We start from the raw sequence: 280,658 nt of genomic DNA, 5'->3' as shown, positions 1-280,658 counted from the left end.
CATCACAGGAATTATTACTAAAATTCCTAAAAGTCTGTGATCCATGAACTGTATTGTGATACAAGTATGATTGGTCAGTAATTCACCTTAACTGTATGCCTGTGCAGCTTATAATCAAGTTATAACTGGGAAAGGCCTGGGAAATCATCTGGCCCAACCCTCTGTGTTTACAAATAAGGACCTAGGGACACCCTTCCCAAGGTCATGTGGTGAGTTGCTGCTTTCACAAGCTGGTTGTCCTCCCTCCCAAGAGAATGTATTCAGTTTTGATTTTGATATGCACTATGCGATAATTATTTTTCTGGGGAAAGGTAAAATTTGCCATAACAATGCTATATTTAATCAGTAGCAATAATAGACAGATGTGATATGTAGTAGTGGATTAATTTGTGAACAATGGGCTTGTAATCTATTTTATAACTGGAATACTTATTTTAAAAACAAAATAGCCATAAACAGGATGTAATAGCAACGACACGAACAACAGGTATTTATTAAATGTGCATTTGTAGGCTGCGGTACTGTGCCCTAGAGTTTGAAACTCTTTCCCAGTTTAATTTCCACCAGGAAATTAAATCATTCCCCCAGACTTGACCTTGAACCTCTCACACTCCAGCTCACTGACTTTGCTAGATGACTTTATCTTTCTTCCCTTCTTGCCCTCTCTTCCTCTTTTCTCTCTGGTGGCCACCTATAGATGAACACATATTTATTAAGAGCTATTTATTGTGCCAAATGGCTGATCTATAACAATTAACCATAATATCCTTTATCATTACTATTTTTGACTTCTCTAGCCATCCCCAACTGATTCAATCCCATGCATCTTTAAAGGTTGTTTTCCAATGCACCTGGCTGCCTAGACTGGCTTTGATCCCCTTAATCAGAAACAATGAAGTGATCCCCTTCCTCCTGGCTGTGCCCACACTGCACTGGGTGTGTCACAGAACTTATCTGGTAATTACACTTATACACGTGTGTATAACTACCCAGGTCTGCAGGACAGGGAGGATAGTCTGTCCATTTTAAACTTTATCCATTCATCAGTTGTGTTTCTTATCTCTTGGCCTTACCCTTTTTCAAATTTTGTTTTTTGTTTTTTGCGGGTTGTTTTTTTTTTTTTTTTTTAGCTTTTATCCATTTTTTGTCTTAGTTATTACAGTGCCTCATTCATGGTAGATCATCTATAAGTGTTGGGGCAACAGTGCCCTTTTTTTACAGCTGAAAAGGAGGTCGGAGAAGATACGGTCAGACGTTCTTATTTTCCAGGTTACAAAGATGAGGTGCTGAGAAACTGGCTGGTGCCGCTTCAGGGGTTTAAAGGGTGTGGGCTTATTCTCTAGTGTAATCCGTGGGCACCATTGCCTGACAAAGGATATACGGCCTTCCCTGGACTTACGTTTTGTGAATGGCATTTAACTGCCAGTGGTCACTGCTGCAGTGGTAGAAATGCCAGTCAAAAGAGCCCACTCGTTTCTCTTCTTCTGAATCTGAAATATAAGCCTGCTTCTAAGTTGTCTCAATGTTTTAAATTATCTACTACCAGGGGCGCCTGGGTGGCGCAGTCAGTTAAGCGTCCGACTTCAGCCAGGTCACGATCTCGTGGTCCGTGAGTTCGAGCCCCGCGTTGGGCTCTGGGCTGATGGTTCAGAGCCTGGAGCCTGTTTCCGATTCTGTGTCTCCCTCTCTCTCTGCCCCTCCCCCGTTCATGCTCTGTCTCTCTCTGTCCCAAAAATAAATAATAAACGTTAAAAAAAAAATTTAAAAAAAAATAAATAAATAAAATAAATAAATAAATTATCTACTACCAGATAGTAGTAATCCGCCCAAAGGGACAGAAGTATTTATAAAACTCAGGGATCTCTGGGTTTGGTTTTTTGTTTCTTGTTTTTGTTTTTCGTTTTTGTTTTCCCATTATTGCTTAAACAAACAAGCAGGCAAAGCAACGGAAAAACCTTATGACCCATGAGAGGGAGTCATGGAGTCATTATCCTCACACTATAGATGAAGATACAGCGACAGAACGGGGGCGTCAGAAATCACCTTTACAAAGCCATATGCAAAGCCAATTCCTGCGAGGTAGAGAACACTGTATTCCTTGCTGGATTCTCCATGTAACAAAAGAAATCCAAACTGTGAAGGCCCCTTCGCAGAGCAGACAGCAAAGTCTAAGGATTAGTGGAATTTATCTGATTCTTCTGTTTTTCTCTGAGATGCTGGTGCCCTGTGGGAGAGGGATGGTGGGACTTCGTGAATAGAAGGGAACTTGCCCTTTTAATTGGTAGAAGCCAAAATGAGTCATTTGCCCCGAGGCCGTCTGTTCATCTAGACAGTGTCTGGCCCTCACTGCCTGAGTCTAGAAATTGGCCCTGGAACGCCTTCCTGAAACGTATGGTAGGTTGAGGGCCCTTGTGGTCCTGGTGGCTCTGGTAGCTTGGAGAGCTCATGGTGGACATGGCCTCTTTGCTTAGTCACCCAGGATCATTTCAAAATGCAGTGTGAGCTGATCTTCATTTCCTGGCGACAGCCCACGCTGGGGTTTGGTTGAGCGTGTGATAGGTGCCCCAAGAATGCTCTTGGGTATCAGTTTCACATCATGAGTTTTTCCAACAGGCACCAAGCCGTGCAGCAGAGAAAGTTCCCTCTGGAGTGCTGAGGGAGCTCTGCTGCTTACTCCCGACTCAGCTCAGGGAGAGGTTGGAGTCCCTCAGAGGGGCTCTCCTGGGCCTGGCCGCTGGTCCACTGAGCCTCGCAGTTTGCCCTCTTATCTTCAACCTCGGAGAAGCCAACACACAGCCCACAGAATCCTATCTTCCCTCCATAAGTTTTTTTTCTTTTTTTCTTGTTCTTTTTTTTCTTACTTTCTCAAACCTGCTCCTATTGTGTGCCTCAGTGGTCTTTAGGTTTCAGTAACTTCCGAAATAGGGTAAAGTCGCATTTCCTTTCATGTATCCTATATGGCAGCTTTCTACCTGAAAGGTTTTCCACATGTTTGCTGGTGTTTGGGATGTGGCAGATATGTTTATTCACCCTGCCCAAACCTGACATGATGCCATGGGACCTCCCCGGTCTTTATCAGCCTCCTACCAGAGAAACAAACGTTGGCTGTAGATGGGAATGCGCCATGGTTGAGTAGTGATGACATTCCAGACACTTTGTCGTGCTTCCCCGCATGCTTTTGCCTCTCTTTCGTGAAGGCCATATACTTTTGTGCTACTCTTCTTAGAAAAAGTTAAAGGGTCATGGGAAGTAGGTCTGGAAATGCCACCGGAATTCAGTGATAGAATTATCATTCCTATATGTAAGAAGTGACTACTACTGCTCGGCTCTTTAGCCTACCATTTTGGTTTCAGCCTGCAGGGAAGCTTCTAGAACATTTCCTTGCCTATCTGGATGCCTGCCACTGAGATCATTTTGATTTTTAAATCAGTGTAGTTCAGAGCTCAGGCTCTGAAGTCAGACCACTTTTAGCTGTGGGGCTGTGGGCAGCCTGGTTATCTTCCCTAAGCTGAAATGTACTGATTGATAAATAAGGTGATAATCTTATCTACCTCAGAGAATGATCATGAGGGTCAAATGAGATAGTATTTGTAAAATTCTTAGCTTAGTGCTTGTTTTGTAGGAAGAGCTCGATCACTAACAGCTATACTAATTTAGGCCAAAATGTATGTACTCATGACAGGGGACATACATTCAATTAATTACATAAAGAGGTATAAATAATGGACACCTGAGACTTTTCTGAGAAGTAGTTTGAATGACATTATAGAGGATATTTGGGGCTATCCATCAATCAAGAGCAAAACCAGAGATCAGATCTGGATATGGATTCATGCTTTTCCGGCAAAGCTTATTGAATTTTTTTGTCATTACCTCAAAATTATTGTGTTTTCTTGTTTGGAGGATGGTTACCATGGTGTCCAATCCAAATCGTGGTTTATCCTCAAAGAGACAGTGAATTTAGAAGACCTACCTCTGTTTATCATGACAGGCACCCTGTGAAAAAAGGGAAAATTGCTGTTTGTCGGGGAAACATTCAATGCGGTTTAATTCCTCAGCTTGGAGTCTTTTCCATAAGAGACCTCCTCTCCAAAAGAGTGATTATTTAAACTTATAAATATTAACTAGTTAAATAAGTGTTTAAGGATTTTCAGCATGGAAAAAAGTAGTTTCTATTACGTTTGATAACTTTCTGAAATTAGGGAGAGTAGTTGTTTTGTTTTTCTCTTTATAAATAAAGTCAGTGAGTGTGTTGGTGTTATCTAGAATTTTTGCAAATATATTTCGTGTATGAGTAATACAGGTGGTTTCTTGTAGTTTTAATTTTTTTTTTTTTTTTCATGACTAAACTCTGTCAAGTATCCTATTTGTAACTCCTCCTGAGAAAAGCCAGTAGTGCAGACAGAAAGCTTCCTTTTAGGACATCAGTCACTGCTAATTGTTAATTGGGCCATAAGCCGAGGGGAATAAAAGAGATGCCTGGATCAGCGCTAGTCACTTCTGTAATTAACAAGTGATATGTTGTTTCTCTGCGCACAATATTTGATTGAATAAATTCTTTTTCTTTCTGAGAGTCTAACCAGCTTCTGAGCCCAGGGTGCTCAAACTGAGTATGATGGGTTTGAAATCGAAATTTCCATTGCCCAGCCTTCTTCCGGTTAGGGCTTATTCAACAAAGTAATCGGAGCCACGTTGTAAACTGAACCAAGACAGTCACTACTCTGTTTCCAGACATAGTGATATAGATCTTGAATTAAAATGGGTGGTCCTAAAATCAAGGTATATACCCTGTGTTCCAAGAGATCAGTCTTGAATAGAACAGTAATAATAGCCAATATTCATAGAGTGCTTACTGTACTTCAGGCAGTATTCAAAGTACTTTACCTACATAGATGCAGTGTCATCCCATCTTAAAACAAGGTTCAGAGAGATTGAGTAACAGGTCCAAGGTCTCCCTGCTTCCAACAAAGACCTTGGGAACCAGGTCTATTTGGTTTGTAACCATTGACCTAAACTTTCTCCCTGAGGAGAATTAAGAATTTAACTTTTTCTCACTGGGGAAAGATGCAATGGAAAGAAACAGAGGACCTTCATCCTGCCAAAAAAGAACTTGGCTTTAAAATGAACAAATAAATACAGTGGAAGGTGATGTGTTTGAAAATCTGTTTTTACAAACTTAAAGGATGATTATATCATGAGAAGAATTGATCATTTTTGGCATTAAGATTGTTTTCTGATAACAATTAAAATGTTTTGTGTCTGATTTTACATTGAGCTTTTTTGAATATCAATTATAAGTTGTTTCCAAAGAATTTTGTTCTTGATTCCCAAATGAGGCCCCAACCAAGCAGTCTCCACATGCTGCTTACCCACGATGGAAATACAAACCAGCAACCCACTAAGAGGGTGGGAAGGGGTTGGGAGAATGACCAACTACTGTTAAACTGCTAAACAACTTTAGTAGTTAAAGAGGTACGCATATGCTTGGTAAGCATACCATTGATTGGAAACGAATTATGTGTCTGGCTTTTACTAGGAACTTTTCATATACATTTTAAAAAATTTAATTCTCATAACAGTCTTATGAAATAAGTATTATGATTATTATCCCCATTTTACAGGTGAAGAAACAGAGTCTCAGAAAAGCTTTCTTTCATCAAGGGCACACAGCTGATCCAAGTGTTCATCAAAGACACAAATGGCATTTAGAGCTGTCTGACTCCAAAGCCACTAATTTTTTTTTTTTTAATGTTTATTTTTGAGAGAGAGAGGGAGACACAGAATCTGAAGCAGGCTCCAGGCTCTGAGCTGTCAGCACAAAGCCCGACACGGGGCTCGAACTCACGAACCATGACCTGAGTCGGAGGCTTAACCGACTGAGCCGCCCAGGAGCCCCCCAAAGGCACTAATTTTATCCACTAAACTATAGTAGCACCTTCATAGCTTGCAACAGCATTGGGTAACCTAAAACACTGAGTAACCTAAAAAATGAATTCTCTGTTGGCCACCATCATTTGAATTCTTAAGGTCACTTCACTATATCGGGTAATCGTTCTGGTCTTGTTTATGCACTGCTTCCACAACCACAAGTTTCCTTGCTGTTTGGCTTGCTGTTCAAGTGCTAATTGAAGCTAACAGTGCCTGTGGCCAAATCGTTGCTTCCGGGAGTCTGTATCTTAGATTAAGTCTAATGACAGGAGAACGCGAATTATCCTTTAGCTGATTTTTATAATTCCAATATTTTTATTCCTATTGGACTTTATCTTTGAACGAAAGAAAATAGTAGAAATCGAGCCACATAGAAACTTTCAAAATAAGGGGTCATCTAGCACCGTGGCCCTGGACCTGTGGAAAAGGAAGGAAGGGCCCCACAGTGGTTCATTTATTTTGTTTCCTCACAGGAATTTCTCTGGGTAACTAAGAGCGAGTGAAACTCGGACTCTGGGTTTCACTGGTGTACTGTTTCACCTGTGAAGGCTGCCCTTGTTTGGAGTTTGTGCTTGTCCTAGACCTGGCTCAGGAGGCAGCCTTATTATCTACCTGTGCTATCTTCCAAAGGGGTTGTGTGTATGGGCAGGGGGGATGTCCCAGCGTTACAATGCAGAAGTAAAAACACCAATCTGAAAAAGGAAAGGGAGGATAAATGTTCTGTCCTCCAAAATAGAGATAGTCTTAAAACAGGAGGACAAAGGACAGGTCCTCACCAGGGCTACGCCCACGCCCACGGGAAAGGCACACACAGCAGGGCGGTCCAAACCAGCAGTCGTGAGAGCACAAGGCTTAGCAAACAATGGTTGCCGTACTCCACCCACGCTCCTGGAGCTGAATTTCAAGTTCTGAATTTAGACAATACAGCTGGAATTTCTGCAGTGTCACTCCGTGACATGCGGGGCTCCGGGCAGCTCTTGTTAAAAATATCTGGACACCCATTGCAAGAACGAAAATGAATATTTGAAAAGGAAAAGACATCTACGGTGAGTTGGCAGGAATTCTTCCAGGCAGGATGAAAGGAAATAGTTATTTGGAGAGTACCTTCAAGCAGGCTAGAAGTTTCATAACAGCTTGAAGAGGTAGGATGAATTTGTCGGGGGAAAAAAAGAAAGGATTATGGTTATATCACATTAGACCCTTCCTCGCATTTAGGGTAGACTCAGGAAACTTTCATTCACAGAAAGGTAACTTTAAATTTGATAAATTATTTGCAAGGCTTGGTGTACCGCCCACTGTTCTCTTCTAGACCATAAACTCTTTGGATGTCAGATATAAAGAAAGCCTTGGGAAATGCTGCATCGATGTGTCCCTAATAAATGGTAAGATATAAAAATCTTAGAGCAGTGGTCAGATGTTGGCTTAACACCACAGGATCAGTCCTTCCAGGGCTGCTGAACACTCCAGGATTATTACGTTGAGACGGGTCACCCGGAAGTTGGCTCTCCTGCTGGGCTTTACCACCTGCCTGGGGGGTGACCTGACAGCCTCTTCCTCCAACAGAGCAACATAGAATTCAGAATCTCAGAATTGGAAGGTTTGGACTGCTTCCCTCAGTACTTACGTGATGCTGATCAAGCCCTTTAACTTCCCCAGTTAGTTCCACATCACTAAATAAAGAGCAAAGACATCTACTCTACCTACCCCGTGAAGGCAGTGTGACTCTGGAATGAGGCCAACTCTGAAATATGGATCCCTGCATCAGTCTTGATCAAGCAGAAAATCTGGGGGGTTACGAAAGAGCTGGAGGAGGAAATCTAAGATCATGTTTAAGAGCTGGAGTACAGGAAGGGCGTCTAGGTGGCTCAGTCGGTTAAGTGTCCGACTTCGGCTCAGGTCTTGATCTCACGGTTTGTGAGTTTGAGCCCCTAGTCTGGCTCTGTGCTGACAGCTCAGAGCCTGGAGCCTGCTTTGGATTTTGTGCCTCCCCTCTCTCTGCTCCTCCCATGCACATGCTCTGTCTCTCAATAATAAATAAACCTTTAAAAATTTTTTTTTAAAAAAGAAAAAAGAGCTGGAGTGCAGGAGTAAAACGAATCTGAATCCTTTCCTGTGGTTTTGTAAAACTTTACTTAGGAAACATGCTTATGTTCTCCCAGCTGTTAGCAGAGTGTCTGATGTAGTTACTGCACTAAAAACTTTACCTGTTACCATAACGAAGGAGTTAGCACCGTTTTATGGTGAAACATGTAGGCGTTGGAGTCAGATGACCTAGACCCTGGAAAAGGGCAAATGTTTTTTTTAAGAAGTAACATCACAACTCTCAGAAATAAAATGCACACTTGTTAAAGATATATTTAACTCCTTAATTCATGAGGGAACCAATACAATGTCTCTAAAGGAGAATTCCAAACACCACACATTTAAGAGGCAGTCAGGAATACAAAAATGAACGGCTAGATGCAAAATAAGTTTTTGACATGGTGGGAAGAAAAATCAGTTATCTTTTCACCTGACAGAATGCACTTGCATATCTACAGACAGGAATTATTTTCAATGCTATCAGTTTTCTACAGTTTACAGAATTGAGATGAGCTGACAGACAACAAAATAATTCAAAGACAATGAAAGCCTAAAACGGTAGTGCTTGGAGCAGGTTAAAGTTAATCTAGAAACAAAATGACATATTTTTTTGCACCTTAATATTGTGAACTTAAATTCCCATTTGCTAAAAACTCACGGGAAACGCTATAACCGAGAAAATTCCAGTTTCTTGATAAGCCTCATCTACATTACTGCCTACTGTTCAGATTTGCAACTAATTCAAATCTGACTCCTTTGTCTTAGGCTTTTTTAAAAAAAATTTTAATGTTTATTTATTTTTGAAGGAGAGAGAGACAGAGCACCAGCAGGGGAGAGACAGAAAGAGAAGGAGACACAGAATCCGAAGCAGGCTGCAGGCTCTGAGCTGTCAGCACAGAGCCCAGTGTGGAGCTCGAACCCACGGACCGCGAGATCACGACCTGAGCAGAAGTTGGACGCTTAACCGACTGAGCCACCCAGGTGCCCCCATCTTATGCTTTCAATAGATTTGACACTTAACGAACCCATGTGGTATACTGATCCAGTTCAGTGGCCTTCATGTGATTTTTCCTGATTGTGACAGCCAATGTCTTAGGCTGTAGTTTGTCTTATTGCCTGTTTAAAACTTTCTTACGCCATGAGTTATCTCTATGTTTGTTTTTAAGCTACTCCCAGCTTTTGCAAAACTGTCCTAAGATTACAAAGTTTTCTCCCATTTCATTATTGACTGTTCGTTTCATTTGGTATGTTGGAAAAAGCATCGGTGTAGGGTGTGTTAATGTTGTATCCAGTTACAGCTCTGTAACATTCCAACTGTGGGAACTTAGACAAACTACCATAACTCTTTGAACCTTGTTTATTGATATACAAAATGGAAATGAAAATATTTGCACTGAGGTGAGAAATAAATAAAATAATGCATGTAAAGCCCCAGGCAAAGAATATATAGCAGGCCCCAATGAAAAAAAAGAAGAAAAGAAAAAAAAAATAGCTCCCCTACCCCCATTTATCCAGGAAGAATGTGTGTGTTGTTATTCCATACTTACACCATGATTTGGCATCATTGGATTTTTTTTTTTTTTTTTCCTTTAAAAAGTAGCATTCCAGACCATTTGGGAGAAAATTACTAAGTTTGGGGGAAGATATTAATGAAGACAACAATTAAGGTGAGAGGATAGATAGGAAGACCCAACATAATACAGTAATTCTCCCTGAATGTATCTATATTTAATAAAATTTAAATTAAAATATGAACATGTCCTAATGTGGAATTTCTCAAGACTTAAAAATTGTAAATTTAAAAGAGTATTTATAAATTTATATAAAAGTGCAGTCTCAAGATAGACCAGACAAAGACGAAGACAAAGAAGAAGTTGAAGGAAGGGTGCCTGAGTGGCTCAGTCAGGGAAGCATCCAACTCTTGGCTTCAGATCAGGTCATGATCTCGTGGCTCATGAGTTCAAGCCCCGCATGGGGCTCGACACTGACACTGTGGAGCCTGCTTGGGATTCTTTCTCTCCCCTTTCTCTCTGCCCCTATCCCACTTGCTCACTCTCTCAAAATAAAGAAACTTAATTTTTACTTATTTATTTTTATTTTTTATTTTTTTTGTAAAGGAGGAGGATGGAGAAGATTTGAAGGACTAGTCAAATCATGTCTCAAATCTTTTTATAAATCTGTAGCAATTAAGGGAGTATTAGTGAAGGGATAGATACATTGACCACTAGGACAACACCAAAAGACTCCAGAAATGAACTCACACATACTTGGAAACATACTATCAATAAATGATCCTGAGACAACTGCCATCTTTCATCATATGTAAAAATGACTTTTCAAATACATCTGCTGTGCTCACTCATTGAGAGCAGCCCAGGGTAAATATGGCCTGGTTTGAGACTCTCATGGTTCATGGGTTCAAGTCTTACATCAGGTTCTGTGCTGACAGCTCAGAGCCTGGAGCCTGCTTCAGATTCTGTGTCTCCCTCCCTCCTCTCCCCTCCCCTACTCGTGCGTGCTCTCTCTCTCTCTCTCTCTCAAAAATGAATAAACATTAAAAAAAGAGAGAGAGACAAGGAACCACTCCCACTTCTATCTCTGATTCCTGGATCCATGTATTCAAGTAAGAATTATCACAAAGTCACATATTGATGATTAGTTCAGCCTATGTATCACACAGTCTTAAGACTATAACCCAAATTCGCAAAGTGGTTTCTCCCAGCTGGCTCCATAACTGAGTCTTCAACTGACTATTCCACTATTCTGCCTCTGGGTAGTGGGATATATGATAAAATTGGTGAATTCTGTTGGTTTCAGCATACTGTATCATTTATTTTACTATAAAATATGAGTTTTGTCAGGACCGTGTTTTGTGAAATATTGTGATTATAAATAAGTAAATGCCATGACTATAAATAAATAGCATGGCTCCTAGAAGGATGCAAATCAAGGTAAATAAATTCATTCCAGGATAAATGACTAGGGAATGGCTGAGGGAGAAGCTGCATAAATCTTTCCCTTCATAAAAAACAATGAAAATACTGGCAAAATTATCAAAATTACCTTCAGAGCTCTGACAATGGGCTGAAAGCTTACAACAATCTGAAGATCATTTGTTTATCCAAGAAAAACTACTAGTTCTTGGCAAGAATGGCAGATTTTGTGGGGTTTCATAGGGCTTACTCCCATTCTCAAAAAGCTCCATGACCAGAGAATTGTCTGACAGCTCCTTGGAAAAGTCCAATTCATAGGGCTTGTGTTATTTGGCCTGATTCAGTCCTTGTTCAGTGGGAAAAACTCTATCTTCAGTGTGTTTGTCAAATACAATCAGCAGGAATTGTTCAATATCACAGCTGCCTAAGGCTCTGAGATACCAGCCACAGTAAATAATTACTAGCCAACAATTTGAAAGGAAAATCTGGGAAATGAGATATCCATAGAAACTTGAAAAAGCTATGACCTATTCCTGGGGATTTACAAGTCCTCACACATGTGCAGGATAGACACGAGACAGTCCTGGTTACCACCAGCTATCTTTAAATACCTACACAAGCAGGAAATAAAGCGTAAGGCAGACTTATAAACTGCCTGAGCATTGAAGCTTGAGTCATCGAACACATGTATTACAACTACAAGGATTTTGGTTATTTTGCCATTTGACTGGATACGTTGGCGATTACATTGATGGCATGCTGTTAAGGCTAGGTGACCAGAAAATATCAAGGAACATTGATGTCTTGTTAAGACATACATGTGTAAGAGAACAGGTGACTCAAGCAATGAAAATATAAGGGTCCTACAGGTCAGTGCGGTTTCTCACGTCAGTAGTCTCAGGCAGGTTATTCATTCTTGCATTCATCAGGGTCCTATCAAGGAACCACGAAATCCTCAAATATTGGTAAGTAAGGATTTCTTAACGAGGAATCTATTTAGAAAGATGAAGACAAAGTTAGGAATATCAACAAGGGATGGTGAAGTACCCTTGGGCTAGCAAAGGACGGAAGTCTTCTCTATCCCTAGACTAAAGGCTTCTAGAAATAAAGGGTCCATGCCACCTGCTTGTGCAGTTTACTTATGCTCTTTGGCCCTGTCCTGCCTGATCCCAGATGTACCAATCTGATATTTTGCTCGTTGCTTGGCCTACCTAAACTTCTGGTTCAATGGGATCAGAAAGAACTCAGCTCATGATAGACAATTTGGCAACATAGTCACTTGATGTCTTGTGGTGAGAAGCTATGAGGTCCCAGCAGCATGCCAAAATTTTTAAAAGCTGTTTTTAAAACGATGTGTCATTTTGTGCGGCACATGGTGTGATTCTTCTACACCATCCTGCCGTAAAACCTATAGAGCATCTTTTATCACTAGGTATCTCTAATGCCACAGGATCTGCTGACATAGCAAGGCTGCTTATCCCACTGCCTGGAGCTGTTGAAGAGCTCTTCTGACCTGAGTCCCACTCAAAGCTGGCAGCCTTCTGTGTTACTTGATAACTGGATCAGAGACACATTCCCAAGTGTGGAATACACTGCCTCGGAAACCCAGAGAAGCCTACCAGACCTTGGGGTGGCTTCTTGGTGATGAGAGGTACAAAACAAAACATTCTGTCCTTTCAGTTGGAAGGGATTGTCTCGGTATGCCCCAGATCTTCGGGGCATAAATACTTCACTGATGTGGCAGATCCCTGAACCTTCGTATTGTTTCATCTCCCAAATTCTGCTGTCCATGCATCTTATCGAGGCTTCCAAAAATGTGCCACTTCTTGCTCATCCAACCAATTAGAACGATGTCATTATGATGTTTTATACATAGGACCCATAATCATAAGATTATAAGACCCAGCTATCTTCAGATTATGACAGAGGAATAGAGAGTTAACATAGCCTTGGGGCAAGACCATATAGATATACTGATGTCCACCCCATGAGAATACAAACTGGTTTTTGGCTCTCCTTCCGAGTAGGGTTGAAAATATACACATCCAACAGTGGATGGCTGCCTGTATTGTACCTGAGTCCATGTTACCAGCTCTAACAGATAGTACCACATACAAGTAGCAGTTGCAATTGGGGCAACTCTTTGTGTGAATTTGCAATAATCCACTATTAACCTCCAGTATTTATATGCTTTTTATAGGAACCAGATTGGTGAATTAAGTGGAATATTATTGGGACCACACTCACCGTATCCCTTAGGTCTTTAAGGGTGGAATTAATCTCTGCCATGTACCATGGGTTTTTAATTTAATATCTTGGCCACAGAGGGGGTGTGTTAGAGGCTTCAGCTTGGATTTCCAAGCTATGCTAGCATGGGTCCAGGAGAAAGTGTGGGGTGCTGCCAACCTCCAACACATATGCTTTAATTATAGATTAGGAGATTATGGAAATGGCCATTGGGTTGGTCTTTGGAGACAATGGACCCATAGGAAGATGAACATAGGTTAGGAATCAATTTATTACTTTCCTCCTGTATATCCCCACTTTAACAGGTAAGTCATGATGATCCTTCAGATCTCTGGGTATTAAGGTCAAATCAGACCCTGCCTGTGTCCAACAGTCCTTGAAATATCTGGGTACCCTTCTGTTCCCAGTGGATGGTTCCCTGAGTAAACGACTATAGGTCCCTTTACAGAAGGACTAGGAAATCATCCCATATATACTTGCTCCAGGGTTACAAAGTAATTGATTTGGGGGATCTGACCTCTACTTTAGTCCTTGGGTTCTTGTTCTGAAATCTGGCTCAGTTCTGAAAACTGGCAAGTAATGGTCATGTTTATTTGGGTAGTGTGATAAACTGAGTAATGACTCCCAAAGGTATCCACATCCTGATCCCCAAAACCTGTGAATGTGTTACCCTTTTTGCCAATATGATCAAGTTAAGGATATTGATACTGGGAGATTATCCTGGATTGTCCAGGTGGACCTAATATAATCACAAGGGTCTTTATAGAGGGAGGCAGGAGGGTCAGACTCAGAGGAACAGATGAGAGGCTGGAGGATCAAAATCAGAGAGAGATTTGAGGATGCTATGGTGCTGGCTTTGAACATAGAAGGGACCATGAGCCAAGGGATGCATGTGGCCTCTAGAAATTGGAAAAGGCAAGGAAATAATTCTCCCTTAGGGCCTCCAGAGAGAACTAACACTGCCAACACCTTGATTTTGACTCAGTGAGACCCATTTCAGACTTCTGACTTTTAAAATTATAGGAGAATGAATTAACATTTGTTCAATCCATTAAATTGGAGGTAATCTGTTACAGCAGCAGTAAGAATCTAATATGAGCAGCTTCCATCAGACTCCTGAATCATTCGTCCTTAATATTTGGTTGGAGATACTGAACAGTACCTTTGTTCATTGCCCCCGTCCCCCCATCAGACCCCAAAGCAAGATAGATTCCCTTCTAAATGCCTTCTCTGTAGCTCTCTGCAGGTCAGACACACAGCCTGCCACTCCAGTGTTCATGCTCATCACATTTCTTCCACTTGTCTCTCCTGGTTTGGGATCATTTCCTCCTCATTGTCATTCATGAGTCTTCTCTCATCAGGCTTCCCTGTAAAGGATAATGACCACTGAGCTTCTCAGTGGTGCTGCTGCCCTCTCAACAGGACATTCTTTATTGTTCAGTAGATGGAGTGTCTTGCAGAAGCTCCAACAGAGAACCAAGTTGGCTGGTGGTTGGTTTCTGGCTTTTCATGATCGATTCATTCAAACATTGCCAATTCTTTGAGCCTTTTGATCCCCGCCCCCCCCCCCCCGGGCTTTTATCACTTGCCATAGAAGTTTGGGCATTTTTACTTGACTTAATATGGAACATCACTTTCTCTAGGATTTCAGGAGCTAACCTGCTAGCTTCTTAGCACCATCTCCCAAACTCTTGCTAGGATGTTAAATCCTGAATGACAGGAGAGTGCTCCTATATTTATAAACCTCTTTGATCAAACTTTATGCACCCCTCACCTCCCTGATGCAGCACCCTCAGGGACCTGGTCCCATGCATACTCCACTAGCTCCTACCAGTGCATGAGGTCTAGGTCCTGCTGCTCACTTGGGGCGTGCTCGCTTTCTGCTTTCTCAGGCCTAGCACTTCCCCAGCTGGGCAGTGTTGAGAACTAATACTACCTACTGGTCCGGTGGCCAGGAGGAGAGATGAAGGTAGCTCATGACGGAGCACACGTAGTCTTACAAAGCAGAGGCCTCAATACCATCTACAACTGAAGGTGGGGCGGGGTGGCACTGGCATTTGGGAGAGAATAGTGGGCCATTCCAATAGGCTCAGAATTCAGAGAATCTGCCACTCAAGGCGTTCAGGTTCACAAACCCTGATGTCTCAGAGCCAACGTTTCTTTATCGGGACCCCGATCTTGGGGATTCCTGGGATTGAGGATTCAAACTCTGTGGAGTTCTGCTATTTCTATTATTAAGTTCTGAGTCTGAGCCTCAGCTTTTTCTGCTCTCTAGCTGCAGGAGGTAAGAATGTCTTTAGAGCCTTCCAAGGAGGCTTCTGGTTTCATATTTTGTATTAAATTGGTAATTACCCTCGGAATTTCACTACTTCTTCCTAATTCACGAATGGCATTCAGAAATTGCCATCTAATCTCATTTTCCTTATAATTACTACTTCCCTATGCCCCTGAAATACCTAAACTATTGCCCCTGCCTGTGTGTCTCCTTCCACTGGTATACAGTCCCAGTACATGACCATTGAAAGTTTTACTAGCTACACAATAACAGCATGCCAAGGGCTATGCCACCATCATGTATGAGGACTTTATTGCCAACTGATGGGTGATACAGCTCCAAAGACTCATTTTGAGTCTAATTCCTAGGACCAATCCTGGCACCAACTGTCATATGCCTGGTTCCCTAAGAAATGGACTCTGAAAAGCAGATTTGCATATAGGAATCTTAATAGAGTGTTCCGAGGAACACCTGTGAAGGAGTAAGAAAAGATAGGGATTGGGCGGAAGGAGAGATTTAACTGTGATAGAATTGCAACCAAGGCTTTTGCCAAAGTCACGAGGGAGTCTTAAGCTGAGATAGCTCTTGAGAGATGACCTGAACTAAAGCAAGAGGGCCAGGCTGTTATACCTCCACTAAGACCCATCACTAGAGGTGGGCTGCCCTGAAAAGAGGTCATAACCTTGGAGGAGGCAACTTTCTTAACTAAGAGTGTTTCTCTGGAAGGAATAACTGCAAACCTTCAGCAGGTGATAGCCATGCCTCTGTCCTGAAGGAGGTTCTGAAGGGTGCACACAGTGCCTACCATGTCCACAAAGCTCTCAGTCTAAGAAGATGAGCGAAATGGGGAAATGAAAGAAATCACCATCCTTGCACGTTTTAAGCTTTGAAAATGGCACTAATATTTGTGATTTCCCCTAGGAATATAGTGTTAATATCAGTTGGCAATTTTGCACAGGAGGAGAGGCACCTATCATGCTCTTTCATGATGTAGTGGCCCCCACTTGATGAATCAGGGAGCCAATTGTATTTCAATTGTTCATTCAGGATCTGGAAAACTAACCACAGATAGATACATAGATCTAGTGGGTCATCAATCATTGGAGTCTGACAAAAATTCCACATCTTGCTTTACCTCATAAGCCCCTATTTTGACTAGTTTTCCACTGTGGAATTTGAAATTTGCAGGGATGAAAGTTGTCTCAAGGACCCATGTCCAACAATTCCCTACATTTTTCTTTCTCTCCAACACAATCATAAGAAGAATATCTACAACTTTCTTTGGGAAATATTAGGTGGAAGTTTAATGTGTGTGTGGCTTCGATTTCTCACAGGACACTCAAGTGTACCTGATCTCCCCTTTATTCAAGGGCCTCTGGGTTTGTGAACTGAGTTAACTCTGAAAATTAGTAAGTGGCCATGAATCTACTGTGGTGATCTAATAGACTCAGAGTTTGAAGGGATCACAAAGGAAATTAGCAGGTTTCCCTACTAATTCAACCTAGGAACCCAATCATCAATCAATGACTGCCAAAGACCTCTGAAGATCAGACTGTTCTCATAACGACACCAACCAATCTGATGGTCATGGTAACAGCAGCTACCCTGTGTGTGGTTAGTAAGCACTGCTCTTTGGTCTCTGTCATTTCAAGAGTTCATCACCCACTTTGATATCTGGAAGCCCATCTGAAAGCCAATATCTCCCAAACATATCTATGGCCTATGGAAATGGCCATTGCACTGCTTTTTAAGGATGCTGGTGTTCCCTTCATCATGGTGAAGAGAAAGAACTTCAGAGTTTTCTTTCAGGGACAGAGCTATGGATGGGTAAAAAGTAACACAGGTACGTCCACAACACTGACTGTCTTTGGAATCCTTTCGTAGGTACCAGTGAATTTCTGTCCTCCGAACTTCATTCAGTGTAGACCATGAATGAATTCAGATGTCAGCCAATGCAATGAGCAAATAGCGCTCAAGCAAGTACATTGAATCTAGAATCTCTGGAAAAGTACATCTGTATCAAAGTCATCTTGATCTAAAATTGTATTTCTTCCTCCCTAATCTGGAACCCCGTGAATTTATGGCCATGGAAATACTTTTCACATTTAATCACTGTAAACTAGAATATATCTTGTGATTACTTAGGGAGGAAATCTCTTAAGATTGGCCCCCTGTGCGATGCTAGGACATGATAAAATCCTGTGGTGATAAAGGTGGCTCTCCTTTGCAAAACAGCTACCCCAGTTAGATCATTGTATGGTCTTCAAACCTAGTAGGCCTTTATCATGCAGAATGGAAGGAATTGCCTCTTCTGTCTAGGAGATTCAATGGAGTTTTGTAGTTTGGGGCATTTCGAATGACTCAAATATTCCTTACTATGCCCATTCAAATTTTCTGCATCTCACTCTTTCCCAAGCAAAGTCTACGGTCTCACATAATATGGAAGTGTTCCTTTGTACAATTCCTTGGAAACACCTCTCTATCAGCTCGACTGGATGCCACCTGATTCATGAATCATTGAATAAAGCCAATAAGATTTTAAAAATTTACTCACTTGAATTTTGCATCTTAACATGGTCAAGGAGTTTGTACAGTTTTCAGCTGTGTTTACTGTTGTAGGTCTTTATGTCCAAAACATTTTCTTAGGACAGAATATGTTGTAATCAGAAAATTTTAAATGTAAAACCTAACCTTGTTTTCCTTTACATTCTCCAGCACAGTCGGAAGTAGCAGCCCACCTATTATGGCCTTCCTCAGGCCTTCCTCTCTGCCCTAAGGCAGTGCCCACTTAGTCCTCCAAGGCCTGTCTGTAATGGGCATGTTATTCAGGGTGAGCACTGATGGCCTTAAAAGAAATTCTTCCAGGAACACCTGGGTGGCTCGGTCAGTGAAGCATCTGACTTCAGTTCAGGTCATGATCTCATGGTTTGTGTGTTTGAACCTCACGTCGGGCTCTGTGCTGAAAGCTTGGAGCCTGGAGCCTGCTTCGGATTCTATGTCTCTCTCTCTCTCTCTCTCTCTCTGCCCCTCACCTGCTCATTCTCTGTCTGTCTCTCTCTCTCTCAAAAATAAATAAACATTAAAAATTTTTTTCTTAAAAAAATGTTTCCAGCATTGCATGAAATGGACTACCAGAACCCCATTTTATTATTCCTGTCAATTCTTTCTGTTTCAGACCAGGCCAGACAAGTTTCTTATTTAAGCAAAGGCTTGTCCCTGCACTCACTGCTGGTAACAATTACTGAATAGGTTTAGGATCTCAGTCATAAGCAACAGAATCCGCTATCTAGTTTCCAGGAAATATATTAACTGACATTCAGCAGCTCATAGTATCATTGGGAGAGAAGGAGAAATGGGTCTGGTGTTAAATGTCCACATAGAATGCCTAAAGTCACCACAGAGCTGGCCTGTTTTTTTGTTTTTGTTTTTAAAATTTTTTTTTAATGTTTATTTATTTTTGACAGAGAGAGAGAGAGAGAGAGACAGAGCATAAGTGGGGGAAGGGCAGAGAGAGAGAGGGAGACACAGAATCCAAAGCAGGCTCCAGGCTCCGAGCCATCAGCACAGTCCCCCACCTGGGGCTCAAACTCACGGGCCGCGAGATCATGACCTGAGCGGAAGTTGGACGCTTAAGGGACAGAGCCACCCAGGAGCCCCAAGAGCTGGCCTGTTTAAAAGTTGCTGTTCCTGCTTGCTGCCTTCATGGACAGCAGCACCGGATGCCAGAAACTTCATTGTAATCCCCTGCTATTGGCCCCGCTGTTGCTTCTGTATCAGGGGCTGGACTTGACAATCCCCAAGACAGGTGCCTTACCTCCACCCTGACTAGCAAACAGGAGGGTGTGCAGAACCAACTTCCTTTGCCCCTTCCAACTCCAATCCAATGGCAGTACACCTGTTTGGAAGAGCCCACATCCACGTGGGTTACAGCAAGAAGTGCAGATTGAATTGTATCTATGACACAGGAGGGAAGATATCATAATAAGGGAATGTACTCCAGTATACAAAGGATTTTCAAAGGATGATGTATATCCTCAAGTATTAAAAAAATAAAATAAAAAGATCCATTACATCTTTACAGCATGAAAAAAAAATTACCACATGGTGATAGTTGTAGAAAAGCAGAGTATACTATAAGAAGTTGGCTTCATTCGTGTGCTTATTTATGTATTTATTGTTTGTTTCTTCCGTCTGTAGTGTAAACCTCTTGAGGCCTAAAAGTTTCCTGTACATGGATGTATGTGCCGGCTTGAGCTAGGACAAGAGTCTAAACCAGAATAAATAGACAGTAAACAAGTATTGAATGGATTAAGAAATAAATAGATATATTTCTATCTAGCTAGGCTTCTCAACATATGGCCTGAATGTTGCACACCAATGAATATAAGGCTTACTATTGTTTTGTTTTGTTTTTAATTTTTATTTATTTTTGAGACAGAGAGAAACAGAGCATGAACGGGGGAGGGTCAGAGAGAGGGAGACACAGAATCTGAAACAGGCTCCAGGCTCTGAGCTGTCAGCACACAGAGCCTGACACGGCGCCCGAACTCACGGACCGTGAGATCATGACCTGAGCCGAAGTCGGCGGCTTAACCGACTGAGCCACGCAGGCACCCCGGCTTACTATTGTTTTTTAGAGTCTAAAATGGTGTTTAAAATATAATAGCCACTCAGTTAATTGCACTTAATATTTTGAAGTTGAACAAATACTATTGTTTGACGTTTAAGGAAATAACTTGCCTGAGACTAACCAGTTAGTAGAGACGTGGTTTTCATGTTAAAAATGCAAATTCCGCTCCTGACACCTGGGTGACCTTCAGCAAGTTACTCTATTTCTCTGTGCCTCAATTTCCTTATCTATGAAATGAGAGTAATAATAGAAATCAACTTCATAAGATTGTGGGGATTTTTTTAATGTTTTTCAATTTATGTATTTAGAAAAGGAGAGGGGGACAGAGTATGAGTGGGGGAGAGGGGGCAGAAAGAGAGGGAGACGGGATCCTAAGCAGGGTCTGCACTGTCAGCTCAAAGCCCGACATGGGCTTGAACTCATGTACTGTGAGGTCGTGACCTGAGCCGAAATCAAGAGTCAGACGCTTAACCAACCGAGCCTCCCAGGCAGCTCAAGACTGTGGCATATTTAAAAAAATATACTAAAACAATGTCTGTCATATAGTGGGTATTCAAAGGCTATTTATTATTTTTACAAATAGCCAATTCATTCAATCATCATGTATAGAGATGTTATTTCTGCAGCTGTAGGATCTCTGGATGTCAGGGATCTTGCTTCTCTGTCTGGGTTTTCTTTTCTTTCTTTCTTTCTTTTTTTTTTTTTTTTTTGTTTTTAATATTTTTTTAGGTCTTTATTTTATTTTGAGAGAGACAGAGTGCAAGCAGGGGGAGAGGCAGAGAGAGAGGGAGACACAGAATCTGAAGCAGCTCCAGGCTCTGAGCTGTCAGCACAGCGCCTGACATGCGGCTCGAACTCATGGAGTGTGAGATCATGACCTGAGCTGAAGTCAGACGCTTAACCGACTGAGCCACCCAGGTGTCCCTCTGGCTGGGTTTTCTTCTCTAGGATTTCTCTAAATCCACCGAATAAACAAAGGTCCATTAACAGGTCTGCCACTGAGTCATCAGCTTCTTGAGGGCAGTTACCAAGTCTTAATTCATCTTTATTTCTCTAAAGCCTGGTACGTATCTAACACACTTAGCAAAATGATTTTCATCTTTACCTTAAACATACTCAAATAATGGAGTCACACATATCAAGTTCTTGCTTCAACAGTGTTGGTTAACTATAAGAGTTTTGTGGGTTTTCTGAGAGTGTTTGGTTTGGTGTAAGATAAGGAAACGAGCATGAGTTTCTCTGAAACTTAGATATCTCATACAAAGGGGAATAAGGAAACCAAAAAATAGTAATGATAAACATGACTCAGAAAGAGAGGCAACAACCCATATTCAGAGAATGCAGCAAGCCATCCCTGCACAGACCTGTAACAAGGAAAGCATATACGTTGGGTTACAGGGTGGGGAAGTGTTTGTTAAAGGAGATTGGAAAAAATGAGAACACTGTTTCTAATATTAGTGTGATGTCAAGAGAACTTGTGCCTCAGTATCCTGCAAATAGTCCAGTTACACACACCCTTTGTAGAGTATGAATGTAGAATACATTTGGACAGAATCTGATGAAAGCTGCCTCAGATACATAAACACATAAACATTATGGCTGCTGGGGCTTATCTGAAAGTGGTATGCCAGGTAGGAAATGTAACAGGAATTGTAATGACCAGATGTAGGTAAATAGGTCCCAAGAAAAGAAGGTGCCAAAGTGTTTGTTTGGCGGGGAGGCAGATACAGACTAGTGGTTAAGAGTGTGGGCTTTGGACCCCGACTACCTGGGTTTTTATATCAGCTTTTACATTGATTAGATTTATGATGTTGGGCAAGTGATCTTCATTTTCTCATCTCAAATACGATGATAGTGGCCATGTGAGCAATTAGGACATGGAAATAGAATTCTTGGAAAGTATTTAAAATACTGCTTGTCAATGGTGGCAGCTCAACACACGTTAATTGCTATGTTTATTTCCAAGCAAAATATGAACCTCATTCAAACATCCATCGGCCTTTCAATAATACTGATAACTAGTACACTGTCATTTTTAAAAGTATTCTCCAATCTAAAGTGAAATGCAATGGACTCCTTTTGTCCAAGAGAATGATAGAACCACTTTCAGTAAAAGATGCAGTACAGTTCGGTCAGAAAGTAGTTTTCTGTTGGGCAAACTCTAAAAACCCAACTTTTCTTGGCTCCTTACCTTCTACCCATCCCATGTAATGACATTGTTGCCTGTCACTTAAACATATTTTCACACTTCCAAATGTCAAGCGCTCACGGTTTGGGTGGGGCTTCCATAACTCTGTAACTTTGAATTTGTAAGTTCGGACTTTCAGATTCCACTTTGACCTACTTGATCTTGAATAGGGAAATCACAAATCACTGACTAGATTTGTGAGTCTATCCCTGGAACTTCCCTTCTGCTGCACTGAATTATTATCTACCCTATTGCCAATATCACTGTCTTAATTTCCTGTCCTCTTGATTCCTTTATAAGGACCCAAGATTCCATCTGACATCAGTTCCTCTCAACTTAAAGAACTTTTAATATTTTTCAATATACTCAGGGTCTCTGAAGTCAAATTCTCTAATTTTTGTTTAACTGGGAAAAAAAAAGTCATCATTTGCCTCCATTGTGTAAGGACATTTTCATTGAACAAAGAATTCTAGGTTGACATTTTTTTTTTTCTTTTCAGCACTTTAAAGACACAATTCAATTGTTTTCTGGAGGTTTCTAATAAAAAGTCAGCCATGCTTTTATTGTTGTATCTTTGTATTTAATATGTCTTTTTTTCTATATTCTCTTTTAAGAATTTCCCTTTACTACTGATTTGCAGCAATTTTACTATGGTTTATCTATTGTGTATGTTTCTCTTTATTTTTATGCTGCTTAGTTTCACTGAGATTTTTGGACTTGTATGTTCATTTTTTACCCAAATTCAAGAAAGTTTTAGCCATATTCATTCAGATATTTTCTCTGCACTTCCCTCACCCCCTTCTTCTTCAGAGTCTTCAATTACACAAATATTAGACTGCCTCATATTTTCCCATTGACCACCCAGGGTCTGTTTGTGTGTGTGTGTGTGTGTGTGTGTGTGTGTGTGTGTGTCATTCTTTTTTCTCTTGAAGTTCAGTTTGGATGATTGTTGACTTGTTTTAGAGCTTAGTGATCCTTTCTTATACAGTGTCCTATCTCCCCTTCAGTCAATTTTATAATTTTTTTCCCTGTGAATGTATTTTTCACTTCTGTAATTTCCACTTCTTTTTTTATAAAAAAATTTTAATATTTATTTATCTTTGAAGGAGAGATGTGATGAATTATATTGAATTATATATATTGATCAATTATATTGATTTCCTAATATTAAACCAACCTTGCATGTTGCTCATAAACCAAACTTGTTGTTACATATTATCTTTTAACTGTTGATGAATTTTTATTTTTGTTTATTTTGTTAGAATTTTTACATCTGTGTTCACCACAGACGTATGATATATGATACATACAATTAAAACTCGTATGTAGCAGAACATTATCACAAGTATATTATTATATCACAAGTATATTTGTGTATATATCACAAGTATATATCACAAGTATATTATAGTATATTATATCACAAGTATATTATATCACAAGCATATTATCACAAGTATGAACACATCTATGTTCACCACAGACGTATGATAGAAATTCTACGTACGTAGAAATTTTACTTCTGTGTTCACCACAGACGTATGATATATGATACATATAATTATAACTCACTCATATGTAGCAGAACATTATCACAAGTATATTATGCTTCAAAATGAAGTTGTGTCCTTTCCCCTTCTCTCCAGCAACACCAGCCTAAATCCAAAGTCTACCTCAAGGTTCAGTCGAATCTGTCTATCTCTTTCATGAATTTGATCTCAATTCTTCTATCCACAATGAATCATTCCATCCTTTATATAACAGTTTAACTTTGTTATGCTTTTTCTGTGTTGTGGCACTTCTAGAATGCCCAGGATGTTTAAATATTTCGTCCACAAGACTGTGATCCTCTTAAAGGAGCGACCTTTGTTCATAAACTTGGCAAGCTCTATCACCATGCCTGGAACAAAGCAGGCGCTCAATACACGTGTGATGAACTGGTTTGTGCCTTGTTTTGCGTGCTTTTCATTCAAATGCTCTGTTCTTCACTGGCTGAACTCACTTTCTTTGTCGGATGGACTCCTTGATACCCTCTTGCTTTTCTCTGTGTAGCTGGAATTCAATAATGAGAGTAACGATGGTGATGATGATGACAATAATATAATCAGCACGAAAGCAAAATGACTTCTTCTGACCTCAAAACTCAACACTTCACAGACATGGAGTGAAAAACCATCGGTAAAACAAAGAACTAAAAAAAAAAAAAAAAAAATTAGTTCTTTACTTTTCTCTTGTGAAAAGGCCAGATATGAAGAATATTCAGAGACAAATGTCCTAAACTCCTTAAAAATAAATTTCACATCTCTCTTGCTCCGAGGGCCCACCACAGTGTGCTGGTGTCTGAAGTCATCTTTTTATTCAAGGCTCCCGGAAAGTTTCAAAACCAGTCACCGTGCAAGGTCTAGATTCTTTTTTCACGCTTTCTCTCTTTCTTTTCACATGCAATCTTCTTTCTCCGCAAGAAGGGATCTGTTTCCCTTTTTAAGGTTTTCTTCCCAGCAATCAATTGGATAAGGCTGGTATAGCTGAGCGAGGCTTGAATGCCACTAGCCAAAGAAAATTTTCCATAGCAGGTAGGGACTGCCTATGAAACTTGTTTTATTTTAAATTTTTGTCCCTCTCACACTAAAAATCATCAGCCACTTATTATATTTACCAAACTTTTCATTTTCACATATATGTAATTCTCATAATAACTCTGGAAACTGAGCCAGGTAATGGCGTTTAATGGCCTTATGGGCTAAAAAAAATTCTGGTGAACACAAGACGAAAATTAAAATAATACTCATTGCAAAATATATGTAAGGAAATGCAGCAGAATTATGATTTCTTAATAAAAGACTGATCATTTTTCTTCTGAAGTAGCAACTGTCACATTAATGAAGCTTTTTTTTTTTTTTTAAATACCTGTGCTCTAAGCATGGAACAAGTCTTCCTATTGGAATACACATCTCTGTCTGGGAGGTAGGTTTTGTTTCCATTTAACAAATAAATTAACTAAGGATAAGAGCAGTTATCACCTGTGTAACATCACACAGTTGGTAAGTGGCAGAGTAAGAATTGGAGCCCAGGTAATTCAGTCATTTGAGACGAAGCTCATTAGTGTTTTACTTTATTTTTCATTTTGTGCTAGAATTTTGGTTGGTTGGTTGGTTGGTTGCTTAGTGTTGTTTCCTTCCATTTTATACAGCAAGTACATCCTACCATGGAGTTCTACCCCATCTTTGGACATCTCCCAAACTCTACTCTTCTCTGATTATATGAGCAGTACATTTTGGCTCCCAATGGACACATCCCATTACCTACCTGGCTTTTCAATATATCGCAAATCCTCCCCGTGAAACCAAACAATGGACTCTTCTGTTTTGAGCTTCATTATTATATGGTCTGCATTATCACTGGCCTTATTACGGTTATTTCTGGCAATAGCAAGGATTGTAGGGAGGAAGAATGAGGGTGAAAATCCCCAGTTAAGGTACATGGAAAACTTGTTCAGCTCATAGCAAAGGAACTGCCTAGTTTATGGTCCACATATGTTCCCAAGAATCAGACTCAAATAGCCCTCCAGACAGCCTCTCAATACCATTCTGAAGCTGATCTCAGTCAACAGAATGACTGAAAATTGTGATCAGGTACTCAAAATCACCAGAGGAGAGTCACTATTCAAGCAGGTATCATTTAATATCAGTAAGAGAGAAGTATTTGAAAAAAAGAATAGAAGATTTCATCAGGTCCATAGATCTTCAGAGTAAAATGGAAAGATATTATATATATTAAGACCTAAAGAAGCACACTAATGAGCCCTCTGCATTGTGTTGCAATTTCCCGGTGGGGGGGGGGGGGTCATTCCCAAATAATTGGTCCCTGTGTAACTAATTCTATCTCTGGGACTACCTGACTGCTTCTTTCTGAGTAATGGAGTCATCCACCAGCCACCACAAATACAGTCAAGTATAATAACCCTCAGGGTCAGAGACAAGGATCAGTCATGTCCTGCTTGAAATCTCTGGACCTTAAGAAGCTTACCAGGTTGAGAAGACACTCCCTAAAATTGTATAGGAAAATAATTCCCAATTGTGTGCAATGCCATAATTCCTTTCTTTAAAAATAATTTTGTTTAATCTTTATCTATTTTTGAGAGAAAGAGAGACAGAGTGCAAGCAGGGGAGGAACAGAGACAGAGGGAGACACAGAATCCAAAGCAGGCTCCAGGCTCTAAGCTGTCAGCACAGAGCCCGACATGGGGCTCAAACTCACAAACCGCAAGATCATGACCTGAGCCAAAGTCAGACACTTAACCGACAGAGCCACCCAAGCGCTGCTACCATAATTCTTTCCTTAATGGATACCTGTCTTTCAATGATGAGAAGACTTAAAACTTAATGTAGGAAATATTGGGTGAGATCTAATCGTTGGTACTGATATCTTTGAGTTAAGAAATCTGTATACGATTGATACTTTATGTATTTGTATTGTTCCAGACTTTCAACTGATAGAGACAAGATTAGCCTTACAAATGCAGTATAAGATGAATATTTAAGCATTTGAAATAGTCCCATAATTTTTAACTAGCCATCTTAGTAAGATTACAAATAGCAATGGAATTATAAGTCTGATTCATCAAATGTGAACTGACTTTAAAAGGTTAGAGAAATAGCTGAGGGTTTGAATTTTAAATTTATAACTTCAGTAAATTTATTATAGGTTTCTTCTGCCACCCAAGAGTGTTCCCGTGAAATCTTTCCTGAGCCGGCATAAAGTGGCATAAAGTAAAGAGCAATTACTATTCATTTACATGGAAAAAGTTTTGAGCTTTCGTAGACCCCCAAAATAACCTCTCTTATACTTTTTCTGATACATGAGGACACATCTTGCCAACAGATGCACAGAACAAATCAAGATGAAGCCCAGGTCACAGACACAGGTCAGAGCTCCGGCAGGAGTGTAGCTCCGGGGAGGGGACTCACGGGCACCCCAACCTCTCCAGTGGCTCACTGCAAAACCAACAATGAATGCCATTTTTGCTTCTCAACTTTTTTCATAAAAGTGAAAATCCTTTTTGGGTTTCTTTTGGTTAGGGGAAGCAGGTACTAGTGAAGGTCTTTTTGTCATGGCAAAGTGACGCAATGGCACCTTTTGAAAATCAGGGGATACCTGTATTAACTTTTTTTAAAACCAAAGTAAACCTCTGAATAGCTTTTCCATGCACAATACTGCCCTACAGGGCACCAAAACACACATACCTATTGTGAGTTAATCTCTCGGTAAGGTTTCTGCCTGTTTGACTTTCCATTTGGCTCTTCTTCAAATCTTCCTGGAAAATGCCTTCAGGCTGAGGAATGGCAGCGTGGGAGCTGGGGACAGAGTCACTAGGTGACCACCAGGATCACGAAGAGTTGCCGGATGGGGAAGCATTGCCAGGCCGTAAACTAAGAGAACCAGAGGAGATGTGGGGAGTCATCAGAAAGTTTTGAAGAGACTTCAGCTGACCCCTGACCACAATTTGGAGAACACTAAGTTTTAGACCGGAAGTACGTGCTGTACCCTTCCACCATAGGGATCCAGGTCCCAATGTTTGGCCTTGTTATCTTCAACGATAAAGGAATTAAGACCCACAGTGTGTTTTCTCTCTGAAAGCCAGGGTGAAGGGTTGTGTCTGAGATTATCTTTTGTTAGTCCTTGCTTGTTGGGGTTTTGTCTTTCCCTGAGGGTGAATTCCCTGGCACAATGGCCCCCTCCCTTCTCTATGTGGATGCTTTAGCTGGCAAAAGAACTGAGGTTGAAATTTGAGATTGGCTTTATGGGTGAGGTTCCTGTTTGTTCAAAGCCACCTCCTATCTTTCTCTTCTGAAGCCACCAAAGAAAACTCTGAAAATCCTGGAGTGACCCTTAATTAAGGCAGCTCAGGGAGGAGGCACAGAGTAGCTAAAATAGAACGCCTTTCTTTTTTCTGTATAGCAAATATAGTCTGGCTGAAAGGCTTTTATGGACTAATCAGTTTTCCCTGGTGTGATCTATTATCTGGGTAAAGTGAAACAATCTTTCCTCTGTTCCTTGTAGACAAGGGGCCAGATTTTGACCTAGTGGGTCCTTTAGCTCCAAATAGCTATGCTTCTGGGAGCACCAGCCATTGTCTTCAAATGGCTGTTCCCTACTCTAAGGAAGATAAGTGTAACAGGGCAGGGATGGTCCTGGAAAGTGATGATGAGGTCAAGGTCTTCCAATCCAGCCCCTTGTTGCTGTGCTCGTCCCTCCCCTCCAGGCCTCATGCTGCCCACCAACCACCCCTCCCCCCCCCCCCCCCCCCCCCCCCCCCGCCCTGCCAACCCCTACTTTATCAAAATGCCTTCTTAGGCAAAGTTCAGGATAAGCACCTTACATTTTAGTGTGTTAGATCTCTCAGAGACCTAGCTTTGGAGCCTCATTTAAGGAAAATGAATTTCAGGCATCAAAGTGGTTGCAAAGGGTTTTTAGGGAAAAAGGGGACTTCCCTCTCACTTTATAAGAAAGGAGGTCTTCTGAAACAGAAATGTGATGTGCTAAGATCTGTGTAGGACTCCAGACCAAAAAAAAAAAAAAAAAAAAAAAAAAGATTGGTCTCCACTGGTGCGTTAGCTGAACTTAAACTGACTTGAAGCAACCACGTTGAGCGCAATCTTCTGAAATGAAAACTAGAAAGCACTTACAAGTGTATCTTTAAGCTTAGTTGAAAAGAATGTGATAATATGCCATCTCGTTTTGGCCATGCCATTTTAAATTGCCTTTTTTCTCAGGAAGTTCTTTCAAATAGAGCGATTGGACACATAGAAAAGTTTAAAGGTCATTTTCTGGACATTTGCACATTCTAAATGTTTTCTTAAGAGCAAGGGTGATCACCTGTAAAATGTACCACCATTTTGTCTTAATAATTCTCAGTCTTGACTGTGCATGAAAATTACCTGGGGAATTTGTCTAAAGCACAGATTTCTGCACATTCTCTCTCACTTCTCCCCAGATGATCCAACAGGTCTGTGCTGGGGCCCAGTAATCTACGTTTTGAGAAATATACGATAAATCTAATCTTGGGTAAACCGGAGGGTTCCATGTAACCTGCAGGACTACATAGCTAATTCTGATTTGGATGCTCACCCTCTTTCCTGGCCTTGCCTGTGCTCAGCCCCCTTTTTCTTTCTTTCTTTCTCCCCTTTGCCTCTGCTGCCTCCTCCCCCACCTCCCGAGGGAAGCTAAGCTCTGGGGCACCATGCACTGAATCCCTGGTGGTGACTTACGTCCTTTGGGGGAGTGTTGGTCACACGGCAAACAAACTCTCACTTGTTCTGCCTTTGTTTCTCAAAAATAGGCTTTGTACCCTTGGGGAAATGGCCCTCTAGAAGTATGTCATGTGGAGCTGGTTACCACACTTTAAGGAAAACATAGCAGATCTGGAAAAGAAACTGCAGAGATTAAAACAGTTCAGAAGGTTTCACAGAAGGCACAATAAATAATTAGATTCTATATATCTGGAAAGTCAAAAATTCCCCAGTAGGGCCATAGTCTGAGAACCAGTTGGCACCATAGGGATCACTGAGTGCTAGCTTCTCGATTCAGAGTCACTGAAAAACATGTGCATAAAAGCAAAACAACATGGCCTTATCTCCTAAAGAAAAAAGACCTATCATAGCTTGGAGGAGATCATTTTGCAAGATAAAGTAAATATATTACCTAACAAGTTATAGATTAAATATAGATGATTTATTATTAGCAAGTAATTCATGTAAAAGTTTTAAACAACATTCTTGAGACATTGATGCATGTTGGCTATATGAAGAAATGATTAAAGAAAATTAAATGTTCAGACACTAACATCACTAGCCTCTCTCTAACATTTGAAAGAGACCAGTATAATCTCATCCAAAGGCATTTCTTTTTCTTTTAATTTTTAAATTTTTTAAAAAGTTTATTTATTTATTTATTTTGAGAGAGAGAGAGAGAGAGAGAAAGAAAGAGAGAAAGAGAGAGAGAGAGCTCGTGCATGAGCAGGGGATGGGCAGAGAGATAAGGAGGGAGAGAAAATCCCAAGCAGACTCCATGCTGTCAGCACAGAGCCTGACACCAGACTTGAACCCACTTACTGTAACATTATGACCTGAGCCAAAACCAAGAGCCACATGCTCAACCCACTGAGCCACCCAGGGGCCCCACTTTGCTTTTTTAAAAAAAATCACTCAGGGAGCCTGGGTGGCTCCGTTAAGGGTCTGACTCTTGATTTCAGCTAAGGTCATGATCTCATCATTCCTGGGTTCAAGCCCTGCTTCAGGCTCTGTGATGTTTTCTACCACGCCACACTTTGTTTTAATCTGGCTCTTACTCACCCCTCAAAACCCTATTCAAATCATACCTCCTCAGGAAGCTGGCTCTGGTTCCCTGATTTGGTTTTGGAGAGCACTGTTATCAGCACTGACCACTCAGTCTTGGGTCTTCTCCACTAGACTCCATGCTCTTTGAAGACAGAGCAGGATTTATTTTACTGGTGTCTCCGGGGCTTAACAACATGCTCAACCTATTGTAGGTACCAAAAAATAGTTCTTCATTAAATGAAATGGTTTTTCTTAAATAGGGAAGGCAGGACTTGATACTAACTCTCAAAGTCCAGGTAAATTCCTAAAGGTCAGACACAGGAGGGGCCCAAAGTCTCACGACTGAAAAACCATTTGTTTATATGCATCTGCAAAGAGGTTATAATCCCCTCATCCTGCGGGTCCTTATTCTTCTGTTGGAAATTTACTTACAGGATGCAGTTTTAGTTTGGGTGTTGATATCTAGATTGTAACTCCTTCATCAAGCTAATTTAAAGGAGCCGGACATAGAATTTCCACTTCGTAAGGTTATTATTGCCATTAAATGTAATAATAAATGTTTGGAAGCAGAGTTACCCAATATTAGTGTACCCAATATACATTCATAGCACTTTATTTAATCCAACACTTCTTTGCTGTCTCAGGCTCTGGAATATAACCCCATGAAATGCAAGGACTGTGTCTCTTTCACCATTGTAACCAGAACACCTGAAAGTGTGATTTCCAAGTAACTGCTCAATAAATATTGGTAGATTGATTGAATGAATGAATAAGATGGAATGAACTTTCTTCCTCAATAAAATAGTTTACTCTTCTCCCATGTGCCTTCTGCACACAGATATTTCTCCCTTCGACTGACCTATGTTCTACAGCTTGTTAACCAACTTTACATACGCAAATATCCACCTGCTTGATAGCATCCTCTCAGAATTCATTTGAGATGCTTCCTCCTTCATTCTAGAACCTTATCGATCCCCCAATATAAATTATTGCCTCTGCAACTCAAGTCCGGTAATAATTGTCACCTCTTTTATAGCAAAGCTTGCATGCCGCTTGACTTTTTCTCACCCTTATCCAGATCTCAAGTAACTCATTTCTGTTCCTCGAGCTTTGTGTCAACTCATTCCCGATCACACATACGGCATGAGCTTTTTGCTCTGTTGCTTCACAGAGAATTTTTACGTTATAAAAGTAATGGCTTTCACATATCAACATATCTCAATAATATGTAGATATGATTTACATATCTAGATGTAGATGTAGATGTTAATACATAACATCTACATATCTAGATGTAGATGTTCATATGTAGATATGACTTATATGTAGATATGACTTACATAATATATTGGTAGGCATTTAGATTCAATTATTTTCCAAATATTTTCATTGGTGGATACTTAAATGAAAATACACCCTTTCTCTATTTCCTAATTTTAATTTTTTCCCTTTAGGTTCACAACACAGTGATGCAACAATTACGTACATTACACAGTGTTCACACAGGGAGTGTAGTTACCATCTGTCACCAGGAAATGTATTACTTTGTGTGAATTTTAAAATGACTTTTTATTTTTTTATATTTATATTATAATGTATATATTACATATTACCTTATGTATTTTTGTATTTATTATGTTTTAAAGTGGTTCTATAATTTGAACTGGTTCTGATGTTTCACTTAGTTTACTTCCCTTATTCTCCGTTTTCCAGTTAAAAAAAATTTTTTCTTTAATGTTTATTTATGTTTGAGACAGAGAGAGACAGAGCATGAACGGGGGGGAGGGGCAGGGAGAGAGGGAGACACAGAACCCGAAGCAGGCTCCAGGCTCTGAGCTGTCAGCACAGAGCCCGAGGTGGAGCTCAAACTCACAAACTGTGAGATCATGACCTGAGCTGAAGTCTGATGCTCAACTGACTGGGCCACCCAGGCACCCCCCCTTTTTTTTTTTTTTTAATTTTTTTTTAACTTACCGTTTTCCAGTTTATAAGGTAGAGTTTCCCGTCAGTGAACATCACATATGTCATAAAATTTACTATTCTTCCATAGTATTTAACCACAATATTAAAAACAGTGTGGGGAGGGGCACCCGGATGGCTCAGTTGGTTAAGTATCCATACTCATGGTTTGTGAGATCAAGCCCGTGCTGGGCTCTGTTACTGACAGCACGGAGCCTGCTTGGGATTCTCTGCCTCCCTCTCTATCTCTCCCTCTCCGTGCTGCTCCCCAACTCACGCTTTCTCTCTCTCTCTCTAAAAATAAATTTAAAAAATTTGTTTGTAATCTTTAAAAAAATTGTATATTATATTAATATTATTTGATTCCTATTACTTAGGTATAGATATTTTATACCTAAACTGTTATAAATAATGTCAAATTATTTTAAAGCTGTTATAATATTGTCAAATTATTTTTCAAACATTTTCTGCCACACTATATGGTCTTCAGGATTGGACAGATATACCAGTTCCATTTATATTTTCACCTGTACTACATACTGTAACTTTAAAAACAACTTAATAGAGGAAATGAACTTCATTACTGCTTTCACTTGAGATCTTTCACTATGAATGGAATTGAACAATTTTCAATTTACTCAGACATCTTTACTTCCTCTTACTCTTTTTTTTTTTTACGTTTATTTATTTTTGAGACAGAGAGAGAGAGACAGAGCATGAACGGGGGAGGAGCAGAGAGAGAGGGAGACACAGAATCGGAAGCAGGCTCCAGGCTCTGAGCCATCAGCCCAGAGCCCGACGCAGGGCTCGAACTCACGGACCGCGAGATCGCGAGATCGTGACCTGAGCTGAAGTCGGACGCTTAACCGACTGAGCCACCCAGGCGCCCCTACTTCCTCTTACTCTTTACATACTGTGTCCATAATGTAGTGGAAAAATATTTTAGCAACTTTTATGCATTAAAAATAATCACTACAGGGGCGTCTGGGTGACTCAGTCGGTTAAGCATCCGACTTCCGCTCAGGTCATGATATCACAGCTTGTGAGTTTGAGGCCTGTGTTGGGCTCTGTGCTGACAGCTGGGAACCTGAAGCCTGCTTCAGAGTCTGTGTCTCCCCCTCTTTCTGCCCCTCCCCCACTCATGCTCTGTCTCTCTGTCTCAAAAATAAATAAACATGAAAAAATTTGAAAAAATAAATCACTACAGATTTCAATAAACAAATGTTTAAAACAATCTTTTTTAATGATACCAATTCTAATCAGGCAGTGTTTGCAGAGCTCCAAGCTCACTTCAATGAGAAGGATAGCCACTGCTCAAGAGAGAAGTCATAAAAATCAAGCCATGGACCCGTACTTGTGACACAAACTGATACGCTAGATCTTAAGTTCTGTCTAACAATCAGCATCTGTTCATTACAGACCAGGGGTGGAGGCAGGAGAGACAGTTTCTATTCTAGACCAAACCCAGAGAAAGGGAGGCCACTTATCTGGGTAGCACAAAGCAAATCAGACTCTGCTCCTTTCCCGATTCCACCTTTGTTTGCTTATTTAACCAGGCAAAAGTACTTAACCACACAAAACAGCTTCTACTGTATTGACATAAAACTCATTTCACATGACCCACAGATAATCATTGGCAACCTTCAGAAGGGTTACCCGCTCACGACTCCATCGTTTCCTTGAAACTAACTGTGGCCACAGCCCTACTTTTAGTTTGTGCAATTTTATAACATTTTAGAACCAAACGACCCTTCATTTGTCAAGCAGTTTCCATGAAATAGACTTTAAAAAATCATTCCTAAAATCTCCTTCTCATTGTTGGACAAGAACCTAGTTTGATGACCAGAGCTGAGGACCTCCTAGGGCCCTGGCTCTCAGTGGTGGCTGTGCACTGGAGTCTCCTGGAGCTTTCAAAGACCCCAGTGTTGCCCCCTGTGCCAAAGGTTCTGATGTAATTGGCCTGGGATGAAGCCTAGGGATGGGGATTTTTAAAAGAGCCTCCACCTCACTGCTCAGGGGAAAGCAATGGATAGAGAGTTTCGCTGTCACCTGCTTACAAACCACCGATGGTGAAAGGTAATACTAACCCAGCCTAGTGTATTTCTCAAAAAAAAGAGATCTGTGGGATTTTTGTTGCTGTGGCTGACTTGCTTCTTTGAAGACACGACTCCAAGGTATTTTGCGATACAGAATTAACATGACGCAAGTTATCGAACCTCTTAAAAGCAGTTCTTCGCGCTTAAGACTTTGCCGGAATGCAGTTCAAGGCAAAACCTACCAAATGTAAACAGGACATGGATGTTTTTGCCACTGAGGCCGGGCACATATCCGTTGTTGGAGCGTATTTCCACGCGTCCTCTTTTCCGACTCCCCTCCCTTCCGGTGCCACGCGGATCGCCTCCTTTCTGCGCCTCTTCGTTCCTGCCGCCTGGCAGTGGTGCCTGATAACATCCAATACGTGGTTGTTGACTGACTTCATTTTCCCCTTGTTCTGCCAGCTGGATAGGCTGCTCTATCAGTAACAGTGCCACAGTGACCTCTCTCGATGAAACCAGAAAGTGCAGTGGGGAATTCCAGAAGGAGCTCTTGGAACAACAGTCACGTTGGGGTTGGAATGTGAGCCGGTCCCAGTCTCGGTCGAAACCGAGGAGGAAATCATGTCAGAGGAGCTTGGGGCAAATGGGAAGCAGAACAGCACTATGGGTCTGTCTCTGTGAGGAACCCGACCCGGCACTTTCGTTAACTCCTCTGATTCTTTTGGTTCTTCGTGTCCAGAGGCCAGAGACATGAGCTGAAATTCACTCTCTTGAATGATTTTACTAGTTTTTCAACATGCAAAGATTGCAATGTTTTATGCTACAGATTGATTTTTCAGGAGCCACCAAGGCGTTCCAATCAAGGCAATTAAAAAGAACCCCACACTGCATTTTAGAAGACAAAGTCACAGGGCTTTAGGGTAGGTTTCAAAAACTCTTCTTGGGGCGCCCGAGTGGCTCAGTCGGTTAAGTGTCTGACTTTGGCTCAGGTCATGATCTCAGGGCACATTAGTTTGAGCCCAGCATCGGGCTCTGTGCTGACAACTCAGAGCCTGGAGCCTGCTTCGGATTCTGTGTCTCCCTCTCTCTCTGCCCTCCCCCCCTTCTCTCTCTCAAAAAAACAAACTTAAAAAAAATAATAAAAAAAAAAACCTCTTCTCACTTTTAGTTTGTATTTGTTCTTATTGTTTATGTCCTGATGCATGCTTGGTGTAAACTCAGAGGGAAGAAGAAATGAAAGACACTGCCTTTAATGCCACAGTCAAGGTGACAACTACTTAAGAAATTAGAGGTGAGAAAACTTGATCCCATGAAGCAAGTACAAATGGGATTACTGTCACCAAATCATAAACACTTATGCTACCGGGGAGCAGCAGGCTAAGAGTTAACTTGGAGACTAGCGCTAAACTAAGTGTTCACTTTCAACCTTTGCACCGACCGAATCAATTAACATTCTGCCTAATTAACTCGGCTCTCAGATGGGGCTGCATGTAAAGCATCCCATATGGACAGTGGCCCCATTTCCCCCTCTAACAACAAGGTATAAAATTGTTTATCTGCATACTGATAACTTAGAGGTTAAAGAAGAAACAGGAGGTAGAGTGTTTATTTGAATAGAAATATGATATTAACACAAATGTTCTTTAAACAAAAAGATAATTTTAGTTGTGGCAATAGAGGAAAGGGTATACAGCAACCAGGTGAAGAAAGAGAACATTTTCTTCCCCGAATGAAGAATGAAAACGTGCTGGATTCTCACTCCATTGAGGGTCTGGGGGATTCGACCATGGGACCACCTTCAAAATGGGGCTATGTTGTAGATCTCCTAATAACGGTAAATAAACCTTTAGCCACAAAACCATTGTAGATGGAATCCAACACAAAGAATTCCCTATCAAATTACCAAACTATTTTTGTAAGACTTCAGGGTTAGCATATTTATTTTTCTTCACACACCCTGTCTCCAAGACTTTTAAAAAGTGCTAAAAATGATACAAAACCCAAGAGGATAACAATCATAAAGCAGAAGCAACAGAATAAAGGAAACTAAAGAGAGGGCCAGAAAATGGAGCCAGAAAAAAGCCTAAACGTTTGCATAAACCAAGTATTGATGTGCTCTCTTCCACGTGTCTGGGCGACAAATGTGGCTCGAACCTGCCAGCAGCCACAGTGAAGACAGTAACCTGGTCAAGTGCTCCCGCTCAGACTCTAAGATAGAAATAAACGCATTTCACAGAAGATTCTTCCTGGCATTTAGACCCAAACAACAACCAAAAAAACCAAAATGCTTATGTTTGGTCTCTTTTTGAAAAAGAAACTACATGATAGAATAAACAATGTCCTCAACAATATCTTTTTTTTTTTTTTAAGTTTATTTATTTTGAGAGAAAGAGAGAGAAACAGACAGAGACAGAGAGAGAGAGAACACTGGCAGGGGAGGGGCAGAGAGGAGAGAGAAGATCCCAAGCTAACTGCACAGAGCCCGATGCGGGGCTCAAACTCAAGAACTGTGAGATCGCGACCTGAGCTGAAACCAAGAGTCAGACGCTTAACAGACTGAGCCACACAGGCATCCCTGTCCTCAGCAATACCTTGACACAAAGTTTCATGGGACTTTTCCTTAAAATACTCCTCTGGATAGGGTGCCCAGTTTAATTTGAATTTCAGATAAACAAGCTAGACATACTCTCACTAAACAATTACTCATTGTCCATGATTCAAATTTAACTCACCCAACTCAGGTTCTTGTGAATCCTGTAAGAAAATTCTACTCATGTATACAAGCATAGATGTTACACATGCCTCCCTTTTATTAAACCTTTTGTTTTTAACATTTTTAATTTTTTTTAACGTTTATTTATTTTTTTTTTAATTTTTTTTTCAACGTTTATTTATTTTTGAGACAGAGAGAGACAGAGCATGAACGGGGGAGGGTCAGAGAGAGAGGGAGACACAGAAGCTGAAACAGGCTCCAGGCTCTGAGCTGTCAGCACAGAGCCCGACGCGGGGCTCAAACTCACGGACCGCGAGATCATGACCTGAGCCGAAGCCGGCCGCTTAACCGACTGAGCCACCCAGGCACCCCTTATTTTTAACATTTTTACTTTAATGAATGCAATCTTTTCACATCTACAAAGTTTTTAAAAGCTATGCATTGTTTAACTGTTTGGAGGTACCATAATTTATTTGACAATGTTTCTATTTAAAAAAAATTTTTTTTGATGTTTATTTATTTTTGAGAGAGAGACAGAGTGTGAGAGGGGGAGGGACAGAGAGAGGGAGACACAGAATCCCAAGCAGGCTCCAGGCTCTGAGCTGTCAGCACAGTGTCCCACACAGGGCTTGAACCCAGGAACCGTGAGGTCATGACCTGAGCCGAAGTCAGACGCTCAAGCCACTGAGCCACCCGGGCTCCCCGACAATGTTTCTATTGATGAACACTTGATTTAAATTGTTTCTTCTCTATCTTCTTTATAAACAACTTTGCCAACACCATAAATCCCTTTTGCAGGTATGCATTAAGACTGCTTTTCAGTCTTGGAAGGTCAATTGTGGTTTCAAAGAGATTACTTAGTCTTAAATTTGATAGAAATTGTAGGAGCACCTGGGTGGCTCAGCTGGTTGAGTGTCCAACCTCAGCCCAGGTCATGATCTCATGGTTCACAAATTTGAGCCCTGTGTTAGGCTCCATGCTGACAGCTCAGAACCTGGAGCCTGCTTCAGATTCTATGTCTCCCTCTCTCTCTGCCCCTCCCCGGCTCGTGCTCTGTCTATCTCAAAATAAAAAACATTACATTTTTTTTTAATTTTGATAGAAATTGCCAAATTGTCCCCTAAATACATTATATCAGTTTACATGCTAACCCACAGAATAGGAGAATGCTTTCCACACCCTTAGTAACAATACTCACTATGGATGCTGTAACTTTTTTTTTCCAGTCCTATACCTAAAAGAAACTACATCTCCATGCCGAATCAATTTGATATTCCTCAATTAAGAACGAAGTTCTGGTTGACATTTGTCAATTTTGGGCTGCCAGCTCCCACTGTCAGTCCTTTTCATCCTTCCCAGGCACCCAAGGATTACCCTTTGGAGAACTGCATCTCCCTGCATCTTTGGGTTAGGATGTAGAGTGTAAGTCTTCCTATGGAAACTGTGGGGTCCAAATCACCCAACTCCCCACTCAGAAAACCTGGGGGGTCCCATGCAGGGGACAGTCCTTGGGACATTTGGACCCTCTGGGGGATGCTGATACTTGGGAGAATGACCCACGAGCAAGAGCGCTGGTTGAAGCCATAGCCATCATGGGGGCAGCTGCTGTGTCAGTGTCCCTTACCTATGCTGTGACTCTGACTGTGGTTCTTACCACACAGCACCTCAGAGCTTGGTGGCCGTGGTCCGGTTTGGAACATAAGCTGTTAACCACTCTGAGCGCCAGCTGTCTCTCCAATGCATCCATTTCCTCTTTGAGAAAATCAATGTATTCCTTCTGCTTGAAACCAGGAACGCTGGCACAATTGTAGAGACAGGTTCCATCTAATTTTCCTCTAAATAGTGAATCTGTTAAATAGTGAGTCTTTCCAGTGCATGAAAACGATTTGATCATGGCTTATGTACAATTTCCTCAGGAATTCACCTATGGTATTACGCAAAGTACTCAATCTAAATTACAAAAGGAGAATGATCAAAGTGGACCCATCTAGAAGGCAGTAGTATCGGCTCTCGTTAAGGGGGCTCCTGGGTGGCTCTGTCAGTTAAGCATCTGACTTCGGCTCAGGTCATAATCCACGGTTTGTGGGGTCCAGCCCTGCATCATGCTTTGTGCTGACAGCAAGGAGCCTGCTTGGGATTTCCTCTTTCCACTCTGGAACATAGGAAGGAGAACTGAAGCTTGTCGATCTCCGGGTTCCAAGGTCAGTGGCATAGGAATACTTTTCATTTCAGTTGATTAGCTAGTGCGGAGGATCAGAATGTGCCATCCCCAAATGTGCAGCTTTGGTACGACGGAGAATCAAGAGATGCAGAAAGAAGCCTTTTCAGAACTTCTCTTATCTAACTCAAAGCAGAAACTTCTGAAAATGAAAACTGCCCCAAATCCCCTCTCCCGGAGAAGCTCTATGGTCACGCAGAAGAAGGAAAATCAGCACCAAAGTGGACCTGTGCAACCAAACCTTGCTAAAGTGGCCCTTCCTTTCCACTGGTTTCTCCCACGTTGCCTTCCCACAGTTGGAAGTCCCTAGAAGCCAGAAACCCTTTCCCTGTGTCTTGTCACTTCCCTACAAATTTGTCCTTCTTTGTTAAGATGCCATTTAGGGGCAAGTTCAAACCACCTCTTTGAATTACCCAGCACTGAGTTTCTCCCACATGCATGCATGCTGCCCACGTTAACAAGCTCTGTTCTTCTCTTGTTCATCGGTCCTTTGTCAGTCTCTTTTCAGGCTCCAGCTGGAGACCCTCGGAGGGGATGGGGAAGAGGCTTTTTTTCCCTTCCTTACACTAGCACCAAAGACAGTACCAAACAAAAATATCTGCGCCTCGTGAGTAGATGCAGCTGCCCATGGTCCGATGTTCTGAGCCCAGGTGCAGAGCCCAGGTGAAAGCCATTCGATTCAAGGAAACCTGAAGTCTCGAGGGTTCTAAGTGTGTACCCCATTGTGCAGGAAAGCGTCGAGTGAGTCTCAAGAGTCTACCTATGGCACGCCAGCTTGTACAGCAATGTCTTGCCACCAAAACTGTAGTCTCCTGTATCCTCTGTGGGCTTCAGCGTTCTTCTTACTCCAGGAGATCTCACTGTGGCTGCCTCAGGACCATCTGTAGCAGCCATTCATTTCACAAATACTACGTGCCCTCCACAAAAAGCACTGTTTCCTTTTGTTATTAAATGGTGTGTATGGAGAGCACCTTCCCTTATCAAATGGTTACAAAACACTGCAACTGCCCTCTTGAAGTGTAGTTTGAGTTTTCGTTATTTCTCTTTGTTTCTCTGTATGTGTGTCTCTTTCTTTCTCATCTATGTATATATTTTCGCCATCCCCTTTGGCCAGAACAATCTTTTATGGATGTAGCTGTATAATTTACGTACAATACATAGATCTTAAGGCCTCATTCTGAAGAGTTTTGTCAATGGCCTACACCCATTTAACCACAACCTATGGAAATAGAAAACGTTTCCAAAACCCCAGAAAATCCTCTCAAACTTCTTTCTGGTCAGTTCTGCACTATTTCCTGTCAGGGAAAACAACAACAACAATAACAACAACAACAATAACAATTCTAGTTTCTAGCACATAGATTTGTTTCGCTTATACTGAAAGTCATATGAATTGAATCACACAATTTGTGCTTTTTTGGTGGAGGGGGCTTGATATAATGTTTCTGAAGTTGATCCAAATTGTTGTGTGTGTCAGTAGTTCATTTCTTTTTACTAAGAAGCATTCTACTCTATGAGTTTACCACAATGTGTTTGTCCATTCACCTGTTGATGGTTATTTGGGCCATTTCGAGTTTGAGGCAATTATGAGTAAGGCTACTATGAACATTCTTCTCTACGTCTTTTTGTGTACACATCGTCCTTACTTCTTTACTGTTTACGTAAAGTAACTGTTTAACTTTACGAGAAATTGCAAAGGAGTTCTTCCGTGTGGTTGGACATTCCTTACATCTACCCACAATAGATGAGACTTCTAGTCACTTCAGATACTCACAAATGTCTGTTTTGTTAGGTGTTTTGAGAATAGTCCAATAACACCTGTGAAAGGTATCACACCATGGTTTTAATTTGCATCCTCTTATGGTTAATGACGTTGAGCACGTTTTCATTTGCTTACTGGCTATTTGCATACCGTGTTTTGTGAAATATTTGTTCAAGTGTGGGGGGGTGTCATTTTAAATTGGGTTGTTTGTACTTTTTATTATGAGGGTTTTTTTTTAATGTGTTTTGCAAATTTGCATGTCATCCGTGTACAGGGGTCATGCTAATCTACTCTGCGTCATTCCAATTTAGTAGATGTGCTGCCAAAGTGAGCACAGTTCTTTATGTATTTTGGATTCAACTCTTTCGTTAGATGTATGTACCATAAATATTTTTTCCAAAATGATTATTTTTTAATGGACAATGGCAAGTACGTTTCATAACCATCTCTGGAATACCCAAACATTCCAGTAGCAGATAGACCAGGCAGTTACTGCCACCACAAAAGTTTGGTATAAAAAACTATTCTAAAACATAGTGACTTCAAACAATAAGCATTTATATAGAAACCAAGGCTACAAGTCAGTTGGGGTCAGCTGACCTAGGCTGGGGTCAGATGAAGCACCTTGGCTGCATCATTTTGCTCCCTGGGTCTCATACTCTCCTCCTGGAACCAGTGCATTGGCACAGCCATTTTCTTTTCATGGCGGTGGCTGAGGCACAAAGAGACCAGCAGAAACATGCAAGACCTCTTGGGTCTTAGACTCAGACCAACACTGTGTTACTTTCACATCTACCTGTGGACCAAAGCATCTGTCATGGTTGAAATCAGAGCTGAGGTGGGAAACGTGCCCTGCCCATGGTTAGTAAGCTTTGCAAAATTACTTGACAAGTGGCATAGATACAGGGAAAAGCGAAGAATAAGACTCAGTGAAATCTGTTGCAAACATGTGAAAGTCGTAAGTGTGTAAACACATTTTTAAAGAATTTATGATGGAAAAGAGACTTTAGAAATAATCCATTGACCATTTTGCCCTCATAACTGCCTTGCTGAGTGTTTGATTTCCCTCCCTCAGCCCAACTTATTCCATTTAGTATTCAACTAGTCCTAAAACCATTTATTTACGAATTCAGGAATTTATTCAATAATTATTTAGAATATTTCCTCTATGCCAGGTACTGGGTGCCAGGTTCTAGAACCACAAGAGTGATCAAGACAGGCAGAACTTATGAAATTCAGCATTGGATACAGACAACTGAGTAGGAAATTTCAGTTCGATAGGATGCTTTAGGGGGCCATCGGAAGGACAGCCTTACCCAGAGTCATGGTGTGAAGGTTTTACAAAGAAAATGAGATCTAAGCTAAAGCCTAACCAACAAATGGAGGGCAAGTTGACTTAGAACTAACAGTAGGTAGATGCAGTTTGAGTGGAGTTTCGGTGGAGAGGTGACCGTGGCCCAGAATGAAGAGTAGATGGAAGATGTAGGGAAACAGGAGGCAGGGAGGCTACTGCAATGTCTAAGCCGGAGGAAGCAGGGCATCAACCAGCGTAGACGCAGCAGAGGTAGAGATATGTGGATAGATTCCAGTGACATTTTGGAGCCCCGGGGGAAGGGCTTGGAGTTTTACTCTGTCTAGGATGAGGGAGAGTGAGAAATCAAGAATAGTGCCCAAGTTTCATGACTAATCCAACAGATGGTTTTACACTTAATGAAATCAGAATTAGAGGAAAGGGTCATGTTGGATTGATAGGGGGAATAGATAACAAATTTTATTCTAAAATATTGAGTTACCTGTGTTAAAAGATAAGCTGAGGTATGTTAAATATTTCCAGAGCTTATTTAAGCAAAAGTCAATTCAAATCAGGTGGCATCCAATCTAAAAGACAGAGAGAAGCTCTGAGGAACCTTACAAAATGGAAGACTTACATGGGCAGAAAGGAGTTGGAACAAGGAAGGCGGGAAAGAGGCACATTAGCATGTGCAAAGTTATGGCAGGGTTACTTTCCTTTGGGGGATGACAGGGCTTTCTCTGGCAGATTACCTAATTAGTGCCGGTTAGGTGATTCCTGATGGACTGGTTTAAGATTCCATTTCTGGGAGAGCTGAGACTGTAATTAAATTAAGTCTTGCTTCCGTGACATGGGACTTAGCAGAAGTGCCTCTGTTTGGGGCCTATTGTCTCATTTTTCACACTTGTGAGATATCCAGGAGGCACTGTTTTGCAGTCAGAGGTAAAGATGAGCCTGAAGTTTAGTAGAGAATTTAGGGCTGGTGGTAGATTTATGTGTCATGGGTATATCGGACTTGGACACCAGCAGAGAAGGTGAAAATGCTCGTGGAGCATACACGAAGAGGGCGGCATGAGGAGGGACATCAGCCAACAGCTCAACAAGGAAAGGGTGGGCAGGCGAAGGGATCTTGCCAGGGAAGCTAAGAATGTGCAGCCAAAGCCATAGGAAGGAAGATCATGGAGGAAGAGTGTATGCCTGCTTTCAGGGAGGGAGAGACTAAATGGCAAAGAACAAGAGAAAAATCAATATGGTGATGGTCCTGATAAGACCCAAGGGAAGGAAATGTGAAGCTCAGATACAAGAATAAAATTTGGGTAGGAATTGCCCCCCACCCCCACCCCCCAGTAGGACAAGATAAAGAGACAGTATGGAAACAAATGAACGGTTGATACGGTGTGGGTGAGAGGGTTCTTGATGGTTTCTCTCTCTCTCTCTCTCTCTCTCTCTCTCTCTCTCTCTTTGAGGATAGAGTGGTATGGGAAGGAGGTGAAGCATTATTCTTTAGGAAAGTGAAGGTTTGAAAACAAAAACAAAAACAAAAACAAAAATTGGGAGAGAAAATGAAGAAAACCTCATTGTTCTCCAGGCAGCGTTAAGGTCCCAGGAGTGGTGGGGGACTGTGAATTTGTCATGTCTCACATCTTAATGACTTTGCCGTTTTCCACCAGACTTGGGAACACACAAAGAAAAAGCAGACATTCAGCTTGATTTACTCAGGTGGAGGGGAGACACCAAGAACGTGCCAGACACATTTCGTTCAGCGGCAAGCTGATCACCTCTTCACCGCTAACACCCCTCGGTGAAGAACAACCAGAAGAATTTTCAATTTAAAAATAAATCCAAACATTTGTCTTCATATTATCAATGCTGTGGTATATTCTGAACATATTGAGAAATGGAAGAGCATGCATTTGTGTCTGCTTCTTTCGATTTCTGTAGTGTCATATAATGTTCTAATATTCAGTGTTCATCGAAGTGTTTTAGATATGATACTGTTTCTTGAGGGAAGTGGGGATACTTTATACAAGCACGCAGAACAAAAAATGTACTTACCTCGCCTCCCTCTGTGAGGTGCAGTGCCTGCCAGAAGGACAGCGGAACAAGAGATTTGAGGATATTGGATTTCTTTTGCTCAAAACCAACTCCTTATTTTGTATTTTTGAAGCTTTTCTTGGAATTGATTGAAAAACATCAGAATTTTAGTTACTTTTTAAAATGTTTTATTTATTTTTGAGAGAGAGAAAGAGAGAGCACGAGCAAGGGAAGGAGCAGAGAGAGAGAGGGAGACGCAGAATCCAAAGCAGGCTCCAGGCTCTGAGCTGTCAGCACAGAGCCCGATGCAGGGCTCGAACCTGCGAACCGTGAGACCATGACCTGAGCTGAAGTCAGATGCTTAACTGACTGAGCCACTCAGGAACCCCCAGAATTCTAGTTATTTTTGATCAGCTTCCCCAAAATAATCAACTCTTTGGTCAATAGTAAAGAAAGAAAAAATGGGTTTCCCATAACAATGCATGTTCAGTTGCTGTCTCTTGTTGATATTCTTATGTTTGTTTCCAGGTGACTTCAATGGCCATGGTGAATTTATTTGCTGATCTTATTCTCTATGTCTGATACCTAGGGACATATCCTGTATATATGCTAATTTACCGTGATACCCTCAAAAATTTTTGAAAAAAAAATCATATGGATCAATGTTTACTATGTTAAGTCATCTAATTAAGAGATACACCTTTAAATGGATGTTCTTTCAACCACAGCCTTTTGGATCAAGGCACAACCATGCCTGATGATCAAGCCGATATTCCCACTTTGTAGAGTGTAATACAGCTCAGGACAGAAAGACACTGAGATGTTGGTGGAAAACAGGAGCGTTCCTTTAAATTAATAAGTTATGATAAAGCATCTTTATCAACCACAGTCATGAGTTATTTACACAGGCAGCAATTTAAGTATAAAAGGTAGAACCCAAGTACCACTAGAGGAATGTAGGTCTACTTACAGAGAAACTACATCATCTGATGAAAAGATGTATACCAGAAGGCTCCTCTTGGTACAGCCTGAATAGAGGAATGGGTTTTACAGCTTTGTTTGACATCTATGAATTAAACAACAGGTCTTAAAAACAGGTTTATAAAAACTGGTTCTTAAACAGTGAAAGCCGGATTGCACCGTAGGCATTCTTGAAGAGTAACCTACCTCTCACCTTGAGTCGAATATACACAAGGGGAATGAACCAGACCATTTCATATATTTTGGTTGGCTTCACAACATATCTATGACTCAGGCAGTGAGTCATGGCAATTGTTAAGGATGATTTAAATATAAGCCAAAAAGTGTGTTCTTGTGAACGCAGCTTGACCACTCGTTTCAGGTAAATGGACATGTCCTTTTTTCCCCTTTGATGGCTAAGTTCCAGGTTTTCCTTGTCATTTTTATAAGCCTGGATCCTATAATATCTCTAGGACTGTGGCAAGGGAGCCTTATGATAGGAAGAAGCTGAGAAGAATCCAAGGGCACTTCCTGACCAGATGAAATACAATAAAAGCTTGGAGCCAGGGGACGTGGAGTGGATTATAAAGAAAATTATAAAGGAAAGCAACGCCTCCTTTGTTTAGATGCAGAAAAGTTACGTGGCTGGAGAGAGAGAGAGAGAGAGAAGTTAGATAAAGTTTTGTTGTCATCGGATTGTCATTGAAATGTTTTAAGTTTGTTTATTTATTTTAAGAGAGAGAGAAAGCATGAGCCAGGGAGGGGCAGAGAGAAAGAGAGGAAGAAAGAATCCTAAGCAGGCTCCTCCTCAGTGCAGAGCCCATGCGGGGCTCGAACTCACGAACCGTGAGATCATGACCCGAGTGGAAGTCGGATGCTTAACCGACTGAACCACCCAGGCACCCCTGGATTGCCATTTAATTCTTACACATGGCTTCATATATGTGTGCATGTGTGTACCTGTGTATCTGAGAGGAAAGACAGATTAGAGAGAGGGAAGGGGAAGAGGCAGAAGGACGAGGAAGAAGGAAGAGGAGAAGGAAAGGAAAAGAAGGAAAAACAGAAGGAGGAGAAAGGGAAGGAAAATAGAGATACATCAGGAGAAAAATCTATGAAAAGCCCATGGCAGAGTCCCTGCCAATCCTAAGGCGTGATTTCGGTTTCCTTACTCTCTTTTGCAGAGATGTAAAGAGGAGGACAAAACACATAAACATATAGACTTGTATTTAAGCATGTGTATTACACCCGCAAATACAATTCATAATATGGACTTTACATACAAGTAGAGAGTCGTACAGAAATGGGAGCATGACTGCCCTACTTCATTCATCCAGATGACTACAAAATTTTCCACTTGTCAATAGACAGCTACATGAAGTTTGAGAAAGAGTAAGGACATCATTAAGTGAGTAAATACACAATGGGGGAAAAAACTGGGTTGAGATTTCTTTTCTGACTTTATTTCCTCCCTATCAACAACTATGGAGATTCTTATCCCAGCTGACCTTTGTTCCCATGGTTTTACCAAGTGGGAACGCTCGTCCTTGGGCACTGAAGCCTCCATTCTACAGCTGTTTTCCCTAAGAGGTGCAGGCAAGGTTATGGGTCTTGAAAATAGGGCACAGAAGGCAGCAGGTGCTGCGGTCCATACAGGCCCTTATTGGCTTTCCCTGCTGAGAATCCAGGCCATGGCTGATGTAGGGGTGTGTGTATGTGTCACGAAATCAAGTTCTTGGATTTAGCCAGATTTGATTTCAACTTCTGAGTGAGCCTGTATTTTCATGGCAGATCAGCAATAACTTCACAATTCTTTCTCTGCAGGTAGAAGGGTAGACCAGGCTGTTCTGTATTCTTTGGGGTCAGAAAATTCATTTTACCTTCTCCTCTGTCCTTAGCTAATTCTGTCCTCTGAAATCTCACCCTCTTTGATAAAAACATAATATTTCATAATGACAGTCCAGTAGTATGGAATCTCATTATGTCTCAACAACATCTGTGATTATGTTTTATTCATGTAATATCTTTATTTAGATGACACATTCATAAGGACAATTTCCAGTTAATCCCAGATAGATACCCAGAAATGTTCAAGGTATGTTAAACTGGTTGGACCATCATGCTACCAGGATTATTAAGCTGAATGGGAAGTGATCAAGCTACAAGTCAGGAGGTCAGAATTCTTTTTTTGAATATGGCACTGATTTTTTTTTTATTGATTCAGTGCATTTTTTTAAGAACTCATTCTCTTCTGTAAATGCAGGCGTTGGACTCTGTGTGTGTGTGTGTGTGTGTGTGTGTGTTTATATGTGTGTGTGTAGTTTTTTTCCCATAAGAGGAAGACCCAGCTCTTTCTTTTTCAGACCCTTCCTTTTCTGGTCAGATACCCAGAGACTTGTTATTGAAAGAAGGGAAATTGGAGATGCTATTCCTTAGAACTGACATATTGGGGAACCGGGGTGGCTCAGTTGGGTAAGCGTCTGACTCTTAGTTTTGGCTCAGGTCATGATCTCATGATTTGTGAGTTTGAGCCATAGGTCAGGCTTTGAGCTCACAGTGCAAAGCCTGCTTGGGATTCTCTTTCTCCCTCTCTGTTTACCCCTGTCCCGCTTGCTCTCTCTGACTCTCTCAAAAATAAATAAACTTAAATTTTTTTTTTTTAAAAGAATGGACATATGGACATTTCACTTATGTGTCTCCTTCTACCATTTAGCATTGTGGGGACTGTCACCCCCCATTGCAAGCATTACTGAAAAGGCACCTGACCCCTTCCATTTCAGTGATTCGACTGGCTTCAGTTTATTCATCTGGCTCATACCTGTGATGTAACAACTAAACACAAACATCTGGGAAAACAGGGTCCAGGCCAGTGTAACTTTGCACAGGCAGCTGCTTTGGTGGCCATATGTATGTTTTCCTATTAAATGTTTGTTGGAAGTCCTTTCTGCTAACGTTTGGTTTCAAGGACTACACAGGGTTCCTGGATAATTGAACCGTTAACTCCTTAGCATGGTAACTGCGTCCATGTTTTTGAGTAGTTGGAAATGAATCCGATTAGGCACGAATTTAATCTAAAACTCAAACCTGCATAGGCCTGAATTTAAATCTAAATAGGCCTAAAATTTAGTTTAGTAAAACTTAAACTATTTTATGTGCAGATCTAATTGGAGTTAGCGATCCTTTTTTTTTTTTTTTTTAATGTTTACTTATTTATTTTGAGAGAGAGAGAGCAGGGAAGGAACAGAGAGGGGAGAGAGAAAGGCTCAAGCAGGTTCTGCTCTGTCAGCGGACAGCCCCACAAGAGGCTTGATCTTACCAACCTTGAGATCATGACCTGTGCTGAAACCAAGAGTCAGAAGCTTAACTGCCTGAGCCACCCAGGTGCCCCTCGAGTTTGTGATTCTTGATGTCCAATGTATCTTTTTTTTTTAATGTTTATTTATTTGTGTGTGTGTGTGTGTGTGTGAGAGAGAGAGAGAGAGAGAGAGGGAGACAGAGAGACAGAGAGACAGAGAGAGAGAAAGCATGAGCAGGAGAGGGGAAGAGAGAAAGGGAGACACAGAATCAACTCAAAGCAGGCTCCAGGCTCCAAGGTGTCAGCACAGAGCCCCATGTGGGGCTTGAACCCATGAACTGCGAGATCATGACCTGGGTGAAAGTCAGATGCTTAACCGACTGAGCCACCCAGGCACCCCGATGTCCAATGTATCTGTACATTCAAAGGAAAATGGTAGGTTCAGAACACAATATAAACTGGTGCTTTGGCCAATCACCCTTCACCCCCATTATTTTTATTTCCTTCTGGTTATTTCCATAAGTGCCTAAGTAATTAGAAAAATGGAAGTAAGAGCACAAGCTGATTTTGAATCATTGAAAATTTAAGTCCCTTAAATCTACAAAGGCAAAGAATTTCATTTCTTCACCACATCTGTGAAGAGGTTATATTTTCACCATTTCAGACCAGCATAATTTATGTATGTGAAATGATACCAAGTCTAAATATATATTCTTGTAATGCCTGGTTGGTTCAGTTGGTTGACTATCTGGCTCTCGATTTTAGCTCAGGTACAGTTTGTGGGACTGAGCCCAGCATCAGGTTCCCCTGTGACAGCGTAGAGACTGCTTGAGATTCTGTCTCTCCTCTCTCTGCCCTTTTCTCCACTTGCATACTTTCTCTCTCAAAATAAAACATTTAAAAATTATATATATATATATATATATGGATTCCAATGAATCCTAAGAATATACATATATATGTGTGTATATATACATATATACGTACATATATATGTGTATGCATATATATGTGTGTATATACATATATATGTACCTATATATGTATGTATATATACACACATATATACATACATATATATGTGTATATATATTCATATATACGTACATATATACGTATATGTATTCGTATATTCATATATACGTACATATATATGTACATATATGTATATATATGTAAATATATACATATCTGTGTGTGTGTGTGTGTGTGTGTGTGTGTGTGTATATATATATATATATATATATATATGTATATTCTTAGGATTCATTGGAATTCAGATAGGACCCAAGTGTTATTGAGCAGTATCAATGGTCATCAGGCACTATGCCATGTGATACTGGAGCTTCCAGGGCCCTCCAGGGACTATGTAAGGAGGAGAGTTGATATTTATTTAGAGTGTGCTCTATTCAGACTGCACTGGGTACTTAACCATACATTTTTGCAATCAATCCTGACAGCAGCTCTCCAAAGTAGACACCATTACTCTAATTTCATATATGAAGAAATAAAGAAATGGAGGTCTGTGAAGTTGTAAAAATGTACCTACATGGGGCCTGTCATAAGTATCATACACATTCATGATTAGTGTGGGTTTTTTTTTTTTTTTTTTTTTTTTGCCAGTCACACATTTGCATGTGTATATCACTTTTTTTTCAACTAACTCTAGGATAGAAAAGGTATTCACACTTATAAAATGAAAGAACAATTCAAGATAGACATATGATCAGTAAGGGTATAAAATTTATGTGAAACCATCACAGGAATGTTAACAGTAATAAACACTGAAAAACAATTAAATCTAATATTTGGTCAACTACTCTAGAGAAGGGAATATTTATAGAAGGGTAATTTTACTTCCTCAATAGAATTCTTAGGAGGGGCACCTGGTTGGCTCAGTTGGATGAGTGTCCAACTCTTGATTTTGGCTCAGGTCATGATCCCAGGGCCCTGGGATTGAGCCCCTCATCAGGCTCTGTGCTCAGCACAGAGATTCTTGAAATTATCTCCTTCTCTCCCTCTGCCCCCTCCCCCTGTTCTCTAAATAAATAAAAATAAATAATAAAAAAAAAAGAGTTCTTAGGAAATCTCAATGCAACATGACATTCCATTTTTAGGAATTTGCATAGTGATTATGCACATGTGAATCATATTGATGAAGTTATACTGCCCTTCATCAGTGAATCTCTCTTTGCATGTTTTTAGTCTGTCTATTTTATCGGTCACACACTGTTACAATACATAAGAGAGTTCTATTGTTACCGCTATCATCATTATTTTAATATAGGAAACTACTTAGTGTATATGTTGTTATATATACCTGTTAGTTGGCCTAAGTTATACTTATCTCTTTAAAGCTATTACATTATTTTTCATAAAATTATTCTAACCTAGAAGAGCATTCAGTATACTAGATGCATATCATAAAATATGCATTTAAAATTAGTGTCAGGGAGTAAAACTTTCTTGATATTGGAAACTTGATTTCTGTGGAAGCCATGTCAAGTATCTTTGCAAACAGTGTATCTGGATAATCTCAATGCTCTAAACCCAGAAGGAGGAAAATGTTCTCTCTCTGACATTGTGGCATAAACAGGAAATATACACTGTTTTCTAAAATTGTAAAACTTGAAAGGCAAATAGTGTATTAATCAACTTAGAAGTGAAGCGCTGTCTGGTTCTGCATGAATTTCCAGTTTTCTTTCCAAGAAGGGATACAAGGAACCCCCTTAAATGAGATGGTGGGAAATGTCTTTGTCCTGGTTTCTTACCATTCTTATTTACTAGGTTCATCCATTTTGTACCTCCCACTGTCACAGCAAATTTGATATCGAGTTGTTGTATATTTAAGGTTTAAAACACAAGGCTTTGGGGCGCCTGGGTGGCTCAGTCGGTTAAGCGTCCGACTTCAGCTCAGGTCACGATCTCGCGGTCCGTGAGTTCGAGCCCTGCGTCGGGCTCTGGGCTGACGGCTCAGAGCCTGGAGCCTGCTTCAGATTCTGTCTCTCCCTCTCTCTGCCCCTCCCCCGTTCATGCTCTGTTTCTCTCTGTCCCCAAAATAAATAAATGTTAAAAAAAATTTTTTTTAAAAAGAAAGAGATGTGTTAATCTCTATTAAAAAAATAAATAAAAAAAATAAAATAAAATACAAGGCTTTGACTCATTTGGAAACGTTTAAGAGGACTTCCCATGTCCTAGCCTCAGAGATCAGCAGTGCTCAGTTCTGGAACTCAGGTAGGGTTGAGATGATTGTGCTATCAGTTTCATTTTAGAAGGAGAGGAAAGGCTACATTTTGAATTGAAAATGTTTCATTTGTTGAAGGAGGATTTGCAAGAACTCCTTTGGAAAGAGTGACCTATACAGAGAAGCAAACACATTGCTATCCACCTGATCTGTTGTACCTAATTACTTTTATACTTTTCATTGAGGTTTTCACATAAATGGATTCTTTAATTTCCTTTCAAGTTAGTCAACTGATATCTTTTCTTTTTTTTATTTTTAAAAAAAATCTTCATTTTTGAGGAGGGGGGGAGGGGCAGAGAGAGGGAGACACAGAATCCAAAGCAGGCTCCAGGCTCTGAGCTGCCAGGACAGATCCCAACCTGGGGCCGGAACCCATGAACCAGGAGATCATGACCTGAGCCAAAGCCAGATACCCAACCAACTGAGCCACCGAGGCGCCCTGTTAATTGGTATCTCAAACCAATGCCTTAGCATTGTCCCTCCCAGGGGTGAGCTGAGGGTAAGTTTCCCTCAGGAGGTTAAGTAGAGCAGTGCTCTGCTGAGGCACTGATTTTGGGATCAGAAGAGCATATTCAGAGAATCAGGACTGCGGGGACTCGACTTGAATGTATGCTTGCCTTCAGCCTTTACTCAAGATGATTCTGTTCATTCGCCCAACAATAGATTTCGACTGCAGACAAGTCTGACATACCAAGCAGTGTTGCTTTGAGGAACATATTCTATGAGATGTTGTAAACTTCCATTATTTGCTAACCATATGAAAAAGAAAAAAAAAAAAAAAAGGATACTGTGGAAAACTCATCAATTGCTCCGAAGCAGACTGGTTCCACAACTCCAGAAGTCAACTACCAGGGTGAGCTGTCCTTGGCATTCCACACAGTCATTTTCACCTCAGGAGGAAGCCATGTGAGTGAATGTTACAATCTGGGAGGATGCTACCCAGACTCCTGAGTAGAAAAAGCCAGTTGCAAGCGAGGACTTGCATATCTTGGAGCTCAATGTCTTTCTCCTTACAAGGATGAGAAAAGCATGTAAGAAAGACCGAGGGAGAGTTTAGATGAAATCGCAAGGAGCACACAGTTGACAGAATGACAGACAGAATGAAAAAGAATTCAGTAAGAATTAAGTAGGACAGAACCAGGCAGCAAGTCAAGGCCATTTGCTGATTTTTTTCCACTCATTCAACCACTGGCTGAACATCTACATGGCATCTGCTCACTAGAAACTCACATTCCTAGAGGGGGAGAATGGGACAGGAATAAATGAATACAGGGAAGAGAACCATAGATAATCACATAAGCAACTAATTAATGGGCATATAAAGTCTTCTGTAAGGATTTTTCTCTGTATAATATTCTCAGAATTCCAGAATTGGCAAAACTACCTCTAAGTAATTTCTCTGACCAAGAAGGAAGTAGGCTCCCAGAACAAATCAGGGCTTTTGATTTTTTTAACAGCCTCGGTAAATTCTAGCTCAGATTAAGCATTGGAAATTATTTGGAAATACTTTATGGTATTTAAATCTTGCTTCACATTTGTACAGTTCTTACCATGCATCTATATGCTCATATTAGGGATAAGTTGTTATTTAATACAAAATAGCCCATTTTAGTCAAATACAGAATTCTGAAGAAATTCCAGGCCATGTCCCTGTGCAAAAATCAATTGTGATCTATATTGGTTTGTAAACTTGAATCTATAAGAACGGTATCTCATGGGCTATTCATTTGCTTCTAGAGGAGGGACTGCCTTTTTTTTTTTTTTTTAATTTTTTAAGTTTATTAAAACTTTTAATTTTTTAAGTTTATTAAAAGAGAGAGAGAAAAAGAGAGAGAGAGAGAGCACAAGCTGGGGAGGTTCAGAGACAGAGGGAGAGAGAGAATCCCAAACAAGCTCCACACCATCAGTGCCAAGCCCCATGTGGAGCTCGAACTCATGAACTGTGAGATCATGACCTGAGCTGAGATCAAGAGTGGGACGCTTAACCCACTGAGCCACCCAGGCGCCCCGAGGCAGGACTGTCTTTAAACTTGAATTACCATTTAAGATTTGTGCCAATCCATGAGAAAATGAGCTTCGTTAGTTAAAATACCTCCTATTGTACAATGATGAAAGTCTGTTACAAAGTCTAAAATAATTCAGTTGAATAATCGTTTGTTGAATGAATAAATCAATATCTGAACACATTTCACAAATTACATTCACCTTTTGCAGCCCTTTTTCATAAATCAAAGTATACACGAAAATAAACAAATTCATTAATAAATTCAAATATTAAACACTCCACACTTTGGTGCCCTCCACATCTTTCTGGTTCACTCTTTCAAATACCCCCAATGGTATCAATCCTTGCCTTCACTGGCACCTGTAGTCCCTCAGTCCTACCTGACTTAAATGCCGTTAGACCATTGTACCACTCTCTTGCGTACGCACTCAATCACCTCCCTCTGTCCTACACGCCTGGTGAAACCACAACGTAGGTGAATCCGATCTCTGCCCACTACATGCCCGCACCTATACAAGAGAATGTACGTACAGAAAACACACAATTTATCTGACTGGTCCCTTTTTATATGCCTGGTTATAAGCTTCAAAGGAGCTCTAATTCTGCTTGTAATTCATAATTTATATGCCTACATGCCATTCACTCTTCCAATGTCCTTGAACCAATATTTTATATTTTCACTTTTCTCCTTAAATCTTCAATGCTTCACTCCCTAACCTCATTCTCACTGAAGAATTGAAGCAGTGAGACCAGAATGCATTAATTTGTGCTGTCATCACAACTGCTCACCAACCTGTCTGTGCCCTCTTTCCTGTTGCCGCGGATAGACTGTCCTTGCTCCTAGCCACACCGGATCCTTCCATCTGCACACTGGATACCATCCCTCACATCTAACCACGATAGTGCATCAGTGATTTTTCTGTTTCTCTTCTTTCCCCCATCTCATGGGATCATGCTCATTACTAGGAAAACATGCTGTTGGTTCTCCAGGCTTTACAAATGTTTCTTTCTTTGAACCTGTTTCCGTCTAGCTATTGTCCCATTTATTTTCTTCCCCATACAGTAAAATCCTTGAAATCGATGTTTCTACTCACTGTCTCCAACTCCCGCTTCTTCAACCTGTCAGAATTTCACAGGTACTGCTGTACAAAAATTGTTCTTCTCCAGGTCCCCAAACCTCTACGTTTCTAAACCAAAAGCCCTGTCTTCCTTCTCATCTTACCCACGGGATGATAGATGCAGTCTTTGAAAAAGAGTCTGTCTCACTTCATGTGATCAGTAAATGTTAGCTATTGGTATTCTATCTATTCTGTCGTGGGTATATAATTCTCAAGGGAAAGATTCATATGGTCTATCTTTGTATTTCCTGTAGGAACGAACACTTAGCACACAATAGAGTCGCAAAAAGTTAAATAAATACTAGAGGTTTGGTGGTATAAATAAATAAATAAATGGATGGATGGATGAATAAAAACAGAAGTCAAAGATAGGCAGGGCATAATGTAGCACACATTAAATTTTAAACTAATGTTATCTCCTTGAGATGTTTTCAGGTTTAAAAAAAAATTTTTTTTTCAACATTTATTCATTTATGAGAGACAGAGAGCACAAGCAGGGTAGGGACAGAGAGAGAGGGAGACACAGAATTGAAGCAGACTCCAGGCTCCAAGCGGTCAGCACAGAGTCTGACGTGGGGCTCAACCCCACAAGCTGTGGGATCATGACTTGAGCCGGAGTCAGACGCTCAACCAACTGAGCCACCAAGGCACCCCAAGATGTTTTCAGGTTTTAAGGCTGATAAAGAGAATTACAGAAGCCAGGGACTGTTGGGAGAAGGGAGACTCAGAGGTACACACACTGGATTTCGCCTTGGAGAAGCACCGAGAATCCAGAGAAACAGCCCTTGGTGAACGGACTGGGCCAGAGTTCACATTGGTTGCAGCTGATGAGATTTTCTCAGAGTGAACTCTCATTAAATAAGATCTGCACAAGCATGCCTTTACAGTGACCTTCGGAGAGATAAATTAAAACTCAAAAAGCTTTAAGGACTTATTTCAGATCAAAGAGCAAGAGGAAGTGACTGAAGACGCTGGGATGAAGATGGATGTTTTAAAGTCGGCTTCCTCTATTTCCAGGTTAGGGTTTGGGCAGATTTCCATCTCCAGTATGGTAGCAGTTCATTCACTTCCAGAATGCTAAACGAAATATACATTTGCAAGGGGATTCCTCATTCCCAGCTGCTTCTACAAGCATTTTCGCCATGATCCTGAAGAGTAGTGGTATACACCACCCCAAAACATGCCACTTTGGTATGTTGATTATTTTGAGCCGTGGACATTTGAAAAACAGCAGACGCAGGGGGAGGCTTTCTCCGAACTCCCTTTATCTGCCTAAAGACAGATTCTCCAGAAGGAAGTTGGCTGCTATACATCTTCCTGGGAGTTTCAGCAACCAGGAAAGATGGACTGGTCACAGGAAATTGACAGGAGACACACTGTGTCATGAACTATTGGTGTTTTGGAATGGTGGGGGCTTGAAGCTGACAGCCAAGAAGGAATTCTTGAAGATGTTTTTGGTGCAAAAAAGGTGATTTTTTTGGAGCACGGGGACAGGACACGCCCAGAAAGGCTGCCCTGGGGTTAGGAAGAGTGGCTGGTTATATGTTATGGAGTTGGGGAGGTAAAGGCAAATGCAGGTTTCCAGAAGGACTTTGATATGCTAAAGAGGACTCCTAAAATAACTGAGGCCTTGCTATTAGTCACGCTAAGGTAGTTTTCCCTCCAGTAAGGCATTAACATGAAGACAGTTGGGGGTTCCTGGACTAAGATTATACTCCGTATATGCCTCAAGTATTTGTCAATGGGCTGCAGGTTATAAAGAAATTTAATTTCACCTGCTATTTCCTCTTGCCTTTGTTCCCCACATCACTGCGGAGGGGAGGGTGGATATTAGGGGCTCCAGAAAAGTGAGCCTATAGGTTTCTGGAGATTAGGTTATTGATAAGATTGCCTTTTTCTTGTCATTTACTAAGACATTTGTAACTGATGGAGACCCGTGTTCTGCATGACTGTGATCTCTATCAGTTAACCACCATTTGTTTTCTTTCCTTTCCTTTGTTCTTGGGCAGCCAGGAGTGCCTGAGGAATATCATACATATCCCACCTGGGGAGGGGGCGGTGCCAGCTTGTACTTTGTGCTCAGCTTGCCTTTTGCTCACTCATCACTATCATCTCCCATCTATTCCCTTACCCTCCCCTAAAAGGTTACATCTTCCCTCTACTTTCCCTACAAAGATGGCATTTCATCCTGGATTCTAAGCCACCCTGGAGAGATACTCATTTTTCCCTGGAGAGCTCTCATGTATGCACATAACAGGCACACATGTTAATAAGCTTCTGTTTTTCTCTCGTTAATCTCAGCTGAAAACTCAGAAGGGTACAAAAAAAAGGTACAAAACGACTTTTAGTAGCAGGTGCCTAGCAACTTCAGAGGTTTACTTTATAAATATTTGTTGAATTGGTGAATGGGTGTGCCTTATATGTAATAATGGGATACTACTGAGAGGTTTCTGTGGGTTGTCTTTGGTTTTTTGATTGCTCTGCACCTCAGAATCAAGATATAGCAAGATAAAGGAGAGGGAGGCTCTCCCCCCACACCTGACATCACAGGGCCGAGGAGGGTGACATGGGATGTAGGTGTGTATCTCTTTTACACAAATGTGTTGGATTCAAACCCTAGATTTTATTTAAGCCTTCTAGAAAGAAACGTAAAGTTTATTATTACAGGTCTTTTTTTTTTTTTTTTTTTTACAAAAGAAAAACAAGACTCTGCAAAGCTTAGTGGTTGAATATCTGAAGACAGAATCTTCTTTTTAAATATACTAGGAGATTTCAATATGAAAAGTACCACACTTGTTTATTTACCTTCAATTTGCAGCTTTTCAGACACCAAAACATTTCTCTGCTGAAATGAAACAAGTATCTCTGGCTAAAAAGAGAGAGGGAGAAGCATTTAATTCTGTGCACATAATAAAACATTCACACTACTGCATGATCCTTGCTAGGGCGGCTCTTTAAGAAATGGGCTTTAGGTTTTTGCTGAGAACTGTCTTTAAACAAACAAACAAAGCTAGTGCAGGCTTCAAGACTTGCAAATATAATAATATAATTATCAAGTCAACAATCTTATGAGGGCTGACTTTATAAGCAAAGATTTGGAATTGAAATATCATTACAACATTAAGGGTTTGTAGTTGTACAATGCAGATTTCAAAGAAGGAGAAGTTAAAATATGAATATTATAAAAATGTGTAAAAAAAAATAGTGTGAAATGTCAGTTCTAACTCTTTTCTGTTACTAGGGACTCTGCGGCACCCTAGAGCGGAGCCCTTCGCCGCCCCCTGTGCCCGGAGCACGGAGCACGCATGCGCAGCAGACTGCAGCCCACGTTGCTGTCGCCAGTTTGCCAGTGGGGAGAGGACGGGCGCCACGCTGTGGTGCAGGGGAGCCACTGCCACCTGCAGACGGATCCTTTCCTCTGGTCAGCCTCCACTCTACCTCTGAAAAATCGGGGTGATACACAGGCTTTCTGGAGTTGTCTGCCAGGCTATAGAGATCCCCGCCTTCTCCTTCACACAGAAGTTCCTGGGGTTCAACTCTTACCGACTTCACCGAGCTCCAAACTCTGGGTAGCAAGGCAGCCAGTTAAATCCCAGATCCTCCCGAGCTTTCCAGGGCGAAGCGGGGATCTAAGAGCAGCCTTGCACTAGAATGATCCTCATCTTCCCTGCAGGACTCACATTTCTATTTTTTTTTTTTTTTTTTTTTTAATGTTTATTTATTTTTGGGACAGAGAGAGACAGAGCATGAACGGGGGAGGGGCAGAGAGAGAGGGAGACACAGAATCGGAAACAGGCTCCAGGCTCCGAGCCATCAGCCCAGAGCCCGACGCGGGGCTCGAACTCACGGACCGCGAGATCGTGACCTGGCTGAAGTCGGATGCTTAACCGACTGCGCCACCCAGGCGCCCCTCACATTTCTATTTTTTAAGGTGCACTTTCTCTTGAGCTAAATTCCAAATTCCTTTGTGAGTGTTAGTGATGCCAGAGGTACTGTCCAGTTTGATGACTGGATGGTTCAGGAGTTATTTCTGTTACAGGATTATAATATTCCAATCGACCGCGTCGGATCAAAGGGCAGAGAAAAAGCCTCACCGGTTTCTCGGGGAGGATTCATATGCTCCTATGTGAAGGTCAGTCTCAAATCAGGTAGTTACCCTGTATGAAAATATTGTTTAAATGTTTATTTATTTATTTATTTATTTATTTATTTATTTATTTATTTATTTTGAGAGAGAGAGAGAGAGCAAGCAGGGGAGGGGCAGAGAGAGAATCCCAAACAGGCTCTGCACTCTCAGTGCAGAGCCCCATTTGGGGCTCGAACTTGCAAACGGTGAGGTCATGACCTACCTGAGCTGAAATCAATAGTCAGACATTTAACCCACTGAGCCACCCAGGCACCCCAAAGTATGAAAACATTTACATATCCTGTCGTGTGATCAGATTTTCACATCATTTGGGTAGAAAGAAAAAAAGGAGATGTGAGATCCCAAAATATGAGCCAGGGATCATTGAAGGGAAACATTTCATGTGGAACCCTTCATATCCTTCCTGTGACTGATACAGTCAGGGAAAGGACTGCAGCCTATACCCCTAAGGCAGGAGAGCTGGCCCTCATCGGATACATACTAAGTGGTATTTATTCTAGGCACTGTGCTAGGAGCCAAGGATAAGCAAGTTAATCAAAGCGATCCCCCTTACCTTCACAGAGCTTTTGGTCTAGTGTGAGAAAAGTAAAATGATTAAGTGCTAAGACAGAAAGCTATAGAAAGACCTCAAAGGCATAAAATGGGCTTCTAATTAGTCCAGAAAGGTAGGTGTCAGGTAAGACATCCTTGAACCAGCTACCTTCAAGCAGAGACCCTAGGAAGAATTAACAATGTGAAGGGCAGAGAAGAGGAAGAACAGAATGTGCAAAGGTCCTGAGGTGAGAGGGAGCCTGGAACTTTGGTCAGAGTTCACAGTGCATTGGTGGTGGTAGGAAAGGCAGAGGTCAAATCAGGTAAGCCACTGTAGGATTTTAATCTTTCCAAATGGCACTGAAAAGTCACTGAAGGATTTTAATTTGATAGAGATATGATCTTACCTTCAGTCATTTCATGTGTACAGTAATAGGTGGTGTTACCACTTTCAGGGGTTGAGTTCTGACTCATAGGCCCCTTTGAAAAATGGCTCAGCCAGGCCCTCCTCAGCATGGGAGTATAGTTTGATACTTTGTTATTTGCTTTAGGGGAAGGATGAAAAGATTGTTTATAAAACTAAGTCCTTCATCTTCCATTTATAGAAAAGAGTACTTTTCTAAATGTAAAAGAAAAAGCTGATAATCTTTAACTACAATAACACAGATTTATACAAGTGATACTAGAGTCTGTAATTTCTACAGTTGTTATGGGCAGTCAGATCCCAGAGACATAGATTTGTCATTCGTTTTCTTGTTTATGATGCACAATCATTCTTCAAAGCATTCTGTGATTCAAACTTCTAGAAATTATTGTCTGAATGTGCCCTTGCCCTGCTGTTATTTCACTAAACTTGTAGAACTGGCCCGATTTGCTTACTGCAAAGAAAACTTTATTCTGCTGTGGCTTTTTTGGACAATCTTTAAATTAGCCTCCACTGTTCTATGTAAAACCACTGGAGAAAATAATCTGCCATTCATGGCCAACTAGTCCTCACGTGGAGGGCGTGCTGGCACGGACAGGCTGACTTAAATTCCTCCTAGACCATTATTTGATTGGTAAACTTGGGTACATCAGCTTGCTTGCTTGTTTGCTTTTAAGTATTTCTTCATCGACAATTCTTCGCTTACAAAAGGGGTACAAGAATGTAAAATGGATAGAAGAATGTCTACCTCTTTGAGGTTTTGTGATAATTGACAAAAAAGACAGGTAAAGTGCTTTGCATGCAGCTCCCCACATAGAGCTACACAGTTTTACAAACGTATTATTTGCTGTTCCTTTCTTCCCAGGCATATGAAGCACATACTTTTTAATGAAAATTTAGAAGGCAGGCAGATTTTTGAATGGCTCGTTGATTCTCTTTAAGAAGATAGGACATCCCTACATTCAATTCTTGTTACACTTTTGAAACACTAATGCTTTATATTAACTGAAGTACTCCTAGAATCCTTCTCTTATCCTGGACTTGTCCTGCGTAACTTTCAAAGTCTGAAGATGACTTATATGCTCTATTCAGGTGGAGACTTTTTTTTTTCCCTTTCTTTCTCCCGTGTATCCTCTGTTGACCTCTCATAGATTCCCTATGTTAGAACTGGGGGGGGGGGGGTCTGCTTTAAACTCTGAAATGCCGAGTGCTTAGTAGCAGGAATCATATTTTGACATTGAAAACATTTGAAAAAAGAGAAGGATTTTATTTCCTAGATATCGAAGGGAAAACGGTTTCAATTATTTGAATGACGACCGGTCCGCTTTCGACGATGGATCCTTTCAGTTTCTGGTGATGAAGATACTGGGGCAGTAAGACTTCACCCAGGGAAGCGGAAAACTGCCCTGTGAGCAGGCTGCGCTCCGAAGGCAGGGGGCGGTCGGCGCTGGAAGCTCCTGGAGATCCAAGGAGAATCGCGCTCCCTTTTCCTCCCCTCTCCTAACCGCAACCCGTCCTGTAATTAGCGGAGCGAGTCAATCTGAGCTAGGCAAATCACTGGCTTTTCACGAAATAATTATATTTGTGTTGCTCTCGGACATGTGCACCTCTAAGCCTGAAAACAGAGACAGCTGTTTTTCTTTTTCGTGACCGGGGGGGCAGGGAGAAAACAGGGGAAGCGACAGTAGCGGAGGGAGCGAAACCAGCACGGGGTGGACGAGAAAAGTGGGAGCGTGGGAAGAGAGTCTGGCACGGACAGTTTCAGCGCGCAGAATGCCCTGTACAGTACGCGATGTGATAACCCTCGGAAGGGGAACAAAATGAGGCTTTTCTCAACTTTCTGAACCAGCCACAGAGCTCCCCAGTGTGTCCCGGCCTCCGCAGCTCCGGGGCCGGGCCGGGAGCGCCCCCACCCCGCGGGGCCGGCCTCCCCTCTGGACCCCGAGCCTGCGGCGCCTGGGCGCGAGCCCGGCACACCCGGCGTCCCCTCGTAGGAACCTGCGGGGGAAAGGGCGCGACGCGTGGGTCGCGCCGGCCCCTTCGCTGGAGGGACGCCCGACGCTGCCTCCGGGGCGGGGACAGCTCCGGCCACCTTGCGCGATTCCGCCCGGAGCCGGCTGGTTCCGGGGGTGGGGGGTCCGGGCGCGCGGTGCGGGCTAGAGAGGAGCGCGGCCCCGCGTCGCCCGCGGGCTGGGGCAGGTGCGCGGCGCGTCGGCCCGGTGCTCGCGTCCTCCCGCCCCGCGGCCCGGGCGCCGTGCCCGCCCCGCCCCTGCCCCCGCCCCCGCCCGCGGGCCGCCCGGGGCAGGGCCTGCAGCTGCGGCCGGCGAGCGGCGCACCGGGCATGGGCCGGCGGCCGGCGGCGGAGGGCGGCTGAGGGTGCGCGCTCGGCCAGGCGGTGTGCCCGCTCGCAGCGGGGACCGAACCGGCGGCTGCAGAGACCCCGGTCCCGCGGCGGGCGGCGGCTCACGGATCCGCACTGTGCGCGGCCGAGCGCGCGGCGCTGCCTCGGAGCGATGCGCTGAGCTCGCGGAGGGCCGAGCGCGGGGCTCGCCGGCAGCTCGGGGAGCCGACCCCATGGAGCCCGCGGGCGCCGGGAGGAGCCTGCGGGCGCCGCCACCGCCGCCGCCGCTGCTGCTGCTGCTGCTGCTCCTGCAGGTGGCGGGCCCGGCGGGCACCGTGGCTGAGACCCTGCTGGACGCGTCCAGGGCTATGGGCTCCAGCTCCAGCCCGCCGAGCCCCGCGAGCGTGGTGGCTCCCGGAACGACGCCGTTCGAGGAGAGTCGTTTGCCAGTGTTCACCCTGGATTACCCCCACGTGCAGATCCCCTTCGAGATCACCCTGTGGATCCTGCTGGCCTCCCTGGCCAAGATAGGTGAGCGAGCTGGACCCGCGAGTTGGGGTGGAGGCGATCGGAAGGGGACGCCCAGGTGGGCGTCCGAGTAGGCGAGTTGGCCTCTGGGTGGTGGCCACCTCCCTGCGGATCAGGGCAGGGGCGACAAAGCAGCTTCTGTTCCACAGGGACCCCGGGAGGGACACTTTCATGCTTTGGTTCTTAAGTGGACGTTGGCCTTGAAATAGCCCGAAACTGTTAGTCCATACAAACTCAGCGATTTGCTGCTTGCTTTTGCCTCGGACACCAAGTGGTACAGCCTCCTGCCAAAGTAGAGACCTGTTTACTGAGGGAGGAGGCGAGTTAGCTGAGGTTTATTGGTCTCCCCCACTGGGAGAGAGGCGCGGGCTAGCACAGAGACTAAAACGGTTAAAGCCCTGGATGCTCTGAGAGAGAGGGCCTTGGCAGTGACCCAGACCCTGCCATGCACCTGACTAATGAGGTGCATGGAAGAGGACCGGGGACGACTGAGTGCCTGCAGCTGCGACAGGAGCACCCTGTCTCCTCCCCTCCTTTGGGCTGAGGCTGTCACTATCCAGGAAGCGTTTTCTTAGGTGACTGAGGCCAGTGAAGCAAGATGCATATTTAAAAATAATTAACCCACTTTTTAAACTGTCTCCTTAACTCTCATTTGGAAAGCAGAAGCGGAGAATGTCTTTTCTCATCTGCATTCCCCACGCCCCCAACATGTAAACTTTTGTTGTGCTCATGGTGCTTTATGCTATTTTTGCTTTCTATTTTAAATACTTTTTTATTTTAAAATATGTCAACTACTGTCGTCATGATTCAAAAAGTTATTAGGTCAAAAGACACATATGCATTATTGCATACGTCTTCTGCATTTGTCCTCGGAAAGATCCTGTGCTGCACCGTGAGGCAGGTCGCCCTAAAGGATGAGAAGACGCCTTGCCTGTCGGCCTTGGGCTTCTTGATTGGTGGGAGAGATGCCATACACACCAGTGACCCTAATACAAGAAAGTGCTAAGTCGTGTGACAAATTCAGAAAAGATAATATGGCAGTGTCGGGAGGCAGAAGTCACTTCACGATGTGAAGGGAGCATTTAAATTGGGCTTTCAAGGATGACCAGGGTGGGGTCAGTCGGAGATGAAAGGGAACAACATTCCAGAGAGGAATGAACAAAGGCACAAATTGGGAGGAAAGCACAAAGCAGGTAAGAAGAGATGGTTTGCAGGAGGGTGGAAGTTGTGGGAGGTAAGCCTGATGTCAGATAAAATTAATTAGATTCTATTAATGGTGGCCAAAGGAGGCACATGCTGTTTGGAGACTTTTCAGGCTGCAGTTGCCTGGCTTTGACATTGTTGTGCTAGTTCAGTGTTTTAATTCCACCTGAGAAGTGGAAGCAGGGGAAGTGGATTTCCCCATCTATCAGGTAGGGTATACACATTTACGTAAACTCCTTGTCTGTAACAATAAACTCAGGTGCTGTCTCCTCACATGGTCCTTACAACAACCCTGCCACGCAGGAAGGGCAGATATTAATACCCTCCCCCGCCCTTGATAGAGGTGGAAACTGAAACTCTGGAGAGTTTACAGGAGTTGCCCACAGATATACAAAGTGGGGAGCCAAATGCAGGCTCTGTTCACTCTGTCCCAGCCTCCATCGCTGGAGAGGTGCTTTTGTGCCCTGTTTCCATTACTGCTGCTCGGTTGCTATTTCTATTCAATTACAAGTCTTTGTTTTGTTCTTCACTCCTGATTATTTTAATCTGATTAATTACACTAATAACAGCTGCTGGTAGACACTTAAGTTCATTACCTCTAATTTTCACAACCATCATGGGTAGGTCTGATTACCCCATTTCCTATACGAAGAAACAGCAGTGGGGAGGTTACCCTGCTGGTGGGTGGGGAGCCAGAATTCCATCCAGGTCTGTCTGATGTCTCATCTTTGTGTCTATCCTGGAGGCTTGTTTTGTTATGGGGATTAAATGACACTACCTATGTATAACATTCTTAGAAAATGCTGGACGTGTGGTAAGCGCTGAATATTGTCACTAGTAGGCGTGGAAGAGGAGTGAACTGAAGCCTTGGGTAGTGCTCTGGCACTGTGTTTCCTTTTCCACTGCGCTGGGTAACCTCCTGCCTTTCTCTACTCCTTTAGGCTCAGCCTTTCCCAAGTGTTCCTATTCGTGTGTGGGTTGCTCTTTCATACTTGTTGTTTTCTGTCATCATCTATTCATCTCGTTTGACTTTATCCCATTAATTGTGTGGTATTTTATTAAAATGCTTCTATGAGTTCATAGGTGTATTCATCTGCCCATTGGCAGTATTTTTGTTTTATACCCAGATGTATTTATATTCCCTGGCACTTGTTGTTCTGACCTTTCTGCCCCTCCCCCAATTGTCATCTTTACTGGCTACTAAGTCCCCTTTCTTCCCTGCATCTGGGGTGGCACAGAAATGGGAACACAGACAGATGTTCATGTCTCCCAACCAGAAGGGTCTGACCAGAGAGAGACCTCAGTGGAGACTGCCATGGGGGAGGGTAAAGGGTATATATAGTTCCCAGAAGAGAGAGTATAGTTTGAGTCTCCCAAAGCCAGTTCTTGGGGGTCTTTCCTAGGTTCTTCGTGTATATATAGTCCAGCCCTGCCTTCCTATTGCAACTCTGCCCTTAGAGAAGCCTGGAAAATGCCCAGATATCCACCCCCACACCCCTCCCCCACCGGCCCTGCACTTTTTGTTGGATTTGAGGAAGACTGTCCTTGTATTGTGGGATGCCTTTACAGCCCATTAAACAGTATCTAGTCATTCAAATGCTATCTTAACTTTTGCCCTGGAAAAACTATTATTTGGGGAGACTTATATGACTTAATTTGCTCATATTTTGGGCTCGATGATGAATTGAGCTGTGCAGGGAGACTTGAGAGATTACAGATGTGTTAACTCATGCAAAATGCCATGGTTTCTATTTGGAGCACTTTTATGCCATGTACCTGGTGTACCTGAACTTACCTACCCAGAGAACATGGAGAAACATTGCTGGTGATTAATCTAAACAAAGGTAACAGGTTGCCCCAAATGGAGGTTCCTAATAACATTTGTAGGAGGTTTAAATCATGCCTGATGGTGAATTCAGAATTGTTGGCTATATTGCAGTACAATATAATCTTAGAAATATTGCAGTCAGAAGTGAGCAGGTGCATTTGTGGGAGAGTGTTGAATGATTCAACTTTTCACTGTTTTACCTGATTATTAGGGAAACTCAATTTCTGAATTATTTGGTTAAAAAGAAAATCCTCTCGGGGCGCCTGGGTGGCGCAGTCGGTTAAGCGTCCGACTTCAGCCAGGTCACGATCTCACGGTCCGTGAGTTCGAGCCCCGCGTCGGGCTCTGGGCTGATGGCTCAGAGCCTGGAGCCTGTTTCCGATTCTGTGTCTCCCTCTCTCTCTGCCCCTCCCCCGTTCATGCTCTGTCTCTCTCTGTCCCAAAAATAAATAAACGTTGAAAAAAAAATTTAAAAAAAAAAAAAAAAAAGAAAATCCTCTCATCATGATGATGATGTGAATGTGTATGTAAAGTAGGTTAAATAAATCAAAGAATGTAGGAAACTTATACTTTTGAACAGGTGTTAAATTTTGCAGTTTTAGAATTTGTTTTTCACTTAGATCCAAGTTAGCACATGCGAACCTGTATTATTCTTTAATTTTTAAGATCTATGTTTTGAATAATTGTTGATTTTTTTAACAGTTATAAAATGCACACCTTGCTTGGTAAATCCTATACACAGCAATGGAGTTCTACAGCTTAGAGTAATAGGTAGCCAAAGAATTAAGAAGAGGAAGAACTTCCAGGAGTGTTCTAAGATTGTCTCCTCTGATTTCCTTGCCCATGAAGTGGATCAGTGGATTTGTCCTAAACCAGGTGAACTTGGGCATGTGTTCTACCATTCTTCGGAGTTCAGGGACAGAGTACTGGGTCCCTGCTGCTTAAAGCAACACAACTCCATTCTCTTGTCCCCTCACCTACCTAGTAGTCTTGTTGAGCTGGCCTGTTTGCCTCTTCCAGGTGTCAGCATGAATCCTGCCCTTTTCATCTCCTTTGCCCTTAAACTTGGGGTTAGGATGCAGAATTTTCCACTTCCCTCCACCCCGTTGTCTTGACATTAAATAACTTGTAGTATTATTTTAAGGAAAAGTCAAAGCAGTTTGGTCCCTGAAGGTTTCTCCTCTGGGATCAAGTCTGTCCTGATTTGAAATATGAAACCAGATAGTTTCTGCAGTTGTTATCTGTCTGTATTACCTGAGATCTTGATCTCTTAGAAAAACCTATCGTTGCCCTTGATCTTTTTCTCTTTGTTGTATTTGTTTTTCCTGAAGTGTATACACCAGCTGGTTGGTCAGTGGATGAAGCTCATGATCTTTCCTTGTTTCTGAACCACATCTTACTTTGAACACACTTGTGGAGCTCAGTCTTCCTGATGGCGTGCGTTTGTTCCTAATAAAGCTAAAAGAAGAATTTTGATTTCTTTTTGTCTGAAAGCTTCCATCTCTCTCCACTTTGGGTTAACCATACATTTCCTGTGTTCTGTGTGAAGGATGACTGCAGCAGCTTGTATTGTTTCTAAGGATCATTCAGGTGCCACCTGGAATCTTATCACTGCACTGTAACGCAGAAATATTTTCATGTCTTTTAAAAGAATAACAGGTAATTTTTCTTTCTTTACCTTGATCAACAGTCTCCGAGGTTTATCTATTTTATACTTTTTCAAAGAATTAGATTTTGTTTGGTTTCTAGTTTACCAATTTGTTCTCTGTATTACTTAGTTACTCCCACTTTATTGGCATATATATATATTTTTTCATTCCTGAATTGAAAGTTTAGCTCATTAATTATTGAATTTACTTGTTTTCTAATATGTGTATTCCCACCTAACAATGATAATTAATCCCTGAAAAAAACAATTATAGTTGAAAACATAATATTGCTTTCAAAAATTTTAATGACAAATGTTTTTATGAGCTCCTATGTTCTAAAATAGGCATGTCCTTATGCTAAAATGACATCAGTCTTAGTAAAATGCACAAAACTATTTCAGTAGTTTATTTTAGTTATTACAACTCCTAAGAAGCCATTTCTCTTCATCAGTTCCTCCAAAATGTGGCTATTTACTTGTTTTCATTAAATTCAAAGCTGTGATAAACTAACACTCAAGACTGTTACAAAGCATAGTCATGATAACTATGTTTATGTAAATTTATCTGTATTGCAAATTATAATAACAATAAAGAGCATGGCAAAGACTAAAGAATTCAGGGAGGTGATGCAAATGAAATTGCACTTTCCTAAGCAATTGCATGAAATCATTACTGCTATTAATTGACAAACCACCTGTATTCTGAAATGAGAACTTAACGTATCAGTGATAAAGCTGGAAAGATGACTGAAGTATCTCATCAAGGGCACCCAGCCACCGATTTAAAATCTGTAAAATCCAATACAGTCTTTATGAAGTCAAAGAAATGCCTCATGTGCTGAAATAGGAATAGTAAAAGAAACTCTTCTTAAAAATGGTTTCTCATGATCCAAATGGGTATATCTTAGAGGAATGGCAATGTATGTATTTTTTTTAACGTTTATTTATTTTTGAGAGAGCATGAGCAGGGGAAAGGCAGAGAGAGAGGAAGATACAGAATGTGAAGCAGGCTCTAGGCTCTGAGTCCTCAGTCCAGAGCCTGACATGGGGCTTGAATTCACAAACCGTGAGATCATGATCTGAGTTGAAGTCTGACACTTAACCGACTGAGCCAGCAGGTACCCCAGCAATATATGTATTTAAGGCTAAAAGTATATTGTTCTGTCCTACTTTAGTTGCATTGTATAGTTTTGATATGTAGAGTTTTCACTATTGTTTAGTTTTCAGTATTTTTAAATTCCCTTATGATTTTTTTATTCTAGCCCAATAATTATTTAGAATTATAGTTTTTAGTCAGCAAGCATATTGAGATATGTGGTTATTTTTTATTTATTCATATTTTATTTAATTTTGGTTAGATATGGCTGATAATTGATTTTTGATATTGATTGAGATGTCCTCTGTGATTTAATATCTGGTCCTTTTTAAACTGTAGTTTCCATGCTTGCTTGAAAAAGATTATAGGGGTGCCTAAGTGGCTGAGTCAGTTGAGTGTCCGACTCTTGATTTCAGCTCAGGTGATGATCCCAGGTTCATAGATTGAGACCTGTGTTGGCCTCCATGCTAAGCGTGGAGCCTGCTTAAAATTTGTGCTCTCTCTCTCTCTCTCTCTCTCCCCCCCCCCCATTCCTCCACTCTCTCTGTTTCTCTAATATAAAAAAGAAAGAAAAAAAGATTATATATTCTCTATTTATTGGATGTAGGATTCTATACAGGCACATGTGCACATATGAAGATAACATGCCTCCACACAGAGGATTAGATTACATTTTAATTATGGTGTTCAGGTATTTAATAGAATTGCCGAGTTTTTGGTTATTTTATCTATTAGGTTATGGGGTACATTAAAATCAGTCTCTAAGATTGTGATGCCAATTACTGTTTGTAATTTTGTCAGTTTTTGCTTTATATATTTTGATGCCAAGTTATTAGGTTCATACAAGTTTAACATTATATCTTCTGAGTGAATTCTTTAATGATTAAATTATGAGCTTCTTTATTTTCAATAATATTCTTGTGGCTCATAGTCTGTTTTTTTCTCTTATTACTATTGCTATTCAAAATAAAACTAGATTTTGCACATGTATTTTTTCTGTATCTGTTTTCACATCTACATTTTCCAGACATATCTTTTCCCTTAACATTGCAATCAAATCAACTAGATAACTGTTCTTCAGATATATTTTGTTAAACTACATACACATCGGGGTACATGTGCCCCTATGAATCAGCACTCCCATATTCTTTGGATAAATTCTTAGTAGTCCTATTGCTGGGTCATAGGGTAGTGCTATTTTTAATTTTTTGAGAAACCTCCACACTGTTTTCCAGAGTGACTGCACCAGTTTGCATTACCACCAACAGTACAAGAGTGTATACACTGTATGTTAGCCAACTTGACAATAAATTATGTTAAAAAAATTTTTTTTAAATAAAGTCCGTACTTAAAGCTCAAAAAAAAACCCTACATATAACTGGATTTTTTATATTTAATTTAAAATTTAAAAATATTTGTAATTTAAAAAATTGCAGTTACATTTATTGTAAGTTAAGATATATGTGAGCTTATTTTGTTCTTTGTTTATTGTGCTTTTATTTGGTATATTTAATTTTAGTGTCATATTTTGGCCTAGTCAATTTTTTTCATTTATTTTTAACATATTATTATATATTCTGTTTCTATTCCTTTTGTGCTTACTTTTCAATTTTAATTTGATTACCTGATTTAACAGGAGCCAGGGCAGACTGCTTTGGCTCACATCCCAGTTACATTTTCCTACATATTTTGTGGTTGTGAGATATTGGGTACATAACTTAAAACTCTCTGGGGTCAGTTGCCTTATTGGTTAAATGGGTATAATGAAAGTACCAATGTCATAAGCTGCTATAAAAAATAAATTAGTTAATATATGTAAAATATTTAAACAATTTTTGGAACATGGCAAACACAGTATTTACTATTATGTTATTGTTTTATACTGTTCCTTAATAATATTTAAACTTTAAAATTTTTAACTGCTATTTGCCTGTTTTAGAATTGTAATTTTTGGTTTAGAATTCAGACCTGGTTTATATTTAACTTCTTCCAAATTAGACTTTAATTTTTAGACCTGGTTTGTATTTAATTTCTTCCAAATTAGTTTTTAATTTTTATAAGCAGTGTTTACATAGATTTGCAAACATGCTTACCAATTTTTTTATTGTTACTTCTTCTCTCTCCCTTCCGCATTGTTTTCTTTTTACTGAAGTGTTTTCTTTGATACATACTTCCTTCAGGGAGGATCTTTGAATGATAAATTCTCTTGATCTTTAACAATGTCTTTATCTTTATTATTTTTTTTTTTAATTTTTTTTTTCAACGTTTATTTATTTTTGGGACAGAGAGAGACAGAGCATGAACGGGGGAGGGGCAGAGAGAGAGGGAGACACAGAATCGGAAACAGGCTCCAGGCTCTGAGCCATCAGCCCAGAGCCTGATGCGGGGCTCGAACTCACGGACCGCGAGATCGTGACCTGGCTGAAGTCGGACGCTTAACTGACTGCGCCACCCAGGCGCCCCTAACAATGTCTTTATCTTGATTATTCTCTTGAATGATTATATAATAGAACATAGGAGTTGGAATTATTATCACTTATCAGTTGGAAAATATTGTTTCATTACTTTCTGGTTTTGTTGCTAAGGAGATTTATGTTGTTACTCTCATTGCCCTTTAGATTAATCAGACTTTGCTGTCTGTGTGTATTTAAGATTTTTCATTTGGTTATTTCTGATATTCTGCTGCTTCTTCCGTATGTCTAGGTATCGACATTTTATTTTTGTTGCTTGGACTTGTGCTTCCATGTTTCTTAATGCCGTTTGATGTTTTTCATCTCTTTTCTATTTCTTGGTGATTTTATCAGATCTTTTTTTTCCAGTACCACATTATACTTTCACAGATTAATCTGTGCCTAACTTACTCATTGGATTTTTCATTTTAATTATATTTTCATTTATGCTGCTTTGGTTCTTTTTCCAGTCTACCTGCATTTTGTTCATACTATTCTACTATTTAATTAACTTATACTCCTCCTTTGGAGTATTTTATTTAAACTGTATTCATTTTATAGTTGTTGTTGTGGTTTTTGTTTTTCCTTTTTTTTTAAGATTTTCCTGTTAGGGCACTTGGGTGGCTGAGTTGGTTAAGCGTCCAACTTCAACTTTGGTCGTGATCTCACGGTTTATGGGTTCAAGCCCTGTGTCAGGCTCTGTGCTGACAGCTCAGAGCCTAGAGCCTGCTTTGGATTCTGTGTCTCTCTCTCTTTCTCTGCCTCTCTCCTGATCATGCTCTGTCTCTGTCTCTCTCTCTCTCAAAAATAAAATAAACATTAAAAAAACTTAAAAAGGTAGAATTTTCTGTTATTTTTAGTTGCTAATTATGTTTATCACACTTACCCATTTTCCCTTTTGGATATTTATTTCCTCATATAGATTATATTTTTTATTGTGAGCTTAGCTTCAGCAGGGGATGTTTACTTGGAAGTGGTTTGTTTCCCTTAAGTTATGAATGGTTCTAACAAAAATGGTTTTGAGTTTTCATGCTGGGACCCAGAATTTCAGTGATTGGTTTTTAGTGCTAGCTTGGTTTTCCTATATTATTCAAGTGGACTTTAAACCTGTGTGTGGGGTCAATCTGGAATTTTATACCTCACAGGTGAATTTTCCCTCTGCCCAAGGCTATAAAGAGTTGATGTATTTCCTTCAATTTTTCCTTGGCTATAGACATCTTTTAGTACGTGTTTTTTTGGCACAAAGTAGCTCTCTGAGACTCAGGAATTTATGCATGAATCCTTCCCTTACTGGTCTGACTTCGGATTTCTTGGCTTCATATAGGTGTTCAAATGCTAGGTCCCAGCACGTAGTGCAGGTAACTTGTGTGGAATCCAATCCCCCAGGTTCACTGTGGCTTGAAATCCTACTGATGTCTCTTGCTTGGACTTCTCTTGTTTCTGGCCTCGGAGACATTTTCCTTTATTTCGGATGTGGCTAGATATTAATCTTCTGTGTTTGAAGTACGAGATGGCTTTATCTGTGTTCACATTGTTGGATGGCTCAGTGACATTTTATATGGCACTTTTAAAAGAAATGCGTGCTATGTACTGTTAAAAGCCCATGGATATGTTCTGCCCATAGGATATCATAATGGACCCTCTTCAATGTAGGGTGAATATAATATGTTCTTTTCCTAGTTTTTCTATCTGCAGGATGGGAAGATGTAACTATTCTCCTTTTCTCTTCTATATTTTTCATAGTTGGGTAGAAGAGAAATAGTTCAGCAATTGAAAAAGTGTTGGACTTGAGGTTTGGAAAATATGTCCCCAGATTAGAAGCAGGAAGACCCTGTGGCACTTTGAGTTCTGCCATTAACCTTGTTGTATGATCTTCCCAAGACTTGGTTCTCACATTTAATTAGTAGAAGTAGGGATATGTATCTGCCCCACCTGTTTAACATTTCCAAGGGATAATAAGAGATACTCTGTAGGGGAGGAAGTAATTTATAACAAAGATTTTACTTTTATAGCAAAAGAAACTTAAGCCAAGAGAAGCATGTGTTTATTATATTAAAGGGACGTGCAGACATGGGCGTATTGTCATTCTAAATGAGGCGTGCACAATTAGAGGTTACTCTCTTGCAATTACATCTTTTAAATGTGATGAATCATAATTGATGTACTTCCTGCAACAATCCTACACATTGTTCATCACTGTTCCAGGGCTTTCTAATCTTGATTTGTAAAATTCATCCCTTGTTTGAAGATGTATGCATTCCTTTCCCTCTTCAATAACTCCAGGGGAGGTATGGGAATTCCTTTGAAAGCTCTCTGGGTGGTTGTGACATAACCATATTTTTAAAGGTGAGTTTCATGTTAATACTTGGTGTTGGCATACAAAGGCCCACATGTGAAAAACAGAAAAGTCAAATTCACAACTGTCTTTAGAAATTTCAGCGGCAAATGGAACAGATTACACATGCCCAGCCTGCCTGTGAAAGTGCTCTAAAGCAGTTTAAAAATTTTGTTATCCATGGAAAGTTTCTCGTGGAGTTACAAGGCCGTGGGACGATTCTTTTGCCGTGTTCCTGTGACTCTGCCACAGGCAATTCTGCTACTCCCTATTACTAAGCTTCTTTCCTAGGGATCCATGGGCTGGGAAACCTGATCAATGTAATGCAGCCGAGCAGAGTCTTTTATTGTGGCATTGGAGGGTGGAGATGGGTGGGCCTACATAATCCCTCTATCACAGGTTTCTTTAATAAAACAATAATAGCCAACCAGGATGAAGCATTATTCCATGCCAGGTATTTGGGCCAAGTGTTTTATACCCATTGTCTCATTTAGTCATCACAACAACTCTGGTTGGTAAGCCATCATTATTATCCCCAGTTTTAAAAAATAGATGAGGAAATAGGTTTAGAGAGCTGAGGTAACCTGTCCAGGGTATCACAACTCTTAAGTGGTAGAGGTGGGATCCATGGTCAGCGTACCTCATTGCTCTACTGTGTTTTGTCCCGGAGAAGAGTATTAACTTCTAGGCATCTGTCTGTAGTCTCCAGAGCACCTAGATGTGCCTTATCTCATACACTCTTAACCTTAATCTTGATGGTCTCAGATTTTCACCGTAAAATCGGACCACGATGATTACATCCTGCCTACTTAACAGGATCTTTGTGTGGACCAACTGAAAGCACATTTGACTCTACAGCTGACGTTGGTCGGACCTCACCGCAACTCTGTAAACTGGCAGGACGGAAGGAGCTCCAGAAGGCAAGGTGGCATAACTCGTAAGTGGTGTCAGAGCTAGAACTTGAGTCTGGAATTTCTGAAGCTTGGTCTAGCTTTTTCTCCCATGCATAACTTAGAGAATATAGAATTCCAATGCTTTTGATATGTATATTTAACATGTTAAGATTCATAGGTTAAAGGTTCAACCCATAACTTGGGCTACCGTATACATTTTAATAGGCCAAAATTCAGCTTCAACAGGTTTACAGGAGACAGGGTGTTAAATGTGTTTCGTGGTTGCACGTGCATGCACACGTGTTGAACTGCATGCACATGCATGCACATGCAGACACATTTGCACACGTGAACGACATTCATTAGGATGGAAGCTCTGTGCAGGAAGGGATTTTGTCTCTTTGACGTGCTGACTAGAACAGTGCTTGGCACAGAGCAGGTACTCAATAAATAAGCACTGAGAAAATTAATAAGTAAATAGTAGTTAGAGACACTTTTTGTTTCACCTCAGCTTAATCATGTGGTAATTAAGGTAACTGTGCCTCCTGGTTTGTCCATGATATCCATGATTTGCGTCCATTATCCGAGAACATATATTAATAGTCTGCCCCTCACTCTCAAATATGCTAGTTCACGTGGTCATTTATTTAGTCACTCTACATACAATGCATATACTGTAATTGCACATACTTTGAGTGGTAACTTCCGCCCTGTTGTCCAAAATCTGACCTCTGCCACTTAACTAGCTGTGGAGTTTGGGTGAGTTAATAATCCTCCATAACCTCAGTTATTTCGTCCATAAAATAGGAAAATGAGAGTAGCTTCCTTGTGAGGTTGATGTGAGGGTAGAGTTAGTGCATGTAGAAAACTTGCCACCTTCAGACCTTGGAAATGTGGTTAGCCCTTGGATAAGAACCGATGTCTTGCTTCCTCCTCCAAAGCATAACACTATCGCGCCACCAAAGTCTGTTTCGTCCAGTTATTCTGTAGCAAGTTGTTAGATTGTCTGGATGGCCCTGTCTCCTGCTGTTGGTGTTATGCACGGGCTTCTCTCTAAATCATAACCTTGCAGTTTTCAGTGTTGCATAAATGTAAAAAAAAAAAAAATCATCTGTCTGCTTTTGTAAGTTAATTTGCAATAGAAAAGAAAGGCCATGCACCCCCCTTTGTTTGGTGGCAGGTTCCTCTGTCAAAGACTGAAGGGTGAACAGCCAGGCGTAGTAGGTAAGGGGCATAGTAGGTGGGAAGCAGCAGAGAGGGCCTTGCACACAAGGCTTGTGGTCCGGTGAGACGTTCTCTGTAGGAGCTGGCTCTCCCCTAGGCCTTCCTCCTGACACCCTCTGAGCTGCTGGGTCTACTCCGTGTCCTCAGGGTCCCCAACAATGTCCATTCACACACAAGCAGGGCAAACATGTTTTTCAGCAGGTCATTCCCAAGTCCCTTTGTACTTTTTTCTTTTTTCGTTTTTTTTTTTTTTTTTAACTGTGTTCCTTTAGGAATCGAGGCAGGAAGGAGTTGTAAAACAAAGTCCTGCCCAAAGTAATCATGAATACACCATTCATGTCTACCTGTCTTCTTAGGAAAATGGCATCATTCTTTGTGCATCCTCTGTGACCTGTCCGGAAGGATACAAAGATGCTGCCGTGGGCTCAAGGAGCTGATGTCTTTAAGAGAACTAGAAAATATGTGTGTGTGCCTGCGTGAAACAGCTCCCACCCCAGTCTCTCTGGGTCCTGTTGTGCGCGGCTTCCTTCCTTTAGCACTTTTGTCACTATCTGACATATGTTTATTTATTTGTTAGTCGCCCGTGTGTGCTCACAGTCCCTCCCTCCTCAAGTACAGGCTCCAGGGACGGGGGCCTGTGTCTTTGTTTTTGTCTACCTCTGCAGGGCTTAGGCGATTCACAGTCGAAACTCATGATGTCTACACCCTCAGTACTGCTTTCTGTTTTCAGCCGCTTCACATGTAGAAGCCTATTTTGATTCTCACAAGAGTCTTCACTTGGCTTTGTTTTACTGCTGACATGTATTCACGTGCTTTCATTCGAAGCGTGGTTCGTGAGTGCTAATGGCTTTGCTAAAGGGATTTGGTTGATAAGATAGCCGATTTATATATGTAATGACTTTACTCTCTCTGCAGTGATTTTTTTTTTTTTTTTTCTTTTCTTCGTTTTCTTTCCGTTTGGTCTTGATGTCTCAATTTTGTGTTTTGAGGCCACTGAAACCAAGGGAGTTTATTGCTGTCTCTGAATAAGTGTGTATAACTGGCAGGACTCCGGTCTTCTATTTTTCCACTAAATATATTATTAGTAGTACTGGTTATTATTTTCCTAAAGTGTAATAAGTATGATGATGCTTGGACCATAGAATTCTTAAGAATTGAAATCCCTTTGGTCTTTGCAATGATAAGCAAATCGAAAGACACATGGATGTGCAGAGATCACCGAGTCGGTAATCAGAAGCTGGAGAGGAGGCAAAATGAGCAAAAATATGCTGATTCTGGTAAGTTGAGAAAATAGCATCCTTTTGCCAAATAGGGTAGTTTCTTAATTTAGCTTTGGCCACCGGTGTGCACGCAGATCCCCTCCGTGTATATAACCAGTGGCTAGAGTTAAGTGTTAGCGACCACTTAATTGAAAAATGCAATTAGGCAGCAATTACTGGCAATTGTGGGTTCCTCTACTATACTTTGATCTATTTATTTTAAGCAAGTGGTACATTTGTTTAGAAGGCAGGCTCTTAGAGGAATAAAAGCCAAACGGAACATAAAACTCCCAACACAAGGTGGTTGAGTGGGTGCGGTAGGCTCCCTGGATAACCGTGCATAACTTAATGATGGGTGGGCAAGCAACACAACCAAAAGTTGGCATAAATCATTTACTAACACACGGGTTGAAAGAATGACAAATCTTGGGCTTTAACATCTAGCTGGGGCAGTAGGAAAAAAATTGCTTTCAGCCATTGGCCTGCATGGCAAGTCTTGCCTCTCTCTAGGTTAGAGTACCCCAGGGTCCCTGTCACCACTCCTGGGTCTTGGATCCCGGTGCCCCCTCCCTGTCCCTCTCCCTCCCAGCCAGATCTGCAGAAAGTCTCTTCAGATACAGTTGGCAAACCTAACTACTCCCTGGATACTGTCATTCCCCCTACATAATGCCTATACCCGGGAGAGTTTTTTCCCCTCAGAAAGATCTCTTTCAGTCTACCCCTTCCTTGGCCGAACCCCTTCATCGAAGGGTGTTACTGCAGTGGAGAAAGAAGAAGAAGGAAAAGGGGTGGGCCAAGGGCCACAAGGGGGTAGAACTTGGTAACCTTAAAGATACTTAGAATATGGGGCTGTCGAATCTGCTTCAGAGCTGTAAAATCTGAACCTGCAGTCCTGACAGATGCAGGACAAGTTCTGTGACGACTTTATGTGTACTTCATGAGAAACATGAGTCGAGGACTCTGCTAAATAAGAATTCGTGGCGCGTCCGAGGGCTGCTCTGAGCATTTTAACAGCATGGATCTTGTTTCCCACCTGGCGATATTAGAAATTCCCCTGGCATCTGTGGATTACTTTACTTGGCATAGGGAGGCACATATTTCACACCCCGATGTAAAATATGTGAAAATTCTTGGGACACTGGCCAGTGTCATTGTTATTTCCTGGTGCAGAGTTGCTGCCTTGGTGGGCAGTAAGGACGCACCCAAATCAGTTATAATTTCTGGGCCATGTGGATGGTGTGGTATGGCTACTCCATCTTGGTTGCACTGCGCTCATGGAACGTTTTGCAAAATTCGTAGGACCCAATCTGCGCATGCTGATAGCAAGAACTGAACATCTTCGGAATTCATTTCCCTGGCCTAGCCTACCTGTAGCTTCAAAAAGGAGACTGTGGGGACACCTGGTTGGTTAAGCTTCCGGCTCTTGATTTCAGCTTGTGTCACAATTTCAGGGTTCGTGGGATCAAGCCCTGTGTTGGGCCCCATGCTGTCAGCTTGGGATTCTCTCTATCCCTTTGCCCCTCCCCTGCTTGTGCATTCTCTCTCTCAAAATAAATATGAAAAAAAAAAAAAAAAAAAAAAAAAAAAAAGGAGAGTGTGACCCGTTAACAGAGTAATCTAAGATTGGCCTCTTCAGTAGGAAGTAACCAAGATGGTAAACTATGTAATTGGTTTGATCCTCTGAAAGCCATTGAGTGGTAAGCAACCTAACATAAAATTGAAAACCGCAAATAACTCAAATAAAAAGCACGAAGTATTATTTACAGAAAAGCCCTGTGCTCATTTATTTATTTCTCCTTTCTTCGCTGGCTTTCCTCACTCTCCGAGCATAGTTTCTTTCTTATCTTGGAAAGGAAGAAATTGATTTGCTTTTGACAAGATAACTATGCAAAATAATTATGATGTATGTACTTGACATAGATGCTAATAAGCTAGTCTCTTGCATGACCGTCTCCTTCAGAATTCCTAGAAAAATAGTGAGCTTTTCTGTCACAGAAGCCGCCTTCGAGCAGCCAGGGCACGCGATTGTCACTTCATTAGAATGGATTTTATAGAGGTATTGGAAGACTGGAGATACGCTGTAACGCACAAGCTGAGGAGCCGTATCAACAGAGTCATTAACTTTGCACAGTGCTTCGTGTGCTCGCCACTGTGGCCCAGCCTCTTTTACAGCCAGGAGAACTTTCTTTGTGATCGGCCGGCCCAAAATTGATTTGGGCTGCCAAGCCTGGAGAGACTCCGGCCCTTTTCGCTTGGCCTCCGGGCCCCTGAGAGCCAAGGGATTCAGTGCCAGGAACATCTTCCCAGGCCACCTGGTTCCCGCTCAGCCCAGCACATATTTCCTCCCAGACACCTTCATGTGTGGAACCAAAAAATTCTCTATCATTTGAAGGGATAGCTTGCTGTTGTTTCAATTTGTGACTTTCCTTGAAATCCAGAGACCTATATAGTTTTTTATCTTTTCCACGTCGGACTTCCGAGAGCAGCACCTCCAGCCGCATCTGCCTTCAGCCCCAGTAAATGTGTCTTCTGTGTGACATAAAACTCTCAGCATCGGATGCAGTGTCTTTTGTGAAGCAAGGCAAACCACAGGGCTTAGGGATGACTTCACACATGTATCTGCATGTGTTACACACACCACACACACACACAACTTATTTTTTTTAACGTTTATTTATTTTTGAGACAGAGAGAGACAGAGCATGAACGGGGGAGGGCCAGAGAGAGAGGGAGGCACAGAATCTGAAACAGGCTCCAGGCTCTGAGCTGTCAGCACAGAGCCTGACGCGGGGCTCGAACTCATGAACTGTGAGATCATGACCTGAGCCGAAGTCGGACACTTAACTGACTGAGCCACCCAGGCACCCCCACACAACTTTTAAGTCTGTCATGAGCAATCACAGGCAGCCAGGTAAAAACTAAATATGAGATTTCTGCTCATGAATATTTGCATACTCGACTCAGCAAAAATACTTTTCTGACCCACTGGTTATAGGCTAACTCTCTGGGCCCAACTTCTTGTAGAAAGAAAAATCTAACTAACACTGAGAATTGATCTTATCTTGCTGATGGCCCCGGAATGCAAATAATGGGTCTGAGACTGAAGAAAAGGCCTTAATTCAGGTGATAATGAGGCAAGGGCGCAAGTCACTTCTTGTGCTTAGCCCTGGCTCAGGGGTCAGATTAGGATTCAGTGGAGGAGAAAGTCCCAGCCTGCAATGTATGCCTCAGCATACACTGAGGGATGTTCTCTCAGCCTGCAGAAGTCACCAACTCCAAGTGTGGCACTTAGGACCTTTCAGGGAGCTTGCCCCATTGACGGAAACCAGCCATGGGGACCGGTGAGAAGAGGGAGGTACCCCCACCCTGAGTTGCTAAGCACTGGTCACTTGCTTATGAGATGGGAAGCCAGTCCCATAAACCATGGAATCTGAGTGCTGAGTTGTGTTCTCATTGCTGCAGTTCCGATTTGAAGTCAGGAATCTAAAAAGGAGACTGAAGAGAAAGACAATGTAAGGTTTCTCACCCCAGTCTCCATTGCAGTCTTTTTTTTTTTTTTTTTAATTAGAGCACAAGTGGGGAAGAGGGGCAGAGGGAGAGAGAGAATCTTAAGCAGACCCCATGCGCGCAGGGATCATGCACGTGGGACCCTGGGATCATGATCTGAGCTGAATGAAATCAAGAGTTGGACACTCAACCGACTGAACCATCCAGGTGCCCCTCCATTGCAGTCTGAGTAGCCTCTGAAGATAGGCTTTTGGACCTGCAGTCTAGACGGACAGCACACAGTGTGGCCTAGTAGTGCATATGCATGCTGTGTGGACTGGATGGGTGGGGATGCCCAGTGTGGGGGAGGCTGGCAGGCAAGCTGGAGAGCCAGTACTCGCTCTGACTAGAGGAAGCCCCTGCCCAGTTCCAGCTGATTGCCACCTTGCACAGACGGGGGGACAGAGGGCCCAGTCTGCTGATTTTTCAAGATAAACTAAACAGAGGAATTTGTATGTGGAAACTCTCATTTACGAGAGATTAGCTCGATATTCAGAAATACAATGAGCAAGACCAAATCGGTCTATAGGCCACGATGGCCCATGAACTGCCAGTTTGTAACCTCTGGCCCAGCCTTTTTCACGTTACATGAAATTTTGCTTCCAGTATTTATACCTGCTTATATTTAAGGGAGGTGAGTCTATTGATTGGGATTCTTATGCACTCAGGATCCGTTGGAATTTATCAAGTTAATAATAGTCAAAATGAATACCGTCCTCAGAATATGGTTGTGTTACCAAAAGAGAAATAAGTAAAAATGGTGACATCCCCTTACCATTGATAAAAATGGGGAGGCTGTCACGGAATCCCTAAGTAAAAGGCATTCTCGTTTTACACCTTGAGTAAGGAGCGCAGGCGTGGGAAGCAGTGTTGGGAGGGATGCCAGGCTGCCGGCACGTCCCTCTCACCCTGCCTCTGACATTTAGTTGTGTCACACAGCAACTTCATTATCTGTGAAAGGTAAACTCTATGGATACATCAAATGTCATCCCAACCATTGTTAAAACAATGAACGTGTTACTTACCTTCCCCCAAATGTCTCTGTTTTGCCAATTTAAATAAGGCTATCTGGTCTTAGGGTCTCAGTGGATGATGAGGTCCCATATAAGAGGCACTTTCCTTTAAAAATACGTCTGTGAACAAGATTGGTGAATTTAACAGTTTTAACGATAATAAAGACAACCATTCTTGTGCTCTTGTTCACTGAGCATCATTTACAGTAAACCCATAGGAGTATTGCTGTAATTGACGTATGTGCTATGGTAGATTGGGATAGCATGTTAGCGTGTTATACTTTGGTCGGCCATCTCCTTTTGATATTTTGCTATGAGTGTTTTGTAAAAATTAGTTATTTTCCCTTTTGCATCGCAGAAAATCCTGATTTTTTGCTTGCTATTTTTGGACAGCCCGTGCTTTGCACATTTTATGGTTCTTGGTCATTTCACCACAAACATGATTGCCACAAACGTTTTGCTGTGTATCTAGTTGGGTGTAAGGCAATTTTGCTGCAAAAGAGAAAATCACAGAAGATAACAGGGATGTTCATGTTTAATGGACATGACAAAACATGAAAAAATTAATAGAAGTGCCATTAGGATATTTGTCATAAAAGATCAAGCCATGGAAAGTAAAACAGGGACATGTAAAAGGACATAAATAAACATCAAAAATACAATACAATTCATTGTTAATGTCTTCCTTCATTTAGAGAAGTGTCAGTTTTCCAAAGACTAGGATACACATTTGTAACGGAGCTTTGTACTGCACTCTGAAAGGCTTCTATACTGCTGTTCATCCTTGACATGTTGCCACATGTCTGCTCATAGACGTTCTGGAGTTCTATGGGAAATGTACAAGACATAGTGATGCTGTAATGCATTTGTAACTGAACTTTGTTATCATTGTAACCGATATTTTCTATACTCTATACTGTAGAGTATAGTATGCAATACAGCTTTGGACTGTCTTATTTCACACTTCCAGTAAGTTTGGTTACCATCTCTTCTATCAAGTCGATTTAGAAGTTATCGCCTGCTATTTTAATACTACCCTGTCTGCTCATCACCGTATAGAACATTATGAGGTCTAGCCAATAGTTATATAATGTAACAATGGGAACTGTCAATGGAGAAATGAAACCAAACTGTCAATCAGTCATTCTGTCTTTTAGAGCAGAAGTCCTTTTGGTCGATTAGTTGTGAGGTGAAAATGTTTGCGAGTGGAAATGCTGTGGCAGAGACGTACACAGTGAAAATGCCCAGACACGCTTTATTTCACCACGCTGAGAGTTGCCTTCAGCTGATGGTAGTTGTTTTGGGTTATGTGCATGGTGCCAGTGCCTATCAGCAGAGATCAGTTTCAGCTACATCTTTTCACACTTGTTTGCTGAGCAGGGTTTATGTAGCTATTACCAATATTTCATTTTTCTGTGCCATAATTACTTCATAAGAATGAGTAGGAAAGTGAAAAATGAAAGTGAAGATGTATTCTCTATTGTGGTAAAATAGATGCCACATAAAATGTACTATATTAACCCTTTCAAGTGCAATTCAGTGACATTAGGTCAAGTCACCATGTTGTGCAACCGTCACCACTGGCCATCTCCAGAACTTGCCCGTCTTCCCAAACAGAAACTCTGCCAATTAAACACTAACTCCCTGTCCTATATCCTCTGTCCTCCCAGACCCTGGGAGCCTTTATTCTACTTTCTGTCTCAGCGAATTTGACTACTCTAGGGACTTCATGTAAGGGGAATCATACAGTGTGTGTTCTTTTGTGTCTGGTGGAAGTGAAGATTTTAAGGAGGAACAGCATAACTCTTACAACCTTAAGGAAATTGAGTTGAAGGTAGAACTCACCATCGGTGATGAAAGCATAAACCTTTAGGGTAATCAGATATAAACCAGTTGGCTAGGTGTTCCGCTGGTAAATAAAATAACAAAACTAAAGATTAAAGAAAATGATAGAAAAGCTGGAACTAAGAATGTGGGTGAGGACTGTGATAAAAGGCGAAGCCCATGATGCGATCTTTGTTTTCAAGTGCTTGACCCCCAGCGACAGCATGCTTATCTGGTTGTCACTGCATGCTTGTCCAGAGGCATGGAGTAAAACCCCTAAAGGAGCACATCCAGATCAAAGGGAAGGTGAAGCGCTTTTCTCTTTATTGTCATTTTTTTTCAAATGTTTATTTCAGAGAGAGAGAGAGAGAGCAAGTTGGGGAGGGGCAGAGAGAGGGGGACAGAGGATCTGAAGCGGGCTCTGTGCCGGCTGACAGATGCTCAATGGACTAAGCCATCCAGATGCCCCTCTTTACTGCCATTTTGGTCCACCTGCTACAACCTATGAGATAATGGGAGGACAAAATTGAGTGAAACTCGCTACCACCCTGGGAACCTGCTCTAGTGGGTGAAACAGACCCTCAGGTGGGTCTGTGAACTGTAGTGCAGTAAGTAGTCTGTTAACAACATCTGCACAGTGTGACTGTGGACAGAGAGCCATGTGGGTACTCACTGCCCTCTGAAACATTTTGTAAATGTCTTCCAATGAAGAGCATGCCTTTTTCTTCATATCATTACCTGTGTTGGGTGTTACTACTTGCCACTACCTTGAGGTGAATCCAAACTGCGGATGACAAGCCCTAGGACACATTACTGTCACCCTCTCTCGGTTTTCTTGCAGCGCCTCCTATGGGCCACACTTGGTGCCCACACTATTGAGTTTTGCACATGCCATTCCCTTTGCTCAGAAGCCCCTCCCATGCCTCTTGGCTTTGACAATTCCTACCACTGTTTCCTTAATGAGCCCTTCTCCAATGGGGCAGACAAGATTAAAGACCCTGCAGTGGTTCCACTGTGACTTACATTTCCCTTTCCGTAACAAGCATGGCATTTGTAACCACTTCTTTGGCGTCCTTTGTCCCTGTAGATGGTAAACTTCATGGAGACAAAGACATCTCCATCTTGGTTATTGCGATGTCTCTAGTGCTATGCACGCTTCATGATGGTGAGTGCTTGGAAGTGCTTGTGGGTCAATAAATGAAAGAATAAGTAATCATGGGAGTTATTTATCAGTTTTTAGGAAAGAAGAATATTTTCTTTGCAATGATTTTCCCATAGCATACATGGTTTCCACCTAATGATTTATAGTCTATTCAGTCATTTCCCAAATGTATGTGTCTTGAGCACCAACTTTGGGGTTTTTTAAGTGAACAGGCCAACCTTTCTGCCAACTAGGCACTTTTTTTGCAGGGTAATTAAAACTTGGCATTTGGAATCAGATGATCTTTATCAAGTTCAGAAAGTTCCTTCTATTAGTAGTTTGCAGAGGGTCTTTATCATAAGCAGATGTTGAATTTTTGCTAAACACTTTTTCTGCATCAGTTGGTATAATCATGTAATTTTTCTTCTTTAGTCTCTTGATATGATGTGTTACACTGATTGGATTTTGAATATTAAGGCACATTTGCCTCCCTGAAATAAGTAAGCCTCCTTTGGTCAAAAGACAACATATGAGTCTTTTTATATATTGCTGAATTCTTTGATAATATTTTGATAAGGATTTTTGCATTTATACCATAATCCCACATTCAATTTCAGCATCACGAAGCAATTCTTGGATACCAGCTAGGTATCCTACAACTCAATTCTGACACTATCTACTGGGAAGCAACATCAGGTTAAGGGCTCAGTCCCACAAGACTGCCCTCTTATCAAACAAAGGTTTTAGGGGCTCTGTAAACCAGAAAAAGGGTTGAAGAACAAATCTGTATTTATTATTATAAATTACAATATCACAATGCTCATAAAGGATATTGACCTGTTGCTTTAGTTTTTGTACTCTTTGTTTGATTTTGATACTAGGGTCTAGTAGTTTCAGAAGTCAACTGAAATGTTCCCTCTTCCAGTTTTTGGAAGCAATTATGTGGAATTGGTATTATTTTGTAGAATTCACTAATACGACCATCTGAGCTAAAGAGTTTATTTTTTTAAGAGTTTTAAATCATAAGTTCAGTTTTGTTTTTGTTTTTATTTTTTGCTAGTTGTAGGGCTATATAAATTATCTCCATGTGAGGTAAATTATGGTTGTTTGTGTGTTTTGAGGCATCAGCCTATTTCATCCAGGATGTGAAATGTGTATGTAAATCTGTTCATAGTATTCCCACATCATCCTTTTCATGATGGCAGGGTCTGTAGTGGATACACTTTTTTTATTCCCAAATTATTGGTAAACACTAATACCAGTCTTGCTAAAGATTTGCCAATTTTATTGACCTTTTTGAAGATTCACCCTTTTTTTTTAAACAAGCATTTAAATGTTTATTTATTTATTTTGAGAGAGAGAGCGTGTGCAAGTGAGGAGAGGGACAGAGAGAGAGGAGAGAGACAACCCCAAGCAGGATCCGTGCTGTCAGCGCAGAGTACAATGCGGGGCTCAGTCTCCCAAACTGTGGGATCATGACCTGAGCCAAAATCAAGAGTCAGATGCTTAACCGACTGAGCCACCCAGGTGACCCAAGATTCAGCTTTTTTTTTTTCACTATTTTTTTCCCTATTTTTCTGTGTTTGATTTCACCGATTTCTGCTCTTTATAATTTCCTTCCTTCTGTTTATTTTGGGTTTATTTTGCTTTTATTATTATTGTTATTTTTAATTTTAAGGGTTTATTTGAGAAAAAATCTATTCAAATTGGGTGGTGACAAACCAGAAGTCATTAGGAGTACTCAACTGGCAGGAATCAGGGGCAAGACTTTCATAGAGAAGAACTGGAAGTAAAGGAAGAAAATTACTTGATTGGCTCTAGTTTAAACAGTTGCCTCTCTTTGGGAGAGACTTGTTGGCTGTGTTTAGTTGTTTTGATTTTTAAAATTTCCTCTTTACTCAAGTATAATTAACACATAGTGTTATATTAGTTTCGGGTGTGCAATGTAATGATTCAACAATTCTGTACATGACTCAGTGCTTATCATGATGAGTATACACCTTTTTTTTTTTTTTTTTTAAGAGATGGGTCAAGTGAGCGAGGGGCAGAGAGAGAGAGAAGTGGGGCTCACCTGGGGCTTGTGTTTTTTTTTTTTTTTTTTTTTATCCAAAGCGGGCTCATGCTCACCTGAAGTGGGGCTGGAGCTTACCCAAAGTGGGGCACAAGCTCACCCAATGTGGGCCTCGAACTCAACAACTGTGAGACTATGACTTGAGCTGAAGTCAGATGCTTAATGATGGAACCACCCAGGTATCTGATGATGAGTGTACGCTTAATCCCCTTTACCTATTTTACCACCCCCCCTCCCCCCCTGCCGAACTTCCCTTCTGGTAACTACCAGTTTGTTCTCTATATTTAAGAGTCTTCGTTTGTTTGTCTCTTTTTTCTTTGCTCATTTCTTTTGTTTCTTAAATTCCACCCAGGAACAAAATCATATGGTATTTGTCTTTCTCTGATTTATTTCACTTAGCATTATACCCTCTAGATCCATCCATGTTGCTGCAAATGACCACAGTTCATTCTTTTTTATGGCTGAGTAATATTCCAGTGTGTGCACGTGTGCATGTGCTTCCATATCTTGGCTATTATAAATAATGGTACAATAAACGTAGGGTACATCTATCTTTTTGAGTTGGTGTTTTCTTTTTCTTTAGATAAATATCCAGCAGTGGAATTACTGGATCATATGGTAAATCTATTTTTAATTTTTTGAGGAACTTGCATACTGTTTTTGAGAGTGGCTGCACAAGTTTGCATTCCCACCAACAGCGCATGAGTGCTCCTTTTTCTCCACATCCTCGTCAACACTTGTTATTTATTGTGTTTTTTTATTTTTGCCATTCTGACAGGTGTAAAGTGATATCTCCTTCTGGTTGTAATGTGCATTTTCCCGATAATTAGTGATGTTGCACATCTTTCCATATGCCTGTTGGCCATCTGTGTGTCTTTTTTGGAAACATGACTACTCATGTTCTCTGCCCATTTTTAAATTGTATTATTTGTTTTTTGGTTATTGAGTTGTATGGGTTCCTTATATATTTTGGATATCAACCCCTTATCAGATACATCATTAGCTAATATCTTATCCCATTCAGTAGGTTGCCTTTTAGTTTTGTTGATGGTTTCCTTCACTGCAAAAGCTTTTTATTTTAGTGTAGTCCTAATAGTTTTATTTTACTTTTGTATTTCCCTTGTCAGAGGATACATATATAGAAAAGTGTTTCTATGGCTGATGTCAGAGAAATTACTGCCTATGTTCTCTCCCAGGAATTTTATGGCTTTGGGTCTCACATTTAGGTCTTTAATTCATTCTGCATTTATTTTTGTGATTTGTGTAAGAAAGCAATCCAATTTCATTCTTCTGCATGTAGCTGTTCAGTTTTCTCAATACCATTTGTTGAAGAGACTGTCTTCTTCCCATTGCATAGTCTTGTCTCCTTTGTCATAGATTAATTGACTGTAAAAGCCTGGGTTTATTTCTGGGCTGTCTATTCTGTTCCACTGATCTGTGTGTTTACTTTTGTTCTGGTTCTGTACTGTTTTGATGACTACAGTTTTGTAGCGTGTCTTGAATTCTGGGGTTGTGATACTTTCAGCTTCGTTGTTCTTTTTCAAGATTGCTTTGGCTCTGAGGAGTTTTTTGTGGTTCCGTTCAAATGTTTGGATTATTTGTCCTAGTTCTGTGAAACATGTTGTTAGCATTTTGATAGGAATCCCATTCAATCTGTAGATTGCTTTAGGTACTACGGACATTTTAACAATATTCGTTCTTCCAAACCATGAACATGGAATGTTTCTCCATTTATTTGTGTCATCTTCAGTGTCTTTCATCCGTGCTTTATAGTTTTTGTACAGATCTTTCACTGCTTTGGTTAAGTTTATTCCTAGATATTTTCTTCTTTTTGATGCATTTGTAAATGGGATTGTTTTCCTTAATTTCTCTTTCTGCTACCTCATTTTTAATGTATAGAAATGAAACCAGTTTCTCTATGTTAATTTTGTATCCTGTGACTGCACTCATTTATCAGTTCTAGTAGTTGTTTTTTTTTTGTTTTTTTTTTTTTTGGTGGAATCTTTAGGGTTTTCCATATATAGTAGTATGTCACCTGCAAATAGTAAAGTAAAAGGTTAGATTATTAATTTGAGACTTTTCTTACTTTATAATGAATCCATTTGGTGGTATAAATTTTTTCCTCAGCAAAACTTTAGCTTTTGATATTTTGTATTTTCATTTCCATTCAGTTCAGAGCACTTTTTGATTTCCCTTGAGACTTCCTTTTTGACCCATAGATTTTTTTTGTAATAGTGTTATTCAGGTATAATTTATATAGTATGTATTGCATTCATCTGGAGTATACAACTTGATGGCCTTCAGTATATTCACAGTTGTGCAACCATCACTCTAGTCAAATTTAGAATATTTTCATTATCTCTAAAAGAAATCCCATATGCTTTAGCTATGTCTGTGTGATTTCCCCATCCTGCCCCGCCCTAAGGAAGTTCTGTCTTTGTAGATTTGCCTCCTCTGGATGTATGATATAACTGGAGTCATACCATATGTGGTTTTGTGACGAGTTTCTTTCAATTGGCGCATATTTTCAAGGTTTATCTATGTTGTAGCATGTACCATTTTATGGCCAAATAATACCCTCCCCCCCCCTTTTTTTTGCCACATTTTGTTTATCACAAGCATCAGTTGATGGACATTTGGATTGTTTTCACCTTTTGGCTATTATGAATAATGCTGCTGTGAACATTCCTGTATAAGTTTTTATGTGGACAGGTTTTCATTTCTTTAGGGTATATACCTGAGAATGAAATTTCTAGGCCCAGGATGTCTGTGTTTAACGTTTCGAGGCACTGCCAGGCTGTTTTCTGGTGTGGCTGTATGATTTACATTCCTGGCAGCAGTATATGAGGGCTTCTATTTTTCCATATGCTCATGAACATTTGTGATTACCTGTCTTTTTGAGGATAGCCACCCTGGTGTCTGTGAAGACCCACAGATTATTTAGAAGAGTATTGAATTTCCAAATTGAGATTTTCCGGTTTTTTTATATGTTACTGATTTCTAGTGTGACTCCTTTGTGATGAGACAATGTATTCTGTATGATTTCCATTCTTTTAAGTGTATTGAGGCATGTTTTCATGGCCCTGGATATGTCTCTCGATGCGTTTCTGTGGATTCTTGAATGTGTATTCTGTTGTAGTTGGCTGGTGTCCACTGTAGAATTAGATCCTATTGGTTGATGGTCTAGTTATTCTGTCCATTATTGAGGGAGGGAGGGGTATCAAGATCTTTAACTGTAATTGTATATTTATCTGTTTCTTCTTTTAATGCTATCACTTTTTGTTTCACGTATTTTGTTGTTCTGTTGTTTGACATATATGCATTTAGGCTTGCCATATCTTGGTGAATTGACCCTTTTATCATTATATAATGGTCTTTCCTGTCTCATAATTTTCTTTGCACTGAAGCTTACATTACTGGGTATTAATATAGCTACTCCCACTTTCTTTTGGTTAATGTTTAATGATATAACTTTCTATTATTTTATTTTTAACCCAGCCTATATCCCTGTATTTGAAGTGAGCTTTTTGAGGACAGCAAACAGTTGGGTCATATTTTTAACCTATTCTATTAACAGCTGCCTTTAATTGATGCGTTTGGGCCATTTACATTTTATGTGATTATTGATATGTTTGTGTTTAAGTCTGTGACTTTGATTTTTTGTTCCCTTTTTCATTTCTCTGTTTTCTTTTCCTGCCCTCCTGTGGGTTATTTGAACATTTTTTTTTAAACTCCATTTTTTATTTATCTATAGTGTTTTTGGGATTACCTCTTTGTATAGCCTCTTTAGTGGTTCCTATAGGTATTATGTTATATATGTGACTAAATAGAAGTTTAATGGTGTAGTCATTTACCAGTCTGAATGAATGTAGAAACCTTATCTTCTGTTACATCTTTTTACTCTCTCCAACTTGTCATATAGTTGGCTTAAACATTACCTCTATATACATTGAGAACCACATCAAACGGTGTTGTAATTTTGGTTTCAGTGGTCAAACTTAATTTAGAAAATTAAAGAGGAGAAGGCAAATGCATAGAATTTGTCCATATTTTTTATTCTATCTGTTTTTCTTTTATGCTTCAGATGTTCTAAGATTCCATTTTTGGGGCACCTGGGTTGCTCACTTGGTTAGGCATGTGACTTGGGCTTATGTCATGATCTTGCAGTTCAAGAGTTCAAGCCCTACGTCGGGCTCTGTGCTGACAGCTCGGAGCCTGGAGGCTGCTTCAGATTCTGTCTTCTGTCTCCCTCACTCTCTGCCCCTCCCTCACTTGTACTCTGTCTCTCTCTCTCTCTCTAAAAAACAAACATTAAAATATATGTATGTATGTATGTAAACACACACACACACACACACACACACACATACACACACACACATTAAGGTTACACTGTTTTCTTTTTGAGAATTCCTTTAGCCAAGACAGGTCTACTTGCAATGAATTTACTTAGTTTTTGTTCAGCTGACAAGGTCTTGATTTTCCCTTTATTCCTAAAGGATATTTTCACTGGATAGACAATTCTGGGTTGGCAGTTCTTTTTTTCTGTACACGAATGATGTCTTGTTACTTCCTTATAGTCTCCATGGTTTCTGACAAGAAATCTGATGTCATTCTCTTTTCCCTCCTGTAGAGAAGGTGTCCTTTCTCTTTGGCTGTTATCATAATTTTTTTCCAGAAGTTTGACTATTGGGTGTCATGCTGTAGGCTTCTTTGGGCTGGTCACAGTTGGGGCTTACTCATCTTGATTCTGTAGGTTTATGTCTTTTGCCAACTTTGGGGAGGTTTTAGCCCGTATTTCTTTGAATGCTTTTGTAGCCCTTCTCTCTCTCTTCCCTTCTTGGGACTCTGATGACGGGAATGTTAGATCTTTTGCTATAGATCCACAGGTCCCTAAGCCTCCCCCAATTACTCAGATTGAGTAATTTCTGTCATGCTATCTTAAAGTTGACTAATTCCTTCCTGTCTACTGCTTTCTGCTATTGAGCCTACACAACTGAATTTTTTTATTTCAATTTTTATGTTTTTCAGTTCTAAAATTTATGGAAGGTTCTCCTTCATATCTTCTATTTCTTTGCTCAGACTGCCTATTTTTTTTTTCATTTGTTTCAAGTGTGTTTGTAATTGCTTATGAAACATGTTTATCATGGCGGTATTCACATTTTTGTCAAATAAATCTGACATCTCAGTCATCAGGATAGTGGTATCTGTTAATTTTTTTTCTTTATCATTCGGTTTGACATCTTCTTGATTCCTGGTATAATGAGTGGCTTTCTGCTGCAACATGAACATTTGGGGTATTAGTTATGAGACTCTGGATCTTATTTATACCTTCTGTTTTAGATGACTTCTTACGATGAGCAGTTTGGTGGTGGGAGAGAAAGGCGCTATATCGTTACTGACAGGTGGGGATGGACTTTCAGGTCTCCGCTTTGCTTGCTTTGATTACCTGAGGAGGATGCTTCTCATTACTGTATGGGGCTGGCGGTTCCGGATCCTTACTAGTGCTCCCCTGATCCTTCCTTGGCTGGGAGGGATTAGGAGTACCTCCTTGCTGTTCCTCTGGTGGCCTCCACTTACACCACAGGGGTGCGGTGGCTTCATTTCGGTTGGATGGAAGTGACCTAGTCTTGACTCCACTAGGTCTTCTTTGACCCACCTCAGTGGAGAGGATCTGGGGTGCCTCATTACTGCAGATGGCAGAGGTCCAGGCTCTCCACATAGCCTTTAATGGCACCATGGAAGAGAGTTACCACTCCATGATGAAGAAAGTCCTACCTCCCTCCTTTTTCTTTTCTGACACCATCTCAATAGGGAGGCTGGGGTTTTCCTTACAGTCTAGTAGGCACATAATCTAGGCTCCCCACTCAGACTTTGCCGAGACTGGGGCCACAGTTTCTTTTGACATGTTGGCAGGAGTAGAGCAGCTATGATCTAAAAGTTTTCTGTTTTGCTATACTGCTTCTTTCCTGGTCCGTAGTATAGATAGGGCAGACTTTTGCTGGGACTTTTGTCATCTATGATTGTTGGAATTTCCAGGCTAGTGGCTTCTTCAGGTCTGGGATATGAGAGGCAAAAAGAAAACCCAAAAAACTCTCAGCCATGTTGTTCTTCAGATCTCAAGGTCCCTAGCTGGTTTTCCTTCTCCTGTCCACTTTTCAGAATATCCTTATGCTTGTTTTGTATATAATGTCTAGGGATTTTAGGGTTTTTTACTTAGTTGGAAGAATAGAGAAACATTCATACTCCGTCTTTCCAGAAGCCGAAGTTAGTTCTTTTTCCTTAATCTTTATTTTCTTCCTTTTTTCACAGTCCTTAAAAGGTGAATTTGTCTATTTATTTAAAGTTTACCCATTTATTTTAAGAGAGAAAGAGAGGGAGGGAAGGAGAGAGAGAGAGAGAGCACCTGAGCATGAGTGGGGAAGGGGCAGAGAGAGAGGGTGAGAGAAAGAATCCCAAGCAGGCCCTGCACTGCCAGCACAGAGCTAAAAGGTGAATTTAAAAGGATATTAAGTTCTAGCTTAATATCCTCTACTTTGGGGTCATTGATTACAATATGTCACTGCTTTTTAAGAGAGATAATTGCAGCATAGAATTTTATTGTGTGTTTTATAGATTCTTCTTTTTTTCTTTCTTTTTTTTTTTTTTTTAATTTTTTTTTTCAACGTTTATTTATTTTTGGGACAGAGAGAGACAGAGCATGAACGGGGGAGGGGCAGAGAGAGAGGGAGACACAGAATCGGAAACAGGCTCCAGGCTCTGAGCCATCAGCCCAGAGCCTGACGCGGGGCTCGAACTCACGGACCGTGAGATCGTGACCTGGCTGAAGTCGGACGCTTAATCCACTGCGCCACCCAGGCGCCCCTGATTCTTCTTTTTTTCTAATGCTAAACTATTTAACCTATATGGAATTTTCCAAAATGCTCAGATTCATCTTTGATTCATCAGTCTCACTAAGAGAAAAACATCTAGACTTACAGAATACTTCTGGCCACCAGATGTGTGGGTTTTCCACACCAAGCAATGCTCCAATTCTCTGAGGACACTAACTGGGTGTACTACAGTTCAATTCACTTCTGACATTATCTACCTGGAGTTCGTGTCAGAGCCCACTCGTTAAAGGCTCAGCGTCATAAGATTGTTCATGGCAGTTGTGAGTGCCTGTGCTTCTTACTGACCAGCTATAAATCGAGGTTCTCATGATGCCCTCCGTGAGTTCAGTCATTTGCTAGATCAGCTCACAGAACTCAAGGAAACAGTTATGCTTACTGGTGTATTACATAAGAAAGGATATGATAAAGGATACAGATGAATAACCAGATAAAGTGATATAAAGCAAGATCTGGAAGGATCCCCCAGTGCAGGAGCTTCTGTCCCTGTGGAGTTGCCGTGTACAACTCTCCTGCCAGGTAGACTTGTTCATCAGTCTGGAAGCTCTCTGAATACCACAGTTGAGGGGTTTTTATGAAGCCTGTATCACATAGGCAGGATGGACTATTAACTCTGTCTCCAGCCATTTTCCTTCTCCAGAGGATGAGGAAGGAGAGCTGAAAGTTACAAGTTTCTACTCATGGCTTGGTCTTCCTGGTGACCTGACCTCATCTTGAAGTTATCCAGGAGCCCACCTTGAGTTGCCTTATTAGAACCAAAGACACTCCTATCACCCAGGAAATTCCAAGGAATTTAAGAGCTCTGTGTCAAGAAGTGGGGTCAAAGATCAAATATTAGAACAAAAGATGCCCCTAGCACCATTATCACTTGGAAAATTACAAAGGTTTTAGGAGCTCTGGCCAGGAGCTTGGGATGAAGACCAAATATATATATTTGTCTCATATCACAATATGACAGTCACATCCCTCCTCCAGGCCAGCAACATGCCCTCTTGGAGCACTTATCAAAATATGTTCAGCATTTGGCCTCCTCTTATACACACCACCACTTTAATGGAAACCATCATCTCCTTCCTGAATTCCTGAGGGACTGGTGTTCTTGCTTCCATTCTTCAACAGCGGTCATAATGACCCTATAAAACCAAATCTGATCATGACATTCCTCTGCTCAGATGCTCCCAGTGGCTCCCATTGCACTAATAAAATATCCAAAGCCTTTCCCATGGCCACAGGCTCTGAGTGTTCTATTATTTTGCTGCTCTCCATGTCATTTCCTACCCTGTTCTCCTGACTTCCCCTGTTCCAACCACGGTGGTTGTCTTCCTCAGGGTGCCCTCAACGCAGAGCCCTTGTTCTTCTCTGTTCTGGAAAGTTCTTCCATCATGTTTCACATACTCAGTTCATGCAGGGTTTTGTTCACATGTCACCCATCAGAGAGGCTCTCTTTGACCAGACTGATGCCAGATACCACCTTGTCCTGTCACTTTGGATGCCTCACCTTTCTCTGGCTTTCTTTGTAGCGCTCATCACTACTTGCCGCTCTGAATTTACCGGCTGATTTATTCATTTCCTGTTTCCCTCCATTAAACTGCAGCCTTCCAGCACAGGGGCTTTCTTTCTTTCACTGCTGCAGTCCGAGTGCCTCATATGGTACCCGGCACATAGTAGAGTCCCAGTAAACGTATATTGAATGAAAAATATGATCGGATGGTATTGATAATTTTTATTGCTCCTGATTTTTCCCTGTCACATATAATGTTGCAATATAGTTTTGTTCTGTTATGTATGTGTTCTTTTTACATTACTACATGGTTGTGCTGAGTGGCTCTCCTCTCAGACTTTTCCTCTATAAGATTATGCATACATCCCTTTGGAGTTTGGGCTCTTCTTAAACTTTTTAGTCACATGTTTGCATCATCGTCTTCTTTATTTTCACTGGTTATCGCATCCATCTGGTGTAAAACTCTAGGCAGCTTTCATCCCTCATTTTGAAATTCCAGTCTCTAGTCTCTTAGGAGGGGCTCATCCCTGTTCACGCCATGCGTGGAAGACAAGGATGGTTCTGAGACACCCTCAATAGCTCCCTCTGACCCAGAGAACAGAGACAGATCTTCAAAGATCGGCTCTCCAGGCCTTCTGTAGTGTGGCCATTCCTTGTTTGGCTCATCTCTTCTTTGCTGTTCGCACTTTGTATCTAGGTCAGGTGTGTTGCCCCTCCCTCATGGCACCCAGTCTTTCTCGTGCCTTCTTTGTGCTTCATTCCCCTTGAAACCTACATATCCACAGCTAGTTATCTTAACACCACCTCCTCCAATTTCTTCCTGAGTCTCCTCCTCTGTGATTTTCTTCCCTTCCTTATGTCTCTAGAACTTCTACAGCTCTTCTTTCTTCACGTTTAACACTCTCTGTGTTATAATTACTTATATTCGTGTCTTATCTTCTGTGCCAAATCCAAGCTCACTGAAGGTAGCCCATTCATGATCCATGATACTGGTTCCCTCACAGCCTCGTGCAGGGAAGGGACTCAACAGTCTGATTAAGGGTTTAACTCCTCCTTCCTTTTCGAAATTCTTCATGGACTGACTGTACTCATTGTGCTTTTCTTTTCTTTTCTTTGCAAGTGGTCATGTCATTTGGAAAAATTAAATACCATCTAAGTTCTGCTTTGGAATAATCCCAATAAATTTTTAATGTTTCATTTATATTTTATTTGTTTTCAATTATTTTATTATTATAAGTCCTTTGCAGACCTCCTAAGTGGGGCATTTTTAAAACCTCTATGGAGATACTTCAGGTTCAGCTCCTGACCACTGCAATAAAGTAAATATTGCAATGAAGCAAGTCAAATGGATTGTTTGGTTTCCCAGCGTATACAAAAGCTATGTTTACACCACCCTGCAGTCTACTAAATGTTCTAAAAAAAAGTGTACATACCTTAATTAAAAAATACTTTATTGCTGCAAAAAGCTGACCATCATCTGAGCTTTCAGCAAGTTGTAATCACTGATCACAGATCACCATAATGAATATAATAATAATGTAAAGTTTGAAATGTTGGGAGAATTACCAAAATGTGATATAGTGACATGAAGTGAGCAGATGCTCTTGGAAAAATGGTGCTAGTCGACTTGCTCAAGGACACAGAGCTGCCACAAAACTTCAAGTTGTAAAAACCAAAACGAACAAAAAAGAAGTGCAGTATCTGCAAAGCACAGTAAAGCAAAGTGCAATACAACAAGAGTTGGCTATATATTCATAGCTGCACTATTTTTGGTGGGGAGAAATTAAATGTACCTTTCGGCCCCGGCATCTGAGTAAATGTTGTAAGAAGTATACATTCATGTGTCAATAAGTTACTGACATAAATCAGTTAATTCTGTTTTATTTATTGAATTTCATTGTTTATTTTATGTGTTTATTTATTTCCATACTTTTGTTGTTTATTTTTATTTATGAATGCAGTTTGATTCTATTTTTAAGAGAGTTTTTTTAATGTTTATTTATTTTTGACAGAGAGAGAGACAGAGCATGAGCAGGGGAGGGGCAGAGAGAGAGGGAGACACAGAATCCGAGGCAGGCTCCAGGCTCTGAGCTGTCAGCCCAGAGCCCAATGCGGGGCTCGAACTCACAGACCACGAGATCATGACCTGAGCCGAAGTCGGACGCTTACCAACTGAGCCACCCAGGCGCCCCAATTCTATTTTTAGAATTAAAATCTGTCACTCGGTCTTTGTCCACTGGCATCAATCTGGCAGTGACGGCAGCTTGTTGCTGTATCAGATCAAAATGATTTGCATTATATTATTTCCAGTTTCTCAATGTTTAGTGCTTACTGCCATTTTGGTTTTGAAATTGTGCCTTTGCTTGCTTGCTATGTGAATTGGGATACATAAAACCAGCATTTTTAGCTTTGGATGAACTTGCTTATTTCTCTTAATACTTAAAAACAAGTTTAATATACTCTATATTTACCTATTTATCCCCCAGCCAAGTAGGCATGGCTTATTTTAGACTATTTATGTTAAATCCAATGTTTCCCAGAATTGCTTCAAGAAGGATGACCCTGGGACACGAATTCGGAGTCAGGCTGCCTATGCTGACTTTGTTTCCAAGGGTACCTGTCCCCTACTTAACACGAGCTCGGAAAATATTTGTGGATCCAATAAATGTCATTATTTTTTCTTTAAGCTCTCATAAAATATGGAACATTAATTGGATAGTTTTGTTTGTCTGGGCCTGGAGGGTAGGCTTTCTCTCCTGTAGGCTTTGTCCCTGCTCACCTATGCTAGTTGCCTCTTTCCCTCCTGGCCGTGTCACTTGCTAATTAGAACTGTAGGTAATTTTGGGGGTGCCTGGGTGGCTCAGTCAGTTAAGCGTTGACTCTGAATTTCAGCTGAAGTCATGACCTCGCAGTTGGTGAATTTGAGCCCTGCATCAGGCACTGCCTTGGCAGTATGAAACCTGCTTCGGATTTTCTCTCTGTCTCTGTCTCTGTCTCTGTCTCTCTCTCTCTCTCTCTTTCTTTCTGCCCCTCCCCAGCTCACATTTATTTACTTTTTCTCTCAAAGTAAATAAATAAAAAAAAAGAACTGTATGTAATTTTTGAAACTTATTTTGTATGGTTTTTTGTTGGTGGTGGTTCTCTGGGATTTAGATTTTTACATTGTTGCTCTTCTGTGGATCCTGCTATCTGGAAGCTTCCTGTGTTCTCTTCCCAGGATTTGACAAATAGCTTATAAGCATAATGAGAAAATACAGTGAATTAATTGCATTGTACTTCTTTCTACATAGATCTTAAGCTCTTAAAAAAAGCTCAGTTAATTTCAACACTTGTATGCAAAGAGAAATTAAAATAGATTCGCTCCAAAAGGGGATTGTCTTAACTATGCATTTTGTATGAGACCCTAATCCTGTTCCCCTTCTTGCTAAGTGAATTTTGAAAATTTAAAGCGTCCACCCTCACAGACTCTTATGTGCTAGTGATAAAAAGTGAATGACACAATTACAGTGCCCCATACATTACTAAGTAGAATTTAGCAGGAAATACAAAGAACAAACTAAAACAGGGACAGGTAAACCACAGCCTAAGGGCCCAGCATGGCTCCTGCCCTGGTTTTGTATGGCCTGTGGGTCAAGAAAGGCTGTTATATTTTTAAACAAAATCAAAAGAAGAATGACATTTCGTGACATAAAAACTAGTAGGACATGTCCACAAATAAAGCCTCCCTAGAACATACTCCTGCACTTAGGTATCATCTGTGGCTTCCTTTGTACCACAACGGCAGAGTAAAATATGGCCTGCAAGCTGAAAATATTTGCTATCTGGCCCTCTGTGGAAAAAAATTAGCTGACCCCTAGACTGAGCAGTAGATTGTACTTGGAGTAGCACATGTTCAACCTCATGAAAATCATCAGAAAGTTCATTTGTTTTCCTTTTTTTTGTTTTTCCTGATTACTGATCTGTTTCTCCATAGCATTTGATGAGATAATGAGTCTGCAGAGCAAATTCTGTCCATTCAAATTCATGTACCCTCCGAAGAATTGAGGGTGGGGAGAGCCACAAATGAATTCACATTGGCAAGTGTTGATTTGTTTGTTTTATTCTGTGAACAGTGAAATTTAAGATGACTTTTGTTTTGATTAGTTATTTTGGTGATAGGTGTCTTGACTCTTGTCATTCATAAACCATAGACGCTTAACACCCAAAACCTTCTGTGCCCACAGAGAGTGTCTTAGAAAATACAGTGTCTCTGCTTATGTTTACCCAGAAGCACAGAACGAAGATGTCTTATGGCCACCCTTCATGTAATCCCCCCTTGCTTGTGGAACAACTGGGCAGATTCGGGACTACTGTCCAGTCTCAAGCAAGGGTCACTCAGACCAATTTGGAATGACCAAAACATTCGTAAAAGAAAGGGAAACAGTGTTTTAAAAATATAAACACAGGCTCTTTTATTTTTATTTATTTATTTTTAAATGTTTATTTTTGAGGAAGAGAGCATGAGCGCAGGAGGGGGAGGGGGAGAGAGAGAGGGACAGAGGAGCCACGCTAATAGCAGCGAGCTCCGTGCGTGGCACTCACAAACTGAGAGATCACGACCTGAGCTGAAGTCGGACACTCAACTGACTGAGCTACTCAGATGCCCCTAAAGGCAGGACCTTTTAAACAACAGTTCTTGATGTTCGCTGTTCTTTTCTGATGTTTGCTGCTACCAGACTTCCCCCTCCTCATCCCCCAGCCCCATCTCTTTTAGCCCCCTCTCCCAGTGGCCCTTTCATCTAATGGTATTCTGCTGCCTTTCTCTGGCATCTGCTTGGTCATTTTCTGCTCCCCCGGTTCCTGGTTAGGATCCATCATGGCGCCAGAGCATGGCAGCTGTTGGCCCGCAAAATGCATACAAGCAGCCTCTGTTTCTTCCTTTCTTTCATCTGCCTGTTTCCCACCCTCCATCCTTAGGAGTAGGACCTCCTTTCAATACAGTGAGAGGAGACGACACTCCACATGGCAACACTGGGTTTTCTGGGACTGAGTGGCAGGAAGAGGAAAGCAAGAGGCCAGAAGAAGAGGGAGCCACCACCAGGAAGAGGCCTTGCGTCTGTAGAGGATCCTAGGCCTTCTGTGCATTTCTTTAGAACTTTTTTCTCTTCTGTTTTGATGTAGAAGACGGGGAGGAAGCCAAAATTGGGGGCATGTGTGATATCATAAGCACAGTGGTGACTCCATGCAGCCATCAACTCATGATTGTTCCAGCCCTTAAGGTGGCAGGTACCTTTGTTGCCAGATAACCAAACAGGCCTGGGCCTGGTTGTGACCTATCCACAGCCGCAGGCATGGTAGGAGCACTGGATGTGAAGCCACGGGCCATTGTCAGACAGCAGCCATTAAGGCTCACAGCACACACGGCGCCTTCAAGTTGGATCTTCCTGTCCTGCATTCCAGAAAGGAGCTGGTTTCCCTTAGAATTCAAGGGGGCCAGCAGGGCTATTGTGGGCACATCCTTATCACACAGGGGGAAGTTGAATGTAGAAACAGGAGTCATTGTGAAGAGAGGTTACAAAGATATGGTTTTCAGGGGTGCCTGGGTGGTTCAGTCGGTTAAGTGTGCAACTTCAGCTCAGGTCATGGTCTCACGATTCGTGGGTTCAAGCCCCGCGGTCGGGCTCTGTGCTGACAGTTCAGAGCCTGGGGCCTGCTTCAGATTCTGTGTGTGTCTCTGTCTCTGCCCCTCCCCACTCATGCTCCGTCTCTGTCTCTCTCAAAAATAAATAAACATTAAAAAAAAAATTTTTTTTTAATTAAAAAAAAAACAAAGACAAAGATACGGTTTTCAGGGGACTTTCTTAAAATTCTCTGTTCAGCAGAGGGGTCAGCAGGATAGAGGTTATGGGTAAAGAGTGGCTGAACCAGTTGAATACATTTATTCACCAATTATTGGAGCCTGCTAGAATATGAATAATAAAATGATCAATGCTGGAGGAATGATTCGAATCCCAATGTAAAGATGTTTACTTCATTATTTAGAAATTAGGTCTTTACGTCTCTTCAAGTTGTTCGTTTAGTGTTTTGCTGTTGTGTAGAAGCTATTTCGTGCTATGACTTTAGTACGGTTTGTACTAAGGGATTTCTTGTTAAAATTTTTGTGATTCAGAGCTTCTGAGGACTCATTCTGTCATTTCCGTATTGCGTTCCTATAACAGATCACTTCCACGTGCCGCGTTAATTCTACAGTGTGTGAGATGTCTTCAGGATGGCTCGCTGTTGCCTCGTAAATAAGGGCTGCCCTTTCATGTGTGAACTTGCTCCTCATGTTACCCCATGTACTGGTACAATTCACATTCCTCTCCTTTTACTGCTGCAGGCCTCCCCCCCCCCCCCCCCCCCCCCCCCGACATAGTCTTTGCAATAAAGCTACACTGGGCTCCACCATGGATTAGGAGATGGGTATTTCCCTCCATTTCTTCTCTTCCTGGGAGACTCTTCATGCTTCCTCTGTGTATTTAAGTCTGTCCTTTAAGGAAGCCCTGCCTGATGTTGCTTCCTCCATGATGTCCTTCTCTGCTGCTCCCCTAGTGGCTGTTTGGGGCCTTATCACACAAGGTCTTACATCAGAGGAGGTCATAAACACATCTCTTCCTTTGCCTCAATTGGAGACTCTCTGAGACTGGAGGTCGTGGTGTGTTTACACCTCTCGTGTCGTAACTACCTGATGTGCCTTTGGAGGGTTGATTTGGTTGTTTCAGAACTCTGAAAAATTAAACATACTTAGCATTCCAAGAGATCATCAGACATTAAAAATATTAAGTAAGTTAAAGCTCTTCTCAGTACCAGAGGGCACAGTGGTAACCCCAAAGCTGCCATGTGATGTGGCCACCGTGGCAAGACCCTGTATCTCTGTGAGCCTCGGTTTCCACGTAAATGAATACATTTAAAACGGTGAAAATAACTGCCCTACCTCCTCCTTGAAGTTTTATTTTTTTATTTTTATTAAAAAAATTTTTTTAATGTTTTACTTATTTTTGATAGAGGGAGAGAGAGAGAGCGAGAGAGCGAGAGAGCGAGCATGAGTGGGGGAGGGGCAGAGAGAATGGGAGACACAGAATCCAAAGCAGGCTCCAGGCTCTGAGCTGTCAGCACAGAGCCCAATGCGGGGCTCAAACTCATAGACCGAGAGATCATGACCTGAGCTGAAGTCGGACGCTCAACCGACTGAGCCACCCAGAAGCCCCATTGAAGTTTTTTTGAAATGACCTGTCACATTTGAAAATGTGTTGCAAATCGCAAAATTGCCTCAAATGTAAAATTGCGTGTTCTCGTTTAAGAAAACTTAATTGGAATTTAGACAAAGCCGTGCTGTGTATTATGTATGTATCTCATTCAACTTCTAATGTAAAGTTGCATTTGTGTCTCCATGTACCTTGTGAATAGTTTTAAGGAGATCATCTGACTTTGTACATCATAATCTGTAAAGCCAGTCTGTAGCCAATTATGCTGACCTGGGAGGTTTTGAAACAGAACCTATTGGTTCTGGCAAAGAGAACCAGTATACCTTCTCCCTAATTCATGCACAACCCAAATACCTTGTCTTTATTTTTTCCTTCACAGGCTTCCATCTGTATCACAAGTTGCCCACAATAGTGCCTGAGAGCTGCCTCCTTATAATGGTTGGCCTGCTGCTAGGAGGGATTATTTTTGGGGTCGATGAAAAGTCCCCCCCTGCCATGAAGACTGATGTGTTTTTCTTGTATCTTCTCCCACCCATTGTGCTTGATGCGGGCTATTTCATGCCCACTCGCCCGTTCTTTGAGAACATTGGCACCATTTTCTGGTATGCTGTGGTAGGGACCCTCTGGAATTCCATTGGCATTGGGGTGTCTTTGTTTGGTATCTGCCAAATTGAAGCCTTTGGCCTGAGTGACATCACTCTGCTCCAGAATCTACTCTTCGGCAGCTTAATCTCAGCGGTGGACCCCGTGGCTGTGCTCGCTGTCTTCGAGAACATCCAGGTCAATGAGCAGCTCTACATCCTGGTCTTCGGAGAGTCCCTGCTGAATGATGCAGTGACAGTGGTGAGTAACAGGTTCATGCTGTGTCACTCCAACACCGCTGGTCTATCTGTGTCTGGTAGTGACAGCTGAGGTGAGACCCCGAAGGTGCAGCCTGCCTGCACACTTGTACAGCCCTGTGCTTAGCAAGGCCCCGCGCTTGGTTTCATGCTGTTACTGCTGTCTTGAAATACCTTGTGAAGATTTTTATTGATTAATGACTTTTTTATTTGTTTTTATACAGCGGGCCCCTCATTTTCACTTTGCACTGGGTTGTACAAACTGTATTGCGGGTCCCTGCTTGGAACAGAGGAGCGTAAGAGTGATTGTGACCTTCCTATCTCTGAGGATTTCTCATTTGGCATTTTCAAAAAAATTTTTTTGAGGTTTATTGATTTTGAGAGAGAGGCAAAGAGAAAGAGGAAGTGGGGGAGGGGCAGAGAGAGGAGGAGAGAGAATCCCAAACAGGCTCCAAGCTAACTAAGTTGAGCGTGGGGCTCAAACTTAAAAACCGTGAGATCGTGACCTGAGCTGAAACCAAGAGTCGAACGCTCAACTCACTGAGCCACCCAGGCACCCCTCATGTGCCATTTTCAAAAGTGATGGTCTTTGAATAGAATATAAGGACTTCAAGTCCCAGAATTCTTTGTGAGATGTGACGCTGCCAGTATACGATACACGCGATAGAAGTGAAACGATAATACCTGCTGTGTACCGTTCTGTATCTGGGCCTGGTTTATTTGTCATTTCATGATTTTAGGCCAACTTTTCATCACACATCACTCAGCCAGCTTATTTCTGGTCCTCGCCACTTTCCTGCAAGTGGGTATTTGTTCTGAAAATCCTAGTTATTTTTTATTGTCACCAATTACCCCATAATTAGAGTCCGAGGCTGTTGGGATCTTAACGGTAGCACAATTTACCTCCGCCCTGCTTTCGGAGCTCAGGCAAAACACGGAGAAGTGACCAGGAAGTGTCTCTGTCCACCCAGCAAAAGGCCTACAAAATGCCCCTCCGGCAGCAAAAGACACTCAGGTGTCCCTGTATCAGTAAACCTGTTAGTGGGCACCAGTGAGGCCGTTTTATGTCAGCCACCAATCTGTAGTGGTGATGGTGACAGTTGTCAATGTAGCCGTTACCCTTTTGTGGATGTCTGCTTTGTGCTTGGGTTTTTATGACAACCTATGCAGTAATTATTTCTTTACCTTTGATAGGGAAGAAAGTTGAGGCAGAGAAGGATTAAATCCTTTTAAGTAACTTGCGTAATTTACATCACCCCCTTCATTAGGTCCTTTCATTAAAATATTATTCCTGATTCATTTAAAAGTCAGCACAGAAACCTACATCACTCGCCATTAGCCTATATTCACACCCCTGAACTGAGTAAAATATCATTTTTAAGGATATCCGCTAACTCCATGTGGACATTATTAGGTAGAAAGTAATTTATTGAGAAGGGAATCCCATTTTTTTTTTTCAACGTTTATTTATTTTTGGGACAGAGAGAGACAGAGCATGAACGGGGGAGGGGCAGAGAGAGAGGGAGACACAGAATCGGAAACAGGCTCCAGGCTCTGAGCCATCAGCCCAGAGCCCGACGCGGGGCTCGAACTCACGGACCGCGAGATCGTGACCTGGCTGAAGTCGGACGCTTAACCGACTGCGCCACCCAGGCGCCCCAGGAATCCCATTTTTTAAAATGTTTATTTATTTTAGAGACAGAGATAGAGAGCGAGTAGGGGAGGGGGAGGGAGAGAGGGAGACAGAGAATCCCAAGCAGGCTCTGCACTGTCAGCAAAGAGCCTGATGTGGGGCTTGAACTCACGAGACATGAGATCATGACCTGAGCTGAAGTCAAGAGTCAGACGTTCAACTGACTGAGCCACTGGGGTGCCCCAGGAAATCCCATCTTTTAGAATGGCTGCTAAGATGGGTATTTTAAGGCAGCTAAGTTGCCTCACGCAAGTAACAAAATACACTTCCTTTATTCCATTGTTCATTAACAGTGATCAGTCATTAACTTACCAATATAAATTGTAACTGGGAAGGTGCCATAGCAATGAAGACATTTTGTGATTTATTCTAACTTCTAGTTTGATATATACACGTTACCCTTGTTGAGATAGATTGTGGACATTTTAATGAGGATTTCTTGGATCTCTTTTGCATATAGAAAATTTTATAAAGAAATAATAACACTTTGCTGTACTCATTCTTGGGCAGTATAGCAATGTCAGCTCAGTTTCAGAGTGATCCTACACTGCTTTCTCTTCTCATAAAATCTGTCATTCAGACAACTCAGTGTCCATTCTTTGAGTTTGTCGAGAATCAGATATGAGGAAACAATCTGGCTAAACCACCATTCAAAGTGTGCAAAGGCCCCAGGCTTTCCAGAGGCACATCCTGTGCTTCCTGTCAAGAGGCACCAAGCCATCAAATGTGATTTTATGGACAGAGAGGGCAGTGGGCCAAATTGAGGATGTCATTCCACTACAGGAAGGAGGGCAAGGACAGAGAAAGGGCATGACTGCCCTTTAGATGTGAAAGCCCTTGTTACAAAGCCAGCACCTGTAAGTCAGATGACTATAATGGTTTCCCATGAATGAGCCTTCCTCAGGTTATATACCCTGGGCTCCAAGCTGAGGACCCTTAAAGCCACATCCACAGGATAGCAGGGCATGCCCAAGGGTTTTGCCTACCTAAAGCCAAAGAATAAACTACCAGGTATTATTTTCACTGAACTGGCTGAATAGTGGACTGCACTGATGTGGTGTTAGGAATGATTAGAACAATGTTGTAAAAATGATCATTTTGCCTCCCAGTTAGGTACCCTCAGAGTATAGAAGTGGGGATGTTTTATGGAAGATTCTTTGACATTTAGTCTTATCTCCAGGAGTGTTTTAAGGACTCTTAGGGTAAGGAAAGGCATGAAAAGTATGAATCCTGCTGTGAACAGTGAAAATGATGAGTCACTAGAAGTTGCAACTAGAAGGGTAAAGATTAAACAGAGAGAACTCGTGTTAAAAAGGTAGTCTGGTTGATGAGTGAAATTATAGGTCAGTGCAATTAATTCCTTCCCCAAATCACGGTAGGTTCACTACTGAGGTGGCAGAGATGAGGGGAGAAAACCTACCCTAAAAATGTCCCCATTCAAAGAGAAATTGATGATACATATGTTGCAGTCCAACTGTGCCACTGTCTAAGGCTATAGTAGATTGGAATCAGCTGGAGAAATGACAGCCAAAGGAACAAAGGTGAGATTTTTAATTGGGAACTTTGTACTTTCCCTTATGGTAAATATTTTAGGAAAATCTGTCAAAATTTTCCTTATTAGGCAAAGATGGCTCAGGCTGTCAGTTACCAGATCATTCCTGCCATTCCTAGTAGTCCATAATCCAATGACTTGTGCTCAAATGGTAATTTCCAATATCATCTCTAGACCGTGTTAATGCACCCATTGAATAACCTAATACATTTTTCAAGAACACTTAAAGAATTTCCTTAATCAACCATAACAAGGCTTGGATAAGGCTAGCTGGTTCTTTGGAACGAGGCTGGGGATGGGCTTTAATGGCCCAGTCGTTATGTGCAGTGCCCTGGAATTTAACTTCAGGAAGCTAGAAGGTAAACAGCAACCACTCGGTACTCATTGTTGCTCTTGCGAGTAACAGACTATATTTCAAATTCCTTATGCAAAAATGATTATTTCTTGTATTTCACATAAAAAAAAAGTGACCTGGAAACTATTTTTCCAGAACAGAGCTATTCTGGTAAAGGATCCATATTTGCATCTTTGTGTTCTGTGATTTCACTGAATTATTGCACATTTTAAATCAAAGGTCACAATAGATCATTTCTAATTCTTCTATATGTAAGTATTTTAGGAGTCTCCTGCTCTAACAGCTGAGCTAGCAGGGTGCTTATGTAAGAATTTTTAAAAACCCAGTATCAAGTAGAAAGATTGGAAAGTACTCAGCTGTCAGATTAGCCCGCTACAAAATAGAGGCAACACCCGTATTTCAGTCTTCGAAAAGTACAGTTGTCAGATTGAGGTCAGCTTTGCACAGACCAACTAGCGACATGATCGTAGCTGTCATATTTATATATATGTTTATATATTTTACATACACGTATAACATATATATAAATATAGTATATAATAAAATCTCCAAAAGCACTTTTCTACATAGACTCCCCTGTGATACAACTAAAGTATTTAACTGGAATGAACTAACTATGGGTTATGGCCAGTGGTAACTAAAAGAATTTTATCTTGTGCCGATCACTAGGTATCAGGTTCAGTGTAAAGCAGGTGGGAGGTTATGGAAAGCTTTCTGGTTGTCAAGGCAACGTCTCTACCTAAGACATTTCCCTGTAACATTGCCCTGGTATCTGAGGCAGTAGATTGATCCAACTGGAGCTTCTGCCCGGGTGCAGAACGTACAGTGCCTGTGACTCCGCTTTGTTCTCTGCAAAACCTAAAAAGCTATTGAAACCAGAATGTCCCTTGGATGGATTTGATGGATTGAAGTGGAGGAAAATGCCTCTGGAAAAACTGTGACTATATGCTAGTCATGGGCCTGCACCTCCTTTGGAGGCCTCATAAATGTGCTCGATGGGGTGGGGAGGGGAGATGTGAGAGAGGAGGAGAAGGAGATTTGGGTTCTGTGTGCAAGGACTCTCTGCTTTTGCTGGGGAAATGAGGTAGGCACCAAGAGGCAACACCTACAATGCAAGATGGTGCATCACCAAAGCCCAACTGGTTTGGAGCTCATCTCAGTTGTAGGAGGGCAGAGGATAAGGTGATTTGCAGGGGCTGTAGATGTACAGGAAGGCTCTGGAGAGGAGTAGCAGCTTCAGCTGGGCCATGGAAGATAGATAAAGATTGCCCTGGGTTTACTTGGTAGGTTTCTGCCAAGAGAAACCACAAGAAGGAAACCAGGGGCAGTAATGGATAAATATGGTATGTTTTGTGGAGCTGTGATGAGACCCCCTTCCAGACTGAAGCGTGTTGGAAAGTGGTAAAAAAAAGAAAAAAAAAAATTGTTGTCAGGTGTATTGAGCCTTCCCCAAAGTCAGGAAGTCAAGGATTTGATTCGATTTGATTATTACTACTTTTTTTTAAATTTTTTTTTTTTTGAGAGAGAGAGACAGATTGTGAATGGGGGACAGGCAGAGAGAGGGAGACACAGAATTCGAAGCAAGCTCCGGGCCTCAAGGTGTCAGCACAGAGCCCGATGTGGGGCTCGAGGTCACAAATTGCGACATCATGACCTGAGCTGAAATTGGACTCTTAACTAACTGAGCCACCCAGGCACCCCAGGAAGTCAAGGATTTTAAACTTGAGAGTGACAAATAGAATAACAATATTAAAAGGAAGTGAGTCTTAGGGCCCCTGGGTGGCTCAGTAGGTTAAGCATCTGACTTTGGCTCAGGTCACAATCCCGTGTTTCTTGAGTTCAAGCCCCACATCGGGCTCTGTACTGACAGCTCGGAGCCTGGAGCCTGCTCTGGATTCTGTGTCTCCCTTTCTCTCTGACCTTCTTCCACTCGCACTCTGTCTCTCTCTCTCTCTCTCTCTCTCTCTCTCTCTCTCTCAAAACTAAATAACGTTAAACAAATTTTTTAAAAAATAAAGGAAGTGAGTCTTGTGTTGGCTGTATGGGGCATTTGAACAAAGGAGAGCTGAGATTTGCTGGTGTAGGTGGGAGACAAGGAGAGCAGAAGTCATGGAGCCTGGGGATAGAAGTACAGTGACCAAGTGGCCTGGGGAGCTTGTCTATGCAGAGATGGCTGGCCAGGAAACCTACCTCTCTCCTCAGGAAGCAGGTGACCGTCACCCTTCAGTCTTGGCTGTTTGGAGACATGGGGTATATATAGCACATCTCTGAACCTGTCTCAGGAAGCAACCGTGGCATGTTGATGCTGATGGAATCCCGTATGCAGCAAGCCTCTGGTTGAAAGTAGGAAGCAGCCACTGCTTGAAGTCAGTTTCTTTTTCAGAAAATGATGATACTCTCAACATATTCAAATCTTTGGGGGCATGAGTTGCTTTTTTTTTTTTTCTTCTTACTCAAGTCATTTCTTGGTGGTCCAAGACCAAATGCTCTTGAGTGTCATACCTGTGAATGAGCAACGCTCCTAATTTCTTAGTAATCTGCTTTCTTCAAAACCAGAAGACATTTATTGTCCCCCTCCAGGCAGCATGGAAGAAGCAAATTGTAATAAGGAATGAACCCTGACCACAAGCAGTGTATGATCCGGCGGGAAAGAGGGAAAAATTACACAAAACCTGTAACACGGTAGACTAAAAAAGGACCTTAAGTGAGGTGAAGAGTGGAGTAGACTTTTTTCCAGATCACACTCTGGTTCGCTGGGTCAGAACTTGACTCACTCTCCCATGGTTGAAGCTTGAAAAACTTACCAGGAAGGTCAGAAGACCTGGATTCTCATATTGCCTGTGACATTTTGTGTGACCATGGACAAATGGGTTCAATTTTAGCTTCTCAGAAACCAAATAAGGGGGTAGCACGGCCTGTACTGTAAAAGGCCTTCATCCCAATGTCCTGACAGCCAGCTTCCCTGGAGATTCTGGCTGTAAATAACGCAATGAAAAGAAGCAGGGCACCTGCGGGAGTGTTTTACTTGCTGGCTTTGTAAAAAGTGTGGCAGGGCGTAAGCCATCACTTCCTGTTTCATTTGGCCCAGTGACCCTTAGAAACATGTTTGCAAGCATATTCCCTAGCAGACATGAAGTGCCTGGCATTTTTGAAGCTTAATTAAACTGAGACTATGTAAAGACTGTGGATTTTTCAGAAGCCAAGTAATTGGGTAAGCTCATTACTTTAGAAAAGGGATAAAATATATATGAAATTATAGTGCGCACACACACACACACACACACACACACACGACACAGGTGCCTCTTGACTTCAAGAAAGTTCCTTTGGGTCTCCTGTTCTAGCTGATGTGCATGTGTGGGCGGGGTGAGGAGGAGGGGTGAGAAGGGAGGACCTCAGTGCCCTGGGAGGAAGATACCTTTAGATGGGGTACCTGGACTGCTGGGTGGGGCCCCTTCCAGGGCAGGGCCTCACCAGAGAGCCTCACAAAGTAACTAAACTCACAGCAACACGGACAAGCTGTCTCTGTGACGTACTACTTGTCCAGCATCGGTAATACAAGCAGAGCCTCTTGGATGGCAACCACATCTCATAAAATTATCTTTTAGATGGTATCTTAAAAAATAACATTTTAGGAGCAAGTCACATCATAACTGTGAAGTCTCCTCTCCCTCACTTTTAGAAATCTCTTTCCTGACAATACACTTTTACATGGCTTTCTGTTCAAAGCTATTCAACACAATATTAAAACATGCGATAGAGAAATATAGTTATTGCCACTGGTCATCAACTTTGGTACATAGAAGGAATGTCCTTGTTGCAAGGCCAGGTGGATTTTTCTGTGGCTGCAGTTACACGGGGAAGTTGGAAGGGTCTTGACCATGCGCTCTCTTTCTCCCACAGGTCCTGTACAACTTGTTCAAGTCTTTTTGCCAGATGAAAACCATTGAGACCATTGACGTGTTTGCTGGAATTGCAAACTTCTTTGTTGTGGGAATTGGTGGGGTGTTGATTGGCATCTTCCTGGGATTTATAGCGGCATTTACTACTCGGTTCACGCATAACATCCGGGTGATTGAACCACTCTTTGTCTTCCTGTACAGTTATTTGTCCTATATAACAGCCGAAATGTTTCACCTCTCAGGTATCATGGCGTAAGTATTTAACTCTTTGTTAAAAGCACTTAATGATGAAGTTTCATTAAATTTATGTATTCTAAGCCAAGAGGCTAAGGTTGAATCCATTTTATAAAACAGGGTTCCTTAAATTCTTTCCAGAAAGATTAAAAATAGAGTCTCCTTACTCTTAGTTTCAAAGAAATGAAGAAATTCAGCCAATTTTATACTAAAGCGATCTGGTGCTAGAATGGGAAACGACTAAAGAATTCTCTTTTGGGTCTCACATGAAACATGACAATAAACTGTTGGGGTTGATTGTCTAGCACCAAGAATTTTCCCAGTTTGATGCTCACTCAGAGGTTGTCCACGTGGGAGGCTCTAAACTTACTCCAGCAAGGTCAGATTGCCCAAACTGCATCTGGAGTTCTGGAATTGCGTATGTATATTCATATGAATGATATTGGCAGGAGGGAACTTTCACTTTGCGTGCTCCATTCGATTTGAAATAATAGGTTTAAGTCATTCAAAGCAAAATTCAATGTGGAAAGCGTGTAATCATGTCATTTTAGCTTAGCTTTTTAAAAAAGAGGTATGTTTATAAGGCAAGAAATGTATAAAGCAAGAAGTTCTTTATTGAAGATACAGTTGGTGTATCATTCACCGACAAATTCTGAAGGACTTTTCTCAAGAAACCTTGCATGCGGGCTAGAGAAGGGTGGTGTTTGGATCAGTTTCTAGCCTTCACAGGGTCACTTTGAAGGAGGCTCCTTGTTGAGTGTGGATATTTTTGTAATTTCCAAAAACAAGCCTACTATGGTCACACCCTGTATAGGGTTGGTGAGAAATGCTTAGTAATGGAATGGCTCTATATGGTTTCATTTTGATAAATACTTATTTATAGCTAGACATGTGCTGGGTTCTATGCTTGGCCCTGCTACATATTGAGTTTTGTAGACACGAGCCTGGTTCTTGAAGTTTCGTCTTGCAGCCGGATTTAGATGTTGCTTTGATTAAGGACTGTTTGTTTTTCACCTCCCATCACCGCTGCTATATTGGAAGCAGGCTAGGTTTGTGGTGGCAGAAGTCAGGTGCCTCTCCCCGAGCAGAGTGGAATCCATTATAATGCAAGCCATGAGTTAAAGGTTGTGTGGTTTTCTGTTTCACAGAGAGCCTAAATAAAGCAACATATTAATCCAGTTTGACCCAGTAATGAAATGTTCTGTATCTTCCTGGTTGCTATTCATATCATTTGTATGACTTCCAGTTTCCTCACTGTTCTTTGACCAGTGTCATTGAAAGTGTGTGATCAGCTAGTTACAAGGTCTCTAAAGAATGATGGGGGTGGAACTCTGTGTCTAGTATCCCAACAGTGTGCTAACAGCAGTTTGTGTCAGAACCTTGAATATCGTTTGACCACGTGCACAAGTGAAAGTTCTAGAACACCCACACAATTATCTAAATATGTTTGACATTGGCAGGGACTGAGATGGGAAGATCCAGGGTGCTGGGGGGATAGTTGACGTGTTGCAAGGGGTTGGGGTCCTGGTGCATCTTGCCTAGAAATGTCCATGAGGCCCAGGGTCCACAGTGGTTGGTTGGTTCTCCACCGAGGCCCCGACCTCCTGCGAAGATGAGATTAGGGGTTTACTTGCTCTGGGAATTAGGAAATCAGGGACAAATAGGGCCACATATCCCTGGGAGATAGCACAGGGAATCCTCTGCATGGTTTGTTGGTGGAGGAAAAACATCACCTCTGTTTCCAGCTTCAGTGTGAACATTCAGCTTACTGTACGGAAAGGTCCTTTATTACATTTAAACAAATTTTGTCATTGCGTGTAGTGCGCTAACATAATAAGGTAACTGTTAAATAAGACATGGCAGGAGATTTAAACATTTTCGGATCTGGAATTACCATACACACCCGTTACCCTCTGATATAGCCAATGAAGGGACAGATTGATGTTGGAGTGCATTTGTTCTCAGAAGGACCACCCTGTTTTCTAATGTGGGGTATTAGTATGCTATTCAGGCCATGCGTGATGCTTCTGTATGGTGTGCGTCCAAGGTGTGCATGTCGCCCCTTTGAAAAGTGCACTGTGAGGGGCACCTGGGTGGCGCAGTCGGTTAAGCGTCCTACTTCAGCCAGGTCACGATCTCGCGGTCCGTGAGTTCGAGCCCCGCGTCGGGCTCTGGGCTGATGGCTCAGAGCCTGGAGCCTGTTTCCAATTCTGTGTCTCCCTCTCTCTCTGCCCCTCCCCCGTTCATGCTCTGTCTCTCTCTGTCCCAAAAAAAATAAATAAACGTTGAAAAAAAATTAAAAAAAAAAAAAGAGCACTGTGTGCTCTTCCCCATTGTAAGTACTACCCTTACCTTGGACGTCGGTCCAGGGGATCTACTCTAATGATGCAGTTAAAATTGCATATCCATATGTGCTGCTTTTATAGAACTAGGGATTTTTTTCTGCATTTAAATTGCACGGAGTTTAAGAATTCCCATCATACTTCATGCTAATTGCACTCTTCTGCCATTTAAAAACTAATTTTAAGGTTAATGGGAGTGAAGGCATGTGACATGCTGAGCATGCTCAGTGATTTCCCCTGTTTTCTTGAGAGAAGTGCGCAGCCACGTAGAAAGGAAAATAGGCACTGAGGTTAGGCAGCTGGGGAGCAGAGAGGAAGGTTAAAGCCCCTCTCAGTATCTGTAACACAGTGTAGCAAAGTGCATCTGTCCTGCTTGAGTTTCGCCTGGTTTCCTCCCTCTCTCCCTCTCTCCCTTCCTTCCATCTATCTCTCCTGTCTCTTCCTTCCCCTTCTGATTGCCTTCCAGATGCTGTAACCCTCTGTGCTTGCACTTTGTCTTGGGTGGGCTGTTAGGCAGCAGCCTGTCCAAGATTGAGATCACTCAGTGAGCAGGAAGTTAACACAAAAGTCTGATTAAAAAGAAACATCCTTCCACAGAACAGAAGACTTGCGTCTGAGCTCAAAATGCAGTCAGTCTTTTAGGTAGGAAGGCCCTGGGTAGGAATTCAGCACCTTGGTTTCTTTGGAGAGATGTTGGGAGTGATGTACTGTGGGCATCCAAAAGCTCCCCTTGCAGCTGTTTATTTTGTCATGGAATTGTGGAGATATCTGATTTTCACTGACAACAAGCACGTGAAATAACACGAGGTGGAGTTCTATCTGCCTTCGCCTCCTCTGTCTGATGGAAGCTATTTGGAGAGCTGATTTCCAGGCATCCCTAGGTCTGGTTTCCCCTTTGTGGTCTCTTCATACTTTCATGAAGCTAATTTAATGTTAAGCGATTAATGATAGTCCTGTCTTCCTGTGTGTTCGGGAGGGTTTTCGCTGCAACCCCTAGGAGGGTAAATGAAATTCCTTCTTTCCTAATATTCTCTTGTTCATTTCTACACCGGAACAGATTGTTGCAGTAGGAAAAGTGCACATGCGTGTGTGTTTCATAGGCAGCTCCGCAGCACTGCAGCTAAAGTTAAGAGGAAGTATCCGTAGTCCCTTGAACTGGGAATTTCATGTCTCAGGAGCACTGGACACCTTTGAGAATCACAGCAGCATGGTAGGGCATATAGAGGAAGCGGAATAGCTATTGGCTTTAGAAATGCGTGTCTTGGTTTGCATGTTTTGGGCTTTATGTTCAGAAAAATGCTCAGAGATAAGACAGTGACAATTCCATGTTGTCCCCTTCTCTTATCCAAAGACACAAACGGATGTGTAAGATGATTCCATAGATCAGATCCACAAAGAAGTGAACTGAAGTAGGACTTTGTTCTCTTCCTGTGGACATCAAGCACCTCTTTCGGTCCTCACCTCGTGCCTGCCACGTCCCCCGTGCTCCAGTCAATGAGATGCTAAAAACACACGGTCATCAAGGAGGGGATGTTAGTCTCCACAGCAGCTTGCAGCCTGCGGGGAAGTGCTGATTTCTTTTTGAGGTGCTCCAGGAATTTCAAAAAATGGCTAAATCCTCCTTCAGATAGGAGAATAAGCACCCAGTATTTCTTAGTTGATTTTTTTCTTTCATGGATTCATAATTCATTAGTCTTCCTTCTCTTGAGGGTACTTAAAATGTTTTCCATTTGGGGCACCTGGGTGGCTCCGTCGGGTAAGCGTCCAACTTCGGCTTGGGTCTGATCTCACCATTCATGAGTTCAAGCCCCACATCTGGCTCTGTGCTGACAGCTCAGAGCCTGCAGCCTGCTACGGATTCTGTGTCTCCCTCTGTCTCTGACCCTCTCCTGCTCACACTCTGTGTGTCTCTCTCTCAAAAATAAACATTAAAAATTTTTTTTAAATGTTTTCCATTTGTTGTTTCATTTATCCTAGCAGCATTGTGCAAAGACAGTAGACAATAGTAAATATAAGTCCTGTCTTATGAATGAGTAAACTGAGACTCAGGTGGTGAAAAAACATGGCTGCAGGTGAGTCTTTGTAAGCTGGTCCTGGACCCTTGGACTCCAGTTACCAGGCCAGTCCAGCATATGTCCCAGTATACATTTAAAAAAAACTGCACATTTGTATGACAATTTTTAAGTGAGACTTTAACAGGGAATTTCCAGAATGATAAGCTCAGAAATGAAGTCTAGGAGTGGGCCAAGCTAGCTGGACTGAGGAGTCATTGCTGAAGATGTGAAGGCCTTTTTTTCTCTCCTCATTTCTCTGTGTATGAGTTGGTAATTGTCATTTTTTTCAAACATTGAGAAAAATAGGAAAGCATGCCTTTGTTTGCCATTTTATAGCGACTGTCCTGGTTTCTCTTGATCAGCCTGCCATTGGTAGCATTTAGAAGACCATCTCTTTAAGACACAGTCATATGGAATCATAGGCCAGTGTGCCAGAATGTTCCTGCTTGCAGAATATTCATGTATTCTGCTCTTCTCCAAATATGGGGCAAAAATGAACACTTGACATTGCAGGACATTCATAAAACCTTACATATGTACATATATACATATATTTGTATGTATGTGGAAGACAAGCTCCTTTTACTAATTTTCCTAGACTTGTCTCATGTTAGTGAATGTTTTCCTTAGTGTAAGAATGTGACTTGGAGCTTTAATAAATCAATCTGGATAATGCAACCAGGATAAATAGTGCCCCCAAGTAATCTGTTATTACACACCCTCCGGCCTGGCCTCCATGCAAATCCATTTGGTCTTAAAGCCTGTCTAAACAGAAAGCAAGCAGAGCACATCAGCTTATTTCTAGTTTGAACTTCAAATCCACTCCCATCCCAGCGCTCATACCTTTCCCTGCGCACACTCAAAGAAGAAGTGGCCTTTGAGAATTGGCTTCATCCTACAGCCGGCACTTTGAGTCAGTTATTGGATTCAGTGCAGGCCAGCTGGAGCTCTTGAAGCATCCCAAGTAAAGAATGGGTAGGGGATTCTCTAAGGACAGCCCCAGGTCCTGGTGCCCTGTGGCTCCCATGCGTGCGTACGGCAACGCATGTCTACCTCCTCCTGAAGTTGTGTTGTTCCATAGCACTTTCCATCTTGCATCCCTCTAACATTTCGGAGTATAGAGATGGACAGAGACTCATTCTGCAGCGCCTGGGTGGCTAGGTCGGTTAAGCATCTGACTTCGGCTCAGGTCATGATCTTGTGGTCCGTGGGTTCGCGCCCCACGTCGGGCTCTGTGCCGATAGCTCAGAGCCTGGAGCCTACTTTGGATTCTGTGTCTCCCTTCCTCCCTCTGCCCCTCCCCTGCTTGCATTCTGTCTCTCGAAAATAAACATTAGAAAAAACTTATTCTAAATAAGCAAGGTCTGGCTGCAGTCACCCTGCTGTACGCTAGATCCCATAACTTATTCATCTTATAAGGGAAGTTTGTACCCTTTGGCCACCGTCACCCATTTCCCTCACTCCCTCCACCTGCTCCCCACCCCCTCTGCTCTCCACTCCTGCTCACTCCCTCCACCTGCTCCCCACCCCCTCTGCTCTCCACTCCTGCTAACTACTAGTCTGCTCTCTGTTTCTATGACCTTGGTTTTTTTTCGATTCCACACACGAGTGAGATCGTGCAGTATTTATCCAGAGTAGTGTAAGCGCTCCATGAAATTGCTTGGATTTATTTTTGTAGTTTAAACTGTTTCACGAAACAGAGTCCAACTGACGAACTGCAGAGTTTGCTTGGTTTTTCAGAAGAAGGGGCAGAACCAGTGGGCTATCACATTTTCCCTGAGTGCTGTCCAGTGTGGTGACCACCAGCCACATGTGGCTTTTTGAGCACTTAAAATGTGGCTAGTCTAAATTGAGATGTGCTCTCAGTTTAAACTAGACACCAGATTTTTAAAATTTAGTGGGAAAAAAATTGTAGAAACTCTCATTAATGATTTGTATGTTGATTTCAGCTTGAAGCAACAATAAATAATATAAATAATTGTTGAGTGAAATCAATATATTATGAAAATTAATCGCACCGATTTCTTTTTGCATTTAAAAAAAATTTTTTTTTTAACATTTATTTATTTTTGAGACAGAGAGAGACAGAGCATGAACGGGGGAGGGTCAGAGAGAGAGGGAGACACAGAATCTGAAACAGGCTCCAAGCTCTGAGCAGTCAGCACAGAGCCCGACGCGGGGCTCGAACTCACGGACCGTGAGATCATGACCTGAGTCGGAGTCGGCCGCTTAACCGACTGAGACACCCAGGCGCCCCTCTTTTTGCATTTTTAAAATACTTATTTATTTTTGAGAGAGAGAGAGAGCATGCACACGAGTGGGGGAGGGGGCAGAGAGAGAAGAGGGAACAGAGGATCCAAAGCAGGCTCTGCACTGACAGCAGAGAGCCTGATGTGGGGCTCAAACTCACGAATGGTGGGATCATGACCTGAGCTGAAGTCTGACTCTCAACCAACAGAGCTACCCAGGCGCCCTTCGTTTTACATTTTTAATCATGGCTACTACGAAATTTAAGCTCGCATTATATTTCTATTAGATAACGGTGTTCTCTAGTGCTCGCCATTAGTTTTTGCTGTTTGGATATTTGAAGACGTTGAAATATATTTTTCTTCCGTCTGATACAGTAGAATAAAAAAAACAGGGCAAGAAAAGATGGAGGTAAGAAACAGAACGGAAATGCATTCCCTTCATGGATGTTTATAAATCATGCTGTTTATAAAGAAGATTTCTTTGAGAGTAAGGAAGGTCAGAAAGCAAGAGAGGAATAACAGAGGAGAGGGCAGAGGGTTCTCCTGAGGTGGCTTGTGATGATTAAGAAGTCAACTTAAAGCCCCTGTGAGGAAAGGAAAATTGTTACCCTAAGGTCCACATTTAGAGGCTTTGAATAAACTCTTCAAAACATGGCCAAGGGGAGTGACTGTTCCTGAGAAAAAAGTTGTTATCGCTGTAGGAATGAGCGAAGTCCATTAAAACAGATTCCCTGGGGTTGGGTACTTTATGTTTTTCACAAACTGAAATTGTAAAATTCAGTGTTCAGAATAATGTGTTTTCGCGCCTCATCTTCTTATAAGTAGAAACATTAAAAACATTATCATAATCATCTGTACGGGGAATATCATTCATAGAGGCCATGAGTTCTCAACTACAAGAGTGGTATATGATTTCGGTCACACAGTTTGTCATTCGGCATGTTCGGGGAGGGTAAGCATGCAGCAAGTGGCCCAGGGGAATATTTCGTGGCAGTTCCCGAAAAGAGTATGAAAATTAAAAAGAGGGGTCACAGTGAATGTCACCACAAGTGCGTTTCGTTTTGTGAAGTGCACTTTATGGATTTCTCTTTTGAGAGCAACTGAATAGAATGATAGAATTTGAGGCCTGCCTTCCTCACTGGAGGGCTTTGGTGGCTCCTTTAGGCGTGTCGTTTTCACACATCTTTATTTTAGGGATCGTGGTTGGTGTTGGCCTGCTACATTTATTTACATTACATGAAACTTTACCAGTTGGCTCCTGAATTAAGAACCCCATTCCCTGAGATCTCTGATGAATAGAGGTTCTCGGTAGTAACCAGTGATCGGGTAGTACTGGGGTTACTGTCACTTTGCTCTTTGGACTGTTTAAGTCTTATTTGTATTTATGTCAAAACAATCACAGCACCACGTCGCTGGGTTACTCTTGGTCCAGAGCTCGCTACTTCACGTGGTACTTTCCGCTTCCATATTCTCAGGTATAAGCAAATTGCAATAGTAAGGCTAAAATTATTTTCTTTTTTTTTTTTTTTGTTAAGTTTATATAGTATTAAGAGACAGAGAGAGACAGAGCATGAGTATGGGAGGGACTGAGAGAGGAGGAGACACAGAATCCAAGGCAGGCCCCGGGCTCCGAGCTGTCAGCACAGAGCCTGATGCGAGGCTTGAACTCACCAACCGCGAGATCATGACCCGAGCCGAAGTCAGACGCTTAACCGACTGAGCCACCCAGGCGCCCCTAAAATTGTTTTCTAGTAATATGTAGGCCAAAATGTAGATGTAAGATTATAAATCAGAAACGTAAATGTTGTATAATTGCTGAGAAGCAGTTGCCTTCTCTGTTTTAATAAAAAATGAAAATGTCACAGCAAACTGATGCTGAAGGAAAGCATGCAGTTACTTCCCAGCTAGTACTTCTGAGTAGGACACCAGCCTTTGGCCACATGGCTCGAATCAGTGTCCCGTTCCCTTCATGAGGGAATTCAGCAATGGGGGTCAACATTTGCTCTTTCAAGAACAGGACAGGTGCCCTAAGGAAAACCTGTTTCTCTTTCACGTTGCTTTAACAAAACTTAGTGTACTTCTTTTTTTTTTTTTTTTTTTTTTTTTTAACATTTATTTATTTTTGAGACAGAGAGAGACAGAGCATGAACAGAATCTGAAACAGGCTCCAGGCTCTGAGCTGTCAGCACAGAGCCCGACGCGGGGCTCAAACTCACGGACCGTGAGATCATGACCTGAGCCGAAGTCGGACGCTTAACTGACCAAGCCACCCAGGCGCCCCAAACCTTAGTGTACTACTTAGCAGTTGTCTGTGTGGGGGAGGAAGCTAGCCTGAAATGAACCCAGAGACTTCCTCTCTTGGTGCCCTTGGCATGGGGCAGCTGTGAGTAGCTCCTCTTGATGCTCTAGTATTTTCTGTCAGTGTGCCCTGTCCCTCTGTTGCCACTTCCTTTATGCCAGTCAGACATGAGGGCGTTTGATTCCAGGGGATCTGGAAAAGTGGCCAAGAATCTTTTTCCCACATGCACCCTCGCAGTTAATCCCCGGCTATTTAAGGTAAATAGAGTCACCTGGGGTCCTTGTAAGCAGGAGCCCAGCTCAGACAGTAGAGGGAGGCTCTGTGTGAGCAAGGGAAACCCAGATCACACCAGATTATTGGTCACCCAGTGAAACCCAAAATCAAACCAGATTTATTTGAATAGAGGTTCTTGTAAATCACTTCTTGATGAGGGCAGGTGTAGATTTGGCTTTGGGTTGATGGGACCCCAGGCCAGAACCCCCTCTCTCTCTTTTTCATCTTACTCTGTGTGATGGCTTCCTTCTGATAGGCTAGGCATCTCTAAAGCATCAAGCAGGGGTTACAGACAGATCGGGCTTTATTGCTCTGCGACTCTTGTCACTAAAGCGTTCAGGGAGTTCTACTCTGCCAGCTCCTGTTAGAAGACATTTCAAAGCAAGGACCATGATTGGATCAGACTGTGTCACATGACCAGCCCTGTGGTGGGAGAAGTACCGGAAGAAGGTGTCGTGAAGTTAAACTTAATTCGAGTGTGACCTGCCTCTCGGTCTGTGTTGACCACAAGTTATCCAGGAAAGCTCAGTCCTTTGTAGTATAGTGAGGGTTGGACTGGTGACGTATTGAGTTGAGGCCTCAGTGATGAAGAGAAGGGCATTATGTGCCAAGGGTGATGCGCAGCAGAGAGCTCCAAGGCTAAAAGCTTTGCTGCCTCCAGGGAATGGAACCCGGGGGTGTTGAGAAAGGCGGTAGGTGCTTGGTCTCGCCCTGCTTTGTGCTGTAGGCAGTTGGGAACCTTTGGAAGCTTTGAGCAAAGAGGTGACGCAATTGTGTTTCTGTTTCATAGTGAAGACTGGAGTGCCTCCAAAGCTTTCTTAGGCCATCACACATCAAACTAGTAGTATTTTCATAACACTCTGGGGTGAAAGCTGGCAGGCAGTCATGGCCTCAGGCTCACTGGATGCCCCCCCGGGGCAGAGGATTCGCCTTCTGGGTGGGAGGAGAGGGAACAGCTTCTGGCAGCAGAGTGAAGGTGCCTAGGTGGAGGCTTGCCAGGACAAGAATGTGTGCCGTCCAGGCAAGAGAAGATAGAACCTACACCCAGAACCGAGTAATGGAAATTGGGAGAAAGGAAGGAGAGAATAGGTGGTGAGGTTTAATTCAGTCCTTACATCTCATGTTGGCCCTTATTTTCACTCTCCAATAACACTGTAAATGAAATGATTCAAGTTGCAACGCTTTTTCTCGTTCATTCTTACTCCACTGAACCCTCTGCCTGTAACCCGTCCTGCTTTCCTCAAACTTTGATGTATTTAGGAATCACCTGGAAAGTTGTCTTACGTGTATACAGAATCCCAGGCCCCAGCTAGAGATTCTGAGTCTGTATAGGTCTGGGATGGGGCCCAGGCATTTATGTTTGTCCCAGGCTTTCTAGTCATTACAGAGAAGCTATATTTTTATGAAAGAAACGCAAGGCCTTCGCCAACACTCCCCAACTAGAGCCAGTGGACTCCGTGGGTCCCTTGATGCCTTGTGTGTCACTATACTATTGATAATGAACTGTGATTCTTTATGTGTTCTCTCCACAAAATCAACCCTCACTCAGTGAGTGACCTATAAATGTTAGTTGACCTGAGTTGAAAGCCTATAAAGGAGAAGAAACAAAAGATGTGGAAAATACACGAAATGGGCAAGACTACACGAATAACCAGGCATTTGCAATAGGTTAAGTTTACTTTTCTTTGGTATTTTTTTTTTTATTTATTTATTTTTTTATTTTTTATTTTTTTTTATTTTTGGGACAGAGAGAGACAGAGCATGAATGGGGGAGGGGCAGAGAGAGAGGGAGACACAGAATCGGAAGCAGGCTCCAGGCTCTGAGCCATCAGCCCAGAGCCCGACGCGGGGCTCGAACTCACGGACCGCGAGATCGTGACCTGGCTGAAGTCGGACGCTCAACCGACTGCGCCACCCAGGCGCCCCTCTTTGGTATTTTAAGAAAGATTGCTCTGCTCTTAGACTCGGATCCTTCTTTAAAAACAAATTTTGCTTGCATTTTCTCATATGTCAAACTCTCTCTCTCTCTCTCTCTCTCTCTCTCGGTTGTCAGGTTTTGTAGAAGAGGCAATCCATTATATAGTAATTCATGCCCTGGAATAATTAATTTACCTCACATGAGTGAGTACTTTATTCTGAGAACATGCAGTGTACCCTGAGTCACCACGAGACCTGGCTTTAATCAATACAGAGAAAGCCTTTTAATTGTCCTTTGTCACTGCTAATGCTTGACACTGATTAGTGGAGTATGCTTTCCTATCTGGCAAAGTCTTTATTGAGAATATGCAGTTATAATTTGGACCGTATTTTTCTGCAACTGAATCCGTACTTTTTAAGTTCACATGTGGAGATAGAACAGGAGCCAAGAACTTTGCAACATTCCTTTTATCTGTTTAACTCCAATAAGCAGTTCAGATTACAGAAGAAGTCTCCTAATCTGGGAATGGGAATTAGAGAATTGACCACTCTTCAGAAACATACAAGTGGGGTACCTGGGTGGCTCAGTTGGTTAAGCATCCGGCTCTTGATCTCAGCTCAGGTCATGATCTCACAGTTTGCAAGATCGAGCCCCGCGTCTGGCTCTGCCCTGATAGCACGGAGCCTGGGATTCTCTCTCCTCCTCTCTCTCTGCCCTTCCCCCACTTGTGCTCCTGCACTTGTTTTCTTTCTCACTCTCTCTCAATAAATGAACCTTAAAAAAAAAAAAAAGTAAAAGCACTTGTATTTATAAACTGAAGTCACTGAGGCATGGCATCACCATATGTACATAAACACAGACAGGGTATGCATTCCGTATTGATGCTGGTCCCTTTCGTCCTACAGATGACAGCCATCTAAATGAAGGGTTCTGGACCTTCATTAAACTAAGCTCAGCCAGGATCATTTGAACATGCAACTCAGTACCATAACATGAAGTGAACCATGGTAAGCGTGGTTGAATGCTAGTCCTGCTCTCTCAAAATCTACATTCTGGTAGAAGGAAGTGAACGTCCATGGAAGACTGGCTTCATGGACTGCTGGGATGGAGTCTTGCAGTACAGAGAAAAGGATTTGTTGGAATTTTCTATTCAGAAATAGTCAAATGACAGGTCCTCTAAATACAAAGTTTGTTTATCCCCCCAAAGACTCTGTTGAGATAGTATTAGCTGGCCTGAATTTTGTGTATGCTGTATTTAGCATGACGTAGTGATGAAGAAAACCTCAATTGCTGGTGAAGGTAAAAACCACTAATTGTAGTGCTTTAGCTTCTCCGCCTCTAAATTGGTGATAATCACCATACATTTATGTTAAAATGTAATGTGAGGTAAGGTAATAACAAAGCAGAAAACACCAGTGAATTCTATACATACCTTACCTCCATGTGGCCCCGCAGAATGGAGACCGACACCTGTCAAAACACGGACACATTTTGGGATATCGTATGGGCCAGGTAGGTGCTACAATGGATTTTACAAACAAAATGACCAACCATTGTAGGAAATGAGTTGACTCCAGCCTCTAGGTTCCTGTCCCTCCAAATCTGGTCTCCGCATTTCCTTCAGAGTTCTCTTGATAAAACAGAAGATCTGTGCACACCACACCAACATCTCTGTGAACAATTCATCCCTGGATCCAAAGTAGTCATTGATTTGAAACACATTAATGACCTGCTGGACACTATGCTAAACACTGATGACACTTTTTATGTTTTTTTTCATCATGAAACTAACATTTGGGTTGGGGAAATAGGCATTAAGTATAAGATCAAAGGTAGAATCTCTCATTTTTTCCCCTCCAACCTTTGGAATGAAGTTGAAACTCCTGAGCATAACATATAACCGTGTCATTTATCATTATCTGGCCCCTAACTCTTTTCTTTTGACATTGTCATCTCTGGCTAACCAAATCATTCCTTGTTCCCTGAATATGCCAACTTTTTTTTTTTTTTTTTTTTTTTTCTTTTTCATGCCTTCGTACATGGCCACTGCTTTTGCTCAGCTTACTTCTTCCTGCTTGGTGAGCTCTTCCCTTAGCCATAGAGATATTGCTCAAATGTCTCCTCCTTTGTGACAGGTAGAGTGATTTCCTTCCCTGCACTCCCAAAGCCGCATTTCCAATCCCCATATCTGGCACTTGCACTGTTGTGTCACGATGCTATCTTTGTGTGACCCTTTCTCCTCTGAGACTGTGAACCTTTGAAAATAGAAGCTGTGTCTTACTTGCTTTTTATCTTCCTAGACACCAGCACAGAACTTGACCCAGAGGAAATGCTAAGAAAATGTTGGTTGATCTTAAATTGTTCTTCATAATCATATTAGCTAGCTCTGGAGACTAGGAAAGAGAAATGTGCATGGGAAGGGGGGAGGGATGACTCAGTGACATAGGCTTATAAAAGTAAGGCTCTATTGCAAATTCTAAAGGCCAATGGTTTTATATTTGATGGAGCTTTAGAGTTAAGAGATTCAACTAGAATCTTCTAAAATGAGCCTGTCTAGGTTATTATTTTGAATTAAAAAAAAGTTTAATGTTTATCTTGGAGAGAGAGAGAGAGAGAGACAGAGAGTGAGTAGGGAAGGGGAAGAGAGAGTGAGAGAGAGGGAGACACAGAATCTGAAGCAGGCTCCAGGCTCTGAGCTGTCAGCACAGGGCCTGACGCAGGGCTTGAACTCACGAGCTACGAGCTCATGACCTGAGCCGAAGTTGGACTCTCAACCGACTGAGCTACCCAGGCGCCTCTGTTTAGGTTATTATTTTGGTGCGGATATTATCTGTCACACTGATGCTCAGAATGAGGATGAGAAGGCATGGATTTCAGGCATGAAATCGTCATGTGATCCCATGCTGATGGAGGAAGAAAATCTTAGTTCTCTGTAAGGACATTGCTACAGTGACATGCTTTGACATGACCCTGTGCCCAAGGACACTCCTGGCCACACACTTCAGAGCCAGTGAGGCTGAAGACAGACACCAGCCTGGACCATTACCACCTCGTAAGTTTCTTGTGCCTGCTTTTAGAAAAATGAAGAAGATGCAAATTTATGGTGCCAAGACTGTCAGCTGCAGATGATGGTCTTTGCAGCGAGGAGAGAAGGTTTCTATTCTTCTCAGCTGCTGGGAGACTGTATTGTGTTTGCCTCCCTAATGGGTCGTTTTGCGTACTTACGAGATGATTGCAGTGAGGTGGTTTGACTTCAGGGCAGAGCGTAGCGCGACAAAAAACCCCTTTGCGATGAAAACACCACTAGGCCTTTGCTTGAGAGGCCACGTGCATTATTAAGCTGTCCGTGACACGCCAGAACAGGAACACTTGGAACTTTTGTCCCCAGCCTGTAGAGCGCATCAATGCCCTAGACGTGCCCACACTTCCTGAACGGGGAACTACCGGATGCCGAGGCCTCTGATACCTGCCAGGGCCATTCTTCTCCCTCCAGTGTCTCACTGTGCAGGTAGGAAGTGGCATTAAGTTACAGTGACGTGTCTGGCAGACATGAGCATCACTGTGGTGTCGTGTTAAGGACACAAAGCCATGGAAATTGATACCATGGACATTCATGTAAAATTCATTCATGTCTTTTATTCTTACACCAAAGCTCTATCTCTTTCAATAATTTCTGAATAGAATTTTTGTTCAATTGCTCCCATAATGAACTGGAGCTTATTCTTTGCCTATTTACGGTTTACATTTTGCCCAGTGACTGATGGGAACATGATCTTAGAGGGAAATGTTTATCATATTCACAAAAACAATATTCTCCAGCCTTTTAAAAATCACTTTTGGGGGCGCCTGGGTGGCGCAGTCGGTTGGGCGTCCGACTTCAGCCAGGTCACGATCTTGCGGTCCGTGAGTTCGAGCCCCGCGTCAGGCTCTGGGCTGATGGCTCAGAGCCTGGAGCCTGTTTCTGATTCTGTGTCTCCCTCTCTCTCTGCCCCTCCCCCGTTCATGCTCTGTCTCTCTCTGTCCCAAAAATAAATAAACGTTGAAAAAAAAAAATTAAAAAAAAATCACTTTTGGAATGATTAAAATCTAATGCCAGGAGGGAGAGAGGGAAATAAGGGTAGTAAGAAAAGTGTAGGGATTTCAACTCTGTAGCTGATGTTCTATTTAAAAAAAATAAAGCGAGGGGCGCCTGGGTGGCTCAGTCGGTTGGGCGTCCGACTTCGGCTCAGGTCATGATCTCTCGGTCCGTGAGTTCGAGCCCCGCGTCGGGCTCTGTGCGGACAGCTCAGAGCCTGGAGCCTGTTTCGGATTCTGTGTCTCCCTCTCTCTCTGACCCTCCCCCATTCATGCTCTGTCTCTCTCTGTCTCAAAAATAAATAAACGTTAAAAAAAATTTTTAAATAAATAAACGTTAAAAAAGTTAAAAAAAAGTGATTGGAAAGAGCTGGGAAGTAAGTACTTTGGTGTTTATTCTGTATATTCGTATCTAAGCTTAAATGCTTTATAATAAAATCATTGTGAAGCACCCTTTGCGTAGCATTAGACAATTTCAGGAAGTAATGGGACCATTATAATTTATTTTTGTTACAAATTTTCAACTTGACAACAATGAAGAAATGCTCACTAGTGTGTATTGCTGTGTGTATGTCTTTTTTGTATAAAACATATGCTTTAGATTTTTAATCAGCTTAATCTGACTTTTGCCTTCATTACTTTCTATTGGGTAAATCTTACTTTTTTAAGTCGGGTTAAAGAAAATCTAAAATATGGAAGCCGAAGATGTTCAGGAGTGTAGTTAACAAGTGGCTTCTATTCGGGGGCGGGGGGGGGGGCGCTGGTGAGATGCCCTGTAGACTTGCTCAGAGAGATGCTCCTTGCCATTCTGTTCTCCTCAGGCTCTCTCGCCTGCTAGTGGACATTCCAGCCTTTGATTCAGGTTAGCGTGGCAGAGCTTCTGTTTGCCTCTGTCACCAAGCACACTTGAGCAACTCCGGTCACGCTTATCCAGAAACACACACCTGACTGTGGCCACCACACATCTGCTCAGTGACGGCCCCCTGAAGATTCTCATCCCCAGACTCTCCTTGAGAATATGGTACCTTCCATGGCAGAAGGGACTTTGCAGGCATGATTAAGTTAGAGCCTTGAGATGGGGAGATAACACTAGATGGTCTGGGTGGTCAGATCTGATCACATAGAACCTGAGGAAGGATCGTAGGAGGGGGGTCAGAGTCGGAAGGAGATGGCCAAGGAAGTTGGCATGACCGGCTCATGAGTCCAGACCTGTGAGCGGCCTCCAGAAACTAGAAAAAGTGAGAGCAGTCTCTCTAAAGAGCCTCCAGAAGGAATACAACCCTATCAGTCAGTACCTTGATTTCAACCCAGTGAAAGTGGTTTTAGACTGCTGACCTCCAGAAGCATAAGATGATGAGTCTGTGTTGTTGTTGCTAAGTTCTGGCTAATTTCTTACAGCAGCCATACGAAGCTCATACAGAGGGTCTTGTACTTGAGACAGGATGAGCAAGGGCTTGGCAGAGGACTAAGACCTCTTCCCCATCGGTGGTAACCGGGCTCACAGAGAGCAAGGGTTACATCCTCAACAGTGCTGGCTTTGAGTCAGACTCCCTGAGTAAAAATCCTGGCACCAGCATTTATTAGCAGTGTCATCTTGAATAAGAGGGCCTCTGTCTGCCTTTGTTTTCTCATCTGTAAAATGGGAATGATAACAGAACTTGCTCGAGAGGCTTGTAATGAGGCTAACTGACATAATCCACACAGGGAGCTTGCATAGCACCTGGCACAGCAGGGGTGCTATAAAGGTTGCTTGTTATTATACAAGCCCTCGGCTATGTCAAAGGCTTTGCTGTGTGTTTGTGGTTGCTGAATTTTACTAGGTTATTTAATAAGGCACCCTTTCTTTCGGGAACCACGTGAATTACGCATTCCTCCCACATATAAATCTAAAAGAAGTACCCACTCGTTCTGGGGACAGTGACATGGTAGCTAAATGCATGGTTCTTGACCTGATGGGGTCTTTGTTTTCTTTTAATAGGGGCACAAAAATAAATATACATTTTTTGTGTTTAAAAAACAGGTCTTTTTCTTGGAATGAAATATGTTCATGATTACCCGTTTAGGTCTTAATTCAGAGAGCCCTTAGGTTTGTGTTCTTTACCTATCCTTGTGCTCACAGTAGGAGGATTTTCCTAAAATACCAGCCATCTTCTCAAGGTCAGGAGGACTACACGCGGTGGTTGGGGGCAGGGTGCATTCAGGGTCCTTGTAGCTTTGAAGTTAGAATGTGGAAAACTTCACAGATCATGGCCAGCAATTGGTTTATGGCATGGTGGAAGGAGGACAGCTCACTCAAATTCTGCCTTCCTTCATTCTGGAACACCCTCTCTCATAATGAAGTCATTTGGTACTTTCTAGTCCCCATGTCTCTGTATATTTTTTTGTATCACTTAATTTATATCATGATAAGTGTACTCTTTAATGCTCATCCCCTATTACTCTACCCCCCCCCCCCACCTCCTCTCTGGTAACCATCAGTTCTCTAAAGAGTCTGTCCTTGGTTTGCCTCTTTCTCTCCCCTTTTTTCCTTTGCTCGTGTGTTTTGTTTCTTAAATTTCACATATGAGTGAAATCACAGGGTATTTGCCTTTCTCTGACTGACTTAATTCTGCTTAGCATTATACTCTTGTAGCTCTATCCATGTTGTTGCAAATGGCAAGATTTCATTCTTTTTTATGGCCAAATAATATTCTGTTGGATATATACATATCCAATGCACACATATACATACCACATCTTCTTTATCCATTCATCAGTTGATGGATACTTGGGCTGCTCCCATAGTTTGGCAATTGTAAATAACGCTGAAATAAACATAGGGGTTCATGTATCCCTTTGAATTAGTGTTTTTTTTTAATGTTTATTCATTTTTGAGAGACAGAGCGTGAGTGGGAGAAGGGCAGAGAGAGAGAGGGAGACACAGAATCTGAAGCAGGCTCCAGGCTCTGAGCTGTCAGCACAGAGCCCGATGTGGGGCTCGAACTCACAAACTGTGAGATCGTGACCTGAGCTGAAGTCAGACGCTTAACTGACTGAGCCACCCAGGCACTCCTGAATTAGTGTTTTTGTATCTTTTGGGTAAATACCAAGGAGTGAGATTGCTGGATCATAGGGTAGTTCTATTTTCAATTTTTGAGGAACCTCCATATAGTGTTCCACGGTGGCTGCACTAGTGTGCATTCCCACCAGTAGGGCACAAGGGTTCCCTTTCTCCACATCTTTGCCAACACATGTTGTTTCTTATGTTTTTGATTTTAGCAATTTCTGACAGGTGTGAGGTGATACCTCATTGTAGTTTTGATTTGCATTTCCCTGATGATGAATGACGTAGAGCATCTTTTCATGTGTCTGTTGGCCAACTGAGTGCCTTCTTTGGAGAAATGTCTGTTCATGTCTTCGGCCCATTAAAAAAATTTTTTATGCTTATTTTTGAGAGAGAGGGAGAGAGAGACTGAGCATGAGTGGGGGAGGGGCAGGGAGAGAGGGAGACATAGGATCCAAAGTATGCTCCAGGCTCTGAGCTGTCAGCACAGAGCCTGACATGGGGCTCAGATTCACGGACCATGAGATCATGACCTGAGCTGAAGTCGCGCTCAACTGACTGAGCCGCCTAGGCATCTTCTGCCCATTTTTTTTTTAAATAGATTGGTTTTTTGGGGTGTTGAGTTGTAGAAGTTCTTAATATATTTTGGATACAAACCCTTTGTCAGATATATAATTTGCAAATCTTATCCCATTCAGTAGGTTGCCATTTAGTTTTGTTGGTTGTTGCCTTTGCTGTGCAGAAACTTTGTATTTTGATGAAGACCCAGTAGTTTATTTTTGCTTTTATTTCCCTTGCCTCAGGAGACATAGCTAGAAAAAATGTTGCTACAGCCGATGTCTAGTATCTGTGTCTCTTTGGATGGAACCTGGGATGAGCTGTCATTGGGCTCATACTGAATTTTCCTCTGTGGTTGCCATCTGAGTGGTCAGGGGTAGCATTCCAGACAGGGAGATGAGCTTATGCACACGGTGAGGCAAAAAGACAATAAAGGGCAGGGTGTGGTGGGGAAATTACAGTTGAGCCATATGGTGTATGCTGGGTGGAGAGGCTGTGTGGGAGATGAAACTGGAATTGTCCACTGAGGAAAGAGTGTGAAGAGCTTTGGACGTCCAACTTAGGAGCATGAACTTGACCCTAAAGCCCTTCGCTCACCAGAGTGTGCACAGGTGCTCTATTAAAACAGATATATTCCGAGGGGAAATAAGGGCTCTGTAGTCCCAGAGTTTGGAAATGTTGGAGAAAACAAGAAAAAGGGCTTCTTTCCTCTTGGAGTTTCTCTGAGCCTATAAATACATTGGGAATTTTCTAGAAGCGCATACAGTAGATAGGTAGAAACGAGACCCGAAACTAAGGCTTTGGGATAAAAAAGAGTAAGTGGGTCTGGGAAATATTCAGGATGAGGGGTAGAAAACAATTGGTGACCAATTAGGTGGTGGGGTAGGGGGCACCGAGGAGGTGTGGCAGGGGAGAGAAGGCCAATGCCACTGCAGTTTCAAGTTCAGGGTTTTAGGCAATACCTTAGCATTTTAGGCACTGGAGGCATAGAGATGATGAAGCCGGTTTTGTGGGAAGACGACAGGTTTTGAATTTATCGTGGACTTGTTTTTGGGATGCTGGCAGGTGCCCGTGCCCATAGACTACAAAGCTGGGCAGAGCTGAGACGTTCAAGCCATAGGTACTGATGAAGACCTCCAGGGACAGTGGGGCTCCGATGACGCACGTCACGTTCACTTACACCGGTCAATCAATAACACTGTAGTGACTGGCAGAAGGGTAGAGCCGCCATTGAGCCCTTAAGTGCTGACACTCATATTCTGATTAGGATCCATGTCATGTTTCACTAGGAGCTGCATCTTTTCTTGCAGAATCACCGCCTGTGCAATGACTATGAATAAGTATGTTGAAGAAAACGTATCTCAAAAGTCCTACACGACCATCAAGTATTTCATGAAGATGCTGAGCAGCGTCAGCGAGACCCTGATCTTCATCTTCATGGGCGTGTCCACCGTTGGAAAGAACCACGAGTGGAACTGGGCCTTCGTGTGCTTCACTCTTGCCTTCTGTCTCATCTGGCGAGCGCTGGGTAATGGTGCTTGTTTCGCAAATGAACACTCAGACGAATGGGGCTCGCTTCTTCTTGTCCTCCCTTTGGCTGCTGCTCCTTCGTCTTCTTCCTTGTCTTCTCCCTCGCCCTCTCCTCCCCCTCTTCCCCATTCCTGATAGATGCTTTCCATCCCCAAGTACCTTCGTGACTATGCTGTAAGTCAGACTAACCTCTCTGGGCCTCTCTGAGTCCATGTTTTCTCCCGTTATCCTGCAACAACAAGGACGCATGCCTGAGAGCGGAGGTGCCGGGGAAGATCATGGGACTTAGATTAGATACCCTGCCCTTGTGCCACAGAAGCGCAGAAAATGAGTCTTCCTAGTTTCACGTCCCGGCCTCACACAGTCTGCTCTCTTTGGTTTTGCTTTTTGTTCTCAGGTGTCTTTGTCCTGACTCAGGTCATTAACTGGTTCCGGACGATTCCCCTGACCTTTAAGGATCAGTTCATCATTGCCTATGGAGGGCTCCGAGGTGCCATCTGCTTTGCGCTTGTGTTTCTCCTACCTGCTGCTGTGTTTCCTCGGAAAAAGCTGTTCATTACAGCTGCAATCGTTGTCATATTCTTTACTGTCTTCATCCTGGTGAGTAAGTTTCTTTGTTCCGGCAGAGTCTGTCTGGTTACCAAGAGGAGACCAGATCTTTCAGGCTATCATAATGTACTCCTTTTGCAGGATACAAAGTGGCAAAGGTGGGTTGGAACTTTGGCAGTCGTGACGTTAGGGAAAGTGCTATCTTCTCATGTCACCTGATGGTACAGGACCCTGGGAGAATCCAGTTTGTTCGCTTGCCCCCCCCCCCCACAGGAATTCTTATTTAAGGAAACTCAGCTAAGTGATCTAAGCTTACTACTGGAAACTTATGAACTGAGCTTGCTAACCCTTGTCATTTGTCTTACTCTCTGACCTAGTAAATGTGCTCGTTAAATGCTACTTGTGTGATGACCTTCCCACAGCAATTTGACATTAGTTGACTGCATAGCAGTGTGTCCCTGCAAATGATGGGCGGTGTGAATACATGTTTAGTATCAGGAGGCAGAAAGTGTGGTAGGAAGAACACAGGCCCGTGTCAGGATCCTGACTTCGCCAACCAGTCTCTTTAAGTTAATGAGCCAGCCCTTAGGAGATTATATTTCGCAGATACTCACTTAGTAAATATGTATTGGGACTCCTACGATATGCCAGACAGTGCTCTGGGGGCTTAGGATCCGTGACTGAACAAAACACAGAAATATCTCTGTCCTTGTGAACTTAGCATCCCAGAGGGGATGGCAGAAACTAGACCCTAGACATGGCGAGTGAGTAAATTATAGAGTATGTAAGAAGGTAAAAGGTGCTATATAAGGAGAAGTAAGGGCTCAGGCGAGGGTGGAGTGGTAAATGACAGGGAGTTGCGGTTCTTTTTAAAATTATTTTTAATGTTTATTTTGAAAGAGAGAGAGAGAGCGTGTGCACAAGTGTGGCAGGGTCAGAGACAGAGGAAAGAGAGAATCCCAGGCAAGGTCCACACTGTCAGCACAGAGCCCGATGTGGGGCTCAAATTCACCAAACCATGAGCTCGTGACCTGAACCAAGATCAAGAATTGGACGCTTCACCTACTGAGCCACCCAGACGCCCCAGGGGAGTTGCAGTTCTAAATAGAGTCGTCATGGAAGGCGACACTGGATCAAATGACACTGGATCAAAGGCTGGTAGGGGGTGAAGGAATTAGCTGAGCTGAAGAACATTCTGGACAGGTAGGACCATAGGTCTGCAGGCAATGTGTTCCTGGCCAGTGTGGCTGGAGGGATGGGGGATGAACACGGTGAGGGATGGGGGATGAACACAGAGGACGCAAGGTCTTTGGGTCTGAGCAGCTAGGAGGGGCGACTTGCTCTTAAGTGAGGAGGGAAGGGTGTGGGTGGAAGGGATTGGACTCGATTACATGCAACGCCAGGTTAGGGGTGCTGCATAAGCCTACAAGCAGAGGGATGAGCAGGCAGGGTCCTGAGCTGGGATTCAGGAGATAGCTTGGTCATCTGCAGAGAGCTGGTGTTGGAAGCCGTGAAACCGGACCTGTTGCCAAGGGAGTGAACATATATATCAAGGAAGCCAATATACGGGACCAGCAACTGGTCTCTGGGGCAGCCCAACTCTAAGACACCGGGGAGAAGAAGGAGGTAGCCAAGGACACTGAGAGCAAGTGATAATGACAAAGGGGGAAACCCAGGAGGTACTTTAAAAAAAAAAAAAAAAAAAAAACTTTGTTCAACAGTTCATCACAGAATGCTTCCTAGCTGCCTCACTCAGGTCTAAGCTCTTCTTATAGTATCTCATTCGATCCTCATAACAATTCTATGGCACAAAACTCTAGGACTCACTGTTACTAACCCCATGTTACAAAGGGGGAAACGGAGACACTGAGCCTATGCTTAAGTCGCTTTCCTAAATTTACATGCATAGTAAAAGGTGGTGCAGAGACCAATTTGGTCTTGACTCTCAATAAAGTACATAATAAGCATTCAGTATTGTGACTCATTGTGCTCCTTTTCCTCCCGCTGATCAGTTCCCCAAAAAGCAGTTCATCCTTTATCCGTTCATACCTCCCAGTCCTGGGGACAGTGGGTTGTCCTGTCTGAGGAATCCTGGAGAAGAATGCCTTGGGCGACCCTTTCCTAAGTCAAGAAGTAGCCATTTTTTGTTACTGTCTTTGTCCTCAGCACCTTCAGACTGCTGGTACCCATCAGTGACCCTGTGCCAGGTATTCAGACAAGGACTTTCCTCTGTATATTATCTCATCTGCACAACAAACCTTTGAGCACGAGCCCCATGGGGCTGAAAGAGAGAAAAGAGACTGACTCAAGGACACACATAGGCGAATGACAGAAGCTAAGGTTAAGCCTAGGACTCTGACCCCACCGACGAGCTCAGAATGACTGAAGTCCATTGACTTCACTCAGAGAAGACATTACCTATCAGATTATGATTCATAACAGTGCCGGTTATAGTCACACATACTAGTTGTGGTTCAAATATCCCATGTTGGCTTGAGTCCCCTTCTTAAGCTCAGTGAGTCACCTGGGGGTATACAGGAGAAGCAAACTGACCTTGTCTTTATCTCTTTGCAGTGGTGTTTACAGGATTCTTGTAAAAAGTCATCCAATTTGCTACCCCCACACGTTACCTGAGGCAAAATTGTGCATTGAATCCATTTTGCCTTGAGCGTTTTAATCTCTCCGGAGCATCCATCCTGGAGCATCCAGCTCGAGGGGAAAAGTCAGGCGAGAGTGAGTGAACTACTGCCTCTCCTAGGCCAGCTGCCCTGTCCTTAGCACTCCTAGCGAGCCCTGCCAAGGCTTAGTCAGTACTCTGGACTCCTCCGTGCCCTCAGAACTTAAGGTGTCGAATACAAAAATAGAACCAAGTCAGCCTGGGGTAACTAGGAACTAGGTCATTTGGAGATGAATATATCAGCTGCTATTAATTACCTACACAAGTGCTTCTCAAATACCTATAGTGCAGAACCAGCCCCCTCCCCCGACATCAGGGGCACATGCTTTTGTAAAATATAATGAAAAGGACTAAGGGGTGCCTGACTAAGGTGGCTCAGTCAGTTGAGTGTCCAACTTCAGCTCAGGTCATGATCTCACAGTTTGAGAGTGCGAGCCCCCATCGGGCTGGCTGCTGTCAGCATAGTGCCCGCCTCAGATCCTCTGCCTTGCTCACTCTCTCTGCCCCTCCCCTGCTCACACTACTCTCTCTCTAAAATGAATAAACATTAAAAAAAAATGACTAGGGGCGCCTGGGTGGCGCAGTCGGTTAAGCGTCCGACTTCAGCCAGGTCACGATCTCGCGGTCCGTGAGTTCGAGCCCCGCGTCAGGCTCTGGGCTGATGGCTCAGAGCCTGGAGCCTGTTTCCTATTCTGTGTCTCCCTCTCTCTCTGCCCCTCCCCCGTTCATGCTCTGTCTCTCTCTGTCCTAAAAATAAATAAACGTTGAAAAAAAAAATTAAAAAAAAAATGACTAAATAGGAAGATGTAATTCAGGAGAGGACATACAAAATACAACCTCAAATGTTTTAGTTATTAGAGTCAACAGGCATAAGATTGCATTTCTACAATCAGAACAAACATAACATAGGGAAAAGGAAAGTATTACAGAAAAGTGTACAGTTATTCAATGAATGTGTGTATATAGGTGATTAATATAGAGTGCCATTATTATGCTTATAGTATCTTGGCTTTTTGGAATTGTAAATCAACCAAAAGATACAGGTGAACTTGACATACCCATATTTAAAGCCTACACACCCAGTTTGAATGAACAGCATGTATATCCAGACTTAACTGCGATTAACAGAGTTTTTGATGCGACAAATGAAAAAACACCGGCCACAAACAGAATAGTTTAGATGTATTTGCTATATTTGGTATAGTAGGTATATCAAATTAACCCTTCAGTGATGGAGATATTTGGGGGTCAACATTTGGGAGTCTGTAAGCATACACCATGGATAGTCTTCTCCTCTGATTCGGCTTAAGGATAACCTGGCAAAGCTCTCTCTGATGCCCCTGAAGGAGAGGAATTTCTGTAGTTCCATACTTCCCATAATCTTCCTGTCACTGTTGTTTGCCCACCCTTTTGTGTGCACAGATTGGAGACTAATGTATCTGGCTCTTTTTATTTTTATTTTTTAATTTTTTTTAATGTTTATTCATTTCTGACAGAGTGGGAGGGCAGAGAGAGAGAGGCAGACACAGAAACTAAAGCAGGCTCCAGGCTCTGAGCTGTCAGCACAGAGCCAGATGCGGGGCTTGAGCCCACAAACCATGAGATCATGACCTGAGCCACAGTTGGACGCTTAACCGACTGAGCCACCTAGGCTCCCCTGAATCTAGTTCTTAAGAGCCTCTGGGTTATGAACACACACATGCACACACACACAAATGCACACACACTTCCTTAAGAGAGGATATTTTTTCCAGAATACATCCATAATTAAGGGACTCGGGGAAAGAAACCTGGAAGAAAATACTTAAATGGATTATAAACATACTAGAGATAATTATAATATATGCATAAAATTGTGCCTTCTGATTAAGGGCTATGCATTCTTTCTCAAATGACAACTTTTATGTTGATGGATCTATCATGAAACCTCAAAATGCCTTCCCCTGTTATTTCACTATTTCTTATATGATGAGCGCCTCCGTTCTAACACTGTTGAGTTATCAGCACTATATTCTAAAATAGAATTCCACGTGACATGGTTTATTGTGTGACACCGAGATTTATAAGGAGAATTTTAGCGTTCCTTGAGTCATGGTGATAATTAGAGAAGGTTGCCTCTTTATGAAACACATTAACATGTTACCAGAGTACAGTCTTGCTTGTGGAATATTGAATGAGTAAACAATCTGATCCCTTGAGCATGTGAATTCATTTTCTTTTAGATAAGATAGGTAATGAAAATATAAGCTGTCTCTCCTGTTTTAAAATTATATTCAAGATTGGGGATGAGGTAGAGTCCAGTAGTAGAAAGCATAGACATTGGGGTCAGGCTGTCCTGGCCAGTCTCTTTCAGTCTCCACTGCAGATAAGTGTTGTTGTAAGTCGTTGTTCAGAACTGTAAAGCATCTGAGATTTTACCCTGTTTGCAAGTTAACAAGTTTAACCTGCTTGTCACATTTCCACGGATACTTGCAGACGACTCCATGAATTAGAGAAGTCAGAGAAGATTCTGACTCGTGAATCAGAGACAAGGGGCTTTCTCGCACATGGCCAAAGGAGTAGCCGGAGCTTCGTGTTGGTTTGTGTCAGCGTTCCATCCCCCGGGGTTTCCCCACAGAGGACTCAGAATGGAGGTCTGCACGTGTGGTGCGTGGCAGGAGACGGGACACAGTCACTGAGCTTGAGGCTCTATCTCTCTTTGTCTTGAGGGGGATATTACCTCATCCCTCAATGTTGCTTGTTGCAAATGCAACCCTGAAAAATGGCCTGGGTAAAAGTGGTTGAGGCCCCGCATTATTGGTACCCCCTGCAAGAATGGGTGGGACACTCAGGATCTGAGGTGGGCTGGCCTTTTTCAACAACAAGTATCTCTGCTGACTTAGCCTCTCAAACTGGGCCAATGATGCCAACTATTTTATAGATATTGCGAGGACCTTCAAGTGTGCTTTGATTTGTTAAATGAATGGTCATATTTAAGATATGTATGTAGTGTAACAGTGACACCTTCCATATTTAATTAACATACATCATTACTAAGTGAGTGGGGAGGGGGCTATGAAATTAACAAAAATTCATTCTGGTCCTACAGTAAAATGACAAGATGATCAGGAATTTTTAAGATAAGAAAAAAAAAAGTAGGTGAATAATTTAGGATGCGGGAGAAAGCACAAAGATAGTTCCAAGGGTTTGTGACTGAGCAACCAGGTGAGAGAAGGCGATGTTTAAATTAATACCGGGGGTGGGTATTGGGTTTGAAGGGTGGGGAACCAGGTGTTCAGTTTTGGACAGGTACATTTTGGATATGAATATTTGCCTATTAGGCATCTAAATGGAAATATTGACTAGGCAATTATATATATATGGGTCTAGAATTTATGAGAAGCTGTCTCCTCACTGAGAGATAGAAATTTGAGACTCTGGTATATACATGGTTTTTAAAGCATGAGTCTGGAAGAAACTATTCAGGAGCAAGCATAGGAGGAATACAGAAGAGGAGGCCTATCCACATTGAGAAGTCAAGAAAATGTTTAGGAACCAGCCTAGGAGAATGAGAAAGGTGAATAGTAAAGTGGGGGAAAGATCAAGAGGGGCTCATCCAGAAGTCAAGTGAAGAAAGTGTTCAGGAAGGAGAGGGTTCTGGTAACTGTGATAAAGGGGGTGCATGGTCAAGTGAGATGGGAGCAGAGAGTGGACTGTTGGATGCAGCAAGTCTGTGATGAGTGGACATCTTCACAAGAGTGCTGGGGTTCGATGGTGAGGAAACACCAGTCGATTGGATTCCAGGGAGAAGGATAAAGAGAGATCGAAGACAGGAGACGTAAGTAAGGCAAGTCTGTTGAGATCTGGGAGAGGAAAGGGGTAGTAGCTAGAAGGGACTGTGTGGGCTTTTGTTTGTGTTTTTCAAAGTAGGAGCTATAGTAGCATGCCTGAATGCTGGTACAGTAGAGAGAAACATTGATGGCACAGTAAAGGGAAAGACTTGGTTTAGGGGAAGAGACAGACAGATGATGGTCAGATACCAGGCAACGTGGTTAAGCTCAGAAAGAAATGTAAACAGAAGCCGGGAGACTGGGGGGTGAAGAGCGTGAGCACCGTGTGAACACTTTTATGGTTCTTGCCCACTTATCCCATTCAAAAATAAATACTGTGTGTGCAACTGGGTTTACGATCTCTGTGATCAAGTTTGTAATGTGAGCACGGCCTTACATAGGATATGGGCTACGCATAGCAATGATAGCGCCATTTTTTTTTTTTTTTTAATTTTTTTTTTTTCAACGTTTATTTATTTTTGGGACAGAGAGAGACAGAGCATGAACGGGGGAGGGTCAGAGAGAGGGAGGCACAGAATCAGAAACAGGCTCCAGGCTCTGAGCCATCAGCCCAGAGCCCGACGCGGGGCTCGAACTCACGGACCGCGAGATCGTGACCTGGCTGAAGTCGGACGCTTAACCGACTGCGCCACCCAGGCGCCCCATATAGCGCCATTTTTTAATGAGAGTTTCCTCAAGTTGTTCTGGAAATTGTCTGCTAAATCAGCAAAGAAATAGAAGGTAGTTCCCCCCCCAACCTCCTTTTTTTTTTCTTTTTTTTTTTTTGGTAAAATTTAATTAAAACCAACCAACCAACTCATTTTCTTCCAAAAGTTTAAACCAAAAGAATGCTCATTACTTAATCAGACAGCAGTTCTTTTTCATGACTTGTTACTGGGAACAGAAGCAGGCAGGGTGGGTGGAAACAGGGGTGGCACCAGGTAGAAAACAAGGCTCACCTCGCCGTCCTTCTGTTTGCACCTGCTATTAAATATTCCCTTCCATGGGGTCTGGCCCTGCGGTGTTATGTTCGTTGTGCCAAAGCCGAATGAATGGGTGAACATTTTACTCATACTTTGCAGATGCGCTTTTCAGTGGTTTGATGGAGAACCAAGGGGTTTCTTCATTTTGTTTTTAACCCACACGGATGGTAACAAGCTGATCAGGTTGCTTCCCAAGTGACCTAAATTAGAAATTTTCCAGTGTGGTAAAATGAGGTGACTTCTCAAGGGTTAGTTGTTGTCGTTGTTGTTGTTTTCCCCCTTTGTTTCTCTCAACCCAAGACCCAGGGCTCCTAGAAGAGAGCATCCAGCTTGGGGAACTTAATATGACATATGCAGATGCCACATACTCTGCCTCCAAAATAGATGGACTGAGGAAGGAAGGAAGAAGGGAAGGAGAGGAATCTATCAAATAATTCCTGTTGACATGACATGACAACTGCAAATACTTCAAAGAGCAAATAGGAGACTCTTAAAGGAGCTGTTTAAGAACAGGTTGTCAAAATATTGTACCAGTGATCCATTGCATATAACCAATAGATTTTATTAATTATAAACTAAAATAAGTGGTGTTTTTGGAAACTGGATTTGCCCTAAGCACCAGACCGCACTTGCTTCCTGTAGTTGATCAGTTTTCTTTTATTTGTAGCAGTACATTAACTTCTAGATTATATGTCTGGTGGAAGGAGTCCACATGTGGATCGGGGCCCATGTCCTGTCTTTATTTTTATGTCCCCTATATTACAATGCCTGGGCCCTTGTTTATTTTTTTACTAAATGGATACTGATAGAAAAAAAGCATGAAAACAACCGCTAGTGTCCTTAGAACACATTAGATAGTTTCTACATGACACTGATTTTGCTGATTTTTTTTTTTCCTGGAGTGATTATTAAATCAGTGTTTTCATGGAATCTCAAATTCAATGGAATCACCCATCTCTGTAAACCACGTGTTTACACCTATTTTCATTTATAGAAGTTAAAGATTACAGAATACTTGTTGATTGGAAAACTGTGTATCACCTCATATTATTTCAGAGTGACAGACTGAAATGCAAATTGAACATAATGTGTGTCTTATATACCAAATTTGGTCAAAATGAGTTCACACTCCAGAAAGTTAAACTTAAAAATACCTGAAGCTGGATTGATAGAACACAGTGGATAACCTCCTTTAAAAAGTGTGTGTGTTTCTCCCTCTCTCTCTGACCCTCCCCCACTCACACTCTGTGTATCTCTCTCTCTCTCTCACAAAAGTAAACATTAAAAAAATTTTTAAAAAAGGTGGGGAGCACCTGGGTGGCTCAGTCGGTTAAGGGGCTGACTTCAGCTCAGGTCATGATCTCACGGTTCATGGGTTCAAGCCCCATGTCAAGCTCTGTGCTGACAGCTTAGAGCCTGGAGCCTGCTTCAGATTCTGTGTTTCCCTCTCTCTCTGACCCTCCCCTGCTCATGCTCTGTGTCTCTCTCTCAAAAATAAATAAACATTTTAAAAAAGTTTAAAAAGTGTGTGTGTCACAGTTTATATTATCAAAAACATTCTCAAAGACATGTGGAAAGGCAAGACAAAATCAAATACATGGCAGGGAACATATCTCAATATGTGTATCCACCCCCCCAAAAAACCCAGTTACCATCCCCCCCTTTCATATGTTCCCCATGCCAAGAAGGGCCACCCATCTGCCTACCATGCAGCAGACTTGGGGATCTTCCTTGACCCCACATTTTCACCACCTCCTTACCTGGCCTGTTTTAGAGATAGTATCTCATAATTTTAAGTCTATTAACTGATTGTTTTGATATCTGTAACTTCCTCCTCATTCTTCTTTTTCTAAGTTTTCCTGGCTATCTGTACTCTTCCAGACTAATTTAGAGCCAGCCTCTTAAGTTCTGTTAGTAAAAATACTTTGGAGTATGTTACCGGAATTTTATTGCATGTACTGAGATAAAATTGTCAGGATCGTACTGTAATGTAATCCCATCTAGGAACTGTGTCTTTTTAAAACTCAAATATTTTAAATATCCTTTATTAATTTTTATGGTTATTTTTATAAAGGTTTTGTGCATTTCATGATGGGAGCATATATTTCATAATATGCATATGTGGAGTATATAATATATAGTATCTATATAGTATACTAGCGTATATTTTATATATTATTATATACTGGCACACACTAGTATTATATATATGTGTTCTTTCATGTAAGTGTTCTGTTTCTTTTTTTAAATTAGGATATGGGATAGATTTTGTATGTGGATTTTGTGTCTAGTGACTTTATTAAACTTTCTTGGTATTTTTTAATGAAAAAAGATCGTCTTAGATATTTTAGAACAAAAACTAGATCGCTCACGAGCAACAAAAATCTTGTTATTTCATTTTTATTATCTCTACTTCTTACCTGTTTGTCTCTTATTAAATTGGCTGGGACATGCCGAACTGTGTCAAATAGCAGATAAGGAGTATCCTTGTGTTATTTCTAGTTCTAATGGAAAGGCTTTTAATGTTTAATGATTAAGTCAGATGTTCACTACAGATTTCTGGCAGATTTTTTTTTTTTATATTAAGGATATTTTTTTCTTTTCTTAGATTACTAAATACCTTATGGTTCTGTCCATTTTTCAAGTTCGCAAACGTGCCCAAACCCCTCTGTACCCTTTCTCACTGCTGATTCTTTGCTCGTGTTTGGTCCTGCTACGATACGCTTCCAATGTCTTGTAAGACTGTTATCCAGTATTCCCTTTCCAGGAAGCCTTCCTGGATGGGCTTCCTGGTTATCTCTCATTCTTCCTTTTGCCTACTTTATAACTGTTTTTGGTGTATCCTTCTCTCTGTAAAATTACAAAGTCCTAGAGCTGAGTGCCTTAACTGTGTCCCAAATGCCCAAGACCCTAACATCTGTGCAGAAGTTCAATAAAGTGGTTTTAATAAAGTAATGAATATAAGAATTACTGAAAAGTGTTCTATGGGTACTGCAAGTAGGTGATTCCTCTGACTTGGGTAATACTTTACTATTTCTTAGAATTTCTTTCTTTCTCTGTTTCTTAGAATAACTTACTTAGGGTCTGTTTGCAACGTCTTGTACTTTGTCCATTGTTGTGTTTCTAGTAGAGGAGGGTATCTTTTGTTAGTTATCAAAGCTTAGAAGAATAAAAGTGATTCTTGAATTTTTAACTTAACTTTATAAGAAGATACACTTTTTTTTTTTTTCCTACGTAGGGAATTACTATCCGACCGCTGGTGGAATTTCTAGATGTGAAGAAGTCCAATAAGAAACAGCAAGCGGTCAGTGAAGAAATCCATTGCCGGGTAAGTGTTAATGTAATGTAATGGTTGAAATGATAAGAGAAAAAATTGTTGGATTCGGTCGACCACTTGATATTAAGGTGTTCATTTCCTGAAGGAGAGGGAAATGGCAAAGGATAAAAGGGAAGGGGGGCCAAGGAAGGCATGAGTAGGGGGAATAGAACGAGCACAACCCCAGAGTGGCTTCTCCAAATTGACCCGCTAGACCTCTTGGGAATAGGGGCACAAGAAATCCCTCTTGTTACTTCATTCAACCTGAAAACGTTTCTGCTGGAAAACTATCACTGTATTTCATTATTTTCCAAAATTATGAGCAAAGTGTTACGATGAGAAAACTAACCTGAGAATTGCCTACTATTGATATAATACACATCAATTTGTTTGGAGGTGCATTATTGTTTTGTGGCTTGCAGTAAAAACAAAACAAAATGAGCAAACAACCCAACAACAACAGCAAACAAAACAAAAAATGATCCGCATCTTCAGAGTTTAGAAGTGGTGGCAGTAAAGTGGAAATTAGTGATTTCAGGTAACAATTAATCAAGAGCCTGCTTTTTCCGTTTTAGTTTTTTGATCATGTGAAGACTGGGATTGAAGATGTTTGTGGACATTGGGGTCACAACTTTTGGAGAGACAAGTAAGAAGGTCTTGCGCCATTATATTCTGAAGTGGCTCTGGCTCGCTCTGGAAGCAGGGCTTACTGAGCTGTGTTACTTTTCTGAGTTGCACACCTTTCCTGCGCTGTGCCAGCCTCTGTCCTTTAAGATAAAGTTCAACAACCACAGACACCTAGAACAAGATAGAAGCTTACTTTTCTCTTCTGTAAAAAGCCAGAGCTCTGTAGACCATGTAGGCATTAATAGGTGAGCTCCGCTCCACGGACCGCTTGTGGTTCTCGGGACCCTTCTGTCTAGGTGAATCCACCAACAACTTCCGTTTCCAAGGTTGCCTCTTAGACCAGAGTGGCTGCTGCAGCATTAATCATCATGCACACATTCCAGGCTGCACGTAGGAAGAAAGATAATGAAGAGACAAGGAATATGTACCAGCTTCCTCTGAAATGGAGCTGTCCGAAGCTTTCACAGAATTCTTCCAGTTACACACATGGCCTGGCCCTATAGGAACAGGGCTCCGTCACGTGGGCAGTTCTCACTGCACAGGAGGCTGAGGAATGTAGTCCATTTGGTTAAAAACTGAGGGTTCTGTTACTGTCTGTTCTCCCACGCTTGTTGAGGGGCCTTGTCCAGTGCAGAGCTTCAGAGCACCTGAGGATATAAATAGAATAACACGCATTTTACAAATAGATTTAAAATACAAATAACAAAGGCTTTTCAATCTACACTTACACGAAATATTGTGTGTGCTTATGTAAATGTGTCTGTCTCTGTCCGTTTTTGTTTGTTTCTTTGTCCTTGTTTTGTTTTGTTTTGTTTTAACCTTTAAAGTCTCTGCGGTGGATAAAGAAGATTCAGTGCTTCTCAAGGATCTTAGAGTTGAAATGGACAAGGTACACTAGCCAGGCAGAATTAGGTACAGAATTAGGTACGTGCTTTCATATTAACTGAAAACCGGACTTATGGGATCAAGCAGTAAGGATTAGTGTGACAGCAGGGCTGGGGACCACAGAATGGAGGAGCCAGCCCACCCGACCACCAGGAGCTGATCGTGCACCTTCACTGCCATCCACACGGGTAGGTTGAGTCAGCCATGGCAGGAGTTTGCCACGGAACTAACAAATGCTCTGAACCAGAGCCTTTTTCTGGTTTGTCATAAAACAATTTGTTAACACTTATCAGCCCATCACTGTTGAGGAAAGCCTTTTGAAAGAGACAAGACAGACAGACAGATTTAAACTATATTTTGGTAGATTCCTCTGCTGCTTGCCTTTGCTTGCCTGACTTCCTAGATCCCCTCCCTCTCCCTGCTAACTTACGTGAAGTTGACCAACATACCAATTTATGTAGTTTCACATAAGGGAGTTTTTGCGTACTTACTGTTTGTTTACATGTTCTGACATGGTATTGGATTACACGAGAAATCTAAACCATGAACTCAGGACTTTAAAATTTTGCAATAAATAGAGGTAACAACACAGACACCCAGCAAACCGGTGTGTGTGTGTATGTGTGTGTAGGTATGTATGTGTGTGTGTGATATCATTAGGTGATCAAATGAGTTACAGAGACTCTAAGTTCGAGAGCAACCTTTACAAACCTGGCTACACTTTTCTATTAATGTAGAAAAGTTCCTTGGACCTTTTAGTGGACCTTGGTGGACCTTTTAGTAACCTTTCGTGTTACTTTATTAAGTAAAGAAAAAATATTTTATTTGTCTGGAGAGAGTGCCCAGTTAGCCACATGGGAGCACAAAGTAATAAAGCAAACTGAAATCTCCATCGTAAAAATATGGAGAAAAATGGCCATTTATCTTGGGCAGGATTTTACATTTTTTGCAGGCAGGAGGTAGATGAGAGAACCCACCCATCTCCGTTGTGACTTTCTACGCTACCCTACTTTACATCCCTGGGACCTTCCCAACAAACATGGATCCTTGTCTTCACCAAGCCAGCAGTACAGACTTTTCTGCCTTTCTCTCTCTCTTGTTTTCTCAGCCCGGCCCGTTTTCCACTTGTATCCTCCCTTTCCACCCGACCACTTTTCTCCCTTCTCTAGGCACCCCTTCCTTCCCTGGAGGGACAGGAGAGTGTAGTAGCCCATAACGGTTGGTTCCTTTCCAAAGGGGCAATGAAATTAAAGATTTATACCACTCCTCTGCCTCCCAAACAGGGGGAAGTAGACACGAGTAGATAGATGTAGGCATCAGGTCCGCAGCCGCTGGGACAGTGGTAGGAGGGATTGGTGGACCCTGTGATTCTGTGGGTTTGATCTGGAACAGCAGAGAAAAGTCTGGCTACATCCTGTCTTGCAGGCAGAGATACTCTGTCTCTGGGGTACTGGAGTCTGCTCCAGACTGATTTCTACATGCTGCCAGGGTAATTGGACCATAAATACTAAAGAGGGCAGAGCCAACTCTGATTTCCTGTCCCAAAGGTGGTATTGCGTTGTGTCTCACGTTTTTCTCTGCAGTGTGCATACTTCATTTCAGTCCTGTATATTTCCATGCCTCATATTCTCCAGGTAGATTTCAAATACTTCTCTGGACTGTCAAGTACATTGTATGTCGCAGGTAGAGCAGGGAAGTGGGTGTGGGGGTGGAGGAATTTGGTGCTGACGCAGGCCATTTTTAAAATTAGCTTTCCACAGATCCTATCTCTGGTATGTACATGATTGTTGATGTTAAAGATCACATATAAAGAAGTGGATTGTTTCAGGTATGTTGGGTATCTTTCCATTTCGTCTGGAATCCTTATGCTGTAAATTTCTAGTGGTCTTGCCAGAGAATTCTTGAGGCATTTGATGCTTTGAGGAAGGGTAAGGCACAATCCTTTGAGTAGGGAAGTTTCTCAGACTTGGTAAAAGTTGCCTAATGATGGCGAAAGGAAGAAAGCACCTAGGCGTGGCTTGGCAGAGAAATGAAAGGTGTGGAAATAAAGAAAAGAAAGTACATATTTCCTATGTTAAATAGATCAGATGTCATTGCCCTTGATGTTAATTCTTCTGTTGATCTCTACTGAAAAGCTAAAGCAATAATAAAAATAACAGAAGTTTAAAAAGAGGTGTTGCTGTGGGCACCTGGGTGGCTCAGTTGGTTAAGAGTCCGACTCTTGATTTTGGCTTTGGCCCTTGTCTCACAGTTTGTGAGATCGAGCCCTGCACTGGGCTCTGTGCTAACGACACAGAGCCTGTTTGGGATTTCTCTGTCTCTGTCTCTGTCTCTCTCTTCCCCTACTTGCTCTCTCTCTCTCTCTCTCTCTCTCTCTCAAAATAAATAAATAAACGTTAAAAAAAATACAGTGAAAAGATGTGCTGCTGATGCCAGGAGTCCTGGCCTAATGGGCCTAACATGAAGTTGAGAATAAACGGAGAAAAAAGTTAGCTGTGTGTTTAGTGTTTTGGCCCCAGTGGAAAGGATGGCTCTCTTTAATTATTCATAGCCCTCCAGTATAGAACAAAGGACTAGTACCAAGAATGTGGGTTCACATTGTTTCCTTTCATAGCACAGGTGTACCTATAAACCTCTTTGGGCTTATGGTGATCACTGTAATGCATTTCTTTCTTTCTCAACAAATATTTATTGCATGCTGTTTTGCTTACCTGTTGGGATAATAATGTTACATAATAAACTGCCCTGATATACAGCTGTCCAAACAACAGTCACATTATGAAAGCATATGAGTCATGCATCTGAGAGTCCAGGATCTGGGGCTGCGCCGCGCTGATGCGGACAGGTCTTGCTAATGCTTCAGGGGGTTGGCTAGTTGTCAGCTCATCCTGGTTGGCCTTCTTGTATGTGACTGGAGTAACAGAGCTCTGCTTCGTGTGGCATTCACCTTTGTCCTGGGACTCATGAGTCACTCCATGCATGTCCTTCTCATAGTAATTGTGAAAACAAAAGAGATAAGCTTCAATACGCAAGCGCAAGCCAACAAGTCTGTTTTAAGCCTCTGCCCCAATCATCACGTCTGCTGTAGCCCACTGACCAGAGCAAGTAACGTTATTGGGGCCAGTGGCAGGAAACAGGACAGCACAGGTCACCTAGGCCGTGGCGGAAGGACATTGCCAAGTAATATGGCAGAGGGTGTAGATACAGGGAGGAATCGAGGCAAAAGATCTCTTCTACCATCCATGCTTATAGTGTACCAGGCACTGTCCTAGGCACTGGTGATACAGGAAAAAGTGGAAAAAAAACAAAAACAAAAACAAAAAGTCTCTGCCCATATATACCATTCTAGTGCTAGGGGACAGAAAGCAAGATAAATAAATTATATAGCATGTTAGAAAATGATAAATGGTATGGAGAGAAATCTATCTGGGAGGTAGAATGGGAAGTTAGGAGGGTGGGAGGGAGACAGCATGCATTTCTAATGGGATGGATGGGAAAGCCTTTTGGAAAAATGGCTCTTAAGGAAAGACTTAAACGGGGGTCTGCAACTGTGGGGCAGGGGTGCTCCTGTGGAAGGAATAGTGGCTACAAAGCCCCACAGGTGGGAGTAGAACTGCCAGTTTCCAGGGCAGGAAGGACACCAGTGAGGCTGGATGTGAGCAGCACAGTGCTAAGAGGTACAGCTCCAAACTGTGTAGGGCCCCCAGGTCGCTGTACATTTACTCAAGAGAGATGCGGCGTTGTTGTGTGGTTTGACTTAACGTTTTACCAGGTTCGCTCTGGCTTCTGTGTTGAGGGTAGTCTGGAGGAATGCGGTGGTGGAAGCAGGGAGACCAACTGGGTGCCTGTTTCAAGAATCCACTGAGAGGTGATGACGTCTGGCATCAGGGTGGATCCAAGAGATAGGAGGATAGAAGTGCCGAGGCATGGTGGGATTGTGTGTGTGTTCTGATGGTGGCACTAACAGAAATTTCTGGTAGAGTGGACATGGAGTATTAGTTTGCTAGAGTTGTTAGAGTACCACACATTGGGTGGTTTAAACAGTAGAAATTTAATTTCTCACAGTTCTGGGGGCTAAAAGTCCAAGATCAAAGTAATCAGTAGATTTGGTTCTTTCTGAGGGCTATAAGTAAAGCATCTGTTACAAGCCCTTCTCTTTGGCTTGTAGATGGCCGCCTTCTGCCTCTCTACATGGTCTTCCCTCTGTGTGTGTGTCTGTGTCCAAATTTCCTCTTACTATAGAGACACCAGTCATATTGGATTGAGACCTGACCTAATGACCTCATTTTAACTTAATCACCACTGTAAAGACCCTATCTCCAAAGACAGTCACATTCTGAGGTACTGGGGGTGAGGACTTCCACCTGTGAACTTTCAGGGGCCCACAATTCAGTCCATAACGTGGAATGTCAGAGAAGGAGAAGAATCAAAATTGACTGGGTGGAGTGGTCATTAACTGAAATGGCGAGAACTATAGGAGAAGATGCATTCGGTCTAGGAAAGTCAAGTTGGAGAACTAGATATCCAAGTGCAGATGTTGAATAGGTAGCTGAATATTCATTTCTGGGATTTGGGGGTGAGGCTACAGCAGGATACAAATATGGGAGTCGCTGGCACAGAGATGCTATCAAAATCACGAGACTGGGCAAGATGGCTAGAGAGCAAGTGGAGGTAGAGAGGACCAAGATGGAACCCTGAGCACTCCTACATCAAGAGGCCAGAAAGAAGAAAAACACCCAACAAAAGAGACTGGGAAAGAGGTAGGAGGGAGCCCAGGGGAATGTGACATCCCGGAAAATGACCTATTAAATAGGACAGGTCAGGAAAGGTGAGTGCTAATAATTGGCCATTGGATTTATATTGTAGGGACACAGATGACCTCAGTACAAGTAGCTTCAATGGAGTGCTGGGGGCAAAAGCGTAATTTGTGAATGTGCAAGAGAAAATCCGTGGAGAGGAATTGGAGATAGAAAGTATTAAAAACACTTTTGAGTAATATTGTTGAAAGCAGAAGCAGTGAAATAGCAATTGTTAAAAAAAATACATAGTTTACTCTGTTATTAGTAAATATTAGATACATGTATATCATGGCTGGATACAGCAGTGTCATTTATGTATACATGTATTATATATGCACATACATTGAGGTCTACACATAAAATATATATATATATTTATATATATATTTTTATATATATATTTATATATATATTTATATAAATATATATATTTATATAAATATATATATATATATATATATATATATAATGATCAGATGAGCTAAATATTGCTACTGAGTTTTTCCCCAAGTATAGTAGAAATGATTTTATTGGTAAAAGCAGGCTTGTTGTTTTGTTCTTCTTGTTGTTGTTGTTGTTTTTGTCAGTTTAGTATTAATTACTTGAAGCTCTGATTTTCTTTATTTCCAGGTTTAAGAAGTTCGATGACAAATACCTGCGGAAGCTGTTGATTCGGGAAAACCAACCCAAGTCAAGCATTGTGTCTTTATATAAAAAGCTTGAAATAAAACATGCCATTGAGATGGCAGAGACGGGGATGATAAGTACTGTTCCTTCTTTTGCATCTCTGAAGTAAGTACTGTTTTGCAAATAAAAGTTAGTATTCCTGTGTATGTCTTTATAGTTTTTTGAAACCGGTAATAATAACAAATTTGACCTCTTCCTGGACACCTCACAGAAGAGTGAGATCCTGGTTAAAATGTGCAGCCTAGAAATGTGTGCCTTGTGTCACATCATGTTAGGTCATTTTAGAATTGATTGGTCAGCAAATACTTTGTCATGTTTAGGATGGGTATGCCTTTATTCTATCTTCTTAATGTAATTCAGTGCTTTTTAAAGGTGCCTCTTTAGCGAGCATTTTGAAATGGAATATCTTAAGGTGTGCTATTATAAATACGCATGTGGATATAGCTATTTCCTCATAGATTATTCATGCATCGTAGTTTAAGGCTTGCAAGGAACATTAGTGATCATACGGTATGATGGTTCTCAACCTAGGCTGTGTATTAAAAATATCTTAGGAGCATTTAAATGATACAAATGTCTGGGCCTCACCCACACCAATAAAACCAGGATCTGTGGTGTTAAGGCCCAGGTATAGGTATATTTATAAGTTCTTCGGATATTTCCAATATGCAGCCAGAATTGAGAGCCACTGACCTAGTCTATCTCCCTAATTTTAAAAATGAGGAAATGAAGACTCAGAATGGTAAAGTGACTTACCCAAAATTTTATAGCAAGTCCATAGCAGAGCAGTAAATTAGTGCTCAGTTAACAAATGAGGTCATTTTTATCGTGTAAACATCAGTCCTTCCCTGCCACAAAAATAACAGAAATTACAGGTTCTGCTGATTTCTTCTTTCACCGATGAGCTTGAAGTGCATTTAAAGAACATGTCACGTAATTAAAATGCTATCAATGGGAGAGTTGAAATAAGACAAGGAAACTCCAAATTACACCCAACCATATTAACTAGGGTTTTTACTAAGACTGTACATCCCCTATTAAAATTATGGGAGTTTACCCAATCCAAAATAAAAAGAAATAGTGCTCAAGAATGGCTTGGAGGTAAAGGCATTATATTGCATTAGGAACAGTAGTTGACTGAGCGCAGTGACTGATTTATAGTCCTCCGCTGCAGTAACTCACTATGTGACCTTAAGCTGGTCCGTCTATTTCCTTGAGATTGAGTTTCTTCAAGTAGAAAATAGGGCTACACTTGATCTTTGTTTCCCTCTAGCTTTACAAATTAATGATCTTTCTTACTCACCATTCCTTTCACAGTTGTGGCAAAGGATAATTCAGTTATTCAGCTTCACAAAGGAGAGCCATTATCTTTGCGATCACTAAGAAATCTTAGTTTTCCTCTCTGTGTATAGTTCATTTGGAAGCTGTTAGTAAGCAGAAGAAAGGCAAAGCCTTAAGGCAATGGACGTAGGTAACAGAATTAATGGTCAGCTGCATGGCTGTGTAAATGAGTAGCATATTGACCATTCCACAGTTCCTGAAACATTTTCTTTAGAGAAAATGAAAAGCAGAAAGGGAGGTAATAAGGAACTGTATTTCTGACAGTAATGGACGCAGTGTTGTAGTCCAAACCATCCAATGCAAACAACTAGAAAAAAAAAAAGCACAAAATGTATTTTTAAAACCTGCTGAAAAGCTGGAAAGCACCAGTGCAAAGAAGAATTTCTTGGCCAAGAGTCAACAGAAAAGGGAAGTCCAAGAAGATGGAACGGGCATTTGGTGCCATTTTTTCCCCTGGATCACAGAGAAGTTATCTGAGAGTCTAAAAGGCTAAAACAGAATACAGTTGGAATTCAGTACCTACTAAGAAGGAGGGGTTCTTGTACCCAGTTTATAGGCTATTACTTCCAAATTCTACCCTTTAACCCTCAAGGGAAAGAAGTCTAGCCTAGAATTCTCTCAACCCATGATTGTTTAAATCATCTGAAATTGGTAATTACTCCTATCCCAGCTGCTTGAGAGAAATAAACTTAAATCTTGTCCAGAGGAAAATAAGATTATAAAGAGTCTTAAACTACTTCCATGATTTTTCCTATATCGTGTCTATCAACCAATCCAAAGCATAAGAGTAGAAAAGGAAGTGAGATACTGAAAACACTGAGAAAAAGATAAAACAAAAACAGGGAGTAGTAACAGACATAAAGGGGATTCACATAATTAAGTTATCAGGCAGGGACTTTAAAATAAAAATAATAGTATGTGTAAGGAAAGAAAATGGCATTGATGCTTTTGACATTGTTGTGGGGAATGATATAAATAGAAAAGATCTAAGTGGAATATTTGAGCTAAAACTAAAATAACTAAATTTAGGATCTCATTTGATAGTGTAAAGGCAGATTAGATACAGCTATCGAGAGAATCAACTGATTATAAGGTAAGACAGAAGGAATAACCAGAATGAAGCAGAGAGCTGGTGCGGTGGGGCGGGGGTGGGAGGGGAGCATGGGAAATGCTGAAAATAAAGTAAGAAATATATGGGATTATGTGAAAGTTCCAGGAGAAAATGAGAGAGAAATTAGTAGGAATAGTATTTTAACAGTTAATTACTGAGCATTTCCCAGAGAGATAAAAGACAAACCCCAAGCAGATTAGATAAGAAAAATACCAAATGCAGGTACATGTTAACAAAACTGCTAAAAGTCAAAGACACAGAGAGAATTTTAAATATGATCAGCGGGAAAAAGAGACCTGTTTTCTTCAAGTAAGAAAGAAATGCTGACAACTTATTTTTCAACAAAATTCTGAAAGCAAGCAACTGATAATCTATAGAGTTCCATATCCTGCTAAAATATTCTTCACAAAAAGGAGAATGAAAACATTTTCAGACAATTAAAAATCATCATACTAAATTGAATGATAAAAAATTTCAGGCAGAAGAAAAAAAAATCAGAAGGGTAAGACAGAAGGGTAAGAGTCTCCATAGAGAGAAGGGTTGGAGATTAAGGAAAGAGTTAAAACAATGGAAATGAGTACTTGTAATAGCTAAATGAATATCAGTTGCATAAAGTAATAATGTCTGTGTGGTTTTGAATGTAAGCAGAATTAAAATGAACAAAAAATACAGTTTATAAATTGGGAGGGAGGTAAATGGTGTTAATTGTGTTTTGATAACCTTGTGTTGTCCAGAAAATAGTAAAAATTATTTTGGATTTTAATAAGTCAGTGATTAATGTTGTAATCCCAGGTGACCACCAAAAAAAAAAAAATAGTAAAAGAACATAAAAGCCAACCTAACTACAGAAATAAAAGAGCAAAATAAAATAAAATTTAAAAAGGCAGCGAAGTAGAAAAAACAACTATAGACGAGGTAGGACAAATAGAATGCAAATACTTAGATGATAGTCTTGAACCCAAAGGTAATTACATTAAATACAAACATTCCATTTGAAAGGATGGATGATCAAAATGGATAAAAATATACAACTCACTAAGTGTTGCTTATAAGAGATAGTACTTCTGGCTAAAAGTACAGACCGATTGCAAGTGAAAGGTTGATAAAAAGGTATCTTGTTAAAGCACCTAAACAAAAGAAAGTTTGTATAATTATATTATTACCATAAAATGTAAACATTATATTCTGCATAACAGGACCACAAGTAGAAATACACAAATTCATAATCATAGTGGATAACTGTATTGCTCTTCTCCTAGAAAATGATAGAATAAGCAGGCAGACTTTCAACAGGGATATAGAAGATAACAATAACATAATAAATAACCAAGTCTTAAAAAGTTTCATATAGGGTATGTTCCCTTACCAGGCGGGAATCAGAACCAAAATAAAATATAAAAGAGCATTAAAAGTAGAATATCCCTGTAGTTAGAAGTTAAATAAAAATTGGATCAAGTAAGAAATTATGCTATAAATCAGAAAATACTTTGAAAAACAGGATGTATGAAAACTTGTATAAAGCATTTTTAGAGGAAAATTTTTTTAACCTTTAATGAAAATGTTAGAAATACAGTTAATAGGCAAAAAAAAAAAAAAAAACAAAACAACAAAGTTAGGCTGAAAATCAATAAATCATACTAGGAAATTAGAAAAAAGGAATGACAAATTAAACCCATAAAAGAACAGAGAATTTGAATAGTACCGTAAATACTAAGGAAATAAATCTATACTTGAAATTGTTTCTACAAAGTAAACCCCAAGACCATTTGGCTTTATTTGTAATTCTACAAAATATTTAAGGAGAAAATAAAACCAATCTTCCACAGACTTCTTCAGTAAGTAAGGAAAAATGGAAAGCTTCCCAAATTGCCATATGGGACTAGCATAATTTTGATACTAAACCTGACAAAGACACTTATAAGAAAGGAAAATTATAATATACCTGTAAAAATTCTAAACATAATATTGGCAAACCAAATCCGGAGATTTATAAAAAAAGATACACATCACAATAATTTTGGTTTATTCTAGGAATATAAGTATGATTTAAGAGTCAAAATCAATCCATTATTTACCACTTTTACTGAATAAAGGAGAAAAATCAAGGGTTATTATCTATCTGTAATAGAGGCCCAGAAATTATATGATGAAATTCAATATCCTTTATTTTTTTTTAATATTTAAGTAGACTAACAATACAAGAAATCCTTTCTCAAGCTAATAAAGTTTGTTCACGAAAAATCTATGGCAAATATGATTTTTAATGTTGAAATGTTGAAAGATTTATCCTGAGATCAAGAACAAGGATGCCTATTATTACTATTTCTATGAATATTGTACCAATGGTAGGCAGGAAAAAATTTAAAAGTTAAGGATAGGAAAAGAAGTACAACTGTCACTATTCCCAAACAGCTGGATTGTTTTCAGAGAAAATCCAAAAGAACCTACAGAAAAGTAATTAGACATAATAAGGTAATTTATCTAGGTTTCTTAATACATGGCAAAAAAAAATCAGTGGTGGCTTTATAAATATCAACAAATAGAAGATGACACTTTAAAAAAGGCTTAATTTAGAATGGTATCATGAAACATTCATATACGTCAATGTCCAATATCAAAATGAAATTTAGAGAATATGTGTGAGACCTCTCTGCAGAAAGTCCAAACCAGATAAAGACTATATTAGTAAAAAGAAAGACTCAATATTATAAGACTATCAGCTCTTCTCAAATTGATCTGTGGACTCAAAGCAATTTCATTCAAAATTCCAGTGTGTAATTAGACAGTCTGGTCCTAACATTTCTGTGGAAACATAAAGGGCCCAAATTAACCAAGACAGAATTGTCTTTAACATGGAAGAACAAATTTGGAGGATTTATACTATCAGGTAGCAAGACGGTAAAACTCCTAAGATTGAGACAATGTGATTCCTGGGTAAGGATAAAAGAACAAATAGACCAGTGGAACAAAGTAAGAGTTTGGAATAGACCCATTTTGATAGAAGCATTGTTTGTCATATCCAAAAGTTGGAAATAAGCCAAATACCCATCAATAGTAAAATGGGTAGATTGTGATATATTCACATAATGGGATATTGCACAATGAATAAAATGAACCAACAATAGCTACATGCAATAACACAGTTGAATCTCCAACATATAACGCTAAGCAAAAGAGGCTAAATTTAAAAGACTGCCTATTATAAAAAATAAAGTAAAAAAATAAAAATAAAAAACTACCTATTGTATTTAAAAGACTCCATTTATATAGAGTTCAAATTCAAGCAAAAGTATTCTGTGAATTCCAAAGTTAGGATTGTGGTTGTTTTTGTCAAAGAGGGAAGGAAGGAGTGATTGTTGGGGGCGTGTAATATGAAGTGGTTTCTGGGGTTCTAGGTCATGTTCTGTTTTTTGACTTGAGTAGCAGTTGTGCAAGTACACTTGCTTTGTGGTAGTTCATTGAGCTGTGCATGTAAGATTCCTGTACTTTTTGTTTTTGTATTACATTCCAGTAGATACACTTTGGGTGTAAACAAGGGAGGTAGTTGGGCACTTACCACTAGAGTTATACAAACATATGTTGGATAAAACTTGGTGGGAACATTGTACAAGAAAATCAGACACCCAAAAGATTGTTACCTCTTGACTATATTTGTCCTTCTCAAGTCCAGTGAATTAACTTTGCTGATCAAACTCCTGATTAGATACCTGGACAGCTGTCTAAACAACAATGCTTTAGTCTAAGAAGATGCTTCTTAAAAACTCAAGAACAATTGAGGTTGAGGCAAAATTGAATCATTTATATCTAGAGAAGTCTGTCCTGCTGAAGCCTTAAATCTCTGTATCTGTTCCTTTGCTTTTCTCCAGTACCAATGGGCATAGGTAATTAATATTATGGCTGATTTTCAGTAACAGCAAGTTTGCATTTAAAAAAAAAATAAAGGAACTATGCCTTCAATTGGTGTGTCCTTAGTCCATCTTCTATAAGACCTGAATTTATGTATATTAACTTTCTCAGTTTTATTCTCTTAATTTATCTTCTTAGCTATGTATTTTATTTTACTGTATATTTTTGTAGGCCCTCTCAAAGTCTTTTTGAAGGCAGTAGAATAAAACTGTATAAATACAGTTGGTTCTCATTGTTGGCAGTAGTCATGTCTTGTAAAATTGCCATAAACGCTGATTTGCCCATACTGAACAGTTGCTCCTAGGGGAAATACGGGCTTAGGTTCTGGTGAGCTTCTGGTCACAACATTTTCATCAACTGATGATATATAACCTCGTTTTATGTACGTTTCTATTTAAAGACTCCTTATTTCATATATATTACTATTTCATTAACATTCCTCTCACGGCCAGCAGCATTGTACTCATGCCTGAACAAAGCTTACCGAACATGACTTTTCTCTAGAAGGCACATCACAGCTTTCTTTTGTTTAGGAAAATTGGACAGCACTTCAGATCCATGCTTGGGGGCCATTTTAAACAGTGAAGTCACCAAAAGAAAGCACAAAAATGTGAAAAATGTGTCATTAAATAGACCACAAAAAGGACATTTGTTTACAGTACAAGACCTGAATCAAGAAGGCAGAGTGTTGCCATGTTCAGCCTTATCCAGGAACCTGTGTGTTGGGGCACTCATATTTTCCCCCCACTTTGCACATGTCTGTGAAAAAGTGCCAGGAGTACTGATACTGTGTTTACAAGTAAATTTTAGCAAGTAGGTTACTTTACAAATACGAAATCCTTGAATAATTATGACTGATTGTATATGCATCCATATTATAAGTGGCGTCTTTGCAAATATTTATAATGATGTGTTTAAAGGACTAAGCCTTAATGGTAAAATGTAGCTAATTAAGTTTCTGTTGGAAAAAAACTCAATCATGTATTACCTTATTTATGGAGTATTAGAAATACTAAAGTGAGACCATTATAAGCTACTATAGTTTTTCTTCCTTAAAATAATAATTGTATGGAAAAAAATAATTGCATGAACAGACTGTGAAAACTTGCGCATGATTGAACTTGTTTTGAATAATTTTGATGCTGAACAGTTTGAGAATTTTGAGTTATCTTAAAATACTGAATAATCCCTAAGTGTTATTCTTGAAGCTAAGATTCTACTTAGATGATATTCTATCTCAAAAAAAAATTGATGATTCCAACATTTGTCCAATAGTAAAATATATTCTTCTTCTAAACTTTCACAGTGATTGTCGTGAAGAGAAAATAAGGAAGCTCACACCTGGTGAAATGGATGAAATCCGAGAAATATTATCCAGAAATCTCTATCAAATCCGACAGCGAGTGAGAATAATTTATTTAGCCAAGCATTTCCTTGCCTTTGGCTGAGAATATGCCTTCTGATTTCATGTTACCCAGTTGTAGCGGATATTGCCCTACGATTATGCCAGCCTTTTGCGAGTCCCACACCAGACAACTAACTTCTCTTCTCTGGGTCCTATCTTGTTAGGGTGCCATTCCTTCCCAGACACCAGTGGAAAAATCTTGGAGTCCCCTGGGAGTTCTGTTACTCTGGACTTGGAGATGAAAGAATATGTTTTAACTAATTGTGAAAAAAATAAATTGATGGCCCTCTTCTGATTTTTTTTTTTTTTTAAGAGAGAGATTGACAGCGCATGTGGGGAAGGGGCAGAGGGAGAAGAAGAGAGAATCTTAAGCAGGCTCCACGCTCAGCACGGAACCTGACACAGGGCTTGATCTCACAACCAGGAGATCATGACTTGAACCCAAATCAAGAGTCAGACGCTTAACCGACTGGGCCACCCAGGCATTGATTTTTTTGGTGAAATAGCTTTATAGCTTGTAGAAAACTTACAGCTTTAAGAAAACTGATCCAAATTCGTTTAATCTTCCTTGCTATTCATAAAGTGCTATAGTTTCTTCCTTTAATGTATCTCCCGAGTCACTTCTTTCACAGCCGTCCCATTGTTAACACCTCATTCTAACAGTTGGCTAATAATATAGCTAACATTTCGAGAGTGCATACAATTTGCCGTGCCCCATTTAGGCAGGTATTAACTCATTTCTCCAAGTGGGGTGACTGTTGTTTCCATTCTGTAGATGAATAAATTAAGGTACAGTGAGGCGAGGTGGCACACAGATCACATCGCTTGTCAGGAGCCTTCCTCACCCATGTTGGGGTCATTGCTGCACTTTTTCAGCTGGGCTTCCCCAAAGCAGTCCCCATTCCATCCTGCATTATTATGGCTCCTCCTTTTCCCCTAAAGCACCTTTTAAGCAGCATTCCCCTGTTTGAATTGAAACAAAACCACAGCTGTGGCTTACAGACTAAACTATTGTCTCAGAATTTGGGATCTCTAATTCCAAGTTCTACAGTGTCTGACCTTACACCTCCTTGCCCTCCCCAAGCCCCCAGGTTCTGTCTTCCTTCCTTGGACTCTGTTCCTCTCTTCTCTGTCTCCACTTGGAATGTCCCACTGGTTCCTGTCAGCAGATCCACATCCTCCGATGTTTAAGGATTCCTCAACAGCCTCCGTATTATTCCCAGCCCTGTCTTCAAGTGGGGTAGCAAGCACTAGGAGCTGATAACGTACCACATAGTTTTAGCACTTAATTTCACAATTGTGTATTACTTTGTTAGCCTTTGATGTCCAGCCAGCCAGTAATTTTCTCAAGGCAGGACTTGAGCTTTGTTCTCTATCAGTTTTGCATATTTCTTCAAGATTTAATATTTAATAGTTCGGGACACAGGGATATTCCCAAGAAGAATATATTAAGACACCAGAAAATGAACTCCATCGCTAATTACGGTTTATTTTAGGAAACTTAGAAAACTAACAATGTGTGCCATGTCCAGCCCTGGTTTAGAAATTTTACTGCTTCAAATACTGGCACATGGTTATTGCTGGTGATAGCCCCCAGCCTTTTCAGTTTGACCACCCAGTTGTAAAAGTGTTCTTAAGTTTAATCACAAGGACACGGCACCACCAAGTGGCTCAAAGTGGTTTGTTTTCATACCAGTAATTCCTGTTCAATAGAGAATTTATTAAGATGAATTGTATCATTTTCCCCAGCTACTAATGAGGGCTGAAAACATATAAAGCACTTCAAGGTAGACAGAGGCATTTGATGAGTTCCATCATTTTTCTGATTTATGAAGATCACGCTTTTGAATGAAAGATATTTTATTCACACACTTTTATTAGAAAACAAGTGCTTTCAAAATTTGAACGAATGTTAACTTTTTTATGAGTGTTAACAACTTTTATGCTTTTTATTCATTTATTTTTCTGCTCTGGCATATTAGTTAAGTGCCTCGCTGAGGTGCAAAGCCAAAGAAACCCAGCAAAGTTTTGGAATTTCTGGGGCAGCAATCAGGCTTTGTTTGTTTGTTGTTTGTAAAATGTCTCTTTTTTCATTTCAGACTTTGTCCTACAACAGACACAATCTGACGGCTGACACAAGTGAGCGACAAGCCAAGGAAATTCTGATCCGACGAAGGCACAGTTTGCGAGAAAGCATCCGGAAAGACAGCAGCTTGAACCAGGAGCACAGGGTAACTGGCATTTGTTACCATTTGTCTGGGAGGAGGGAGGCTTCCCAGAGCAGAGCCAGCCGCCAGTCTGGAGGCTCTACTGACAGAATGGCTGCTGAGGGTTGAGTCACAGGACTTCTGAGAAGGAGTTAATGGTAAAGTCTTTCTAGATATTTCTGGAACACCTATTATGTTCCGGGCACTGTTCTAGGCACTTGAAATATGTTGGTGAACGAAACTGACCAAGCAAGATACCTTCGCTTGTAGAATTCCTATTCTAGTGAGGAGAAGGCAGCCAGCAATGGAATAAATTATCTGTTATGTTAGAGGGCAGTGAGTGCTATGGGGAAAAAAAAAAAAAAAAAAAAAAAAAAAAAACAATGCTGAGGAAGGAGATTGGGAGCACAGAAAGGGTCAGTTAAGTTGCAGATTTAAACAGCATGGCTGGACCAAGCTTCATTTGCAAAGTCCTATCTGATATCTCCAGGGAGAGGTTGCAGCCCAAAGATGGGCAAGTGGCACGTGCTGGAACTGCAAGGTCACAGCCGCTGGGGGGACGTGAGTGTTCACCTTTGCCCTTGGTGGAGGGCATTGTCAACAGATAAGGACAGCCATCTTTAAATGACATTATGATTGATTGATTTAACGTAGCAGACGTTGTATCTTATCACTTTGACACACAAGGTTGCATTAATTTTAGGATTGCATTTCATTTTTTAATAATATTCTGTATTGGGTCGTCGGAGACCAAAATGGTAATGTGTGAACAAGATAATTATCTTTTTTTAATGTGTAAAATGTGGCAGCATCGATGAAAAGTTAAGGAAAGTAGGATTGTGGCATTTGAATTGTCAGCAAATTAGCTATACTAATAACTTTTTGTTCTATCATCTTCAAGACTTACTAAAGTAATTAAAACTCAAGTAAGCTACATTTTTCATATATTTTCTTCCCATACATATAGGTTCTACATATTTTTAAAGTTTATTTATTTACTTTGAGAGTGAGAAAGTGCAAGCGGGGAAGGGGGGGGGTGAGAGAGAGAGAGAGAGAGAGAGAGAGAGAGAGAGAATGAATGAATATGAATGAGAGAATCCCAAGCAGGCTCCCAGCGTGGAGCCTGACACAGGGCTGGGTCCCACAACCCTGGGATCATGACCTGAGCTGAAATCAGGAGTCAGACACTTAACTGACTGAGCCACCCAGGTGCCTTGTTTCTACATACCTTTTGTATATTCTTAGACATAGGTGTTTCCTTAGCTTTTCTTTAAAAAGACTCAGTAGTTTGCACATCTTATTGTTAATGGTCCTATTTTATTTTCATTTTCCTTAATACTGATTTCTATTACATTTTAGAAGAGATTTGGTTATTTTAAGTAAAATAATTATTGCTGGGAGCTTTCTTCCCTATGCCCCCAGCCCCTCACAAGTAATTTTGGAGTAGAAAAGTACAATTTTAATTTTTAACACCAGGGTTTGCCCTAAGAATTTAAACTTCTAATATACAATAAATGACATCTGCATAATCTAAACATTTTCTGTGTTTCTCACAGGCGTCCACTTCAGCCTCTCGATATTTATCCTTACCAAAAAATACAAAGCTTCCAGAAAAGCTACAAAAGAAAAAGAATATTTCTAACACAGGTAATGAACTCAGTTGGAGCAGAGTCATGTTACTAATGTTCGCAAAATAGAGAAAATTTCCCATTCTTCTTCTTCATTAAGGACAATCTGCTTAATGGTTTGCAAACCTCAAGTAATAATATGGTGACTTATTATTAGCATTGTAAGCTTTTTGGATGGAGTTCTGTGTATGTTATAATTTAGCCAATGATTTTCCATAATGATTCCATTTGATACAGCACGAGCCACTATTGTCACCTGTGGTAGTGAACAGATAAATAGAGAGTTGTGAATGTGCGAAGGAGTGTTTAAGTTTTTACAACCTGCATATATTTTCATAAGGTCAACCATAAATTTTACTTCTGCCTGTAATCACGAGTCTAGTATCTCTTTATTTAATGATAATCTTTGGGAGGACTCCCAGCCATTTTCTGTGAACCCCAGAAGAAATATGTTAAAATACCATGTTATTAGAATGTGGGAGATAACACTACCACGTCCTTTATTTTTGCTTATTTACTTAATTAACCAAGAAGAGCAAATTCTAATGCTGGCTGGTGGTGATGATCAGTGAGATGAGACCTGAGAAGAGAGGCCAGGCAGCACTGAATATGGAGAGCAGTGGGCCACGTCCACTAAGACCGGGTCTTAGGGTCCCAAGAATCTCAGCTCCTGGGCGAGCTCCCCGTCAGCTCTTCTACCCACAGTTCTCTAGGACCTGAATTTGGACACCAGCTCATTCTGATTGTGTGTCTTCCCACTGTTTGTAAACGGCACATGGGTGTTTCGGCCCTTTTATGAAACTGCACAGGAGATAAAGAAGGCTGTCTCTGAGATTCCAGATCAAGACAAGAATTTTCATAATGGCAGCCAATTGCCAATCTGCTTTCTGTGTGCCAGACACGTAGCTGAGCCTTTCTGGGATCGTTCTGATGGGGCAGGTGGGAACACAGCTGCTGTTGCCAGATAGTCGCACTGTGACACCCACCTGCACTGATTAATAGTATCTCTTGAAGCTCAGTTACTTCACCTGCCGAATGGGCGCTTGTGAGGATTAAATGGGTTAATGCATTTCCAAGTGCTTAGGACAGTTGCCTGGCGCACAGTAAGCTCTTCGGCGTTAGTGTGGACAGTCAACATTAACGCCCACAGAGATTATGTATCATGCCCAGGTCTGTGGGCTAGAGGTAGCGAGCCCTCGGACCTCCCCTGCCCAAACCGTGCCTGAGGTGCCTGAGGGCACCGCAAATGCTGGACCCACTGATGCATTGCTGAGTCACTTAAAATTCCTTCCCTCTGAAATGCTTGCCCATGTTGTCCTTCTTTTGCTCTGTGGTAGGTGGCAATAGCAGTGACTCGGACACAGATGTTGGGACTACCGTCCTCAATTTGCAGCCCCGAGCAAGGGGCTTCTTGCCAGAACAGTTCTCAAAGAAAGCCCCACAGCCCTATAAAATGGAATGGAAGAACGAGGTAGACGTCGATTCCGGACAGGGCCAGCCTTGTAACCCCCCAGCACCCCCCAGCAAAGAGGGGGGCACCCAGACCCCAGGCTTGCTACGGCAGCCCCTTCTCTCCAAAGGCCAGTTTGGCTCAGTGCGGGAAGACAGTGTGACCGGAGGCGTCTGCCCCAAGCCACCACCCAGGCTGGTTCGGAGGGCATCGGAACCCGGCAGCCGGAAAGCCCGATTTGGAAGTGAGAAGCCTTGATGGAAATGGCCAAAGCAGACCTGGAGTGACTGACCCAGCACAGCTGGGGGTTGTCACTCTGAAACATGACACAGAAGTGGAATCCATTTAATGCCCTCTATGCATCTCAATACTTCTTTGGGTAGCAGAGTCATGCCATTGACTTACAGGATGAACGCTCATCCCAAGAAGAGGAAAATCAAAGAAGAAAGTCCCATAAAATGCCTTTTATGACGTCTTGCTAGCAGTTGTATTCCTTGCAAGCCTAAAGGAAAAAAAAAAGTGTGCCTTTATTGAACTTGAATGACAGAACTTGAAATTTTTAACACACCCTTGTTGGTGAAAATTTTAATATATACATGTATGCCTCAAGTTTTATTTATGAAAACATATGTATATCTGTAATCAGTTTTTAAATGAAGGGCGCTAAACATACTCAACATCTTTCTGGGGTGTAAAAGGCAGCGCCCGGAGGATGGTGGGCCATTTGTTCAGAGTCGAGGTGTTTTGCCATCCTGAGCTGATGACCAGTTGGTACAGGAAGAGCACAGCATGGAGCAGACCATGCTCCATGAACTCAGACCAGGGAGACAACCAGAACATCTAGGCAGACGAGGTGGCCTGGCTCCCAGAGCGCGGATTCCCATGAAACTATGAGTCAGCAGGACTTACTGTGTTCCTCATTCTGTATGTTTGGGGGTGACATAGGTTCCATCTCTCATTTGTGTTTGGCGCAGACAGGCTGTGTGGGTGACGCGACGTATGACAGACTTGGTGGCAGCTTTTGATAAAGTTCCAGCGTGCAGGCCTCATGTTGAATGTGGGAGAGATAAAGCAGCACCTGCTTACACCTTGTGGGCAGGTTTTATATTGTGCAATACTGGGAAGAGGATACAGGAGATTCCCTTTCGTGCCCATCTAGGACTACCCGCTTCAGAATTTTCTGTAGAATGTTCTAGAACTTTGAGCCTCCAAGCAGTTTATTCAAACAGTATTCCAATATTTAGCAAATTGGTGAGAATTCAGGTCTTGAAATTTATTCAGGAAGCACTTTGGAGAATGTAGTTCCTTTTTTTTTTTTTTTTTTTTTTTTTTTTTTGCACTAGTGTGTAATCTGTTACCTCTGGCCCCTTAATAAAGTAGTGACTCAAATTCTTCGTATAAAAATGGATTCTCCTCATCTGAGTACTTTTTAAAAGTACAGCAGAAAGACAAGAAGTGGAATATAATCATTAAAGATTAATATTTGAATTTCTGTCTCTTAAACTGTAGATTTTATTGCCGTCTTGGTTTTTTTTTTTTTTTTTTTCTTTCCTGAAAAACTCCTTTTTAAAACTTGACTAGAGGGGCGCCTGGGTGGCGCAGTCGGTTAAGCGTCCGACTTCAGCCAGGTCACGATCTCGCGGTCCGTGAGTTCGAGCCCCACATCAGGCTCTGGGCTGATGGCTCAGAGCCTGGAGCCTGTTTCCGATTCTGTGTCTCCCTCTCTCTCTGCCCCTCCCCCGTTCATGCTCTGTCTCTCTCTGTCCCAAAAATAAATAAACGTTGAAAAAAAAAAAATTAAAAAAAAAAAAAACTTGACTAGAACAAGACTCTAAATGTCTGGGTTTAGATACAAACCCGACCACACATTTTGTCCCCTGGGTGCACATTGGAAATGCAGCAGAGGACACAAGGGACCACGGTATTGTTGGTGGAAAAACATGAATAAATTAAACGAAGACTCAGTACTCAGAAATCCTCAGCAACACTTCTCCTACCCCCTTCCTTCCTCCCCATTGACATGGACAAATGAATCTTCCACCCTTTCTCGCGTGTTCTACAGTCTTGGAATACTGCTAGATTGCTGGGCGTGAGGCAGAGGGAGAGATAAGGACACGAGGTACAAGTTCATCAAGAGCACCATTTCCTTCCCAAACTCTTCCACGTTGGCCAGTGGAAAGTGGCACAGCCACAATTTGGAAACTGTAGGCTGAGAACTCTGCCAAATATCTTAATTTTAAGCAAAAATATTTATATAAAAATACATATATTTCATCTGCAGAAAAGAAATTAAAACTGACTTTTAGAATTTTACTATAGGAATATGATTCATGAAGAGATGGGATGAATATTTTTGAGAATGTTCAGGATAAATTTTTAGAAGTTAATGAGGACTGAAAAAAAAAAAAAGAGGTTAAAATGGAAAATGACCTTAAAAATAAACTTCCTGATTTTTCCTGGTGTCCTAGAATAATAAATAGTATAAGGAGTCCAATTTTCTAGAACCGAAGGAGAAAACCTGAAAATTTTTGTTACATTTCTTCCTGTTAAGCAGGTAGACCAAGTTCATCTAGCACTGATTAAAAGTCAAATAAAGAATTTGGTTGACATTGTGTAAACTTCCAAAAAATAAAACAAAACAAAACAAAAAAAGGAGCACTTAATATCATCATCAATTTAAATTTTTTCTTATTTGTTGAATGACAAAAGCAATGAAAAATAACCTTGACTTCATTTCGCTTTTTTCTATACTTTTTTTTCAAATAAAATTAAGTTCTAGACACTATAGGAGAGAATATACTTTAAATATCAAAACAGTCTAAATTTTCTGTAGGACAGACCCATCCCAGACCCTTTGTAAATGATTCCTCTATTTCAAGCAATACTTGATCCAACCAAAGTTCCAGTGTAACTGTAGAATTTTGATGGGTGTTTGGTGATTGTTGTAACAGATTTGACTTGAAACCTGTAAAGTGCAAGGTCGAGGCTTGTTTCTTTACGTTTAACGTTAAGGGCTGACTGTTGGGAACAGTTAGGCCAGTTAGCAAACAACTAGAAATTGGCTGCAGAGTTCGATACTTTTAAAAAACATGTGTTTTATGTATGAGCCCCCAGAATACCTGGGATGAAATTGCCTTCGGCTTTTTCTGAGCTTTGTAGTGGGGGAAGGGAGTGTGTATTTATATAAAGAGCATAGAGAAGTAGTTATATATTACATGTCTCAGCATGTTTTCCATTTGTTGTCCTGCCCAAATCATGTCTATGTGAAAACTGGCATTTTATAGACAAGTGTGAGAACTGTAATATTTTGTTAGCTCAAAGTTCACACTTGACTTTCTTCTCTGAGGAGTTATTAAAGAGATTTCTTTGTCCAGTTGAAGTAGCTGTTGGCATCACCTGCCAAAGCCTGAACACAGTATGTTGATTCCCTTTGTTGAGATGAACGAGATTTTGGCTCATGACTCAACTGTCTCATTATCTGAGGTTTTGTGTGTGTGAATGTTTTTTTTTGTTTGTTTGTTTCTGTTTTTGTTTTCTTCTAGAGCAAAACAAGTAGCTTGCTGGTACTTTATCTCTGATATTTTAACCAGGCCCTTTCTTCAATCCATTTGTAAGGCAGCGAGAGCCCCTTTTGGGGAACTGCTGCCTGCCAGTGACCACAGCTCTTTGTTCAAGAAAATTGACGCCTCCCTTCAGAACTTTTTACCATGTCATTCACTCCACATGTGGCTGACACCCTCAAACATGGTCGCCCACTGTAGATGTGCAGACCAAGCACCCACGTGGTTAGTTGTGAACGTCTTTAATGTTGCAATGGTACACGGCTTTTTGATCCCTTTTGTTCTCTAATTTTCTACATTTTTTCTCAAAGAAAATTCTATTTTACTACCTCTAAAAAGAGTCATTAAAATGCGGCTAGCTCTCTTAACTGTCTGTTCAGAGAAGTAAGTGTTTCTGTGTGTAGAGTGAATATATCTACTGCAAACAGATTACCAAATTTTCAATCTGCACAGCGTATTGATTATTTTGAATGGCTCAGCACCTACTTCAGTGCTCTTATGTCACATAGGTTTCATGGGGATCTTTTATCCTTGTATTGTGCGGTGTTGAACTGTCCCTCCATGAGATGCCCAGTAGACAGAATGCCAGACACATTGGCGGGGACTTTTCTGATTTTCACTACTGTAAAAAAAATACCTTGAATTAAATATTCAAATGTACATTTCTCCTTTTTTTTTTTTTTTTTTTTTTTTTTTTTTTTTTTTTTATTTCACTGGGTCTTGTCCTCAGTGCAAGTGGTAACAACATTTCTAATTTAAACAAGGCTCTCTGCATCTAGTCATGGTCACTGCTTGCCAAACAAATTTTATAGATGTGTACCAACAAAGAAGTTTTCCTGGTGTCTGTGAAGTATACAAAAGTCTAAGGGTTAAATCACTATGGAGTGGAAACATTTAATGGAATAAACGTAAATGGAAATACTTAATCACCGTGGAGAAAATCATGCATCACAAGAAACCAGGACAGTTCCCCAAATTCCACTTTTTACGTTTATATATCAAAACCACTCTCATTTGTGCTAAAATGGAGGCATGATAGCTGGAATTAGTGAAAGGTAAGAATTCAAGAGTATTAAAAATTTCAGTTGTTTTAATTTCAAATACACATATCTTAAACAGGGCTAACATTGCTACCGTGTTAAAGAACCTGATTAAAGGAATGAAGATTTTAACTGGTCCATTAATTTTCTTTTTTTTTTCTTGAGAGTGCCAGAGGGCCTGCACCAGTGGGGGAGGGGCAGAGGGAGGGAGAATCTTAAGCAGGCTCCATGCACAGCCTGATGTGGGCCTTGGTCTCAACACTGAGATCATGGCTTGAGCCGAAATCAAGAGTCAGATTCTTAACCGACTGAGCCACCCAGGTGCCCCTTAATTTTCTGTATGTCAACAGACCCTTTTGTAAAGGGCTCGAAGATAATGCATGCTCTGGAATTTTGAACGCTGCTTTCCAAAGCCAACACAAGGAAAACAAATTAGGTTAATGCCATCCACTGTCTTAAGGAATGATTTTTAGAGATGATTTATGCAGGGCTATGTACCAACAGATCACATTTTTAGGTTTTCACTAACGTTTTCGTACCCGATCGAAACCACTTACTGTGGTTTCAATTGCTACCCCAAGTACCTCTTACTGCTGGGCGTCCAGTTCAAGTTCTTACCTTTAGCTGGAAAGTTACTTTGAAAGGCGTCACAACTTGGCATACTCTGTTGTGTTACTCATTCCAAAAAGATGGCACAGGGAAGGTGCTTTGAAGGTGCCCAGGAGAAAACGATCACCCTTCCCGTGTCATTACCACCTGGCACTGGTCAGGAGTTGGCTTGATGCCCAGGCATCATGACCAAGGCAAGCCGGACCATGCACCCATTCACATGCACCCCCGCTCACAAGGGCCAGGCCCCAAGTCAGCAGCAAATGCATTTATTACATCAGGTTCATTCTGGATAGTTCATGTGGTCTCAATTTCATTGGGTAAACTCAGGAGAGATTTAGGTGGGTAAGCTATCACATAAAAAAAATAATTCTCCATATGGATAAGAACCTGAGTCCCAGTGATTCAAAATGTAAGAGATTCTTTGATAAGCCTGAAGAAAGGACATCTCCTATTCCATGTTGTAAACTGCAACTATTAATAGGTACTTTAACTACTTTTATCCCCTGCCGCAGTGTATATTTTGCAAAAAAGATGTTTATTTATCAGGATGTAGTATAGTTTAAATCAAGACTGATTAAAACACAATTTTTCATTCTAACAAGATCCTTATAGTCCACTTTTATGCTATAGTTTATGCGTATAATTATTGGTAATAATTAACACCTCCTTCTTTAATGTTTATAATTATCTTTTCCCCTCAAGGAACAGCACAAGCTGTTTGAGAGTGTCCAATTCCAGATAAAATCCACACTATTTCTTACAATGTACTGAATCACAAAAATAGTAGAAATTGTATTGTTTTCATATGCAGCTGTCTGTAAAGTAGTGGGATTAGACAATCCATTGGGAAAAGTGAGAAATCTAAAGTAAAATAGTGTTTTAAAATAAGTTAGCATTTGTGTACCTGATTGATTAAAAATAAATCCTATTGGTGAGATATCTTAAAACAATTTGCTTACCAACGGTGTGCAATAAATTTCAGATTATATGTATATTTGGTATTAGCAGATGGTGTGCAAAGCCAAAAGCTTGTTGTTCTTACTATTAGGACATGTTTCTACAGTAACTGGAAGTTAACATTTTCAGGCGCTTCTGGATACTGATGTAAAATACGTATCAGGATACAGCAATGGCTCCTACAAATGACAATTAGAATAAATGACAACACTTCATTATAATTTTAAAGGGGTTGTATGATTAAAGAAAATTATTACCATGTAACTGGCAAGTTCTTCAGGAAAAATAAAGTTTTAGGACAGAAAATTATTTTTTCAGTTCATCACCCTGTTCTGAGAGGAGTCACATTATACATCAGCCTGGCTAGATCTGTGGTATCTCTATTGTGGAATCTCATATTTCAGAGACTTCTTTAAAAAAAAAAATCTTTTTCTAACATTTATTTTTGAGAGACAGAGCAAGACAGAGCACGAACAGGGGAGGGGCATAGAGAGAGAGGGAGACATAGAATCCGTAGCAGGCTTCAGGCCCTGAGCGGTCAGCACAGAGCCCTATGTGGGGCTTGAACCCACAGACCAGGAGATCAATGACCTGGGCTGAAATTGGATGCCCAACCAACTGAGCCACCCAGGTGCCCCTATTTCAGAGACTTCTTAAAGGCTTAAGTTTCCAGGAGGAATAGGACATGGAGAATTACCATGCTGGCTACACTCACACTCCAAATAAAAAGCCATTCTCTTGTAGCAGGCGCCCAAATGCCTGAAATTTCTCCTAAGTGGATTGACATTCCCCCTCCCCCACAGATATCTAAATTTCTTATAGAAATATCCTCAGGAGGGGCGCCTGGGTGGCGCAGTCGGTTAAGCGTCCGACTTTAGCCAAGTCACGATCTCGCGGTCCGTGAGTTCGAGCCCCGCGTCGGGCTCTGGGCTGATGGCCCAGAGCCTGGAGCCTGTTTCCGATTCTGTGTCTCCCTCTCTCTCTGACCCTCCCCCGTTCATGCTCTCTCTCTGTCTCAAAAATAAATAAAAACGTTAAAAAAAATTTTTTTTGTTTAAAAAAAAAGAAATATCCTCAGGAAAAGACGCCTTCTTAATGTTCTGAACATGCAGAGAACAAACTTCCATAAATGCCCACACGTGTTTTCTGCCAGCTAACATAAGAAGGGGCACAATGTGCTCAACACTCTTTACCAGACTTTCTAACATTGCCTGACCTCCACCTGGACCAGACACGTGGGTGTTGCCCACGGCCCCTTCCAGAATCTCCCTGGAGGTCACAAGCTGATAATCTCTAGGCCTTTCAGAAAATTTTGTGCCCTACCTGCCTCCCTCAGTGTGCATGACCACTTCTCCCTCATGTTCCTCTTGGATTCCCGCCCTAGAGGGACCTTTAACATAAAGCCTGGGAGCATTCTCCAACATGAATTCTTCAGTGGCCCCCCCCGCCCCCCCCAACCCCCGTCTGTGAGAATGAAGCTCACTCCTGAGCATGGTACACAAGACCCTCCATGATCTAAGCCAGACACTCTCAACTCTGGGGCACTTTGGAGTCTGGTTCTCAAGGTCCAGGGCAAGCTCTGGGCACCAGGTGACTCTAATATGCAGCACTGATTCTAGCCCCTTCTGTGTGCTGCAGACATCACTCTTGACCCACACGGCCTGGGTTTCGGAGCCTTGCACAGGTCACTGCCCTGGCCAGGAATGCCCTGCTCCCTTTGTGAATTTTGCTCATCTCTCTGGACTTGAGGGCGAGGTATACCTTCCTTCTGTGGAGAAGGCCAAGTATTCAGAACCCAAAACCCTGAGGCTGAGTCACAGAACTTATAAGTTGTGGCTGGCATAATGGTGAAAGGGTGCCATTTCCTTTATGAACTTCTCAGGCAAGTTCAATGCCCCTAAAATAAGATTCCATATAATATTAAGTTGAATCATGTGAAACTGCGGTTATTTTTGACTTAGAAAAATGGCAATTTCATGTGGCTCAACCTACATACTTCGCAAATTTTACACAAGTTACTCAAGAGCTTAAAAACAAAACAATGCAAACTTTAACACAAACTTTAATTGAGCAGATTTAATTTCCCTGAGATCATATTCCATAAGTCATACAAATACTGTCCATTAGACCAGTGGTTTTAAAAATTTACTGTACATACAAAGCAGCTGGGTATCTTGTGAGAGTGGTTCCCAGCAGCTCTGTGGTGGGGCACGAGTGTTTACACGTCTAACAAACTCCAGGGGATGTGGACGTTGCTGGTTCCTGGAACATACTTTTGAAGAGCAATACATTGGACCACGTAACAGGAACTCCAGGCATATATCAGTGGTACTGTGGGTTTGGTCCAGACCATCACAATACAGTGGATATTGCAATAAAGCGAGTAAAATGCGTTTTTTGGTTTCTTATGTATAAAACTTATGTCTATACTATAGTGTAGTCTATTAAATTTACAGTAGCATTATGTCTAAAAAAACAATGTCCATACCTTAGTGAAGAATACTTTCTTGCTAAAAAATGCCAACCACCCTCTGAGCTTTCCGTGAGTGGTAATCTTTTTGCTGGTTGGAGGATCTTTTCTCAATGTTGATCAGGGTGGTGGTTGCTGAAGGCTGGGGTGGCTGTGGCAATTTCTTAACGTAAGACAGCAAGGAAGTTTGCCACATCGATTGAGTCTTCCTTTGCCTTGAACACTTATGGGCCACGGTAGGGTTGTTAACTGGACCGATTTCAGTACTGCTGGGTCTCAAGAAATAGGGAGGCCCGAGGAGAGGGCGAGAGACAGGCGACCAGCCAATTGGTAAAGCAGTTGGAACACATAACAAGTATTGATTAAATTCACCATCTTATATGGGTGTGGTTCATGGCACCCCAAAACAGTTATGAGAGGAAAACCTAAGATCACTGATCACATATCACCAGACCAAATACAGTGAAAAAACTGGAAAGATTGTGAGAATGACCAAAACGTGACACAGAGACACAAAGCGAGCAAATGCTATTGGAAAAAATGGCGCAGACTTGCTTGATGCAGGGTTGCCACAAGCCTTCGGTTTGTAAAAAACACAGTATCTGTGATGCACAATAAAATGAAGTGCAATAAGACAAAGTATGCCTGTATAATATTTCTCAAAAAAAAACATAAGTGTGGAGAATAACGAAAATGTTTCTCTACTCTTCTATACTAAGATCAACCCTGGTTTTCGGGATTTCCAGAGATCTGGTTAATTGTTAATAAATTTGTAGGCTTTATTTAACTTCAAAATTAAAGTCCTATGATTTCAAACATTTAATAATGACTATATTAAAGAGTGCCCAAGAAACTTGCCTATTTCTGAGTGCACAGAAAGGATAATCTTCGGAGAAATTCTACTTCATTGCATAAACCCATGATTACTTCTTGTCTTTTGAGTCTAACCTCTATGATGATTTGGTGTGCTCCTTAAGGGCCAACACCATTTTAGATCATATTTTGGTTTCACCAAAAGCACTTAGCGCTTGTATAAAAGTTCACGATTGTAACACTTAATAAAAAGTTAATATTTTCTTTGCAGCCAGATAGGAGAAAGGACAATCTTCAAACATCCAATTAATTCTTTCTCATAAAGGTATGAGTTTACCCCACACACAACTTCTAAAAATAGAGAAACATTTTTTTTTCTGCTTTACATACTAGTATTAACGTTACAACTGATTAGTGTATTAAAGTATCGTTTACAATTATACATGTGTTAGGCTGAGAACAGGAATAAGTTCCTGGTGGACCACTTAAAAAGAATGAAGGGAATATGAACTGTGGTAGTTTGGGTGAGGAAAATAGAAGGGGCTCCAAAGTAATTTTTATTAATGGCTGACATCCTCCAAATAGCAAGAGCCTCGCAGATGCTCTTGTGAGTTTGTGCCAACCTTCACTCTGGGCCTCTTGGCTGGACCCTGGGGCCCTACTTTTGGAATGACAGTTTGGGCCTAGGAAAAGGCACACCAAAACACTTCCCTGCAGATCAGCACAGCTCTTTCGTTCCCCGTTGTGATACTAAAAAGAGATAAAGAAAATGACTTTTAACGTAAGATGCTGTAGAACTAAGATCCCTCTGATGAGGCATGACACCTGACTCTTACACTGCGTGAGATGTCACCTTAAAGGCATTCCTGTGCTTTGGCTTCTCCACTGGGCTCTACCACCATCCAACTGATGCACCTGCTGGACCACTGGCTTCTGGGAGCAGTTCATGCCAAATAATCTAGGGAGAACTGGCCAGACTAACAACAACCAGCTCTGTGCAGAGCGTGGGGCTTCAGAGGCAGTGGACACAGGGGACGGGGCCCAGGAACCTGTTTCTCCTATTATGGAGCATGACTGCCAAGAGCTCGGGGAAATGTCACACACTGTGATCATTTAATTTTAATAGTTCGAACTGGGTTAGCTATTCATAAACACAACCAAGTTTCTGGCTTTTGACTTGACTCAAAACCAGTATGGTCTCTGAATGATCCTTTTTCTGCCTCCATGAGAAAGTACAAGTGGTGCTGATAAAATACAGGTTTCTGGGACTTCCCGAGGCCCCCCGAATCAGTCTCTGGGGCCAGCTATCTGATTTTCCCGGTTTCCCAGGGGGAACTAGAACTCATAACCTTGTTATGACTTGAGAAAGTGACAGGCGAGTTTCAGTAAAGCAGCTTCTTCCATCTCTAGGATTCTCATACCAGAAAGGCCCCCTCTTAGTTTACGCATTTTGAAATGACACCTGTGTCCCAGTGGATCACTTCATTAACGTGATACCCTAAGTTTTACTTAGCAGGGGAGCATATCACCTTCTATTAACCTACCACCATCCCCCTCTCCCAAAGCTGGTAGTGCTTTCCCTGGAAAATTTTAACCCCGCTGTTTGGGTGCGAAGAGGAGACTTTTACAGAACGTTTAATACCTTCCCCTTTGACAAAGGTGACTTCTGATCATCCAGCAGGATGGACCTGGACGTCTATCAACGCGGCACACCCGCTGGGGAACCATCCCTCCTTCACAGCCTCGGAGTTGGTTTCTTGCCCGTCCACTTCCATTCTACTCGCTTTTTAATTTGTCTCTGCCCCCACGCGCATAGCGGGGTCTGTTCACTGACATTATGAAAATCGCCACGAGGGCCAGGACAGCCCCCAGGCTGGGGGGCCCGCATGGGCTGACCTCCTGCACGACCCCCGAAAGGAGGGGGGCGACGATCCGGCCCACGGCCGTGACCGACTGCCCCACACCGATGACGGTGCCGCTGGCCTGCGCCCCTCCCGCAGCCAGCTGTAGGTCGGTGATGCAGGTCCTGCCCACGGCGGTGGAGACGGCCAGCAGCGAGGCGCAGAGCACGGCCACGGCCACCGTGTGGGTGGCGGCATGCAGCAGCAGCAGCACGCAGGTGAGCGCGCTCGAGTGCAGCAGGACCGCGTGGCCATCGTGCCGGTAGAGCCGCAGGATGGGCCCCAGCGCCAGGCCGGCCAGGGCGCCCAGGGCGCTGCTGTAGCTGATGAGGTAGCCGGCCGCCCGCGGCCGCACCCCGAAGCGCTCCTGCAGGCCCACCACAAAGTTACTGTAGTAGAGCATGGCCGCCACGGCCATCAGCAAGCGCACCATAAAGATGTCCCACATTTCGGAAAATATCAGGCTCTTCATGTCCCGCAGGGTAGAAGCGACCTCCACCCAGGGCAGCCTGGCAGGCTTCCCCCTGGCCCTGCTCTGGCAGGGGGCGGCCGCTTCCTGCACTTCGCAGTCTGTCTTCCCCCAAAGTGCGGGGTTCTTACCCACTGGCAGGCCTTTCTCTGTACCGGTGAGCTCGGCATCCCGCCACGGAAACAGCCAAACCAGCCCTGTTAAGACGGCATAGGATCAGTCACAGCAGGCTGCACGCCCTGAATCCCACAGCGCCCCCATGGGGGTGAGCAATTGTAAGGGATTGCTACTCTGTATATCTGTATTAGTATGTTTACCCATCTGTATTTTTGAATCCAGTTTTTAACTATTCCCACAGCTCCTTCTACCCCATTTTGATCGCAGAATTCTGCGATTCACCTAAAAAAACCAAAAACTGTACCTACAAAATGTTCACTTTTTTCCCATCTCAAGAGCTGGTTTCCTATATCATGCAATATCTAAGTTCTCATGCTGTATGTTTAAATTCTTCCCATCATTACCTTCTAATTCTCCACCTATCCACTATCTACCTACCCATCCATCCACCCATTCATTCACCACCCATATTTCATCCGTTCGAATACTGAATATTTATGCTTCCTAAATGCTAAATTCTGTGAATAGTAGGAGTATATTAACCAACAAGACCAGGCCTATACAATCCCTGCCCTCAAGGAATTTAAGTCTAAAAGGGGGTTTGGACAAGCAAAGCAACTGGATTACAGGGTAAGTGCTAAGTTAGGGGAAGCACAGGATGCTGTGAACAGACACAGCCGGGGAGGGACAGCTTGACGCCCATAACCCATCAGAAAGCACCTGCTTGGATCTGCCCCTAGTCAAGGCCATCATGTGCTTTCGTGAGTCACACCTCAAAATCTCTGGGGGTGCCATTCTCACCGACCGTGATGCATGACCTGACACAGCAGCTCCATTCCTATTCAGATAATCCCACCTCCACCCTTGTGACTGGCACATTCCTGCCACGATTGTTTTATTTATCCCATGCCATCCAAGTAGAATGACCTATTGGCATGGCCAATCCATGCCCCCAAATGTCTTAAAACTGAATTCCAGCTTGCCATTCTACGATATCTTTTCCAAACTCATGCTGTTGGGTTCTCAGTCCTTCCACACTTAAATTCAACTTGGACCAGTGACCATTCAGGCCACTTCATGCTGTTTTCAGCAGCTACATCTGTGTGTGTGGTTTCTCCAAATATAGTACAGGTGGACTATTAGCCAGGGACTAATTTATGACAGGAAACTAACCACACAAGAATGCAGGCCTGGACTTTCCACCTCTTCTGATCTTTAAAAGGGCCCTCAGACATTTCATAGAATCTTGATAAAAATGAGAAAGGCTTGTCCCTGGAAGACTGAGAGGAAGAGTATAATTAAAATAATAGTAAGATGATAATCATGACAGCAACTAACATTTACTGAGGGCTTCCCATACTCGACTCAGAGGGGTGAGCTGCTTGTGTGCAAGGCCTATGGTGTTCGTCCTAACAAGCACAGGAGTGTTGTCACCCTGTTTTACGGATGAGGAACTGAGGCAACACACCCAAGGCCCACGCTAAGAAGTGGAAAAGCAGGAATCTGAATCTAAGTCTGTTAGACTTCTGTCTGAAAACAGAAATCGTGGAAAAAAGACATAAAAGGCCTTTCTCAGGCAACGGGGCAGATCAGACAGAGGATATGAGAAGCTGAAGGGGTAAAGAGGGTTGAGGAAAACAGTTGAAGTTGTTGAGGGGAAAAAAAACAAAAACAAAAACAAACACCGTGCACTGAGTTCAATGCACTGTTAGGCCAAAGCCCCGTGTGAGACACTGTCTGCTCTCCAGCCCCTCACCCCCCCTTGTTCTCCTCTGCTATTTCCTGCATCAGCTTGGTCCAGCGACCTCCACATTTCTTAAGAGTGTAAGATAAATCCCTATTACTTTTTTTAGCCATCGTGGTTGAGAACGCTTGCAGGTGAATGTATCCCTGACTGACTCAGACCCATTCACAGGCTTAGGTGAGGGCAAAATATTAAACAGCAGCACTACTGGAGAATCCAAAACAGAACTCCATAATCATGTTCTTCGTTTACACACTGACTTCTGACTTCGAGTGCTATCGCATTCATCACATTCCTTCCTGTGGGAAGGTACCTGGCCACACCAACTGGTCAGGTGCTTAAAGTATTATCTAGATTTACACTAATCCATCAGACCTCGCCTCCTGGTTGAGGTTGCAGGTTAAACTTCTGGCAGGAAATCATAAAGTATTCCTGTGAGGACTGACACTGAACCCACGAACTCTGCTTCCTGAGTGTGAAATCCTAGCTCAACATGGAATTTATCACTCAATGTGGAGCCTTGAATACAAAGACTGAAAATGGTGCAGTAGGTTAGCGTTACATTTAAGAAAAACCGAATAACGTGAATCACTCTTCTTGCTTATAAAGTTGTTCATCTAAGGCTCATCCATGTTCCAGTCTCTGGGCAAAGAGGTTCATCTTCTTTGCTTTAGGTAACTGACCCTGTATCCAGGGGCTCACAGTCCAGTCAGTATTCTTTTATTCATCAAATATTATTGAATTCAGTTTTATGCCTGGCATGTTCTGGGCAGGAGTGACAACAATGAGCAAACCCCTATGCCTGTGGTGTTTACTTTCTAATTGTATGTGTGGGGAGGTGGGGAGGAGAGGGACAGAAAGAATAGAGGCAAGAAAACAAATTTCTAATATAATTTCAGAAGTGCTGTCAAGAAAATGGGAGTTATTTTAAACAGGATCATCAGGGGAGGCCTTTCCAAGGAAGAAAATATTTGACACCTGAATGATAAGAAGAAAGACCCAGTAAAGATATTTGGGAAGAATGCTGTAGGCGGAGGAAAGAGCAAATTGCAGTGCCCTCCTGTGGGAATGAGCCTGGTGTGTGTGAGGTCGACCAGGAAGCCAGTGTGGCTGACGCATACGAAGGGAGGCAGAGTGAGGGGCAGGGCCAGCTCACCACTACGCTGGCTGTATGAGACACATATGTGCTTTTAGCATGATGGAAAGACATGGCGGGGGGGGGGGTGGTCTGTAGCAGGGAATGAAGTGGTCCAACTTCAAATTATAAGTCTACTTATTCTAAGGTGAAGGGTGAAGGGGGTTAAGAATATGCTTAACAGGATGAACACGGAGTCATGTACAGAATGGCTGAATCACTGTATTGTACGCCTGAAACTAATAGAACACTGTATGTTAACTAGAGTGGAACAACAAAAATCTGCCTATTTTAAGAACAACAAATTGTAAGGAGATAAAAGTAAATCAGTGTGAATGCATAAACTAAACAGTCTTCTTATGATGAAATGTCAACTTACCAGCATTGAGAATGAAGACAGAAAAACAGATGAAGGCTGTTAGATAAAATCCACCATCTAACTCAGTAAGATATCCACCAACCATGGGGCCCAAGATGAAGCCCACACCAGAGGCTGTATTGAACTGTCCAATTACTAGGGGTCGTTCCTTCTCTGCAACCAGATCAGAGAGCAGAGCTCTTGAAATGGAGAGTGTGTGTTTAAAAATACCTGTAAGGGGACAAGAAACATGCTCTGTGACATTTTTCAGACCAAAAGTATCTTGCATTTCATCTCTATCACTGACAAGAGTTCTAGTCTCCACTCTCTTCGTATGTCTAAGGTCTGCAGTTTGATGCCTCCGTGACTGGACTCCCGGTCGAGCCCCACGGTCCTAGTTGGTCAACTTACCCCTGGTGGTGAAGCCCTGAATCCTCAGCTTCCTCACCTCCCACCCTGACATCCCAGTATCTCCGATCCTCTCTGTTAGCCAAGTGCAATTCATGATGACTTCTCTACAGAGATGTATCATTTTTTATTCATTCACTCTGTGAATAAACATTCACTGCATACCTACTATACGTCCAGCATTAACTTTGACCCTTGACACAAATGTATCTATCTTCACAGAGCCTGTGTGTGTGTGTGTGTGTGTGTGTGTGTGTGTGTGTATGTGTATAAAGGTGATAATTGCTACAGAGAGAAACAGAACGGGCAAGAAGGATAGGGAGCAGAACGGGCAAGAAGGATAGGGAGTAAAAATATAAAAATATGATGACACGGTCATCTAAACAATACCAACTGATTTTCTATTAGCGAGAGGGTTATGAACTGGTTGACTAAACAAACTGAAAGCTGTGACATGGCTTAATAAGAGATTCAATTATATGTTACAACTTCATATTCCTCCTACTTCTGCTGATGTATTTGACTTATCTGCGCCCATACTCCCATACGCTGAACAGACTGTGCATTCTGGTAACACAGCTTGCCCACGATGTCAATTGATGCATAGCAGGCACTCGATCAATGCTCCTGCAGGGTCTGCCTGAATTTTCTCGCAACTGGGATGTAACACAACAGTTTCCAGCGATCTTCTTGAAAGAAGTTTAACTCCGCACATCACTCTGACAGCACACTGATGCTGGGTTCTATACCCAGCTGTGTCTAAACATCAGAGAGGGTGTTTGCCTGATAACCAGCCTCTCTGGGAAGCAAACTTATAAATCCCTTTGGTAATTAGGTAGAGAGACTCTCTCTGGACCTATTTCCTTGAATGTAAGAAAGGACGGGGCCAGAAGATGATTCCTAAGAGGCTTGATAGATTATGTTCCTGTGATTATAGTACTGTGTTTATTTTGAAATGATACCGATGTCGGGTTCACCTCACACACCTAAGGAAGGAGGAATGTGGTGAGAGTATGCGGTGAGAAACCCAGACGAGCTTTCTGGTACATTTCAGAGGCTGGGCTAGGGGACAGAGGGAGGAGGGGAAAACCAAAGGTCTGCTTCTGGTACTTCAACCTCCCTCAGGTTCACCTTCAGGATACAAGGACCTGAATCTACACAGGACATTGCGTGGCACAACCCCGGCAAGGCTTCCCAGGGCTCCCTCACATCCCCGGGCCACCAAGCACTGTAGAGGTTCCCATAGCAAGAAAGAATTTTTATGTATAGCTCTCCTGTTGGCAAAGAGTATGACGTTCACCTAACAGAAGTATCATTACTCAAACCAGGCTCACATCATATTAAATAAAAACATTTTAATGACTGTTCACATTCAAAGCAAAGACCTTCATAAACATTTTTTTTGGGGGGTCAATAGAAAGGCACATCATGAATCCTGGAGGGTAAACTCAAAAGACTTGAAGAGTAAGAACGTATGTGACGGAAATGGGGTGAAAATCCCAAATAAGGTGATCATTAACTGCATGTCAAAAGGACTTATTTTATGCTCTGTTCCTTTGGGGTGTTAGTTAAAAACAAGCAGCTTCACTGAATACGGGCAGAGGTCCAGTGCTGCAAACTCGTCCACAGGGCAGCAGTCTGTCAGTGCTCTATTGAGTAAGGGGAGAAAGAAACACTGAAACTCCAAGGCTCTCACAACTGAGAAAGGCAAAGAGAGAATAAAAAGCTTCCACAGGAACTGCCTACGCACCACACTATGACGGCATTCACAAGTGGTGTCTCAAAGAAAGGACAAAATGTTTCAATGAATGGACAAAATAAAAGCTATTTCGAAAATGCCAGAAACATTCAACGTTAGTTTGGAAACAGAAACCAACCCATGAGCCATGAGCCACTACATTGTCATCCTAGTCTCTCCCTCAAGCAGCAGCCAGATTCACAGAAGGCTGTGGGAAAGCCATAGCCGTAAATCTCCACTTGAAGTCAGGAAGCCCAATTTCAAAACCATCAGCTCGCCAAGAGAAAGAACAGTAACCACAGTGCTGGCCAAAGACGTTGAACAAATTCTTACTGATTGACCGTACAGAGATCAGATCAATGGGAAGGAGACAGGTCTGTGCAGCCTCGTGATGAATTCACACCGACAGACGGCAAGGGCTTCAGACTGTCATGTGCAAGCTTTGGAGCTCGGCACAAGTTAGCAGAGCCTGGCTGATACGAAGTGCTCCGCCACCAGCAGCGGCTGGTGTTGCACTCATTCTTGCTGTTGTCATTATTCCCTTTTTTACATAAGCTCTAATCAAGAAGGCAATTACCAGAAGGGAAGTCTCTTTCTACAGATACACGTAACTGACTTATTTTGAGTGCACACACACACAAAGGCAAGGACTCACCCACAGGGACTCTAGCAAGGACAAACAGGAACACATTGGTGGATGCTCCAAGAATCAGATAACCCAGGGCACTGAACAGAATGCACACCAGCAAGGAAGACCGTCTTCCAACCACATCACTCCAGCAGCCCTGAGGAAAGCAAGGAACACAGCAGGTCCACCACGACTATGGAAATGCCCCCAAAATGTTTTTAAATATTTTTAAAAGTTTATTTATTTTTGAGAGAGAAAGAGAGAGATCATGAGTGGGGAGGGGCAGAGAGCGAGGAGACACAGAATTCGAAGCAGGCTCCAGGCTCCAAGCGTCAGCACAGAGCCCGAACTCATGAATGGTGAGATCATGACCTGAGTTGAAGTCAGACGCTTACCGACTGAGCCACCCAGGCAGGTGCCCTGAAATACCCCCAAAATGTGACCCAGATATGTTGCCAGATGGGAGATAACTTACCACCAATGTGCTAGAAAAGAGCTGCAAAATGCCATAGGAGGAGCCTACAAAAGACATCAGTAAATAAATAAAATCAGATGGACCCATCACAAAAAATGGATTAATATGGTAACAATTACAAAGAAATTAACAGAAAAACACTGGGGGTGGGGGGAGGACCATTTTTAAAAGGAAATTACCCTTTTTTTTTTTCAGTTGGAAGAGTAAAGCAATACAATTTTTAATAAAAGACCTTCAAAAATAAAACTGAAGGAAGCAAAAGAGAGACTAAAGGTAAGGGCCACCCGCAGGGACTCTGAGAGAGAGGCCTTCTCCCACTTTGTGAGGATGTGCACCCCCAGCTGAGAAGACTGAACAGAGAGTACTTGGGGGGAGTAGAAATCTGAAATCAGCAAGAATTCTACTGAGTCTTAATCTGCTGTATTATCTCATATGCCTCCAACATTCCAGTTTTATAAAGAACTGACAATGTTTTACAGAGCGCTTTTACCCCCATTATGTCAAATAACACGTCCCTTCTGCTCTACATAAATACCTTCGTGCTGCTGTGTGGTCCAGTGTGATTCCACCTTCCAAGGAAGTACAAATCAGGGCAAGGAGGACTTACCAAACATTTTGTACAAAGCTGTCCCCAAACATTTGCTTATCTAGCCTGTGAATTACCAAGGGCTCTCAGTCTTAACAATTTCTTGTACATTAGCACAATCCCAAGCCCTATTTCCTGTCTCTTGGGTGAGTCAGTGACTTGCAGATGTGCAGTTTTTATGCTGCACAGGTACAGGGACCCTAACAACACCCTAAGATATGCCGGTGGTGGTGCAGGAAGCTTGCAACCAATCTGTCAGGGCTCACCCCAAATCCCTTTGCTGCATGGCTTGATTTCTGTAGGTTGTGTTTCTCTGGTCTCTCGCATTAGGTTACAGGCTCCTGCAGGCAGGAGTCTATACCTACCCTTTAACATACACAGCCAGCTCCTTGGAGAGGCTCAGGAAGTACCTGTAATGTCACTCGTGGTAAGGGGAAGGGGATAATGCTAAACCTCGAAACCTTTCTGAACACAGGTAATCTAGGAAAAGACGAACTGCATTTGCTCCAGGGCAACATTTTTAAGTATTCTGAAAATCCCTTTTATCCCCTTTTCAATTTACCTTTGGATAATATTCAGCTAGAAGACTGATTTATTTTTGGGGGTCTTAGTCTAGAGGATTGAAAATTCAGCGCTCTAAAAATGTGCAATATTAACCACTCACCTACTATTCCAGCAACTGTTGGACTTGCTCCAAGAGACTTGACATGAAGGCTCAATAAAGGCACGACCATGCTTACACCAAACAAATCCTAAACAATAAAACACTAATTAACTCCGATTGAAACTGCAGCTTAGGTGTTCTCGAAGTGGTAATCCTAATAACAAACTGATTAAAAAAAATAAAAACAGGGGTGTCTGGGTGGCGCAGTCGGTTGAGTGTCTGACTTCGGCTTAGGTCATGATCTCACGGTTCATGGGTTCAAGCCCCGCGTCAGGCTCTGTGCTGATGGCTCAGAGCCTGGAGCCTGCTTTGGATTCTGTGTCTCCCTCTCTCTCTGCCCCTCTGTTGCTCATGCCCTGTCTCTCAAAAATGAATAAATGTTAAAAAAAATTAAAAAAGAAATAAAAACAATACCTAAAATTTTCAGCAAACAAGAAATCATAATTGTATCTGTAGCATGCTATACTCATCAGGTTAAAGTTATCAAAGAATCAAAATACAATGATAATGTTATAAGAATTGCTACGTGTAAATGCCTGATCCCCATAACCTAGAATCATTCAACCTCAGCTTCTCTGTAATTGATCCTTAATACTCAAGGAGGCTATGAGGCAGAAGTTAAATAAAAAAAATGTTTGTGTGTAATGAAGTGGGAAAGGAAGTAGGGATAATGCATATTCCTTGGCAAAGCATCCCTTGCTTAATAATATGAATTTCCTCCCAGAATTAGGGAAGGCAACTAATCATGGTTTACAGCCTCACAAGGTAGTATCTGAAAAGAAAGTCTCAGCAAAGCAGGAAGGAGAAAGACGGCTGGAGTAGTGGGGAAAGCCAATGTTTCGCAGCTGGGTCAATGAAAGTGCATGGGATTTGGGGTCAGACAGTTTTCAGTTCCAGCTCCAACACTTCCTAAGCATGTGTGCTTGGAAAGTTATTGAATGTCACCAAGCATCAGTGCTGCCATCTGTAAAAAATGGGGATAATTTAATACCTGTCCGGTAGAAATATGATGTACATTAAAAGACATAATGGATGAGAAAGGTCTAACATGCAATAGAAGTTCACACATTTTTTCTCTTCTCCGGGACTGGGGATAAGTACTGATCCTTCCTGCTAGGTATTCTGAGTGAACAGATAGATTGTTAATTTTTCCTTTAAGTTTTGTTCTCATTCCTACTTTACTTGGTTACTTTCTACAACTGGCTCAGAAGGAGGAAAGTACATTGGGCATACACACAGTTTTCTTTATATTCAACCCGAATTCCTTTTGTTATAATCCTGGTTAAATACAAAGAAAGAAATGCATGAAAAATACTTTTTTCTTTGAGCCACAATGAATCTTTTGCCTGCCTCTTCTCCTGGTAGCTATACCTTCACCTAATTTTAGAAACATGAATCTCTAAATGCACTTTTCAATGGCCCTTTTTCATGGTGACATCTTTAGGTGGCCATATAGTTACTATCCAGTGTTCCTAAATAGCCCATAAATTTATACAAGAACTACGGTTTATTATTTTGATATTAAGATTACTTAAAATTTCTTTTGGGTCTGAGTCAATGCCTTGTGGGGTTTTCTGTCAGCTTTGTGTCGTCAGCCTACTGATATATCATATCATTTAAAAGACACAAAATACATCAGTTACCTACTGAATTTTCTGATCTGTCAGAAAAGGAAACTCAATCGTCCAACAAGATTTTATTTTCCAAAAACTCCCCAGTGCCCTTTGTCATTTAACTTTCAAAACGTTATTCTAAATAAAGGATGGAAGAGAAATAACTAAGTAGGTTGAGATTTATGGAAGGTAATAAGAAAGCATAGGCTCACGTGAGCCTGAAAAATATTATGTTTCCAAGGAGGCTGGTGTTAGCTCTTTTGGGAAGTTGTGCTGTAAAACTGTCTTCCCTTGTACTATAAAAGGCAACCTCTCTCTTCCCGTGAATCCACACGCTCTTCAAAACCACCTACATTGCATGCGCTTTGAATGTTGCAACTGGTCACGTGCCTGTAACCATTTATAAGGAAATCAGGTGAGTGGGGATCGCTTACACCTTTCATGGCAACAGCTACATCTCTGTCAAAACTGGTGAATACGCTGTCCAGGATCTTTTTCAGGGTAGGAACCCTGAAAGTATTTTGTGATGAGTAAATTGCTAATAAGAGAATAAGAGACCTGACTACAGCTGATTAAATAAAATATGAACCTCACCGTGTATCTGGAGGAGAGGGACTGAAATCACAGATGTTAGCACCATCTTAGAATGGTAACCGAAAAGGGTCCAGAGGGCCTTCTTGGTCTTCCTTCTTAAACAGGTTGAAACCCGGAAGCCCAGATGAGAACTAAAAACAGAACACTTTGGCAAATGACTTCTTTAATCTTGTTCCCTTCCTCTCTTATTAATCCAAAACCATTTTCTCAAAAGTCTTAGGGCTCTTTACATCTCTAAATATATTAAAAGTAATAACTAAGTTATGTATAATATTCTTTACATGTTACCTAACAAAGAACCATTAGATCCTTCACGGATACCCAAAGCTGCACATATTTTAATTGCTTACATTTTCCATTAAAAAAAAAAATCCCTATTCTCTTTTAACTTTTGGGAAATCTTACATTCTCCCCTGAACATATTAGAGACCTGATGATTCTCTTGAACAAATTATTAAAATTTTACATCAGTCTTGCTAAATGAGACTCGCTGTGTGCACAGCGCATACACAACATATGAGAAGCTCTGAATATTCAAATCTGTGTTGGGATGCTGACTGTGATGAATGACCTGTGAATTTATTTAAAAAACTCAAACAATTTTGAATTTTAGGTCATGCTGGTTTCTCTGAACTCCAATCCGGACCTTCCAGGGGAGGGCCCAAATCCTCTTCCTCTGGCAGAACCAGACGGTAGTACCATATGAGAGAGGGAAGCAGTAGCTTACAGTACCCAGCTCCTACCAGAGGGTGGATGGCAGCCAACTCCCTTTCGAAATCTCCAGAACCACTCACACTCAATAGTTTTGAATTCTGGGTGACTAGAATGGAAAGTGGAAGAGGTATTTACACCCTGAAACTGAACTAAGATTAAGGAATGCCAAGCTGAGGCATTCTGGAACTGGAGGCACTGAGCCTGGGGCGGGGTAGGGTGGGCAAGGTGAACTGTAGGCAGAGTTTCCGTGTGAAGTGCTGCCCTCCTGAGTGCTTTATGGCTCTGTGTTTACAGTGACTTGGTGAAAATGCTTTCATCATTGTCTTAACTATTAATTCAACATTAAAACTTTACAGGCTGATGAACACCTTGCAGTGAGGAGGGGGCAGGGAGACTGCCTTCCTGCTCGTCTCCTAGCTGAGCATGGCTCAGCATCCAGACTCTCTCATACTGGGGAGCAGTGGTCTTAACCTGCACCTGGGCAGAAAACGATAATTCCTCTTTGCCAAGACCTAGTGACACTGGGGACTATTGACGGCCGAGGCAGTCTTCTCCCAGGGACGTTTAACCTGACTAGTTCCTTTTGTCATCAAGATACAGACTCAGCAAAGAGGAAATCCTACTGGACCTTTGTCCCAATTCTCCCCTAACATGGATTGGCTCACAACCAGAGCAAATGCACCAGGTCTAGACTTGGAAAGAGAGGAGTAAAGAGTTGGATCTCGGGTTCCTGGAGATAATGGCCCATGAACTACCAACACAAGCTTACTAGTAAGACAGTTAAATTCTTCCCAGCAGGGACTATGTATTACAATGATTGGAGCTCTAAAGCATCTACCACATAGCAGCTTTTCTGAAATTCTATCAATAATAAATGGATGGATGTATGGATGACTTCCTCCATCCTACATTCATCTTTCTAAGCTTTCCATTCTACATTGGAAATCATAACAACTGCCCTTTATTTAACCAGGACACACACACAAATCATGAAAAAACCAAATCTGCGTTGTCCAATCTTTGTTGAAGGGCAGATGTGTATAATTCACTGTGGTTTGCATTTTTTTTGGTTGGTAATACAGGTGTGCTGTTTCGAAGGGACACATGCACCCCTATGCTTATAGCAGCCCTATCGACAATAGCCAAATATGGAAAGAGCCCAAATGCCCATCAAAGGATGAATGGATAAAGAAGATATATATATACACACACACACACACAATGTAATACTCCAGTGTGTGTGTGTGTGTGTGTGTGTGTGCGTGTACACACACACACACACACACACACACACACACACACACACACTGGAGTATTACTCGGCAATCAAAAAGACTGTGGTTTGCATTTTTAAACACTCAAGTCTACCAGGAATCCTAGTGTAAATGTGCCTAATTCTCTCCAAGTGGGGTCAACAACAGAGACTTCCCCGACCTGGCCTGACATAAAGGCCTGTGTATTCCTAGCACATTTACAGACACCAGATCAGCTGGGCTTCCTCAAGCTTGCCCACCAGCCCTTACTGTCCACCCTGCATGCGCAGTACCTACCACAGCATCTAACACCTGGGGTCACCTTTGAGCCCGGCTGGATCACAGATCACACTTGAGGCTGGTGCTGGGGGCCTTTCAGAGGGCAAGAGGGGCACAGGAGCTGCGAACTGGGCCCTCTAGAAAGTGCTTAGGGGCAATAAAGCAATATGGCCTGGCAGAGCGAAGGGGTTTAGGAGCAAGAGGAGGCTTGAAAAGTAAGGAAGCACCCCCAGGCGGATCGCAGGTTCCCAGCCCTGGCTGAACCTTACCACCGCTCGAGCTTCAAGAAAAAAAGCACCCCTAATTGGGTTCCAGGTCCAGGACGCAGCCCTTCGACCTCAGCCCCGGAACTCACCAAGAAGCCCACCAGGTAAAGGCAGAGCAGGAAGCGGCGGGCTCTGACTGCACCGGCGCCAGGAGCCCGCGCCTCAGCCCCGGCACCCGGCTCCTGCCTTGGCTTCCGGGTAGCCGAGCCCAGCCCCCCGGCCGAGACCAGGCCGCGGCGACCCCCAAGCTCCATACCAACGCTGGCTGGGGGGCGCGGCCACCGCAGCCGCTGCCGGGAACCGCCCCCGCACGCCAGCCCCGCCCCGAGCGGAAGCGAACGGCGTGCGCCTGCGCAGAGGGTAGCTCCACGAGGCTGCGGGGCGGTGGTCCCCGAGAGGCGGGCCCCGTGCGCAGCCGCAGTTTGGGCCCGGGACGCGGAGCTGACGGCGCGCGCCCGTGGAGCGTGAGAGACGAGCCAGCTTTGTTGTGGTAATGGTGATGTTTTATGTTTCCATGGACGGGAGGGTTCAGTAAAGAGCTTCACCAAAGAGTATGCCCCCCGCCGCCCCCCCCTCCCCACCCCGGGTGGCGGCTGCCCAGCCTGGGAGACTCAAGACTTCGGCTCTAGTGGGCTCTGAGTGACATGGAGTAGGTTCCTCTGGCCCCTCCAAACTTCGGCTTGCCAGTTGGAAAAGCAGCGGAAATAATGTAGACTAATCTCAGAGAGCTGTGAGGATCCTGCAAATGCTTCCTGAGCCCGAGGGGAGGTTACAGTGGCCTGGAATAATTAATAATAAGCATGTAATAAATAAACGTGATAAATCAGAAACATACAATAAACAAGAGAAGAACACGATAAATAAAATAATACGGTGACAAGTGGTAGAAGAAAGGCCCTGTTTCCAGATGAAAACTAAGGCCGGGAGTGAGCTGCTCTTTTGGAAGCTTGGGAGAGGTGGCATGTGGACTGAGAAAGTTGAGGAGATATATATATATATATGGCGGAAACTTTCTGAACAAACTGAGTAATCAGGGAGATAAGCAGGAAGCAGGATCGATCATTCAGGACCTAAAAGGCCCTGGCAGAGCTTTAAGATTTTATTTTGAGTGCAATGAAAGGAATTAAGCAGTGCATGACGCCAAATAGTGTGTATATCGATCACTTGGCACAGGGACTGACATATGGTAAGTACTTAATATTAATTATGGTTATTAGCCCCTCTTATTAGGAACTTATTTCAGTTCCTACTCCTTTCTCGGTCTGAGATTTTGATGAAAAATCTTAATTTAGTTGCGCAGGTTGCTAAATGGCTACATCTGTTGGATTTGATCTTGCAAAGTTTGTCGTGTGAAAGGGCACTGTTCAAGAAAGAATGAGATACTGAAATTTAGAGTGGAGATGTGTGGTTGGAACCAGGTGAATCTGACAAGCTTGAGCCCCCCACCCAAGTTACTCTGAGCCTTCTTTGCCTCTAGAAGTAATTTGCCTTCTTGTATCCAAGGAAACTAGCCTTCCTGTGCTTCCTGAAGTTTGCGTGGTTAACCCATCTGGGGTAGGTGCTTTGAAGAGGAATACTCCTGTTTCTCAAGACCCATCGAAACCACTCACTTTTCACTAGATAGATAATGAGGGTAAAATCTCAGCATACTCCAGGGGGCAGGTAGACACTGTGACCTCAGAGAAAATTGCTTACACACCAAAAGAATTGAAAGACTGCTAATATATAATCAGCATACCTTGGAAATGTATAGGGTAGAAAATTTTAAGTGTGTCAGATTAAGGAGGGAAAACCATAACACTAGATTAGGCAGAATTCACCAATAGGAATGCACTTACTAGGTTCCAGGTGGAATGTGTTTGCTTGGAGAGCCAGAGGTGGCTTTCATAGTTTAACTGGTTGGTTGACTGAAACATGGACTCAGAGGTTTCTTGGCATAATTTGATTATCTTGGGATGTCAGAGGTTTCCTGGCATAATAGGAAGAAGGGAGTCCAAAGCTTGAGAAAATAAGAGTGTTACAGTGGATTTATGATGTATGACCTGCATGCCTAACCCCCAAATATATCCCATAAGAATGCCTGGAAGGCACTACCTTAATTAGGCATTGAGGACTATGTTAGTGGGAGAAACACTTACATTCTTTCTTTCTTTTTTTTTTTTTAAGTTTATTTATTTTGAGAAAGAGACAAAGCATGAGTCCGGGAGAGGCAGAGAGAATGAAGAGAGAGAGAATCCCAAGCAAGCTCTGCGTTGTCAGCATGGAGCCTGACATGGGGCTCAAACCCATGAACCGTGACGACATGACCTGAGCTGAAGTCAGAGGCTTAACTGACTGAGCCACCCAGGAGCCCCACACTTAATACTCTTGAAGAGGCTTGTGATTGCTCTCTTTTGTAGGCTGGGTGTAGCTATGGGTGATATTACTTTTGAGGTGATATCCCTAGTTTAAACGGAGGTAATAAGGTCCCAGATTATTAGAGGCCAGATGGCACCACTTTGACATCAAAGACAAGGTGGGCACGTTTACTGTAAGAGGTAACATGTACGAATGATCAGAATGCCTTGGCCTTCAGGCATCTTTTACTATGGCTAGTTGACTGTAATATCCCTAGGAATGAAATAACCTACTAGAGTATTGCTTGTGTTATATAACAGAAAAAACTCTAGATTTGGCACCCAAAATCCTAACTTGATTTGCTATAGGAGAATCACAGCGTCTTACCCAATACTAGACACAAATCAATTCACAAACAGAGCCCCTTGACTCAAGGGGAGTCTAGGTAACCTTACGTGGAATCTTGAAGCATTCACATGAGTATATACCATAAGTCTTCCTCCAAACTTTCCCGTGTGGAGCCTGCAGCCATTATTAGAATGGGAATTATGAAAAAGGAAATACCCAGATCTTTGGAGAATTATTAGACACTGGCTTCAGATTGACACTAATTCATAGGAGCTCAAAATGCCACTGTGCACCATCAGTAAAAATGGAGCTGTACTGGTAATCCTGAGTACTATATACTTGATGCAGTGATTTTCTAGGACAACTCACCAGACTCAGTATATAGTCATACACCTATAGCTGAGATTTATTACAGGAAAATGACACAAAACAAAATCAGCAAAGTGACTTGCATGGGACAAAGTCTAAAGGAAAATAGTAATGAACCTCCAAGTGTCCTATCCCAGTGGAGTCACACAGGATATAATTAATTTCTCCAGCTATGAGTTATGACACGTATGAAATGTTTACCAGGGGAGATCGTTAGAGACTTAGTGCCCATCTATCACCTAACTACTCTAACTACTGTGCAGAGAAGAGTTAACATAGCAGGCCTGTTATCCTTTGAAAGGTCTGCTTAAAATGTTGTCCCTTGGGACAGCTGCATGCAGAAGAATGAGACAGGATCATTTTCTTACGCTACATACAAAAATAAACTCAAAATGGATTAAGGATCTAAATGGGAGACATGAAACCATAAAAACCCTAGAAGAAAGAGTCCATGACAAAGTAGCAAGAGTTGCAGAGATGGAAGCTATACACAGGCTCAGTAGCATGGCTTTACTCTTCGATGCATCTTCAATGCCTGATATGCCAACAGCAAAGACCAACATTTAATTCCCGCTATGCTACCATTCCCTGGGGGATCAGTCTGCTGTAAGATTGACCGTATCAGAACTCTCTTATTATGGAAGGTGCAGAGATTGATCCTTAGTGGAATAAACTGATACTCTACGTACGTATTTGCCTTCTCTGTTCATGATGCTTCTGACAACACCACTGTCCATGGCCTCACAGCATATCTTCTCTTCCTTTGTGGTATTTCACATAGGATTGCTCCTGATCAGTGTACTTGTTTCACTACCAAGGAAGTAAAGCAATGGGGTCATCCTTATTGAATTCACTGATCTTAGCACATATCACATCTCCAAGAAGAGGCTGGCCTAATTGAATAAATAATGTCTTATTGAAGGTTCAGTTACAGTGTTAGATACCCTAAAAGAATGGAGTTCTGTCTTAAAGCATATAGTATATGCTTTGAATTAGAGACCATTATATGGTGCTGTCTCCCCCATATCCAGAAGACATAGTTTAGGAATCAAATTGTGAAAGTGGGAATAACTCCTCTCACTTGCACCTAGTAACTCACTTAGTCCATTAGTGCCATCTCAGCTACTTTGAACCCTGTGTTTTGAGGTCTTTGATCCTAAGAGGGCAATGCTTCCACTATGGGACCTCACAAAGGTTCTGTTGAATTAGAAGATGAGACCACCACCTGGCCACTTTGGCCTTATGCCACTAACCCAGGAAGAAGAAGGGGTTATTCTGCTGGCTAGAGTGATTGACCGATTCTGATTACCAAGGAGAAATTGGGTTGTTGTACAATGGCATGAAGAAAGACTGTATGTAGAAAACCACACAACATACAAACAAACAAAAATAGAACTATTACAGAATCAGACCCTTCACTGATGAAGACTTGCATCATTCCATGAGGTGAATAACTCTGACCAGTTGATGTTTTAGCAGAGGGCAAGTGAAATTCAGCTCAGTCCATGGTCTCATGGTTCATAGAATCGAGCCCTGTGTTAGACTTTATGCTGACAGTGTGGAGCCTGCTCGGGATTCTCTCTCTCCTCTCTTTCTCTGCCCCTTCCCCACTTGTGCTCTCCCTCTCTCTCAAAATAAATAAACTTTAAAAAATATTTTCAAAGTTAAAAAGATATAGGACACAAAGAAGAAAGCCATAGATATCATATCAACTATGACCTTATGTCCAGTTACAGTTGTGAGGACTGTTATGATTATTTGTATATGCTATCCTTCTGTCTTCTTCTTCCAAGGATAATTATATATGTGAGCGATGGAGGTTAATCTTGCAATTTAGTCTTTAGCATAATATTCAGTGTGATTGTGACTAAAATTGGGGAGCAATTAATATAGTCAGTAATAGATACAGTGAATATTGAGACTGTGTCCTTTTTGTTAGGTGGAAAATTATATGGAAACTGAAGTATGAATAGAAGGATGTATTTGGACAAAGGATGGACAAAATTATTGATTGATCTCAGTTCCAAATCCAAATATACATATAATTGTCCTGCTCTGTGATACTGGAGCAGAACCCTGTCAAAATTTCTCCTTTACTAGATGGTCTAATGTTAATCTTTTTAGTAGAAGGTGCTGAGGGACTAATGTGTTTTTCTCTCTTCTTGTTCCTGTGGTATGTGGCAGCCAAAAGAGTGTGAAATACCTACTGGTGCTTAGCCCCAGCAAGTTTCAGTGCCACCCAATGCAAGCAGCAAATTCCACTGACATCCCAGCTGGTTTCCAGGTGAACCTCCCAGGTGCCATAGCAAGTAATTTCCTAGCCATTTCCACGGACACACTGGCTGGTGGCTTCCCAGTGAGTTTCATCAGTGTCTCAACCAAGGGCAGTAGGTAAGTAGAAGATATAAAGACATCCAAATTTGTTATAGAGAGAAATAAAACTGTCTATATTTCATAGACCACCTGGTCATCTATAGAGAAAATACTAAGAGGTCTGTAAGAAATCTACTAGAACTAAAAGCTTAATGAGATTACAAAATACAAGGTCAATGTACAAATAAGGAATTTTCTTTATATATCCTAGCAATGAATAATTAGAAACTAGAGTTTAAGAAGAAAATCGTTAGGAAAACACTAAATATGAAATAAGGATAAAGTTGACTAAAAAATGTGCAGAGAGAAATCCTCTTTGGACCTATTGAATTCCTGTGCTTCTTAGTGGGCACACCAAGGTGGTAAACCTCTAACCATTCTTTTCTTTCTTTTATTTATTTTTTTTATTTTTAAAAATGCTTTATTTATTTTTAAGAGACAGAGAGAGAGAATGAGCAGGGGAGGGCAGATAGAGAGGGAGACAGAGGATCTGAAGCAGGCTCCATGCTGACAGCAGCAAGCCTGATGTAGGGCTTGAACTCACGAACCACAAGATCATGACCTGAGCCAAGGTCAGACACTCAGCCGACTGGGCCACCTGGGCGTCCCACCATTCCTTCATTTGTGTCATTTTCTCAGAGCTGATTATACAGTTGGTAACCTTGAAAGATGAGGTAATGTCCTTTCACTTATCAAAGGTAAAGCTTACTTTGTCCTTACCAACAAGCTGAGTGTTTCTGAGTTGTGATTAAAAAACACTATCTGTGCAGAATCCATATGGGTCTGCTGCATCACTCTCCTGGAATATGGAAGCAAGAGAAATTGCATAAACATGCTGGTGTTTTTGCTGTTTGTTGTGTCATGAGTAATAAAGTATTTTGTCTCTTATGCAGGGGTCTCATGTCTTTTGTTGGCATCTGTGAAATGGTAGTAGGCTAACTTAATTTTTAAATGGCATAAGATCAAACTTAACACCCAACAAAGACCTATACACTGAGAGATATGAAAATGGACCTAAATAAATGGAGAGATGTACCATGAACATGAACTGGAAGACTGAATATTGTTAAGATATTACTCTCATTTGTAGTATACTACATTGAAACACAACTGCTTGTCATTAGAATGGCTACAGATGAAAAGAGTTGGAGGGATATGGAATAATAATTCCAATGGGAATATGAAATGCCGCATCCATTTTGGAAAAGAGATGGGCAATTTCTTTAAAAAGTTAAACAGTTAAACATACACCTACCATGTATACTTCAATTATACTCTGAGATATTTACACAGTATATATGAGAGCATATATCCAAATGAGTTTTGTACACAGATGTCCATACAAACTTTATTAGTAGTAGCCACAAACTGGAAAGAATCTATCCATCAAAAGGTGAACTTGCTAAACAAATTGTGGTAAATCCATACAGTAGAGTTCTGCTTAGCAATAAGGTACTATGAATTCATACCACAATATGGATGAATCTCAAAATAATTATGCTGACTGCAGAGATAAGATGAAAAGAAATACATGTAGGATTCCATTCATGTAAAGGTTTCACAGAACTCTTGTTTCACCTCCAACATGTAAAGAGCTTGGAAGTTGACACTTCCATTCTTACCATAAGTAAAAAAAAATATGGAGAAATTGAAACAAATAACTTTTAATGGAGACATCTGAAAATTGATGTCACAGGGTAAGCCATCACCTGGGAATCTGGAGAGAGCCTAATACAGACACAGTCAGCTTAATACCAGCAGAAGTTGCTGGAACTAGTAACCCACAGGAACACTTCCATTGTAATTTTGATGAATTATTGGAGGTTGACAATTGACTGGCATGAGAGTTAAATCTTGGGGGCCCAGTCTCAGGGATACCCATACTCTCATGGTATTTACCAACAGAAGCTCCACACCAGATTTTTATGGTGAGGATTTGAGAAAAGTCCCTGTATGTTTTCAGCAGGGAGAGGAGAAAATTTAAAAATTAACACAGGAAAATTAACCATTTTGAAATAACACTGAGAGCATTGTCTATAACAAAGGTTTATTATCTAAGGTAAGCTACCAGAGCCTTATCTGACTTGAAAAAGGACAATTAAACAACTCTAGCACCCTCTAACATTTTATTTCACACAAAAGGAGGGGGAAAAAGAGGGGGCCAACATATGCTTCCAAAAGTCATAATCCAAAGACTCAAACCCACTAAAGCATTGAGATTTAATCATAAGGTTATGGAATGTTTTCCCTCTCCTACACCTTATGAAAATATCAACAAACCTTCAGTAAGAGTGCATTACAACTGAGAAACATGTAAGACATACACCCTATTTAAGGACTTTCTAAGGAAACCCAAATACAGCAGGAAAAACAAAAAAACATGGGAACTGGAGAAAACTGAAGCCTCTGGAACTTACAGCCATAAACACATTAAATACAGCCTAATTCCTAGCAACATTAATATAAAACCTCACTTTAAAAGCCTAATCACTTGAGCTTCTATTCCCCAATACGTACATGCCTGGCTTTTGACAAAAATTTAAAATGCATGCTAAAGGGCAAGAATGAACAGTCTGAAGAGACAAGCGTCAGAACTAGGCTCACATACGACACAGGCCTTATAATTATCAGAGGACTTAAAGTGACTATGATTAATACATTAAGGGCTCTTATGGAAAGTAGACAACATGCAAGAACAGAGGGACAATGCAAGCAGAGATGAAAACTCTAAAAAGGAATTGAAAGGAAATGATAGAAATCAAGAACATTATAATAGAAATGAAGATTGCCTTTGATGTGCTTATCAGTAGACTGATACTCAGCTAGTATCAGTAGACTGATACTCAGCTCAGGAAAGAATCCTTGAGTTTGAAGATAGGTCAATAAAAAATGCCCAAAGTGAAAAGCAAAGATAAAAAAATAATGAATTTTAAAAATATATCAGAATATTGAAGACCGTTGGGACAATTTCAAAAAGTATGTGATATGCATAATTGGAATACCAGAGGAAGAAGAAAGAGAATTATTATTTGAAGTAACAATGGTCTAGAATTTCCCAAAATGGATGACAGAGACCATACCACAAAAGACTCAGAGAACACCAAGCAGGATAAGTACTAAAAACCCTACATGAGCTGTATATTAAAAATGCAGAAAACCAAAGAACAACAACTACATTCAAGGGAATCTAATTGACATTTATGAAATACTTCATCTAGCATTGCAGAATACCCATTCATCTCAGGTTTGCATTGACATTCACCAAGAGGCCACATTCTGGGCCTTAATATATACCTTAACAACTTTAGAAAAATAAAAAAGTATGCACAATGGATTTAAACTAGAAATTGATAACAAAATTACCAGATTTTCAACACCCTTGAAAATAAACAGCATACATTTTTTTAAGTTTATTTATTTATTTCGAGGGAGTGGGGGCAGAGAGAGAAGGAGAGAGAGAGAATCCCAAGCAGGCTCCATACTGTCAGCGCAGATCCTGACATGGCTCAAACCCACGAAGTGTGAGATGAGGATCTGAGCCAAAGTTAAGAGACGCTTAACTGACTGAGCCACCCAGGCGCCCCTAACAACATACTTTTAAGTAGCACATGGGTCAAAGATGAAGTCTTACAAGATATTAAAAAATATTTTCAACTAAATAAAAATGCAACTTCTCAGAATTGTGAAATAGAACAATTGTGGCACTCAGAGGGAAATTTATAACATTCAATGCATGTATCAGAAGAAAGATCTAAAATCAACAATCTAAGCTTAACATTTTAGGACACTAAAGGAAGAACAATTTTAATTTCTTCCTTTGGAACCAATTTTCTAATCCATATCACATTCTCTTTTCTTGAAGAACTTCCTTTCACATTTCTTATAAATGTAGGTCTGCTGGCACTGAATTCTCTATATTGTATGAAAAGGCTTGATTTTCCTTCCTTTTATTTATTTGTTAAACTTTTTAAAACTTTCCTTCCTTTTACTTATTTTTTAAACTTTTTAAAAAGTTTATTATTTTGAGAGAGAGAGAGGGAAAGAGAGCACTGTCAGTACAAAGCCCAATGTGGGACTTGAACCCACAAACTGCAAGATCATGACCTGAGCTGAAGTTGGATGCTTAACTGACAGCTATCCAGGTGCCCCATTATCACTTTACTTATTTTAAATGATCCTCTTCTGAATTTATCTCCTACATATTCTCAAGGTGCTTCTTGACATTTGTTAGATCCATACCCTGAGGAATTTAGCCAAGGAGATTTCTGGTAACTTCTCACATACTTCACCTTTTAGCCAAATGCCCTTTAAGTAGACCTGTTGCCAGTGGATTTCTAACTCTGAACATATTCAAGGAGTAGAACTTGTTTGTTTGTTTGTTTGTTTCACCTTTAAAATTTTACTTCATCCCTTAGAATCCTGTTCATAGGTTTTTGAGAAACCCTATTGAATGGATTTCACAGTACATTCCCGTGTTTGTTTGCTTGTTTCTTTCTTTCATGTTTGTTTGTTTGTTTATGTATTTATTTATTTTGAGAGAGAGAGTGCGCAAGCAGGGGAGGGGAAGAGAGAGAGAATCCCAAGCAGCTCTGCACTGTCAGAACAGATGTAGGGCTCAAACTCAAGAACTGTGAAATCATGACCTGAGCCAAAATCAAGAGTCAGAGGCTCAACCGACTGAGCCACCTAGGGGCCCCTTTTCCTTCACTTCTAAAAAGTATAGAATTCTGGTATGGCATGTGGGTTTTTCTTCTTCCAGCACTTAAAAGATTTCACTCCATGTTTTTTCATCCTTTGTGTTTTCTTTTTTTTTTTTTTTTTTTAATATTTTTTTTTTAAAATTTTTTTTCAACGTTTATTTATTTTTGGGACAGAGAGAGACAGAGCATGAACGGGGGAGGGGCAGAGAGAGAGGGAGACACAGAATCGGAAACAGGCTCCAGGCTCTGAGCCATCAGCCCAGAGCCCGACGCGGGGCTCGAACTCACGGACCGCGAGATCGTGACCTGGCTGAAGTCGGACGCTTAACTGACTGCGCCACCCAGGCGCCCCATCCCTTGTGTTTTCTAATGAAAAGTTGTTGTAACTCTTAAACCTCTGGGTAATTTGCCTTCTTTTCTGTGGCTGCCTTTAGGATTTTTATCTTTGTCTTTTATGTTCAGCAGTTTGAATATGGTAGGTCTATTTTTTTTTTCTATTTTGGTATTAATATTGCTTGATATTCTCTGAGATTCTTGGATCTGTTGTTTGGTATATCTCCAATTTAGGAAAATTCTCAGCCATTATTTTTCAAATATTTCTTCTGCTCCATTCTCTGTCTTCTACTGCTGGGACTCCAGTGATACATAGACCCATTTATTACTGCCCATCAGACTTTGAATGGTGTGTTCTGTTTATTTTTATTTTTTTCTCTTTTTTCTTTTTGCATTTCAACTTGGGTAATCTCTATTGATCTGTCTTTAAGTTCAATGTTTCTTTCCTTGGCTGTGTTTCATATGCTGATGGATTTGGTAAAGGCAATCTTCATCTACTGTGTTTTGATGTCTAGATTTGCATTCAATTCTGCCTTATAGTTTACATATCTCTGCTGAAGATGTATATCAAGTCTTAAATGTCTACCTTTTCCATTATAATCTTTAACATATTTATCTGTTATTTTAATTCCATATTATGATAGATTCAACATCTGGGTTATGTCTGGGCATGGTTATGATGATTATTTTGTCTCTTCAGACTTTGTTTTTTCTTTTACAACAGCATTCTTAAAAGGTAATTCACATATTGTACCATTCGCCTATTTAACACCTACAATTCGAGAGCTTTTAGAATACTCATGGGATAGTGCAATCATCACCACGATCAATTTTAGGTTAGGGATGTCTGGGTGGCTCAATTGGTTAAGAGGTCGACTCTTGATTTCAGCTCATGTCATGATCTCAGTGGCTCATGGTACGATCTCCACACTGACAGAAAGGAGCCTGCTTGGGATTCTTTCTCTCCTCTCTTTCTGCTCCTCCCCTGCTCTTCCTTCTCTCTCTGAAAATAAATACATAAACTTAAAAACACAAAACTTACTTTTAGAATATTGTAGTCATCCTGAAAAGACAACCTGTACATCTTAGACATCACCCTGCAAACCCCCAACCCTCCTAGGCCCCAGGAGGCTACTAATCTACTTTCTACCTCTATGTATTTGCCTATTCTGGACATTTCATAATAAATAGAATTATGCAATATGTGTTCCATTGTGACTAGCTTCTATTAATATTGATTTCAAGGTTTGTCCTTATGGTAGCATGGATGCCAATAACATTCATTGTGTGGATAGACCACATTTTATTTATCCATTCATTGATTAATAGACATTTGGGTTTGTTCCAATTTGGGGATAATACAGGTTTAATACTGCTATGAACATTTGTGTACAACTTTTTGTGTATATACATGTTTCTATTTTTCTTGAAGTAGAATTGCTCGTGGTAACTCTATGTTTAAACATCGGAAGAACTGTCAAACTGTTTTCAAAAGTGGCTATATTGTTTTATATTACCACCTGCAGTGGATCGAAGTTCTAATTTCTCCGTGTCCTCAAACATTTATTAGTTAATGGTAGTTGTGTGGATTTACATTTTCCTGATGGTCAACAGTGTTGAGCATCTTTTTATGTGCCTTTTTGCTGTTTGCATATCTTGTTTGGAGAAATGTCTGTTCAGGTACTTTGTCCATTTTTAAATTGGGTTGTCTTTTTATCATTGAATTGTAAAAGTTCCTTATATATTCTAGATGTAAATCTCTTATACGGATTATTATTATATCTCCATATGGATATGTGTATTATTAATATCCTATTCTACAGGTTGTCTTTTCACTTTCTTGATAGTGTTCTTTGATGAACAATAGTTTTTAACTTTGAGGATGTCCAGTTTATTTTTTGTCTCTTAATTGCTTTGAGGATGTCCAGTTTATTTTTTGTCTCTTAATTGCTTTTGCTTTTGTTGTAATATCTAAAATGACATTGCCTAATCCATGGTTATGAATATTTATGCTCACTTTTTTTCTAAGAACTTTATACTTCAGCTCTTCAGTTTAGGCCTTTGATCCATAGTGAATTAAATTTTTGTGTATTTTGTGAGAAGGGGAGGAAGGGGGTGGGCCATGTGTCAAATGTCAAGAACTCTTGCTGTTTGTATCAAATTTTTAGTAGATTTTTGACTAAATGTTTCTACATTGGTTTATGTAATTGTCCTTTAGGACAATTTCCTCAGACTGTAAATGGTTGAGTGTTTTAAATAGCTTTTACCAGTTATGCTTGTGTTATTGGGGAATGGGTCCATGGAGCTCCTCAAGCTGCCACTTTGGAAGTGGAACTCAGGCTCCATTTTCTTCTTGCTTTTCACATGTTCTGTAATATTTTTGTTAAATGCTTGGCATGTTGTATAGGACACTAGTTAGTGAGATAAATATAAATATATATGTGCATTTTGCTTATATACTTGGAGGTGAGCACAACTTTCCTTCTGCTGATCCTTCAGTGTGAAGGTGTGTGTTAATCTAGTCAGGAGCTTGACTGAGCTGGAAGTTTGTTGTTGCCCAGTTACCCTCAGTAATTACTTTGCTGGTTACCCTCTCTGTACCATAGACTTCATGGTCTTGAGTGCAGAGGTTCTCAGCTGAGGATGGTTTTGCTTTCTGGGGGACATTTGGGACTGCCTGGGACTGTTGCTACTAGCCTCTGGTGAGTAGAGACCAGAGATAATGCTGGACATCTTGCACCTCACAGGACGGCACCCACAACAAAAAATGATCCAGCACATAATGTCAGTAGTGCCCAAGTTAGGAAACACTACTCTAGAGCTACCTGAAATTCCTCATAGTTTGCTAGAGGGTTTTCCTATTATATCTGCTGTCCTCTTGGCCAGCTTTGCACGGTCCCTCAGAGAGCATATTTCTCTTGGAATTCCTAGGTATATTCCACTGTTATTTCTACTTGGACGCGTGTTAGCTTGTGGGTGGCTGGCAGGGGAGGGGAGCATTCTCTGATGTTCTGACTATGTCTTAGCCAGGCTCTGTGAACCTGAGGCTTGGGGTGTGGCCTTCACAAGTGTTCACATTTTCATTCTGCTGTATGCTAGGCCTGACACCACATATTCTAGTTCCTCTCTTAGGGAGAGAGATTTCTTTAATAGACTTTATTTTTCAGATCAGTTTTAGGTTAATAGAAAAAATAAATGGAACATAAAGAGTTCCTACATATCCCCTGCCTCCACACACGCAGAGCCTGCCCTATTATCAGTATCCTGTGCCACAGTTTATATTTGTTATAATCGATGAACTTGCATTGACCCATCATGGTCACACGAAGCCCATGGTTTACATTTTGTGTTGTACAGTCTGCGGGTTTGGACAAATGCATAAAGGCATGTATCCAGCATTATACTATCATGCAGAATATCCTCACTGTTCTATCAATCCTGCACACTCTACTTACTCCTGCTTCTCTCTTGGGGTAAAGTTTCTCCTTTGCTTCCTTCTTTCCTTCCTTTCTTTTTACCTCCTTTTTTTTTTTCTTGCTTAAAACACACACACAAAACACACACACAAAAAAACCCTTTTGTTTTTCTCAGCTACAAAGGGTTTTCTCTAATGCCCTAAGGTGACAATTTTGTTGCTCTTCTTTCGGATTTAGGCTTTTGTTCCACAGGAGAGTTGTCAGTAGAGTTTGGCAGTGGCTACTTTTCTGATGCCTCAGGCAATACTGAGGTAGGAGAGGATGGAGATTCTCCCCAGTCTTTGGAAATACCTGGAAGAGTTTGTTGATGGAAACAAATTGATATGGATCCCCCTGTGTATGGGTAGATCTTTATGCTAGCCACACTTGGCCTGTAGCAATTCATAAGGAATTTGTAGCTAACTTACATGCCACTCAGCATGATCCACTATATATGCATGGGTCCTTTTTCTTCCTGGAGGCACGTGTCTTTCCCAAGAGATACAGATTGGTTAGTTGTTTACCTGAGATCTCAATTCTCTCATGGGTTCAAGAAGTTATTCATTTAAAGTTTGTCTAACCTTTTGTTTGTAGAAAGAGTGGCAGAATGTTCCTTCCAGTTTCTACACTTCCAAGATGAAAATGGAACCTACTCCTTTTTTTTTTTTTTTACATTGCTATAATTCTTTGACAACTGCTATTGAACTGCAGTCTGCAAAGAGCATCTAACTCCTGGCTTTAGTTTTATGTTCTGGGGTAACACTTTAGGGTCCCACCCTTATGACCTCATTTTATCCTAATTACCTCCTAACAAGTACTATATCCAAAGAAAGTCACAATGGGGTTAAGGATTCAACATATGAATTTTGGGGGGCACACAAACTAGCATAATAAGAAACCCTGCCATGGAGAGATGCCTCAGTTTCCTTATTGATAAAATAGGGGAAATCATAGCACTTATTACAGTGGGTTATTGTGAAGTTTAAATGCGTTAATAAGCACTTAGAACGGTGCTTAGAACAGAGCCAGCGCTACGTAAGTGCTGGGTGCTATTAATTTGTCACTGTGGTCATTTTTGTTATTTAGCTGTTGTGTTATTTGAGTATCCTGATATGTCCTGATTTTCAAGTGCTTACCCCATACTTCCTATGGAATTAAATCTACAGAACTTAAAGGACTTGGCTGAGCAAAACGTGAAGAGAAGTCTGTGCAGCCCTCCATGCAGAAACCACCAGCACCTTTAACAGTGCTGCAGACAGCGGCCTCTCCCTGGACAGCTTCTGACTGTATTTTCACACCAATGCAACACCAGCTATTTCTCCTCTTTGAGACTTGGTAGCACAAAGGTCACATGGATGTGTCTCCCCACCCTGCACTCTCTTACTCCTGGATTGGATTGTCTTTCCTTTGGGGCACAGAACTGGCTTGCAGACGCTGAGCCCATTTGAGCCTCTTGCTTTGGGAAAGTCATCTGAAGTGGGAATGAAAAGACCATCTTCATTTTTACTGAGAAAGAAGACCAGTGGCCAAGGTGTGGAAGGACAAGGCAACACACCCCAGAGCCAAGACAAACATGTCTTTCTCTATATGAAGATTCAAATCATGGCACACAAGATTCATGGAAAGCACTTTCACAACTGAGGGACAGGAGAAGGGAAACTTTTTATTCACAGGTTTCTGGCATGTGGAGTGTAGCATGTACCCTCAAGAGAGAATTGCAAGGAAACAAAGGGATGACTAAATTCAAGGTGGCAATTCTTTAAGATGTATATTTGTATAATAGATACATTCTGATAAGTTATATCTGTTTGATTTCTACTTTTACAAATCAAAAATATTTCCCCTTTAGTCCACTGTTTTGTTTTTGAAATTGTTTATTATGTTTTGATTGCAGTTGAAGGCAGGTTTTTAACAAATAAGTTCTCAGTTTTTTACCTCTTTCAGGAGCTGATGCACTTAAGTTCACTAATAGAGTTCCTTATGGAGCTCTATGAAGCTAGATAGTGAACTCCCTTTCAAAGTAAAGGATGTCATTGTAATATAATCCCCTTTGTGTGAGTTACTTGTGTAAGTAGCTCTCAATTTAATGGAATACTAACTGCCCAAATTATTGAGGTGAGTGAGGCAATGGATCTTGCTGCAGTTGCGTTCAGTGTAGGCTGTTCATCAGGGCCTTGGTACTTTGGTGGAACCATCTTAGTAAAGGCTGATCAGCATCAAATACTATTGTGAAAACAGCAAATCTTGTATTTGTATTATAGAATAATTGTATTATATAAAAATTCCCACAACTGACCATAGTGGACCAGAGAATGCAAATTTTACCTGTGGCCAGCAGATGGCAGTGTTCAACCCAATTCAGTTCACCTCCATAAGATTGCTGGCTTATTTATTTGGTTAGTTAAGTTTTTCCCCGAGCACCTACCTCAAGCTGGTAGGGGTGTAGCAGTAAACAAAAACAGAACCACTAATAATGTCCAGTGAGTTTATTTGTTGCTACATACTATGTGTAAGATGAGAAGGCCTGTGAATAATCTCTTAAAACTACAGGATGTGGTCCTGTTGTCATCTTGGTGGATGGGAGAGTAGTCAGGAGGAACACACACAAGAACCAAGAACCATTATAAAAACAGAACTTAAAAAGGTCAGTAGAGTCACAGAGACAGATGGCAATGTTTCACTGGCAGTACCAATCTGTTTCAATAATGATCATAGGGAAGCAATTGATGTTTCAGGTCTGTTGTCTTATGTTTAGGGCTGTGGTCCCACAGTCCCTTACTGTAACCCTTAGGGCCAGATGTGTTTAGAAGTCATAATTTTGGGGATTTTGGAAAAGTAATATGTTATATATTACCTAATACCCCCATTGTAAGCTGGGGAGCCCTGAAATCAAACACATTCATACTTCTGCAATAAAATACATGAGAAATTCACACTATAATTTATATATACCCTTATGCCCATTAGGTCTGTTTTACCAACAGCTTTTGGTTTTCAGAGGTTTTTGAATGGCAGATAAATATTGTGGATCTATATTATTCCATGACAAAAAAGAATTCAACCCCAAGTCTCTAGAAAACCATTCCAGTTTTTTTTTTTTTTTTTTTTTTTGGAAAATGGATTCTCAGTCTATAGAACTTTGTGAGAGTTTGATTTATATACAGGCATACTTTGTTTTATTGGAGTATACTTTATTGTGCTTTAACGACATGGTGGTTTTTTACAAATTGGTGCTTTGTGGCAACCCTACATTGAATAAGTCTGTTGGTGCCATTTTTCCAATAATATTTGCTCACTGCATGTCTCTGTGTCAGATTTTGGTAATTCTCACAATCTTTCAAACTTTTTCATTATTATTATACTTGAATTGTATATCAATGATAAAACTTTGCAATATCATGATATCATGATAAAACTTTGATGGATGAGGAGTTACTTCTTATGGATGAACTAAGAAAGTGTTTGTTTTGTTTTGTTTTGTTTTGTTGTTTTTTCCAGATGAATCTACTCCTGGTGAAGATACTGTGAAGATGGTTGAAATGACAACAAAGGACTTAGAATATCACATAAAATTAGTTGATAAAGCAACAGCCGCAGTTTGAGAAGTTGGACTCCAGTTTTGAAAGAAGTTCTACTCTGGATGAAATACTATCAAATAGCATCGCCTGCTACAGAGAAATCACTTGTGAGAGGAAGAATCAATCCCAGTGGCAAACTTTATTGTTGTCTTATTTTAAGAAATTGCCTTCAGCAAACCACCCTGATCAGTCAGCAGCCATCAACATGGGGACAAGACCCTCCAACACACTTAAAAGATAACCACGATGTGAAATCTCAGATAATGATCAGCATATCTTAGCATATTTTTTTAATGTTTTATTTATTTTTGAGAGAGTGTGAGCAGGGGAGGGGAAAAGAGCAAGAGAGGGGCAAAGGATCTAAAGCGGGGCTGGAACTCGCCAACTGTGAGTTCATGACCTGAGCTGAAGTCAAATGCTCAACCAACTGAGCCACCTAAGCACCCTGCAATGAAGTATCTTTTAATTAAGGTATGTACATTGTATTTTTAGACATGATGCTCTTGCACATTTACAAGACTACAGTATAGTGTAACATACCTTTATACGAACTGGGAAACCAAAAAGTTCATTTGGCTTGCTTTATTGTGTTATTTGTTCATTTCATTGCCATGGTTTAGAACCAAACTCACAATATCTCTGAAGTAGGCCCATATTTCTTTACAAATTTGTTTACCATTTTTAGGTCCTGGGTATTGTCATTCTTGAATATTTTTAAGCTAAAGTGAACCAGAATTAATTTTGTTTTCAAAATGCTTAGTTTAATTAGACATTTTGAGATAATTAAGAGTATTACAGTATCAGGATTAGAAATTATGACCTTAGAAAAAAGAATGTTTTCTCATTATCATGACTTGAGATTTCTGCTAAGTTTCAGTGTATTTGCCAATTAAAAAAAAAAAAAAACACAGTTAACTTAAAAAAAAAAAAAAGACATTGGATCAAAATAGTGGATCAAAGCCTTCCATTGTTTAGTTGTCCAGTCTTTGGTTGTCAAGTTTTATTTAACTTGCAAAAAACAAGAAGGAAACTTACCACCCTAACTTAGAGTGCTAATGATCTTCCTATACTCTAGATTTTAGAAGGTTGATTTTTAAACTTTTTTTAATTAAAAAAATTAAAAAGGTTTTTGTCAATTTCTTTAAGTGACAAAAGACTCTAAAAGGAAAGTTATTTCCACGAAGTCAGGAGGCTCTCCAAATGAAATTGTGACAGTAGAATGATCAGGATGAGAGGAAAAAGGCAGGGATGACCAAAGAGTTCAGGGAGCTTTTCGAATGGAACAATAAAACCAGACCAGCTTTCTTGGCTGGGGCAGTTACATCATGTTTTCTAATATCTGATTTCACAAAGTGTCTGTGTTTGTTTCCTTGTTTATTCTTTATGTTGTTCTCAAAAGTACTTGAAGCAGCTTACATAAACATATATAAAATGACATGTTAAACAAGTGTGTGTGGGAGAGAAAGTCGGGGGCACACAGGAAGGAAACTAAGGAAGGCACCTTGGGAAGGGTGTGGGAAGCTGGGACATCACCTTTGTACATTTGTCTCTGAGCTTTCCAGGTACCCGGGTGGAGACAGAAGTACTCTTGGTGTCATAAGAATATAAGCTCATTGAGGTTAGAGAGCACATTTTATTCACTACCATCATTCTGGGACACAGCAATCTGCCTTAAAACAGGCATTTGATAAATATTTATCAAAAGGATACAATTTATAGTGTCTTTAAGATTAAAAATAACAGCAGTGGTCTATGGAAACACAACTTCTTTCAGTATTCAGAAATTTCCTCCTGGTCTTCATAAGAAGGCACTGTAGATACAGGGGCTAACATTCTTGATAACATTTTGAAGAATAATGGGGCATATTTTATGGGGGGGGCTTTCATTTATTTGTTTATTTCTTATTAATTTGTTCATTGAGCAAACATGTCTTGACCCAAGTTTTCCCAAGACGCAGGGATTCAAAAAGTGTCTATAGAAGACAAGAGTGTAATTAAATACGGGAAAGTGTTATAGGTTGTACAATACAGTCTTCTTGGAGAGTACTGCTAGTACTCAACACCCACAAGAACATGTAACACAGAGGAGGGACTTGCTATGTATTTGTTGAGTGGATTAAGGAAGAGTTCATCAGACAGGTGGAAGAGAAGAGAGTTCTAATCAGAAGGGAACGGGATAGGCAAGGATTTGGGAAAATGCTGCAGGTGGCCTAGGGAAGAGAATGATGTATATGGGTGTGGGAAGGGCTAGGGGCACTTGCTGAGAGGTTAGTCTGTTGAAAGAAACCCGAGTCCTATCTGGAATGCTAGCAGAGGGAGTTTTATCTTGTATTATGATTTTTTAAAAAAAATTCATCAAAAAGTGGTCTTCAGGGGCGCCTGGGTGGCGCAGTCGGTTAAGCGTCCGACTTCAGCCAGGTCACGATCTCGCGGTCCGTGAGTTTGAGCCCCGCGTCGGGCTCTGGGCTGATGGCTCAGAGCCTGGAGCCTGTTTCTGATTCTGTGTCTCCCTCTCTCGCTGCCCCTCCCCCGTTCACGCTCTGTCTCTCTCTGTCCCAAAAATAAATAAACGTTGAAAAAAAAAAAAAAAAAATTAAAAAAAAAAAAAAAAAAAGTGGTCTTCAGCTAAAGGCAGGTTAGAAGAGAAACCTAATGTGGGTATTCCACCGACTCATTTGACACGTCCTCTTTCCTAATATCCCCAATTATCCTCTGAAGCATTGTTCCTGTTTTTCCATATGGGAAGCCAAAGCTCAGAGATTTGAGTGATTTGCCCAAGCACAAATCATCTTCTATGAAAGACAATTCCCACTCTTCTTAATTCAATGAAATCCTCATTCTGAAAACTGCCAGTGGGGGAGAGCTGGTACCTGCAGCTCCTGCTCTTGTGTCCAGGTTTGTTGTATTCTGGAGGACCGGTCCTAAGTCTGCACTCAGCCACCTAGCCTCCTCATTTAGCCTTGGGGGCACAGAGAACAATTAAGCATCATAACAAAGGGGTAACCTCTAGGGTCCAAACGTAGAAACATAACCCATTAATTATTGAGAATTGCCTTTGGCAGTGAGACTCCAAGCAGATCTCTCTTGGCTTACCTCTGGCCATCTTTCATGTGACCTAGACCATCTTTGACTCCTACCACCGAAAAGACTTTTAGATGCTAAGATTCCTGCTCAAGAGAGTGGAAGCCCATAGAGAAAGTGGTTGCTTCATAGTCTGTCTACTGAAGGTTGTCCTGTATTCAAGATTGTTGAGTGGATTAATGTGCTTAGGTTTCTATCTGCTACCTGGTAGATGCTCATGGATATCAGCTGTTATTATTGACCTCAGTTCACATTTTTGAAAATCCAGCTTTCCCACAGGATCAAACCTGAGATACCATGCTTAGGTTTGTGGCCTTGCAGATTCAGTGTGATAATCATACCAACATAAAAATAGATTCAATATCCACCTAAAGGATAGGCAATGGAGTGGTTTTATTATAGAGTATGACAAGTTGGGGTTGGTGCCTGAGCATGTCTGTTTCTCCTCATCTCTTGGCCTTTCACCAGAAAAGAGTGTGAAGGGAAAAAGAGACCCTCTGCCCAAATCCGTGGAGATGATAAGAACCCAGCAGCTTTTTAGGCATCTTCCTGGTCATGGACAATTGTTCAGGCTGCTGAAAGAACCTGAGGAAGCTGCACGGGGTGCCTGGGTGGCTCAGTCGGTTAAGCATCCGGCTCTTGATTTGGGCTCAGGTCACGATCTTGTGGTTTGTGAGTTCAAGCCCCATGTTGGGCTCTGCACTGACAGCACAGAGCCTGCTTGGGATTCTCTGCCCCTCCGCAGCTCATGCTCTCTCTCAAAATAAATAAACTTAAAAAAAGTATTTGGAAATATTTTAAGAATCATGCAAAATTAGGGGAGTGGCAAATGACAAGCAAATGGTCCAGTTTTCTAAAGAAAGGAAACACGTTTTGACCCCTGGAGAGTAAGTTTCATTGCATTTATCAGTAGGAGTCTAACGGAGATTCTCAAAAAGAGGAAACACACACCCCACTAAAATCCATCCCTCCAGGTTTCACAAAGAACAGGCCATGCCAGATCAGGGCGCTTTCTTCTGGGACGGATTACCAGTTGGATGGCTCAGAAGGTCATGGACTTGTATCTCAGCCAAGTGTCCTAATACAAATTGATTTTTATTTTATTTTAGTGCCTGTTGCATGTCAAGCACTGTGATAAGCACTGGGGATAATGGAGCTAAAGCAGTTTAGTTTCATGACGTGAGAAGTACTCTGTGATATCAAATAGATGCACGCAAATGAATGGTGGAAATAATTAGATTGCTTACTCATAATTGATTTAATAAACACACATTTTATAATGATGCTTATGCATTTTTGGATAAACCAGAAATGGTGAGAAAATGTCATTAGTTGATGGACCTAATCCAGAAAGATGATTTTTGTGTGTGACAAAGACCAAAATTGAGATGAATTATAACAATGACAAAGTTCCACACTCCTTCCTGCTTACTTAAAAAAATCTAGTTGTTTGTATGTGTGTATGTTTGTTAATGTGTGTGTGTTAAAGATTTAGTATTGATGCATAGATGTTTACCATAAACCTTTGGGATATAAATAAAATAAATAAAATCTTCATGAAGAAATTCCTCCTCCTCTCCAGAGAGCAGTGTTGGTGTCTATGACCACAACTACACAACCACAACTACACAACCACACTGACACTGGGAGAGGGGTGGGCTGGGAAGGAGGAGAATGTGTCCAGGTTGGCCCAAAGCTCATTATTAAACCTCTATGTACTTCATTCTAATGAATCATTTATTTTTTCCCACTAGGGCATGAATTCCTCAAGGTCAGGGCCTATGTACTGTAACCTTAATGTCTGGCAAAATGCCTGGGCCCTCACAAGTTCTCAATAAGCACTTCTTCAAGATGTATTTTCTCCCTGCACCCCCCCAAAACCCTTAATTTGATCTGGTATTGCATTAATTACCGAACAGCATCTGTATTAGTCTCTTATTGTTGCTGCAACAAATGAATAAAAAATTGGTGGCTTAAAAGAATACAAATTTACTATCCCTACAGTTCCAGAGGTCAGAAACCTCCCAAATCAAGGTGTTGGTAAAGCTATGTTTCTTTCTTAGTGGGGGAGGGGCCCAGGGGGAATCTGTTCTTTCCTCTTCCAGGCACTAGAAGCCAGCCACATTACTTGGCTTGTGACCCCTTCAAACCAGCAACTCTTTGACTCTTTTTCTTGCCACACTCCTTTCTCTGCCTACTCTGTTAGAAGAGATTCTCTACTTTAAAGGGTTCATGTGATTAGATTGGGCCTACCTGTGTAATCCAGGATATTGCCACATAACCTATTCACAGATTATGTGATTACAGTTAGGATTAGGGTGTGGACATCTTTGGGAGACTATTATTCTGCTTATCACAGCCTCCAAATCAGAAAGGTGGTGGTATTCAGGTGCTAGGCTCTATGCAGAAGATTATACTATGCCTCACTTCAATCAAATCCTTGAAGATTGTAGCAAAGAACCAGAATAACAGGGAAATTTGGAGTTGTGCCAACCCTTAGGATGTTTAAAAGAATAGGATGTTTAGCTTAGAAGAAAAAGACCTCAATTTAGGGGTCCAGTAGCAGTTCTGGTTTGAGGAGACTTGGGATGACTGCTTCTTCATCAGAAAAATACCAGGAAATTCTGTCACATGACAGAAGATTGCACACCTGTGCTATGCAATCTCAGAGGACCAAATAGGATTAATACTGGAAACTTTAGGAAAGCAGCTTTTGGCAGAACTTAAGATTGGGCCGTGTGGACATTCCTGATGTCTTTCAAGACAGCAGGCTAGAGATGGCATGGCTCCATGCCGTGGGGGGTCTTACAAAAGAGATTTGAGCATTAGATAAGGAATCAGCTGGGGTGTTCTGTTGAATTCCATTTAGCCCTCGCAGCCACTGATTCTGTGACCTAGAATTCCATTCATGACCTTCGGGTACCTCTGACTACATATAGCCAGAACTGGCGAAGGCCCTGCCTCCCTACTGAAGAGTCATCTTTTGCCCTCCGTGAATCTGTATTTAAGGATCTGTCCCATACCAAGCAGAAGTGGTGAAGGAAGCTGGTAGAGCTGATGCCTCTTCAGAAGATGCACTAACTCACATTATTGTTGAGAATATATATTTAGAAGGAAAAACCAAAAACAGTAGCCATAGAGACAGTACAAAGTTTAAAATGCTACACAAGTACTTAAAAATACTCTCTTGTATACTCAGACATGAAAAGAAAACAACAATAGAGATAAGGCATGGAGAAAGTATAGATTCATGAGGTGGTTTGTATCAGAATCCAGGATGTTTTGACGAAGTTGAACATTTAAAACGAAGGAAACAAAAATAAAGAGTAGACCAGATTCTTTCATCTTAATCCGGACAACAATATACTTTGGGACTCTGTTTTTCTTCGGTTCACTTTAGGGATGGTTATTTGGAGTAACTTGTACAAGATATTGGAGCTGCTGTAGAAAGTGCTGTTTTTATGTCAATAGTGTGGGTAGCATGAAGGTACTTTTTTGTACTTTAAATAGCCTATGTTACTTTTTTCTTGATCTTTTAAGTATACATCTGAATGTCTAGGTTATACACTTGAGCTGTACTCCATGATACGTTAGACCACTTGACCCGCAGATTATTTTGTATCCCTAAAGTATCCAAAAGGAATTAAGAAATTAATTACAACTTTGATTATATTCAAGAAAACTCTTTGTGGTTCCTTATAGCTGTTCTTTATCTGTCTTCAAAGAGAGTCTTAAGTGTCTTTGGCTTTGGTGTTGTAATGGTCATTCTAGACTGAGGAGCTTGTTCAGACACTTAAGACTTTGGGCCAATACTGCCAATGACTTCATACCACTTCATCTTCTTTCCACTTCTATGGATTACCCAACAGCAAAAATGGTCATTCTAGCCAGCCCCTGATATTCCTCTCTACAGTCAGGGGAAGGTCAGCTATTTTTTGATCCCCACGGGAGAGAGACAGCTCCTCAATCAGTATCCTAAAATAGCTGGCCATTCTCAGCTGCTGGGCTGGAGTCCCTCCAGGGGAGAGCAAAGGGAATACAAATCCACCCACTGGGTGCGAGTGAGAAGTCACCAAAACATGAGCTAGGAGAGGCTTCTAAAGAAGATCCTGCCTACTCGAAAAATCTTTCTTATTTTTCTTATTTTTTTTTTAATTGAGAAGCTAAGTGTCTGCCATTTTTTTTATTTCTAAGTTTATTTAAAGGGAAACCAGTGGCTTGAAGATGAGACTAAATATTGCCATCTTCTTTGGGGCTCTCTTTGGTGCTTTGGGGGTTTTACTCTTTTTGGTGGCTTTTGGATCGGATTACTGGCTTCTTGCAACTGAAGTGGGGAAGTGTTCAGGTGAACAGAATGTGCGTTTCTTCTTCCAAATACTGGTGTACTTGGTAGGGATGAGGGTAGCCTTATGTATCCTCTTGAAATCAGAGAATAGTGGTGGAGTGCCTATTTCTTCACAGAAGAGATAGGTAGCAAGCTACTGACCATCGTTATTTGGGATAAAACCCATTGTTTTAATATTTTCCTGGATGTGATAATTTAGGTTATGTGCTTTGTGTTGATGGCAAATTACTTTCTTTGTGTTCTGTACAGATAGAGAATGTCACTTTCCACCATGAAGGATTCTTCTGGAGATGTTGGTTTAATGGGATTGCAGAAGAGAATGATTCCAGTATCTGGAAGTTCTGGTACAGTAAGTGCAATTTAGCTTTATTTCCCCTCGTCATTAAAATAAGAATGAGCAGCTTCTTATTTAGTATAGATCACTTACAAGATAGGATTGGATTCTTAACTGTAGAATCCTGATAGAATGTCTTCAAAAGATTCATGAAGTGATTCTTTTTCAGTAAGTAGAAATGGCTATATGAATAATTATTTTATTTTCTAACCTAAAATAGGGGTCTGAATATTTATGGCAAAACTGAATTATCTTCTGTTTCCTTGCTCATATTTAAAATACACTCACCCTAACAACAACAACAACAACAACAACAGCAACAACAACAACAACAACAACAACAAAACTAGGTATTACCTATAGTATTTTTCTTGTCTATTATTGCTGTGTCTATTATTGCTGTGTTGCAAATAAATTAGTTTTATTTTTGGCTATCAACCCTTTAAATGTCAAATTTAAAAATTAAGATATAGAGATCAGATATTTTATATTGGTGGCTTTAAAGTTAAAAAAAATATATATATATATATATATTTTTATATAATGAAACTTACCAGCAGCAGTGGATGAAAGCACACTGTTTGGGCTTTAACCAAGGTAGTGGGAATTATCACGAAATGCCTGGCTTCTGATGTCTGTGTTCTCTCATAGAAACTTGAGAGTTCCTTTTTGATGTAGAATAGCTTCTTAAAAATACAGTACAGGGGCGCCTGGGTGGCTCAGTCGGTTAAGCGGCTGACTTCGGCTCAGGTCATGATCTCGCAGTCTGTGAGTTCGAGCCCCACGTCGCGCTCTGTGCTGACAGCCCAGAGCCTGGAGCCTGTTTCGGATTCTGTGTCTCCCTCTCTCTGACCCTCCCTGGTTCATGCTCTGTCTCTCTCTGTCTCAAAAATCAATAAATGTTTGAAAAAAAAAATACAGTACATTCTTTTCACTGTATTTCCTATATTATATTAATCTCTGAAAGTAAATTCATTGAAAATAACTAGCTTTTATCTTATTGCATTCAACAATAGAAGAACTATTTATTACCCTCAAGGTTATTGTAGGTTGAAATTATTAGTCTCCTTATCCAATACTCCTGTGATATATCAAAATATGGCATTTACACACTAGTCAAGATTATATGATAAAATAATATATAATAAAGAGATGAGATCTTGGAAGATGTAAGCAAACTGACAGCAAGTTGGCATATGTGAAAAGAACAAAGTAATGATGAAATGGAATTTTGCAAGAAATAGTTGGTAGGCTATCTTGTAGTCCTTTTGGAGAGGAGAATGAGCATGGAATCAGCCAATGAAAAGCATTCAGACTCTGGCAGAGTAAGTCAGACTGTGCAAGAGGAAGATTTTGCCAAGGACTTAGAGAAAGAAAGAATATTTCACTCCTCCTTAAAGGGTACACAGTGAAAGCTTCATGTTTTCCAACAACATAAAAGTTTTTTTCTTGTGTTTTCTCCAAATACTAAAAATGCATTTAAATTATTAGCTTGTATGACCTATCATTTCCAGCTTTTCCCTAAAAATAGAATATAGGATACATTTTATATTAATCAGAGCTGACAATGGGTAAATCTAAGTTTATTAGAGTTTTAAAACAATTACTTTTTGAATACTATGTGCTAGGCATCATGTTGGGAACTGGAGAATATGGCTGTGAAAATAAATGAAGTGTAGTGCCTTTAATCTTAAAGTGATATTAGGGGCATTCCCAGCATTGAACTATGTCATGAACTAGATGCTTTGGATGAATCTACTTTCCAGGTCCCCTGAGCTGCTTGATGTGAGTTTTCCCCCCCTCACTCATCAGTTCCCTGAATCTGTTGCTCCCACCCACAGTTTATTTAGCTTGTGTATCCCAGGTCCTGTATGTCTCTTGTTAGGAAGTCTTCACTCAGCATCTCAATAACAACCACCACCATTTGCTCTCCTTCCTAGCCAATCAGCCACCGTCCAAGAACTGCATGCACGCCTACCTGTCACCATATCCTTTCACGAGAGGGGAACACAATTCAACCTCCTATGATTCTGCTGTTAGTAAGTACCTTTGTCTAGAGAATGCCTCCAAGAAAGACTTGCTTTTCTGAAAAAAAACCCAATTTAACATATATCAACATTTTCTCTGGAATCAATCTGTTGTATATAAATAATAAAATACCATTTTTAATATAATATTTATAACTCTAATAGAATATAGCTCAGAGTTAAAAGTAAAGCCATTGTAACTTACTTGCTGCTTATAAAGATTTTTTTTTTAAGAGTGTCTTCTGGTGTGGAAATAATGGTGTTTATTAGGAATAACTGCTTCTAGTGGGTTTAACAGACCTAAAGCTAGTCTTACAATGGAAAATATTATAATCCACACCCTGCTTTAAAAACATTGTTTTTGTAATTGTTACACATAAGAATATGATTATGCTACTGGTTTCCTGCAAAATGACTGGACTTCCTTATATGTGATATCTCAACGAAGAATAGTCAGATGTCATTAACTGAGAGTCATGATTACTGAGTTTCCTTGGTATTTACATCCTCTTTGTCCTATGGAAGGTACACAAACTTAGTTGGTATGGAAAATATATCATATATACTTAAATGTAGTTTTATACAAAGTACAAAAGCTCAATATGTCAACTTGATTCTCAGCTGGTTTCATGAATTTTTTTTTTTAATTTTTTTTAACGTTTATTTATTTTTGAGACAGACAGAGACAGAGCATGAACGGGGGAGGGGCAGAGAGAGAGAGGGAGACACAGACTCTGAAGCAGGCTCCAGGCTCTGAGCCATCAGCCCAGAGCCCGACGCGGGGCTCGAACTCACGGACCGTGAGATGGTGACCTGAGCTGAAGTCGGAGGCTTAACCGACTGGGCCACCCAGGCGCCCCTCATGAAGTTTTTAACAAAGGGTGTTTCTTGTAATCTTAAAACTAAGAATTGGTTCATTATTTACCAATGTCATAAATAAAGACAAAAAAAATATTTGTTTTTTTTTTTTCAAAGAGAGTAAGCAGCATATTTACTTTTCTGAATAAACTTATATTAGTAGTCCCCAGAGAATCAATAGGAGATATATAGGTAGGGGTGGGGGTTGGGAAGAGAGAATGATGGATGGATGGATGGATGGATGGATGGATGGATGGAGAGATTTTAAAGAATGGGCTTATGTGATTGTGGAGGCTGGCAAGTCTAAAATCTATAGGGCAAGATTTCAGGCTGGATAAGAGTTGCTGTTGTAGTCTTGAATCTGAAGCCTAGAAACTCTGGTAGAAGTTTTTCTTTAGGTAACCTCAGTCTTTATTCTTAAGGCCTTCAACTGATTAGATGAGGCCCACCCCCATTGTGGGTAGTTTAACCACATTAATGCATAAAATTAACCATTGAAAATTATATGCCTTATAATTTTAAGTTTGTCAAAGGATGTAGCATTTGCTCATATCACACAATTAGCATGACACTTTATGGAGTGGAAGTGGGGTCTGAATAGCAAACGAGATAAGCTGTCATATAGCCGTGCTTATCCATCATAGTCGCTTGTGCTTAAAAGGGCTCTGGCTTTTGGCCTTGAGAACGAGCGGTGTGAATGTTCCTTCCCATTAATAACTGCAAAAGGCGCTTCCATTTGTCAAAGCATTTTGCATTGTGTGACATGGACCTTTTCACTGATAAGAGAAGAGATGACATAGGAAAGTATATAAACTATTCTGTCTCACAAAAAGTTGCAAAAAAGGTATCCCTTCCCTGACGTTCTTACTTTTGTAAAATTGACCAAGAAGTAGCAGAGTAGAACAGGGTTGACTTTCCACAACATTAGGTATTTGCATAGCTATTAGTGTTCTGTTGATAACTCGTGTATATGTTCAGGTCCTGTGATGATCGGATAGGTATCATGGGCGCTATATATGTTTAAATGAATCTTCATATTTGAAGAGTCTGTAGCTCAAGGAATTAGCGGAGAACTTGAAACACAAGGTGACATGATCTAAACATAATAATTATGATGGAGGTGGAGTGTACGTGCATGCCCCAAAAATTATACTGCAATTACAGTTAGAATCATTATGTAGCACTGCATATAATTACTGTGTCATTTTTGGATCTAGTGACAAAACCATATTCCAATTTTTTTTTTTGTTTTAAATGATCACACTCCCCTTGGCTCACATAGTGTAACTTCCTATTCACTTTAAGCAGCTTTATCAAACATTTTAGCAAACATGACCAAGACGGGAGGAAGGATGTCCTACAAAGAAACAGCTTATACACATTTCATTTACATTCATAATAACATACAATGGTATCTGACATTATATTTGGGTGATTTTTTTTTTATGGTTCCCTTTTCTAAGAGAAGGGCTATCGATATCGTGAGAAGGGTTTTATCTGACTGAAAAGTGAGTGTTTCCAGAAACCTTGTGACTCGGTTTTCACACAGCTGATCCTTGGCAGAACTAATGCAAAGGTCCAAGTCTCTGCATTTTATTTATTGATAATCTTATTATAAACTACAGTGAATGAAAAGGCAAATCTTAGTATTTGCCGTTAAATCTTTCTAAGCATGAGTTTTTTAGTTGGATCTCAACAAAAGAGCAATTTTAAATTTATGTTGCCTTTCTCTCCTTTTCTATCTGATCCTGGCCTGTGTATATAGTCAGGTCTAATTCAGTGTTTCCTTTATTTATTTATTTTTTGTCTCAAGTACACATTCTAAAATTCAATTATGCTCAACTTTAGTTATTTGAATGGTTGCCCAAGCCTAGAGAAGTTTTGAGGTAGGATTGTATACTTTGACTTCCTTTATTTTTTTTAATATTTTTTTAAATGTTTATTTATTTTTGAAGGAGACAGAGACAGAGTGTGAGCAGGGAAGGGGCAGAAGAGAGGGAGACACAGAATCTGAAGTAGGCTCCAGGCTCTGAGCTGTCAGCACAGAGCCTGATGTGGGGCTCAAACCCATGAGCTGTGAGATCATGACCTGACCTGAAGTCAGATGCTTAACTAAGCCACCCAGACGCCCCACTTTGACATCCTTTAAGCAATTCTATTGCCTTTTGATATCTGTCAGAATTTAGATTTTCTGGTTTGCTTCATGATTAAACTCAATAACAATTCATTTATTTGGTATCATTTGGTGATGATGTATAGAACATGGATTAATTTTCAAGATAATTCAGCCCTTGAGTGAATTAGTAATTTTCTAGCTATCCCCATAGCCTTTGGCCACACCTATATCAAAGTGCTCATTGCATGTAACTGCAATTGTTCACCTTAGTTTCTTTATTATTTGTTGGAGCTCCCTAGAGACACAGGATGTAACATACTCATATTTATACCCCCAGAACCTAGTATAGTGAGTGGTACTTAGTAAGTGCTTAAATATTTCTATGGAATGACTAAGTGCAAAAATTCCTTGGCCTTCTTATTCAGCAGAATATATTGAACATAATGTGTCCCTTCCTTCATGAGTTGGAACAAATGCATACATGATGGCCTTCTTTGAGTTCTTCGGAATCAGTGTTTGCCCTCCTGCGTTAGGGCCTTTGTACCTGCCGTCCCTCCACCCCAAATGCTGTTCCTCTTTTCCCAACCCCTCCTCCCTTCACTTCTCTAACAAAGCAGGCCCATTCTCTGAGCTAATACATACTTCAGTTTTCTTTCTTTGTTTTTTTTTTTAATTTTTTTTAAATGTTTATTTTTTGAGAAAGAGAGCATGAGCAGGGGAGGAGCAGAGAGAGAGGGAGACACAGAAACCAAAGCAGGTTCCAGGCTCTGAGCTGTCAACACAGAGCCCAACATGGGGCTCAAACTCATCGACCACAAGATCATGACCTGAGCCAAAGTCGGATGCTTAACCAACTGAGCCACCCTGGGGGCCCCATACATCAGTTTTCTAAGGAAGCCTTCCATAGAGGTAGTTTTTGATATCAGATATAATCTTTAAGAAAAAAATCATAGAAAAGGAGGTGGTAAAATATCAATTATATTTAGGAGGAGAAAAAATAAGCAAAGGCAGCCCACAAAGGAGAAAGAGAAACAAGCCTTGAGAAAGAAGCTGATGAGCAGGCTGTCAACACTGTTCCAGGGGCCTGTGGGCAGACAGGAAGAGTCTTGGGGAGGAGGTGGTGTCCCTCAGTGACAAATGCAGAAGCAGAAAGGAACTGGATAATACTGATAATGCAGGGGTTCCCATGGCCACTCATAGCTGTGCCTACTGAAGGCTCAGCTACAGAGGCCCTCAAAGGCTCTTTACAGGCATCTCTTTCTAAATGTAAACCCACAATGCCCTGCTGGTTTGGCCTGAGACCTGAGGCCTTCTGCTCTGTATCCCATTCCTGCTCACTGCCTGTTCCCTCAGATGGGACCTGAGGGCCCTGCCCTCTTTCCTGGCAATGCCCTTCCTCCTCCAGGAACCGTTCCATTTTCCTGCACATTTTGTCACCCAACAGTCCTCCTGAGGGCCTAGCCCTATCCCAGGCTTCTTCCTCCTTCACTTGTCCCAGGAGAAGAGGTGAGAAAGCAGTGATGCTCATAAAGGGGCAGAGCCACAGAATGATGGGGGCATGAAACCTCATACAGTGTGGTTAGGGGATGGGCAATGTGAGGAGCCAGCACTTTGTGAGGAGCCAGCACTTGGACTTGGAGTAGCTCCCAAGAGTACACATTTACAGAGAATACTAAGTCCTTATAAAAACAGTCACACACACACACACACACACACACACACACACACACACACACACCATCTTGCTTTGCTATGCAAAGCAAAATAAAATATAAATACCATCATATCTGACAATTTTACTTCTTTAATATTTTAGATTTGAGTCTAAAGTTAATGCAAACACTTACATAACTACGAAGGCACATCAACACACCTGAGGCACCTAATTTCATTGGGATGACCTCCTGCTTCCAGATCAATTATGCTTCCATAGCTGGGTCCTATTTACGAATTTTCCCATGTTCAATACGGTGAATCTGGATGTTGTCTTAAATTTACCAAATTTCCTTCTGTTCTGCTTTAGTTATATAGCAAAAAAACATACACTGTAAAATATAATGGAAATCAGTTCCTGTTTTGTTTTGTTTTGTTTTGTTTTGTTTTGTTTTGTTTTTTGGTCAAAAATGTCAAGTACCTAGATATTTAGAAATACCTTGACATTCACTCAATGTCCTACTATTCATTCAGACATTTGGGATTACACAGCCACAGACACAGCGTGATATTATGGGTGACTGCAATTCCTGATTTCTGGCTGACTTTTCACCTGTGACCCAGTGAAGGCTCCCCTGCATTCAGATCACAGGGCACTCATAGGGCAGCTCGCCCCATCTTCCAAAGCTGCAGCTCATGAGGATACAGTTGGCTTTCAGGTCCAGGTCCCAATATCAAAGCTGTAATTAAAAATCACTTTTTCAGAGGGTGTTTTGTGTTCTCTACAACTGATTCATGGACATCTAAGGATTGATTGACAGCTTATGTGACATCCCTGCACTAATGCGGGGAGATTGCCTTCTGAAAACAAGACTGTGTGGTTATTTACCATAATGTGGCTTGACTTCCCTTCATGGAGGACAGGCTCTAGCCTCTACAGAGGCTTCTGGTGATAGCTATTGAAATGTCAACCACACTTTGGAGCGCCTGGGTGGCTCAGTCGGTTAAGCGTCCGACTTCAGCTCAGGTTACGATCTCACGGTCCGTGAGTTCGAGCCCCGTGTCGGGCTCTGGGCTGATGGCTCAGAGCCTGGAGCCTGCTTCCGATTCTGTGTCTCCCTCTCTCTCTGCCCCTCCCCTGTTCATGCTCTGTCTCTGTCTGTCTCAAAAATAAATAAACGTTAAAAAAAAAAATTAAAAAAAAAAAAAAAAGAAATGTCAACCACACTCAGAAGTAGAAATATTCTCCAATCGTAGAGAATCTCTTGGTGCCTTGGCAGTATTGACATTTGTGGCCAGGTAATTCTTTGCTGTGGAGGCTGCTCTGTGCATTGTGTGATGTTGAGCAGTACCCCTGGCCTCTACCCCTGGAGCACCTTTCAGTTGTGCCAGTCAAAAATATCTCTTAACATAGGCAAATGTCCTGAGGTGGGTGGGCACAAAATCACCTCTCATGAGAACTACTGAAACATTCTAGACATTCATTCCTAACACTTCTGAGGACCCAAGCTCTTCTTTAGAATTATACTGTAAACATCTGTGCCCAGCTCCAAGTCTGGACTCAAAAAACACATTAATAATGGTTAGTTTCCTGTTTCCATGCAGAATATACAGCCAAAAAAGGAGCAAGGATCTGGTCTGGGTCTCTCTCATCTTTAAATATTACCATTTCTACTCCAAGTTGTGGATCTTGTCGTAGAAAAAATATTTACTAGATCCAGTGGAAAAAAATATCGAATGACTGCTGTAGGCTGGGTACTGTTCTGCAGGCTTTAGTGTCAACCCTAAACTTACGCTTATGGAACTTTCATTATGGGGGGAGGCAGATGACAAACAAAATAAATCAGTTAAGTACTTGGGGAGAAGTAAAAGGGGGTATAGTGTGTGTGGAAGCAACCTCAATATTAAATAAGGTGACAGGCCTCATAGCGAAGGTGATGTGTGTTTTGAGTTGGCCAGCCCTGGTTGAATGGGGCTCTGTCATCCAGATAAGCTGTCATGGTTCACAATCCTTCTTTTGAGGCTAGATGGATGCTGTGCACAGAGTACTTAGCAGTGGAGCCGGCTTGTGGTAAGGGTTCTATGGGAGTTAGAAGCTGGGCTTTCAGTCAGTGTATCTGTGTTCACTACCTGAAGTCACCACTTCCTGCCTCTGGCTTCTTTATCTCAACAAAACTCCCTGCACTTGTTTGTGAAAGGGAAATTAGTATAGTATCAACTCACACAGTTGTTAAAATGAGAATAGGTAAAAATGCAAATGCTTTGCAGAGTAGTTGCTATGTAGTTGGTACTCAATAAATGTCAGCTATTTCTAGGGCAATATGCCAATTTAGAGCACTGATGATAAGTCCTCATGAGGGCACGTTAATTCCTCATGGCTTCTCCCTAGTGAAATGCTCCGGCTCTCTGCACTGTGTGTGTGTGTTTGTGGGTAGTGTGTGTGTGTGTGTGTGTGTGTGTGTGTGTGTGTGTGTGTATACGCATGTGCGTGCGTGTGTGTGCGCAGTGACATCAAGCATTTGGTAGAGCTCTGGCAAAGAATAAGGGCTTCAAAAGTGGCTTTCCTCATCCTAGTACAAGATACTTAATATTACCATCTGTAATGGCCAAGCTTTGTCACTTTTTATCTAGTAATTTTGATTAAAATTCATTCAACAAATATTTATTGAGCACATACTATGTGCCAGGCATTGGGTTCTGGGGAACAGCAGTGCACAAAAACAGATGGAAATCTCTGTCCTTGTGGGGCTGACAGTCTTGAGAGGGGAGACACACAAGACAAGATAAAATAAGTCAATTTTATAGTATGTTGGAAGATGAAAAGTGCTCTGGAAAAGCATGACACCTGAAAAGAGGCTGGAGACTAGAAGCTGGCAGAAGTGAGGGTGATAAAAACTCTGTAATGTGCTAAGAAGAAAGCTTGGCTCTGAGAAAATGATATTTAGTGGAGACTTGTAGAAAGTGAGGGAGTGAGCTGTGTGATATCCAGAAGAAGAGTGTTCCAGATAGAACATGAGATGCAAAGGCCCAGAGGCTGGAACATGGCTGATGTGTGCAAAGAGCACAAAAGAAGCCAGTATGGCAGGAAGAGATTGAGTGAGTGGAGAGTAGAGGAGATGATCAGAGAGATGGTGGGTTCAGGGAGAGGTGGGCCAGTGTAAAGACCTTGGCTCATGTTCTGAATGAGAGAAGAAGGGGGCTAATGGATGATTTCGACCTGATTTGTGTTGTAAAAGAATATCTCCGATTATTGCATTGTTAACAGACTAGTCAAATGTGGAATCAGGGGACTAGTTAGTTAGGAGGTTTGCTATATTTCAGATGGCTAATAAAAAGATATTAAAAGGTGAAAATTTGTTTGAATCTGCCATGGTCCCTTAAAATTGTTTCGAACCAGTAAGAATATCTATCAGTATCAGTAGCAAAACACAACACAACAAAAAAACTCTTATGTCCAGGCTGCTATATACCTTAAAATATCAGTCCTGGATTCCAGATTTTCCCTTTTTTTAAATTTTAAAAAAGTATTTTATTGTAGAAATCCTCAAACATAGTAATTATTAACATATTTTCTAATTGAATGATCATTACTGTGAATTTTGAGAGCTCTTTATATATTCTAGATATAAGTCATTTATTGAATACATAGTTTCCAAACATTTCCTCCCACTCTGTAGCTTTTTTCATCATCTTGAAAAGACCTTGAAAACAAGGTCTTTCACAGAGTAAAAGTTGTGAATTTTTGTGAAGTTCAGTTTATGGAGTTTTTCTTTTATGGATCGTGTTTTTAGTGTCATCTCTGAGAACTGTTTACCAAACCCCAGGTTCTGAAGTTTGTCTCCTCTTTTCTTCCAAAAGTTTTATAGTTTTATGTTTTATATTTAAATCTATGATCCAGTTTGAGGTACTTTTTGTATAAAGTGTATGATTTATAATTTTTCAAACATGTGTCCCATTTCCCTAGCACCATTTTTTTTGTAAAGACTATCTTTCCCCCATTGAATTGATTTTGCACCCATTAAAAAGTAGTAGATAATACTTGTGTTGGACTATTTTTGGATTATGTATTCTGTTGCATTGACGTATGTGTCTGTCCCTCTGCCAGAGCCTCACCATCCCGATTACTTCAGCTGTATCTTGAAGTTGGGGTGAATGATTCCTCCTATTCAGTTCTTTCTTCAAAATTATTTTAGCTATTCTAGATCCTTTTCCTTTAAATTAAAATTTAGGATAGTTGTATCTATATCTATAGTAAGCCTTTCTTGGATGATAGAATTGCCTGTATCAATTTGGGAAGAATTAATTTTATTATGTTGAGCCTTCCAAACTGTGAATGCAGTATATCTTTCCATTTATTTAGATCTTTAATTTCTTTCACCAGCATTTTGTAGTTTTCAGCTTATGCTGTTAGATTTCCATCTAAGTATTTAAATTTTTTTAGAAATCATAACTGCTATATATTTTTAATTGTGGTTTCCATATATTTATTGATAATGGGAATATAATTGATTTTTAATGTGTATATTGTATAGTGAGACCTTGCTGAATTTACTTAGTAGTTTTAGGAGGTTTTGTATTTGTTTTTTTGTAGGTTACTTTGGATTTTCTACATAAACATTCATGTCATTGGCACATAGACCAGTTTTATTTCTTCCTTGCTTATTTATATACCTTTTATTTCCTTTTCTTACCTTGTGGCATGGGCTATAACTTCCAATACCATGGTGAATAGCAGCAGTGAAAGAAGACACTTTTGCCTCATTTCTAGTCTTTAGGAGAAAGCATTCAGTATTTTTTCCTCAAGTATGATGTTTGCTATAGGCCTTTTTTTTTTTATATACATTCTTTATTAACTTGAAATTCCCCTCTAGTCCTTATTTACTGAGAGTATTTATAATAAGTGAATGATGAATTTTGTTATTTTTTTTGCATCAGTTGATATGATCACAATTTTTATTCTTCTTTAGCATACTAATATCACATATTACATTCATTGATTTTCAAATATTGAAGCAGCCTCTTACCATTGGAATAAACTCCATATGGTCATGATAAATAATTCATTTCATATATTGCTGAATTCTATTTGTTAATATTTTGTAAGGATTTTTTCAGTTGTATTTATGAAGGATATTGGTCTATAGTTTTCCTTTTTTTAACTCCTTTTTCTGGGTTTAGTATCTGTGTAAAAATGATTTCATAAAGTAAATTGGGAAGTATCTTCTTCTGTATACAAGAAAAGATTGTGGAGAATTGGTGTTAGTTCTCTTTAAATGCTTATGTTTGATAGAATTCACCAGTGAGATAATCTTGGCCAGGAGATTTAACTTTCAGGAAATTTAAAATTATAAATTCATTTTACTCAATAGTTACAGGGCTATTCAAATTATGTAGTTAACATTGTGTGATTTGTGATGGTTTGTGTTTTTCTAGGAATTGGTTCATTTCATCTAAGTTGTAAAAAATATATATAGAGAGAGAGTTGTTCAAAATATTCCTTTTTTATTTTTTATGTATGCTGTATCTGTGGTGATATCTCATGTTTCATTCCTGATATTGGTAACTTGTGTCTTATTTTTTCTTCGTCAGTATTGTTAAAATAGTGTTAATTTTGTTGAACTTTTCAAAGATCCTGCTTTTGTTTGTTTCTTTGTTTTCCTATTAATTTTCTGTTTTGAATTTCATTGATTTCTGCTCTTTATTATTTCGTTCTTTCTGATTGCTGTAGGTTTGTCTTGCTCTTCATTTTAAAATGAAAAATTAGGTTATTGGTCTTTTATCCTCTTTTCTAATATAAGCATTTACGGGTATAGATTTCACTCTCAGCACTGCTTTAGCTGCTTCCTACACTTTTGATATGTTTTATTTTTCTTTTCATTCAACTCTGTGTTGTCTCATTTCTCTTGATACTTTATTGTTTGACTCATAGATTATTTAGAAGTGTGTTGTTTAGTTTCCAAAAGTTTGGAGATTTCCTTTCAATCTTTCTGTTATTAATATTTAGTCTGATTCCCTTGTGATTAAAGACCATACTCTGTATAATTTAAATTCTTTTAAAGTTAATGAGATTTGTTTTGTGGCCCAGGGTATGGTCTATTTTTCTCTGTATTCCATGGCACTTGAAAGAATGTACTGCTGTTGAATGGAATGTGTTGTGAATGTCAGTTAGAGCTTATTGGTTGATGGCATTGTTGAATTCTTCTATATTCTGACTGATTTTCTGTCTAGGTTTTCTAGTAATTGGTGAGAAGGGATATAGAAGTCCCCAGCTATAATTGTGGATTTATCTACTTATCTTTTCATATGTAGCAGTTTTTGCTTTACATATGCTGCTCCTTTTGTTTGTCAGATGCATACACATTTGGTGTTGCTATGTCTTTTTGGTAGAGTCACCCTTTTATCATTATTTAATGTTGCCAATAATTTTCTTTATTCTAAAATCTATTTTATCTGATATGGATAAAATATCTCCACTCCTTAATTCTTTGAATTAGTATTTACATGGTATGTAATTTCTCATTTTTTTTTACTTTCTTAAATTTTTTTTTTCAACGTTTTATTTATTTTTGGGACAGAGAGAGACAGAGCATGAACGGGGGAGGGGCAGAGAGAGAGGGAGACACAGAATCAGAAACAGGCTCCAGGCGCTGAGCCATCAGCCCAGAGCCCGACGCGGGGCTCGAACTCACGGACTGCGAGATCGTGACCTGGCTGAAGTCGGACGCTTAACCGACTGCGCCACCCAGGCGCCCCAACTTTCAATATTTCTATATTATTATATTTGAAGTGAGTTTATACACAGCATATAGTTGGAAGATTTTTTTAATCGAGTCTGCTAAGCTATCTCTTTTCAACTTAAATATAATTTTTTAGAGAGATTTTAGGTTCACAGCAAAATTGAGAGAAGGTCTAGGGGTTTTTCATTTACCCACTGCCCCCACACATTCAGGCTTCGCCCGTTATCAGCATCCCCCTACCAGAGTGGTACATTTGTTACAACCGATGAACCTACATTGATACACCATAATCACTGAGAGTCCATTATTTTACCTTAGGGCTTACTCTTGATGTTGTTCATTTTATGGGTTTAGACAAATGTATAATGACATGTATCCATTATTACATTATCACATAACATGATTTCACTGCCCTAGAAATCCCGCATGCTCTGCCTATTTACCCCTCTGCTCCACCCCAACATCTGGCAACCACTGATATTTTTACTGTCTCCATAGTTTTATCTTTTCTAGAATGTCACATTGTAGGAATCATAGAGCATGTTGCCTTTTCAGATTGGTTTCTTTCACTTAGTAACATGCATTTAGTTTTTCTTCATGTTATTATCATGTCCTGGTAGTTCATCTCTTGTTAGCACTGAGTAGTATTTCATTGGCTGACTTCACCACAGTTTATTTATCTGTTTACCTATTGAAAGACAACTCCGTTGCTTCCAAGTTTTTGCCGTTATGAATACAGCTGCTATAAACATCTGCATGCAGGTTTTTATGTGGACACAAGTTTTAATACCAAGGAGCATGACTGCTAGGTAGCATAGCAAGTATATCTTTCATTTTATAAAATACTTCTAAACTCTCCTGCACAGTGGCTAAAACATTTTGCATTCTCACTAGCATTGAGATTTCCTATTGCTCCAATCCTCTCTAGAATTTGATATTGTTAATATTCTGAATTTTGGCCACTTTGATAGGTGTGTAGTGGTATCTTGTTGCTTTAATTGGCACTTCCCTAATGACAAATACTGTGGTGCATCTTTTCATAAGCTTGTTTGCCATCTTTATATCTTCTTTATTTCTCTTAAGATCTTTGTCTACTTTTTAATTGAGCTTTTTGTCTTCTTATTCTTGAGTTTTAGGAGTTCATTGTATACTTTGGCTCACAGTCATTTATTGGATGTGCCTTTTGCAAATATTTTCTCCCACTCTGTGGCTTGTTTTCTCATTTTCTTGACATTGTGTTTTGCAGGAGAATTTTTTATTATTAAATATAATTTATTGTCAAATTGGTTTCCATACAACACCCAGTGCTCATCCCAACAGGTGCCCTCCTCAATGCCCATCACCCACTTTCCCCTCTCCCCCACCCCCTATCAACCCTCAGTTTGTTCTCAGTATTTAAGAGTCCCTTATGGTTTGCCTCCTTCCCTCTCTGTAACTTTTTTTTTCCCTTCCCCTCCCCCCTGGTCTTCTGTTAAGTTTCTCAGGATCCACATATGAGTGAAAACATATGGTATCTGTCTTTCTCTGCCTGACTTATTTCACTTAGCATAATACCTTCCAGTTCCATCCACGTTGTTGCAAATGGCATGATTTCATTCTTTCTCTTGGCCAAGTAGTATTCCATTGTATATATAAACCACATCTTCTTTGTCCATTCATCAGTTGATGGGCATTTAGGCTCTTTCCATAATTTGGCTATTGTTATCGCTTCTTGGCCTTTTGGCTAAGGTCAAGTGCATAATTTGGCTATTGTTGAAAGTGCTGCTATAAACATTGGGGTACAAGTGCCCCTATGCATCAGCACTCCTGTATCCCTTGGGTAAATTCTTAGCAGTGCTATTGCTGGGTCATAGGGTAGATCTATTTTTAATTTTTTGAGGAACCTCCACACTGTTTTCCAGAGTGGCTGCACCAGCTTGCATTTGTATTTCCCTGATGAGGACGGACATTGAGCATCTTTTGCGGAAGAATTTTTAATTTTAATGAAGTTGAGCTTATCAAGTATTTTTTTCATGGATTGTGCCTTCGTGTTGTATCTAAAAAGCCATCACTATACCCAAGGACATCTAGGTTTTCTCCTACATTCTAGGAGTTTAAATTTTTTTTAATGTTTTATTTATTTTTAAGACAGAGAGAGACAGAGCATGAGTGGGGATGGGGAAGAGAGAGAGGGAGACACAGAATCTGAAGCAGGCTCCAGGCTCTGAGCTGTAAGCACAGAGCCCAACGCGGGGCTCAAACTCACAAACTGTGAGATCATGACCTGAGCTGAAGTCAGATGCTCAACCGACTGACCACCTGGTTACCCCTAGGAGTTTTATAGTTTTGTGTTTTACTTTTAGGTCTATGATCCATTTTGAGTTAATTTTCATGAAGGGTGTGAGTTCTGTGTCTACATACATTTCATTGCATGCAGATGTCCAGCTGTTCCAGTAGCACTTTCCTTGCTCCATTTGTCCATTCTTTGATCCTTTGTCAAAGATCAGTTGACTATATTTATATGCATCTGTTTCTGGGCTAAATATTATGTTCCATTGATCTAAATATGTCAATTATTTTTTCATTACCACACTCTCTTGGTTATTATAGCTTCATAGTAAAACTTGAACTTAAATAGTATCAGTCCTCCAACCTTGTTCTTCTGCTTAAATATTTTGCTGGCTCTTCTTGGTCTTTTGCTTCTCCATACAAACTTTGGAATCAGTTTATTGATATCCACAGAATATTTTGATGGGATTTTGATTGGGATTGCATTGCCTCTATAGACCGAGTTAGGAAGAAGTGACATCTTGACAATACTGAATCTTCCTACCAATGAACATGGGATATCTCCATTTATTTAGTCCTTGGATTTTGTTCAACAGTGTTTTCTGCTTATCCTCGTATAGATCTTATACATATGTTGTTCAATTTAAACCTAACTATTTGATTTTGGGGGTGTTAATATAAATGGTATTTTAGTTTTAATTTCTAATTTATTTTTTTAATTGCCAGCATATAGGAAATCAGTTGACTTTTGTGTATCAATCTTGCTACAGCCTTGTTGTTATTAGTCCCTGGAGTTTTTTGTTTTTGTTTTTGGTAGATTATTTTAGATTTTCTTCATAGATGATCATATCATCAATGAACAAAGAGAGTTTTATTTCTTCCTTCCCAATCCCTATACCTTTTATTTTATTTTCTTGTCTTACTGCATTAGCAAAGACTTCCAGTGTGATTTTGGTAAGGAGTGGTGAGTATTAGTGGAATAGCTTCGAGTTTCTCATTGTTAAATATAATTTTAGCTGCAGGATTTTTGTACGTGCACATTATCATTTTAAGGAATTTCCTCTCTATTCCTAGTTTCCTGAGAGGTTTTTGTTTGTTTGTTTGTTTTGTTTTGTTTTGTTTTTTGACCATGTTTTATTGGATTTTGTCAAATGCTTTTTCTGCATCTATTGATATGATCATGTGATTTTTCTTTTTTAAGCTTGTCAATGTGATGGATTATATTAATTGATTTTCTTAATGTTGAATCAGCCTTGCATATCTAGGATAAATCTCACTTTATCATGGTGCATAATTCTTTATACACATTGTTGGATTCAATTGGCTGATATTTTGTTGGTAATTTTTGCATCCATGTTCATGAGAGATATTGGTCTTTAGTTTTGGTGTTAGGATAATGTTGGCCTCATAGAGTGATTTAGGAGGTACTACCTCTGTTTCTATCCTCTGAGATATTGTAGAGATTGATAGACTTTTTCCTTAAATATTTGGCAAAATTCACCAGGGAACCATTTGGGCCTGGTCCTTTCTGTTTAGGAAGATTATTAACTGCTAATCCCATTTCTTTAATAGACATTTGCCTTTATACGTTGAGTATTGGCAGATTGTGTCTTTCAAGGAATTAGTCCATTTCCTCAATATTATCAAATTTGTAGGCATAGAGTATTTCATAGTATTCCTTTATTATCCCATTTTTGGCTGCTTATTAATTTTTTATTGAAGTGTAGCTGACAGTGTCATATTAACTTCAAGTGTACAACTTAGTGATTCAACATGAAGTGATGAGTATGATAAATCCAGCTATTTTTACTGCCCTTTTACTGTCCTTGCAAAATGTGCTGATGTTCTCTCTTTCATTTTTGATATTGGTAATTTCTGTCCTCCTTTTTTTTGTTAGACAGATTGGCTAGAGGCTTGTCAATTTTGTTGATCATTTCAAAGACCATCTTGGTTTTGTTGATTTTTTCTATTGATTTTCTGTTTTCAAATTAATTGATTTTCATTATAATTATATTACCTCTTTGCTTTTGCTTAATTTGGATTTAATTCACTCAACTTTTTCTAGTTTTTTAAGGTTGAAACTTAGATAAATGATATTAGATCTTTCTTCTTTTTTAACATATGCATTTAGTGCTTTAAATTTCCCTTAGGCACTGTTTTCTCCGAATCCCACATATTTTGGCAAGTTGTGTTTTCATTGTCATTTAGTTGAAAATGTTTTACATTTCTCTTGATATTATTCTTTGACCCCTGTGTTATTTAGAAGTGTGTTTTTAATCTCTATATATTTTGGGATTTTCCAGTTATCTTTGTTATTTGTTCTAATTTAACTCTGCTATGGTCTGAGAGAAGTTATTGTTTGATCTCTATTTTAAATTTGTTAAGGAGTGCATTATGGTCTGGAATGTGGTCTATCTTAGTGAGTGTTTCATGTAAGCTTGAGAAAATGTGTATTCTGCTCTTGTTTGGTGAAGTAGTCTATAGATGTCAATTATATCCAGTTAATTGATGGTGTTGCTGAGCCCAGCTATGACCTTACTGATTTTCTACCTGCTGGAGCTGTCCATTTCTTATGGAGAAGAGTTGAAGTCTCCAACTGTAACAGTGGATCCATTCTTTTCTCTTTCAGTTCTGTCAGTTTCTGCCTCAAGTAATTTGGCACTCTCTTATTAAGCACATACACATTAAGGTAAAGCTGTTCTTTAATTAGTGTATTTATGCTCTTTATATTTAATGCCATTATTGATATGTTAGGAATTAACCCTGCCATTTAAATTTTTATTTTCTCTTACCTTTGATTTCCCCCCACCACCACCACCCCAGAGACAGCACAAGCAGGGGAGAGGGGCAGAGGGAGAGAGAGTGAGAATCTCAAGCAGGCTCCACGCACAGTGTGGAGCCTGGTGTGGGCCTCGATCTCACAACTGTGAGATCATGACCTGAGCCAAAATGAAGAGTCAGTTGCTCAACCGACTGAGCTACCCAGGCATCTCAGTTCTGTTTTTTTGTTTTGTTTTGTTTTAATTTCTCTGTTTTCTTGTTCCTGCCTTACTATGGGTTATTTAAATTTTTTTTTAGAATTTCATTCCATTTTGATTTATCTATAGTGTTTTTTAGTATATCCCCTTTTTCTACTTTATCCCACTTTCCAGACCATCCATTGAGTTTTTATTTTTGGCTACTATATTTTTTCATTCTTAACATTTTCTTTTGTTTCTTCTTTATATCTTCTATTTCTTTGCCAAGATTTAATTTTCTCTTCAATTTAATCCCTATTTTCTTTAAGACATTAAAATTTTTTTTTTTTTTAATTTTTTTTTTCAACGTTTATTTATTTTTGGGACAGAGAGAGACAGAGCATGAACGGGGGAGGGGCAGAGAGAGAGGGAGACACAGAATCGGAAACAGGCTCCAGGCTCTGAGCCATCAGCCCAGAGCCTGATGCGGGGCTCGAACTCAGGGAGTGTGAGATCGTGACCTGGCTGAAGTCGGACGCTCGACCGACTGCGCCACCCAGGCGCCCAAAAAAATTTTTTTAACACTCATTTATTATTGAGAGATAGAGAAAGCCAGAGCATGAGCATGGGAGGGACAGAGAGAGGAGGAGACACAGAATACGAAACAGGCTCCAGGCTCTGAGCTGTCAGCACAGAACGCAATGCAGGGCTTGAACCCACAAACCGTGAGATCATGACCTGCATCAAAGTCAGATGCTTAACCGACTGAGCCACCCAGGCACCCCAAGACATTTTTATCATGGCTCATTAAAAAATATTCATTAGCAAATACTACCATATCCACTCTGTCTGTTGGCATCTATTGAGTGATGTTCTTCATTTAAGTGGCGATTCTCCTGGTTCTTGGTATGACTAGACATTTTTTTTTCAACTAAAGCTGGAGTTTGGGGGTATTATGTTATGAAACTCTAGATGTTTTGTTTTGGTTGGCTTTTTTGGCACAGCTTCTGCAGGAGAAGGGATGGGTACTGTCTCAGGGAAAGTCAGGCAGGAGCAGAATTCCAGGTTCCCCACTTAGTATGTGTTGACGGGAGGCGATGCTGTGCTACTGCTGGGCAGTAATGAGAGTTCTGGCTTTCTACTGTGCTTTCCCTGATGCCGTCCTATCCAGAAGGGGCAGGATTCAGTCACTGCAGCCTCTACAATGGCTTCCACTGACATGGAGAGTAGGCAGGGGTGGTCCTGACTCTCCACTCTACCTTCTCTGATACCACCCTAGGTGGAAGGAATGTCTTATTTTCACCTTTTAGGGGTGGAAGTCCAGGCTCCACACATGGTCTCTCCTGTCACTGTGATTGGTAACCTCATTACCCCTGCAAAGATGAAAGTCCTGACTCCTTATTTAGCCTTCTTTGACCCATCCTTGTGTGTGTGTGTGTGTGTGTGTGTGTGTGTGTGTGTATTACAGAGGCGGTAGTGTTTGGAGCACCTTGGTACAGCCTATCAAGGGGCAAAGTCTAGGCTCCTTTCTTGGTCTTTGCTGATCAGAGTAAGGTTGGGAGCCCAAGTTTTACTACTGTAGTATGCTTATTTCCTGAAAGTTTCCTGCCTTACTAGGTAGCCCCTTACCTTGTCCTTTAGATAAACAGTTTTTGTTAGGGTTTTTTGTTTGTTTGTTTGTTTGTTTGTTTGTTGCCTATGATAGTTGCCATTTCTGGGTGTCCGGCTTTTCCATCTCCTCAAACACCACAGGATAGGGGCTGGATGTTCCCACCTGGTGGTGATGAAATTCTCACCTCCCTTTCTTCCCTGAAACCAACCCAGCACTGTATTGAAGTGGCCCATGTAGTCTGGTGAGGGGGAATGTAGGCTCTTCATTCAGACTGTGTTGAAATCTTCTGTGGTGTTTGAGTGCAGTAGAACAGTTATCGTCTAAACGTTTTCTGTCATGATAGATAGCCCCCTTCATGGTACTTTGTCCAGGTTGACCTGTGCTTTTGCCATTTTCTGGTTCTCTACTTCTCTAGTGTCAAGTATGAGAGGAATGAGACAAAAAGAAAACCCAGGGAACCCCCCCCCCCCCGTGCCATTACTTGGGCTCTAAGCCCCCTCGTTGACATCTGCATCTTATATTTATCTTTCTGAATCCTCTTCTGTTTCATAGATAATCTCCAGGGATTTTAGTCCTGGTTGAAAAAAAAGCAGAAGGTTACTATATCTGATTGTATAATGGAGGAATAATTGACTAATGGATTGGGTGTGGGGTGTGAGGGAAAGAGCAGAGTCGATGGTGACCCTCTTTTGTCTTTGCCAACTGGAGGGATGATGTTGCTATTACTAGAGATGTAGAGGGCTGAGGTGGAGCTGATCTTTAAGAGGAAGCTTTGGAAGTTTTCAGATGTATTAAATTGAGGCTGCCTAGTGCAGACATTATGTGGGCTCTTGGATCACAGAATCCAGAGTTAAAGGTGGAAGTCTGGGCAGGAAGTGTACCTTTGGGAGTCATTGTGTGGTGGTGTATTTAAAGTCATGAGACAAGATGAGACCATCTGGGGGAGTGAGTGTAGTGAGAAAGGAGGTCAGGCAAGGACTGAGGCCAAGGATGTTCCATGGTTAAGTTTTCCTCAGAGGAGGAAGTGATAAGTTTTGTTAAATGCTGCCAGGGGGTAGAGGCAGGTATGGAGTGTGGTCCGACCCTTGGGTTGAACAGGCTGTCCTCAGCAACTTCACCTCCTGTTTCACAAGCTGGACTTCCTTCTTCTGAGGCTCACTACTCTTATTTCCCTTTTCACAGATTATATATTTTTTTGCACTCTTTTTTTTCTTTCTTCCATCTGTAAATGATGATGTATGAATGATGAACACAAATACTGCTTGATAAATTCCAGTGCTGGCATGAATGAGAACAAATGAATTTGTCAGTCATTGAGGCCATACATTTCCCAGAGACACCATCATAATTCCTTCAAAGCTATTTGTTTCTCTCATTATTTCTGCTTATTTAAACCCACTAGACTATTAACAGATGTTAAAGGAACATTTTATTTGTTATTTTTATTTATTGCGTCAATAAAATATTGATTTCTTAATAAATATTAATGTATAATAGATAATAATTAATTTTATTTATTTTATCAAAATCATTCTTATCACAACAGAATGGTGTATTTCATTTCTGATTACAAGTTAAATGGATTGAGGGGAGCCCATCCTGGTGCTCGCCCACTTACTTGACATTACATATATAGCTCCCTGGATCTGGTGACAGCACTACGAGGTAGGATTTTTTGCTGTCATCTCAAAGCCAAGGAAACTGAGAGTGTTTAAGTTTCTCACCCCAAAGATCAGGCTCTGCAATGAGCTTCCTGCTTCTCCATAACCACCTTCTTGATAACATTGTAGGAGAAATTATGTTTCATTTACCTAGCAAGCAATACATACTTTGAAACAAAATCCATTGCTTAATTACATAATCTGTTCTTTCACTTTTTAGTTTTGGTGTGGTGAGCCAATGTCGGTTTTTCTTTTACTACTTATTACTCTTTACAAACAAGTCTAGGGGTACAGAAGTAAAACCAAAGTGACTTTTAAATATATTTATTTTAAAATATGATTGATCTTTAGAGTGTTTTTCCTAGTCCACAAATTCATTGCTTCAGGGCTGTGCGTGGCCAAGGCTATTCTTCACACCCACGGAACATTGATTCAGTATTTTTAAGGGAAGATATAGATACGTTTTATGGAAAGCAAAGGGTTAACTTGTTTCCAGAGCAACAGCTGTTGTTATGCAATAAGAAGGGTATTTGCTGTAACAGTTTGCTATGTTGAGTAGCTAGAGAGGGAAGTTTTCCAAAGATGTATGCTATCACTGCAAATAAATAAATAAAACCAAATCCCCCACTAGACCATGTACAGAGAAGCTGTGGGGATGCTATGTTTGATCTTCTCGATGAATTTCTGCTTAAAATGGGCAATTTTGGAAGACTGGTCCTTTCAAGGGGAGACTTGGAAGTTCAATCTATGCAGTTCATTATCAAAGGGAAATATTGACCATATGCTTGCCAGGACTCTAACTGGAAGAGCTGGAGATGAGACTTGAGATGGCTACCTCTTTATTAAGAATCAAATAGAAAATTAGGGAGGCTGGTTACGTGGCTGGCTTCTAAGGCACACACAGCAAATAGTTGGCAGTTCTGTGAGAACTCAAGGCCAGTAAGCATTTCTGACACGTTCCCTCAGATTGACCCCTAGAGGATGCCGAGTCATTGAAAGATGCCCGAGAAGGGTTTATGTACTATACTTGGTGGATGCCGACCTTGAACACCAAAGGTCGTGTTTCTTGCTAAGTGGAGAAAATACGACTGTCAGTCTGTTCATGGACGAGCAAAGTGCAGACGTTTGTTCTGGAGGGAATGGAGGCATTGCCCTGCCGAGATGCTGGCGGCTTGCCAGCTATGTCGTCTGTCCCCATGTGACACTCACCTTCGCTGACTGTGCTAACACTCCTTGTGTGCGGGGATCCCATCCCGAACCACGCATGATCTTCTCCAGAGCTGGTCACGTAGTTTTCCAAGGCATTTGCTGGCAGGGACAGGCCACTAGTTGCCTGCTGAATCCTGTCACCCCGGCAGCTGGTGGTGACTGTCATCCCTTCATTGTCTTCCTAGAAACTTGGTTGCTTCATTTCTCTTTTATCCTAATTCCTTGAAAAGGTTTCTTTGTCCATTTAATTTTCGCCACAGGGCAGGCTAGTTTCCCAGAAGTATGGTCAGATTTTTTTGGTGGTTGCATCATGATATTTTACTCCTTCAGAAAAACAAAACCAGGAAAATACAAATTTCTATAAGAAAGAAAAGGGGTTTGTGTTTTTCTGTTTTTATCTTTGTCTTTCTCACTGAACACACTGCCCCCCACAATCCAGACTGTAAACCTCCTGCCAATGGTTTGATTATTGATAGACAGAAGCTTTGTGGGGACAAAAAGCCTATTTTGATTTACGTTAATAAGTGATTTTTTACGTCATTTGTAGGGAAAGTTTTACATAACATGGGCCAAAAATATTCCACTGGAAAATGACTGTATCCTACATGGACCGTTGTGATCTGCCTCCTACCTTTTTCTCTAGCCACTTTCCCTGCCACCAAAGGTTTGCTCTCTCTGTGCTTTCACACTAAGCTCCTTGCACACACCTGCATTCTGCCTTGGTCTCCTTTGTGCTTTCTGTCTCCATTTTCTGCATGCCAACTCTCCCTTCTAAGCATCACTTCCTCCAGGAAGCCCTCTGCAATATGCCAAGATTGGGTCAAATACCCTTACTCTATTCTTGTGTAATATACCATTCATTGCATTCTCTCCTTGCACTTGGCATAGCCAATAACCGTCAGATTGTGCAATTCTCTCCTATTAGACTGCTTGATAACATATTGTACTTTTAATTATGGAATATCACCAATAAGTGCTTACCTAGCATAGTGCCTGATACAAGGTAGATATTTTTCAATCAATGTCTGAGCATAGGTAAGCGAAAGAGTGGAATTCAGTTTAGTTGTTAATCACTTCTTTGGTTGGGTGTTTTGTGATAAAAATAGAGGGAACATATCAAGTCATTTTATTGTTATGGAATTCCTAAACCAACTTTCCTGATGTGGAAATAGTGGAAACTACTTTTGAGTCACATCTCTAAGAAAAGGTTCTTAGATATATAATGTCAATATCATAAAATATCACAAAATTCCCTGGAGAAATGTGGTTCTAAGATGTTAGAGATTTGTGGAGTCAAACCATCTGAAAGATAAGAACATGAAGACTCAGGAGTCCTAGGATAATAATAATACAATACTTACAGCTAAGTAAGCAAGTCTTTGCTGCAATTATTTTCTATTGTCTGTACAAAAGATTTGGGCAAGCAGGTTCAAATTTAATGTTAAAAAACTATATGAATATGGAAGCCTGGGTTGCTCAGTCTGTTAAGTGTCCAACTTTGGCTCAGGTTATGATCTCATGGTTCCTGAGTTCAAGTCCCACATCGGGCTCTGTGCTGACAGCTTGGAGCCTGGAGCCTGCTTCGGATTCTGTGTCTCCCTCTCTCTTTGCCCCTCACTCTCTCGCATTGTTTCTATCTCTCTCAAAAATAAACACTAAAAGTATATGAGTAAAGCGGTTCTAAAAATGTTCTTTTCGTGGCTTAATATAAAGGATAACAAGACTTCTCAGGTTTAGATCAGATTTTTTTTTAAGGGACTCAGAGATTAAGGAAATGTGTCTCTTTTCTGTCATCTTTAGAGTTGAGTGGGAAAACTTACATGAATCCCTGATGTTCTTAATTAATTTCTATGTACTGGGTATTCAGGAGCATGGGAAGGGCAGTCACATAGTCCTTGGTACCTTTACTTAGCCACCAGGTGTTAGTGTCTCATTACTTGATTCCTCAGCTCTTCATTTTCAAGGGCCTCTTTCTCCCTAGTAGGGATTCAGATATTAAAGGCTCCCCAGCCATTGTGGTAGTGAGACGAGACCATGGATTCCTTTCTGTTTTGAATGAGTTTGCTTCATTCTGTCCCCCAGCCCTTAAATATTCCCCTAGCCTTGGCTGCATAACTTGAGCTTTCCCTAGTGTTAGAAAAATGAGCAAGACTGAGTCTTTGCCCTGAAGCAACTCACAGTCTAGCAGTGGAGGAGGATGTGAGAAGTGACAAGACAGCACAGAGTGCTAAGTCCAGGGACTGGCGTGTGTTAAGAACACTGACTGAGTAGGGGGCCAGGCACTCTGCTCAGTGTTTCCCTCTTTCAGTCCTCTTACAACACCATAAGTATCATTATTACCACATTCTAGGAAAGGAAACTAAGGCACGGAGAAGCTAAGTGACTTGCTGAAGGTCATACAGCTGGTTAGGGTTATTATTCTACCTCTTTCGTCTAGCTGGTTCAGTGCTCTCCTGCTTTTTGGTGGAGGTGAGGAAGTAACTCTACTATGTCCCTTCAAGGAAGGAAGCAGTTTAAATGGATCTCAAGTGACAAGTAGGAAGGTTTAATCATTCTAGTGAGGGGAAACAAAAGCCTAGAGGCATAACAGCATTCCCTCTTCCCAACAGGAAACTTCAGTATAATTTCAGGATTTCTGGAGGATAAGGTGAGAGGAACCAAAGTGGGAGGATTTGAACCTAGAAGTTCTGATGGAGCAGTGGAAATTTATTTGCAACACACACACACACACACACACACACACACACACACACACACACCTGAAACACAGAGACTAACGGTGTCTCAGACTGAGATCAGACAGCCCTGAGTTCAAATCTTGACCTTGTCATTTAGTGGCTGTTTTAATTTTTGGAACTTTCCTTAAGCTCCCCAGCCTCATCAGTAAAATACAGAGTAGGGATTGCTCTGATGACAGAGGGAAGGACATCTGGAAAGGCTGAGCCACTTCATGGCATATAGCACCTTCGAAATGCTGTTGGCAGCTCCAGAGAGACCCAAGAGGCCAGTGGTTCTCAACCTGGTGCACATTCCATTCTCCTAGAGGCTGGAAGAAATATGATTGCATGTGCCCACCCAGAGAGATTCTCACCTAATTGGGCTGGTTTGCAATCCTGGCCTGGGTATGACATTAGAAACCTGCAGGTGGCTCTGATGCTCAGGCAGGGATGGGGCTGCAAATCTAGGCCCTTGGAGGCAGCAGGGGTCAGAGCAAGACCTGCAGCTGGAGGTTAATCTGGTCCCTTGTATTAGAATCCGAGTGTCTTTTTATGCAATACCTCTGTAGGGAAACTTTATTCTATCCCCTTCGGTTCAGGGACTGTGGCCCTGCAAATTATACTATAAAAAGACAGAGGAGATGAGAAAAGATTTATTAGTCTGTATGCATATGGAGGCCTTCATGGAAAAACGAAGAGCTGGGCTGCCTGGGTGGCTTAGTTGGTTAAGCATCTGACTCTCGATCTTGGCTCAGGTCCCAGTGTCAGGGTCGTGATTTTCATGATTTCAAGCCCCATGTTGGGCTCTGCTCTGGGCATGAAGCTTACTTAAAAAAAAAAAAAAGAAGAAGAAGAAGGGCCAAAGAAGCAGATAAGCCTGAGAGCTTATATGCCTTTTTAACAAAGAACATGGTGATGTGACAAGACAGAGGAAACGGGTTTGGGCTAGAGGTGGTAAACGGTGGGACGGTGACTAGGAACTATACAGGAGAGACTAATGGACAGGAAGGGTACGTTAGTAGATGTGTTTGCCATCCCATCTTGGTACTGACTTGCTGTCTCTGTCATGGCCATAAAACTCCTCTCGAAGAGCAGACTTCATGTCTCAAACGTTTCTGCTTTAAGCCAGGTGATGAAAACTCCCCCCAGGTTTCTTTCTGCATGCACTGACTCTTACTCGCTTCCAGCTCAGATAATCCTTACCCAAGGTGGCGCATTTTGGGGTGACACATTCTGATTCCCCTTCACCTCACTTCTGAGTGCCTCAGTTCCTCCTGGCTGTGACTTGAGTATTCTGGCTGCTTCTGCGGTCAAGCCGCACTGTGCTAGTACCCCTGTCACTGCGGCCACCGCCACTTCTACCTCTGCTACCGCCCAGTCCAGCACCCACAAAGCCTCCCTTCCCACCCTCCAAGATGGTCAGGAGGAGAAACAAGATAGTGACCATAGACACACCCTCCAACCTGGAAAGCCCACGAAACCATGTGAAGAAACCCATGCTTCTCCTGCTTCGGGGACTGTCCCAAGGTCACAGCCGGCATGGACGGTGAGGACTCTGCCCCAGTTGCTCAAGACACTCCTCCCTCTCGGCCGTTCCTTCACTGCCTGTGTTTACAGTAGGGAAGTAAATAAACTCCATCAGGCCTTTCAATGTTCTTTTTGTTCTGGAAAAAAAAAAATCAATGGACCATGCAGAGCACGTGACTTGGCACGTCCACAGTTGCAGAGCTCAGACGCGGACACACTGTACAGCCTGTCCTTCTGCTTTGGTGAAGGGATGACTGTATTTTTAGACCTGCCCAATGCTGCCAAGACCAGTAGTGTATGGAGATGCAGGACAGGCTTGCTGGCCTGTGTAACAGAAGCGTCTTGCCTAAAGCAACGGCAACATATGCTGGAGGTTCTCATTTGCTGCTGACGATGGTGGAGGGGCGGGGGGTGGCGCGTTTTGTTTTGGCTTCTTATAAAACATTTTATAGCACTTCACACTGTGTGCTTGAGGATGTGTCGAAACATAGGATTAGCTTTATGAACTAGCTTTGTGAGGTGTCTGAGGCAAGATAGCAAGTTTTGAAACATGAATAACACTTAAGTTTATCTTTAAACTGCAAATACAATATTTACATTTTTGTATACACAACAAAATAATCTATCAAAACACTACGAATTTGGAATTGTGATCGTGTGGGCTGACTTTTCCCTCTCCACTCTGTGTGGAAGGAGGTTTGATGTGTACATTGTAATATTACAAAATCAAGAGGAGGTTTGTTACTATCTTAACAGAACACGCTGTTCCGGCATGCAAAGGAAAAATCCATAAAGATAGACTTTGTTCTTGCTGGGTTCTCAGCTCCTGTAACAACAGCTTCTCACTAAAGCTTGTTTCATCTCTATCCCTACTGCCCGTTTTAGGCCCCACTTGGATTACTATGGCACCTACCTAACTGGTTTCCCTTCTTCTATTCTTTTTCCTGCCAGTTTGTCTCTGGACAGCTACAGGAGCGGTATTCTGATACAGGTGTGGCTATAATTTCTGATAACTGACCTTCAGGGGCTCCCTAGGACCAGTATGACAAGGACTGTCTTGCTGAGTGGCACACAAGGCCTTGACGACCTTTCTATCCCTCGTTTTCTGTTCCCTTCATCCATATGGGAAGCAGCTGTGGGGAGCTGTTTTCTGTTTGCTGATCCGTGGAACTCTTTCCTACTGTGATTAGACTGACCTTCCCTCTTGCCTTCTGACAGTTCAAATAAGACCCAGTTCAACTAGAATCAGAACTGTAGGGCTTTACTCGTTACCATTCAGCCCTGAAATAGCGGCTTCTCTGGGCTGTGGTTCATCGGGCTCCATGATATTCTGTGCATACCTCTGCTGAGGCACCTATCAACACAGTGTGAAACTTACTTGTTTTTCCATCACTGGACTGAACTTGTGAGGGCAAGGAATGTGTCTTACTCTAGCAGGTTTTGGTGTCTAGAGAGCCATAGAAATATGTTTGCTAAATTAAGTAACTTATAGTTGTCAACAACACCCCCATTCGCCAAGCAAGCCTGGCAGGGTCTCTCTTTGCAGTCCCTTGTAAGACGCCGGCTTGAATTACTGGATGGATGTGAATGTCTTGGAATGGAACTTCTTAAAAAAATAATCCAGAATTAAAACTTCAGGTTGCTCTATCATCAAAATTAATGGGTTTTAGTGCATTTTATTACATTCTTAGTGGAAAAAAACACTAACCATGTAGATGGAATTCAGAACAGATGCCAATTCTGCCATTAGCTTCCTGTCTGTGGTCTGTGGGAACCTGCACACATAGTGCAAATGTGCACACACACACACACACACTCACACACACACACACACACACACACACACACTCATACATATGCACACATACTGATGTGCACAGTTAATAGTCCACTTTATTTCGTGGCCTTCATTGTCCTACAGTTTTGGGTGATTTTTCTGTTTTCTCCCTGAGGGATGCTTAGTAGATGTCTCCCTTCAGTTCCTAATTAATGTCATTTTGGAATTTGACTTTTAGGTATACCCAGGATATGAGCTCCTCTTGGTACATGTTTTAGTCTGAAATTTGAATTTGCAATGCAGTTAATACTCTTTATGTTATGTACTTTTTAAGAGTAAAACACATTGTGAACATAGTTTTGCATTCCAAATACACTCTTATTTAACACCCTAGACAGTCTCTAATGACTGGTCTCTTTTCTCCACTAAAAAAGCAACAGGATAGTCCTCAAATGAAAACTACAAAATATCATATGTGAGTGAAAATATTATAAAATATGAAGTGACAAACAGGATATAGTGACATGACATTTCAGTGTACCCGAGACTGATGGTTTTTAATCTAACCTACACAGATGGAGTTACTAAGTAAATTGGTGGTGCAAGTAATACTGTCAGGGTAAAAGCTTCATCTATTGAGGAAAATAAGCTGAATACTCTAGAAGAACCATTGCTATAACATCTGTTGTTACACTAATTACTACTCATCCTCATTACAACACCTGAACAAGGGGCACTTTGTTAGGTCAATTCACCAATTTATTTAGAATCAACAGAACTCCATTGCTTTGAAAATAGCTGTTAATTCTGGACTTTCACAGATTCAGATGAAGCTTTCTTTTAATTAATCCAAATTGTGATGATATAGATTACATGTAAATCTATTTACATTGTACATCTTGCTTCATGTTCTAATAGGAATTAATAGAAATCCAATATGGTTTAAGTTAAGCATTGAATTGTCCTTAATGGTTCAAATGGATTTTTAGAGATGTTTGTACTCGGCACAGTCCAAAGCTTTCAAAGACAAAACTTCACAGTTTTTATGGGCTCATATAAGGAACCAGGAAACAAATGAAGTGATCTCTGGGAAACATTCACAGTCTAGGAGACTTAAATAATACAAACTACTGACCAAACAAAAACATGCTCCCTGCCAAAATTTAAAAGGTGTAGATATATTACAACTGAAATCTTGTCCATCCTAGATCCATGAAATTAGTAAGATGTCTTTTATGTGTCAAGTGTATTGTTGACATTTTATTACAGGGTGAGTATTAATTAATACTAGTAATAGCAAATGTATATGAGTACTTACTGCATGCAGCTACTTATATTTTCTCAACTCTTTCTATAAACTTATGTGAAGGATATTATTTTCCATCTTAGAAAACTGTGGTCGGGGCGCCTGGGTGGCGCAGTCGGTTAAGCGTCCGACTTCAGCCAGGTCACGATCTCGCGGTCCGTGAGTTCGAGCCCCGCGTCGGGCTCTGGGCTGATGGCTCAGAGCCTGGAGCCTGTTTCCGATTCTGTGTCTCCCTCTCTCTCTGCCCCTCCCCCATTCGTGCTCTGTCTCTCTCTGTCCCAAAAATAAATAAACATTGAAAAAAAAAAAAAATTAAAAAAAAAAAAAAAAGAAAACTGTGGTCTATCAGAGTCACACAATTAGTAATTGGAAGGGCCCCAATATCATGTTTGACTCCCAAAACACATATACTTAATTCGCTTTATGTTGAAGGTTCTCTGATTGCCTCAGGTTTACTTCAGACAGTGAAAGAACCCTACCCAATTCCATGAGATGATTCTTAATTACGAGTGAACATTTTAATTCTGGAATCAAAGTGTGCCACATATGCAAACAAGGTAATATAATTAGCCAAGGAACAGGAAGTTCCAAAACATTTTGAAATAGGCCTGAAGTTACGCACTTTTGAATGCTGAAACACAAGCAGAAAAATAAAGCACACAGTGACTGCAATAAGGAAACTCACTTGGAAGCGATTTCTGTATGCTCACAACTCTCCAGGCGTGAGGTTCCCCCTTCCCTTAAATACAGATCTGTTGTTCCTGCCTTTTACACGGGACTCAGAATTAAAAGTCAGGCTATTTTGTTAGAGCAAATGACAGGACAGGAACTGGCAGCTCTCAGGAACGACAGCAACTCTGGGGAGCATTTATCTGCGTTTCTGTCTTGCTCTCTTTCTCTCTCTCCCTCACCAGGTACTTTCTCTCCTTCTTTCAGTCCTTCTGCTCTTCTCTGTGGGGAGGCATGTCCTGCTGTTTCCGCCCTGTCTGTGGCCCAATTCATAATGCCTGCCTTCTTGTTCACATGTGGCTCTTTTGGACCCAATGACCAATGCTTCCTTCAACTTCAACCCTGCTACTAATCACCTCATGTTTCTAGTTTTCCGGTTCTGCAGGGATCACACTGATGAGCCCAACTCATCCTTACAAAACGTTGGTCATAAGGCATGGATCTGAAGTCACCATGTCTGAGCTGTCTTTTGTTCGGTGTCTGACCCCATTTGTTTGTATTTCAGGTATTTAGAAATAGAGTTACATGTTATAAAACATGCCCAATGCCTTCTTGGAGGTTAGGGGATGAGAAAACTTCCCAAGGAAGACGGTATGAGAGACCTTTGTCAATCACAACTTCTTTACTGCATCCTGTGTAGTAATCTAAAGGAATTTCCAAACATCGATGGTACATAAAAGCAGTATGTAAGGATCTCTGAGGGAAGTAATTCACTTTTCCTAGTATTGAACACAGTACTACCTGCTGCATAGTGTTAGCACAGTTTAAATAATAATGTGAATAAAAGCAACCACAAAATAAATGCCATTCACTGATCTTTTATTGTATGTTGCACACTTCTATGCATTATTAATAATTCCTCCAGTAACTGTAAAGGGTGGATACAGACATCTGTATTTTACAGAAGAGTTAGAGGTTCAGGAAGCTTAAGTAAGTACCTGGTCAGGAAACTTAAGTAACTGGTTATATCCCATGGAAGTGGTAAATACTCTAAAAGCTCTACTTCTTTACCATATTTTGCTGACAATATATTTTTGCATTTCAACAGGCAAGTATATTTTAAAGAAATTAAGATAAGAAAAATACTAGACTACATTTATGCAGATATCCACCTTTTCTGTTTCACTTCCTTTTCCCTGAAGTTTCAAGTGAACCCTGGCGTCATTTCTTTCAACCTAAAGAAATCCATTTTTGCATGTCTTTACAGAACAGGTCTGCTTTGATAAATTCACCTTCATCCCTCAAAGATATCTTCATTAGAAACAGAATTCGAGGTTGATAGTTCTTTTCTTTTGGCACCTTGAAGATGTTCTACTGTCTCCTGGCCTCCATCATATCTGATGAGAAACTTCCGTCCTTGGGATTATTGTTCTCCTGCATTTAATATGTCATCCCCCCCCCCCCCCACCCACCTGCCTGTGACTACATTCAAAACTTTTTTCTTTATCCATGGTTTTCAGTGATTTTGTTATGTTTCTGGGCTAATTTTTTTTTTCTTTTTAGTTTATTCCCTTTGGAGTTTGTTGAGTTTCCGTCATCTATAGCAAGTCTGGGAAGTTTTCAGGCATTATTTCTATGAATGTTCTTTCTGTACCAACATTATTTGCCTCTTCCTTAGGGACTCCAGTGACACAAATGTGATATTTTTTGATATTGTCTCTCAAGTCTCTGAGACCCTAGCTATTTTTGGTTCCAATCACTTTTTTTCTTCCTGTTATTCCGATTGGGATAATTTCTACTGCTCTCTCTTCATGTTTCGCCTGCTCGTTTTCATCTCCATTCTGCTCTTGAGTTCATTTCATGGATTTTAAATTTCAGATATTATATTTTTCACTTCAGTTTAGTTCTTTTTTTTAAAGACTCTATTTCTCTTCTAAGAATTTCTATCTATTCATTTCAACAGTGTTTACCTTAGTTCACAGCAAATGGTTCTAGTAGCTGCTTTAAAGTCTGTATGAGAATTCACACATCTGAGCCGTCTTTGGGTTGGCGTCTGCTGATTGCTCATTCCTTTGAGAATTGGTCAGATTATCATGGATGTTAGTATATCAAGTAATTTTGGATTATAGCCTAGACATTTTGAACATACATTGCTAGACTTTGCATATTGTAAAAACTTCTCTGGAGAATATTGATTTGTTGTTTGAAGGAGTGATCTGCCTGCATGTCTGTCCTTTTCTTCTGTGGGAGTCTTTGCAAGGTCAATTCTGTTTTCAAAGCCTTTGCTATGCTGTTTGGGTCTGCCTGAGGTAATGTGCCACTCAGGAATCTGGTACTTGGGTGGTTTTGATACTGTAATTTGTTCTCAGAGCCTTCACTGCACTTCTCTGGGCATTTTCTGTGCATGCACAACTTGGGGAGTAAGCTCATCACTTGTGTAGATTCAAACACAGAATTAGAGATTCTCTTCTCTGGCTCCCTCTCATCTGTGGGGTTTCTCCCACACCCTCAGGCTTCCAAGGCCCACATTTCCAGTTTTTCTGGCTGGAAAGATTAGGTTTTCTGAGTTTTGGCCTCCTGAGCCATGGCCCAGTTCCATGCAATTGTAGCACAGTGCAAAGCAGTGAAAGAAAAGAGAAAACCTCTCTTTTTTTTTCCCTCACTCTTTGAAAATTGAGGGTTCCTTTTTCTCATTCTTATAGTAAAAGGGTTAAATCGTCATTTGGGATCTTAAGTGCCCATGCCTCCCCTCGGGTAGCAGTGCAGATCTACTTTTGAGGCCTTGAAGACAGGACTGGGAGAATAAAAAGAGAAGACTTCAACATGGGGACTTTCCCTATACTCTGGCTTACAGCAGCCCCCTTTCCTGCTGATCTAGTGAGAATGATGATCATATGGGGATTTTTGTTTTGTTTTGTTTTCTGTTTGCACCTTTTACACTTTTACAAAGTTCCCAATCTGACTTGCCTTCAGGTCCAATCTAGGAAGAGAAAAAAAGGAAAAACTCAGAAAACTCTTTGTAGCCAATTTTATCTTTCCTTAAGGCTAGCTAGACTTCTCTCCTTAATCCACTTGCTACTGTTTACATTTCAGACTCCTCAGATAGTTGTTTGCCATGTGGGTCCACGTTTTAGTTGTGATGAGGGGAACGACAGAATGGGCTCCTTACTCACTGGACTGCCTCTAATTCACGTTTTCACCCCTAGCACTTGCCTCAGAACCTGTCACATGATAGACAATAAAGCAAATGAAGTGAATACAAACGTAAAATGTGAGGCTCCCCAATGTGAAGGGAATATTTGTGTGTGTGTGTGTGTGTGTGTGTGTGTGTGTGTGTGTGTGTGTGAATGAAAATGTAAACCGTGAAGCTTGCCAATTCTCTAGCAAATTCTGGTAGGACCTGGACGGCACATGTTTGGCTCACAGTCTGCCACTCTTCCCACGCTCAGATATGATCAGCACTTCTCCACTGCTTGGCTGCCTGTGGAGCCTGAACGCAGCCACAGAATATTCCTACACCACAGACCAGGAAGCCACTGTCAGGTGGATAGCACGGCATATGGGGGACAAGCCGGCCTTGTACCTGGCTTTCAGATGTGTCCACACAAAATGTGCAGCCTGCCTTTCCCATTTAACTGCAGTGGCTTCTCCCTGTACGTTTCCACCTTCCCATCCTCTTTTCTGTAAGATTGCAGGTGATGGACATGTTTTTTTTCTTTGCCAAATGGGCTTGTGGAGAAAAATAAAATCTTTTTTTTTTTGCTCTCTTATATAAAGTCTATATTTTCATGAAAAAAGGTAACTTGACTATTGTGTTTCACAGAGCTTTCTCTCATTTATACCAAAAGGTACTTATTTTAGTATGTTATCCCTTGGGAAATGATGAATTTGTTTAATAGATTGGTAATTATCCCGCTCAAAAATGATCATTAGAATTCCTCTCTATTTGATTACTATGTATCACCAAACGCACAACCCATTTATCACCAGCTGCATCCATTAATTCAGCCTTGCTGGTCCATGCATAAGAGACTACTCTAACTTCTCATTTTGAGTCTTTCTAAGAAAAATATTGGTAGAAAGTAGTATGCCTTAAATATATCGGACTTAAAATCTCAGTCTGTACAAATTTTTATTTTTATTTTTGCTTTCTATTTTTATTACCTGAAGACTACTTTCCAATGGCGTCACAATCTAAACAGAAGTGTACTTTTTTGTTAGGGGATTGGAGTGATTATTACCTTCTAGTGATTATAGTGGTAGTAAGAGGCCATGTTTGTAAATGTGAATGCGTCTTCATGTCTTTGTACGTTTGGTATGGAACGCTATCTGTGACCCAATTAGATCCTTACTCAAAGGTACTCTTTCCAGAATTTTGGAATATCTCCACTTCTAAAATGGAAAATCTGGTCCGGAAAATGAGCTCCTAGGATATACTGAGCATGTGTGCGGTGCAAACACTGAGCACGAGTTGATTGAAGGTTGATATCATTGAATATGGAGTTATCTAATAAGGTTTCCCTTGGATTGTAATTCAGGATCTGTGGTTTGGGATTGTGCCCATCCATGCTATGGCTGAAATCAGAACAATAAAGAGGAAAGAAACTGCCTGGTACAATCTAAGCGGTGTTCACAATCTAAGTTTGTTTTTCTTTTCTCCTTCACCCCACCCCCGGGTCTCCAGTTTACCGTGGTTTCTGGGCAGTCCTGATGCTTCTGGGGGTCGTCGCCGTGGTGACTGCAAGCTTTCTGATCATCTGTGCAGCCCCCTTCGGGAGCCATGTTCTCTATAAAGCCGGCGGAGGCGGGTACATTGCTGCAGGTACGCACTGGGCAAAGGGTGTGATTTCCAGCCATGGGTTTCCTCCATATCTTCATATTCTCCTTTTCTAGTTTCAGATTTCAGGCTTCTAGTAGTGGTAATACAATGATATTTATATACAGTATTTCTTGAGCGCCTGCTACATGCTCCACAGCCTTTCCTCACTGTATCCATATTGTATTAAGAGGGCACTAGAAGGGAAATTAACCTGTTTACTCTCTCTGTAAAATGGGGTCATATCTGTAATAGCAGGATGTGGGTGAACTTTTCTGGGTGATCTTAAAAGAGATAACCTCCTGATGATATTACAAACCGGCATGATTTATTTATCACAGGTAAAAAACATCCCTTTCTACAATGTCCCCATTCAGTTTTCTTAACTGTGGTTCATGGGCATTAGCGAAACACATTCTCTCCCTGGCAAAACCTGCGTTTGTTTTAGTCGGCTTTACAACTAGTGTTTTTAATGCCTGCTTATGGTGATCATAGCACAAATAGAAAAATAATCGACTAGGTGTGTCTTGTGAATGTTCCATCTTTTTCATTTAATTGGGAAGTAAAAGCCAGAAGTCTAATCCGAAAACATAAGCGCACAGGTGATTTGTAAAGATAACAGTTCTAGAAAATTAGACATACTTCACTATAGTAAGACCAAATTTCACATGACTAAGCTATACTATAATGTCAGATAAGAAGGACCATTTCTGTAGAAATGGTAATGACAGTAAAGAAACAGGATGGATAGCTTTGTTGTCTCTAAATCATTTCAGAGACAGCTCCTCATGTGTTCCCTCATCATTTAATCGATGGTCAATTCACAGTTCCTTTGAGCACGCTTTTTACATAATATTGTACTTAATTCTGTAGAGGGAATAAAAATAAGAATAATCAGATACGGATCCTCCATTCAAAGACCTCAAAAAAAAAAAAAAAAAAAGAAAAAAACCCATCAAATCAGAGTCCTGTTTAACCCATTCTGTCATTCTTTTGTCTTATATTCAATTCTTTTCCTCACTGTTGTTTTTAAGGGCCTGGATTTCTTCACAAAATTTACCTTTGTAAAATATACAATGCAGGGCTCCTGGGTAGCTCAGTCGGTTGAGCATTCAACTTCAGCTCAGGTCATGATCTCGTGGTCCGTGAGTCTGAACCCCAGGTCGGCTCTGTGCTGACAGCTCGGAGCCTGGAGCCTGTTTCAGATTCTGTGTCTCCCTCTCTCTCTGCCCCTCCCCTATTCATTCTCTCTCTCTCTCTCTCTCTCTCTCTCTCTCTCTCTCCCTCTCTCTCTTTCTCTCTCTCTCTCTCTCTCTGTCAAAATTAAATAAACATTAAAAAAATTTTAAGGTATACAATGCAGTGTTTTTAAATATGTGTTCAGAGTTGTGCAAATATTACCACTCTCTGATTCCAGAATATTTTTATCACCTCACAAAAAGACCTTATCATCTCCCCTCTTTTTCTCCTTCTGGTGCTGAGTAAACAATCATCTACTTTCTGTCTCTGTGGGTTTGCCTCCTCTGGAAATTTCATATAAATGGATTCAGACAGTGTGTGGCCTTTTGTGTCGGTCCATTTCAGTCTCATAACTTATAATATCCTTTCTTTCATTCATAATTCCATAAGACTAAACCCCTTATATATCTTAAAACTGACCATTTTCTGAGCCAAAAATTTTTTTTCTCCCTCAAGGAGGAAGGGAAAACCACATTCTACCTTTGCTTCATTCAAAGATCTAGTGAAGGTTTATATTTTTCCATGGTCTTCCCAGAAATAGCAGCTGTCTGCTAGAGTTTGTAAATATTTGTTTCTTCTCATTCCTTGCTTTTCTTTTTTAATCTTTTCCAATAAGGGAACTATGTACAGTTGACCCTTGAACAATATAGTTTGAACTGTTTGGGTCCACTTACACACAGATTTCTTTTTTTGATAAATACAGTACAGTTCTATAAATGTATTTTTTCTTCCTCATGTTTTTATTAGTGACATTTTCTATTCTTAGCTTACTTTATTTTAAGAATACGATATGTAATACATATACAAAGTATGTGTTAATCGACTGTTATCAGTAAAACTTCTGGTCGAGTAGGCTATTAGTCATTAAGTTTAGGGGAGTTAAAAGTTATAGGCAAATTTTCAACTGCAGATAAATTTGGGGGAGTTAAAAGATATAGGCAGATTTTCAACTGCGCATAAGGTCAGCGCTCCTAATGCTACATTGTTCAAGGGTTAACTGTAATAGCGTTAGTTCAGTACATATTATGGATAGCATAGTTGCTTTATACTCAGAAGTGCTCTGATCCTTGGTTTAGTCTGGTCGAAGAATTATGTGTCTCTGTGTGTGTTTAGTGCTTTTGAAAAAGAAAAAGTTGGTCATTTTTAAATTGTACAAGAAAATAGTATATTCAGAGAATTATATTTGGCTGAGAACTCTATAGGAAGGTAAAGCATTTGATATATACTCCTATGCTTATGACCAGTGGGTTTTCTCTTTTCAATGAATCTTTGCTGTATGTGGGTACGGGGCTGAGGTCCTCCTTGCCAAGTCTTCATGCAATAGCCCCTGGGAATTGAGAGGTGCCCATGGTATTCTGGGACCCATTCTGAAAGCAACTGAACTGGACAATTATGAGGACACGTCCTTTCAAATTTGACTTTTAATTTTCTTCAGGGCAGAATTCTTTAGTGTTTATATAGGGCTATTTGTTTCCCCAAAACACAGAGAGATATTCTGTTGGATGGGACAAAATATTACTGTTCATTTTATTAGCTCGGGCAGAAAAAGTGATGTTCTCAGGAATAACTAAAGTTTATGGTTCAGTGGCAATTTCCACAATGAAGCACAATTTTGTTAAGGCAGTTATGGGGCTAATAAATTATCCTGAAGCTTGAGTACTTTGATAGAAGAATTTGTAAAACCTTTTAATTGTCTATTATTGACATTCTCAGGTGATGTTAATAAGCAAGTTATCCTTTCAAAGCTGAAGATGGAAACTTACATGCTATGCTATACGAACACTAGGAAAATATGTACTAAACACTAGGTTTTGGGGCCAGCCGGATTTTTGTGTACGACATTTAATATGGACCCATGCATATGATCATCTACTGAATTTAATAGAATTGAATTTATAATGCTTTCTTTGGTCAGATTTTATATTTTCAAAATGAAGAGATCTCATTCCATGCATCTGGTAGTATGCAATCTCTCTTTTTTTTTTTTTTTTTTTTTTTTTTTTTTTATGGGCCTCATCATTCCTTGCCTGAATCTCCCATGCTGGCCCGTGCCAATGCTCTGTGCTCTGCTGAGCAGTTAGTGACAGGTGCAGCTTGGGCCCAGGGTTGCCGTGGCAGCTTTATCAATGCCACAAACAAGATTGCACACTCTCTCTATTTGGACAGATGACTTTAGGACAGGGGATACCCAAATTCCAAATGGCCATTGCTGGCTGTGTGTGCATGTAGAAAGACTCCTTGGCATTAGCAAGAAGATTGTTTTGGGGCATTCCATGCATAGCTGAGTCATGCTGATGTCACAGTTGTTGGTGTGAGTAAGGAGTGGGGTCCATGGTATTCTTCTTGCTCTGTCAACAGGCTCAGAGCAAAACTTAGAGGACATATGTGGCCACTCCTTGCAGCTGGGCAGATTCCTCTTCAGGCAGTCTCTGGCCATGTGCTCCCCAAGTAGGTTCGGGTATGAACCAAGTGCATGGTAATTGTCAGGATTGTTATATTACAGAACCTGTTTCAGTGAGTCTAATCATACACGCTACAATGCCTAAACAAGTGCTGAAATTTGTTTTAATGTTGGCTCCCAGAGAACTTTCAGATCCAAAGGGGGCTGACACTGGTCTTCTCCTAACCCTGTGATATTGGAGGTTATAGGAAAGATGCAGGAGAAGTTAGAATGGGTAGGCATTGCATTACAAAACATTTAGCTTATATGGAGGAAATTATTATACCACAGAATATTCCTAGTGCCTGGGCAAAGTGACAGGAATTGTTGTGCCTGAGTAAGACTTCTAAGTGAACAGGAAAGAATAATGACATGATCTGGAAGTTCGGGGACACTGACATTGGGTGATAAGCCATAAAATGTAGAGATCAGCATCTTAGCAGCATATTAGGGTACAAAGATTTTTATTTCATAATTGAAATCACCTCTTCCTGAGTGACAAAGTGGAAGTATGTTTTTCTGCTGATTGTAGAGCTAGACTGAGTCCCTCCTGGGTAGAGGTGCCTGAAAAGCTTCTGAATCTTGACTAAATCCCTTGTGGGACCCTCAGGCTGGTGAGACTACGGGGACCTCTTAGAAGTCAGGAATATAGCAGCCTTTGTTTTAGTAGACCCAGGATGTATTAATGGAAGTAAATGGTACCTCTGCAGTGTGATTGGCCCTTTGGAACAATTAGTCCCCTGGAGGCAAAGTAGTGGTTTGACTCCCACCCCATTCTGTGACCACAGAGTTACCTAGACAGCTGTTGCCCAAGCTATTACTGGTCACCAGGGATACAAACTGAGTGAGTTGGGGTGAATTGTATAAATCCTCTGCCACGTGGGATAAACCGCCTGAAGCACCTCCCTCCACAGCTCATCCCTGCTCCCTTCAGATCTGGAGGGCAGTGCTTTCTAAAAGCGTAGTGATGCGAACCCTTTTTAAAAAGTAGCATAAGAAAGGTGAGCGGATATGAAGGGAATATAAAATTCGGAATCCAAAATACAACATAAAATACTGAATCAGAGTTAAATCGGATTTGTGGTTTGTTTTCCTTTTTCTTTCAAAAGGTCAATGGAATTTGTAGTAGCTCATCAGTTAAGCACATTTATTTCTATATGAGATAAGATAGATGTCATGGTTACAAACTACAAGATACTTTTTCACCTGAATCCTAGAAAAAATAGGTCATAAAGCCAAGGGGCATATTTCAGATGTTCTCTCTCTCTCTCTCTCTCTCTCTCTCTCTTTTTTTTTTTTTTTTTTGGCTGACAGTGAACACGCGGCTTCCAGGAAGTACTCAGTGTCATTCCTTGCTTCTCACGTCTTCCTCCAGATAAAGCAGAGCAAGAGAAGAGTATGTGGAGGAAACAGAAGACCATGGGCAGGAAGGGATTAGGGAAGAATTGCTGACGGTCTAGAGGCAGGCGCTCTAAACTTACAGGCATACGCATCTCCCTGCTTGCACCTGCTGTCTCCATGTCTATATAGTGAGAGATCCAGGCTATAAACAGCCACTTAACCCTGGACAAGAAAAGGGGCCTCTGTGTTAGCATAACAGACCTGGAAGACCGGCAAATGCTTGCCAGAATGGCTTTTCTAGAGCTTCTGGGTCTTTCCTAGTGCACCAGAGGTAGGCTCTTAGGAGAGGATCACAAACATGACCTCCCAGTGGGGAACAGAATATTTTACCAAAGTCAAGGACTTAACATTTTGCTTATAGCTGGTTTTGTTGGAGGCGAGTGGAGGAGGAAAGGAAGGGGGGACTAATGAAAACTGTAGGATACTGATACGTCAGCCAGATGTACTTCTTATAGTAGAATTAGTGTCTCTGATTTTTATGAAATACAGAATGACAGCTTGGATTTCTCTTTTGCTCAGTAAAAATGCTTAGTACACGAGATCTGCCTTCTAAGTACCTGCTTCGTACTTGCTGTGACAACTTTCTAGGAGTACTTGCCTTGTACTCTGGATTTGTGCCTTCAGTTGTAATATTTGGGAATTTGTTCAGGAAAAGTATTGTTTTGGATACTGATACTATTATAATGTGGGAAGGCCTCCCTTCAAATTTTGGTGTGGAATTTTAAATGTCCTCTCTATGACATTTCATGTAAACGTCAAGTGCTGGAATAAGTCAACCTTGGTCGATACTAAATAGGAAAGAACTCTGAAGAATTTTTATTTACGAGAATACTTTAAAACCTTATTACTTTTCTTTCTTGGATACTTCTTTGAAAGTTTATTTTTTCCCACATGGCCTTATCAGTTGGAATGTGTGTAACAGGCTGTTAGGACCAGACGTGTCCTGGCTCAGTTTCGAAAAGGGCACCACTGTGGTAGGTATATGATGCTGGAGTGAAGGGGCAGGTCCCCAGAGGAGAGTTCAGAAGGGATGAGTGAGACCCAGGTCTGCGAATCTCCACCACCCCAGCCACCTGAAGGCTGGGAAGGGACGAGGAGTGTGAGGAAGAGAGCTCTTATGCTCCTGAGTCTCCACCCTGAGCTTGGTGTGTATGTGTGTCCTCATTGGAGACTTCCAGGGTGATGGTCCCGCTACTGCCCAGATAAACCTAGGGTATGAGAGCTCAGTTCGGTAATAGTGTTACTGGGACTTTCTGGAAAACCTTGAATTGCAAACATGAATAAATGCTCTCCATAACCTTTTAAAAATGCATCTGTGTGGTTCCTTCTGAGAACTAGAGCTACAGGCCTGGCAGATAAATGCTTTTACTCACATGTCATTGTATTTTGGGAGTATAATTAATCACACCAAAAGGGAATTTTCAGATGTGTAGGGTGACAAGATCCTTTCCTGTTTATAAATGGCATCTCTGGTGTGGGGTTAGATTTTGGTATGGTGGGAAGGCAGAATGAGTTTCCATCACTTCATTCTCCTTTTTTAAAGTATGTGTATCATTAACATCTGTTATTAATTTAGCTAGGAGGGACTCAATTTCTTTCCAAATCTTCTGTTTTATTCAACATCCTTCCCCCAAATAGTCACATTGCTCAGAATAACTAGTAGTGCGTGAAAAAGGCATATTGCCTTTTTTAGTAAAATTTTTAGGTATTTTCTGAGGCCTTTTCCCCCCTTTATACTTACTTGTAGGAAAGAGAAGCACATTAGATACAGACTCCTCCAAATGACCAGATTGACATATGCTAAGAGTCTGTCATAGAAATTTCTATAACTAAAGTGCTGTTGGGGAGGGACAAGAAGTTTGCTCACTGGATACTTAGAGCAGAAAATGTCCTTAATATATAGAAGGGAACCAAAAGATATTAATATATAAAAAAAGGAAGGGGCAAAACATAAGAGACTCTTAAATAAGAGAACCAACTCAGGGCTGCTGGAGGGGTTTTGGGTGTGGGGATGGGCTAAATGGGTAAGGGGAATTAAGGAAGACACTTGTTGGGATGAGCACTGGGTGTTATACATAGGGGCTAAATCACTGGAATCTACTACTGAAATCATTATTGCACTGTATGCTAGCTAACTTGGATGTAAACTAAAAAATAAATAAATAAAATTTTTTTAAAAGGGAAAAAAAAGAAAAAGAAAATGTCCTTAATATATAGAAGTGAGCATAAGTCTGGATTCACCTGTTACCCTTTCTGAAATATTCAGCAATGGGCCTGCGGGGTGACTGGTGCCACCTGGTGGAGCATTCTAATAAGACATGGGCACTCCCTCACTTCTGAAATCTCAGAACTGGAAGGCACCATGGCAGTTTATCTTCTTGCCTCTTGGCCAGTCCTGAAATAGCCCAGTCATATGAGAAGCTCTGATGCTTTAAAAGATTTCAGAGAATAATATTTGCTAGCTATTAGCAGGAGCTCATGCCAAAGCTCAATAAAAACAATAACCAAACTAGCCCATGCCTGTTATATGCTTGTCCTGTTCCAGACACCTTGCTAAGTGTTTTACTTCCATTCATTCTCCATGACTGCTCTCTGTGGGAGGCACTGGCACCATCTCTATTTTACCAGCAAAGACCCTGAGACAGAGAGAAGTACAGAACTTTGTCAAGGTTGCTCAGCTGGGAAAGTGTGAAGCTTTCTAACCTGTGTACCTTTGAGGTCAGGTTTAAACCAGGGCAGTCAGAATCCAGGCCTGTGCTGTTCAGCCGCTTGCTGCTTAGTGAGTGTGACTGTGAGTAAATACTTCCATGGAGTTAAGTGAAAACCACTTTCCGGATGAAATCCCTAATGACTTGTATGGATGGATAAACCCTCATGATCATTCTGTATCAATAACTCTTTCTCGAGAGAGAACAGACTGTCGGATACGCAGAATGTTTAATGCCTATGATGATCATGCCAATCTAAGAAAGTAATAAATATTTGGGAAATCTGATAGACGTTGTATCGGTTTGGTTGACTAAATAAAAACATGAGTCCAGATAATGAAAGGGAAGGGACAAAGCCATTTGTCTAAGGAGATGTAGCCATCACTTCAAGATTCTATGTTTGAGTTGGAGCATCGCAAACCAAAATATTCATAGTGGTGGCTTAATTCATTATCCCCAAGACCTAGAAAGAACCCACGTGGTCACCCATAGATAAATGGATGAGTAAAATGTGGTCTGTTCCTACAATGGGACAGTGCTCAGCAGTAAAAAGCTGGGAATGGCTAGCACATGTACAACGTGGGTGAATTCTCAGTCATCATGTTGAGTATGAACAGCCAGAGACAAAAACTGCATGCGGTCGTGCTTTCATTCCTATGGAGTTCTGAGGGCAAAACTCTGCTATAGTGATAGATGCTTTGGGTGAGGGGTGTGAGGAGGCGTGAAGAACCTTTCTGTAGTGACAGTGATGAATATGTTCTGTTTTCAATGGACTGTGGCTACACTGATGTTTACATTTATCAAAGCTCATCAAACCATACACTTAAAATTTGTACATTTTTCTCTATGTGAATTATACCTTGGTTTTAAAAAAATGAGAAAGAGAAACAATGAGCCTGGAATGCTTTTTACACATTGGAACAAACTTCAAACCACTGGGGCTTAATATAATACTTTCAAATATGAGTACGGGATAAGTTAAAACATGTTTGTATGAAGACTATTTATGGATCTTCTGCAAAAGCCCCTTTTGGGGACTTTGTCAGTCATGCTTCTCTGTGTCCCTATGCAGAACAAAGAAGGCATTCGTTATGTATTTCTTGATTAATTGCTGTGTTTCCTTTTAGAAAATGACAGTAAATACATTGCTTTTTGTTTCATTTTTGTTCTTTCTTCTGGGCATGTCAGATCCACAGTTGCCATGCTATCCTTTGTACTCTTACCCACACTCCAGATTTTTCCTTCATTTCTGTCATTAGCATGAACCCTCTCCCTGCCCTCCAGGGAACTCCACCTAGAAAAGTAACCTCATCTCCCACCACCTCCTTGGAATATTTTCTCTATATTCTAGAATGTCTTTTGAATGTCTTCAGCCTAGTGTGTTATACCTGCTATCAGGGTGTATCAGGGTGTCCGTTTGTGTTATGCCACAGGCTACTTTGACCTTGTGGCAGTTGACTATTGCAGACCTCATTTTCATCTTCTGAAAATAGATGCAAGAAGCAAGCTGAAGCTATCATCCTAATTTTTTTTTAATGTTTATTTTTGATAGAGAGGGAGAGACAGAGAACAATAGGGGTTGGGGGGTTGTAGGCAGAGAGAGAGGGAGACACAGAATCCAAAGCAGGCTTCAAGCTGTCAGCACAGAGCCCAATGCGGCGCTTGAACCCACGAACCATGAGACCATGACATGAGCTGAATCAGACACTTAACTGACTTAGCCACTAAGCACCCCATCCTAAAATTTTTTGAAGCTTACTTTGTAGTTCTGTGTAGATTCCCTTGCTGAATATTGCCCTGTCTCTAGAGTACATGCATCCTCCAGGTAGAGAAAAGGCAGTTTTTTTCTAATTCTAATTTATTGTTCACTTCAGCTTTCTACATAATGCATTTTTTTGACTATGGAATTCTGTGACATTTTCAGTGCCCAATGAAAGCTGAAATGAGTTGCCACTGAATTTGTGTGGGAGCATGACACAGAGAGTCCAATGGAAGCATCTTGAGTTTATGATTCTTTCCCAAGTGACCAATAGCTGCTTGTGATTCAAGTTGTTAAAACACATTTCCAAGGGGTGCGTGGGTGGCTCAGTCGGTTGAGCATCCGACTTCTGCTCAGGTCATGATCTCATAGCTCGGGAGTTCAAGCCCCGCGTCGGGCTCTGTGCTGACAGCTCAGAGCCTGGAGCCTGCTTCGGATTCTGTGTCTCCCTCTCTCTCTGCCCCTCCCCACTCGCATTCTGTCTCTGTCTCTCTCAAAAATAAATAAACTTTAAAAAAAGAAGTTTTAAAACACATTTCAAGGCAGTTCAGTTACATCTAAGCAGTTAAAGATCAAGCTTATCGTTTTTCAGTAACTCCAAAAGGCTTTTGTTTTTTAATACAAATATGTCTATTTCTAGGCAAGGATATAGGGGTTTGACATTTGCCTGTCTTTTTGAAGAGTTTCCATTCTTGTGGCTAACTTTTCCCTAGGACTACATTTTTAAATTTGTTTTTTATAAGATAGTATACAAAATCTTCATAGTGTGTCTTATTTTTCCATACTTTTTTTCTATGAAATATTGAGGACATGTAGTTTTATTTTTCAGTCTGTGACTTGGTGTTGGGGAAAATTCTTTTGTATTTTTTTTCCACATTGTGATCATTTCCATATTGTTTATCATTAGCAATTGTGTTCCTGATGGCCATTTGTGACTAAATTTTATGTGACTTTTGTTTCAGAGAAAATGCTTTCCAAATTGAATTTTTGATATTTTTTAATTTTTTTAATGTTTGTTTATTTATTTTTTAGAGAGAGAGAGAGAGAGCGAGTGAGCGAGCAGGGGAGGGGTAGAGAGACAGGAGAGAGAGAGAGAGAGAGAGAGAGAGAGAGAGAATCCCAAGCAGACTCCATGCTGTCAGCACAGAGCCCCATGTGGAGCTCGAACCCATGAACTATGAGATCATGACCTGAGCCAAAATCAAATTGGATGCTTAACTGACTGAGCCACCCAGATTCCCTGAATTCTTGATATTTAGAGGGAAAAGTTTTCAACTTCGTAAGAGAATCCGTGTGAAATCATAAGTTTAATGGCTCTTCCTCACACTGCTAATTAATAAGGGAACCAACAGGTTCTTGTGACTGATTTGTCCATGATTTTATTATCACAAATCTTCATGGGTTTTTGTACCTTACTTTGATTATGCCTCCAGTGAGCTGTTTTATGAATTTTTGTTGGTCTTCCAAAAACTAGGTATTTTTAAATTTAATTGGAAATAAATCATGCTTTCAAAATATGACCAAACTTAAATCTAACTTAATTTTAGAAGTAAATTATTACCTAAATACTAGAAATATTTTCTATTTCTGCTAAAATCATAGTGGCAGGTGAGCTTGAAATGCAAATCACTTGTTGCTCAAGACAGTTATTAGTTATATTTTCATGAATGAGAGTCCTTTAAGATATCACGGGATAATAATTAAGATTTTTCCATAGTATTTTGCTGTTAGTATTCTCCCAGATGAGACTCTCCACTTGGTAGGTGAACCGGATCAGTAATATTACTGTTCAGTAATAGTCACAAATAAAGTTGCGGAAAGAAGATGTATCTTGCTGGTTATATGAACACACATACCCTCCTCCCATTCCCCCATATATATAGAGCATATATATGCTCTTTCTAACACGCATAGCCACAGATTCCCACTACACTTTTTTTTATTCATTCATTTTGGTTTTTGTTTTGAAATATTTTCACATTTACATTGAACTTGAAAGTCTCTTCACCCAGAGACTCCATTCACGTTTCACTAACCATCTCAATAATGTCTTTCACAGCAAAAGGATCCAGTCCTGGAACAGGCTTTGCATTTAGTAGTTGTGTCATTCGAATCTCCATCAGACCAGAATAAATCCTAGGTAGACCTTCATGACTTTGACTCTACAAGAGTACAGGCCTGTGATTTTCTACAGTGTTCCTGAGTTGGCGTGTTTGATGTTTTCCTATGGCTGGATTTAGGCTCTTCATTTTTGGCTGCATCCCAGCAGTGATGCTGTGCTATTCTCCTTGTGTCTGACAAGGTGGTTAGTGACATGAATATGTCATGCCACTGGTGATGTTCACTTTGATCATTTGAATAAGGTGATATTTGCTAGGTTTCTTCAGTATAAAATTACTGTTTTCCCCTTTACAAATTGATAAGTGTCTTGTGGGAAGAGACTTTGAGCCTGTGTAAATATTTATTTCTCATCTACATTTCATTTACTAGTTTTAGCATCCATTTTTGTTTCTTGCCTGAATTATTACTTAAATGATTGCCAAATGGCGATTTCTAACTCAACTATTCCTTCTACATTTATAAGTTAGCATTCTGTAAGGAAAAGCTTTCCCGTCTCCCTGCTAATTTATTTATTCATTTATTTATATCACTGTGGGCTCAGATTTCTATTTTATTCAGTAAGGTATAATGTACCATTATCATTTGTTGTTTGATAGTCAGATTGCCTCAGAACTGTCTGGGGAAGTCCCTGAAGCTCACTTCTGAGACATTCCCACAATTCCTTGAGCACATCTGATGTTCCTGACTTACCTGGTACTTTCTGTCCCAGCCTGGATACAACTATTTCTTTGAGATGCTTGGGTCTGATATTTAGAAGCGAAGATCTGGATACTTGGTATGTTCCATGCTACTGGGGTGTTGCTGCTCTCAGACCCTCTCAGGGAACAGAACCAGGTAATATATGTAGGCATATACACACGGATATATTTTAACACACACACACACACACACACACACACACACACTTCTCTATCTATTATCTATCTATCCATCATCTATCTGTCTATCTACCTAGAACCATAAATTCACACTGATATATTTAACTCCAAACAAATAGAATGGAGTTTATTCTAACTTTCCCCCTTTCCAAATTTGTAACTCCCCTTTCAGGTGGTGAAGAACATGACTCCAACTAACCTCAATATATTTATTTGTTTCATCAGTCTACCTCTATGTAACAGTCTCTTGATTCCTCTGTTGGCCAGATGTCTCACACAGACTCCCCATCATAAATTCTTACTTTTCAATGTCTGTTAGTTCATTTTCTTTCTGTCTGTCTCTGTCTCCATGTGCAAGTGTATACATGCACACATACACACACTGGTATAAAACACTGGCAATTTTAATAGGTAAGGAAACTCTGTCTTACCCCATGGGAAGATATAATTAGAAGCTGGTATGATATGAATTAAATGAACAGTATCCTCAGTTGGTGAACAAGTTAAAGACTGCAGTGATAGAAATGCCTATTTTCATTGCTTTCAGGATGCAAATGCTCTTGAATAACAGCAGTTTTAAGTATATTTTTTAATATTTAAGTATATTTTAAGTATAAGTTAATTCTTCCTTATAAAAAATCTCCACATGATTACCTGCAATGTGTTTTTTTGAATACTCTAAATTCAGTAATGAGTTTTGTAACTTTTGAAAGGATATACAAATAAGGCTTCTAGTTTTTCACAAAGGCAGTTTTCTTTTTTTTCTTTTTTCTTTTTTTTTTTTTAGTAAAAATACCTGAAAGCACAAGAGATTCATATGACGGAAGAGAGATAAAGAAACATATCCGCAAATAATAACAAAGGTTTGCAGTGTGTTTGCATAAGGCAAATGGTATGCAAATAACTAAGCCAAACTTTTACATTAGGAGAGAACGGTGTCTATATATTTGCAGGAAAATGTATTGAAATGCACAGAGTTGCTCGACAACACATGGCCTTGCCATATTGTTGTCAACATCTGAGGTACGGCTTTGCGAGGAGTTTGCTCGCCGGCTATGACTTTACTATTTCTCTCTGACATCGCTGTTGTTCAGTGGTTAAATTGCACTCTTCTGTGCTGCCATATTTGCATTTACATTACAGACCACAGTGTGAAGGATGTTTCCTATTAGTGAAGCATCTATGTTGATTCTTCATTGCTCTGTACTTTGTATCACGATTATGAGAAAGTTTGAGACTCACCTCGGCATATTTATGAGCCCTTCTTCTGTGAGTGCTTCTCAAGATTCTTTATGCAATTGATGGCCCAAGAGAGAGAGGGCATCCTAAATACTGTAGGAGCACAATCAACTGGGGAAGGGTGATTAATGGCTAGGCTCCTAAAAGCTACTGTGTCCTACCAATATGCCACCATCTCTGCTCTCAGTCCCAGGGTTATGTTTACCTTTCAGACTGACTGGCAATTAGAATATGGAGATTTGATGCCTGATGCTTCTGTTCCTTAATTCAAAAACTAATAGGTCCTTGATAGGTTTGGGTTGAACTTTTGAACAGCTAGCAAATGACCTCAAGTATATTTTGCTTAGGGACAGATTTGAACCCCTCAGGCTGCGTCCTGCTCCGGATCTGTCACTAGTGAGTGAGTCAGCCAGCTGACTCACCTGGGTTTGCAGCTCAGAAGTGCTGCTCCCTTCTGTTTTTTTTTCAGTAGCTGCCACATGGAAAAGTATATGCTTTGTGGTGTTCTCAAATTTTAGCATCCGTGAAGCTCTCCTGTCATATTGCTCCCTCCCCACATCCCCACATTCTTTTTACTTCCTTTCTTTTGTTTGGTAAGGCTCTTGCTCTTAAACCTGTGGTTTTATAGTCCACTGAACTTTTTCCAGGCAATGTTTCCTTTATGCTGTGATCCATCTTACCGTATATATTTCATTTCGAAAGAATCATGTATATTCTTTTACATTAGTCCAGTGCTTTCATCTCCGTTCTTGTCTGGTACTCACTTCAGCTTCTGTTTTCATTGACACAATTACCCGTAGCACCAGTCAGCTGTGTTATAATAACATAACAACAGTCAGAAAGACCTGAGCTGAAAATCAGCTCTGAAAACTGCTAGTTAAAAACCAAGGGTTAATGGTACCTATTTTTACCAGTTTATTATATACTGCAGTAAATAATATATTACAGTGCTCACCCCAAACCAGACATACAGTATAGATGGGAAATGTTAGAAGAAATTCCACCAGGCAGGATCTTTGACTCTTATGTTCACAAATGCCTAATACAGAGCCTGGCATACAGTAAGTACTCAGTAAATGCATGACAGCTGTTGCCATTGTTCTTATGTTGCCATAGCTCTCATCTCAATGCTTTGAAAATTAAAGATAGACAATGTGCATATAAAACACATAAATAAAAAGCTGACACAAAGTAGGTGACTTGGCTAGGATGGTATTTTTAGAGACATATCATCAGGCAAATGATTGGTTAGCGTTCTTGGGAAAACATCTTCATAAAGCCTAAAGGTCTTTCGTTTTGTCCTTCCCAGGCATCCTGTTTTCCCTGGTGGTGATGCTGTATGTCATCTGGGTCCAGGCAGTGGCTGACATGGAAGGCTACAAAAACATGAAAATGAGAGACTGCTTGGAGTTCACCCCTTCTGTTCTCTATGGCTGGTCATTTTTTCTGGCCCCAGCGGGGATATTTTTTTCTTTGCTAGCAGGATTACTATTTCTAGTTATTGGACGGCATATTCAGATACATCACTAATCAAACAGTTGCTTCCCATGTTTTCTTGAGCATATTCAGATACATCACTAATCAACCTGTTGCCACCCATGTTTTCTTGAGAGGTTTTAGAAGAGAGAATTTTTTTTTTCATTTTGTTTTGGTGATCCCAGCATAGAATTAGTTGGCGAGCTATTTAGTTGCTATTTGAAGTTCACTTTTATATTTTACTTGTGATTTCCCCTAATAGGAAGGTCCTAGAGTCTTTCCCAACAGCCACATGTGTCCATCTCACATAGGTGCTATCAAGAACCTAGTTCTGTAAGGAGCAGGTAACATGGGCCTCCCTTTCATTGCACCTGTTAAAGCTCACGCAGGTTACAAAGGCCTGTTAATGGCATAACACCACCACCTGGGCCAATGAAGCTTTGATTGAAAGCTTCCTTCTTGGCGTTCACTTCTGCTGCTATTAAAAAAAAAATCTTTGGAGAATAATTAAGAACAGAATACGAATGTTGTCAGAGAACTTACTCCATTTCTTCTCCACACACATGCGTATCCCCATACACATTCACTGACTCCTGTGAGCCAATTATTTATGACTTAAAAATAGATAGCATGTGCTATCAGTTAAACACATCGGCTGAAATGGGCCACAACCAGACTGAGAACGTGTGCTTATTCCACATTCTCCCCAACAGTAGTTTGGTTACTTACTTAATCACTTAGGTTACTTAATTGTGCATGCTTACATAAACCTTAAACTATGTTTAAAAGTGGCAAATCTGCACTGCCAAATTACATATGATGCAGACTGGGTTTTCACGAGCTCAGTGGATTAATTATATGTAACATGGCTGAAAATATGTAACAACCAAGCACCTTAGCTTAGTTCAGAGTTCTGTTTGATATTTTAAAATTCCTATTTAAAATTATAGGCTAATATGTTCAGCATGTGAAAATGTATTGATGAAATGTGCTTTTAATATGCACTAGCTATAAACTTTCAAAATATTTCCACATGAAATAATAGCCTTGCTGTATTAAAGACCATGAAATAGTAACTTTCCCCAAGATTTTCTAGGTTGTAGTTCTTCTGATAATTTGATTCCCTTAATTATTGTCTCTCAGTTCCTTCATCTTTACAGTAGGTATTTTAACATTTACAGATCTGCTATTTCCTTTAACCTCCTGGAAGAAAACTTTGTGCTGGTTGGTGAATAATTCTTTCTTACTTGCTAGTGTAGACATGTAGATGTTTTGCATATCAAAGATGTTTGTTTGGCACTAATTTTCATTGAAATCAAATCCATCTGAGAAGCCCACGTTGCATTTGCATCTTGGAAACCTCCACCAAGGAGCAGTTTGGTGTTGGTGAGGGAACAGAGAACCTGTGTGGTATGAGAGCTTTGTTCTGGACACAGCATTTTGCTCTGCGGCCATTGTGAATACCTAAGGCAGGACTCAGAGACAAATTAAGAGTGACCGCCGAGAAGATGCTGTGGGATAGAGGGGCTATTGCTTTCCATTCCTCGGTTCCCCTGATGGAGAGATTGCCTGTCTTCTTACACATTGGTCCTTTCCGTTAACCTGTTTCAGTGGGAGGGATTTCTGGAGGGATCGCCACCGTCTGAGGTATCTGCAGAATCATGAGGGCATTTTAGTGTTTAGTGACAGATAGGATTCGCATGCAATAAAAACCAAACACAAGAATACAAGACAAAAAAAAAAGCTTCAAGGGTTTAACTGGTTTCTCAAGCCATCTGAGTTATATCATAAATGTTTTTTGTGATCCTTGCCTTTGTCTTTTTCTGTTTTCATTTTTATATTGCTCCGTTTACTTTGCTTTTGGCTTGATTATTAGAAAAATAATTATGGGTTCTGTTATGCATATTTGCTGTGATATTAAGTTATGGCATGCCATTAAGTTTTCCAGACGATGCTAGATGTATTTGATTAGTTCATGTCATCTGTAAATACAATTCCTTTTTGTAGAACTTTGGAATGGAGCCTTTTTTCTAGTGTATTATATGTCATTTAAATTTCACATACAAGCTGCTTTCAGTAAAGGTTTGAATATTTATAAATTTCAGATGGTTATCCTCGTTTTCTAATACACTTATGCGGCTACCATATATTTATCACAAGGCAATTGGCTGAATATCTGATGTGTATGACACTTTTACACAGATACACACTTTGGAAGTATTTCATAGTTGTAATGCATCAATCACATTAATTCAAATGCATTTCCCCATCTACTTACCAGCAATCTGCGGAAGGAAGGAAGGTGAGTTCTGTGTGCTGTGTCTATAAGTAAAATATACTTTAAAATAGCAGAAATACGCAGTATATTCTCGTAACAGCCTCATGTGTGATTTGGGATAGTGTGTTTGCCTCTATTCGGTGTACTGATTAATTTTCAGAAGCTTCCAAATAATATGTCAAAACCCTTTGTAAGTGTGTTGATTTTGCATCATAAAGTTTCAGTGTAACAAATGAGATGTCTTTTTGGTGCCATCCTGGAAGGAGTGAAGTAAGAGGGCAGTGCCTCACGCCCTTGGACTTGGGGAAAGCTGTTGTCTTTCCATACTGTATTTGCTCTGGGGGTTCAGTTTGGTCGGGCAGCAGGTGGTACATGCACTGGAACTGGCTGGAAAAACTGTGCAGAGAAGCTGAATGATGGTGTTCAGTTTGGGGGTGGAGGGTACGACTTAAAAAAATGCTACTAGGTGTGCTATTCCTGGCCATTTAGTCACTGTTTTGACTAATATATGAAATGTATTTATTGAAGTTGAATATTAAATCCACTTAGAAATGTGCATGGTGGATGAGGTGTCAGCATTTGGTACTTATCTGTGTATCTATCATCAACACATAAGTGTGTGTGTGTGTGTGTGTGTGTGTGTGTGTGTGTCTACCCAGAATTATAAATTTGGATACAAAGAGATAAAGTGAGTGATGGAAATCAATATAATTGAGATAAGCAAAATTTTACAAATCCGTTTCTCTCGGGGGACGGTAATATAGCTGTATGTCCCTGAGTACCACTTTAACTGTTTTACTCAATTGATGATGGTCTCTTCAGTTCAGTACATAATTTGACTTATATTTTCATGAAAAGCAACCAGATTAAGCTTACAAAGAGGCTTAGAATGTCATAAGGATTAGACAGATATGAGGTGCCAGTAAACATAAGCTGTACATACATCTGTAAGAAAGTAGCATTGTGGAGAAAGACCCATAGTACTGGGCTTACATGGAAAGAAATATATCAAGTAAGAGGATAGGTCCCCAATTTGACTTTGGTGAAAGGCCACCAGGAATGAAGGGGCTCATACAAAAGAGATGAAATAGAAACTACATTTTTTGTTGATTGTCCTAAAGAGTTAAATACATAGAGACATTTCCTCGGCGATGACCCAGAGTAGGTACAGAAATTCCAACAAAAACTTGGAAAGACAGTGTATTAGATGTTAAAAACCAAGGAGGGTTTGGGGCGACTGGGTGGCGCAGTCGGTTAAGCGTCCGACTTCAGCCAGGTCACGATCTCGCGGTCCGTGAGTTCGAGCCCCGCGTCAGGCTCTGGGCTGATGGCTCAGAGCCTGGAGCCTGTTTCCGATTCTGTGTCTCCCTCTCTCTCTGCCCCTCCCCCGTTCATGCCGTGTCTCTCTCTGTCCCAAAAATAAATAAACGTTGAAAAAAAAATTTAAAAAAAAAAAAAACCAAGGAGGGTGAGGAAATATTAAACGTCATACATATTATAATAAGCATAAAGCAAGCTGGCACACTTAACCTGGTTGACAGGATAAGAGGAAAGAAAGAACAAAGGTCCTACTAGAGCTTACAGTTTCTGAGCTAGCTCCATCAAGGCAAGTGCTAGGACCTCTGTCTTTGGGAACGTTGAGATCAGCCTGGACCAGTGTGTGAGGGTGGGAAGTATTAGAGAGGACAAGTCTGAAATGACAGCGGAGGAGTACTAAGAGTCCAACTCTGGCTTCTCAGGGGTCATTTGTCTCACAGGTGTGTCCCCATGGCTGTGAACAATTGAAGGGGCAGTTGGCAGGTTGAACTTTCTAAAATGATACGCCTTAGGATATAGAGAATCATACATTATGTCTAACTAGTCGATTCTATTTATAAGGCATCTATCTGTAAGTAAACACATTAGAATGATTTTGAATTCTTCAAGTAATAATTTTTCTTGTTTGCACAAATGATAGGAATAGTCTCAATTGTTCTTATGAAATAAGTGTGCTTGGGGTAATTGGCATCCTGTATTGATCCTGAGTATTATGTAGATAATGTAGGGGAGAGAAGGCTCACTGGAATAAAATAAATACATACACAGCAAACATTTTAATAGTCTCATTCTTCTGGGAGTCTACGAGTTACTGTGACATAATTCACTGAAAATGTAGATAGCTCCCCCTTTGTGTGGCAATTGGGTTTTTTTCCTTACCATTTCTTTGTCCATTTATTCTAAAAAGAGACTGCCACTGTTAAAAAAAAAAAAATTCACCAATGCTTACAGATTGTGTCGTCACTGCAAACCATCTAAACAAATAGGTATTTGAACAATATACCTTTAAAAAGAATAATAAGAGTGATATATAAGGAACAATGCTTGTTGCCTTATATTTTTGTGCGGCATATACAGACACTATATGAAGTACTGATATATTGTCTTCACTCCCCCCCAACGCAAGAACTTTTTCCTCAAGAATTTTATGGGTTTGTGTAAATTCCTGGAGAGATGTCAAACAGAAAGCTGGATTAACCTATATGTGTGTGTTTTGTAAACATACACCCATGAACCTATGTATGGTTTTATTTCTGCATATATGTGTTATGTATGCATGTGTAAATATGGATTTGGATAATGCTGCATATACATTTGTCAATAGACAGGTCTGAACGTACATACACATAGATGCATAATACATGTATGTTTATGAAATATTTTATACATCTATAATATATATATGTACATAATAAATGCCTACGTTTCTCTCATATGTGCATACATACTTCTGCAGATATCTGTCAGTCTCATAAGGTTTGCCGAAGTGGGGGCTTATTTTATTTTTATGCTGTTGCAAGCCTGTCCCAGGGGTGAATGGGGGATAAAGGGGAGACTCAGTGAGTGCTCCCATAGCCTCTCTTCCTTCGATCCAGGGCGTATGTGACAATGCATGTGCAATGGATTGGTCGTGTCTGACCCTATGGATGCCTAATGGCAATGCCCTTGTCTTTGAACACCTTCTAACAACTGATATCTAGTAATTGATAACCGCTAGTGAATATTTATGTAACACTAATAAGTTTTGCCAAGTAAAAGAGTTCCTTTCTAAAGCAGCATGCCTTGGTTGATACATTTTTTGAATGCCCTTACAGAAGGTTAAGTCAACTGGGTGTCTCATGAACTCCTTATCTGAGTCACCTGTAGGGAAGATCCTCTGGTGACTCAGGTCACACCTCTGGTGTGGTGGCAAAAGTTTTAAATCTGTGCCTGAAGACTGGCATTCCAATCCTGGATTTTAAACTTATACTTTGAAAACTTATTCCACTTTACTTTCACTCAGTAGCTTCATCTAAAATATTTACTCGTTTATTCAGCAAAGAGTAATTGTGAGCAGTCTGAGCTGGAGACTCACATCTGGAAGTCACCACACTGAAAAGCATGGGAAGGATGAGGCTGTGAGGGAGGATGGCTAGAGAGAGGAACTCTCTTTGCACTGGCGAACCCAGCATTTATAGGGTGAAGAGAAGGTGGAGCCTGAAGAGAGGCCAGAAGGAGACATAGAAGGGTTGATAGGTTTGGGAAGGCCAGTGGGGAGAATGTTTTGAGAAGGGACTAAGTTTTGTACTTTCCCAACACTGTTGGCAAGATGGCTGTGACAGGGAAAGAAAGGGAGCCTCTGGCCGTGGAAGCTTGGAGATTGTTTGTGACAATGATGACAGAAATCTTGGCATAGTGGTGGGGACAGAAGCTGGATCTGATTGGTGTGGGGAGTCACTGAGAGATGAGCATGTGGAGAATGCATGCTGGGCCGCTTCTAGAAAAAGACTGTCTATCTTCAAGGAGGGCAAAGGGTCATGGAATTGGAGAGAAGGGAGTGTGAGGTCCAGAGAAAGCATTCTTAAGACCTGGGAAAATGAGAGTGAGTTTGCCTCTTTTGAAAATCATTCTGTCCAGAGAAGAGGGTGATGGTGTGGGGGAAGGACCATGATGGGGGTGGGGGTGGGGGTGGGGTCATGGGGCATGCTGATGTACATGTGGAGGGACAGTGCACCTGCCTCCCCTTAAAAGGGTCATATATTTAAAGATGCCCAGAATGGAGAAAGCACTCACTATGTTACAGTTGGTAAAACCAACCAACCAACACCTCCCCCCCCAAAAAAAACCCCACAAATACAAACAAAATTCCTATTGTACATTTACCAAGCACTAGTTCCAACGTTAGGCATCAGGGTTGCAGAAAGTTGAGCAAATCACCTTGTATAGGTCAAATGTAATACCCTTCACTGCTTATCAGCCAAGATATGAATCAAGCCCCAGGGAGTAAACACAGCATAAATATAGATCTGTTAAAATTTTGAGTAGGAATAGACTGAGTGTGTCAGGATGTTGCTGACTATCCAGAAGATTCCATCATGCTCGTGAAGTTAAATGCTCCATGACTTGTTTCTCTAGATAAGTATTTGAGAAGGAGATTTCTTGTTTATATCTGATGGCATTACTTTTATTCCAGTCTAGGAGAATCCTGGTGACTGTCAGAAATCCATCCATTGGTGTGATGGAAAACCTTGGCCTCCTGTTTTAAGGATAATCAAAACACATTCCGGATACTACACTAGAACCCTGGATCTGGGTTCTGCATTATTTGTTTTAGGTTGTCCGTTTCTGATCTGGGAAAATACCCAAAATAAAACGAAAAGTATAGTATGTGAAAGACGGTTGATAAATGATCAGAAAGAGGATTTTTAAAACTGACTCAGTTTGGATTCTAAGACATTCTTGTGTTTCTTAATTCATCAGTAGTAAAATCAGAGTTTATTTTTTAAAGGGAGCATAGAGGGATGCCGGGGTGGCTCAGTCGGTTGGATGTCTGTTCGGCTCAGGTCATGAACTCATGGCTAGTGAGTTCAAGCCCTGCGTCAGGCTGTGGTGACAGCTCAGAGCCTGAAGCCTGCTTCAGATTCTGTGTCTCTATCTCTCTCTGCCCCTCCCCTGCTCACGCTCTGTCTTTCCATCTCAAAAATAAATAAACATTAAAAAAAAATAAAGGGAGTATAGAATCTGGTTTTACTCTTCTGTAATTGGCCTGACTGACCACTAGCACAAGCAGTAAAACCTCTCAAGCTCCCAGAAATAGGGACTGCATCTTATACCAATAGATACTGTAGTTTTTGAGTGGTCAATAGTATTATCAATACAGTTTATGATTTATTCATGTTTTATTTTATTTTTGGAGAGAGAGAGAAAGTGTGAGCAGGGGAGAGAGAGAGAGAGAGAGAGAGAGAGAGAGAGAGAATCCTAAGCAAGTTCCACGCTCAGTGCAAAGCCGGATGTGGGGCTTGATCCCAGGGCCCTGGGATCATGATCTGAGCCAAAACCAAGAGTCAGACTCTCAATCGACTGAGCCATGTAGTCACCCCAATACAGTTTGTGATTTCTAATACTTTTATCTGTCCACATGATTTTTTATAGATAGCAAGATTTTCCAAATTAATCTGGTTGTTATATAATGTTGTTATCTTAATCATAAAATGGTGAATCCCAAAGCTTACAATTTCACAACCTATCAAGCTTTCAGAAAAATACAGTTTCCAAGGTCTGTCACTGCCTATTCACAGACACAATAGGACAGGAAGAAAAAACCCAGAAAAAACAGACATTAAAGAAATCTTTTAATTCTCCAAGCTGTTCTTCTTTACAAGAGTAATACATATTCATTAGACAATTCAGAAAGTATAAACAAGCAGAAAGAAAGACACAAATTTCGCCCATAATTCCACCACTAGAGTCAAGTGGTGTAAATAGTTTTAATAGGTAGCCAGAAGGAGGTCATAGAGAATAAAGTTTTATAAACTTAGTTTTTTACTTAATGCTATAGCTTGAACATGTTTGTGTCTTTAAGTAAAGATTACTACATTCTTTCAATGACAGCCAAGCCAGCACAGCTCAAAAGCATGCCAACCCAGCCTGTGTTCGAGTCTTTAACTTTAGAGAGCCCACTGGTTTTGGAGTCACTTTGCTCTTTGTTCTCTATGTGGACACAGTTTAAAATGGAGGAATAATAGTGACCATCCACCTAGGTTATTGTGAGTTAAATACTTGTGGACAATTGAAAATCGTATTAGGAAAATAAAGAGTATTCTCTAAATTTCCACCAAATGAGAATGAAGACAAGATTAAAAATGGCGATTACTCTGATTTTTTGAGCACTTCCTCTGTACCAGTAGCTTTTCATACATTATCCGTGTTCCACTGGGGCACTGAAGGAACTGAAACAGAAAGGGTATATAACTTGCCCAATGCTACACAGCTAGGGAGGGTTGGAGATGTGGTTTTAGGTGTTTGAATCTCCATGCTCTTTCTGTAATACCAACTGGCTTCTCCCTAAAGTGGACGGGAAATGTTTTTGAACATATTTTAATAAAAACAGAAAGATGTCTGTGAATAGATGTGTGTTGGGTTAGTTGCATGAATGGAAAAGCAAATTGCACAAAGCAACCTACTTTAAAATCCTCCACGGACCTTACCCTTTGATGTAGTCTTTGGACTTCAAGCATTAAATGGGATGGTACAGAATGTCAGGGTCCCCGTGACATGCTCAATGACCTTAGTGACCTAGAATCTGGAATGAGGCAATAGGAGTCTGAGGCCACTTTAATGGCTTATGCCACTCTGGGGACAAAATAGAAAGTCTGCTACGTAGAAAGCAGATATTGTCTTACAGAAATGGCTTCCCGTTTTTATTATTGAAAGCCTTTGCTCACAGTGTTGGAGAGGGCACCCAGCTATCTGACAGGGGAAAGACAGTGGGATTCTGAGTCTAAAACCTATCTGTGTGGGGGCGCCTGGGTGGCTCAGTCGGTTAAGCGTCCGACTTCAGCTCAGGTCACGATCTCACGGTCCGTGAGTTCAAGCCCCGCGTCGGACTCTGGGCTGATGGCTCAGAGCCTGGAGCCTGCTTCCAATTCTGTGTCTCCCTCTCTCTCTGCCCCTCCCCTGTTCATGCTCTGTCTCTCTCTGTCTCAAAAATAAATAAACGTTAAAAAATAAATAAATAAATAAATAAATAAATAAATAAATAAAATAAAACCTGTGTGCCCTCAGATACTGAGACTCTCCATTTTTCTCCAAGCAATATAATTGGGCAAAACCCCCAGTGCAACGTCCGGTATGCTGCTGACTTTTAACAGAGTTCCCACTCAAGGCCAATTAGGGTAGTGGGAATGGAGGCCTTCCAGTTAAGCGAGAGGGCTCTGGAGAGACAGAGAGAGATGGCCAGGGTTAGAATCTGAGTTCCAGGGGCGCCTGGGTGGCTCAGTCGGTTAAGTGTCTGACTTCGGATCAGGTCATGATCTCACAGTTCATAGGTTTGAGCCCTACGTCGGGCTCTGTGCTGACAGCTCAGAGCCTGGAGCCTGTTTTGGATTCTGTATCTCTCTCTGTTTATCCCCCACTCACATTCTCTCCCTCTCTCTCTCTCTCTCTCTCTCAAAAATAAATAAAGCTTAAAAATTAGAAAAAAAATCTGAGTTCCACTATAGCAGCATGATCTTGAGCAATTACAGACTTCTCTAGGCCTCAGTCTCCTCACCCTCAAGGTAAGGACAATAAAATATTTGTGGAAGGCAGTTAGAACAGCATCTGTCACAGAGCAGGTGCTTAATAAATGTTACCCACTCTTGCTGTTATTGTTATTATTATAGTTCTGACTTACCATGTTTCTACAATTTCTGATCCCGGATTTCTTTCCAGTTTTCAAAGATCAGTGGACACATACCTGCCCCCCCCCCCCCCGCCCCCGCCACTTATTCCTAAATTCACCTCAGGGACATCTTCCATTTCATTGCCTCTGCTTATATAATATTTCCCAGGAGTGTGATGAGAGCCAGAAAAACTTGGGGGAAGGAGCGACAATAGTGCTATTATGTTCCCTTCAGAGAAAACAGACCACCAAAGAAGAGGAGTCAGCACAAAATTACTTGGGTGGGTTTCCATATGTGGTTGGCCGACTCCTCTCCCCCACCCAAAGAGTCCAAACTGAATTAGTGCCCTTTCAAAATGGGGAATACATTTAAATAAATATGAAAGGAAAACACAGGAAGATAATGAAACACTGCTCTCCCGCACATCAGCTTTACTCGTCCCCTCGTTATGCGGCTTCGCTTTGAAACAGATCGCTCTCTTTGCAACACGTAGCCTGCCGCCAGCCACCACATGGCTCTTTGGCAGCTATTTAAAGCGCAGATCATATTACTGCACTGCAGTGCTAGGTGCCCGTGTTCCAACTGGTACACAACTGATCTAAACAGAAATCAGCTTCGGGTCTTCTTCTCTGAAATTAAATGTGAAGGCGTGATCTCTAGGATCCTTTTGTCCCTTTCTTTTGCGTGATTTCTTTTTGGAACGGTGTCTTGCTCGCACCACAGGGGAACTTCAGTTAGGCTGACAGTCTGATATACTGTATTATCAGATCTGGTAGCTTTTCCTCCCTTCTGCATTTGCCTAAGAGCTTCTAATCGTGGAGAAGAAAAAGTGCTAAATGGAACGAAATGACCTGTCAAGGGTAGATACCGCATATGTGAACAGCTTCAAAAAGTTCCCCAACTTCAAGGCCCTCCAGTCTAAGCTGCTTTTTTTCTTTGCTTTCCTCTCTCTTCCTTTCGAACCAAAGTACTTTGTGCATCATTGATCTTGGAAGATTGTTTCTTGAAAAGAAACCATTTTGCCCCTGCCTAAGCAGCCTCAGACAAGATTTGGAAGTGCGGTTGAGTGTTCAGTATTAGAAGAGTAGATTCAAGCCTTCACCTCCACTATCATACGACATTTATATTTCACATAATGTTCAAGAAAGACAAGAAACCTCCATAAAGATTTGACTAGTACATACATTGGATAACAGGGACTTGTGGTTTTAGGATTAGAGAAATAAAAATGTTTTGGAATGTGACTTGGTTAAGAGATAGGACTCTGTGCAGCTCTTAACCCAGAGAAGAGAAATCAAATCCCTGCCCTAGGAATGATCAAAGAGGGATGATCAAAGTTGTCTCAGTTCACATGGATTAGGGTTATCCCTGGGGGAAAAACACAATAGAATTGCCAGTATTTTTTTTTTAATTTTTTTTAAATGTTTATTTATTTTTGAAGGAAGGAGAGACAGAGCATGAGGGAGAAGAGCAGAGAGAGAGAGAGCGAGACACAGAATCTGAAGCAGGTTTCAGGCTCTGAGCTGTCAGCACAGAGTCTGACGCGGGGCTTGAACTCACAAACGGCGAAAGCATGACCTGAGCTGAAGTCGGTCGCTTAACCGACTGAGCCACCCAGGCGCCCCTAGAATTGCCAGTATTTATGGGCAATTGGAGATGAGGACACTGCCTCTACTCATGGCTGATATATGTCATAATCTTAGGAAAGGCATTACTTCTTTTTTTCTATCTGTGAAATACAAATAGTCATTTAGAGAGCTTGAAAAACAAGGCAGCCGGATCATTTCTCAGGTTGTCACATGTTACTTTGCGATGAAGTCATCTGGAAAACTGGTCATGCTTTTGATATCCTTTCTGATTCTGGCTCTAGGTGACCCGTCGGTACTTAACTCTGCTGAGTGATCACCTAGTGATCCTCCCTGATGGAGTGTCCACAGTACTCAATAAACAATAAATGATGGCTGAATGGCGGAGTGAATGAATGGATCAAGCTGTTGTGAAATTTTGGCCCAGAGCGAGGTCACTTTTACTGATGACTTAGGAGAAACTGAGGCAGCATGTAAATATTTATATTAAACAAATATTTTGTCACCCATTTATGGTCATTTATAAAAATAAAAGTCATTCCTTTAAAGATCTGGAGCAGAGCAGAAGTTAGCAGACACACCAGATTCTGTCTTCCCCTTTTAATGTACACTAATTAGCAGATTATTCCTTCAGTGCCCAGCAGGAGAAGTTTAAGTGCAAGGCTCAGGTTACATGGTAGCTGAAGGTTCTCACCAGGTAGTGCTAGTTCCTTCACCTACACTGAGCATTGCTGGATTAAGAATTTATTTACTTGGAGCTCTTTGTTGAAATACACTTCGTTAAAAAAAAGGTGCTAATAATGTCACAGAGCTGGCTTCTGTTACACTTCCTAGGAAGCAGGTCCCTGGTGTATGCCACAGGACCAGTATAGCTAATTGTGTCAAGGTGGGGCACCTGGCCCAAGGACAGCTAGTCCATCGCCTATCCATCCACTCGATACGTATGACTATAGCCCAGGGCAAAAGTTGGGCAGTTGGATTCTTCTTTCTCTCCCCTTCCTCTTTCTTTTCCTCTAGTCCCCCAGTCGCTACCCTCCCCGGAATTTAAATGGAGACATATCAACAGATGTTTGGAAGAAGTTGAGGCAGAAACCCGGAGGATACGTCAACAGTTGTAATGGAAACAGTAGAGACAGTGATGGGCCATACTCAGTCAGAAGGCTTAGGAGGACAAAGACCATGAGAAAGCACGTGAAGACTTTTGCCAGCAGGTCCCATTACCATCCGTGTCCCGTTATCACCAGATAGCTCCATGAAATCCAGAGGCTTTTACTGCTGTGTCCTTCCGAGGCTCCTAGCCTCCTGCTCCAGCCTCAGGTAGCCTAGCTCTTTATGTGTCGTGTTCTTGGCTTTTTGTAACTTTCCCTTCTTGCACCGTGTATTTTGCTCGAACACTCCACTGTTCCATTTAAACGAGACTCAGAATGTCCCCAATCCGGTAACACAGACAGACAACCAAAACGGAAGAGGAAAATTTAGAGGCAGTCGTTTCCTCCCAGTAGTGCAATTCCATTTTACCTGTAAGAGTAATAGTTGAAGAGTAACAGGAAGTATATATATATATATATATATATATATATATATATATATACTTCCCATTGAGAGAATCAAGAAAGCTGTAGCAGGGGTGGGGTGCCCGGGTGGCTCAATTGGTTAAGCATTTGACTCTTGACTTCAGCTCAGGTCATGGTCTCACGGTTCATGAGATTGAGTCCCATGTCTGGCATGCTGACAGAACAGAACCTGCTTGCAATCTTTCTCTCTCCTCTCTCTCTCTCTCTCTCTCTCTCTCTCTCTCTCCCTCTCCCCTCACTCATGCACATGCTCTCTTTCTTTCTGTCTCAAAATGAATAAATAAACATTAAAAAAAGGTGCGGCACCTGAGGATTTGCTATTCACCCAGTTCCATCTAAGCATTTATGACTCACAGAATATTTGATTTCCAATCTTCCTGCCCCCCCACCCCCGCTTTCTTGTATTAGTGATGTAGGTGTCTTACTATTGTTGCTAATTCCATATGTCTAATCCTCTACCTATTATTTTCAACACCACAGTCCTCAGGCTTAATGAACAATCAACTTTTGACAACCATTTCATGCAAATGACCGATCGTACCCTATAGTCCAAGAACTCTGGATTCAGAAGTCGATTGAGGGGCGCCTGGGTGGCGCAGTCGGTTAAGCGTCCGACTTCAGCCAGGTCACGATCTCGCGGTCCGTGAGTTTGAGCCCCGCGTCGGGCTCTGGGCTGATGGCTCAGAGCCTGGAGCCTGCTTCCAATTCTGTGTCTCCCTCTCTCTCTGCCCCTCCCCCGTTCATGCTCTGTCTCTCTCTGTCTCAAAAATGAATAAAACATTAAAATTTAAAAAAAAAAAAAAAGAAGTCGATTGATTGCTGGCATTAAACCCCGATGGTGTGTGAGCTAATGGGACTTTCAGCAATTATGTTGCAAGCATCTTGTATACAGAAGTGGTCAAGACAAGGAAACCAGCTCTAATAATGAGTTCAAGAGCTTTTGTGAACTGCGCTGGGAAATAAGCTATTGTTTACAACCCTGGAGCTTTGGGAAAGTGCGTTTTAAGTTTTAACCAACCTACAAATGAATTTTTGAAACACAAACCACTTATAAGGGGGATCCTATCTGCGTACATTTACCATGCCGTTATGTTAAAAGAAGAGTGAAGAAGGGTTTCGAAGGTAGAACTTCTGGTTCTTGGGATATGCTTCTAAATGTGAGTTTCTGCCATGACTTATTATAGACATGATGTGCCCATCCAATATGGTGTTAGAAAGAAGGACTAGGCATAGTTTTTGATACAATGCTCCTTTTATTTCATAGGACACAGACCTACATTTTCTTATGTGTTATTCGAAGGTGAACTGTGTATACCAAGTAGTGAAAACTCAACAAAAATGAAAAATATTGACATATTTCATGGGGCTGTGCCCTGGTTTTCCAATGCCCAGCATGAAAGAATGACAGACAAACATCTGGTCTTGATGGATACAGTGGTCACATATTTCATTGGACTGTATCTGCCTACATCCTTTATTCTGCCAACTTTCCATTTTGTACATAATCAAGACACATTTCAAGGATGTATTTCTGGGCTATGAATTAACCACTTCATTTCAGTGATTCTCCCCAGTTTTCCTCCAAGTTCCATGCACTGAAAATACTTCCTTTTGTTATTATTATTGTATTTGTTGCTGTTGCCCCTTTTCTATTGGATTTATCTGTCAGATCATACATCACAGACATTTCACAATTCTGATTGGAAAAGGCCTCACCCAACCTGATCAGGTGTGGTGGTTTGAGTATCATTCTTGGAAGGTCTTTGGAAGGTTTCTCTCTAGAATTGATTCTCCAGGAATGTAGACATTGGGCTAGGAGGTCAGAGCCAAAGGCAGGAACATATACAACTGTGTTCAAGTCCAGCACTTTTTTAAATTTTTTTTTCAACGTTTATTCATTTTTGAGACAGAGAGAGACAGAGCATGAACGGGGGAGGGGCAGAGAGAGAGGGAGACACAGAATCGGAAACAGGCTCCAGGCTCCGAGCCATCAGCCCAGAGCCCGACGCGGGGCTCGAACTCACGGACCGCGAGATCGTGACCTGGCTGAAGTCAGACGCCCAACCGACTGCGCCATCCAGGCGCCCCTCAGCACTTTAAATATAAGCCAGAAGAAGTTGGAACCATTGCAAAACACATTCATAATATCATTTGAGGGACAGCTGGGGTCAGTGCTAAATTTTGAATTATCAGATGCAGAGAGGCAACTCTTGCATAACAATAAGCATAGACTGTCACACTGAACAGAAAATAACCACATTTTCACCTTGGAAAGTATTTTCTAAATAGGACGACAGTAATTGTTTTTAGGGAGCTATTCATGACTTCCTTTTTTTTTTCTCCCTACCCTCAAGAATCACCCAGGAATAAGGTAAACTTTTTATCATAATTTATACGATGTGGCAATTTTTTGAATAGTTGAGAATTTTTATAGCCTGATAACGGATCTGCCAAATTGCACACAGCCATCCTGCACTGGCAGGAAGACGGGCTTGGATGACCTGCTGGGTCCTTCTCATTTCTAATGTCTGTGAGTCTTTTGAAATACATCCCAGAGCTTAATTATGACAGCGGTCTTTATTATTCTGAGCCCCTAACGGCATACTTCACGAGAACAATGTAAGAAGAAAAGGGTTGGTGCCTTTGCCGTGGTTGACACAAAAATTGGAAGATGTGATGATTTCACGGAGGAGCTCTTCTTTCTCAGGCAGGTGGAAGGTTGGAGAGGGAGCGGTGGGTTAGGGATCAGAGATGCTGGCAGGAGCTCATCAAACTAATTCTGTTATTCTTTCACAGTCTAGTATAAATCAATTATGGATATACTTCTTGTAGAAATAACAGCCATGTTAATTTTGACCCGTTGGATCAGTTTAAACAGCTTGGCTATCATTTCTCTCCCTCACTACATCCAGTCCTGGCTCTGGCATCTCCCTGGAATTGTGCATGGGGACTGGAAAATTGAGTGCCATGCTTTTTTTTTTTTTTTTTTAAACTTTGTAATTTGAAATAAATTTAAACCTACAAGGCAGTTAGAAAGATAGAGAACACCCCACACACTGTCACCTACTACCTCCAATGTTAACATCTCATGAAACCACAGATAACTTTCAAGAAACCAGCGTTGGTACTATACCACTAACTAAAACTATGCACCTTTTTTTTTTTTTTTTTTATCTCGACTATCCTCCCTCCGGTGTCTTTTTCTGTTCCAGGATCTGATCCAGGACCCCACTTTGCATTTGGCTGTACTGTCTCCTTAGCCTTCTCAATCTATGACTTTCCTCAGTTTTTCCTTGTTTTTCATGACCTGGGTGCTTTTGAAGAGTACTGGTCAAGCACCTTGTCGAGTGTCTCTCAATCGGTTTTTTCTGATGCTTTGACAGATTGGAGCTATGGATTTGGGGGAAGAATACCACAGAGATGATGTCCCCTTCTCCGAGCAGCACGAGGCACAGAATATTAATCTAACCCATTAGTGGTGAGGGTAACATGGGCTCTGCTAAGTCAGTGACATACAGCTTATTCCATTTTTGTGAACAGGGCCTGAGTTAGCAAAGGAGCCTTGCAAGCCTTGTGTTAACAATTTAGTAGACACGTAGTTTGAACAGTATGTACGTGCACTGAGCAAGAATTCAGTGCTTCAAATCCGTGATGGGGTTTGCATTTTTTACTTTCTTGCCCTATGGTCTGTGATCATCAGGAGTTATATAGGTCTAAATACATCTCTGGTAGCACTGTGGCTGCTTGTGGACATCTGTAAGTCAGCCCCTGACCCCACTTGGCCTAGGTTTGCAACTCTAAAACTGAAGGATTATCCATTGATGACCTTTATGCGTGACGGCTCACCTAAAGAAAGAAGCACTGATCCAGTCACCATTTTGGGAGTTATCTTCTTTATCTGCATATGCCACGTTTATCTTTTTTTCCCCTTTGCCCTGGGAGGTAGAAAAATCAGAAAGTGTTTCTCTACTCCACAAATTAAAAAACGACCCCCCCCCCCAAAAAAAAAAACCACAATGAAGTCTCAAGGACTTGCTCTATATGGCTATAGCAGTGCAGAG

General features: G+C 41.1%; 3 protein-coding genes, 2 long non-coding RNA genes and 1 other non-coding gene across 11 annotated transcripts; 3 read left to right on the top strand and 3 right to left on the bottom strand.

The window, feature by feature from the left end:
* Nucleotides 1–25,189: 25,189 nt before the first annotated feature.
* LOC123580627 lies at nucleotides 25,190–44,758 on the top strand. The gene is made up of 4 exons (XR_006703403.1): nucleotides 25,190–25,247; nucleotides 31,264–31,346; nucleotides 32,074–32,156; nucleotides 44,269–44,758. It is a non-coding gene; the product is annotated as an uncharacterized LOC123580627 (long non-coding RNA).
* LOC123581739 lies at nucleotides 41,537–41,642 on the bottom strand. The gene has a single exon (XR_006703976.1). It is a non-coding gene; the product is annotated as a U6 spliceosomal RNA (small nuclear RNA).
* A 17,966-nt stretch (nucleotides 44,759–62,724) lies between the features above and the next one.
* Nucleotides 62,725–164,150, top strand: SLC9A2 (solute carrier family 9 member A2). The gene is made up of 12 exons (XM_045445570.1): nucleotides 62,725–63,225; nucleotides 102,747–103,210; nucleotides 110,710–110,960; nucleotides 131,063–131,280; nucleotides 131,680–131,882; nucleotides 142,539–142,628; nucleotides 143,192–143,262; nucleotides 149,558–149,719; nucleotides 157,279–157,375; nucleotides 159,477–159,608; nucleotides 161,141–161,231; nucleotides 162,550–164,150. The coding sequence occupies exons 1-12, from the start codon at nucleotides 62,928–62,930 to the stop codon at nucleotides 162,918–162,920; spliced, it is 2,448 nt and encodes an 815-aa protein (XP_045301526.1). The 5' UTR covers nucleotides 62,725–62,927; the 3' UTR covers nucleotides 162,921–164,150.
* LOC123580625 lies at nucleotides 163,935–165,298 on the bottom strand. Its single transcript, XR_006703402.1, has 2 exons — nucleotides 164,477–165,298; nucleotides 163,935–164,234 (listed from the first exon to the last, which is right to left on the bottom strand). It is a non-coding gene; the product is annotated as an uncharacterized LOC123580625 (long non-coding RNA).
* A 5,577-nt stretch (nucleotides 165,299–170,875) lies between these two features.
* On the bottom strand, nucleotides 170,876–187,398 carry MFSD9 (major facilitator superfamily domain containing 9). Of its 3 annotated transcripts, XM_045445565.1 has the most exons (7): nucleotides 187,146–187,259; nucleotides 184,545–184,675; nucleotides 182,338–182,425; nucleotides 181,088–181,131; nucleotides 180,640–180,769; nucleotides 177,860–178,069; nucleotides 170,876–174,681 (listed from the first exon to the last, which is right to left on the bottom strand). In XM_045445565.1, the coding sequence occupies exons 3-7, from the start codon at nucleotides 182,405–182,407 to the stop codon at nucleotides 173,891–173,893; spliced, it is 1,245 nt and encodes a 414-aa protein (XP_045301521.1). In that variant the 5' UTR covers nucleotides 182,408–182,425; nucleotides 184,545–184,675; nucleotides 187,146–187,259; the 3' UTR covers nucleotides 170,876–173,890. The 3 variants fall into 3 exon arrangements, with proteins under 3 accessions (XP_045301521.1, XP_045301518.1, XP_045301519.1); XM_045445562.1 differs by lacking the exon at nucleotides 184,545–184,675 and having other exon boundaries at nucleotides 187,146–187,396; XM_045445563.1 differs by lacking the exons at nucleotides 180,640–180,769; nucleotides 181,088–181,131; nucleotides 184,545–184,675 and having other exon boundaries at nucleotides 187,146–187,398.
* A 37-nt stretch (nucleotides 187,399–187,435) lies between these two features.
* Nucleotides 187,436–265,584, top strand: TMEM182 (transmembrane protein 182). 4 transcript variants are annotated; one of them, XM_045445566.1, is made up of 8 exons: nucleotides 187,436–187,546; nucleotides 192,295–192,501; nucleotides 202,138–202,719; nucleotides 204,470–204,809; nucleotides 212,225–212,324; nucleotides 214,250–214,348; nucleotides 248,088–248,225; nucleotides 263,314–265,584. In XM_045445566.1, exons 4-8 carry the CDS (start codon nucleotides 204,612–204,614, stop codon nucleotides 263,532–263,534), a joined length of 756 nt encoding a protein of 251 aa, XP_045301522.1. In that variant the 5' UTR covers nucleotides 187,436–187,546; nucleotides 192,295–192,501; nucleotides 202,138–202,719; nucleotides 204,470–204,611; the 3' UTR covers nucleotides 263,535–265,584. The 4 variants fall into 4 exon arrangements, with proteins under 4 accessions (XP_045301522.1, XP_045301523.1, XP_045301524.1 ...); XM_045445567.1 differs by lacking the exon at nucleotides 202,138–202,719; XM_045445568.1 differs by lacking the exon at nucleotides 187,436–187,546 and having other exon boundaries at nucleotides 189,353–192,501.
* The last annotated feature ends 15,074 nt before the right edge of the window (nucleotides 265,585–280,658 follow it).

Source organism: Leopardus geoffroyi, chromosome A3 (genome assembly GCF_018350155.1).
Source record: "Leopardus geoffroyi isolate Oge1 chromosome A3, O.geoffroyi_Oge1_pat1.0, whole genome shotgun sequence".
NCBI classification, from domain to species: Eukaryota; Metazoa; Chordata; class Mammalia; order Carnivora; family Felidae; genus Leopardus; species Leopardus geoffroyi.
This window is presented reverse-complemented; position numbering and strand designations above follow the sequence as displayed.

What these genes read in the sequence shown, in the direction of transcription:
- TMEM182 (XM_045445567.1), top strand. Translation starts at nt 204,612, where the DNA reads ATGAAATACTATCAAATAGCATCGCCTGCTACAGAGAAATCACTTGTG. An exon ending in TATCTGGAAGTTCTGGTACA is followed by an intron (nt 212,325 to 214,249) that starts GTAAGTGCAATT and finishes TCTCCTTCCTAG; the next exon opens with CCAATCAGCCACCGTCCAAG. An exon ending in AGGCGGGTACATTGCTGCAG is followed by an intron (nt 248,226 to 263,313) that starts GTACGCACTGGG and finishes TGTCCTTCCCAG; the next exon opens with GCATCCTGTTTTCCCTGGTG.
- SLC9A2 (XM_045445570.1), top strand. Translation starts at nt 62,928, where the DNA reads ATGGAGCCCGCGGGCGCCGGGAGGAGCCTGCGGGCGCCGCCACCGCCG. An exon ending in GCTTGAACCAGGAGCACAGG is followed by an intron (nt 159,609 to 161,140) that starts GTAACTGGCATT and finishes TGTTTCTCACAG; the next exon opens with GCGTCCACTTCAGCCTCTCG. An exon ending in AAAGAATATTTCTAACACAG is followed by an intron (nt 161,232 to 162,549) that starts GTAATGAACTCA and finishes GCTCTGTGGTAG; the next exon opens with GTGGCAATAGCAGTGACTCG.
- MFSD9 (XM_045445562.1), bottom strand. Translation starts at nt 187,310, where the DNA reads ATGGAGCTTGGGGGTCGCCGCGGCCTGGTCTCGGCCGGGGGGCTGGGC. An exon ending in TTTACCTGGTGGGCTTCTTG is followed by an intron (nt 182,426 to 187,145) that starts GTGAGTTCCGGG and finishes TTTATTGTTTAG; the next exon opens with GATTTGTTTGGTGTAAGCAT. An exon ending in TCTTTTCTAGCACATTGGTG is followed by an intron (nt 180,770 to 181,087) that starts GTAAGTTATCTC and finishes TGCTTTCCTCAG; the next exon opens with GGCTGCTGGAGTGATGTGGT.